General features: G+C 40.5%; 1 protein-coding gene and 2 pseudogenes across 7 annotated transcripts; 1 reads left to right on the forward strand and 2 right to left on the reverse strand.

Annotated features, from left to right (window-relative positions):
* Positions 1-63,888: 63,888 nt before the first annotated feature.
* On the reverse strand, positions 63,889-151,422 carry Rbpj (recombination signal binding protein for immunoglobulin kappa J region). 7 transcript variants are annotated; one of them, XM_074042508.1, is made up of 14 exons: positions 151,122-151,220; positions 142,367-142,609; positions 117,589-117,768; positions 104,355-104,464; positions 101,178-101,216; positions 90,185-90,280; positions 83,066-83,231; positions 78,294-78,468; positions 74,810-74,947; positions 74,544-74,656; positions 70,068-70,208; positions 68,802-68,957; positions 68,317-68,420; positions 63,889-68,154 (listed from the first exon to the last, which is right to left on the reverse strand). In XM_074042508.1, exons 4-14 carry the CDS (start codon positions 104,426-104,428, stop codon positions 67,839-67,841), a joined length of 1,518 nt encoding a protein of 505 aa, XP_073898609.1. In that variant the 5' UTR covers positions 104,429-104,464; positions 117,589-117,768; positions 142,367-142,609; positions 151,122-151,220; the 3' UTR covers positions 63,889-67,838. The 7 variants fall into 7 exon arrangements, with proteins under 7 accessions (XP_073898609.1, XP_020044079.1, XP_073898610.1 ...); XM_020188490.2 differs by lacking the exon at positions 104,355-104,464 and adding an exon at positions 116,909-116,950; XM_074042509.1 differs by lacking the exon at positions 142,367-142,609 and having other exon boundaries at positions 151,122-151,258.
* LOC141411270 (small nucleolar RNA SNORA51) lies at positions 111,028-111,151 on the reverse strand (annotated as a pseudogene).
* A 1,341-nt stretch (positions 151,423-152,763) lies between the features above and the next one.
* LOC141410823 (glyceraldehyde-3-phosphate dehydrogenase pseudogene) lies at positions 152,764-173,665 on the forward strand (annotated as a pseudogene).
* The last annotated feature ends 114,693 nt before the right edge of the window (positions 173,666-288,358 follow it).

A 288,358-nucleotide genomic window follows, 5' to 3' on the forward strand; every position in this document is an offset into this window, starting at 1 on the left:
TTTCTAGTGTCTTCTGGTAGCTTTCCTTCATCACCAAAGAGCTGTGATACAGCATCGGAATGAAGGACTGTGTCTTTGCTCTTCAGTTAAATTGTGTGTTGCCGTGGTTTCTTGTGCCCCAGTCACTGTGGTAAAGTCTCCTAACATGCTTCTGGTGTGAACAAGCACTGTCTATATACCTAGGATTTGGTTACACGTGTAACCCTCTGTGTCCCCTCTGTTCAAATAAAATTTCATCTTCAGGAGATGCTGATGGTAGTTGTTAAACCTCCATTGTATTTCCTTCCCATGTTTGCCCAGTGAACTGCACACCATGAGTGTTCCATAAATGTTGTGACTGACTTCTGTCCTGCCTTCTATGCTTTTGGTGGTCTCTCATTCTGTCCAATGCTGTGATTCTCAGCAAAGGCAGACTCACTCTTTAAGGAGGGGGCAGAATTTCTACCAGACTTTGTTCTACTCTGTGTATTCCCACCCAAGGTTCTAATGTGTCCTCTCCTTGCTCTGCTCATTGTACGTGTGGTCGGGGTAGGGTGGGGGATGAATGTACTCAAAGATCTTAGTAACAGGCAGGGTTAGGTCTGGGAACACTGTTGAGACACAGGTAAGGAAGGACTGGGGACCCTTGGTCTATATTGTCCCTTGGCTTATTCTTCCCCACCCCCACTTCCTTTGAGGAGATAAGTAAAAATCTATCCCACTGAAGAAGCCAGCTCACTTCTTAGGGTTGAGAAGTATTATCAAAAGCCATGTGGCTCCTTTGGTTGTTCCTCCCACCCATTTTCTCCCCTACAGGGCCCCTTTGTAAATCTTGCTGGGCCACCCCGAACTCACACACACCTGTCAACTCCCTGGCTCTTGGCTGTAAACATAGAACCTCCCTCCTTCTTGGGTTGAGTGTCTCTGACCTCTCTGGTCTTTCCCTGGTCTCCTCAAGGAAACATAGCTTCCTAGTTTTTTACAGCTCAGAGCCAGCCCCATAACTGTACACCCCACCCACCCCAGTTCTTGAAAGCCCAGCCTGTGTGGATCTGCTTGAACAAGAAGAGGTCAGACGAGGACAAATTATCCAGCATCTGGCATTGTTCACAGCATATTATGGGGACCCAATAACTGTTTCAGGTGAAGAATGGATGAATCCGAAGGGAGTTGTTCCTCAGTACCAGTCCTCTCCTGACCACTTTGGGGGGCACACCTTCCCAACCAGGGCCTCCGCACAGAGTATGCGGCAGTGCTTTCAAGTTCACTGAGCATAAAAGCCACTTCTGGGGCTGGCTATAGGTATAGTTCAGTGATAGAGTGCTTGCCTACCATGTATGAGGGCCTGGGTTCAATGCCCAGTACCAACAAAATAAATAAATAGATGGATAGATGGATGGATGGATAGATAGATAGATGATAGATAGATATAGATATAGACAGATAGATAGTTAGATAGATGATAGATAGATATAGATAGATAGATAGTTTTTAAAAAGCTACTTCTGTGGGTAAAAGAAAGATAAAGTACAGAGATCTGTCCTAATCTCAGTGGCTGTCATTAACTTCCTGTGTGGCTTCAGGCAAGTGACATCCTTTCTCTAGGGGCTCAGATTCCTCTTGTGCATAATGAGGGGTTGGCCCTCTATGTGGTATCATGTCACTTGCAGGTCAGAATTCGCTGTTTTTAATATTCCACAGCCTCTCTCAATTTCATTGGCTCTGCCATCAGGAAAGTTCCTTGGTCCCTAAGCTCACAACCATTTAGGACAAAAGCTGTCAAGGCAAGGAAAAAAGGGGCCCAGAGTCTCTATGTCCCCTTCCCATTCTAGGACACTGCTCCCCACAGCACCTTGTGGGAGGCTCATCCCTCGAACCCCAGCCTCATTCCAACAGAAATATAGGCATAAAATCGCCTAATTTTCCTAATTTAAAATGGCCTAGGATGGAGAAGCCTGTTCTAGATAGGCACTTTGTAAGTCACTGTTGACCATGGTGACAACAAACACTGGCAGAGAGATGAGTCAATGCCTGTTATATGTGGTTTCTTATTTAATTCTCCAAACAACAGTGTGTGAAGTATCATTTTTCCACCTTTCACAGGTGAAGAAATATAGGACTCAGAGGGGATGGCGACATGTCCAAGGACAGATGGCTAATAAATGGCAAGTACAGGATCAAGCCCCCTTTTAAGTCCATCAGGCTGCTGTTCGGATTGTGTCACCTTCTTGGCTCTAAGTGATCAGTAGCTGCTATTTTGTCATAGGACACTTCCCAGTTCCTGGTCCTTGTAAACCTAAGGAAGAGAAATCCTTTCTTTACCCCCTTGCTCTGCCTCCCCCTCAGGACTTTGGCCCTCACTCTGAGTTCCCTACACATGGAGAATTTGAAAGCTGGGTTTTTGCACTTGTTTCCTGGATGCATCTATCCCTGTGTTTATTTTTGGGAGGAAGATAATTATACTTTGCCACCTCATAGGAAACCAAGAGATAATATCAGTAAACAAGCTTTCACCTCTTTGGCATATTACCAACATTATTTATGGCAGATCTGTTTTCTCAGAATCATCAGAAAGGAAACACAGGCCAACTTTTCCATCAGCCTGCAGGGCAAAGCTTCCTGGTTTTCCCCTTCGCCTGTAACCTTTTTATCAAGTTCCTCTTCCCCAGTAAAATGTGAAGATTATTTCACAGGGCATTCCTAGGATGCCCAAATGTTCTGGATTTGCAATGAGATTCATTATTGCAAAGTGGTCACAGACCACGTCACTTCTTATAGTGAAACAGAATATCATGGTGGCGGGAGCGTGTGGAGGAAAGGGCTGTTCACTCATGGCTGATTCTGCTGCCTCCTCCGGCCACCCCACCCACCCCCAACTACCCAGAGTCTCAGGCTAAAACTCTGGTTTGGTTTTGAAAGACAGTATCAGGAAGGGTATTGAATTCCAGGAAGGCTAGAATTCATATCTCAGACTGCTATGGGACAGCAGGCCAGTTACTCAGATTCCTTATTCATATACTTACTTCATGGGTTATTTCATGAAAATTACATCATATTAATAAAGGATATTGATATTAATTTTAGAATGACATTATAAAGGAACTTAAAGGGGACTTTTCCAGACTCTGGTTGTAGCTATGAACAATGAGTGACAAGTTGTCCAATATTCCAAAGAGAAGGATAAAATCCAGTCCCATGATTTGCTAAGAGTGGTGGGTTGTGGTGGTGGGGGGAATAAGAGGGTGAATATGTAACATTGGAATTGAAGACAGAGGTAAGAGCAAAAACAAAGCTATTTCCTGATTGTTCCACACCTTTCAATATACTAGTTACATGTGAAGGGTGTCTTACAAACAGTAGGTGTTCAATGAGTGATAGGCATCATAAGTGATGTCTAAGACTCCTATTTCAGTTTTTAGCCTTATCTATTTTGTCTTTTTTATTTTTATTGAGAATACCCTAAGTGAGAATAACCTTTGTTACTTAGATGGCAGAAACTCACAGTAGGGATTGATTGGTCTCCCAACTGTACTTCTCTCTCCCCTCCATTTTCCCTACTGTGATACCAGATTTGTCTGACCAAGAGAAGGCTCGAGTAGCCTCCCTCCCTGCCTAGAGGCTAAAGGGAGGCTGTCCTTGACCTGCAGGCCCATTTTCCTTAGCCTGGCACCAAGTTCTCCCACAACTGGGGGTCAGCCTTCCTTTCAAACCCTCCTTCTGTATCAGTCAGTTTCCTCTTCCTTTCAGAACAGAATGATTTACTGTTGCCTAAGTCCTTTTTGTACCCATGTCTTCCTCAATTTGGAATAATCTCCCTTTCTGTTAGTCCTTCCTAATAAAACCCTGTGCCAGAAAGTTTTATAGTGACCAAAATGCCTGACAAAACAACTTTTAAAAAAAGGACTTATTTCAGCTTACTGTTTCAAAGATTTCAGTCCAAAGTTCTCGTTTCAGTTGATTTTTGGCCTGTAGTGAGGCAGAACATCATGGCAGCAGGAGCTGGTGGAGGAAGAGGCTCACAGCAGACATGAAGCAGAGAGCCAGGAAGGGATAGGGACCAGGTATGACCTTCAAAGGTACACCCCCAATGGCCTACGTCCTCCAACTAGGCTCTACCTCCCAAAGACTCTATCACCTCCCAAAACAGTACCACCAGCTGGGGACCAAACCCTTAACACATGAGCCTGAGGTAACATTTCATATTCAAACCATAACAAGCCCATTATTCTTCATTATTAGAGCACCTGTCATCTTCCCCAGAAAGTCCCCCAAGCTCCTCAATCAGAAAGAATGTCTCCCTCCATTAAGTTCTCAGAGCACATCTGTGTAGACTCTGATTGTTCAAACAATGGCTTACCTCCCTCCCTCTACCCAATGCCTCACGGCTTGCTAATGAGACCTATTACAAATGGACATTGATGGTGTTGTGTTCAAGGGAAGAAAAGCCCTGTTCCACGGAATGAATCACGGTATATCTGTTTTGGACATGATAAGTTCATTTCCTTTCATTAGCATTGGTTTAGGGGTTAGTTTGTGATCCCATGATGTTTAACGACATGCTCTCTGGTTTACAAAAAAAAAAAAAAAAAAAAAAGCCCTAATTTATTTCAAGTTTTCTGATTTCTGAGGCATACATATTCCCACCATGACCAGTGGGCCATTTTGAGTTACCAGTGTGACATCACTCAAAGGGGCTGTGAAGGGATGCCCTTAGCACCCCATTTTACACTATTTCCACCATGCAGATATAAGGAACATAGCTGTGGATCAAGCTGTACAGTGCCTGCCTAGAAAGCGCAAAGCCCTGTGTTCAAATCATAGTACTGAAAAAAAAAAGAAAAGAAATTGAGTAGATGTAAGAAACATAAATCACTAAGAACCTAGCTAAGGAGAAAAATGTAGCAAAATTAGGAAGTGATGCATTTTGAGTATTTATCACCAAGTTTCCTGAAAATTAAACCACCACAGGCACAGCCCTGGTTCTTGCCTATGAAGTGAAGGAGCAGGATGCTGGGGGCTTCTGAGCTTATTGATCAGTGCTGCATTTGACTCAGTATTGATTGCTCTCCAAATCCAGCACAGAGTCATAAATGTGTCCAAAACATGTTTAGGGAATAAATCCTTCACGTAAAAAGTATTTGGACTACATTAATAATTTTCACATTTTTTTTAACACAGGAAAGCCAACCCCCCCAACACACACACACGAAGTTCTGGAAATCCAAAATTGGAAAAGGTTGTAATACAGTGCTGTAGTGAAAGGAACAGGACTTTGAGACCCTTCCTTGAAATCCTAGAGGGATCCCTTGGGTTTGAAAACCACTAATTCAGATCTGCTTCAGGACCAATAATCTGTGATCCTAGGATCTGAAACAGCAGCCTTTGTCAGGACTCGCCAGTGACTTCAGTTCATTGTGGCTTCCTAAGTTCAAGACATTAACTCGCAGGATTTCTGTGCCCTCAGCTGTACAGTGAGAAGACACCCGCATTAGATTCTTTATTGTTATTATTATTCATTTATTCAAATGTGCATACATTGTCTGTGCCATTTCTCCCCCCTGCCCCTGTCCCCACCCTCTCCCCCCTTCCCTACCCCTTCCAGGCAGAACCTGTTCTGCGCTTTTCTCCAGTTCCATTGAAGAGTAGAAATAAGCAATAATAAGAAAGACAAAGCATTTTTGCTAGTTGAGATAAAGGACAGCTATACAGAGAGATTCCTAGCATTGCTTCCATGTATAAATGTGTTACAACCCAGGTTGATTCTTCTCTAACTGATCTTTATACTGGTTACTGATCCCCTTGTCATGTTGACCTCTGTCACTTTAAGGTTTCTGTATTAATTGCTCTGGAGTGGGGACTGAAATGCTTTCATGTTTTGGGTTTTCTGTCTAACCCCGTACCTCCCGTACATGTTCTCCCCTTGTCGTGTGACCCAAGTCCTACAACACTGCTGTATTTGCCCTTGATCTAAAGATTGCATATGAGGGAGAACATACAATTTTTGGTCTTCTAACCCTGGTTAACTGTTCTCCAGTTCCATCCGTTTACTTGCAAATGATAAGATTTCATTTTTCTTAATGGCTGAGTAAAATTCCATTGTGTAAAAGTACCACATTTTCTTGATCCATTCGTCAGTAGTGGAGCATCTTGGTTGTTTCCATAACTTGGCTATTGTGAATAGCTCTGCAATAAACATGGGTGTGCAGGTGCCTCTGGAGTAACCTGTGTCAAATTCCTTTGGGTATATTCCCAAGAGTGGTATTGCTGGATCATATGGCAGATCTATGGTTAGATTTTTAAGAAGTCTCCAAATTTTTTTCCAGAGTGGTTGCACTAGCTTGCATTCCCACCAGCAGGGTACGAGGGTTCCTTTTTCCCCACATAAAAGCCAACACCTGTTGGTGGTGGTGTTTTTGACGATGGCTATTCTAACAGGGGTGAGGTGGAATCTTAGTGTGGTTTTGATTTGCATTTTCTTTATGGCCAGAGATGGTGAGCATTTTTTCATATTTTTTTCTTCATTTGAATTTCTTCTTTTGAGAAATCTCTGTTTAGTTCAGTTGCCCATTTTTTAAGTGGTTCATTGATTGTAGGAGAGTTTAGTTTCTTAAGTTCCCTGTATATTCTAGTTATCAGTCCTTTGTCTGATGTGTAGCTGGCAAATATTTTTTCCCACTCTGTGGGTGGTCTCTTCAGTTTAGAGACCATTTCTTTTGTTGTGCAGATGCTGTTTAGTTTCATGTAGTCCATTTGTCTGTCCTTTCCCCAGCTGGGCTGCTGGGGTTCTTTTGAGGAAGTCCTTGCCTATACCTAGTAGTTCCAGAGTGTTTCTTGCTCCTTCCTGTACTAACTTCAGAGTTTCAGATCTGATATTTAGGTCCTTGACCCATTTTGAGTTGATACAGTACAGGGTGATAGACATGGATCTAGTTTCAGTTTCTTGCAGACAGGTAGCCACCTTTCCCAGCAGCATTTGTTGAAGAGGCTGTCTTTTCTCCATAGTATATTTTTGGCCCCTTTGTCAAAAATGAGGTGAGTATAGTTGTGTGGATTCAAATCTGGGTCCTCTATTCTATTCCACTGGTCTTCATGTCTGCTTTTGTGCCAGTACCATGCTGTTTTTATTGCTATTGCTTTGTAATATAGTTTGAAGTCAGGTATTGTGACACCTCCAGCAGTGCTCTTTTTGCTGAGTACTGCCTTGGCTATTCACGGTCTCTTGTGTTTTCAAATGAACTTTAGGGCAGATTTTTCAATCTCTGTGATGAATGTCATTGGGATTTTGATGGGAATTGCATTAAACATGTAGATTGCTTTTGGTAGTACAGCCATTTTTACTATGTTGATTCTACCAATCCATGAGCATGGGAGATCTTTCCATCTTCTGTAGTCTTCCTCGATCTTTTTCTTCAGGGGTTTGTAATTCTCCTTGCAGAGCTCATTCACATCCTTTGTTAAGTTTACTCCTAGGTATTTGATTTTTTTTTTGAGGCTATGGTGAATGGAATTGTTTCCATATATTCCTTCTCAGTTTGTTTGTTGTTGGTATATAGAAGAGCTAATGATTTTTGTAAGTTGATTTTTTTATTCTGCCACCTTACTGTTTATATAGCTGTTTATGGTGTCTAGGAGTTTTTGGGTAGAGTTTTTTGAGTCTTTAAGGTATAGAATCATATCATCTGCAAATAAGGATATTTTGACAGTTTCTTTGCCTATCTGTATTTCTTTTATTTCTTCTTCTTGCCTAATTGCTCTGGCTAGAAATTCCAGGACTATGTTGAATAGGAGTGGAGATAGTGGGCATCCTTGTCTGGTTCCTGATTTTAGAGGGAATGGTTTCAGTTTTTCACCATTAAGTATGATTTTGGCTGTAAGTTTGTCATATATAGCCTTTACAATGTTGAGGTGCATTCCTTCTATTCCTAGTTTTCTTAGAGCTTTTATCATGAAGTGGTGTTGGATTTGTCGAAGGCTTTTTTCTGCATCTATTGAGATGATCAAGTGGTTTTTGTCTTTGCTTCTGTTAATGTGGTTTATTACGTTTATAGGTTTGCATATGTTGATTTGCATCCCTGGAATGAAACCGACTTGGTTATGGTGAATGAGCTTTCTGATGTATTGTTGGATTCAGTTTGCCATTATTTTATTGAGGATTTTTGCATCGATGTTCATTAAGGAAATTGGTCTATAGTTCTCCTTTTTGGAGGTGTCTTTGTCTGGTTTGGGGATGAGAGTAGTGTTGGCTTCATAAAATGAGTTAGGCAGTTTTCCTTCCCTTTCTATTTCATGGAACAGTTTAAGGAGAGTTGGTATTAGTTCTTTAAATGTCTGATAGAATTCAGCAGTGAATCCATCAGGTCCTGGATTTTTCTTTTTTGGGAGACTCTTGATTGCTGCTTCAATTTTGTTTTGTGTTATAGATCTATTCAGGTGATTAATGTTCTTTTGGTTCAGTTTTGGATGATCATATGTATCTAGAAATCTGTCCATTTCTTTTAGATTTTCAAATTTATTTGAATATAGGTTCTCAAAGTAGTCTCTGATGATTTCCTTGACTTCCATGGTGTTTGTTGTTATCTCGTCTTTTGCAATTCTGATTTTACTGATTTTTTTCTTTCCTCATTTTAGTTAGGTTTGTCAATCTTATTTATTTTTTCAAAGAACCAGCTTTTTGTTTCATTAATTCTTTGTATGGTTTTTTTTTTGTTTGTTTCTATTTCGTTGATTTCATCTCTTGTTTTAATTATTTCTCTCCTGCTTGTTTTGGGGTTTGTTTGTTCTTGTTTTTCTAGGAGTTTGAGCTGTAGTATTAGATCATTGATTTGAGATCTTTCTGTCCTTTTAATATATGCACTCATGGCTATAAACTTTCCCATTAGGACTGCCTTTGCTGTGTCCCATAGGTTCTGGTAGGTTGAGTTTTCATTTTCATTACCTCCCAGGAACCTCTTAATTTCCTCTTTTATTTCATCAATGACCCATTGATTATTGAGCAATGTGTTGTTCAGCTTCCAATTGTTTACATGTTTTTTACTGCTGTTTTTGTTGTTGATTTCTAGTTTTAATGCATTGTGATCAGATAGAATGCACAGGATTATTTCTGTATTCTTAAATTTGCTGAAGGCTCCATGAGCTGCTGAGAAGAATGTATATTGTGCAGCAGTTGGGTGAAATATTCTGTAGACATCAACTAAGTCCATTTGGTCTATGGTATGATTTAGTTCTAGAATTTCTTTATTGATTTTTTGTTTGGATGACCTATCTATTGGTGATAGGGGGGTATTAATTTCTCCCACTACCACTGTTTTGGAGTCTATCTATGTTTTTAGGTCCTTCAGAGTATGTTTGATGAAACTGAGTGCATTGATGTTGGGTGCATGTAGGTTGATATGCATTAGATTCTTGATCACACACTCCTTCACGCATCCTTCTGGCCCCTCCTGGCATTGCTGCAAGACTCACCCTGCATGGCCAGTGCTTGCTGGGTGGGGGCCTGGACATTGTTCGGTCCAGAGCCAGAACCCCTGAGATGTGAGGCTAAGGACATTTCCTAGTCCTTGTCTACCTCCATGGCTTCTGTTCTTCCTGCCTGCTCTCTTAGTTCTGAAACACCTTGGGGACAGATGCAAGCAGTGAAACAAGATAGGCAAGTGAGGGCACAGTGGCTCAGGGGCCTCAGCACAGCTGAAGACTTCTGCACTGGGGGCCAACAGATCCCGCACCTAAAGCAGCAGGTGTTTCTCTGGGAGCCTTCCAAGTGTAGGGATGCCAGAGAAAACACAAAATGCCACTTCAGTTAGAGTTCCAGATATGCAGTGAGTAATTTCTTAGTATGAGCATGTCTTGTGCAAAGCATTTTTCTTTGATAAATCTGGCAACCCTGTCTAGGATATGTGCAGGGGCATTGGGGGAGGGAAGACTGAGAGACGAGAAGTCAGATGTGACCCAGCGCTGCACTGTGGGCTGCCTGCATGGAGAACATGACTGGGACTATCACATAACAGATGCTGAGCCAACTGGGAAAGAAGCAAAGGAATCTCCCCTGAAATTCTTAGGGAGAATCCACTCTCTTTTTCCAGTTCCTTGAGGCCACCAGCATTCCTTGGCACCTTCCAGGTGAACAGTATAGCATTTTCAAATCTCCTCATCCTCCTTCTTCCTTCTTTTTCATTTTCCTCCTTCTCCTCTCCTCTCTTAGTCTCTGTCTCTTCTTCCATCAGCTCATGAAACCCATCATCTGTTCTGTTTCTCCTGCCTCACTTTCATTTTTTTTGGCAGTACTGGGATTTGAACTCATGGCACTACCACTTCAGCCATGCCCCCCACCCCTTCCTGCTTCCTTTTATAATGAACCTTGTGATTATCAGCTGGATAATGGTACCGTATTCACAGGTTCTGGGAATTTGTATGGGGAAATCTTTGGGCAGACACTAACCTATCTTCACAGTGTTTTTCCCCTGTGACATATGCCACCTTGTCAAGGCTGTTGTTAGGAAAAATGATTAGATCAGGGTCCCTGGTTCCTGGATATGTTATTCAGGGGTAGTGTAGGCAAATTGAGGTTCTGAGTTTGAGGGGTTGAGACTTAGGTAGAAATGTGGCAGGACGAAGGGAAGGAGATATAGATTTGCAATTAAAATACATAGACACACTCAGATGACACACAGGCTTTGACGGGCCTGTGAGTTCTGAGGGGGCCCCTAGTCTTCCTGGAAGGACAATTCTGGCACTCTAAGACTGCCTTAAATGTTGGTTGTATCCAGGTTTCCCTTGGTTTGGGAAGAGAGCACAATACTTTCTCTCTCACAACTGCAACCCCAGGGTGGCCTTGAGCCCTGGACCCTTTCATCTACAGTCTGCCTCGAGATACCCAGGGAGGGAGACACTGATCCTATAGAAACTTCATGACTGTTCCAGATCGCCTAGGCTGCTGTAAATAAAGACCACAGACTGGGTGGTTTAACAAGCAGAAATGTACTATACTGGAGGTTGGAAGTCCAGGATGAAGGGGCCAGCTGGGTTGCTGAGGCTGGGGGAGAAAATCTATTACAGGCCTCCTCCTACCTCTGGTGTCCATCTTTGGTATCCATTGGCTTGTGAAAGCATCACCCCACTGTTGCTTCTGGGTTCACATGGCATTCTTCCACATACAAGTCTCTGCATCCACTTCCTCTTTTTATAAAGGACGCCTGCCACCTTAGAGTAGGACCAACTCCAGTGAGCTCATTTTAACTAATCACCTCTCATTTCCAACAAGGGCATATTCTGCATATGAATTTGGAGAGACAATTCAACCCATGATCTTCCCCCACCCCCAGTACTAAGGTTTGAACTCTGGACCTTCAGCTTACTGGGCAGATGCTCTGTCACTTGAGCTATGCCACCACCCCTTTTTGCTTTAGTCATTTTTTGAATAAGGCCTTGCTTTTATGCCCAGGCCAGTGTGGACTGTGACCCTACATTAGCTGAGATGACATGTGCTTGACACTGAGCCCTGCTTTTCATTGTTTGAGATGGGGCCTTACTAACTTTTTGCCTGACCTGGCCCCAACACTCAGTCCTCCTGATCTGTACATCCTGTGAGTAACTAGGATTACAGATGTAAGTCACTGTATCCAGTCCCATAACCACTTCTTAGTGACTTCCAGTCTAAATTGTTCAGCTTTCTATGAGCTAGGCACAAGTCACGGTAACTATGGAGCATCCATTGTCTCTTCAGTGTGTGAATAGCATCAATTTCATCAAATGCAAGCAGCCCTGGTTACTCAGCTAAGTTCAAAAAGAAGCATCAGTTGTGCCCAGCTCCTGGTGTCCTCAAAGTCCTGGATGTGGGTACAACCTTGTTGTATGCCTGAAACTAAGAACTGGAACTCCCTGACGAGAGCCACTTCACCAATGAGGGCAGAGCAGGAAGTGGTGACAGCATAAGCACACACACATCCACTGCTCCCCCCATAAGAAAGACAAGGCTCAATAATACCAACTTTCCTTAAACTGTTCCATGAAATAGAAAAGGACGGAACACTGCCTAACCCATTTTATGAAGCCAAGATTACTCTCATCCCAAAAACAGACAAAGACATTTCCAAAAAGAACTACAGGCCAACTTCCTTAATGAATATCAATGCAAATATCCTTTTTTTAAATTTTATTTTAATTTTTTTTTCTTATGTGCATACAATGATTGGGTCATTTCTCCCCCCCTCCCCCCATCCCTTCTCTTACCCTTCCTGCCCTCTCCCTCTCCCCCCAACCTTCTGGATACAGGGCAGAAACCATTTTGCACTTATCTCTAATTTTGTTGAAGAGAGAGTATAAGCCATAAAAGGAAGGAACAAGGGTTTTTGCTAGTTGAAATAAGGATAGCTATACAGGGAGTTGACTCACATTGATTTCCTGTACATGTGTGTTAACTTCTAGGTTAATTTTTCTTGATCTAACCTTTTCTCTACTTCCTGGTCTCCTTCTATTGGCCTCAGTTGCTTTAAACTATCTGCTCTAGTTTCTCTGCATTGAGGGCAACAAATGCTAGCTAGTTTTTTAGGTGTCTTACCTATCCTCACTCCTCCCTTGTGTGCTCTCGATTTTATCATGTGATCAAAGTCCAATCCCCTTATTGTGTTTGCCCTTGATCTAATGTCCACATATGAGGGAGAACATACGATTTTTGGTCTTTTGGGCCAGGCTAACCTCACTCAGAATGATGTTCTCCAGTTCCATCCATTTACCAGCAAATGATAACATTTCGTTCTTCTTCATGGCTGCATAAAATTCCATTGTGTATAGATACCACATTTTCTTAATCCATTTGTCAGTAGTGGGGCATCTTGGCTGTTTCCATAACTTGGCTATTGTGAATAGTGCCGCAGTAAACATGGTTGTGCAGGTGCCTCTGGAGTAACCTGTGTCACAGTCTTTTGGGTATATCCCCAAGAGTGGTATTGCTGGATCATATGGTAGATCAATGTTTAGCTTTTTAAGTAGCCTCCAAATTTTTTTCCAGAGTGGTTGCACTAGTTTACATTCCCACCAACAGTGTAAGAGGGTTCCTTTTTCCCTGCATCCTCGCCAACACCTGTGGTTAGTGGTGTTCCTAATCATGGCTATTCTAACAGGGGTGAGGTGGAATCTTAGTGTGGTTTTAATTTGCATTTCCTTTATTGCTAGAGATGGTGAGCATTTTTTCATGTGTTTTTTGGCCATTTGAATTTCTTCTTTTGAGAAATTTCTGTTTAGTTCACTTGCCCATTTCTTTATTGGTTCATTAATTTTGGGAGAGTTTAGTTTTTTAAGTTCCCTATATATTCTGGTTATCAGTCCTTTGTCTGATGTGTAGCTGGCAAATATTTTCTCCCACTCTGTGGGTGTTCTCTTCAGTTTAGAGACCATTTCTTTTGTTGAGCAGAAGCATTTTAGTTTTATGAAGTCCCATTTATCTATGCTATCTCTTAGTTGCTGAGCTGCTGGGGTTCCGTTGAGAAGTCCTTGCCTATACCTAACTAATTCCAGAGTATTTCCTACTCTTTCCTGTATCACCTTTAGAGTTTGGGGACTGATATTAAGATCCTTGATCCATTTTGAGTTAAGCTTGGTATAGGGTGATATACATGGATCTAGTTTCAGTTTTTTGCAGACTGCTAACCAGTTTTCCCAGCAGTTTTTGTTGAAGAGGCTGCTTTTTCTCCATCATATATTTTTAGCTCCTTTGTCAAAGACAAGTTGGTTATAGTTGTGTGGCTTCGTATCTGGGTCCTCTATTCTGTTCCACTGGTCTTCATGTCTGTTTTTGTGCCAGTACCATGCTGTTTTTATTGTTATTGCTTTGTAATATAGTTTGAAGTCGGGTATTGTGATACCTCCAGCATTGTTCTTTTGATTGAGTATTGGCTTGGCTATTCATGGCCTCTTGTGTTTCCATATAAATTTAACAGTAGATTTTTCAATCTCTTTAATGAATGTCATTGGAATTTTGATGGGAATTGCATTAAACATGTAGATTACTTTGGGGAGTATAGACATTTTTACTATGTTGTTTCTACCAATCCATGAGCATAGGAGATCTCTCCACTTTCTATAGTCTTCCTCAATCTCTTTCTTTAGAAGTTTATAGTTTTCCTTGTAGAGGTCTTTCACATCTTTTGTTAGGTTTACACCTAGGTATTTGATTTTTTTTTTTGAGGCTATTGTAAATGGAATTGTTTTCATACATTCTTTCTCATTTTGTTCATTATTGGTGAATAGGAATGCTAATGATTTTTCTATGTTGATTTTATATCCTGCTACCTTGCTATAGCTATTGATGGTATCTAGGAGCTTCTGAGTAGAGTTTTTTGTGTCTTTAAGGTATAGGATCATATCATCTGCAAATAGGGATATTTTGACAGTTTCTTTACCTATTTGTATTCCTTTTATTCCTTCTTCTTGCCTAATTGCTCTGGCTAGGAATTCCAGTACTATGTTGAATAGGAGTGGAGATAGTGGGCATCCTTGTCTGGTTCCTGATTTTAGAGGGAATGGTTTCAGTTTTTCTCCGTTAAGTATAATGCTGGCTGTAGGTTTGTCATATATAGCTTTTATAATGTTGAGGTACTTTCCTTCTATTCCTAGTTTTCTTAGAACTTTTATCATGAAATGGTGTTGGATCTTATCAAAGGCTTTTTCTGCATCTATTGAGATGATCATGTAGTTTTTGTCTTTGCTTCTGTTAATGTGGTTTATTACATTTATTGATTTTCATATGTTGAACCACCCCTGCATCCCTGGGATGAAGCCTACTTGGTCGTGGTGAATAATCTTTTTGATGTGTTGTTGAATTTGGTTTGCCATTATTTTATTGAGGATTTTTGCATCAATGTTCATTAAGGAGATTGGCCTATAGTTCTCCTTTTTGGAGGTGTCTTTGCCTAGTTTTGGGATAAGTGTAATACAGGTTTCATAAAAGGTGTTTTGCAGTTTTCCTTCCCTTTCTTTCATGGAACAGTTTAAGGAGGGTTGGTATCAGTTCTTCTTTAAAGGTCTGATAGAATTCAGCAGAGAATCCATCAGGTCCTGGACTTTTCTTTTTGGAGAGACTCTTATTTATTTATTTATTTATTTATTTATTTTTCCATTATTCATATGTGCATACAAGGCTCAGTTCACCTCTCCCCCCCTGCCCCCACCCCCTCCCCCACCACCCACTCCGCCCCCTCCCTCTCCCCCCCAATACCCAGCAGAAACCATTCCGCCCCCATTTCTAATCTTGTTGTAGAGAGAATACAAGCAACAACAGGAAGGAACAAGGGTTTTTGCTGGTTGAGACAAGGATAGCCATACAGGGCACCGACTCACACTGATTTCCTGTGCGTGGGTGCTACCCTCTGGGTTAATTCCCTTGATTCAACCTCTTCTCTAGTACCTGCTCCCCCTTTCCTATTGGCCTCAGCCGCTTCAAGGTATCTGCCCTAGTCTCTCTGCGTCAAGGGCAACAAATGCCAGCTAGCTTCCTAGGTGTCCCACCTATCCTCACCCCTCCCTTGTGTGCTCTCACATTTATCATGTGCTCATAGTCCAATCCCCTTGTTGTGTTTGCCCTTGATCTAATGTCCACATATGAGGGAGAACATACGATTTTTGGTCTTTTGGGCCAGGCTAACCTCACTCAGAATGATGTTCTCCAATTCCATCCATTTACCAGTGAATGATAACATTTCGTTCTTCTTCATGGCTGCATAAAATTCCATTGTGTATAGATACCACATTTTCTTAATCCATTCGTCAGTGGTGGGGCATCTTGGCTGTTTCCATAACTTGGCTATTGTGAATAGTGCCGCAATAAACATGGATGTGCAGGTGCCTCTGGAGTAACAGTCTTTTGGGTATATCCCCAAGAGTGGTATTGCTGGATCAAATGGTAGATCGATGTCCAGCTTTTTAAGTAGCCTCCAAATTTTTTTCCAGAGTGGTTGTACTAGTCTACATTCCCACCAACAGTGTAAGAGGGTTCCTTTTTCCCCCGCATCCTCACAAACACCTGTTGTTGGTGGTGTTGCTGATGATGGCTATTCTAACAGGGGTGAGGTGGAATCTTAGTGTGGTTTTAATTTGCATTTCCTTTATTGCTAGAGATGGTGAGCATTTTTTCATGTGTTTTCTGGCCATTTGAATTTCTTCTTTTGAGAAAGTTCTGTTTAGTTCACTGCCCATTTCTTTATTGGTTCATTAGTTTTGGGAGAATTTAGTTTTTTAAGTTCCCTGTATATTCTGGTTATCAGTCCTTTGTCTGATGTATAGTTGGCAAATATTTTCTCCCACTCTGTGGGTGTTCTCTTCAGTTTAGAGACCATTTCTTTTGATGAACAGAAGCTTTTTAGCTTTATGAGGTCCCATTTATCTATGCTATCTCTTACTTGCTGTGCTGCTGGGGTTTCGTTGAGAAAGTTCTTACCTATACCTACTAACTCCAGAGTATTTCCTACTCTTTCTTGTATCAACTTAAGAGTTTGGGGTCTGATATTAAGATCCTTGATCCATTTTGAGTTAATCTTGGTATAGGGTGATATACATGGATCTAGTTTCAGTTTTTTGCAGACTGCTAACCAGTTTTCCCAGCAGTTTTTGTTGAAGAGGCTGCTATTTCTCCATCGTATATTTTTAGCTCCTTTGTCAAAGATAAGTTGCTTATAGTTGTGTGGCTTCATATCTGGATCCTCTATTCTGTTCCACTTGTCTTCATGTCTGTTTTTGTGCCAGTACCATGCTGTTTTTATTGTTATTGCTTTGTAATATAGTTTGAAGTCAGGTATTGTGATACCTCCTGCATTGTTCTTTTGACTGAGTATTGCCTTGGCTATTTGTGGCCTCTTGTGTTTCCATATAAATTTCACAGTAGATTTTTCAATCTCTTTAATGAATGTCATTGGAATTTTGATGGGAATTGCATTAAACATGTAGATTACTTTTGGGAGTATTGACATTTTTACTATGTTGATTCTACCAATCCATGAGCATGGGAGGTCTCTCCACTTTCTATAGTCTTCTTCAATCTCTTTCTTCAGAAGTGTATAGTTTTCCTTGTAGAGGTCTTTCACATCTTTTGTTAGGTTTACACCTAGGTATTTGATTTTGTTTGAGGCTATTGTAAATGGAATTGTTTTCATACATTCTTTTTCCGTTTGCTCATTGTTAGTGTATAGAAATGCTAATGATTTTTCTATGTTGATTTTATATCCTGCTACCTTGCTATAGCTATTGATGATATCTAGAAGCTTCTGAGTAGAGTTTTTTTGGTCTTTAAGGTATAGGATCATGTCATCTGCAAGTAGGGATATTTTGACAGTTTCTTTACGTATTTGTATTCCTTTTATTCCTTCTTCTTGCCTAATTGCTCTGGCTAGGAATTCCAGTACTATGTTGAATAGGAGTGGAGATAGTGGGCATCCTTGTCTGGTTCCTGATTTTAGAGGGAATGGTTTCAGTTTTTCTCCGTTAAGTATAATGCTGGCTGTAGGTTTGTCATATATAGCTTTTATAATGTTGAGGTACTTTCCTTCTATTCCTAGTTTTCTTAGAACTTTTATCATGAAATGGTGTTGGATCTTATCAAAGGCTTTTTCTGCATCTATTGAGATGATCATGTAGTTTTTGTCTTTGCTTCTGTTAATGTGGTTTATTACATTTATTGATTTTCATATGTTGAACCACCCCTGCATCCCTGGGATGAAGCCTACTTGGTCGTGGTGAATAATCTTTTTGATGTGTTGCTGAATTCGGTTTGCCATTATTTTGTTGAGGATTTTTGCATCAATGTTCACTAAAGAGATTGGCCTGTAGTTCTCCTTCTTGGAGGTGTCTTTGCCTGGTTTTGGGATAAGTGTAATACTGGCTTCCTAAAATGTGTTTGGCAGTTTTCCTTCCCTTTCTATTTCATGGAACAATCTAAGGAGGGTTGGTATCAGTTCTTCTTTAAAGGTCTGATAGAATTCAGCAGAGAATCCATCAGGTCCTGGACTTTTCTTTTTGGGGAGAGTCTTGATTGCTGCTTCATTTTCATTTTGTGTTATAGGTCTATTCAGGTGATTAATTTCCTCTTGGTTCAGTTTTGGATGATCATATGTATCTAGAAATCTGTCCATTTCTTTTAGATTTTCAAATTTATTTGAATATAGGTTCTCAAAGTAGTCTCTGATGATTTCCTGGGCTTCCATGGTGTTTGTTGTTATCTCCCCTTTTGCATTCCTAATTCTACTAATTTGGGTTTTTTCTCTCCTCATTTTAGTCAGGTTTGCCAGGGGTCTATCGATCTTGTTTATTTTTTCAAAGAACCAACTTTTTGTTTCATTAATTCTTTGTATGGTTTTTTTTGGTTTCTATTTCATTGATTTCAGCTCTTATTTTTATTATTTCTCTCCTATTTGTTTTGGGATTTGCTTGTTCTTGTTTTTCTAGTAGTTTGAGATGTATCACTAGGTCATTGAATTGGGATCTTTCAGTCTTTTTAATATATGCACTCATGGCTATAAACTTTCCTCTCAGGACTGCCTTTGCTGTGTCCCATAGGTTCCGGTAGGTTGTGTTTTCATTTTCATTGACTTCCAGGAACTTTTTAATTTCCTCTTTTATTTCATCAATGACCCATTGTTCATTAAGTAATGAGTTATTCATTTCCAGCTGTTTGCATGTTTTTTGTCTTTATTTTTGTTGTTGATTTCTAGTTTTATTGCATTGTGATCAGATAGTATGCACGGTATAATTTCTATTTTCTTATATTTGCTGAGACTTGCTTTGTGCCCTAGGATATGATCTATTTTGGAGAAGGTTCCATGAGCTGCTAAGAAGAATGTATATTGCGTAGAAGTTGGATGAATTGTTCTGTAGACATCAAGTAGGTCCATTTGATCTATGGTATATTTTAGATCATGGATTTCTTTATTGATTTTTTGTTTGGATGACCTGTCTATTGATGATAATGGGGTTTTAAAGTCTCCCACAACCACTGTGTTGGAGTTAATATATGCTTTTAGGTCTTTCAGGGTTGTTTGATGAAATTGGGTACATTGACATTGGGTGCATATAGTTTGATAATTGTTATTTCCTTTTGGTCTATTTCCCCTTTTATTAGTATGGAATGTCCTTCTTTATCTCGTTTGATCAATGTAGGTTTGAAGTCTACTTTGTCAGAGATAAGTATTGCTACTCCTGCCTGTTTTCGGGGGCCATTGGCTTGGTAAATCTTCTACCAACCTTTCATCCTAAGCCTATGCTTATTTCTGTTGGTGAGATGGGTCTCCTGTAAGCAACAAATTGTTGGATCTTCCTTTTTTATCCATTTTGTCAAACGGTGCCTTTTGATGGGGGAATTAAGTCCGTTAACATTAAGCGTTAGTACTGATAGGTATGTGGTGATTCCTGTCATTTAGTTGTCTTAGTTGTTTGAAGGTTTGATTGTGTGTACCTAAATGAGGTTACTCTCTACTTTCTTCCTCTTTCTTTTCCTGTAGTTTGGTGCTGCCTGTCTTTTCATGGTTAAGTTGGGTTTCACTTTCTGTGTGCAGAATCCCTTGCAGAATCTTTTGCAGTGATGGCTTTGTGGTCACATATTGTTTTAGTTTCTGCTTATCATGGAAGACTTTTATTGCTCCATCTATTTTGAATGATAGTTTTGCTGGGTAGAGTATCCTGGGGTTGAAGTTATTTTCATTCAGTGCCCAGAAGACCTCACCCCAAGCTGCTCTTGCTTTTAATGTTTCTGTTGAGAAGTCTGCTGTGATTTTTATGGGTTTACCTTTGTATGTTATTTGTTTTTTCTCTCTTACAGCCTTCAATATTCTTTCCTTAGTTTCTGTACTTGTTGTTTTAATGATGATATGCTGTGGGATAGTTCTATTTTGATCTGGTCTGTTTGGTCAATGAAAGTATCCTTAATAAAATAATGGCAAACTGAATCTAACAACACATCAGAAAGATCTTGCACCATGATCAAGTCAGCTTCATCCCAGGGATGCAGGGGTGGTTCAACATACAAAAATCAATAAATGTAATAAACCACATTAACAGAAGCAAAGACAAAAACTACTTGATCATCTCAATAGATGCAGAAAAAGCCTTTGACAAGATCCAACACCATTTCATAATAAAAGCTCTAAGAAAACTAGGAATAGAAGGAATGCACCTCAACATTATAAAGGTTATATATGACAAACCTACAGCCTATATCATACTTAATGGTGAAAAACTGAAACAATTTCCCCTAAAATCAGGAATGAGACAAGGGAGCCCACTATACTATTCAACATAGTACTGGAATTCCTATCCAGAGCAATTAGACAACAAGAAGAAATAAAAGGAATACAGATAGGTAAAGAAACTGTCAAAATATCCTTTTTTGCAGATGATATGATCCTATATCTTAAATACTCAAAAAACTCCTAGACACCATAAACAAGTATAGCAAGGTGACAGAATACAAAATCAACTTTCAAAAATCACTAGCTCTTCTATACACCAACAACAAACAAACTGAGAAGGAATATATGGAAACAATTCCATTCAAATAGCCTCAAAAAAAATCAAATACTTAGGAGTAAATTTAACAAAGGATGTGAATGACCTCTACAAGGAGAATTACAAACCCCTGAAGAAAAAGATCGAGGAAGACTACAGAAGATGGAAAGATCTCCCATGCTCATGGATCAGTAGAATCAACATAGTAAAAATGGCTGTACTACCAAAAGCAATCTACATGTTTAATGCAATTCCCATCAAAATCCCAATGACATTAATCACAGAGATTGAAAAATCTACCCTAAAGTTCATTTGGAAACACAAGAGACTGCAAATAGCCAAGGCAATACTCAGCAAAAAGAGCAATGCTAGAGGTATCACAATACCTGACTTCAAACTATATTACAAAGTAATAGCAATAAAAACAGCATGGTACTGGCACAAAAGCAGACATGAAGACCAGTGGAATAGAATAGAGGACCCAGATCTGAATCCACACAACTATACTCACCTCATTTTTGACAAAGGGGCCAAAAATATACTATGGAGAAAAGACAGCCTCTTCAATAAATGCTGCTGGGAAAAGTGGTCCATGTTTGTCACCCTGTACTGTATCAAGTCAAAATGGATCAAGGACCTAAATATCAGACCTGAAACTCTAAAGTTAGTACAGGAAAGAGCAGGAAACACTCTGGAACTACTAGGTATAGGCAAGAACTTCCTCAATAGAACCCCAGCAGCCCAGCAACTAAGAGAAAGGATGGACAAATGGGACTTCATAAAACTAAACAGCTTCTGCACAACAAAAGAAATGGTCTCTAAACTGAAGAGACCACCCACAGAGTGGGAAAAAGTATTTGCCAGCTACACATCAGACAAAGGAGTGATAACCAGAATATACAGGGAACTTAAGAAACTAAACTCTCCTAAAATCAATGAACCAATTAAAAAATGGGCAACTGAACTAAACAGAGATTTCTCAAAAGAAGAAATTCAAATGACTAAAGAAAACACATGAAAAAATGCTCACCATCTCTGGCCATAAAGGAAATGCAAATCAAAACCACACTAAGATTCCACCTCACCCCTGTTAGAACAGCTATCATCAAAAACACCACCAACAACATGTGTTGGTGAGGATGTGGGGAAAAAGGAACCCTCGTACACTGCTGGTGGGAATGCAAGCTGGTGCAACCACTCTGGAAAAAAAATTTGGAAGCTTTTTAAAAATCTAACCGAAGATCTGCCATATGATCCAGCAATCCCACTCTTGGGGATATACCCAAAGGAATTTGACACAGGTTACTCCAGAGGCACCTGCACACCCATGTTTATTGCAGCACTATTCACAATAGCCAAGTTATGGAAACAGCCAAGATGCCCCACTACTGACAAATGGATCAAGAAAATGTGGTACTTGTACACAATGGAATTTTACTCAGCCATGAAAAAGAATTTAATCTTTTCATTTGCAGGTAAATGGATGGAACTGGAGAACATCATTCTGAGTGAGGTCAGCCAGCCTCAGAAGACCAAAAATCGTATGTTCTCCCTCACATGTGGACTTTGGATCAAGGGCAAATACAGCAGTGTTGTTGAACTTGGATCACATGACAAGGGGAGAGCACATATGGGAGATATGGGAATAGATAGAAAACCCAAAACATGAAAGAGTTTGGTGTCCCCACTCCAGAGGAACTAATACAGAAACCTTAAAGTGACAGAGGTTAAAATGAGAAGGGGACCAGGAACCAGTGTAAAGATCAGTTAGAGATGAATCAACATGGGTCATAACACATGTGTATACGAAAGCAATGCTAGGAATATTTCTGTGTAGCTATCCTCAACTCAACTAGCAAAACACTTTGTCTTCCTTATTATGCTTGTGTCTTTTCTTCAACAAAATTAGTGATAAAGGCAGAACGTGACTTGCCTGGAACTGAGGGGAGGAAGAGGGGAGAGGGGAGGGGAGAGGGCCATGGGAGAGAAATGACCCAAACAATGTATGCACATGTGAATAAAAGAATAAAAAAAAAAAAAGAAAGTCAAGACAAGTCAGGTCTAGCATTCAGTAAGGATGTCCACCTGGTAGGGAACCGAGTCCCCGGTGGAGTAGGTACTGAGCAGGTGTCTGTGTTTAGACTTTTCTGTGAAAGCCTTCAGGTGTGAGAAGTGCTGCCCACCAGGGAGTGACTGACTGGGGCATGGGGACATGGGACTCCTGCTTCTGGGATAGGGGTGGGGAGCCCCCAGGGACAGATGCAGCCCACCACTGTGCCTAGAGGAGGAAGGTAGTTTCTCAGATCACACATGGACATATGGCTCGGCATTTGCCACTCTAAGATCCCAGATGGCATGCCAACCTGTTCTTTGGAAGTTGAGGTCTTTCTAACTGTATAAATAGCACTGCTTCCCCAGACCAAAGCAAGATTGCAGGGATTCCCTGGGAAAGGTGGGGGAAGAAAAATGGCGTTCCCATGGAGCTTGCAGGAGTCCTGTGAGGACTTAAATAAAAATTCAGATTCCAGGGCTTTGTCCCTAGCCTGGGTGTGGTGTGAGGCTCAGGAATGCACAGAGTTCAACAAACTCCCAGGGGATATTTATGCAGTGGACCATGGGGTGCGCTTTCAGAATCTCGGTTTTTGGGGCTTTCTGTCCTTTAGCTTGTTTGACTCCTTCTTTCACAAGACCACAGGCATCGCCCCCTGCCTTTGCGCCTCTGGAGGGGTGATTGAGTCACAAGCTGGGACTGACCCAAGGCCTAAAGGGGTCAAGAGCAGCCAAGCACAGTGGTGCATGCCTGAAGTCCCAACACTTGGGAGGCCGAGGCAGGAGAACTGGAAGTTCAAAGCCAGCCTGGCTACAAAGCGGGACTCTGTCTCCAAAAAACAAAACCAAGGGCATCAGCCTTCCTCCTCTGCAGACATTACGGAACAGATTATGAGGAACCATAGCACTGCCGGGAGGGAGGTGACCTAAATTTGGGGGCCATGGTGTCCAATGTCACCTCACCCTCCCAGTGCCAGCCTAAGACTCTGTGAGGCTGGACTCCAGAGGCCAGATCACCAAGAAGTGCCCCATAGTGGCAGGAGTGGTTGGTGGGACCTCAGTACACTCTGTGACCCCATCCTAGCTAATCTGGGGAGTAGTTCTGTAGGAATAGGAGAAAGACTGCAAGCTATAACACTTGAAGCAAGATGCCAGAGCCAGCAGGCGGGGGTTGCTCTCGGCAACTTCCCCTTGCTAGCTATGACCCTGGGACAAATTAACAACCTCTCTGTGCCTCAGGGTGTGTGTGTATGTCACTGGGAATGGAACACAGGCCCTCAAACATGTTAAACACACTCTACCCCAAGATATGTCCTCAGCCCCTGAGCCTCCACGAAATGGGGAAAGAATAGCAGTGTCCATCTTAAAGGGAATTTCAGAGAACAAATTAGGTCACCTTTTTAAAAGTACTTATCAGCCAGGTGCAGTGGCTCATGCCTGTAATCCCAGCTACTCCATAAGAAGAATCAAGTTTCAAGGTCAGCCCTGGCAAAATGTTAGCAAAACCCCTATCTCAACAAATAAGCAGGATGTGGTAGTACATGGATATAATCCAAGCCATGCAAGAGTCATAGATAGGAGGATCACAGCCTGAGGCTGTCCCAGGCAAAAACACAAGACTCTATCTGAAAAATAGCTAAAGCAAAAAGGGCTGGGGATATGGCTTAGGTGGTAGAGAGCCTGCATTGCAAGCACGAGGCCCTGAGTTCAAACCCCAATACCACCCCCCACCAAAAAAAATTACTTACATCAATGGTGCTCAAAGTGCCAGCTAAAGTTATTAACCCATGAGACATAGTGGGAGTTGCTACTTTTCCTTTTCCAGAAAAAGAAATCAGAGCCAGTACCTACTCTTTCCCTGAGTGAGTGCACACGAACCACACGAGCCCAGCTGGCAAAATGCACCACCAAAACCCAAACTGTGAGGCTCTGCACATGTGCACAGCAGGGCAGCAGCGAAGTGTGTTTTGGAGCGTTATCCATTTTGGTTTGCCAGACTCTGATTTTTTAGCTTGGTAATAACAAAATACACTTATTATCTATGAAATAACTATTATTACTGAATTCCTCTGAGAAATATAATCTTATTAAGGTGATTCTGAAACTCTTGGCCCCTGACCCCTTGTCTGTGCAAGTGGATCTTTAGATGTGGGTGTACTGGGAAATGGGTGGGATTTTTATGGAGTGAGGTGTTAGTCCCCTGTATCCAAACCTAGAATATGAAGAAGAAACAATGGGACCTGATCAGTTTTAGACCAAGGACTAGACTGAGTGAGGCTGGTGTCCTGAGTTTGGGTTGGTAACAGTGGAGGAGCACTTGAGAGGGAGAGCAGGTTGAAGAACAGAATTATGACACAGGGGAAGGGGCGGGAAATGGGAGTGTAACATGATCTAAAGACCCTGAATCCTACTCCAATTCATTGTCCTAACTCCATGAGGTCCCAAGGAAGTGGAAAGGGACCAGCACAGTCCAGGAAGGTTGTGAAGTTGGGAAAGGGGCCTCTGGTCCCTGGCTGCCTATGGACGGCCATCATTGTTCAGCAGATATGCATTCTTTTGACAGGACCACCACCACCTTCCCGTGGGAGGCCTACCTTCCCCTGCTCCATAAGTAGCAAAAGAATTGGGCTTTGACCAAAAGAATAGGGGCGGAAGTGTCACCAGCAAGATTTGAGCCTATGACTGAGAGGCTTTGAGGGTTTCCACTCACTCCTCAGTTTGCAGATGGTCCAAGAAGAACGAGAAACACATGGAGCATACCTGGGCCTCACCTGCAGCTTGGATCCAAGCCCAGAAGAACATTGCACAGACCAGCCAAGCTCAAGCTGATCAGTAGACATGTGAAGAAACAACTCTTGCCTAGTATGTCACTGAGTTTTGGATGTTTTGTTTTGCAGCATTGCTGTAGCAGCAGCTGACTGATACGGCTACTCCCTTTCCTTGTTTCCTGTTATCTCTCTTTGTTTCTCCCATGCTTTCTCCTCTGCCTTCTTCCTATCAAAACTTTTTGACTTCAAAGTCTTGGGTCAAACCCTTACCTCTTAGACGGAATTTCATTGCAGACTCTTCTCTCCTGAATATGTGTGCTTTTCAAGTCCCTTGTCTCTTTCAGAAAGACTTTGCTATTAGGATCTCAAGAGTCAGCAAGCAGACGAAAATGGCATTTATGGATTGTGGACATCTTTCTTGAGTCTCTTGATTTGAATTGCTAGCAGCCTGGGGTGAAACTGACCTGAACATACAGCTGACTTCTCAGGAAGGCTCAAACTCCTGCAAGGACTCAGTGAATGCTATGCATTGCTCCACCCTCTCGTTACTTGCAGAAGGCATGAGTGAGTTGGCAGCTCGAGCTGGTGCAGGAGAACTCCCTCCCCCCATCACCAGCCTTGGCCAGATCCCCAGTGCAAATGGCAGAATGTGTTCAGGAAAATGAGTAATGTGAGTTGAAGTTTCCAGAAAATCTCCCAGGGCCTTTTTGTTTATTAAATAAAAAAAGACCCATGTTTAAATATAATGTCAAAGGTGTGATACAGACCGAAGGATCCCAGGCAGACTGTCAGCTTTAACTTTGAGTGACCAGATGCTCTTCACGTTTTGACTTCCGGCCTGAAAGCCTCTAAAGGTTTTCCAGGAGGGCCTGATCTACTCAAGGAAGAGGTCAGCATAGGCCAGCAGAGCCCGTCCATTTCTTTCCATCAGCCATTCCTACTGGCAGAGGCCATGGCTTTCATGTTGGGGTCAACACTGTGCACTGCAGAGATGTCTGCTGCCATTGCTGCCCTGGCTGGAGACCCTCGCCATGCTCTCCCATGATCGCTCAGTCCTGGGCATGCATTCATTCACCTTCGTTAATAGTGACAAGCCACCACATCTGGGCTCAGCTCTTGGAACTGAGACACAGTAGTGACTGGAGGTGCAGAGAAAGACAACACACAGCTACACACAAGGGCGGTCTGAGCTCAGAGTCCGGGAAGAAAATACCACAGAGTGAGGTGGACCATTTGGATAAAAGGATACCACCCAAGTAGGCAAGGCAGCTAGGGAGTACCAGGCAGAAGGTTCTATGTAGCTCATGATCTGACAGGCCCTGTTCTAGGGATCGCAGAGACTCTTGGCTCCCCTTCCACAGATGAGGAAACTGGTACCCAGAGAAGTTAGGTAACTTGCCCTACATCCCACAGCTAATAGTGAGGAGCTGGAAGGTTCGTCCCTTTGTTGCTGCCACTTTCCACACTCCTGTCCCCGGGTCCACTTCCATCTCACAGAGCAAGGGAGGTTGGAGCTGAAGCCTGAGCAAGAGGAATGGGCAGGCCTTGTAAAGGTCTGGGAAAGAATGCTCTGGACATGGACAGGAAGATCATCAAAGTTATACAGGTGAGAGGTGAGTACAGAGCTTCCTTCATAATTTTTTTAAATTCTCTTTCAATTAATTAATTAAATAATGAGTGGACATTGGACTGGTCTGGCATTGGCTTTAATCTCAAATCCTTCACCTGTTATCTGTTCACACTTGGGGAAATGACTTAACCTCTCTGAGTCGCTCTTTGACTTTGTGTACAACAGAATAATAAAGCAATCATAAGGTTGGCTATTGAGAGGATTAAATGAGATGACTTTTGTAAAGAGTCAGGATTAAGGCCACCACAACACAGGTCTGACAGAAATCTTGACACCTAAATTTACTACATGCAAACCCAGAGACATTCCAGTGACACAATACCACTGTGGAATCTAAAGTTGAGAAAGACCCTAAGTTCTTGTCACTTGAAGTGTGGTCCCAGGACCAGCTCCATCAGTAGCCTGGCTCCATCACAGGCCCACTGAGGCACTGGTTCTGGGTGAGACACCTGGTGATCTGTATTTGTGATCAGCATCTCTTCATCAACAGGTGTTTCTTACCACCGAAAAGAAAGTTGCCATAGGTTAAGTCTGCTCTAGGACAGGGCTCCATGTCCTCATTCTGTCCCAGACACTTGAACACCAGCCTCCTCCCCTGGTGTTTGGGCTCGGAGCCTTTGCTCACTGCTGCCAACCTGCCATGCCCAGTGGGCTTCCAATGAGTTGGGGGCCATCCATAAGACACCCACCCTAGACCAACACTCTGGGCCTGGGAGGGTTTAGTAACATCTTCTACAAGGAGAGCCTGGGCCTGCTGGCCTGCTGACCACTGTCCCTGCTCTCTGGGAGAGGTGACTTCTCCCCTTTGTGACTCTCTCATCCACCTGCTGTGCTGGAAAAACATGGCAGAGCAGGATCCTGATTTGGAAGGTGGGCTCCTTTTTTAATCACCTACCCCACAAACAGCCCCAGAAGGGAAAGGTGTAAGTAAGGACAAATTCTCACAAGCCTACCAACATTTTCCAGGCCTGTCTGCACCTGCTAGTCTACTCTGAGCTTAAGATGTCATAATATTTGTTTCTTCATCTCTATGAAGCCATCTTCCAGAAATTTTCCTGTCTTGGTGCAAATGTCACTGTTGTGATGCATGGAGCCAGCTTTTTAATCTTGGTGAGTGTTCCCATTTGGGGTGGTCAGGAGAGCTGAACTCAGAACATCTCACGTTCCTCTCTGAACACCTTTGCTTTGCAACTCAATTTAGAAACATCATTTACACACCAGTTGTACTGGATGGACAACTGATTGTGCAAAATGTAACTTTCACAATGGCACCAAGCTGTCTGCCATGACTGCCTGCCTGGCATAGAGTGTGTGTGTTACTCAGCATTCCGTCACTGTGACAAAAAACCTGAGATAACTTGGTTGGCCTTTGGGGAAACACTTTTTCTAAAAAACAAACAAAAACCACATGACAGAGGCATTCAATACGTTGTTTATGGGCCAGACATGGTGGTTCACGCCTGTAGTCCTAGCTACATGGGAGCCAGAGATCCAGAGGATTCAAGGTCAAGGCCAGCCCAGCAAGACCCCATCTCAACCCGGAAGCCTGGCATGGTGGCACACGCCTGCCCTCCCCGTGACATGGAGGCATAGATAGAAGGATCACAGTCAGCATCCTGTCCCAAAAAATGCAAGATCTTACCTGAAAAATAATTAAAATCGAAAAGGACTGAGTGCATGGCTCAAGAGGTAGAGTGCCTGCCTGGCAAGTGTGAGAGCCTGAGTTCAAACCCCAGTACGGCCCAAAAAAAAAAAAAGTATTTCTCACTAAATGCCATAAAGCATAGACTCTGAATGGACCTCACACAGATAGGGATTATGATGAGATTGGAAGCCGCACTTCTCTTCACGTTTTCATCCGGTTATTTGCCTTTGCTATGCTTGGGCTCACTGACTGCTGTGGCACTTCCCAGGCCAAGTTTAGACTTGCTGCCATCTAGTGGCTACCACTTCACATTACCTTTACCTGTGCACATTCAAATGTTCACTAAACCTGTACAAAACATAAAAACATTTGCCAAAATTTGTGAGAACACAATCTACACCAAAGACTTGACAACAGTAGTATTATATTTTCAAATGAATCAACAAAACTACTGCTTTGGATTAAGAGTGTTTTTAAAGCTTAGATTATAAATGAGAGCTCAAAGAATTAATTTCCACCCAATAAATGATGCTATGCCCTCATTGTCAGACCTCAGTCCTGCTGGGTCTTCTGGAAACTTCTCTGTGGTCTGTGAGTCTAGGAAGAAGCAAGTTCAAAGACAGCAAGTCTCCTGAGGATGCTCAAACCCAGAAGGTAAGGACTCAGAGAGGCCTGGCAGCTGTGTCTGCCAGCTCAGTGGGGTTTGCCAAGAGATCCATCTTCCCCACTCCCCATCGAAGTGTGTGGTGTGTGTGCATGTGTGCACTATGGTTTATGTGTGTGTATGTGTGTAATGGTTCATCTACATATCTAAGTATGTGCGATGGTGTGTGTGATGGTTTATATATAATATATATGTATGTGTGTCTGTGTGTATGTGTGTGATTCTGTGTGTGTGTGTGTGTGTGTATCTGCAGCTGTCATGAGTGGGAGCGGCAGAGGAGAGTACCAGCTCCTTCTCACTACTCCCCTCCACATGTCAGAACAAGGTCTTCTCCAGTAAGTTCAGCTGCCCCAGAAAAAAAAACATGTGCTCCCACACAGTTTTAATTTCAATGATGTTCCTGAGACTCAGTGTGGCTCAGAAGTAGCCATGTGAAAATTGATGGCCCTGAAATGGCCCCTAATTTTCACACACAAATGAACCCAGACTGGTGGCTGGTGACTTCTGAGCCCTCTCTGGCCAGGGGCGGGCAGGCTGTGCTACACTGCAGTCTATGCATTGCTCCCCTCCCCAAAACTAGACGGAGAGTCTCTGAGAATAAACACCTGTCCTGGGGAGCAGGTGTGTGTGTGTGTGTGTGTGTGTGTGTGTGTGTGTGTGTGTTAGTAGTCCCTCTTGAACAATCTCTCAGGACAAGGATCAAGAAATTCCTCTCCCACCTACCATCCTCCCCACATGCACTGTTGGATGTCTCCATGAAGTCATCCATTCTGCAGGCTCATCCAGTCACTGTGTGGAGCTGTGACAAACACTGAATACTGTGGGAAGATGACAGTGCCATTTCCCATCTGTCTCAGTGACCCAGTCTATGCGGCATGCTGAGCCCTGGGCAGGGGCTGTCAGATCTTGTGTGCTGTAGGTTCATAGGTCTGTTGTGGGCCGGTGTCAAGGGTTCTTGCCTTCACGGGCCAAAGAACTGGCTCATGAGGCAGCTGATGGACTCATGAGATAACAAGGTCAGCACACAAAGTAGGATTTGTTAGAGAGAAAGGAAAGGCTACAGCAAGAGCAGTGTAGCAGAGCCTGGAAACTGGTAGCTCCCTGCTCAGGTGAAGGCTGGGATTTTTTATGGACTTTTTAACTCTGGGTTAGGGTAAGGGTCAGGTGGATTCTTTCCATTGGCCATGGATTCATGCACGCAGGCTCTTTTTGATGAGCTGGTCTGTTTGCCCCTTGTGGGGGAAAACAACCTTGAGAGCATCCTATCTATCAGCCCCATGGCAGATTTATGAGACCCTGTTTCTCCTTCTCAGGGTTCAGGGCTCACAGTGCTCTCCATGGGGGATGGGATACTGACTCACTCATCTGCCCTTTAGTTCCCCAGACCCAACAGGTCCCCTCTCTGAGACAAGTACCCAGCTGCTGTTGGGGAGAGTGACGATGACTTGTCTATCTGCTTCCTGGTGGCAATGGGGCTATGGGGGTAGTTGTGGTGATTCTTGTCTTGGGTTGACCTGTGTAGTCTCCAGAGTCCCCCAAAAAAACTGGATGGAGGGCTCATGCTTAGGCAGAGATGAGTGTTCCTTACTAAGAGCTGGAATTTGTTTCTTTGGACCTTTTGAAATATGACTCTGGAGACAGCATTTATTATACAAGGCCCAAATAGGAATATTAGAAGGAGCATAAAAAGGGGGCCAGCAGAGGTAGTGCCCATGGAGTCCAGCTCCATATGTTGTTCCAGAAGTACCTCAAATTGGCTAGCTCACTGCTGTGAGGGGTTAGTGGGGTCTTTAAAGGCAAACAGAGGCTGACTGTCAGGATGCAGAGGAATGTGAAAAAAAGTGTCCTTTGAATCTAGTACAGAGTAATATTGGGCTTTTGAGGGTATTTGGACCAATAGAGTATAGGGATTGGGAACAATTGGGGAATGACTGTTTCATTAATGAGCCAGAGATCTTGAACAAGTCTCTATTTATCTGGTCCTTTTTAGACAGCAAGAATAGGAGAATTGTAGGGGCTGGAACAACTGATTAGTAGCCCTGGTCTTTTAAGGAATTTATGATAGGTAAGAGGCCTTGTCATCCCTCAGGCTTGAGGGGATACTGTTTTTGATGTGGAAACTGTGAGGGATCTTTAAGTCTTATTTGAATTGGGAGGGCCATTTTTGTTCACCCTACAGTCATTTTATCAGTCCACACTGTGGGATCTGTTTGTTTCTGAGGAAGGGGGCAACAGAGAGAGTCCCCTGCGGGGGAGTAGAATTTGAGCCTTTAGCCAAGATAATAAATCCTGTCCCAGCAGGGGCACTGGAGTCTCAGGGACTATGAGAAAAGAGTGAAAGAAGTGGAGTCTCCTCAAGAGCAGGCCAGAGATTCCAAGATGGCGGCTAGAGGGAGGAAGCAGAAAGCGAGCCTCCTGTAGTGAAATCTTGGAGAGACGCTGGAGACACACTTTGCAGGCATAATCACTGAGAAGAGGCATAACTTTGACCCCTCCACACCTCCAGCTAGTGCAGAGAATCTCCACTTCACATTAAATGGAGAAACCAGGAGGGCCCCCCGGCCGCCAGTCACCCGTGCCCAGACGGCTTGGGAAGACGCGGACCAGGTGAGCTTCGCGGTACCATGGTACTCCCACAGACAAGCCTGGACCAGAGCAGCATAGCCCCCTGGACAGACTGACCTCCACCTGGGGAAAAAAGAGAAACTGACTAATAAGCAATAAGAACAATAAAGACATGCAGGAAAGAGGGTGGGGCACCCTGAGCGCCAAAGATTGGGGGAAGGGAATCCTTCCCAGAACTGTAAATAAACAAGCCAGGTGGGCCGGAGAGGCTCCGGAGGGAGCAGGGGCACACGCTCAGCAACCAGGAGCGGGAAAGCTGGTGAGAGTGGTGGAGGGAGGAAAACTCCACAGGAGAGGAGGGAAGACCCACTTCTCACGTGAACTGTAAAAAAACATGGCGGCCGGCAGGAGCAGCAGCACCGCCCAGTAATCAGGAGCAGGAAAGCTTGTGAAAGTGGCGGTGGGAGGAAAACTCCACAGGAGAGGGGGGAAGACCCACCTCCCACATGAACTGTAAATAAACATGCAGGCCTGAGAACACGGGTGCAGTGTCACCTTTCCCAGTGTGCTTGGAAAGGGGAAAGCTTGTAGCAGAGGCTCCTGAACAGGAGAACTCTGAGTAAACAAAGCCTGTGGGGCCAGGTGAGTGCTAAGCTCACTCCAGAGATCTGCATAAACAATGCCGCCAGCAACAGCAGGCTGACAGCAGCAGGCAGGCAAGCCACAGCCACAGATACCATTCTCAGAACTGTCTCCAGACTCTTTTTTTTTCTTCTTCTCTCTACCTTTGATGAGAGAACAACTGAATTACACCTGCATGCTGAAAAACTTACTGAAACTGTATTGCATTTGAACGTGGGACACTTGGTGGGGTTTGTGTGTGTGTGTGTGTGTGTGTGTGTGTGTGTGTGTAGTTTTGTTCTACTTTATGCGTCCCCTTTGATGAGACAACTACAGAATAACATCTGAGGCACCATCTCCAGGATTGGAGACTGAGACGGACACCCAAATTATTAAGACTGAAATTTCATTGCATTTGAACTTGGAGGTTTTTTGGTTTTTTGGTTTTTGGTTTTTTTTTTTTTAATTTTCCATTTTTCATTTTATTTTAATTCATTTATATATATAGATATTTCTTCCATTTACTTATTTTTTATTTCTATTCTTATCTTTTTTTTTATTTTTTTATTTTCAATCCTCTCTCTGTCTCTCTAATACCTGTTCAGCTTACTGTCAATTAGTACACTAATGCTCCCTGTTTATACCTTTGAAACTTTCTTGTCTGATACCCAGTTCTGTTTTCTCCTTCTTCTCTGTGTATTTGTTTTTCCCCTTTTCTTTAACTTCTTGCTTTCCATCTCAGCTCACCCTTCCATTCTAAATATTACCATTGTTATTATTACAAGCTAGAAAATACTTACTTGCACACAGTACAGGGACAGGAACAACACCAAAGACAATGATGGGAAGACAGAAAAAACAGGGAAACCAGTTTCCCCACAGCAAAAAATTAGTACAGGAACCAGGGGAATGAAGAAAACAGATACTCAGATCTAGACTCCAACAAAATGAAGATAAACTATGCCAAAGGACCCAATGAAGCCCACAAGAATAATTTAAAAGAAGACATACTACAGGTACTCAATGAGAATTTTATAGAGATGATACTGGATAGGGTCAACCAAAATGTACAGGAGACACTCAAGAAATTCCAAGACAACAAAAATAGAGAATTTGAAAAAGCAAAAGAAGAAATAAAGGAAACCATAGAAGCACTGTATAAACACCAAAGTGAAACAGAGAACACGATGAATAAACAGATAAATGAACTCAGGACAAAAATAGACAATATTAAAGAGGAAAACAGCCAGGATATGGAAAATCTCAGAAAAAAGAATGAAACAGAACTGCAAAACAAAATGGAAGGCCAATCCAGCAGAACAGAACAGACAGAAGACAGAATCTCAGAACTTGAAGATGAAATGGTAATTAAAGGAAAAACTGAAGAACTGTTAATTAAACAACTCAAGACCTGTGAAAAGAAAATGCAAGAACTCACCAACTCCATCAAAAGACCAAACTTGAGAATCACGGGCATCGAAGAAGAAGAAGAGGTGCAAGCGAAGGGAATGCGTAATCTATTCAACAAAATAATAATGGAAAATTTCCCAAAACTAGAGAAAGGTATTCCCATACAGATGCAAGAGGCCTCCAGAACACCAAAAAGACCAGATCAAAATAGAACTACCCCACGACATATCATCATTAAAACAACAAGTTCAGAAACTAAGGAAAGAATACTGAAGGCTGTAAGAGAGAAAAAACAAGTAACATAAAAAGGTAAACCCATCAAAATCACAGCAAACTTCTTAACAGAAACATTAAAAGCAAGAAGACCGTGGGGTGAGATCTTCTGGGCACTGAATGAAAATAACTTCAACCCCAGGATACTCTACCCAGCAAAACTATCATTCAAAATAGATGGAGCAATAAAAGTCTTCCATGATAAGCAGAAACTAAAACAATATGTGACCACAAAGCCACCACTACAAAGGATTCTTCAAGGGATTTTGCCCACAGAAAGTGAAACCCAACTTAACCATGAAAAGACAGGCAGCACCAAACCACAGGAAAAGAAAAAGCAAGACAGTAGAGAGTAACCTCACTTAGGTACACACAATCAAACCTTCAAACAACTAAGACAACTAAATGACAGGAATCACCACATACCTATCAGTACTATCGCTTAATGTTAACGGACTTAATTCACCCATCAAAAGGCACCGCTTGATGAAATGCATTAAAAAGGAAGATCCAACAATTTGTTGCTTACAGGAGACCCATCTCACCAACAGAAATAAGCATAGGCTTAGGATGAAAGGTTGGAAGAAGATTTACCAAGCCAATGGCCCCCGAAAACAGGCAGGAGTAGCAATACTTATCTCTGACAAAGTAGACTTCAAACCTACATTGATCAAACGAGATAAAGAAGGACATTCCATACTAATAAAAGGGGAAATAGACCAAAAGGAAATAATAATTATCAACCTGTATGCACCCAATGTCAATGCACCCAATTTCATCAAACAACCCTGAAAGACCTAAAAGCAAAATAAACGCCAACACAGTGGTTGTGGGAGACTTTAACACCCCATTATCATCAATAGATAGGTCATCCAAACAAAAAATCAATAGAGAAATCCAGATCTAAAATATACCATAGATCAAATGGACCTAGTTGATGTCTACAGAACATTTCATCCAACTCCTACACAATATACATTCTTCTCAGCAGCCCATGGAACCTTCTCCAAAATAGATCATATCCTAGGGCACAAAGCAAGCCTCAGCAAATATAAGAAAATAGAAATTATACCGTGCATACTATCTGATCACAATGCAGTAAAAGTAGAACTCAACAACAAAAATAAAGACAAAAAACATGCAAACAGCTGGAAACTAAATAACTCATTGCTTAATGAAGAATGGATCATTGATGAAATAAAAGAGGAAATTAAAAAGTTCCTGGAAGTCAATGAAAATGAAAACACAACCTACCAGAACCTATGGGACACAGCAAAGGCAGTCCTGAAAGTTTATAGCCATGAGTGCATATATTAAAAAGACTGAAAGATCCCAAATCAATGACCTAATGACATCTCAAACTCCTAGAAAAACAAGAACAAGCAAATCCCAAAATAAATAGGAGAGAAATAATAAAAACAAGAGCCGAAATCAACGAAATAGAGACCAAAAAAAAAACCATACAAAGAATTAATGAAACAAAAAGTTGGTTCTTTGAAAAAATAAACAAGATCGATAGACCCCTGGCAAACCTGACTAAAATGAGGAGAGAAAATATCCAAATTAGTAGAATCAGGAATGCAAAAGGGGAGATAACAACAAAACACCATGGAAGTCCAGGAAATCTTCAGAGACTACTTTGAGAACTTATATTCAAATAAATTTGAAAATCTTAAAGAAATGGAAGATTTCTAGATACATATGATCATCCAAAACTGAACCAAGAGGATATTAATCACCTGAATAGATCTATAACACAAAATGAAAATGAAGCAGCAATCAAGACTCTCCCCAAAAAGAAAAGTCCAGGACCTGATGGATTCTCTGCTGAATTCTATCAGACCTTTAAAGAAGAACTGATACCAACCCTCCTTAGACTGTTCCATGAAATAGAAAGGGAAGGAAAACTGCCAAACACATTTTATGAAGCCAGTATTACACTTATCCCAAAACCAGGCAAAGACACCTCCAAAAAGGAGAACTATAGGCCAATCTCTTTAGTGAACATTGATGCAAAAATCCTCAATAAAATAATGGCAAACCAAATTCAACAACACATCAAAAAGATTATTCACCACGACCAAGTAGGCTTCATCCCAGGGATGCAGGGGTGGTTCAACATATGAAAATCAATAAATGTAATAAACCACATTAACAGAAGCAAAGACAAAAACCACTTGATCATCTCAATAGATGCAGAAAAAGCCTTTGATAAGATCCAACACCATTTCATGATAAAAGTTCTAAGAAAACTAGGAATAGAAGGAAAGTACCTCAACATTATAAAAGCTGTATATGACAAACCTACAGCCAGCATTATACTTAACGGAGAAAAACTGAAACCATTCCCTCTAAAATCAGGAACCAGACAAGGATGCCCACTATCTCCACTCCTATTCAACATAGTACTGGAATTCCTAGCCAGAGCAATTAGGCAAGAAGAAGGAATAAAAGGAATACAAATAGGTAAAGAAACTGTCAAAATATCCCTATTTGCAGATGACATGATCCTATACCTTAAAGACCCAAAAAACTCTACTCAGAAGCTTCTAGACATCATCAATAGCTACAGCAAGGTAGCAGGATATAAAATCAACATAGAAAAATCATTAGCATTTCTATACACTAACAATGAGCAAACGGAAAAAGAATGTATGAAAACAATTCCATTTACAATAGCCTCAAACAAAATCAAATACCTAGGTGTAAACCTAACAAAAGATGTGAAAGACCTCTACAAGGAAAACTATACACTTCTGAAGAAAGAGATTGAGGAAGACTATAGAAAGTGGAGAGATCTCCCATGCTCATGGATTGGTAGAATCAACATAGTAAAAATGTCGATATTCCCAAAAGTGATCTACATGTTAAATGCAATTCCCATCAAATTTCCAATGACATTCATTAAAGAGATTGAAAAATCTACCGTTAAATTTATATGGAAACACAAGAGGCCACGAATAGCCAAGGCAATACTCAGTCAAAAGAACAATGCAGGAGGTATCACAATACCTGACTTTAAACTATATTACAAAGCAATAACAATAAAAACAGCATGGTACTGGCACAAAAACAGAAATGAAGATCAGTGGAACAGAATAGAGGACCCAGATATGAAGCCAAACAACTATAACTAACTTGTCTTTGACAAAGGAGCTAAACATATACAATGGAGAAATAGCAGCCTCTTCAACAAAAACTGCTGGGAAAACTGGTTAGCAGTCTGCAAAAAAACTGAAACTAGATCCATGTATATCACCCTATACCAAGATTAACTCAAAATGGATCAAGGATCTTAATATCAGTCCCCAAACTCTAAAGCTGATACAGGAAAGAGTAGGAAATACTCTGGAGTTAGTAGGTATAGGTAAGAACTTTCTCAACGAAACCCCAGCAGCACAGCAACTAAGAGATAGCATAGATAAATGGGACCTCATAAAGCTAAAAAGCTTCTGTTCATCAAAAGAAATGTTCTCTAAGCTGAAGAGAACACCCACAGAGTGGGAGAAAATATTTGCCAGCTGCACATCAGACAAAGGACTGATAACCAGAATATATAGAGAACTTAAAAAACTAAATTCTCCCAAAACTAATGAACCAATAAAGAAATGGGCATGTGAACTAAAGAGAACTTTCTCAAAAGAAGAAATTCAAATGGCCAAAAAACACATGAAGAAATGCTCACCATCTCTAGCAATAAAGGAAATACAAATTAAAACCACACTAAGATTCCACCTCACCCCTGTTAGAATAGCCATCATCAGCAACACCACCAACAACAGGTGTTTTTGAGGATGCAGGGAAAAAGGAACCCTCTTACACTGCTGGTGGGAATGTAAACTAGTACAACCACTCTGGAAAAAAATTTGGAGGCTACTTAAAAAGCTAGACATTGATCTACCATTTGATCCAGCAATACCACTCTTGGGGATATACCCAAAAGACTGTTAACTCCAGAGGCACCTGCACATCCATGTTTATTGAAGCGCTATTCACAATAGCCAAGTTATGGAAACAGCCAAGATGCCCCACCACTGACGAATGAATTAAGAAAATGTGGTATCTGTACACAATGGAATTTTATGCAGCCATGAAGAAGAACGAAATGTTATCATTTGCTGGTAAATGGATGGAATTGGAGAACATCATTCTGAGTGAGGTTAGCCTGGCCCAAAAGACCAAAAATCATGCTCTCCCTCATATGTGGACATTAGATCAAGGGCAAACACAACAATGGGATTGGACTTTGAGCACATGATAAAAGTGAGAGCACACAAGGGAGGGGTGAGGATAGGTAAGACACCTAAAAAATTAGCTAGCATTTGTTGCTCTTAACGCAGAGAAACTAAAGCAGATACCTTAAAAGCAACTGAGGCCAATAGGAAAAGGGGAACAGGAACTAGCGAAAAGGTGAGATCAAAAAGAATTAACCTAGAAGGTAACACACACACACAGGAAATTAATGTGAGTCAATGCCCTGTATAGCTATCCTTATCTCAACCAGCAAAAACCCTTGTTCCTTCCTATTATTGCTTATACTCTCTCTACAACAAAATTAGAAATAAGGGCAAAATAGTTTCTGCTGGGTATTGAGGGGGTAGGGGGGAGAGGGAGGGGGCGGAGTGGGTGGTAAGGGAGGGGGTGGGGGCAGGGGGGAGAAATGACCCAAGCCTTGTATGCACATATGAATAATAAAATTAAAAAAAAAAAAGAGCAGACCAGAGGCTGAGTAAAATAGTGCTCTAGGAGCTGGTCAGATATGCCCTGAATGATCACCTTGTTTTTGGACCAGGGACCAGGAGAGAAAGGTAAGACAGAGAAACGGGCTCCACTGTCTAGGAGGAAGATGGCCTTCACTTCTCTACTATTATGGATCCCCAAGGCTCCCCAACATTGATATTAAGAAGTGGAGCCTGGACAGGAAGCCCCAGGACCCATTAGTCCACAGGAGGTGGCACCCCACCTGAAGATGGGGGCACTTAGACCTCCAGTGGTTACCTTTGCAGAGAGGTCAGGATCCTGGTGGAGGCTGGGGCTGTCTCCTGGGCCGTCCCTCTTTTGGGCATTCCCTGTGGAAGTGCCGCTCCTGTCCACAATGGTAGCAAGTTCAGGATGTAGGCCTCCATCAGGTGGGGCACTGCCTGAGAGCTGCAATTAGGTCATGATGTTTTTTATCCTTTTCTCCCTTTTTAGTGACGTCCTAGTTACAGTATACAGACGTGGCTAGTTGCGTTAGTTGTTCCAATGACTTTCCCCTTCAGCCACAGACTTTTGGAGTTTTCTACGAATATCCGAGGCTGACTGAGTTAGAAATTTGTCTTTGAGGAGAACCTCTCCCACCTGTGATTCTGGGTCCCCTGTGGTATGCTTTCTTATAGAGTCCTTAAGACACTGTAGAAAGGTAAGGGGGTTTTCTTCAGAGCTTTGTTGTACTACAATTACCTGAGAATAGTTTAGAGGTTTAACTTTGGCCCTTTTAAGCCCTTCCACTATAAGATGGATGAAATGGCATCGATGTCATTCATCCCCCTAATCATTTTGATCCCAATGTGGATCTGCCAAGGGGACTGCCTGTGCCCCTGTGGGCATAGGCATATTTATTTCCTCATTTCCAGGTACCATAGGTATTGGGCTCATTGTAGATGGAAATCATCTCCAACTTGAGTGGCCTGGGCTAGGATCCATTCCTTTTCTAATGAGGAAAGAGTCTGATCCAGGAGAAGCATGATATCCTTCCATGCCAATTCAAAGGTTTGGATCACAGAAATAAAGGCCTGAATATATTGGCCTGGGGCATCAGTATAGCAACCCAGATTCTTCTTAATCTCCCTTAGATCTGATAACTGGAAGGAGACGTAGACTTGCCCTCTTCCTACCACTGCCTGTTGAAGGAGGAAACATCCATTAGGAGGTCCCAAATATTGGGGTGGCTCAGAAGGCAGGGCAGAGGGTGAAGTCATAGAGGGAGCAGTAGGGACAGGGGCCTTGTCACTGGTGAGGGGCGTTTGTTGGTCCTCCTTTCCCATGTCTATCTTGTGGCTTACAAAAAACAGCCAGTATTTGAGTATCTAGTTAGCAATTATGGAGCCATTTTGGGTGGTCCTGGAGATAAAAGAAAAGCTGAATACAGGCAACCTCAGTCCACTTTTCCTCCCTTTTACAGAAAAGGTCTAATTGGAGTATGGTTTCATAATTTAAGGAAGGCCACTTCTGTTGGTCACCCAAGGAATATTGGGACGAGGCCTCAGTACGAAGAAAGATGAGAGGGTTTTTTGAGATTATGAGGGCTAAGGTCCTTCCTTTCAATAGACAGGCCAGTGGAGACCACTTGGATACTGAAGCTGGAAGATAGAGGGGGCAGGTCCCATCTAGAAAAATTTGTCAGACTTCCCTTTCATTGGCATCCCAACTGGGGATTGACCTGACAAGAGCCAGCATCCCTGTCTCATGATTTCCTTCTGCCGTCCATGGCCAGAACTAAAGGAAATGTAGTGATTGGTCTGACTGGGTCACCCTACCAATGCAGTGATCCTGCCTTTTAGCCTTATATCACTGAAAGCAGGCAGCCAAATGGAAGGCTACCTCTTTAACAAAGGGATGAATCACCTGAAGAAGTACCTGTGGAGTTAGAGAGAACTCAGAGGGAGTCCCAGGGAAATCATAGTGCCACAAAGGGATGGCTAGTGTCGACATTTGGAGGAAACTTTTTATACTGAGGCTGAAAGTGTAGGAAGTTTTCAATGAGAGGCCCTGAGACCACGGCAATGCCCATTTTTTTTTTGCTATTCTCAGAAGATTACATTAGCGCTTCTTGGGGACTATAACTTTGGGATAAGGATTGGCTCTAAGGGATGTCATCAGGCTTGGGTGTGAAGTGGGGCTGGGTGCTGCAGCTGGGCGAGGCACCACTGCCCTCCCCCACACCCGAGATGAGCTACCCCTACGCCTAGGTCTGCCTCTGCATCCCGCTGATCCTCCTCCCATACATGTGCACATTTGTTTGTTTTCTCCCTATTCCTTTTTGGGGGAGTGGCAATGGGTGGCAGTCACCACAGTACATAGTTGGCAGCAGCGGTTCTTGATGCGCACCAGGCCCTTCTCATGGACTGCCTTAGCTGTGGCGTGCATCACCACTGCACCCAGGGAATCCAGTGGGATGGCCTGGTGTCCCCGTGCATACACTTTTCCTTCCTCCTTTGTTGGGGTGGGGTAGGGCACATGTGTGGTATGGCAGGAGGTTCGTGTCAGTCCTCAACCCCACTGGGTCTGCCCCTGTAGCCTGCCACTCCTCCTCCTCCTGCACACACATGTGTGTGCATTCATTTCCCTTTTCATCTCTTTTTAGGGGAGTGGCAGTGGGTTGTGGTCACCACTGTGCAGCTGGTGGTGGCAGCAGCAGCTCTGGATGCCAGCTGGGATCTTCCCATGGATTGCCTTAGCTGTGGCAGGGGCTGCACCTAGGAGGGTGGGGTTTGGGCCCATCTATGGCATGGGGGCCTGTGTTAGTCCTCACCCCTGCCAGGTCTGCTCCTCTGGGCCACTGTTCCATGTGGTGTCATGCTGCAGCTGACTCAGAACTGATGTGGACCAATGACCATGAAAAATTAGGTGTGGTAGCCAAGGCAATACTCAGTCAAAAGAACAATGCAGGAGGTATCACAATACCTGACTTCAAACTATATTACAAAGCAATAACAATAAAAACAGCATGGTACTGGCACAAAAACAGACATGAAGACCAGTGGAACAGAATAGAGGATCCAGATATGAAGCCACACAACTATGAGCAACTTATCTTTGACAAAGGAGCTAAAAATATACGATGGAGAAATAGCAGCCTCTTCAACAAAAACTGCTGGGAAAACTGGTTAGCAGTCTGCAAAAAACTGAAACTAGATCCATGTATATCACCCTATACCAAGATTAACTCAAAATGGATCAAGGATCTTAATATCAGACCCCAAACTCTTAAGTTGATACAAGAAAGAGTAGGAAATACTCTGGAGTTAGTAGGTATAGGTAAAAACTTTCTCAATGAAACCCCAGCAGCACAGCAACTAAGAGATAGCATAGATAAATGGGACCTCATAAAACTAAAAAGCTTCTGTTCATCAAAAGAAATGGTCTCTAAACTGAAGAGAACACCCACAGAGTGGGAGAAAATATTTGCCAATTATACATCAGACAAAGGACTGATAACCAGAATATACAGGGAACTTAAAAAACTAAATTCTCCCAAAACTAATGAACCAATAAAGAAATGGGCACGTGAACTAAACAGAACTTTCTCAAAAGAAGAAATTCAAATGGCCAGAAAACACATGAAAAAATGCTCACCATCTCTAGCAATAAAGGAAATGCAAATTAAAACCACACTAAGATTCCACCTCACCCCTGTTAGAATAGCCATCATCAGCAACACCACCAACAACAGGTGTTGGCGAGGATGTGGGGAAAAAGGAACCCTCTTACACTGTTGGTGGGAATGTAGACTAGTACAACCACTCTGGAAAAAAATTTGGAGGCTACTTAAAAAGCTGGACATCGATCTACCATTTGATCCAGCAATACCACTCTTGGGGATATACCCAAAAGACTGTTACTCCAGAGGCACCTGCACATCCATGTTTATTGCGGCACTATTCACAATAGCCAAGTTATGGAAACAGCCAAGATGTCCCAGCACTGACGAATGGATTAAGAAAATGTGGTATCTATACACAATGGAATTTTATGCAGCCATGAAGAAGAACGAAATGTTATCATTCGCTGGTAAATGGATGGAATTGGAGAACATCATTCTGAGTGAGGTTAGCCTAGCTCAAAAGACCAAAAATCGTATGTTCTCCCTCATATGTGGACATTAGATCAAGGGCAAACACAACAAGGGGATTGGACTATGAGCACATGATAAAAGCGAGAGCACACAAGGGAGGGGTGAGGATAGGTAAGACACCTAAAAAACTAGCTAGCATTTGTTGCCCTTAACGCAGAGAAACTAAAGCAGATACCTTAAAGCAACTGAGGCCAATAGGAAAAGGGGACCAGGAACTAGAGAAAAGGTGAGATCAAAAAGAATTAACCTAGAAGGTAACACCCACGCACAGGAAATCAATGTGAGTCAACTCCCTGTATAGCTATCCTTATCTCAACCAGCAAAACCCTTGTTCCTTCCTATTATTGCTTATACTCTCTCTACAACAAAATTAGAGATAAGGGCAAAATAGTTTCTGCTGGGTATTGAGGGGGGGAGCGGGAGGGGGTGGAGTGGGTGGTAAGGGAGGGGGTGGGGGCAGGGGGGAGAAATGAACCAAGCCTTGTATGCACATATGAATAATAAAAGAAAAATGAAAAAAAAAATAAAAAAGATAATTCAAAATTTAAAAAAAATAAAATAAAAATAAAAAACAAAAGTAAAAAAAAAAAAAACAAAAAAAATTAGGTGTGGGAGTAATTGAAGAAAGTCATAACAAACTATGGTATGAGTTTCCCGTGGGAGGCCAGGGTCCTGGTAAACATAGGGAGGGAGTGGAGGACAGAGATGACTTAGGAAGTTGTGAGATGACTGAGGGAGCATCTGTTCCTGAAGGGCTGAGAAGAATGTTCGCTAGAAGTGGTGAGGGAAGAAGGGGCAACCTGACATTCTAGGTGAGTGAGGGGGAACAGAGCCTAGAGACATGACACATACTCGAGGGATTAAAGATTAGGTGTGCTTTCATGTCGTTCCCACTAGGTGGTAGTGGAACACCGTCAGCCACACAAAATCTCCACTCTCAGGTAGCTGCTTCCCGCAGAAGGGGGTAATAACAGGTAGGGGAAGAAGAAGAATGCCAGGTGCTGAAACCAAACAGACCTCCTCCAATGTAGCATAAGGCATACCTGAGTCAACCATGGGCTTGGTCTCAATTCACAGGGAGGGAGCAGAGAGCATCTCCAGAGTTGGAATTGCCATGAGGCCAAAGTTGGCTAGGAGCTGCTAGTCTGATACCATGATGGGAAAGTCCCTCAGGAAGACAGAAACAGAGAGAGAGAGACAAGGGGAGCAGCACAGGGAAGTCTGCTTTTCCTAGTCCTCAACAGGAGGTTTCCCCCAGTAGGAGTATCCAGCAGGGCACAGGAGGTTCACTGTTGCACCTTAGGCAAACTCCTGCTGGTTTGGTATTCAGTCATATTGGCCTTTGTCCAGGAGAGGTGTCCCTTCATGGTTGCCACTTATGTTGCAGGCTGGTGTCAAGGATTCTTGCCTTCATGGGCCAAAGAATTGGCTCATGAGGCAGCTGATTGACTCATGGGACAACAAGGTTGGCATACAAAGTAGGGTTTATTAGAGAAAGGAAAGGCTACAGCTAGAGCAGTTCAGCAGAGCCTGGAAACCAGTGGCTGTCTGCTCAGGTGAAGGCTGGGGCTTTTATGGATGCTTTAACTCTGGGTTATTGTAAGGGGTAGATGGGTTCTTTCCATTGGCTGTGGATTCACATGCGTGGGCTCTATTTGATGAGTGGTCTGTTTTCCCCTTACTGGGGAGAAACAACCTTGAGAGCATCATATCTATCAGCCCTGTGGCAGATTTATGAGGCCAGGTAACTCCTTCTCAGGGTGCAGGACTCACAGTGCTCTCCATGGGGGATGGGATACTCACTCATCTGTCCTTTAGGTCCCCCAACCCAACAGGTCTATGCAGGCACCTGCCCATCAGAGGGAGTCAAGGGCCTTGGCTCCCGAGGGCTTCAGAGACAAGGAAAACTCTGTAGCTTCCTGGAGCTGGTCATCCCCTGGCCAGGGTGGCTGCCAGGCACCAGATGGGCATTGCCTTGCTGCTTGGTGATTTTCCATTTAACAAGACTGCTTGATTCTGAGCCTCCCTGCCATGCATGAGTGAAATCCACTCATTTGTTCATTCACTCATTCCCTTATTCATCACTTCACCCATGCTCATTTGAGCACTTGTAGCACTTTTTCAGGTGACTGGGATTTGAAAGGAGAAGAACCAAGATTCTCTCTGCCCCACCCTTTCCCCCCATTAAGCTGAGACTTTCAGACATTAATTAGATAATCACATGGAGCTAGCTTTCTCTCTCTCCCTTGTTCTCCTGATCTAATGGGCCTAACTGGGGGCGATGGGAGATGCAGACAGGACAAATGATAGAAGACAGACATGCATAAAGTTGGGGCCAGGTATACTGGTTGCTTGGATGGAGATGAACAACAGCCTCATTGCTTTTTTTCTCTATTATTGTCTTTTACTTTGCTTCTTTTCTCTTATTCTTTAAAGCCTTGCTTCTAAAGACTTTCTTTAAAACCTTGCTTCACTGTTCTTTAAAACCTTGCTTCTTTCCTATTATTTAGTCTCTTTCCTTAGACTCACATTGTCCCATGTTCTCTCTTAGCTTTTCTTTAGCCTAATCTCTCTTAAAGTCTCAATGCTTGGACTTGCATTGTCCCATGTTCTCTCTCTTTAGCTTTCTGAAAGTCTCGGTGCTCAGACTTGCACTGTCCCATGTTTCTTCTAATCTCTGGCAAACTCAGCCCCAGCACTGGCAGTCTGCAGCAGTCCCCTGGCAAGCCACCAACCAATCAATCCATTCCCCACCAGAAAAACCTTCCATCGAAAAACCTCTCCATCCAAAAAACCTTACGTCCTCCTTCAGCAAGTCTTTTATAGCCAGTGGTAAACAAGGAGGTGGAGCAACAGTTTTCAGGGAGGGGCGTGACATTGTAACAACAGAAACCTGAGTTCCTACTTCTCTGAATGTAAACAACTTAGAAAAAGCAGCCATGCTGCATCTTGCCTCTTGCTCTCTTCTGCAGCTAGGGCCGTGCCAAACTCAGTCAGTAGATCATTGAGCACAACTATGCTTATGTCAAGTTCTCATAGGCTTTTCATAATTCACTCCCCACAATCACACACATAACTGAGCAGACAGGGAGCTAAGAGAGTGTTTAGGGAAGGGGCAGGTGGAGTTAGGACAGCAGAAGGAGTGAGAGAGGCAGCCAATGGCTTTCATGGGAAGTGACCTTTGGGCCAAGTTCCTGGAGTTCAAGGGGATGAGGTTGGAGAGATGGGGGTGAAGGATCTGAGGCTGGGAGGAAGCATAGACAGCAGAGAAGAAGGGACAAAGAGAAGGAGAAGGAGGAAGAGGAGAGGTGGGAGAGGCAAGCAGGGGTGGTTTCTGCAGGACTTTAGGACTTCTTGGGAATATTTGTCTTTTACACTAGAACACTGACAATGCAGTAATGGGTAGTGAGTTGGAGAGAAAGAAATGCAATGCCATTTTTATTCTAGAACATCCTGTTGGCTTGTGTAGGACATTAGTGGATGATGGGAGAGGGTTAGTAAGCAACTGGATAGGCAGTGGAAGCTTAGATGATGATGGCCTGAGAAAAGGATGGCCACAAACAGAGGCAAGAAATGCTCAGGACACAAGTCAGCAAGATAGCTGTGGTCACAAATGTATTGTTCACTCCGTCCCTCCCACCCAGGACAATCCTAAGCCTTTCCTGGACCTTGTACCAGCCACTGCCCATGTTCATGTAAAATACCTACATCCTACATTAAATACAGTTTTGTATGGGAGGATTTTTTTTTATAGTTTTGCCTTTCACATATTCAGCTGCAGATCTATTGAATACATTTAATTTATAAATGGTCACAGTTTCTTGGCCAGTCCCCAAGAATCCTAGTCCAGTCAATCCCCAAATCTTAGTCCAGTGAGAAAATCTAACCTGCAAATCATATTGATATACAAGGAAATGATTTGGTTGTTATGCTGCACTGTTAGTAAGGCTGATGGTGTAATATTTGCAAACCATTCTGCATTGGGCTCCTCTGTGTGAAGGGCACCTGGTCTCCACCCACCTCTTTCCTGCAGCCATTGTTGTCAGCCCAGTCCGTGAGGGCAAACCAGACAGCTGCACTGTTCAGGCCTCCCTTTCTGCCTCTAAGATCTAGAAGCCTGAAGGGACCTGCTCAGCCACTTGACATTGTTTGCAAAACTGGAAATGTGTGTGTGTGGGGGGGGGTGGTTAAGGGGAACCCCTCATCCACTTGGGGAGGGATCCCCAGATAAATGCTGCTCTCTCCTGTCCCTCCAGGGGTTAAGTCCAGTTGTGTTCTGCCTGACTCCACAGTTCCCAGGGGAGCACAGGGGACTCCTTGTCCCACAGCAGCGATCACGAAATGCACTTTCACATGGTCTTTCTCCTTCCTTTATGATGCTACCCCCAGGCTCCCGCTATTGTTTCTTGGGATGACTTCTCCATATAAGCCAGCTACCTGCAAGCCATTGTCTCAGGCTATGAGGACTGAGGCACAACTAGGCTGAGACCCTGGTACCAGGAAAGGTTCTAAACAGCAGGTGCCATGGATAAGCACAGGGAGCCCTGGTGACAGGCTGGCTTCCCCCCAGCCCTGCAGTGGGATGAATCCTTTGTGGAGCTGAGCCCACAAAGTATCAGTTACTTTCCAGGGCCACAGCCCCAATGCCAGCTCCACCATCCAGGACTTGAGATCCTGTCCATCATTGCTTCACATTAAGGGATGGATTCAGGGCAAAGAGGGATGGCAATGGGTGCCCAACCATGGTCAGGATCCATCAGTCCTACCATCACCCTGTGTGACTTGGAAGCAGTCTGGTAGAACGACGGGGTGGGACATTAGTGTGGTTCAGCGGTGGTGGCAGCAGAAGAATCACCTCGCAGTCTGGGCACTGTCCCTCAGCCTGTGGCGTGTGCACTGGATGGAGAGACACAATAGGGCTCTATATTCCCAAGAGCTGCAGTACTCATCCTAGGAACCAAAGGATGGAAGTAGGGCTCTCCCCTCTCCTGTCACTCCCCAGGACCAAGTTTCTGAACTTCAGTTCCCATTCCTCAATCTAAAGCTTCATTCCAATGCCTGAGAGGCTCAGTGAGCCAAGAGAACAAGAAAGCCCATCAGGTTATCTTTCGGGAAAGACGGGGGATCTAGGACCAGGGGAGAAAGAAAGGGGAAGGAGACTGAGCTTCTGGAGGCATCTGTGAAAGTCATGGGCACCAGCAACAGTGGGAGTTTACCATGAGATTCCCAGAAGGAGAAGTGGACAAAGGTAAATGTAAAGGCCGTGCACACTAACCAAGGGCAGAGTCAAGGGCAAAACCAGGAAACAAGGGAACCTCTTGAGTAGAGACTCTGACCATGCTGGTCTAAGACAGAGCAGTAGGAATCCACAGAACCAGGAGGGGAAGAATAACCAAGTCAAAGTCCTTCTGCCTCCCACCCTAACTTTGATGTAGTTTTCTACGTGCAGGTATTAGGGTTGGTCTTAAAGCAGGCATCTCCAAGGAAGCAAACCTCCAACAAATGTCCATGGCCCTGACTGTCAGCCAGGGCCTGTGACAGGGCAGGGTTGACAAGGACTGGTCACTTGGCCTGACCTTCACACATGGCCACAATTTAAATCTTTGACATTATCTCCAAATAAAGTTATACGCTTCTATTCTGAATGTTACAGATGTTGCCTTGTTAAATACCAGCATTTAAAATACACTACAGTTTTGAAAACTTTATTTTGGCATTCCTTCACTTTAAAAAATCAGGCTTATTGGATGTACCATTTGCAACCAATAAAATGAAATCCTTGTAGGTGCAGAATTTGATGTGTAACTATGATTCCATCAAATTATAGAATATTTTCCTCTCCCCTAAAAGTTCCCTGGAGCCCCTTTGTTCTCCATCTTCTCCCTTCCCCCGTCCCTGGCAACTACGGCTCTAAACCATGGAGTCCTGAAGTTTTCTTTGTCTAAGTTACATGATAGGCTCGCAAGCCTGCAGTCTTGTGTGTGGTTTCTGTCACTTAGAATTGCGTGTCTGAGGTCAATCAATTGTGCACGTTTTAGTAGCTTGTTCCTTTATTACTTAGGATTACATGGTATGATATATTACCATAGATTTGTTGGCTTCAAACAAGGGAAATTAATTCCTTCAGTGTGGAGGCCATAATTCAAAACCAAAGTCTCATGGTGCCATGCCGTGCTCCATCTGAGGCTGGCCTTCCTCTTCCAGCTCCAGGATCGAATGCTTTGCTACCTCACTGCAAACCTGCTTCCATCTTCACATGGCCTTTTTCCTCTTCTTCCTCTGTGTCTCTCAAGGACATTTGCCATTGTATTTAAGATTTGCCCAGATAATCGAGGATGATGTCATCTCAAGAGCCTTAATTCCATCTGAAAACACCCTTTTGCCACAAAAGGTCACATTCACAGGATCCACAGATTAGCACCGGGATATAACTTTTGGGGAGGGGTCCCATTCAGCCCACCACACATGAATAGACCACAGTTTGTTTATTCTTTTATCATTCCATAGCTATATGGCTTGTTTCCATTTGGGACATTATAAATACTGTTATGAATAACCACCAGCCCTTGCAAGGGCCTATGTTTTCATTTCTCTTGGGAGTGGGATTAGGATGTCACTTTTCACATATAAGAGAGACACTTCACAAAACAGAGTGGCCCTGCCCTGGGACCTCTGACCCCTGGTCCTCCCATGCCTCTCCTCTGCCCTGGCTTCAGGCAAGTTCAAGTCCAGTCATCCTGCACCACTGACCTTGCTCCTCACTCTGGGTCCCTGAGTTGAGCATGTTTAAATAAATGGGCTTCCAGAAGGAAGGGCCTGGGCAGGAAGGGACAGCATCTGGTTCTTGGGGCCTGCTTTCTTGAGTGCCAGACTCCGTCTACAGATGTGGTAGTCTCTTTCTGTCACAGGCCCTGACTTGTGAGTCCTCAGTGGCCGTAGAAAGCACAGACAGATGGATGTCATGGACCATGCCTGCCTCTGAAAGCCCACACTGTGACCACTGCCAGGCTGGCCCAGACAGACTATAGATAAATAATAAATAAAATAAAATAAAATGCCTACTTGCTGAGATGCAATTTATTTTTGATTATCTAAAAATAAATGAACAATCAATACTGCCAATCTCTGTGATCTCCCCTGCTGAAACAAGGAACTTGAGCTGAGCCTGACTTGTATTTGGCCATACACAGCTTCCTGTGGGTTCAAAGGAATCTTCTGGCTAACGTCAACATTTGCTTTTGAACCTTTCTAAAATTTATTTATTTTTTTTCATTGTTTGCTTCTGCTTGTCCTTGCCCTGTGTGAGAACAGCCGGATGCAGGAGTTCTTATACTCTAATCTGTTCTGCATTGGTGAGATCTTGCACACCTGTGTGACCCTCAAGTGCTGCTTATCTTATGCTGACTGGGACACCTTGTAAACTCCAGGAGATGAAGGAGCCAATGATATTGTGCAGAAAAATGGCTTCTGATGACTTCATCTGTTTCCCAGGCAAATTGGCCTCTACTCCTGCAGGTGAGAAGGCTCCCGCTGGGGGCTGTGAGGCTGATACCTCCATTTCTTGCTTCTTGTTATTTACATTCTACGCCCTTGACCTTCTGGCTATACACCTGCAGGAACTCAGCCTGTCATTGTGCTGTGTGTGGTTGGAAGTTTCACTGCACATCATTTCCCTCTTCAGGATTCAATCCCTGCTCTGAAGATCCCCTGCTTCTAGCCATCTGCGGGTAATATGCCTGGTTGTTTTGCACAACTTCCCCAGAGAAGAATATTTTTCTATGGCACAGGTGGAGTTATCTGCCCTGACTTCCTCTGAGCATATCTTTTATTCTCTTTGCTACCCATGGGGTCCCTTGAATTCTGGGCAGCTTAATTCAAGGTGACAAGCTTTGGTTTTAGGCGACTAAGAGTGGGGCCGGGGGCATTTCTTTGCCCTTCTTAGTAGAGAATTTGGCTGGTTGTTGAGATGAAGATGGATCCCTTGTCCCCTCCCCGAAGCCTTAGTGGGTGAAAGTTCAGTTCCAAGCATAGCGTTGGGCTTCTTTTCCCCCAAAGGCAGAGCTGAGATCCCCCTGGCCAGATGAACCTGGCAGAGTGCTGGCAGTAGGTGACGAATTTTGCACATTCCATTTCATTTTATCAACTGAGGGAAGTATCACTGCCCTCACTTTACCAGTTGAGAGAGGTTTAGAGAAACCAAAAGAGGGTGCAAGACCCAGAGCTAGTGGCTGAGGACGAACCCTGAATTTGAGCCCATGCTTTTGTGCTCTGAAGGTTCATAGTCTTTTCCTGACCCACACTCCAGCTGTTCCTGCAGCTCCCCACTCTGACATAGTTTACACCGTGCCCTTAGACAAGTCGTTGAGCCTCCTTTCCTCATTTACGAAATGGGAGTAAGTCCTGTTCCTCAGAGTTTCTGAGTTTTAACGTGAGATCAGGCAGGGAAAGCACGTAACAGAGAAGTATTCAGCAAATGGTACCAACTGTTATTTTCTAGTCGAGCATTAAGATTTGATGGCAGTCATAGATCCTACACTCTTCCAGCTAGAATTTACCTTTGAGAATAACACAATCTACCATTTTACAGACAAGGAGACAGAGGCTGAAATGCAGCCTGTTCATGCTTGTTCAACTACAGATTCAAGGTCCTTGATTTTGGAACAAAGGATTGTATGATTTGCCCTCTGAGCTTCCTAGATGTAGTCTAGGTAGCTTTGTCTTTTTCTTGGAGGGAAAGGGGATACATGAAGATGTACCAAATCACGATGGAGGAAAAGTTCAGAAGGGAAGGTAGATATGGACAATACCTGGTGACCTATGGTCCTTGAAGTGGGGTCCTTGGATTAGCATTGGTATCACCTGAAAACTTCTCAAAAATACAATTTCTTGGGCTCCAGCTCAGACCTCCTGAATCAAAAACTCTGGGTCTATTCAGGGAACCTGTTTCCTGTCCTTTGGTGCCAAGAGTCCTTTCCTAACTCTGAGCAAAACTACAACATGAAACAATCCCAGCAGAGCTGGGTTAGATCAGCAACAAGACTGAGAACCACTTAGAGGCCTTTGGCGATCTTCTGACCTCATCAGGCTGTAACTGCCTTCACGAAAAGCGAAAAGCTAGTAGGTATAAGGAAATCTCACAAATGTAGGTTTACATCCCAATCCTCCTGCTTCTGAGCTGTGAGTTACTTTGGGCATTGTGTTCTCATGCACAAAATGGAAAAGAGAGCCCCTCCTCACAGGGCTCTGCTCAGGACACGGGTGACATATTATCACTCCAGGAGGCACCCTGTGCTTTTTGTCACCTAAAACTCAATCAGCATCTAAGCTCAGTGAATGAAAAAAATAATAATTCAGTTAAATTGGAGTCATCACAAAAATGGGACAGATTAAAGGTTTGACTTTAACTTAAACATACACATTACGTTAATTGTTTGGTCTTTTGATATAGGGCCAAAGCCTTTTCTTTGAAACTGTGTCTACTAATTAAAGTTCTTCATCACCTTCTGAGTTTTGCTCTTGTTGGCAGTACTGGAGTACAAAGCCAGGACCTTGTGCTTGCTAAGCAGGTGCTCTGCCACTTGAGCCCCAGCCCCAGCCCTTTTTTGCCTAGTTGTTTTTTGGATAGAGTCTTACGCATTTTGCCCAAGTTGGCCTCAAACCACGATCCTCCTCCCACAGAGCTGGGATCACAGGTTTGAACTACTACTCTTAGCTTGTTTGTTGAAATGGGGCCTTGAACCATTGTCCTAATCTCCACCATCCAAGTGGCTGGGATTACAGACATGTAACATCATGCCCAGGTACTCTATCACTTTCCTTGCAGAATTGTCACCCCAAATCTGACTTCTGGTTTGGTTTTATTTAAAATAGACTTCCTCAGTCATTTGTGATGTCAAGAAGTTCAGAGAAGGGTGGGGAAAAGAGGGCATGAGGCACAGACTGCCAACAAGGATTAGGTGAGGGCGACAAAGCTAACCAAACTCCTGTGAGCTCTCTTGTCCACTGTGCCTCACCTTTGGCCTACACAGAGCTGAACAAACACTAACACAGTTTCTTAACTGTTCAAGCTAGGATGAGCTAGTCTCCCTTAAAGCACCTGCCTGAGAAAACTCAGAGCTGCCAAAAGAATTTACTCTGGCCCAGCTGACACCTAAAAATTGGGCCCCTGTCTTCCAGCCATGGTTGGGTACTAGTTAGCAAACCCAGGTGGGTTTCACATGGAGAAACTCTCCTTCAACTCCTCCATAGTTTTGAAGCAAATAGGAGAGCCAACATGAAAAGTGGGGGGGCACTGAAAAAAGAAAAACTCTTGAACATAGAATGAAAAGACAAAGGGATGGAAAACAGACAATTAAATATAAAAAAATTAAAGAATTAATTCAGGGTGGTAGGAGTAAGATGGTCATCTGAGTGGCAGGGATTCCAGAAAGACAGAGACAATGAGGGGAAGAAGCTTTCAAAGAAATAATACAAGGAGTACCACTAAAATTCCCAAGTATCTTTGAAAAATCTCAGTGAGTATCCAACACTCACTGAAAAAAAAAAAAAACCAAAAAAAGTGCACAGAAACACGTCTATATTAGCATGAAATTTTAGAAATGAGATATTTTTTTAAAAATCCTAAAATCTCCCAAAGAAAAATACAAATACAACCAAACAAGTAAACTGTGAGAGAACACATACAACAAACAAACAGCAGTAAAACAGAGATTTCTGCAAGGAAGATAATTTTAAGGGTTAAAAACAAAGGATGTGATGATTATCTGTCATATGTCTGTTTTGGGTATCTAGCCAAATATAAGCTCTGCAAGGGTAGGGGTTTTGTATAATTTCTTCACTGCTGATCTCCAGTGCCAAAAATAATAGCAGGCACATGGTAGAAACTTAGAATTAATGGGGCTGGTGGTATGGTTCAAGTGGTAGAGCACCTACCTATCAAGCCCAAGGCCCTGAGTTCAAACTCCAGTACTGCCTCTGCCCCAAGAAACTTAGAATTAATGAATCTGATGGACCATTTGGAAATAAAGGATGCAATACATAGAAAACTAAGTAGGGGGAAATGATGTTCTTATTAACTCTAGAGATAACAAAACATTGAAAACGATAGGAAACTAATTACAGCATACCATACATGTTATTCTATACTCTCCACAGTGAACAATAAAACAGTCAAATTAATGTAGGCACTGATCAGTAATTGAAATGAAATTACCTTATAACCATATTTGGGGTAAAGAAAGAAAAAGGAACGGGAACAAAGTCATAGGTGAGTAAAATACTCATCTATAGTAGTAAGGTGACAGATAAAAAGTAGTATTATGCATATTGTCTAGAGATATCTTGGTAAATGCCAAAAGAGATAACTGAGTTGAAATTGTTAGAACTGGAGAAGAAGGAAAGCCTATGGCTTCCCAGTAACACTTGAATTTGACTGTATGGTTGCATTAAAAGAATATTTTTTTAAAGTGGAGAAGGACCTTGATTTAATTGAGTGAGAAATACTGAATTAAACCAAAGGAAAAGTTCTTAACCGCATGCAATAGTATGTAAGAGGCTAGTGTAGACGTCTCACACTTCCTTGATACACTGCCTCTTTGGTGTCTTCTTGGCAATTTTTCATAACCTTGTTAGGCCAAAGACATTACCCAGTGGTTCCAGAGATAGGACACAGCAGGTGCAGGAGCTCTGAGCTCACATTGTTCAGTGAGTTCCAGAGAGGACAAAGGAATCAGTGCATCTGGGGCCCAGTAAACCTGGGGGACAGGGTGGGAAGGGAAAACTGAGAAGTTAAGACAGAGGGTAAGGGGCCTGTGGAGGAACTTGGTGAACAAGTTGGAGAGTAAGTGGAGGGCGTCAAGCAGCAGCAGGACACATTTTCAAAGATCTGTTGGCTGCTGTGGACAAGAGGCTCCAGTCTCATTTCTCTGCTTCCCTGCTGTCATGTGGCAGGCAGCCTTGCTCCATTATGCCGTCCCACCACGATGTGCTGCCTTACCACAGGCCCAAAGCAATGAGCCTATTGATCAAGGACTGGAACCGCCACAACTGTGAGCAAAAATAAACCTTTTCTAAGTTTTCTCAGGTAGTTTTTTATAGAAAACAAATCCAAGGGCATCTCCCTGACCCTGAAAAACAGGAAAAATGGAGGTACCATTTCCCCAGTTGGCTGAGTAGGTTGGAGAGAGAGGAAGGGAATTGGGCATTAGCAGAAGTAAAGCTTGGGGTGCCTGTTACCCTTGAGGTATTGGGTCAGCAGTTACAAATCTGAAGTTTGGACCAGAAGTCTGGGCAGGACATGTGAATTTGGGAGTCACCCCCATATATCTGGTGTTGCAATAGGAGACAGGTAGAGACCATCATAGTTGGAGAGGAGGAGGTGATGAGCCTTTTTGGGACTGCCCAAGTTGAAAGGTTGGGGAAGTGAGAAGGAACCAGCAAACCACACTGAGAAAGAGCAGTCATCAAGCATGGTGTCCCAGAAGTCAAGGGAAAAGTGTCCCCAAGGGAGTAGTTTGTTGTGTTGGGGGAGGGAGTGAGAGCACCAGGCCACACTATGATAAGCTGCTCTGCACTGAGCTAACAAAACATGGGTTAGCAAATTTCTAGCCACTTCTAAAACAAAGTACTTCATACGTCTTAACATGCTTTTTTTTTTTTTTTTTTTTTTGGCAGTAACTCAGGGCCTTGCACTTGCTAGGTAGGCGCTCTACCACTTGACATACTGCTTTCAGTCTTTTAAAATAATCTTTATTGCAAACATTAAAAAGAAAAAAAATACAAAAGCAAAGTTTCAGGTTGCCCTGGACTCCAGCCCCTACTGAGTCAAGACTTTCTCTGTTGTCCACAGTGTGAATCAAATGTGCCCAAAGCTTTGTTCTTGGCACTCTTGTAGCCACTGTTAAAATCATGTGACAGACCATGTCAAGCGTAACACTGCAAGAGAGACTTGTTGGTTCTGTTGAAATACTTACACAGCAGGTTTCCGACACATGGCAGTGGTATTACGAGTGCATGTGCCCATGGTTCTCCAGCTCTCGTTAGTGAAAGGGGATCATCTCAGTTGTCCGTCAGTACCTCTTTGGGCCTTATCATTTCTGGAGTTTTGCTTCTGTCCATTCACCTGGGACCTACAGCCCTACTCTGCAGATGACAAGTCTGCCTTTGAGATCTCAGCACAGACTCCACCCAGATTTTTCTCGTAAGTTACTTTATGAATTTGCAGAATTGCTCTTTGAGTAAGGAAACTCAATTAAAACTGAGTGGTCCTCCTGATAAAATGACAAGAGCAAAAAATTATGGTTAGTATGTATGCATGGGGGTAAATTGTAACATTTTCTGTTTTTATCTTCAGTAGGATTAAACATTATAATTTCTTAAAAAAAAAAAAAACAACAAAAAACTTGAGTGGTGTCTGGGAGAGGTGGCTTACGTCTGTAATCCTGGCTACTCAGGAGGTGGCGTTCTGGAGGATTAAGGTTCAAGGCTAGCCTGGGCAAACTCAAGAGTAAATCTCAAGACTGAGCTTGGCAGTCAGCACATGCCTGTCATCCCAGCTAGCTGCAAAGCATAAATAGGATCAAAGTCCAGGCTGCCTGGGGCATAAATGAGACCCTGTTTAGAAAATAAGTAAAGCAGAAAGGGGTGAAAGTGTGGCTCAAGCCATAGAGCATCTGCCTAGCAAGCACAAGGTCCTGAGTTCGAACCCCAGATCTGCCAAAAAAAAAGAAAAAAAAAACCAAACCAAAACAAACACCAACCCAACTAACTTTTGGGGGTGTGAGGAACCTGCTAGAAAATGCAGTCACAAGCAGCCTGCTCAGACTGCAGAGACTGAACTCCCTGGGGGTTCCTCCACAGCAGTTTGAGAACTGCTGCTCTTAACAGCTACTGCAGGGCTCCCCACTCCTCGCTGCATCTCACAAGGATTACAGTGATAGACCCTCAAGAGTCTTTGCGCAGCTCTGGGTCTGGGGCTCAGAGTGAACTCCAACTGCTTGTTTTATCTTGCAGTCTAAGGGTCCCCTCAACATTAACACACCTAGAACAAACTTTTGGATTCCTGCCCAAGCCCCAGACTTCTTTCTTCAGTGCTCCCCATCTCATTCTTCTCAGGCAGAAATGACTCCTGAACCAAACCCACAGGTGACAGTGAAACCGCTGTCCAGTTTCCACAGCCCTTCAGAGAGCTCTATTCCCGTCAGCTTGTCTCTTGAGGAGGACTTCTCCGTCAGGAGGGCACAAGAACCATTTTTGGTAGGCTTTCCCTGACAGGACCCATCTCTCTCTCCATCCCGTGTAGTTAACAGAGCTCACTCTGTCCTGGAAGAAGGTACTAGTTTCCTCAAGGTGGCTGAAGCAGATCCCAAGACAACTGGGAGGAGTATTAACTACTCCACCAGCTTCAGCTCACTGTGATGTGTGTGCAGCACAACCCATTGCAACAGACAGAAGTGTGCTCATCCATCACAGCATGTTTTTACAAACTTTATATCCTCAGCACTGCTAGGGCACAGAAACTCTCAACCACACAGCTACCAGCCAGGAGGTGTCTGATAGTTGGACCTCAGCTCTGAGCCTTGAGAGTGACTGTGCTTAAGTCTTTGGCTGTCTTGCTCCACGAGGACAGCTCCCTGTAAGCGGGGGTTTGCTGGGTTGATGCTGTACCCACAGTGCCTGGCTGAGATGGCAATAAATGAACAAATTCAGCCAATAGTTATTAACACTGTGTAGAAGGCAGAGGTCAGGAATCTGAGTGAATACTAGCAGCAGGACGGCAGATGACAGCTGAGCCCTGGAAAGGGTTGCCAACGGGATGTTCCCAGTTCTGTTAGCTTCATGTTTCTTCATGCAAGCAAGTTGTCATCTTTGGTTCACATATCAAAAGCAAGTCAATTAGATTTTCCAGGCTTGTTCCCTGCCCAGTCACCAGCAGGGCCTGACTGGAGGTCACTCGGTGATCAGTAACAGTGGGGGGAATATGCAGGCTGGAGCTCCCACCCTGGGAAAGGCTGACGGCTGGAAGGGAGGGGCAGGGTTTCAAGCAGGTGCCTCAGCACCAAGTGCCTCCTTTCCCCAACGTGCCCAGTATTTTGGCTCATGGGAACTTGACTAAAGATAGTTCATGTGGAGCCTTTAGCACAGAGAAGATATGATTTATTATAGGCTCTGCTGCTCATGGCTGTCACATGGGCTGCCTGACATCTGTCTTCCGCAATGCCCCGCAACTTCAGCCTCCTTTTTGAGTAATTATCTCTTCCATCGATTGAACGTCCAAGCCTCTGAACACAGAGCCCCTGGAGGTTTCTTTTAACTTATCTAAATGTCCAACAGGGGCGGGCAGGTGACCTCCACACGACCAGTTGCTCTCATTGCAATACTGAATCTTGAGAGGACAGAACAGAAGCAATGTCTCCTGGCTCCAGGAATAGGCCACTCCCCAAATACACTATTCCTGACCCTCAGAAGGACTTAAAACTACTCACTGCTCCAGTAATGACCACATCGACGACGTGTATCTTTAAATCTTTGGAGTATTATGTGCAAAACCCTATCAGGTTTCTTGAAAACACAAGCAAAAATTCAGGCCTAAGACCTAGACTGATGCTGACCCAGAACCCAAGGACAGTCAGAATGGCTAAGCTACAATGGAGGGGCAGGCCAGGAACACAGCTGAGGGCTTTCTGTTTGCATCACTCCCACTTACCAGAGACAAACTGGTGGAGAACTTACGTGATAAATCAATGGCAGAAAAATAGCTTACATTTATTTTAGTGTGCAAAGCTCCTGAGCTCTGGTCTTCCTAAAGCACCATGAGTCCAGAATTCTGAGAGGCCTAACTTGGAGTGGAGCTGCGCTGTGTGTTCTTACTGATGAGGACAGGGATGTGTCTATTATCATCGTCCTTAGTGTGCATGGGGCAGCACACATTTGTGTGTAAAGCTTGACTGGGAACTAAGAACACTAGCAGAGGTCAGGACATTAAAATACACAGTGACAGGACAGAACTTTCCAGTTGACAGTTTTCAATCCATAACCACAGTGGGGTCAATCGGTGTCCCTAGGCCCATTTTACTCAATCTGTGAAGCACAAAGGCTGAAGCAGAATAGCTGGTCTCTAGACTTTCCTAGCTCTTTTGACAGCTGTGACAGGAGAAATCTGGTGTGTCACTTAGGAGGGTGACTCTGGACCATCTGGATACAAATCTGAAATCACAGCTCTAAATTTAGTGTGACTGAGCCAGTCCCCTAAATGTCCTCAGCCTAAATAAGTCTAAGTTTGGCATATTCACACATAGGGTTGTAATGGCCATGAAACAGGTCATCAATGTGACCTCTTATTCAATTTTTTTCTTTTTTGCCATGTTGGGATTGAACCTAGAGCACTGAGCATGCCAGCCAAGAGCTCGGCCACTGAGCTGCATCCCCAGCCTTTCTCCTTCATCTCTTAGTCAAAGTTCACGTTCTGTTTGTACCCTTCCTACTGAGAAACCCCAACAAGGATTTAAAACACAGGAAACCAAACACCATCAAACAGGTTTCTAAGTCATCAGAGTGTATTCAGAAGATTTTCAGTAACAGCTCAGTGTATATGCAGAAAGGGTCTCTAGGAAGTAAATACGGTTAAATGAAGTCTTATGGGTGAGTCCTAAGATTATGGCCTTATAAAAAAACCGTATGCTCTGGTACTGGCATAAAAACAGATATGAAGACCAGTGGAACAGAATGGAGGACCTGGATATGAATCCACACAGCTATGCCCACTTAATTTTTGACAAAGTTGCAAAAAAACATGGAGAAAAGACAGCCTCTTCAAATGTTGCTAAGAAAACTGGGTATCTGCCTGCAGAAAACGGAAACTAGATCCATGTTTGTCACCCTGTACAAGTATCAACTCAAAGTGGATTAAGGACCTTAATATCAGACCTGAAACCTTGAAGCTAGTACAGGAAAAAGCAGGGAATACACTGGAAGCAATAGGCACCGGCAAGGACTTCCTCAGAACAACACAAGCAGCTCAGCAAGTAGGAGAAAGGATTGACAAATGGGACTACATGAAATTAAAAAGCGTCTGCACAACAAAAGAAATGGTTTCTAAACTGAAGAGACCACCCACTATATATTAGCTATACACCCAGCTATACATCAGACAAAGGACTGATAACCAGAGTACACAGAGAGCTCAAAAAATTAAACTCCCCCAAAGGCAATGACCCAATAAAGAAATGGGCAACTGAACTTTTCAAAAGAAATCCAAATGGCTAAAAAACACATGAAAAAATGCTCACCATCCCTCCCCATAAAGGAAATGCAAATCAAAACCACACTAAGGTTCCACCTTAGTTAGAATAGCAAGACCACCACCACCACCAAATGTTGGTGAGGATGCACGGAAAAAGGAACTCACACACTGCTGGTGGGAATGTGAGCTAGTACAACCACTCTAGAAAGCAGTATGGAGGCTTCTTATAAAACTAGAAATAGATTTGCCATATGATCCAGCAATCCCACTCCTTGGGAGATACCCGAAGGAATGCGAGTCAGGTTACAACAAAGGCACCTGCAAGCCTATGTTCATTGCAGCACTATTCACAATAGCTAAGATATGGAAACAGCCAAGATGCCCCACTACTGAGGAATGGATTAAGAAAATGTGTTTATACACAATGGAATTTTATTCAGCCACAAAGAATGAAATTTTGTCACTCGCAGGTAAATGGACGGAACTGGAGAACATCATCTAAGTGAAGTTAGCCAGGTTCAGAAGGCCAAAAGCCACATGTTCTCTCATATGTGGATTATAGACCTAAAACAAATGCAATGATATTATGGAACACGGGTCATACTAAGAGGAGGCTGTGCAAGGGAGGGATAGGGCAAGAGAAGGAAACCAAAAAACTTGAATGAGGTTGATGTGCTCACTGTACAGGAATGAATATAGAAATTTTAAACTGGCTGGGGCCACCATGGGAAGCAGACTAGGGAGGAGCAAAGAGGATGGAAGAGGCAATCAACTGGAGCTGTACTACACATATGCATGGTGACAAGGTAAGGACATTCCCTGTGCAGCTGTCTTTATCTCAAAGTAGCAAAACGCCATGTTTCTCATTTTATCTTCTATGTTTTTTCTTCTACAAAATTGTAGAACAGGAGGGTGGAACAGGTGTTTTCCTTCTGGGGGGGGGGTGTTGGCACCATTGGTGGGGGAGGTGGCAGGGAAAGGAGTAGGAAGGTGAATATGGTGCAAATGATGTATACACATGTATGTAAATGCACAAATGATACCTGTTGAATGAGTCCTGTTCCAGGAATCAGGGTGGTGGTGGGGGGGGGGGATTTAAGTATGATATAGTTGATACATTGTAAGAACCCCTGTAAATGTTACAATGTACCCACACCCAGCACAATAATAAAAAAAATTCTATGTTCTTTCTGGCATGTGAAGGCACAGTGAGAAGGCCGCTATCTATAATCCAGGAAGAGCCCTCACCAGAACTCAACTGTGCTGACATCCAGAACTTGGATTTCAACTTCCAAAACTGAGAAATACATTTTCTGTGGTTTTTGCTACTCAGACTATGGCATTTTGTTATCGCAACCAAACTAAGATAACCCTTAACAGAAATTTTCAGGAAATAGCTATGCCCTAATTGAGTTCAGATCCTGGAATGTAATTGAGCATTTAAAAATTCCTAGTTGTAGGCCAATTGTGGTAGGGCATGCTGTAATCCCAGGTGACTCAAGAGGTGGCAACAGGATTGCAGTTGCCAGCTCAGGCAAAAGATGGTGCGACCCTATCTCAAAAACAAGCCGGGTGTAGTGGTGCATGCCTGACATCGCCAGTTCCATAATCCTAAGTACTCAAGAGATGGAGGTGGGAGGATTTGAGGCTAGCCCAGGCAAAAGCTCAAGACCTTATCTGAAAAATAAACTTAAAAGCAAAAAGACTGAGGGAGTGGCTCAAGTGGTGTAGCACCTGCTTAGCAAGAGTGATGCCAAGTTCAAACCCCAGTACCAGAAAAATGAAACAAAATTCCTATTTGTGTCATAAGCAACTCTAACCTCCAGCACCAGAGGATTAATGTCAGGAATGGCTGTTCTTTTTGTGTGTATACATATATAGTACTGGGGCTTGAACTCAAGGCCTTCACCTTGAGCCACCCCACCAGCCCTTTTTTGTAATGGCTTTTTCGGGATAGGGTCTCATGAACTATTTCCCCAGGCTGACTTTGAACTGCAATCCTCCTGATCTCTGCCTCCTGAGTAGCTAGGATTACAGGCTTGGAGCCACCGGTGCCTGGCAGGAATGGCTAATTCTTGCTTCCAGGCTGATAGGTGTACATTCCGCTACCTATTAGCTGAAGGTTTTCTGAAAGACAAGACTGTACCATTCACACCTCTGGAATCTTATGAGCCTAGAGCACATTCCCAGCTTGTGAGCCAGCACTGTTCTTTTATGAAATGCCAGGAGTTGAATGTCAGTGATTATATTGATTACTCGACTGTCTTCAAGGTCACAATCATTTTTTTCTCCAAAGCTTTTCATTGTGTCATCTAAATAACAAACACCACATTAAGAACTTAGTTGTAACAGTTTGAGTAGAAGACAACCAGAATCATGGACTTTGAATTACACTTTCAGGAGTAACACGACAGCAGCTTTGCAGAGAGAAGTTCTAGGAAAAAAAGAAAAGCTGTCAAAGTTGAGGTGACTGTTGGAACAACCTAGCCACATCCTTACTCTTTCATCTCATGAAAGTGGGGTGTTTCTGAACTGACAACTTGGGAACTTACGGTAAACAATGACCAACCAGCTTGCTCTTCTGTGCTGATTAGCAGGGCAGTAAAGGAGGTGGGAAGCAGGCACCACACTCGTTATGAAGAACAAATAGATGCTATACCCACACCTCCTCTGCACCTTCACAACAATGCTCACAGAGCAGCACTCTTTAAGTGTCCCCTCCCCAAAGCAAAAGACTGCAAATTTCGACAATATTTTTCTGTATCATAGAATATTTACCCACATTTTCTATAAATCAAGATTAGTCATGATTGTTACACATGTGAACACAGCAGTTTCAAACTCTTGACTATCTATGCACAGTCACACAGTCTTCCCCTTAACCCACTGTCTACAGTTCTACAGAAGCTGACAGGGCCTATGTCTCACTGCTCTTTTAGCCTCATGCTTTAGGTTCTAACCCTAGGTCAAGGCGAGTCAGAATCACCTCACTTGTACTGCATATACACAAAAGCTTCATCTGTCTCCCTCAGCTGCTTTCTACTACTAAACTTTTTGGCTTTTGTAGATTATTTTTGAGGGAGATGTCTTCCTTCTCTTATCATGCACTTTAGTAGTTTTGGAAACTAATCGAGCTTGCTTTCTGTGCTGCTGTAATCAGTGACCATTTAGGGATCAGTAACAACAAAAGAAGGTAACACATTTGATGTATTTTTGGTAAGACTGTTTAGAAAGAGATCACATATCATTTTATAGCAAGGAGAAAACCTTATTATTCTAAGAAATCAAATGAACCACTGTCAATCTTAACCTTTAGAGGCCTCACCATTCAGTTATTTCTTACTTTATTTAACAATGAATACTTTTTATAGCAAGATGCTTTCTCATAACTTTAGATTCTTTCTTTGCAAGGGCAGGTAAGAACTAAAACTTGCACAGCTTTTTCCTTTAAATTTCTGTCTCAATACCACATAAAGTGTATTCTGTCCCTGCTTCTGGGGATCCCTCCCCACAAAGGCATAAGCCATCATGTGTTCCTTGATAAACCAGACCAATTGACCACCTTGTACTGGAAAAGAAAGTGTGCTGAACAGCATGCTCCAATTTTGTTGAGATCAGTTTTAAACGGTCCTGGATTGGGAGATACGCCCTTGGAGTAACAAAGCCCAATTCTCTGTCAATATTGGGGGGGGGGGGGAGGACATTAAAAACATCAAAACAGAAATTAATTTAGCACAATTATCACTCTGATGTGATGCAGAAGATTGTAAATACACAGAATGAAATACAGGATTTAATTTTGTCTTTATGAAGTATTATGAAATCAGACGATATACATGCATCAGGCACATCCAACAGAAGACTTTACAATGGTTTACATTTCCTTTTTTATTTATTCCTTGAAACTGCCCATATTGCAGGTTTTCATGGATGAAATATGGAACTGAGCAGATTCTTTTTTTCTACAAAATTATGATATAAACTTGCTCAATTTTCTATTTTATTGCTAATAAACCTTACAGGCGCACAGTTGGTAAAATAAACCCCTTAAGGACTGAATGTGTATTGCATGCTGCAGGGTACGAGAAACAAGCTAAAAATGAGCATATAAACCTACCTCTCAATCAACACAGTACTGAATGCTGGCAAACATTTATCACGACACAGGGGAAAATTAATCAAAGGAGATACAGTTCAGTCCTGAAAGGGTTAAATGGAAACCCTAATATATTATTGTTTCTAACCATCCATACCAAATTACAGTGCTTGAAAACAAAGCCAAAAGTCTGGCACAGAAAATTACACACATTTGTTCAGTACTCATAGAAACACAGCTGCTTTTGAAAATAAGGTAAGTTAACTTGGTTAATAACTGAATAGCATTTGTTTTAAAAAGAAACCCCCACCCACACGGTTTTTCTGATTAACATGACTAGTAAAGGTTAGTTCTTAAAAATGACTTTGGAAATTCTCTGCAAGTGCACAGATGTTACTAATTTCATTAAAAACCAAAGCTGTGCTGGGAATGGTGGCACAGGCCTGTAACACCAGCACTTGGGAGGCTGAGGCAGGAAGATTTTGAGTTGAAGGCCAGCCTGGGCTGCATAGGAAGACCCTATCTCAAAAAAATAAGTGACAAATATTTCACTAATTATTTCTATATGAGGATGCCTTTCATTGCCACAGTAAAAGTTAAATATTACATAGTGTTCAACTCTGAAATCAATCAAATATAAAGGCATTCATGTTTGAAGTCTTAGCTTCTAATCTCTGTGACAAATTCAATGAAATTAATAAAAAGCATGGGGCATAGGCTCAGTACCTGCAGCTATTTTGAGAAACTGCATAGAATGACAACACCAGAAATTTAAAAAATCAAACATACTATATTTTAACTGAAAAGCTCATCATTCTCAGAGCATTTATAAGGGTATTGATCAGCACCTCCAATGCCACCACTGGGAGAGACGTATCTTCTACTATGACGAGGTCAAGGCGCCCATCAATCAGACACTGAAAATGATTCAGAAATCCACAAAAAAAGACTTTTTAAAAGCAGGTGACAAAAAAAAACCCCTATGATTAACAATAAGCTAGAACAGATATATCATTTTACTCTTTTAGTCTGCAGTATGAGAATAGCATAAAACAGGTGGGAAAATGCCTATGTGGCTTACATTCTTAGACTTGGAAAAAAAAAACAAACCACAGGAAACTGTCTTATTAAAAGAAACAAAAGAACAGAGATAAGATATAAACATTACAAAAAAGAAGAAGTTCATTTTAATAAACCCATGAAACTGAAAAATTATTTACCTGGGTAAGGAATAGTTTGTTCTTCAAAAGCATTTCATTTGTTACTGGTTAATTTCATAGATTTCTTAACTAAATTCCAAATCTTGGAAGTGGAGGAAACTTGTGGCCCACTAAAATTAAAGCAGCACTGGAACCATTTTCACTCTCTGAACAAAAAGTACTGTGTAATGACTACTTCCATGACTCAAGAGAGAGAATACATGCTACTGAGAAACAGGCAAGTCTGCGAGTCAAAGCCAGTGAACAGTTAACGAAGGAAGATAAGGCCACAACGAGTTCTGCCTTTGATCACTGAATCAGACTTAAGGGATGAGGCAGATTTGCTTATAGGAAAGAAGGGAGTGACTATAGATCTGAAGAGAAAAGAAAAGGCTACATCTCATATAATGTGCCTGGGAGGTGATTAAAAATAGGCTTGCAGTGAGAGAAAACCACAGTAACTTTGATTTACCACCTCACGTGTTTTACAAATGAATTTCCCCTTGAAAACTGGGGAAAAGGCAATTTAAAGATATGAGAATTTACAGTGGCACAGTCTACGTAGACGAATGAATGATGAACACAGCAAAACTGGAAAAAATTCTCTAACAGGTGATTTTTGAGAAGTCTATTAATGGAAACAGTCTTAGACACCAGAAAGATACTGGAAACACTGCAAGAAGTTACAGTTTTGCATTCATAAGGTACTTGTGGTTCTTGTTTTATGGGACAGTAAAAGCTTACCACAACCTAGAGGTAGTTTTTACTCTAAGGATGATTGTTACTAGACAGTATCCTATAACACTACATATGTGATTCCTGTACTAAATGTAGCCTAATGACTTTGCTGCATTTCTTAAGAAACTGAACAAAGGCATAACCAAAGTGCAGGAATGGAAGCAATATGAAATTGGTGAGATTAGCATGCAAGGCTGACACACAACCCTGAATGTATCCAGATCGTCAGTGAAAGGAAAAGAAATAAGACGTTTGTGGAGACCCTCAGTACTGAGAAAGAGAAAAATTTAAAAGGCAGAGAAAACAATGGAAACATAAGTTACATTTGCATTTTTAAAAACTTACAACTACCTGTTTCTAATGTACTGTCTTCCAGCTATTTTAGTTGATCATCTAATAAAAGCTTATGTTTTAAGATTACAATGCTGTTCTGGCCTAGGCTATTAAAAAAAATACAATAATAAAACATATTTTGCTGAGATTTTCCTCATTCCAACATAAGGGCATCATCTACCACTTGGTAGCAAATACTTTTCATGATATTTTTTGTCATTTGCCAACAAGGCAGAAAACACCTGCTGAATGAAATCACTGGGAACATTCCAAGTTCAAAATAAAATGTTTAACTTACACATAATACAAGTTATGTACAAGATTGGGGAGGGGGGACCTGAACAAACCCTGGAACACACTGATGTACTAATGCACAGAAAAAGAAAGAACACTTCAAATACTAACATGTTCCATGCCATTAACTCATTAATGACTAAACGGCCACACTGAATTTCATGTAAATGTTAGAACTTCTCTGATTACCACTATAAATACATTTCTTTTTTAAAAAAGGAAAACACAGAAATAGCTACCAACAGTGTCTGAGAAGAGACTAAGTTAACATTGCATGTATTGCAGGCAAGGCAGAGGCATTTTCTTTAAAGCTTTTGCACAGACTTCATATAATCTTAAAAAAAATATGGAGGCCTTTACAAGGTTTGACTTGCTGAAATAAAAATATTTCAACTCATGGAAAAGTCATAAGACTTCAGCTTAAAAAAAAAAAAAAAAAAGTTCCAGCCTTAGACCAAAAGAACCTGGAAGTGTATGGTAATTAGATTACACAAGCATGGCCAGGCTTGGAACCTGAATGTACTTTAGAGCAAAAGCTCAAAGGCGTGGGGAGAACAACCTATTTGGTAACAAGGTGTACTAGATACCGTGATATAAAAAAAAGGTATGGTGAAAATGTACCTTTTACTAAAGCTTATACAAGTTCCTTGGTCCATAAAAACTATGTTAGATTTGTATTTTCTAGTTTGCTTAACTTTTATTCCAGCCACATATTTATTTCTTGCCTAAACAAAAGCAAACAAAAACCAACCAAACAACATGGAAAAAAAAAAAAAAGTTGAAAAACTTGATTTCCAATAGTTGTACATTTTGATGTTTTTTTGTTTGTTTGTTTTACTGTGGCTTCTGCATTTCAAATCAGCACTTGCAGGCAAACAGGGTTTTTGAATAACATCACCTTGTATGAAAAGTTTTCCCAAGAAACCACAAAAGATTGTTCATTTTTTTTCTTCCTTTTTGTTTTTTGTCAATTTTCTGCCACACTCAAGTCAGTTTAAGTCCCAACAGAAGACGGTAGTTAGGACACCACTGTTGCTGTAGATGTTGTGACACTGGTTGAATTTGTGCTGGCATTTGTGTAACTTCCCTCGCTGTTTGTGTTTGACTCATTAGGGGGCACTTGGCTTGAGTTGGCTCGAAGGATTGCCCCTGCTGCACTGCAGTGTGGCCGTGGACCTGGTTCTGGTGTGTAGGTAAAGGTAAGGCTGGTGGAATAAATGATTCCGTCATTTCGGACCAAAGTTACTGGAACCTGGACTGGCTGCCGGACCCATCTCCAACCTTCTCGGAATGCAGAAATGTCTGGGACAACACAGAGCATACTCTCTCCACATCTGAGGAAGAAAAATAAATCACTTAAACATACTTTATAAAGGAAAACACATTTCTGAATTGAGACTTAAAACACAGTTGTTTAACACATCACAGTGGATATCAGGAAACAATCTTGTGTCCCCACAAACCCCAGATGATGAAAAAGGTTTTACCCCCAGTACCTGTACATGGTTTCAGCTTCCACATCCCCAAACCACACTCGTAAATTTGGAGTGAAATTCTGTCCTGTAAGTTCAAGCATTGCTACATCCCCGCCGCCATTCAACTGCAATTCAAAGAAAATCACAATATTAAAACATCCTTTTTCATTAAAGTATACAAATTAGATTCTCATTCAACTTTCATTTATGAAAGTCTATAAAAGTTTAGATTTGTAAAATGTTTCTTCTAAATGGCATGACCACAGATTTAGATAAAAACATTTCAAGGTAACATACCAGTTGATTTAGATATAAATTTAAAATTTCTTCCACATAAGTATGTTGCTCCTATTTTCATTTTTTAATTAAAAAAAATAATGTGATAAAAATCCCCAGGTCACATGATTTGAAGAAAAATCCAAATTACTGTGAAACAGATCTGTGGCAGTCAAAGCTAAGAGGAGCTGTAAAAAGCTAAAAGCCCTCTTGTGAGTAAGCAGTCTCACCTGCAGACTTTCTACAACAGGCACAGGGGTGACTGGGGCAAGGACCGGGCCCATCCCCTCGTAAAACGTGTACTCTGCCTTATCCGTGCTAATGATTGTCCAGGAGGCTCCATCATTTATCATCTCCTTATTTGGTTCTTTTGGACATGGAGTGGCCTGATGAAGTTCAGAAACTGAGGTTTAGACACATTGCAATATAGAGAATTTACCAAATAACGTTCAGACTCGCATTAACAAGAATTTAGTAAAAAAACAAAACCTATAAGCTTCCTAAAGCATGCTGCTTTGCCAATCTCTAAAGAAACATAAACAGAATATTAATAAAGCAGTTGACAGACACTATAAGTTTTTGTGACAATACACTGTTTCAGGGCTATGTTAAATAATTAGTAATACCCTTCAGAATGATAATTAACCATGCCTATCTTTAACAGAAGATGAGTACCTGTGATGTAAACACATGAGGCCCCCTAAGAAAGAGACCCTTCTGTTTAGAGAACAGCTTGGGGCTCATGCACTTGCACCAGGAGGAAAGCAACTCTGAATTGGCAATGCCCTGCCCCTGCCTCTGCCCCTGGCATAACAAACCTAAACTGGGACCCAGCATTCCCTTCCCATTAGTGTGGTGTGTGGTCATCTCTCTGGAATGGGAGTTTGGCATAAAACTAACTACCCTATTAAATCATCTATCCATGTCATTAATGTCCTTCTGAGTAAATGAAGTTGAAAATTAGCTTTTGAATCATGACATCATTACTATCTTGGGATAGTACCAATATTAAGCTGATGAGAATTTGAACCCCCTTCCAGAATTGCTTTGTCTACACAGTGTACGCACATAATAATTTCAGAGGACTCCCTGAACACCAGAGATCTATTGTTAGATATTCTCAGGAGCTCTCTGTCTCCCAGATGAAGAACCCTGGAACTGGACATAAACTCTTTCTCTAAGAACATTTTCATAGTTTTGAATTCTTCCCTGAAAGGACCATCGGCACTATGTGTGCTAAGGGCTACTGGACTTAAGATAAACACATGAATACAGTTTCATGTGTTTGGATTCAATTAGCAGCAAATGATTAGCTGGATTAGTAAACTGCTAATCTAACAGTTTGCAGTACATTTCATTTATTTATTGCTTTTTTGGCAGTGCTGGGGTTTGAACCCAGGACCTTGTACATGCTAGTAAGAAAATGTTCTACCACTGAGCAGCAACTCCACCTCTGGTTTACGTGTTAAGAGTTCAACAATAATTTTAACACATACCTGAAATTGGATTATCCTTTCTTGAGAAAGGCACAAGTACATTCTTTCTGTATCCTTAAGGTAAAACGCACATTTATGCAGCTGTGAGACAGGATCATCCGCATCCAGCAATGCCGTCTGCTTGTCAACTTTCCTAATTATCTAGATTTCAGCAATTAAAAATAAAAGGTCATCCACAAATGGACAAGAGTTTTTATTTTCTGCACTATCAAGAGTACAGTATGACCTGGGCACTGGTAGCTCATGTCTGTAATCCCAACTACTTGAGATTGGGAGGATTGAGGTTCAAAGGCAACTTAGGCAAATAGTTTGCAAGACTCCCCTATCTCAACCAACGTTGGGTGTGGTGTGCACACGTGTCATCCCAGTGACAGTGGGAAGTATAAAACAGGAGGAGCCACGTCTAGGCTGGCTGCTTGAAAAAGCAAGATTCTATTGTTGGGTCTGGGAACCTAAAGGGCAAATGAGTGAGTATCCCATGCCCCATGGAGAGCACTGTAAGCCCTGCACCCTGAGGAGGAGTTATAAATCTGCATTCCTGCATCCTGAGGAAGAGAAACAGGGTCTCATAAATCTGCCATAGGGCTGATAAACAGAATGCTCTCAAGGTATTCCCTGCCCCCACAATAAGGGACAAACAGACCAGCTCATCTAAGAGAGCCCATGAACACAAATCCAGGCCAACAGAAAAAACCCACTTAACTGATACCCTAACTCAGAGTTAAAGTGTCCATAAAAAGCCCCAGCCTTCATCCTAGCAGGGAGCCACTGGTTTCCAGGCTCCACTGCACTGCTCTGGCTGTAGCCTTTCCTTTCTCTCTAATAAATCCTACTTTGTGTACTGGCCTTGGCTCACAAGTTAATCAGCTGCCTCACAGCCAGTTCTCTGGCCTTCAAAATCAAGAACCCCTTGACACCAGCCTACAACATTTCACACTGGCACGTAACACTATCTCCAAATAACCAGACCAAAAAGGGTCGGAGGTGTGGCTCAAGCAACAGGGAACCTGCCTTGCAAGCTCGAAGCCCTGAGTTCAAACTCTAGAACCACAAAAAAAAGTTACATTATGTACTATGTGTTACATAACATATTGGTTACTCATCCTATACCTGCATATGAAAAAACATTTGCAAACAGTAAGGCTAGAAATGGAAAATTCCTTTAACTTTGTACAAAGCATATACATTAGAATGTAGAAATTACTACCCTTTTCTAAGAACATATGAAAAAAAATAAGGCCAGCAGGCACTTGTTTTCTGGACCAGTGCCTCTCAAACATTCATGTACATATAAATAATTGTCTGAAGTTCTTGTTAAAAATACAGGTTCTGTCTGTTCTACCACAGCTCATTTGGAGCCTGATATTCTGAATTTCTAACAAATTTGCATGGGACTACATTTTGACTAGCAAGTTCTCTTGCTCTCAGTAACACATAAATATCCCAAAATCAAAGGGGAAAATCCCTAGAAGACTACTGTGGCATGCCAGTCATAGCAGACATTTTATATCCACTATCTAATTATACACTTCAAAGCCAAACTGAAGTAAAATAATTTTGGAAATGGGCTTGGACAGGTTAAGTAAATCGCTTAAAGTCCCAAGGTTAGTAAGCTTAAGGGCCAGAATAGGACCCCAGGGCTGGGCTGCCTGCCTAGCCTGACTTCTTTCCATCACTCTATAATCATATAATCAATCCAACAAGTCCACAAAACACAGGTGGATATCTCAAAGACAGCACCAGCAACTTTAAATAACAACACATAAGGTAATCACTAAGGTCATGATGACGAAGAGCAAGGTTTCATACAGCCAAAACCACCTTTGCTCTCATTTTCCCTTTTTTCTGATCACTTCCAATAGCATACAAGTATGTTATCACTACTTCTCAGATTAAAAAAGGAAAAAGCCTTTCCTGATTACTTCTCTACCCTTCCCTCCCACCAACCAACCCTGTTTCTCTGCTCCCCTCTTCCCCACTGTTCCATCTCGCTCAGCCTCTCTAGCCTTTTGTCTCAAAGACTCAATTACAGCTGCTTTCCAAGGCCACCAAGGACTTTCAGACAATGCATCTCATGCCATTTCTGTGCTCATCTTACTTCACATTCTTGGAAGCACCTTACACACACATTCTGCTTTTGAGGTCACAGGTGCTCTAAGGAGCCCAAAGTGAGTCCACAGACCTCTTTTCCTCAATTCATAATCTATACTAACTGCACTGTTTACAGGTTGGCGCCTCCCAAATTTTTTATCTCAGGCCCTATTCGCTCTTCTGCACTTAACTTACTTATTTAACTACCTGGTTAACATTTCCATTTTTGATGTCCAATAGGCATCTCAAGCTTAACATTATCAAAAGTGAATTTTGGATTTCAACCTGATCCACCTCAATTCACAGTTTAATAATTGTCCTCCACTACCACATCCCTATGTGGTCTTTCTCCATATAGCAGCCAGAACTATCCTTCTAAGTGGGACATCATTCCCTGTTTAAATACCTCCAGTGACTTTCTAGCATACAGAGGAAAAGATAAAGTCCTTATCCTAAATATAGGAACCCTACAAGCTCCTTGCCATGGCTAACCTTGAGGCTTCATTTCTGCCACTCACCACCCTCCTCTCTCCTCTAGACACACTGGTCTCCTTACCATTGCCCATTCATTCCCACCTTAATTTCTGTTGTACTTGTTCTCTCAAATGCTCTGCTCACCAATTCCTTGACTTCATTCTGGTCCTTGATCACACATTTTCACTTCAAAAAGACTTCCCTGACCTCTCCATACACTCCCCAATTCTCTATTCCTTTACCCTGTTTTAGTTGGTCTTCTCATCACTACATAATCTTTACATATGTGGTATGTTTTTAAGCTGTTACTATCTCCTACCAAAATGTAAGCTGCTTCATAGGAAAGGCTTACATTCTATCTCAGGCATCTGGACAATCTGAGAAGGTGCTCAGGACTATGTGAAGAATGCACACAAGTCCATGCACTGACATAAAGTGCTGTTCCACAATCCATAACAGTAACTACTCTACTCACAGAGTTTTGTGATGACTGAATGAAACAATGTATGCAGAAGTGCTTACAATATTGCTATTAATATTATATAACATTATTGGCTTTTACTACTTGATTCACCCCTCCTTTACACTCAAAGATTATTTTGCTTAGCTAAACCACAACTGTATAAAGCCTCAATCTTCAGTTACTATTCTTTATGATTACACTATTTTAGCTCTAGTTTAATCAGAATTTTTGCCATCTTACCAATACTAATCTTTAAAGGGGAATATTGTACTTCACGTGAAAATACTTTTAAGATTTGGGTCTGTCTTCCACGTCGTTCACATGTAAGCTGTGAGACCAGAGGCGTAACAAGCCTGTGGCTTTGTGCTTCTGTAGTGCAAGCAAAGTGAATGAATACCATCCTTTCAATAGTGACTCGTTCACAGTGAGAACTACTACTTAGGTTCTACTACTGCTGATGTGCTTGCTTCTTTCTTTCCATTTTAACTCCCACTCGTCTACTTTTTATTGTAATAGATTAATACTATACCTCACATATTTTAGCTTATTGAAATGGGAACTAAATCACCTTGTACAAGTATGACGGGGGGAAGGGGAAGAAAACAGAAAAACAATGCAGTGATGCATTTATTTGGACAACTATAGATCAACCCAGTCTCTGCTGAAATATGTCAATGAAATATTTCACCAAAGAGGTAAATATGTAAACATAGTAAGGAACAGTATTAGTAAATATTCTTCTACTTGCCCAACATCCTCAACCTGACCTTGAAACAAACTTATTCACATATCCCTGTCATCTTTAGTATTACTAAACTGTACTCTTTGAGAAAGAGAAAGGAAAAATGGGAAGGGGATAGAGCTGTTAAGTGACTTTTGATGTCATTTCCTGAGAAACATCAATTTTTAGTTTCAAGATCTCCCAGTGGACAAAAAGTCCAAAATCCTAAGCCTCTCTTCTGAGATAAGAAATAGCAACTTCACTTAACTTTTAATAAAGTTGTGCTTTACAGTAGTCTAATAAAAATTACGTTCATATGTAAAAGGAATAGGATTTTCTATGCTTTTGTAAACCTGGTCATTCGGATATAGCAGGTAGTACAAAAAATGAATATGGTGGGTTTACATTAGTAAAGAAAAAACACTCATACTGCCATTTACAGTGCCCTCTATCGCATGTGCTCAGATATACAACCAAACAAGCAGCAGTCTATCAAGTTTGTTAGAAATAGTGTAATAGGAAGTTATTAACAATGTACGTTGTAAAAATAAGCCAGTTCCATTAAAAGACTTCGGGAAAAAGGTAGAATACAATTATTCGTTTGCTTAAGAATTACTGATTACCTTTCTAAATTAAAAAGTGCAAAATTGAGGTGTAGTTTCCCCATGTTTCCTATTTTAGGAATTATTGTTGTTTCTCATTCACTAAACCAAAAGTAGAGCCTTACCAATCTTGGGAGTGCCATGCCAGTAACGGAGCACACAAGCTTGACTGTTTGCCCATAGTGGATGTAACCATCTCGGACTGTGAATTCTTCTCCTTCCGATTCGTCATCATCCACTGCAGTGGTGGAAAAATAGATCAAATTATCATCTTTTAGAATTTATTATCTGCTTAGGAAAATGAGAAAACTTAATACATATATTTATCTTACAGGGAAAAAAATGAGCGATTTCATACTAGAAGTATCAGGTGCACATTTTTTATACTCACAGAGGTGAATGTAAAACGCTCCCCATTGCTGTGAGCTGGCATGGAAATTGCCTCCTTCTACATGCAAGTATCTGGTACTAACTGTCTGGGATCGAAGTCGATTAAACAAAGCCACCTTAGTTCCTGAGGCAATGCACACTGCAAAGGAAAAACAGCCCTTATTTATGTGACTGGGACAGAAGCCCACAAGAAGGGCCTTCTGCCTGACAAGCTATGATTAGGCTTTAATGCAACAATAATATTCTGATGACAAATATTTCAACCTTCTAAGAAAGCACAGACGTGATAGCAAAAAAGGCGGCTGAGATAATTGTCAGGCTGATGATAAATTTTAAAAGTCACCTGAAAAGAGAGCTACACAGACTAATGTGCTGATCAGTAGAGGAAAAATCATTTTTAAAATAATAATGTCCAGTAGTAGACATTTGATTAAATAATTACAATACCATTCACCCATTTAAATATGGTATACCTAATTAAATATGGTATACTGATAAGGAACTATTTCCCTGGAATATCACTGAATGGAAAAGCAGACTAAAAAACACTCTGTTCTGATAAGGGCAAAATAGTTTCTGCCGGGTATTGAGGGGGTGGGGGGGAGAGGGAGGGGGCGGAGTGGGTGGTAAGGGAGAAGGTGGGGGCAGGGGGGAGAAATGACCCAAGCATTGTATGTACATATGAATAATAAAAAAAAAACACTGTGTTCTGATTAGGCATGTATATACATATGTATTTGTGGGATTGTATGTGTGCCTCCCCATGCTTGCATCCAGTCCCACGAATATATGCAAATAAAAGGGTCTAGAAGGATGTTTCCCAAAGCTGATAACCACTGCCTCTGCATATTATAATTTTAGAAAATTCTGTTCTCTTCTAAATACCTTACAGTATTATGCTATATGAAAAACAATACTTATTTGCACTATAATTTATAATATAGAACTTACTTTAGATGTGAAAATACATCTATAAGCAGGAAAATATTCTGAAAGTGAAATATGTTCTGTGACATCAAAAAACTCCCAATATAAACACAAAGTTAAAGAAGTTTTTATTTTTCAAAACCTCTGTAAAATCAGAGATAGCCTGAATACAACACATTATATCCCTCCTGGTGCACTATGAAGCCTTGCCCATTAGCATTAAGAAAAGAAGAAGCTTAAGTCTGGCCAAGAGTCTGGATTAATCACTGACTAACTGTAAGAATGTCCCCTCTGAGCATTATCCTAGTGGTAGTGAATCCTAAGTTAGCCCTCTCCCCTGGTACATAATATCTTGGTCTATCTTTCCCAGAGGCCTTGTTGAGTAGCCTTCACAAAAATTCTCCTAGCCTTGTTTCCTCTTAATAAATCCCCCCACCCTACTTAATTTCCTCCCTGGCTAAAAATTCCCATTTGTCGTTGTTGTATTTTGAAATTGAACTTGGTTCTATACTTCAGTCTCTTTAACTAGTGTCTGGCTATGTTTTTTTTTCTGGTACTACCAACTTAACAGAAAATATATGAAACTACACCAAAGGAATGAACTTAAAAAATCCAGAATGTGGAAATTCTAATGGCTAAAGTCTCTCAAATCAATTGGGGGTGTTGGGGGTGCATGATACAGATTAAAAACTCCTGAAGGACACGTCGACACAATATATATTGTAATATCTGGTGAATTTCAGGTTTGACTCAAACTGATTAAAATCTTACATTTTAAAATTTAAAAAGTCAAATTTAAAATTGAATATTAACTTGATATTTGATGGTACTAAGAGTATTTCTTCTTGTTTTGTATGTTATTTTCTTGTAATTATGATGATTACATTAAAAGCAAACACCATCTTTTAGAGTCACAAAGAAATATTTACAGATCATATGATGCCTGGGATTTACAAACTAACATGAAGGCAGGGTCACGGGAGCTGGGGCTGGAGAACAGACAAAGACAAAACACGATCAGCCTCATGTTTAGATTACTGCTGAGGTTTGGGGGTTTTATGTTACTGTGGAATCTGTCTGCTTCAATGTGTTTGGGATTTTCCATATTAAATAAATGACATGAATAAGAACTGACTGGAATAAAAAACATTCATCAAAAAAACCATGGGAAACAAAGCAAAACACAAACCACAAAATAAAATCCCTAAAACCTCACTTGTCACTATTAAATACTATTACTGATATTCAACAAATTAGTAAACAATCAAACATGTATCCTACCTTTTCTCTACTAACTACATTTGAAGCAAAAGGCTAATATGGCAATGTTCTTTGAGGGGGAAAAAAACCAGCTAACAAATGCATATGTTATGAAGAAAAGAACTAGAAAATTACTGTTTTGCAGCCCATAATGAAACAACAGTCACTAAACCATTAGGTTACAGGTTGCACAGGAATTTTATGAATGGATTACATAAACAGCTGAACTTCTACAATCAATCTTAATGACCCAGTTTGTTCAACAAATAAATGACATGGAAGGAAAACTGGACAGGAGAGAGAAAAGGTGAAAAGACTGAAATTTGTGGACCTTCATCTGGATCTAGGTTTAAACAAACTGACTTGTAAAATGGGGGGGGGGGAAGACCAACAAAACACACTATGAAAGGACAATGCTGAGACATGATGAAGAATCTACAGAGTGGGTATTAAACAGCATTAGAGAACTGCCAACTTTGTCATGCATGATATTTAAAAAAAAGAAAAAAGTCATGCTAACACAACAGTCACTATTATAGAAATTTTGGTTGAAAGAACAGGTGTTTGAGCTTTATATTAAAATATTCCAGTAGCCAGGACAGGAAGAGGTATTGGTGGTGATGGAGACAATGAAATAGTATAGGTTTGTAAGATTGTCAAAGCCAGGAGGATTGTTATATTAAACTACTTTCTTCTTTCTGCATAAATTTCAAAGTTAAATGAAAATAGTTAATAAAAAAAAAAGAAAGAAAAAGCAGCATGTGAATGTTGAAATATGTAATTCAAGCAAACTGTTCATCTTTGGTGGTCTAAAAATTTGCTGATGAGAGCACAGTCTCTGCTGGAGCAGTTATGCTAAAAACTTTGGTTTCACACGCTAGCCTTCCAAACCCACTTGTTTTTCAAAGGGGTATTTCTGACATTCTAGGTGGATCAAACCTTTCTGGAGTGGGACACTGCAGGACATTTAGCATCATTGGCCTAAGACATCAAATGTTACCTCCCCAACCAGTCATTTTCCAAAGAAGGAAAAACCCCTATATTTTCCCAAATGCCCCTGTGAGCAGTAAAAAAGCAGTAAGAAGTGATTCAGAATCTCAGGAAAAGTTGCAATCATTTTACAAGACCAGTAAATTTAAAAAATTTTTTTCAATTAAAAAAAAAAGGACAATAAGGGCCAAAAAATACTAATAAGGAATGAACTGCCTATTAAAAAGCAACATTTTAACTTTAAAATGTTTGTGGTATTAATTCCTGGTAGGAGTTGTGGACAAATAAGAAAACTCAAGTATACATACAGTCAGCATTTTTCAATGACTGCTTCTTTTTGGAAGGTTTGGAGATGACTTTTATTCTCTTGCTGAGGAACACGCCAATGTCATCACTGTTGCCATAGAACATCTTTACAGATAACATGAAGTGTTTTCTTTTGTCTGAATCAGATATGTACAATGTTTTGGCTGTGCAATAGTTCTGTGAAAGAAAAAGGAAGTTTAATAGCACCAAAACCTTGCTTGCTATGTACCTACAACCCCGAATGGCCATGGCTAGGTTTGATTAGGTTTAAATGAAATAATTCCATGGGATCAACCAATAAATTACTGAAATTGGTCTCTGAAAGAAAGTACAAAATCTTCTTTATCAAGTCTATAAAACACAAATACTGGGGCCTGTTCCTAAGCTGGAGCTTAGCAAGGACAAGGTTGCACTCAGTTTGAGTACCAAAAATCATGAAACCTAATTCAGAATTGTCACATGAGTCCCGCATCTCCTATGCACTTCTGGAGCTGGAGATGAACTTGTACATCAAGGTCCAGGTCTGGGAACCGAACATCATAGCAGCCAACAAAACTGAAGGTGGTGGTGCTCAGAGAGCTATCACAATCTTTGTTCTATAGTTCTTCAACTGAATTTTTTTTGCTCCCAGAAAATCCAAGCCTGGCTAATACATGAAATGGAGAAAAGGTTGTGGGTAGTATGTGCTCCATATATCTTTATTCCTAAGCCAACTCAAAAAAGCTGCATGAAAAACAAGCAAAATGCCTTGGGAGCCATTTGAGGACGTGGTCTTCCCCAAAGAAATGTGGGCAAGAAGAGAATCTGCGTGCCAGGTGGCTCACAGAGGTTCATTCGGACAAAGCACAGCAAAATAATGTGGAATCCAAGGCTGAAATTTTTCTTGGAGTTAATAAGAAACTCCTAAGAATGTTAATTTTGAATTCCCAGAGTTGCAGTGATGAAAATAACTAAAGGAAAATTCACAGTCTAAAAACCAAAAACAACTTGTGATTCATTTTACCTTCTTAAAAAGTTCACTTTCCAAAAAGTCTTTTGTTTTTACACAGCGCTACATCTTTTTCACAATGTTTCAGGAGTAATTTTAAAAAGAAACTTCATAGTTAAAAATAATCTATGACTATCTTTCTACAAAGAAAACATATAAATAAGGTTATCATAATCCAGGATTATAAAAATATATTAGCTATGGTCCTTTTCAAAATAGCACATATTCTGTTTCTTTACATGGCTTAATGCTAGAGTAATCACTCAAAAGAACTAAGGAAAACAGTGCTAGACCAAGTGCGTGAGTATAAAATATCTTAAATCAGACAGAGACTCTAAGACTATACTTTAAAGACCTATTTAAAAAATGGCTAATCTTGTTGAAAGATCATTCAGACTGTATCACCAAAAGATCTGAATTTAAAGGTACAAGAGAAAATGTTCCAAGGCATCATACGAGTTTACCAGAATATAAATTCCAATAGCTAAAAATCTAGTATTCCAGAGTCATAAAACTCACCAACTGGCAAGGATATTGTGAGATGCTACTGTTTCAATTATGTATAATAGTTCTAAAATCTTCCCTCTTCTCCCGATTTAACCACAAGTCCTACACATAAAGGACTTTATTTAGATACAGCACACACATCATGTATTTCCTTAGAAAGAAAGAAAATACATTCCAAATTATGATTAGTGTGAATCTATAAAAAGCATACCTGAAATAACTTTACTGAAATATCGTTTAAAAAAACTGTAAGGTCACTGACCAGAAACTACTCAAGTTCCATAAAGAAAGACTCAGAAAATATTGATGCTTTAAGAAAACTAGCAACACCACAATTTAAAAAAAAACAAAAACAAAACAGAACAAGAAACCGTGTGGCATGAGAAGGTGTTGGAGGAGTTGCTCAAATGGCAGAGTACTTACCTGGCAAGTGCCAGGCCCCTAGTTCAAACTCTAGCACCACCAAAGGAAAAAAACCTGTCCTTTAGAAAATAGCAAAAATGGTCTAAAATTACAACTGCTTTGCAATTCTAAAAAGTTGGACTGGCAAATGGAAACTGTAGACAAAAAATGGCGTATAATAATCTCTCTAGAGTAGGAGGTACAGCAGCTGCCTAGCAAACCTGAAGTCCTGAGTTCAAACCCCAGTACCACCAAAAAATAGTAATAATCTCCCTAAAAATAATGAACACAGTCTAACTTAAAAATAACTCTTTAAAGGTAAGATCTTTAGGCAATACAAAGCCATGAAATGAATAATACTAGATAGGGTACAAAAATATTGAAGAAATACTTGAACTTTAGAAATAAAATAGTGCTAATAAGACTAATTTTTAGAAATAAAAACAGAAGTGTGCTAATCAGAGCAGTGATCCTTTTTTTCATAGCTTAACTTGCTGCAACTACATAAAATGTAAAATTGAAGAAAAAGAGTATTTAGCAAACAATGAGCTATTAAATAAAATTTCAGATCCAACATACTAATATTATGAACACAAATTTAAAGGCCTGAGTGTGCAAAAATTCTGCTGTTGAAATTAGTACGAACACCGAACAATACAAAATATCCTTTTTTTGATACCAGGTCTTGCTATGTAGTCCAGGGTGGCCTTCAACAGTGATTCTCCTGAGTCAGCCTCCCAAATGCTGGGATTACAAGTGTGATCCACTATTCAGAGTTCCCTTATCTTTTGATGATAATTGTGCCATACAACAAACAGACTATAGAAAGAAAACACAATTTCCTTACGCGAACAAACGTTGAGAGAGGCAGACAGGAGGCAAAGTGTGCCTTTGTGAAGCTTGGCATCCCTGCCTACCTCAGACAGATCATGCTCTTACAGCTTTATGCTCTCCAAACCTGCTTATGCTGTTCTGTCTGCCTGCAATGCTCTCTACTGACTCTCAGCCATATACAGACCTCTCCAAAAGCATTTTTCATTAAAATTAAACATTAATATGCAAGTTTGGCTTATAGACATTGTATTACCCTATTAGTAGGTATTTCAAATACTAGTTAAATACTCAATCTTGCAGGTATTGTGCTTCTACCAATTTCTAGGCTTTGGGGAAAATATGTAATGATATAAGATAGAGAAAAATATAATGCAGAACAGAAGGAAGATGTTCATGCTGAGGGAGCTCCTGAGGACACAGAATCTGAACACAGTATTACTAAGCCAAGACAGTAGGAAAGATAAACGGAGATGCTATTGGTTGGTTGGTTTGGTATTACCTCACTGGAAGGCTTACCGTGAGCAATGAAGTTTGATTCAACAGTGCATACATTGGTAGCTCAAACCCCTAGCCTCTCACTCCCAATCTGATCTGTACATTCACACACTGTGTGCCACTTGCATCATGCAACTCTGAGACTTTCTACATAACAAGAAACAGATGAGACATGACTAAGATCTGCTTGATCAATCTATCACTTAAATACATTCTTTACTTTAGCTCAAGTCGTAATTTAGATATGGTTTTACTGCTCTATTTCCTTTCTTCCCTTTTTGGGGGAAGGAGGGAGGCAGAGGAAGTACTGAGGTTTGAACTCAGGACTTATCACTTGAGTCGCACCCTCAGTCCTTTTTACTTTAGTTATTTTTTCAGATAGTGTCTCATGTTTTTGCCCAAGCCAGCCTTAGAATGTGATCCTCCTACTTATGCCTTTCACATAGCTGGGATTACGGATGTGTACTACCACATCTGGCTTATTTTTTTAAGATAGGGTCTTGCCAACTTTTTTGTCAGGTTGGTTCAAGAACCACAATCCTCCTATCTCCATCTCCCAAGTATCTGGGATTACAGGGGTGAGCCACCATACCTGGTCTCTATTTTCTTTTAAGATGAACAATCATTAATTGTATTAAGTATTATCCCAAACCAAATTTAAAATACATAGTTAACATGCCAGATTTGAAGACGATTGATATTAAGGCTTAGTACTTACTCTTTGGAAAATAACTAAAACTTGACTTTGAGTCAGTTTCCTGGTTCACCACCCTTAGCACTACTCTCCAACTCCCATCCTACTGCCAAATACAAAGCAGCAACCACTAAGATATGGAACCATGGTTTGCTGACTAAGGAGATAGCCCTTCTGTGCCATTTTAAAAAGTACTCGTGTAGTTCTTGAGATCAGAGCTACTTTCAAATTTTAATATTAAGGAGAAAAGTAGTTAAATTTGAAATGAATAATTACTTTTCAGGACTAAAGGTTCAGACTGACAGGTGCTGCTTTCTAAATTCAAAATAGTTAGTAAAAACCGCTTGATAAATTTCTTTCCCCAGCCAATTAGTCAAAGAAAATCCCCTTTAAAAATCTGAGTAAAGCTAATTGTGGCTGTTTTTGTTTATAGCACAGCTCTGTACTGATGTAAAACAAAGAATGATCTTTTTCACCCAGACAAATGCTTGTAAGAATTTGTCTCTTCTCACTGCTTCCAATATAATACATAGGTTAAGGTGGTAGAGTAAAACATCATTGGATAATGTATCTTCGTTGACACATTCCTGTTGGACAGATGAGTGATCAGTCACCTACACTTATCATTGGCCTCTAAAAGAAACCTGCCAGCAAGCTGCACGCCACCTTTAGATGCTAACTGCATGGGCTCTCTGAATCACGACTAGATCACAGCTATTTGAGAAGTGTAGATCTGATTCTAGTATATACATTCAAGAAATTATTACTAACAGCCATTTAAAAAAAAAAAATCAACCACCACAAAAATAAGAAAGCTACATTCTGGTATCATGGAACTAATAGTCTTGCTGTACCTTTCCTTCCAAGTTCAGCTGCTGCATTTCTTGGTCACTATTTCCTATTCCAATAAATGCACATGGTTGAGACTCTTGTTCAGAACAACCATCACGTTCCATTTGTTCTTTTTTTTTCTTCCATCCATTGCCCATAAGATACACACATGGAGGCGGGCAAAAGAACCTAAGAATAATGATGTAAGAAAAAAACACAAAACAATTACATTTAAGACATTTAATTTTCTTGAACATATGAATACAAAACTATACTGGAAAAATGCACTTAGCTAGCACCTATGAAAAGTTTTATAATGCCAACAATCACATCCACAGTATAGACTTTCACAGCTGTTCTGGTAAAATCTTGGAGTTATGCATTCAGTTACACTAGATACTTCTCACAGCAGAGAACTTTTCTTTAATTTTCCATATAGCTCAAAGTTCTGAACTGTGGGATTTCAACAAATCCAATGTCTAAAATATGATATATCATCACATAATTTGTGATTACTTTTTAAGGTCTACTCAAAAAATATAATTATTAATTAATGCTATTTTTGTTATGGATGTTATACATAACCTATTTGGCAGTTAAACTGGAAAACTGCATTAGAGCAATGCCTTCAGAAGGAATTTAAAAACTATTAATAAAACTAAGTAAACTAAGGAATAAATAAAAATGGATTACTGGAGTATAAATCATGCGAGAGTAGTGTTTTGTGGATCCCATCCCCTGAACACTGATATACTGTAAAGGACCAAGAAATGTTTTTTGCTAAGAGAACAATATTCTGTATGTTTTGAACTCATAAACTACTCATAGGTTTGTTTTCCTAGTTACTAAACAACTACCCTCACAAACTCTCCCCATCTAGAATGACTTCCTTATAATCTTCTATGTAACAATCTTAAAAAAAAAAAAATTCAAAGCCTAGCTCAAACCTATTTTGTATAGTTCATACTAAATCTAGTCATTACATAGGGTACAATTCCCTTTTGCTCAATTATACCTGCTGGTATGTACATACATTAAAATGTTTCTGATATGTCTCCCCAAATAGTGTGAAAACCTAAATTAAGGGTCCTGAAAATCCAAAATCCTATGGTAGCCAGGTCAGAATATAAATGAATGAACCAGGTATACAATAAATGAATAGGAATATTCTTTAATCACCCATAGAAACAGGTCCCTTCCTCTCTTTCCTGAAACAAAAGACCTCGTGGTAATCCAACATTCTTATAGTTATGAGTATGAAAAAACGCTACTTAATTCTGTTAATCCTACCAAAAGAAAAACATGAACTTAAATGCAATGATAATCAGCTACTGAGAAAATAGGGCATGTCTGAAAATGTGAATATATACCTACTCACAATCACACTACTGAATTATGGAGTCTAACAGATACCCAGAATCAAATTTTACACAAAATTCCAGACAAAAAGAAAAAAAGGGGGGAGGGGAGGGGGTAATGGGTGGGATTTAAAAAGTGTGTGTGCATGCACAAGTACCTATGGCACACCAGGAGGACAGATGTGGCTCTCTGGCCTTTCTGAAGGTAAGTAGCATCGACTTCCTGTTTGCTTTCCCTCCAGCATGTACTACAGCACTTAGCAAACTGAATCATCTTTACCTCACAATCCAAACCACACTACTTTACAAGTACTTTACATATAAGTTACAAGAATGATTTGGGCTTATTTATTATTTATTAGTTCTCCAAACTATTTTATCTCTAAATACTGGAAATACAATAATAAAAACAAACAAAAATCACACACAAAATTCTTGTTCTAGTGAAACAAGGACTCTAATAGAAAAGGCACAATTAAAAAATGAGTAAAATAACATATATACCCTGTTAGCTAGCAATTAGTACTGAGGGAAAGAAATAAAAAGGGATGGGGTACTTAAATGTGAACCTGAAAGACGGAACTTTAAAAGTTATCATTTAAACCCATGTGAGGATGTGGAGATAAGAGCATTTCAGTACAAGGGTGAGCAAACGCAAAGACTCTGAGATAGGAACTATGACCAACAGTGGGGGAAAAAAAAGAGAAGGAGGGGGATCAACAGATGAAGCTGGAGGGAATGGGTAAGTAGACCAAGTGGGCCCTAGAGACGAAACTGAAGACCAAGAGGGAAACCTCTGTAATCTTGTACTTATCTAAACCAGAAGAAAAGAGCAGCTTTCATGCCTGCTTACTCACACCAGGAGGCTATGGATATAAAGGTCACAGCCAAGGTAGTGGGCCCTGCTCCAGGTCACTACAAGTTTGGAAGGATGCCTGGATTAGCTGGGCTAATTTTGGAATTAGCTCAATTTAAGTCTGCACCCGGGATCTTTCTGGCTTTTAATGCTGGGAGCCACCCAATGCTTACCATGGCACAGACTCAAGTACCTAGACTGGCACACTCAGGAGGCTGAAAAACTTTTGGAAACTTGTCTCCTGTTAGTATTTTATTGCACTGGTATTAAGACTCCTTAGTAAATAAATTGGCGTGTCAGCTATAAAATTCAAAAAGCTATGCTTTAGCATATCACACCAAATGTAGTAGTCAAATCTCAAGAAATTATCTCAAAATATACTTTTATTTCAATCTGAAAAATATAAAGCAGGCTGAAATGATAAAAGAATAGTGATGGAATGTTGGTTAATGGGATAACATCAGGCAAGCAGATAAAGACATCTTTACTTAAAATAGTCATCAAAGTTGTATCTTGAAAGGGCTTGCCAAGTATGTAACAAATGTAAGAAAAATGAAGACTCAATAGTCTATGAGCTAGCCTTTTAAAAATATCAATTCTGTAACTATTCAAAAAAGCTGTGATATAAGAAACAGCAAACCCAACAGACTCTAAACATTGTAGATTATTTCTGTAAGGTGCAGATGAAATCACATCTTAAATAGTATATTACTGGCACCCCTAAGAAAGCAACAGAAGGATCAAATGTTCATTTCCATAGAATTCAGTAGTGATACAGCAATCAAATAAAAGATAAGCATATCTACCAAAAAAAGGCAATACAAATAAAGAAAATTTAAGGGACAGGAGATAAGAATAAAAGGTCATATAATTAACCAAACAAAAACCAAAATACACCTGTAGATGGGTGTATGAAACTGCTGATTTTTAAAACTTGGTCAATATGTCTTAATCACTCAGTAGAACTTAACAGACCATAATAGCTGCTCTACAGAATCCTATGAAACAATGTTGCCTTTATTTTCTCCTATTTCCCAGTAGCTTCAAGCAATCATGACAATGCTCTCCTCTACCACTTGGTGGCAATATATGCACATTTAAGATTTTATTGATCTTATAGTACAGTCTTATTTTCAAAGATTCAAGAACATTTTCTTCAAATTCTGAGAACCGATTAGCATCTTAAGAAACTTCACAGACTTAAAGAAGATTTCTTATTTAGCCCAATAAATACAAGAAGTTTGGTTAGACAAAATCTATTTACATGACGTGACTACCTGTGCAGAATCATTTTGATGCTCAGTTCAAACAGACTATATTCAGTTCAAAATGACTGAGTATGTAGGGATTTTTGCACACCAGTTGCCCAATTAAAACAATTCTAGTATGACTTCAAAACTATAGTATCTAAATAGCTTCACTGCTGTCTCACCAGCATTGCTACTACTACTGCTCAGCTTACCAGAAGACAGTGAATGTTACTGTCAGGTGGAATATTAATATTTCCTTATGAGGACACAATAGTTTAGTAAGTTTAGTTTTTTAAACTGGGCAGAACGTCCTTAAAGAAAAATTAAAACTAACCAAAAGAATGGGACAATGGATGTGCTATGCAAGTAGTTGCTATTAGACACAAAAGTTAATATCAAGAATACTTTAAAATTTTGAATGAAATTTCCTGACCAAGTATTTTTTGCATACTGGGGTTATTTTTTTTTTTGCCAAAGAGGCAAGCCAAAAGAAATGGAGCCATGTCCCCAGGTCACCTCATGCTTTATGTTTTAGTAGTCCAAGAGAGCAGGGAGTTCTTTCTCTTTCCACTGGGAACTCCACAGGACTAAAGGCCACTGGCCTGTTAATCCTCAAAAGAGCTTCAGCAGAGCTTGTAGGTCAAGCAAGAGGCCTGGCATCAGTCCTTTACTACTAACACTTCTCTTTTTTTCCCCCCAGTACTGGGGTTTGAACTCAGGGCCTTAAGCTTACCGGGCAGGCACTCTACCACTTGAGCCAGCCTTTTTTTGTGTTTAGTATTGTTGAGATAAGATCTCACAAACTATTTGCCCTGCTGGCTTTAAACCTTACTAGTCCTGATCTCTGCTTCCTGATTAGCTAGGATTACAGGCATGAGCCACTGGCACCCGTAATACTTTTTTAAAATCAAGTAAATTCAGTGGGTTTCCCCCTTTATCACAAAGTAATACATGTTTAATACACCCTCTTTTTTTATGGAGGTGTGCTGGGGTTTGAACTCAGGGCCATATGCTTGCTAGGCAGACAGTCTATGGCTACTTTGGAAATTCTAACAAGTAAAAATATAGGAAAGTAGTTTACTCTAGCATTTTCATCATTACTTTTTCATAGTTTCTTGACTCTAAGTTTTTAAATGGAATTATAGACTGGCTAGACATACCGGAAGGAAACTGAAAAATAAAGGCTACTTCAATGAAAGATAATCATTAAATCTTTTAACTTAAGACACTACATCTTTGTATTTTTAATGGTGACTATCAAACAGGAACCTTATCTGAACTTTAACATTTTTCCAATAGGTCTTCTTCTTTCATTACTGCACCGAGCCTCAGTTATACACCATAATACTACATGGCAGTAACTTTGTAAAGGTTCTTTTATATAGCACCTGGCACCTAACAGGTGATCAGAGATAAGAAATAAATTAATAAATACATTCAATTGTAATAAAATGCACTTTCAAAAATCCACAGAGTGAAAAGCAGTATGAGCACTGCTCAAATTTGGAGCCATATGGTAAACATTATGTCTTAATAATTTAATTACATCCAGTACACAGTCTCGCCCAGCTACTGGTAAGGGATGGTTCTAGGTGAAACTCAAGTTAACGAAGTTTATGTTTTTTACGTATCTTTATTTCCTCCATTTTCAATCCCTGCTATAGCTAACCAACGAAGGCTATGAAATTTAGGGTACTATCAACATAGACTCCATGTGACAGTGTACTCTTGAGAATTTAAATTAATATAAAGTAAATAAATGAATGTGGATTTGCAATTTTAGTCTCAAGAATTCTGATCCTGGCTCTGAGGATTCCTAACTAACATGAACCTGAGCACATTATTCTCCTTTCAAAATGGGGATTATAACATATTGCTCTGAGGATTAAAATCAAGTATTGGGGAAGCACTCCTCCTCATGAGGAGACCATATGGAAACTGTCTACTTCAGAATCACTGTGAGCAGCACAGCTGATCTTTTAGACCTTATTAGTGACGAGGGTGCTGGTTTCTGTTTTGCTTAGGAAAAAAAATGACTCGCTGTGTACACACACTAAATTTCATTATTTAAAAAATAACAAAACAGAAACACCCAAATTTCCAGTGTTAAATTCATGAAAAAGAGCAGTTACTTCAATTTGATTTTCTATGTCCCAAACTATACACACCAACTTCTTCTTATATGTAATTCTAAACCAGTGATTAAGTTTATTAGTAAGGTAAAATAATACAAAATTTAGTAAACCTAAATAAAACAGAGGAAAATTATAACTAAACAGCTTCACTTTCTTCTCAGCTCAGATTTAGATGACTTCAGGAAAAGTGCTTTCTAATTTCCTTCTAGCATGCAAATCAATTTAATTATAAACTTCTACTTTTCCTACTCTTGTGCATATGCTAAAAATTTCCTTTTTGTTACAACTTCTAAGATTCCACTCATTCCTTTTAACCCAACCACTGAAATTTGCATTTTTTTTCCCTCCCAGTTTAGTTAGGTGCTTTCCTGGCCAATCCAAAAAGCCTTTGATCTTTCTCCACAAGCAGGTAACTTTACCCATGAAGGTTTAACAACAACAACAAAAAAAAGCTGTTTGAAAAAAACAATGACTTAAGAAACTAGTAACAAGAAAATTTCAGGAAACAAGAGAAGAAAACTAACAGGGGATGTCTATCAAGAAGCGCACTTGATTAGCAAGTCTCCAAGGCTCTGGGTTCACCCCCAGAAAGGATTGGGCCATAAATGATTATTTGGGAGCTGGAGATATACCCCAGTGGTACACTACTTCCTTAGCACGCTTGAAGCCCTGGATTTGATCTGTAGCATCATCTGAAAAAAAACAACAACAACAAAAACCCTAGAAATCTACAATTACACAAAAAAACGCTGAAATTTGTAAGATACTGTGAGAAATAATAAATGTAACGATTACTTTGCTAAATTCAACTTTGATTTCTGTAAAGTCAGGTAAGGTTGGCCAGGAACTGCTGGGCTCAAGCAATCCTCCTGTGTCGGCCTCCTGAATAGTAGGGATTGCCGCCACCATGCACTGCTGCAACCCAATGTATGCAGGTTTTAACAACAAGAACAGGCACAGGGTCTAGAGAGGGGGGCTGGGAACATTTTCTTAGCAATGACTCCAAAGCTAACTTAAACTTAAGACAGTTTTAGCTCAAGGGATTGTTTACCTTTTCCTTTAAAAATGGGGACATGCATTTGTTTCTACAAGTACATTTGCCACCAAAAGAAAACCATCTTTGTGAATGTTAGTGCTTTACTAAAATACTCAGGAAATGCCACCAGAAGAAAAAGTGGGTTTAATTTTGAAAAATCAGAGATTTTGCCAGATAATCTTCACTAAATTTTCCTTCTAGCTTGAGTATGTCTCAAGTCAATTTGTTTCTTTCCTTCAAAAGACAAATCCCACCAGGCATAATGAATGGTACATGCCTATAATCCCAGCACTCAAATCTCCAGTTCTGAGGCCAGCCCGAGCTACCCTGGAGAGATCCAGTCTCAAAAATTACAAAAACACCAAACCAACCAACCAACCAAAAAAAATTCCCTTTCCCCTCATTAATCCAGTAATAGAAACCAACCTCAGACATTAATTTAAATACACACCTTGCAGATTTGTGATAACTAAAATTAACTATCCACCAGAAAAAATGTAATCTTACCTTTTTTCATTTCCATATGACTTCTGTGCAACTTTTGCATGAAGAATGAGCACTGTTTGATCCCCTCGCTCTTTTAAATAATTTCGCATAGCTTCCCTATAATGAAATATAAAAATTACCATTGTAGGGGTGAAATTTTTTTTAAGTTTATTAGCATAAATTGTACAAAGATTTCATTCTGATATTCACATACATGCATATAATATACTTTGATCAAACTCAGGGATATACTTTCTAATGAAATTTTTCTCTTACTATGCTCAGTAATGACAGATAATGCTTATGAATACTTTTTAAACAAGCAAACCTAAAGACAAAAACAGTAAAACAGAACAAAGCCATGATTAAATTTAAAGAACACTATATAATGGGGCCATAAATACTGCTTCTCTTCAACTGTACTCTTTCTCCCCTGCCCCCTGTGGAACTAGCTTTTGAACCCATGATGCACACTTGTGAGGCAGGTACTCTACCACTTGAGCCATGCCTGCAGTCCTTTCTGTTCTTATTATTTTTGAGACAGGGTCTTGCTTTTTGCCCAGACCAGCCTGGACTGCCAAACTCCTGTTTTATGCTTCTTACCCTCCCTGGGGTGATAGGCACGTGCCACCATACCCAGTCTTTTTCTGTTGAGATGCGGGCTCACGAAATTTTTGCATGGATTGGCCTCAAACTTCTATCTTCCCAATCTCCCTCCCAAGTAGTTAGAATTACAGGCACAAACTACTGGAGCCCAGCTTATACTTTGTTCTTTCAAAGAAGAAATGTGCTCATTCTTTGGAATCAAAACACTGCCAATGTTGCTTTAAATTATTGATAATCTTATTCCTAACCCCCCCTTTTGCTATCACAGCTATTTGAATCAGTGTATTTCACTGAATACAAAAGCTGTAAATCATCTTAACTTGTTAATTACATGATAAAGCAACAGTCCTACATTAGGATTAAAAAAGGGCTATCAATTATATAAAAACATGATTTTCTGAAGGATGTTGTTAAATGTATAACATCTAATAAAGCCTAATTGAAATTAGTGAAAAACTGGAATAAATCTTGAAAAAAATATAAACTACTTTACATGTTTATTAAGCAAATGTTCTATAAAATGTAATGCATATTTATTTGCCCAATTATCTTGCCAAGTAATATTACAAAGAAAGTAAGGTCTACACAGATGAAACTATACCAATTCTGAATCAGCAGAATTCCAATTCTTGAGCAGTTTTACACATCACAAAGTTAGCACCAAGATGCATCTAAGATAATCATCAAGAAATATTTTACTAAACTTAAATGCTATTCTATTTATATAATAAGTAAAGACAAAGGTAAAATTTAAGAGGACATCTATATGATAGCAGTAAGTTGTTAAATGTGGGTAATTCTAGATTTATAGCACACACACACACACACAAAGAAAGTAGCCTGGAGCAAATAGTTTAACCTCATGCAGCCTGTTTCCCACCTATCTGGAAACTGGAGGCAACACCACCTACTTAACACAGGGTGTCTGAAGGGATTAAATGAGATAACCTGGATGACAGCATTAAATTTACTGACTGAAAAAAACCTACTAGCTGCAAGGCATGGCAAGTAATACCAGGACAGAGATAGACTGAGAGCTAATCTCTATCACTAAAAAGGAACTCAAGGTACAAACAGTAATGAAGTACAGTGATCCAAATGGAAGTATGTACAAAAACACCAAAACAAGGGAATGCTAATGTAAAAGAGGGAGTGGGTGATAAGGGCCTGCATGCTGAAGAAAGAGCTGGAATCTGATGGAAAAGGAGTAGACACAGTGAGAAGAGGAGAGAAAAAGGCATTCCAGGGCTCGAGAGTAGTGTGGTCAAACACAAATGATCTTCCACACTGGGTGCAGTGATACTCCAGCTGAGGAGTAAGACAGTCACAACAAAACCAGTGTTTACTGTGTGCCAGGCCCTGAACTAATGCATTTAAACACAGTATTTCATTTCATCCTCATAATCCATGAAAATACTACTAACACCATTTTGACTGTGCTGCCCAAGGTCTTACAGCGAGTAGAAGTGGCAGTCAGAAATTGAAATAAACTTCACAAGATTGTAACAGAAATGAATAAGGCTGGCAAAAAGGGTGGAGTCAATTGTGAAAGGGCTCCAAAATTGGACATTTGTAAACTTAAATACTAAGTATAAAAGTTTATGATAATTCAAGGATTACTCTACATCAATAATGATAAAAGTGTGCAGGCAAAAAATATTAAGCAATCTGAAAAAAACTTAAAATATTAATTTAAAAAAAAAAAAGGAAGCAGGGTCAGCGGCATGGCTCAAGTGGCAGAGTGTTTACCAAGCAAGCGTGAAGCAATGACAGATCTTGGGAGTTTTTTAAGCTACATAATTAATTTTTTTTTTTTTAGTTAGTTCATCTCACAGAAAAGACTGGAAGACATAGATGAAGGAAGTAAAAGAAGAAGAATGTAGGGGAGAAGACAGGAAAAAATCTTAACTCCTTACATCTTTTATTTGGGGAGAAGTGGGCATGTATTAATGGGCTCTGTTGCTAAAACTCAACCCCTGGCACCTGTGAGTTGGAAGTGTTCAACAGGTCACTGGAAACACCCCATCTGCAGTTTGAGAGAGGGACCTGGGCTACAAACAGGTGCTTCACTGGTGTATAACTAGCACATGAGGCCAGGGAAGTTAATGAAATTTCCCAAAAGGAATATGCAATGACAGGACTGTCAAGAAGAAAATGTATAAATTCAAACTGAGGAGGACTGGTAATGAGGTAGAGATGCAGCTCAGCTATACGGCCCTTGCCTGGCATGCACAAGAACCTAGGTTCAACCTCTGATACTGCAGAGAGAAGAGAGGTGGGGAGATGGAGAGGGCTAGAGAGAGAGGGAGAGACAGACAGAAACACGGAGTGAAGAACCAGTAAGAGGTAGAACTGAGACTGGAGTCAGACTGGAAGGACACAGCCTCAATGATAAAATGAAAGCTATTGGGGATATGTCTGGAGTGGCACAGCACTAGTCTACAAGAAAGGACGGGAGGGAGGGAGGAAAGTTGGTAATTTTCTTTCTGCATCTTCAGAAGGCATTCAAAAAAGATACTCTAAAGAAACACAAATAGTAAAGCCCATGGAATGACAGCCCATACAGTTTTCTTCCAAATAGATTAAGTTTTCTCTCAGAACTATCACTATGTTGGGCAAAATAATTCTTTGTTTTGGGGACTATCAAGGCACTGTAGGATATTTAGCTTCTATCCAGCAGGTGCCAAGAGTACCCTTTCTTGAATTGTGACAACCAAAAATGTCTCCAGATATTGCCAAATATTGAGACAGAGGGTAGAGTGGGGTGGTATCACCTGAGTTGAAAACCACTGGAACAAACCAAAAATAACCCAACAGTAAGATGCCACAGTCATCAAATGTCTTTTTAAGAAAGAACAGAACTTTTATTATTGGAAAAACGTAATGCAGGTGCTGAAAAATCCTCACTAATAGAATTACTGTAGCCCTTTGTATCTAGTTTTGGTTCCTGTGGTTTCACCTACTCACCATCAACTGAGGCCTGAAAATATACTACTACTAGTTTTGAATACATAACTTTTATTACAAAACATTGTTGCAACTGTTCTCATTTATTATTAAGCTGTTTATAAATTAAATTTTATCCTGGATATGTATATACAGGAAAAAACAGCCTATGCACTACATAGGGAGCAGTACTATCCTTGGTTTCAGGCATCTACTGGAGGGCTTTGAACTTATCCCTGACAGGTAAGAGGGAACTACTGTATTTGTGGGTTGTTTTTTTTTTCTTTTAAATAAAAAATGTTTGCTGATCACTTCAGAGAGTTTAAAAAAAAAAAAAGGAAACAATTTTAAAAGGGTAGTCTCAAAACAATGAATGGCATGTTACATTTTAAAATCAACTAAGTATATCACATGGTTGACATTTAATAGTTTGTTGTTGTTGTTTTATAAAACTCTTCTTCAAAATTAGACTGGCAGAAAGCTGAGATTTCAGAATCTCTACCAGACTCTTCAAACTTCTGCATCTAGATTTATATATACACTCCCCAGCCACTTCCAATACCCTCAAGGACTGCAGTATTTTTATCAGTTTCATCTTTTACTGCCCCAGACAACACTTTTCAGACTTAGCTTCACTCAGCTGGTTTACTACAGTGAATGCCCAAAATCTTACCAAAACTAGATGAAATAGGTAAAACCATGCTTCCAATGCAGGACCACTTAGTCTTAGATATATTTTTAAGGGGATATTTCATATGCTGCATTTTCCAACTATTAAGACCAAACAAAAATCTTGTTTTTCTCAAAACTACTGTTTCCCCAAGGGCTAGTTTTGAAATTGACAATCTAGGGACAGCATCAACAGTAAACAAAGTCCTGTAGCCTCCTAATACTTAGTGACCAAAGTCAAACAAACGCAGGAGTTTTGCTCCTAGTGAGATATCTGCAAATTTCTTCATTCCCTCTCTAGGATAAAAGTAAAAATGTTCCTTCATTACACACAGACTTTTAGTGGATATACAGGTAAACTGCTTCAAATCCTACCACACAGCTATGAAACAAACTTTTCCCCCTCTTCTTCCAAACAGCCATTGGCTATTACATCATGAGCAACAGGTCATGAAAACTTTAGTGTTTTATTGTTTTCAAAGTTTATTTTGGAAATATACCATTTTGCTACTTACATCATGAGCAACAGGTCATGAAAACTTTAGTGTTTTATTGTTTTCAAAGTTTATTTTGGAAATATACCATTTTGCTACTTATTTAAGACTATATTTTGCATGCAGAGAAAAACTGAGGACTGGGGGAATCAGAACATTTAACAGTAAGGGGTACTGATATTCAAAGGCAAGGTCATAATCTTGGCTCTTATATTTCCAGCCCTAGTTGATATGAACTTAGCTCCAGGAATTCCAGGGCTGGCACAGTCCCTTCCTACTCTACCCCATTCTCTCCGCCAACCAACAAGATATCTTACAAACGTGATTGGTTTAAACTGAATTTTAGTTGCAACCATTTTATATGGATTGTTTATCATTTATGAACTAATTATGTGACTAGTAACTATGCAGAGCAAAAGTTGTGTATTACTATTAATGTTGCAGTTCAGCTTTATGGTTTTGACTATAAATCTAAATTTATTTCACATTTACCTAGCTTATATGACACTTGTATTCAGGGATGTCCTAAGTAAAGAAAGAATGAGTGACTAGGTTAAGACATGTAATGCTGAGACGTAAAATACAAAGTACTCTCTGGTTATTAGGAGAGGCTGAAAACAGACCACAAGAATAGAAGGTTCTTTGTCTCAAAGCAAGAGGATGAATCTCAAAGAGCAAAGGCACATAAACAAGCACCTATGGTCATAATCAAGGACAGACAAAGAAAACGCATTGTTTGTTTTCTTTGGTAAAATACTACTCCGAAGTGCTTTCAGCTACTTTGGAAGTGTAGATCAGGAAGACAGCAGTTAAAGGCCTGCCCAAGCATAAAGCGAGACCCTACCTCAAAAATAACCAACATTAAAAAAAAAAAGCTGGCAGAGTGGTTCAAGTGGCAGAGGACCTGCCTAGCAGGCATGAATCCCTGAATTCAACCCCTAGTACTGCCCCCACTCCCTCAAAAGTGCATGCAGGTTCATGCATGTCTGTGATGCGGTGTCTCACGCTTGTAATCCCAAATACTCAGGAGACCGAGATCAGGAAGATCATGGTTTGAGGACAGCCCTGGCAAAAAAGTTTACAAGACCCCATGTCAACCAATAAGCTCGGTGTTGGTGGTGCACCCCTGTCATCCCAGCTATTGCAAAGGCATAAAAAGGAAGACTGAGGTCCAGGACAGTTCAAGCAAACCCACAAAACACTATTCTTAAAATAACTAAAGCAAAGAAGGCTGAGGGTATGGCTCACATGGTAGAGCACCTGCCTAGCAAGTACAAGGTTCTGAGTTTGAAAGCAGTATTGCCAAAAGAAGTGCATATATGGATAAGATTCAAAAACAAAAAGTCAGGACTTACTGAAAGACAATGGAATCCCCAAATTAATAATAAATATGAACATATAACCTATGTTAAGGTGGACAACAGATATGGAGGCTGTTTCTTAAGCTTCGTCTTAAGAGTGTGTAGGGAGGGACCCAGCTTGACTCAACTGCAGCCATATCAAGTCATAAGTGCCATGACTATCCCCCAGTGACACTGGCTGGTTTTTCCTGCAGGGTTTCCCAGCATACAATAAATAGACAAAGCCATTAAAATGGTATGTAGAGCTTTATAACCTGAACTTGGTACCAGGAATGTGCCCAACTCTGATGCTATTAGCTTAAGATAAATCAGGTATATTCCAGCTTTAATGAAGTCACCTATGTCTTGACCACTTTATACACACCTGTTTCCTGACCCAAACTGTAGATATTTACTTGGTGTTACTGCCACCCATAACCACATTTCTGCCAGTCCCTAACAAATTGTACTTTGTAAACCTGAATCTGCGTCCCTCTTCAATTTCACAGCACCCCAAGGTCAGTTCTCATACATAGGGACTGGATTATTCCATAACAGGGTATTATTACTCATTTTAGGGCAACCTCCAAAACAAAACAAGAAGAGTGTTTCAGAAACTGATTATTTCCATAAAGTCTGACCAGAGCATTAAAGACACACATAGAGATATTATAAGAACAGAGATATGGCAGTGAGACCAACAGAAGGTGGGCTTTGTAACAAGGGTTAGTTCAAGTGATAGACAAATGGTTTTCTGAGCAAGAGAACATAAAATAGTTCCAGCAATTTAGCTAAAGAAATTGTAAACCTTATGAAGGAAATTCCTTGCTACTAAACAACTGCAACGCAAACATGAGTTAGTAGCTACCAGGCTGTAGTGTTATAGAGAGAAGGTTAGTAAGATTACATGCCTTCGCAGGTTTCTTGCAATGTAAGAACCTTCAAGATTCCAGTAAAACTCTTTCGTTATTACAACAGGACCAAGTCACTTGGTACACCAGGATTATTTCTCTGTTTTGAATGTATGTGTTACACTCCTGTTGTAGTTGTAACTTCAGACCCCAGACCTCCTACCCAAGAGATGCGCACCTCAAAGCAATGCACTCAGCATTCCTGAAGTCTGATTCCTAACTGCACTGTAACTAAGGTCTTCATTGATGACACCAGGCTATAAATGATAAAATGAGAAGCCTGAATGGTAAAAAGAACAACTGTTTCTCTACCTTAGTTAAGATCTGGTAGCCAAGTATGTTTTTGTGAACTGTCAGTTATACCTGTGTGCCACATTAAGGTATTTCAACAGAGTGAGATGCTCTTTATGGTTAAAACTCAATTCCTATCATACTTATCTCTGCTATAAACTCTAAAAGAAACTCTGCAGACAGAAATTGTTTTTTCTAAACAACAAGATATTTTCCAGTATTTTTTAATTTGGAAAATGGGAATAATGATAGAGAAGTATAGGTTTTAAAAAATGTTTAAAAAGAGGACTAGGGTTGTGGCTCAAGTGGTAGAGCAGAGGCCCTGAATTGGATCACCAATACCTCCAAAAGAAAGAAAAGAAACCCTCCCTGAATTAAACCTTCCATACCCCAGTGAACTCTTTTATTGGATCAAATAAAAAATATCATATTAACATTTTCCTCAAAGGGAAATCTCTTTAAAAGAGATGTATATGTTAGGTGGGGCCTCAATTTGCTATACTATTAAAAGGGAGTGTGTCCTAATTTTCAAATTTGTGCTTAATAAAACAAATTTTTATTAGAGTTGGTAAGTGGTTTTCCATTTGCTGTTATTGCTAAATTTGCTTTATACTAGCTGTGGTAACAAAGAATATAAATCTGTACTTTGTCCATTTTTAAAGAAACAAAGACCAACTGAATTCTCTCCTACCAGATACGCCAATATACATTTTTAAAGTATAAAAGCTAGCTACCAAAGTTTTATTGTGATTTAATTGAAATACAATAAAATGAACTTAAGGTATACAACATGGCAAGTTTTGGCGTGTAATATGTGTGTGTGTGTTTAAGTAAATATATATATATATATATATATATATATATATATATATATATATATATATATATATATATATATATATACACACCATCACCAGAATCAAAATAAAAATATTCATAATCCCTAAAAGTTTTTCTGCATCTCTGAAACCCCTTCTGCCTCACAGCTACAAGTGGGTTTCAGGAACTATTTCCTCTAATTCTTCTAGATAGGTTTGTCTCCAACCATGGTCCTTACATACTTGATCATCAAGACCACAAGAGACCCTCTGCAGATCTGGAACTCTTTGTACCATTCATTCTGTACCTTGCTCTGTGGATCTGCCCTGCAAACAATAGTGTCTTAGCCTCTGCATTCCCAGATAAATGTGAATTCTCCTACTGACCCTGAAACTCTAGGCAAGAAGTTGGGACAATTGTAGAGCTGCCTCATTTGTCTCCTGTTTGTTGGGAATCACTGTTCTTCCTTGCCTGACATTCAAAATCTTAAAAGCTACTGTTTCATACTTTTTGTCAGTGTTTTTAGTTGTTTCAGGCCAGAGAGGACTTCCAGTTCCTGTCCATCTTGGCCAGAAGTGGTAGTCCTTAAAGCTACTAAGATTTTCCAAACAGGTAAAAATCACTTAAAGGGCACATGAAGAAAAATCATGACAAAGTAGATGGGACCTAACTATATTATTGGATGTATTTAGGTAAAGGAAAATTTCCTTATGAAGTTGACTAACATATTATTTTTACAAACTTATCCATTAACTAACTTAGTCATCAAAACATATTAGTCTTAGAAGTCAATCCAAGGAACTGTTGGTTGCTTAGAACACAAAAATATTTATTAAATTTTAAATTACCTATATATGTAAATAGAGCAATTCTACTTTTCAGATTTTATTCAAATTCTGTCTATTGTTTGACTACTACTGGGATGACTACTATCCTTTACTGGGCAAGAAGTAAGTATCTGGAGAACTACTGCCCTTGTGTCAAATTAGGACAACCATTGGTTTTTGTTCTTTAAAAGAAAAAAAAGATGTGCTGGAAGACAGATATGCCATTAATTTACATATTACCTATGGGTAATTTGAGGATACAAAAGCAGAGTTGACAATCCACAAAACACTCAGTCTTGCTGACAAAGCCTAACATTTTTTATTTGACCCACCACTGCAAAACACATTTGCCAACTCTAGTTTACAGAAAAGGAAAAAATTTCCCTGGTTCAGGATTTACTTAAATATACTTACTATGTCTCTTGGCCTCCTTTTATCTGGAGCAGTTCCTTACTCTTTGTTTTTCATGATCTTGAGATTTTTAAAGAATAAATACCATTTATTTTATAGACTGTTCCTTAATTTGCATCTGTCTGATATTTCCTTAAACTGAAGGTGATTCTGTGTCACTCTTGGCATACACACAATATCTACTTATTCATTACTGGTGATGTCAATTTAGATTACTTAACTAAGGTGGTATCTGTTAGGTTTCTGAACTATCATCATCCTACAGTCTTTCCTCTTATACTTTGTAAGGATTTGTTGAGATTACATAAGTATTTTGTTTTCCTCACACTTCATTTAATCTGGTAGTTTAAGCATGCACTGATTTTTGCCTGAAATAATTACCACTATGGTGACTGTCAAATGGGGGTTTCCTCAATTCCACAATCCTTTTGCAAGTCATTATTAGGTGGCATTCTTCTCTTAAGAAAAGCTATCTCCTTTCCCCTATTTACTGATTCATTTATATAAATAATTCTACAATATTTTATATAAATAATATGCACAATGAGATATGTAATTATTTGTATATTGAGATAAGTAATGCAGTATGAAGGTAAGTAATTATCAGTAAAGGTTGAAATATCCCTTTTCTGAAATGCTTGGGACCAAAAGCATTTCAGATTTTGGAATTTTTTGGAGTTTGTAGTATTTGCATAGACTTTAAGAGCTAAAACACTCCATAATCCCAAGCTTTTTGAGCATGATGTCAACAATTAAAAAATTTAGGGTCCTGGAGCATTTCAGATTCTCAGATAAGGGATGCTCAACCTATACAGACTTCATCTATAGGTTTTAATCTATTACATCATTATTTATTTGATGAAGATTTGCCTAGCAGAAAATGCTTCAAACTGCCTCCTGTGTTCTTCTGACAGGTTCCCATCATTCTTTAAGTGCAACAGCTCTTTTAATAGTAGCACTAATTTGGAACTATCGTAAATAGCCATCAATGTAAAACATTAAGTCAAGAATGGTGTGAAGAAAATGGAAAATGCAAAGCCATCAAAGCAGACTGTCAATGTAGATGATGTAATACACTGTCGAGTTAAGGGTGCAAAACAATGGTAGAGTATGCTCCTAGTCTCATTGCGAAAGAAAAAGAAAAAACACACATATACATCTTTATGCAAGCAATTTTCTTGAAAGAGAAAGAAGACTGGAAATGGCTTCTTTATTTTATATCTGACTTAGAAACCTTTTTAAATCGTTTTTATGAAATTTAACATCTGTAATTAAAATGTGAATTGTAAATTAATTTTATAATGAGAACAGTGTATATGTATGTGCATATATTACATATACTCTCATTAAAAAGAAAACCAGCCAATCTTATGTTTTCTTTAAAATAGGTAAAAATATTGTTTTCTTTTCAAAAAAAAAGCATTTATTAAAACTTTCCAGTCTTACCCATAATCATTAGGTTCAGGAAACTTTCTTTATGTGCCACCGTTGGTAACTTCACTACATGATACTTTAGTTTAATTTTCAAAAAGGCTTCATTCTTCCCTTTTGAGTATACCCTCTTATTCCTATTTTGTTTTGGGGGGAAGAGGGGAAGGGATAAGCTTATGATCTGGAGAAGACCTCCTAACATAGTTTCTAAAATGACAGGAGCTACACATATATGAAATGTTTGAGTGAAAGACTAATAGAATGCTTACCTAGTGAGTCGTTTGGGTGGAGGCCGCTCACCAAATTTCCTAGAAAAAAATTAAAGAAAAAAGTAAATAAGCTGTATAATATACTCCACAGGAAGCTTTTATGCACTAAAAAATTTCTCAGGACTGGGCTTCAACCTTAAGGAAGAACATTGAAAAGAGAAATCCTCTAGCAATTATCTGTACTCCAAAACAACAAAATACAGTTTAAAACACACATACCACTTTGATCAATACTGCACTGATCCAATGAGGATGACAGGATAGACACGTCACAGAGAACACCTTGTTAAAGACCTCCCCAGTCTCTCACAATTGGCAGCACTAAGAAAAACTGCTCTCTCTCAGGCCAAGGGTGGTGTTGACCATGTGTCAAGCACTACATGCTCATTTTATACATAGCCCTACTTAATTATAAGATATTCTGTAAGATAGGATACATTATTCTATAAGATACATATCATCTCAAAGATGTAAAAGGCAATTTGTCTAATATCACAAAGCAAATGAAATGGCAGGCCAAGTGAAACCCAGATTTGGACAACTAGCCTACAGTGTACATGCTTTTCCCCAGCTGGATGTAGGCAAGGAGAAAAGCATAAACAACAGTGCAATGCAATATTCAGGCTTGCGTTATAAAAACATGGATGGTGGGGAAAGGTCTAGAGTAAGACTAGCTGAGTTCAAATCCATGAGTCTGCATTTACTTGTGCTCTGAAGTTACCTTGCTCTCTAGACCTCAGTTTCCTAATCTGTAAAAAGGACACAGTGCTTATCAAGAGAATTAAATGTTATAATTAATGTTTTAATTAATATACAGAAAATACATAGACTAGAGTCTGAAACATAGTATGTGCTCAATAAGTATTAGTAATTACCATTTTTAGTTATTAAGGATTAAGCCAAAAGAATTAAATGAAGGACTCTGTTGTTAATAAAGACAGTGTCATTAACAGGAAAGTGTGGTCTCTTCTGAAACATAGTGAAGGAATAGAGCATTTGAAGAAAAAAAAACAACAGAGGTTGTATTTTTAAAAACAAACTAGCAGTTAAAAACAGGTCCGGGATTTATTCATAAGCAGTTATAGGCTTTGAATGCTTATTTGACTTCTATACTGTATTTGTAGTGTTCCACAAGATAATAAAATGTCTTGGATCCCACTTAGCTCATTTTGTTGAGTTAATTAAATGCCACTTGATGGCCCTGTATGAATTCATAATTTATAAGCAATCAATATCTGTAACTATTTTAATATTTTCATTAGCCCTGAAACATGCAAATGTGGCTTTAATTGAAATAGTATAAGAATGAGCAAATAAATCTATGTTTTTGTAAGCCACATTACTTCTGATTAGTTTTCTAATAAAAAAGTAGCTTTCTGATTAGATACTCAATGTTAGTGGTAATCCCAGAAAGGAGGTCAAAGATCAAAAGTTTCCAAACAATTATTGGCTGATCTATCAATTATAGCTAAAAGTAAAAATCTACTCCTGAATTTTTCCACAGGAAAGACTTATAGCTAAAAGTAAAAATCTACTCCTGAATTTTTCCACAGGAAAGACTTAAAAAAAAAATCTTTAAAATTATTTAAATGTACCACTATAATACATAACTACAATTAAGCTGCTTACAAAAGACAAGTTTATAATGCAGAGTTATACTTTATAGAGAAAAATAAAGCGAGGTATGGCTGGAATCTACCTAAAGGTTAAGATGGTAAACATTTTGTACATAGATCTCTTTTTGACAGTACTAGGGTTTGAACTTCAGGCTTCACACTTGAATGGCTGATGCTGTACCACTCGACTCACACCCACAGCCCAAAATTGTATATGTAGAGAAAAAGTTAACAAATGAAATAAAACATTTTAATAAATACCATGTACTAGCTCTAACAAGCAGGCACCCTTTGGAATCTAACACAGGATCCAACACAGGATAATTACATGACTCAAAATGCTAATGTCAACCTTATTCCTAGGCACTCTGAAAGTCTGCCAAAATTAAGATTCAAAAGTCAATGCTGAATAAAATAAATAAGTGTGTCGTGTCCTTCCCCCCCCAATTTTAAAAGTACTCATTAGATAAAGTCAACAATTACACAGCCTGCTTAGGCAGTCACTCGTGCTCCCAGAGAAAACATGAACAAAAGAACAAATACAATTGGCTATTGAGTCTAGACGGCATTTTACAAAGAACCATGCATCGTTCTACCTAGGTACAATCCCAAGGCCAGGAAATCATATAAATAAAGCTCAAACTGCTACTTAGGCACATAATAAAAGCATCTCTGATAACTGCTGTGCATAGTCCCGTCACTCTCTTTAATGGATGTGCTAGCATATTTCTCTCATTTAACTAGTGGTTACTATATTTACTGGAATGGGTAAATAATTAGAGAATGAGTTTTCTGAGAAAGTTCAAGAAAGCATGCAGTAATTATGTTGTTTAATTCTGTAGGTCACAATCCTACTAAATTCTAATCATTTAATAAATCTTCATAGGTCCACATATGGAAATTTGTCATTACACCAAGATGCTGTACGTATCTTATCAAGATATACCTCCACTGCCAATCTGATATAACAGCGTAACACTTCAAGAATTACTTGCTGCAAAAAGCAAGCCCATTTTAAATCCTGGGTGACTCAATAAAATTCATGTGTAAAATATACATAATGAAATCAAGACAATCACTAATCAGCAGAATGACAGCAGTCAGTTACCAGTTCCTCAGAGACTGATTATAAGTTAAAGAGCAGGAACTGAGAAGGTACACATTTTTATCTTAATTATAATCTATTAAATAAGATGACATGACCTGAATGGACAAATGAACCAGAAATAAGTCAGACCAAACAAGTTTAGACCACTGTTACATACAGTTATGTTTCACAATACCAAAACAGGAAAAAAATGCCAGAGGGGCCACTTTTAGTTTCATGAAATGAGTTTATCCTTTACTGTAACAAAGAATCACTGGTATTCAATTTCTCTTTTGATAATTATATATTGCCAACATCTCATTTGCATTAGCAGGTTTTCCAAATTTTCTGCATACTATAGAAATGTACCTTTAATTAAATGTAATAATCTTGACAAGCATTTAAAGGAAAAAGTAATTATTCTGGGCTTTTGTTTTAAAGTACTAAACAAGAATTAGCTAGTGTACTACTGACCTGTTCATCCTCTTTCTCCCTTGCTCTGTGCTGCAGACATCTCTCCTGACTGGGGATGGAGACCAATGCAACATCTGCTTGCCATCATCACCTAGTGTGCTCACGTAATACTATGGCACACAAAAATTTACATTCTTCAGTATGTATATATATATCTATATATATATCTCACAAATATGATTTTAGACTAGAAAACTCATTTTACTCACTTCATTAGCTTTTCCCTTCTCAGGTAACAATGATCTTATATTTGAAATAACAGCTAGGGAAAATGTTAATTACTATAGCTAAATCAGATTTTATACACCTGGAGATGTGAGAATATTTTAAAGTTGCAATCATTACACAGAGCACTTCCTACCTGTAAACAGTACTGAGGTTCCTGCATATCCTCCAACCCATGGGAGTTTTCAAAACAGTAAAAAACTTGCAAACCCGTAGTATTTATATACAAATACTTCCTTTCTGCTCAGGGAGGAGGTCAGAGTGTTTCCTCTACACCAGTTATGCTTCTTCCTTTGATGCTCACCAATATGTTAAGGAAGTATATGACTGACCACAAATGTCCTGAAGACAAATAGGACAAAGCTTACCAACCTTCACCATCTGAATACCTTTTCTGGCTAAAAGACACTTCCTAATTCAAAAATCAAAAAGAGAAAAGAAACACAAGGAAAAACTTGAATATAGAACAATTTAGTAACCACACCACTATAAGACAAAGTAAAATCCTCAGCTATCTAGAATATTGTATACTAACAGTACAAAACTTTGATCTTGAAAACATACAGATGGCTTGAAAAGCAACCTCAAATCGTGTGGGAAACTTCTGCCACTGGATTGTAGAACTTAAAAGTAATTCCCTCTATTTTTCTGTATTTCACACATTTTCAGGTTAACACAGAAGTGAAATTAAAATAATTTAAGGCAAGGAACACCGGTGAGCTATATGCAAGAGGGAAATAGAAAAGAAAGCATTAACAACGCAAACTCATAATTAAGCCAAACTTAACATCAAATCTGCTATTAACAGTATTTAAATTTCATAGAGTTCAAAAGTACTGGGATTTCCGAACCATAACTTAAGACAGGGTGATATAGCAGCATTAGATTAGAAAAATCAAGGAACCTAATTCATACCCTCAAGGCACATACCACCAATAAGAGGAATCATTACTATACTCTGTGAGAACAAATAGTATAAAAAGCAAAACAAATAGTTTTAGGAAACTTCTTAGTACCTGTCCACAAAAACCATAACAGATTCATTAGAAATGCTACCTATGATGCTCTCTCTTTACCAATTATTTATTAAGCACCCAGTAGGAGCCAAGTATAGGACTTGTTTGGTGAACAAGACATACAAATCCATGCCCTTACAGAACTTTTCTGCAATTAGGACAAATGTATTTGCTAACATGTTCATCTAGTAATTCATTAAAGCAAAAATGTTAAAAACTTAAATATACCTACAGATTATTAAGATTAATCTTTGACTATTTGAAAGCACAGTTTTTAAGGCTGGTGGAGTGGCTCAAGTGGTACAGTGCCTGCCTAACAAGTATGAGGCCCTGAGTTGAAACCTTAGTACCGCAAAAAAAAAAAAAAAGTTATGTAACTTACCTTTCATCTGCACCTACCCACCTATGGGTGCTGAAATTAGCCTGTTAAGTCAGGTTACTTTTGAACAAGATACTGTAACACTATGGTCAGTCTGGGAAGGTAGCTCAGTGGTAACAGTGCATGACTAGCATGCAAGACCCTGAATTTGAGCCCCAGAACCATTAAAAAAAGAAGACAGTATGTCATTCTTTCTCATACTTCAACTTCTAGTTCTGAGCCGGCACTTAACTAAGAACCACATTTTAACAGCAAGGCTGCTCAAATTCGACTAGGTACAAGCAATGGTCCTGGTAACGCCAACAAAGACAACGAGACACAATGCTGTGTTTTCCAGGATCATCACATTTAGTAAGCATAGTCCTGTTAGAACAAACATCTCATGGGCAGATATTAAATGTGTGTGTCTCTGCAGTAGGCCCTTCTCTTGTCATTATGTACTCCGTACAGAAGCAGTTGAAAAAACACTAGTTTCTTAATTTTTAAAGTCCCCTTTTTTGCCTTTCAATTTCAATTAAAAAAAAGTATTCGTAATGGTTTGCCAGCAATTTATATAAAGAAGTATGATGAGTAGAAATCTATAAATGAGGGCACCAAGAACACCATCCCCAACTATGCTGGGCATCTGGACTTTTAGGTATCTCTAATACTAGTAAGAGGTCTGGTTAAAGGAATTCTTCTGGCAAAATCTACAACAGCAAGAAACTCACACCTGCAATCCCAGCTACTCAGGAGACAGAGTTTGGAGATCAGGAGGATCAGGGTTTTAGGCTAGATTGGGCAAAAAGTTAGCAAGATCCCATCTCAACACACAAGCAGTGTTGTGGTTTACAACTGTAATCCCAGCTACAAGGGGGTGGGGGGGTGTAGATAGGAGGCTCACAAGTACAAGGTCATCCTAGGCAAAAAATCTGAGATCCTATAATAATCTAAAGCAATAAGAACTGGAGGTGTGGCTTAAGTGCTTAACAAGTGCAAGGCCTTAGCTCGCAAAGCAGGCAAGGTACACCAATTTCATGTATCACTGAGAATGGGCTCAGTAGTAGAGCCCTGGGTTTGATCCACAGAACCCCTACTCCCAAAACAATTAAGCAAGAGAAACTGAATAAATATGAGATAAACCACACCAAATGCCCCTAAATATGATGCATTAAGAACACAGTTATTAGCCAGGCACCAGTAGTTCATGCCTATAATCCTAGCTACTCATGAGAATCGCAATTCAAAGCCAGCCCCAGCAAGTAGTTTTTAAGACTATCTTGAAAACAAACCATCATAAAAAAGGGCTGGTGGAGTGGGCCAAGGTGTAGGCCCTGAGTTCAAACCCCAGTACTACAAAGAAAGAAAAAAAAAGCTTCATAATACCCAGGGTTGGAATATGTGTGGACAAAAAGGAATTGTCATATACTGCTTTAAATTTAAATTTGATCTACCTTTTTGGAAGACATTTTGCCAATGTTATTGTAATTTAAGATGTGCATTCCTTTACCTAGCCATTTCAATTCTGGAATCTTACATACAGGTAATTTGTTTCTATGGAAAAAAAATACACATAAAGATATTCAATGGAGCATCATTTGTATCAGCAAGAGAATTTTTAAATCCACGTGTAAAATGAGTAATAGACTAATGGTTGCACAGCATCTCCCATTTATGCCCACTTAGACACATAAAAAGCTATTCAGATAGATTAATCCTGAATGAGGTGCACGTTTTTATCCCCCTCCAAGTAAATACGTAACACACATATGCACACATTGCCTACACACAATTAGCAGTCATGATGGTCAGCAACAAAAATTATATTTTGCTCTAGAATGCAGTATATAATTTCAGATTTTTTTCTTTTATTACTTTTTAACCAAGCTTACTTAAAACCATACTATAAATTCACAAATAAGGTAAGCTTACCAACCAAACCTCCTTCAATTATGATTGGTCAAGTTTGTAAGCAGCTAAACTCTTGACAAACCATATGGTACACAGAGGGCTCCCAAATTATGATGGTCCAATTTAGGATTTTTTAACTTTATGATGGTGCAAAGTGATATGAATTCAGTAGAAACCATATTTCAAAAAAACTTTTTTTCTTTTTGTGGTGGTGCTGGGGTTGAATTCAGAGCCTCATGCTTGCTATGAAGGCACTCTTACCAGCTGAGCCATTCCTCAAACCCATACTTCATATTTTTATCCATTGTCTGTATATCAATATTCTCCAGATGCCGGGCAAGCCAGCTATGAGATCATGAAGCTAAACAACCAGTACTGTACAATTTACTGCTTTGCTAAGTTATGATGTTAGGTTAGATGTATAAAATACACTTTTGACTTATGATATTTTCCACTTATCGGGAAAATATGATGCTTTCTGAGTATCAGGTTTAGAGCATTTGTATTTGAATGCAGCAGTGGATTGTCTTTATCTTCCTTTCAAATAACTAATGTTTGACCAGAGCATTTACGAAAGGGATAGCTAACATAAGGCTTAATGTACAAAGGAAAGATTATAATTCAAGTTTATAAGGAGTTATTTCAAAGAAGCCTGGTCCTATGTGGGAAAGAAACTGGCAATTCCCATTTTTAAAAACATGTGAAGAGGATACTATGAATATCTTACATGAGTTAAAAGAGAAAATACTTGATAAAACAAAATAGTAAGAATCAAAATTCTTACATTCAGAACAGGAAAGAGATTTCCAAAACACTTCCCATAGCATCTTTGCATGAGTAAGGACAAAACTTTTTGTTTGAGCATTAAGACCCAATGTATTTCTTTTGAACTGTAACTTTTCCTTCTGTTATCACGTCATGTCACTAATAACTAATCTACATTTGCGGTAAAGCAAAAAAACCACTCTGATGAAGTGGTCTTAACCACAATTCAAAGCTTAAAGGAATGGCTTTCTGCCAAAGTGCAGCTGAGCTATTAACCTGTAAGTTTGCCTTCATGGACTACATGGACCGAAACAGCAGGCTCAGGAGTTAGTAACTGCTTACTCAAGCCTCGAAGGAGGGATAGGACTCTGGAAAGGAGCAAGCCACAAAGGGGCACAGGAGTTGATGGTGCAAGATCTCTCTACAAGCTGCTTTACCTTGGGTGGTAACATGCAACCTAAGTCTTCTGCAACCATCAGAGGAGTCCCTGCTCAGCATATGCAAAGGAGAGGTTTGGAACTGTGGTCAGCCAGATCACCAGCTAGTGATTAAAAGCATACATTTTCCCCTAATACTCATGTACTTTTCTCACTAAACAAACCATCTATCACATGAAATTATATTTCAGAAAAAAATCACTTCTTAACCTGTTAACTATTTCTCAGCAATCCAAACCTGTTGAATCCTGAGGATCAAACACTACAGAAATCCAACCAGAAGATATGAAGAATGCTGTAGGCTAAATAAACCAGGAAAAGCTGACTGCGTTACCAGCTCTAGGGATTAGTCAAATCCAGACTCTTTAAAGAATTACAAGTGTGCTGGGCATGGTGGTACACGTCTGCAATCCCAGCTACTCAGGAGGCATAGGTAGGAGGATTGAAGTCTGAGGCCAACCACAGACAAAAAGTGCAAGACTCCATTTGAAAAACAACTAAAGCAAAAAATGCCTGCTGGCATGGCTCAAATGTTAGCAAGCATGGGATTCCGAGTTAAAACTCCAGTAGCCTACCCCCAAATAAGTAGTAACCTAGCAATGAAGAAAATACCTGTTTCTACAATAAACTGGATAGGCACAATGCATATTTTAGCCTATGCCTTTTATGCTGGTCAATTTTTTTTAAATGGCAGACATGGTTGACTCAAGTACATGCAATACAGTATTAAAGTATCAATTCTTAGACACAAGCCTGTACATACTAGGTGCTCACTAGATAAACCATAATGTTAAAAGAAAAAAAAAGAACAAAACCAAAAAATTATTATGGATTTGTAGCTCTTAAACTATATCATTTAGATCAACTACTTTTAATTAAGCAGTGATTATATACAAATGGATCTGAAATGCCTAAAAAGCTCATTTCTACTATACAATGGAGGAAAAATAACTTCATTAACTTTATAATTGTACAAGGAAAAGGGAGCTATTCACTAAGCCCAAATAGCTAAAATGATGGTTAATAACTTCACCTTAATAAAGCTATTTATTTTTCCCATGAGAATGTCCCACAAAGATACAATACTATATGTTACTGTTACTTGCTCAACAACGCAGGGATGTTCTTTATAAAGCATGTTGACACTTTGAAAAAAGGAAAATTCACATTTTTGACAGATTCTGTGAAAAAGTGGTATCAATATCTAAAGAGGGCTCTCAATATACCTTACAAGTTCCTTCATGCAGTTTTATTGTTTGAAACTTGTGTGTAACATGTGCTGGTCTCCAGCAACTTCACTCTGGCAAGTCTTTATTGTAATAATAATCTAGTATGTTCTTATGTTTAAACCAATAAAAATGTAGTTAACAAATCTGCTACCTGGGCTTTTAAAATGTTAGCAGTTCCGAGTATGAAGAAAAAAGTAAAGATTGAAAAAATATCTTTAATTCTAATAATAAATTTGAATGTTGAAATAAAAATCCAAGTTGAAGGGGATCATTCTTAATTTTTTCCTCTTATCCACTGCTTTGGTTTGAATATGTCCTGCAAAGTTCACGTCACTGGAAATGTAATCCCTAATGAAACACTGTTGGGATATGCACAGATCACAAGGGCTCCATCCTCAGAAATGGACTGTTAACACAGTTTGTTATAAAATTGCATTTGGCACCCTCATGCCCTTGCATGCGTGCAACTTCTTGCCCGTGTGATGCCATCTACCATGTTATAATACAGAAAAACTTCATCAGATGTGGTCCCTCCATCTTGAAGTTTTCAGCCTACTGAACTATAAGAAATTATCCTTTTTTAAATACAAATTACTTAGTCTGTCATATTCTGTTATAGCAGTACAAAAGGCCTAAGACATTCACCAATGGCTTGGTTTGGTTCTGCTAGCCCTCAGGAATTAATCCTCCTGATCTGGTCACTATACTCAAAACACTTCCCCAGTGCCAACTCCACACCCTTCCATTCACATTGCAGACCAGACACTGGATCGGTAGTGATAGGGTAGGTCTACTCCCCTTCCTCTTTTTATACAATCAGTGTAAGAACGCAGCCTGTAGTATGTACCAGGCCAAAAGCTCTTTTTCTCAAAGAGAAATATTACTTGACCTGGGTCAGCTCTTTTAAATTGGACAACCTCCAAGGAGCCAAGATTTATACTATTTTCACATCATCCTCCTGATTGGCCTTGGTCTCTCTCTTTTCACTTGACCTGCCTGGTTCTGTGACTCAAAAGTTAACCTTATTCAATGTTCTCATTATTCTTCTTTTACAGGCAGAATGCAGAGCAAATTCTTTTGTTTGTTCAAGTTGCAAGTAATAAGGGGGCGGGGGGATGGGGGAGGGAGGAAAAGGGAAAGTAAAGGGAGCTGACAAAGAGGGAATAGGGAGCAAAGGAGAGAGACAACACTGGAGCCAAGAGAACAGTAACAAAAGACAGAGGAGAAGCCTACTTCAGGGAATGTCATCGAAACAAAAGAGCAATGGAGGATCCAGTGGCCATAAAAGGGCAATTGTCTACCTCCTAACAAACCAAATCTCATCAATCCCAAACAAAGAAATGCTTCCACTGGAATACAGTTTTTCTTCTGCAGAATATGAGCACAGATAACAATCAGTCTTTCCCTATAAATAATCTCACACTTGGTAATCTATACACTATGAGAAAAATCTTTTGAATTATGTAAACTATCTCCAAGTTGTGCTCCCCCAAAATCCAGATCTTCTTAATTCAAAAGCAAAAAACACTTCAGCATTTTCAGTTATTCCAGAGCCTCATTCTCCACAACTGTGACGTAGGAATGTCAGAGTGCTGTTGTGAACACGTGGGGAGAGCACCATTCCCACTGAGCGTCAGTGTTACAACACAGACTTTTCAGCCTTCAGACCTACCAATCTCCGACTCAGAAGACTTCAGTGACAACAAATTTGTAGAAACAGATCTTTTCAAAATTAAGTTGTATGTGTGGTCATTCTTCCTCTTTGCAAATTAAGAGATTGGTAAATAAGAATATGGCCTAGTATTCCATGTCAGGATAGACATGTGTCTTCAAAACCTAGAGTTTATCAAAAGTGCATTCATTTGATAAATAGTTACTGAGTACCTGTTATGACTATTCACTGTCCCAGGAGCCAGGAATACATCAATCAAGAAAAAAAAAAAATCTTTTAATGGAAGGAAGGAGAAGGCATGGGAGCCAGAGAAAGGACTGAAAATTGGCTTCTTGCAAGAAGGAACTACAAGCGTGTATTTCAAATGTGAATGTTTTCAGTGAATCCTAACTGCTCCAACTGACCCCTCCCTCCCTCTCATCTATTCATCCATCAATATATACACACATATTACCTATCTCTGTCCCTTTTCTGACCCAGGTTGGAATTTCTCACTCACAGTTTTAGTTTTCCCACAGGAAGTTGAACAATAAAGGAGTCTTAATAAAGCTAAATTTAATGCACATGTGATTAGTTATTTAGCTGCTACCACCAATACTTTAGCATATGTTTAATCACCTTCTTCACCACTATTGTGACAGACAAAACACAAAAGACTTCGATCAAAAATAATGCTTTTCGAAAGCACTCTATGCTACTTCTCCACCTCCAGTTCTGCCCTGGGAGTCTTTATAAGTTAGAGGCAGGAGGAAAGAGGAGCAGTTATCCTCCCTACCACTATTTTCTAATATAGCACAATTATAGTCACTAGTTCTAAAGACTACATGCTGCCATGATACTTGTTAAAGTCAGATCCAAAGACTTGTAGAGAAGGTCGCTTAAGGTCACAGAGTTTTTCTTTGCAGATTCACGAGAACCTGACTATATCACTACATCATTCCTCACCTGAACACCTAGTGTGGTGCTGTGAAGAGCCAAAACTCACACCTTCCTGTTTACCTGAAGCCTTTCTTCAGTGCAAGAAAAAGTGGCTTCATTTCACCTTTCAAACTGCTAAGTTTTTCTGATTCCTTGATAGGTACCCACACAGCATATTCCATTTTTCCAATTAGGTTCATACTTCAGATGAGTTATGAAGTACTCTCTTAAGAGCCATCCCAGATCCTACAGACATCCAAAGTAGCAATATTTTTCAAAGTAATAAAATATAACATAAATTAATGAGAACATGCTTAATGTCAGCACTACTGTGATTTGCTCAATACATAAATAAGTATTGGTATCTTTGAAATCTAAAACACGTTTTTTAAAAAAGTCATCTCACAGCTAATTGTCATTCTTGGAGGGTGATTCTTACTGGTAAATAAGTGCATTGACTTACAATATGCTTTCTTCTGATCCTGGAGGTGGAGCTGGGGTGCCACCTCTAACCACTGATATCAGTTTGGTGCCCACTAAATTAGAATGTAATTTAGTTTCTTCTTCTAAACTACATGGTAGGAGGGAAAACTTACCCAAACAATAGTTACTATCATGCATTTATGATAACCAAAGGAACACAGCTCTGAAGAAACAAATGTCAGAAAATGGCGACATGAAAGCCTCAGCTCACAACAGGAAAACCAGCAAAAGGTGGAAAATGGTGAAGTTGGAAGTGGGTAAACATGGTAGAAGGGAAAAAACTATCAATCCTCTTAATGGTGAAAAGCCAAGCAATAGTCCTGGAGAGAGTAGGAAGAATTGGATAATCTGGGAGAAAATTGGGGCAATTGGGATATAAGGGGAATTTGGTGAAGCAAAGTAATAGAATAAAGGAATTCAATTCTTTCAAAACACAAATCCATATGCTTTCACTGACTACCTCATGGACAACAATGTCTACCTGCATACATCTGTGCAAAGACAACCAACCATCATCAGGCAGTTAACCCACTGACTGAAAGGTTATTACTTTATCTTCTCAATTTCAAACATAACTGCTAAGGAACATATCAGAAGACTGTGTCCTTACACTCGATTTCCAAAAACTTGCAGAGAAAGGTTAATTATGCATTTGCCCTCCTCTTTTGGCAAGGAATTCCTCCATTTTGTTCAATTCTCAAGTATAGAAAACCAATGTACAAATTTCATTCCTATGAAACAACCTACCATAAATCTTACTGTTTTCTAGGAAAGAAGAAACTGTATTATAGACACAATCTTAAAACTGATGTAACTGTTTCTTAACTTTTAATAAACTTTTTTCATCACCCTCACTACTTCTACATGTCCTGTCTGGATGCATCCACATGGCACATAAGAATGTAGATTTTCTATTTATCAGGAACTACAACGATACTGCCTTACCTTGAAGCTTATTCATTTAAAAATATCCTCAAGCAACTCTGTGATCATCCTTACTAGATCTGAAGTAAATATGTGCTGCTATGAAAACATCTGATAAGCACAGGCACTAATCCAAGAAAAAAATAAAAGTTTAAGTATCACTGGTATCATCACAGAAACAGAAACTAACATTTAAACATCTGACTACCTTAAATGTTTCTAAGAAATCTGATTTATGCTTAATTTTTACCCTCTGAATTAAAAGCATCTATTAAATGAGCAAGTCCCAACATATTGTATCAAAAAAATAAATCCAGTGAGTTTTAATATATACAATCAGGGATTTTTGGTGGTAGGTTTTTTTTTTTCTTCTTCTTCTTTAAACTACATAGGTCATTTGTCATTAATGCAAGAGTAAACTACTCTACAAGCAGGAAATGTAAATTTCTTAATGATGAGCCTTTAAATATTTACCTGGGCAAGCAAACAAAATACACACACACACAACCACAACAAAAAATGTTTCATAGATAATTAACTGTTCCCTACAATCAAAGAGAAGACCATGGATTTGATAATACCTCTCTGAGATACCTGAAGGCTTTTGTGGCTGTCATTGATTTGGCAATATGGCTTTAAAAGACTGACTTTCACATAGCCTCTCAGATGGTCATTACTAAAACTTAGATCTCTACAATCCAGTACATATGCATATCCTTGAAGCAAAAGTTTTACAAAACTATATTGGATGATACATTCATGACATTTTCCATTCTGTTCTGTTTCATATAATTAGAAGGGGCAAAAGGCAGTAACTTACTAATTACAGAATGTGCTATCAAAGCAGTTTGAAAATCACTGATAAACACAAGATGCATGCTGAAGGGCAGGGTAAGAGATCATCTTACCTGATGAATAGCTTTGGTTAATGCTACTCAGAAGCTACTACTGCAGTGTTTTCCTATTCCCTTCTACTCCCTAGATACTACCCTGTGATAACCTTTCCTTCAAACAAAAAAGGATGGAGGGAGGACCCCTGAAGTAATTAGAAGACGCCAACTGACAGGCAGGCTGTGGTGGTGCAAGCCTGTAATCCCAGCTAGGCGGGATGGGGAGGTAAAAGGATGAGTGGAAGGGGAGATCCCCCTACAAAAGCTCTAGACTCTCTCTGGAAAATAAACTAAAACAAAAAAGGGCTGGGAGGCATGGCTTAAGTGGGAGAGCACCTGTCTGCCTAGCAAGTTCAAGGCTCTAAGTTCAAACCCCAGGAAAAAAAAGAAGCCACAGACTATAACTTATCATCAAGGCAAAAACTATCTAAAACTAACTTCTCAAGAACTCTGTGAGGAATTACTATGTACAAGGAATAAATTTAGTAGAACTAAAAAGTAACCCAATCAACATCTACATAAATGTGTATAAATTTTGTCTATTTTAACTTTTTAAAAAAGCAACACTGAAGTCTTAAAAAAAAGAATAATACATTCTTTTCTACATTCCAGTGCACTTGTATTTTCTATCCTAAGGTAAGTTTTAATCCTGGCTATAACCCACCAAACTGATTTCTTGACCCACTTATAAGTGGGCTGAAACCTGCAACTCGAAAAACACAACTCTAGAGAACACAAAAATCACCCTAGTAAAATAGAACACCATAGCTAAATTACCACTCTTTAGTGGCCACCTTCTTTCACTGATGAAAAAAAGCTCAAAGAGTAAAAAATATCAATTAATGATGCTTTATTTTACTCTAGGAAGAACACAGGAGGAAATGCAAGACTTTATGACAGGAAAATATAAAACAGCATCTGAAAGTCATGATTTGACATTTAATAGTCATCATTAACACTTGTCATCTACCTCTGCTTCCTACATGTCCATGCTCCTGCATAAATACGTGTACAGTTATCTAGATATACCATATATGTAAATTACATAATATAATTATACAATACTATGCGTGTGTTTATATATATATACATATATATATATGTATATATATATAAATTTGTATTTTTTCCAGATCATTCTCAAAATGTCAAGATAAGTAAACATCAGATATGAAACAGGTTAACTAATCCCTAAGTACTTAGGCACAAAGCTGTAACTCTTCCAACAGAACAGTTTTGGCTATGCATCAAAATGTAATACAGAGTTCAAACAAAACAAATGGAAACTCAAGTGCTATCCCAGAAAGAAAATTTAAACTTGAAGTAGTAAATGTTATAGAATATATTTTGCAAACAATACATTCAACACCGTCTGGAAACTATTACATGCTTGAGATTATTATTTTTGGAAGACTACTGTGTGCCGTAAGACATGAGATTCTGGGATGAAATGAATGACTGCGGCCAATAAGTAGATGACCCTACCTTGGAACGTAATTAGAACACTCTCATTACGGACTACACGTTACAGTTTTGTCCTAACTTTAATGACTAAATTGTACAAAGAATTTAACTGCAGACATGCTGAAAAGGATCCTAGAGTAAGGTAGTCTGATTAAAACCATGGACCACACCAGTGTATTTCTATTCAATTTTTCTATTCATGACTTAAGTCTCTCTCTTCCCAATATACTCTCCTTCATCTCCAAAAAGATAAAGAACTGACCTGAATTCAGCACTCTCTCTGGGTTGATTCACTTCTACCACACTTAAAAAAAAAAAAAAAACCATTTAGTAGCAACCACATAGTACAAAAATTAGGTTTCCAAGACTTCTAGTAACTGAAATAGTTTTGAATACATCACTCAAGTAAAATTTTAGGAACATTAAAACCTTAAAGATTTTTGGTGGCTGAATGGGTATTACCAAGCTTAGAATTACTACTACCAGTGAGACTACATGCCACAAACACATGAATGAGTGACTACACAGTACCTTGATGAATAGACCAGTTACAATATTAATTTAGAAAAAAAAAATCAGCCATTTTCCTCTCGGTGAAATTCTTTATAAAGGACAAAACTGTACTATAAATGGCCCAAATAAGAATTATTTTGTTTGGTCAAATTAATACCTTAATTGAGGCATTTATCCAACTACTGGTTGGTCTATGATATAAACCAGAAATATAATTACAGACTAACACATGAATAATCCCTAAGCTATTTGAAAAAAGAAAAAAATTCAATCATAGAGATTGTGATTTTTTTAACCCACCATAAATCCATAACCACATCTGTAATCTAAATATTAATATATCTTAAAATATGCAATAATTACATATGGAATTATGAGCATTGATTCTATCCATGATCTTGGAGTCACTGTGAGATTTCTAAAGCATACCTTTTAATCCACGCCATGGTACTTCAAGAACATGTTAAGGTAAGTCACAGCTTGGAACACTTCGATGCACCTCAAAACACCTCAGCCAGTGTATCTGTATCATTCTTTCCTTTTGAGATCATAATGGTTCCGAAGAACTATAATGCTTCCATTTGAATGATAGTCTCATAATTTCAATGACTTAAAAACAAAAACAAAAAAATAAGGACTTAAGTATTGGTATGTGAAGTCACTAGTGCACTGTGCTAACTGCTGCCATGACTAAGAAAACACAAAGAAGCTGTTGCTGCTACTACACAACACTGTCATTTTTAATGTGAATCTTCCTATGAATTTCGAGAAGTCCAAGTGTCAGCCCTTGCTAGATCTTTCTAGGAAAGTCCCACAAATCCCTTTGTCCCAATTATTTCTTCATTTTCCTCCTCAAAAAATGATTAATAAACTGACAGGTATGAAGACTCACTAGGCACAGGTTCACTTCTGGATGATGACTATTCTGGGCCGAATGAGAGCTGGCCATCTCCCAGAGACTGGTCAGGAGTTCCTTCAAGCAATGCTCCTTAGGGTGTTAGTACTACTGAATCATTTAATTGCATGAAAATCATTAAGTTGAAAAGAGCTCCAGTTGCTAAAGCTTATTTCTATTAACAGAATGTGTATAAATGATAGTTGGCTATGATGTTGTTAAATAAATCTTGGTCTACAATCCTGTTACTTGGCATACAACTTCTAAAATCTTTACAATCTTCAAAGTGTTAAGTGCCTTTTTGTAATTGATCAGCTGACTGATCTGGCCATCTAGGTAGCTAACTTTTGGGTGAGGCTGGTAACCAGAAAGACCAAGGCAGGATAAGAGGTTTGGACTTTCTGCCCATCCCACAACCTCTGGGAAGGGGAGAAGGGCTGAGGTTAAGTTGATTATAAATGGTCGATTTAATCCATCAAGTCTATATAAGGAAAACTTCCACAAAAATACAAAAGGACAGGGTTCAGGGAGTTTCCAGACAGCCCAACAGGTAGAGAGGTTCCTAGTGGGTATAATATGCCCTGAGAGAGTATGGAAGCCCAGGCCCCTTCTCCCAAACCTTGCTCTACTCATCTCTTCATCTGGTACTCACCAGTCCCCTTTATAATAAACCAGTAAACACAAATGTTTCTCACAGTTCTATGAGCAATTTAACGAACTCGTGGATGAGGTTGTGGGAACTCTGGATTCTGTCCATCAGAATCACAGGTAAAACAACCTGGAGCTTGTGACTGGCATCTGAAGGGGAGGGGGCGGTATTGGGGACTGAGCCCTTAACCTGTGGGGTATGATGCTATCTTCAGGACAGCCAAATGGATGGCAAATTGCTTGTTTGCTTTTATGTAGGAAAAAGTTTCTGTGTTAAATGCTGTAATATGAGAACAGAGAAAAAACTGCTTTATTCAGAATGGCTAGCCATCAGGTTTTACTGCCACTCTGTGATCGCCTGATTGACTCGACAGGCACTGTCCCTCTTTCTTCACCACGTCCCATCTTTCTTATATAAAACATTAAATGGTCCATAATTAAGATATAGCAAGAAGTACAGTACATTTCCACATCTACTGGGAATTCAATTGCCTTTCCTGTAAGTTTAATTTATGCAGCTACCAGAAATAATACTTGAATTACACAAATAAAGTAAAACCAACCAAATAACTTATCAATAAATACATACATTTACTGTCGTAAAGCAATTAGAATTACTTTAGGATGACAAAGCAGGAACCTTTTAATAAGGTTAAGCCATTAAAAAGGGTTCAAAGAAGGAAAGTAGATAAGGAAGACTTTGTCATACATACTCCAGGCATAGGAACAGCTGGTGAAAAGGTGAATACACCAAGAATAGAAGATGACAAAGTTTTCCCACTGGAGCTAGAGCATGTGCAAAGGAGAAAGTGAATCTACTTCCTGTTTGAAAGGGTAGTCAACTGATGAAAATCTTTCAAGTCCAGTGTCAGCAAAATGATTTATTTCTAAGGTTTAGATACACTGCATTTTGTGGATAATGCAGATTACAAACAAAGTTTTCCCACTGGAGCTAGAGCATGTGCAAAGGAGAAAGTGAATCTACTTCCTGTTTGAAAGGGTAGTCAACTGATGAAAATCTTTCAAGTCCAGTGTCAGCAAAATGATTTATTTCTAAGGTTTAGATACACTGCATTTTGTGGATAATGCAGATTACAAACCAGGGCCACTCTTCAGAAACTTGACAGTGGTGGTGAACTTGACTGGAATAGGAAGAAAAAAATCAATGAGGAACAGAAGCAAAGGACTTGGTGAAATGAAATCCCCTGCCCATAGTCAGAGCCATCTTTTCAAACTAATGATTTTACCACTTTAGCGTTCCCTTTCCCTCCACTCCTGCTTAAAACTAGTGTGTGTGTGTGTGTGTGTGTGTGTGTGTGTGTGTGTGTGTGTGTGTGTGTGTGTGTGTGTGTGTGTGTGTCTGTCTGACTGTCTCCTGGGAAAACATCACATTGTTTCCTATATTCTGCTCCTCCAAATAAATGTATCCTATACAGGATGACCAGGTTAAGGTTCTTGAAACACAGCTCCTCCCTGCAGAGAAAATTTATCCACTGCAAAGTAAGTCAAGATATAAATATATTAGATAATAAAGAATGAAAATCTAAGTCTGAAGGACTTACTTCTTCACTCAATTTTCAGAATCCTATTTTACAGAGAATATACACCTGTCTTAAGTGACTGACTCAAAGAATACATATGTAAAAATAAGACTTAAATCTGGGTCTTACGGCTGAGATTTCAGCAAATTTCCTACAACAGTATTGTTGGGAAAAGAGAGTAGTATTAGTGCCAATATTTGTTAATAATATAACAAGTACATGATAAGCACTTGATGGTACTTTATTTTATCCAGATCTACCTTCTTTGACAGGCAAAGAGACCGAGTCAAGTCAACGTCACATGTAAGAAACTAAGGTGGCAGAACATACATTTAATTTCAAATATGAAGTCCACACTGATATTGTTAAACCAATCTTTCTTCCAGAAGCAATCAAGTCAAACACATAAGTTTATTTCTCACTGATTCATATGGCAATAATCTAATTATATAAATACTTCTCACACAAAACCTGGTCAGTTTCATTGCTCAAAACAATATATAAACAGTTATGCCCTAGCAAGGGACCATATGCACATTTACTAAAGTTGTTAAGAAAAATCATAATCATATTTAATCACTCAAATTAGAAATATCATTTGAAATGAAATCTAATTATGCCCTTGACAATCTTTTATGGCTAACTTAACTACAGAAGTTATCAATATAAATTTAAGTTGACAAAACAAAGATGACCGTGAAAGATATTTTCCTTAAAAGAGTGCACTGCCAAATTTGTTTAACTTTGTCTTGTTTCTTAACTTGTAGTGTTTCGAATTTTATCCTCCTGGAGAAAGAAATTATTAGCTGGGGAAAATAAAACCAGGCAGTAAGATTACCTAGCATAATCTTACTTCTGGGAAATACCCAACTGGGGACATCCTAATTTTCAGGAACATTAAAAAAATTTCTATCAAGCTGCCATGTGATTACTCTGCTCTTAAAGTAGCAAGCGCCCCTGCCTCCGTCAGGATAAAGAGGCATGGGTTAGTGTTTATCACATGTCACCTGTCTCGGAGCCCAAACCTGGGAGGATAGGAAAAAAGGAAAGAGATGGAAAAACAGTGGTTCAAAGGAGCCAGTACAGGGTGTTGGGAAACATAGTAGTATAGCAAATAAACTGTAAACACTACTACACAATTTATTCAAAATGAGCAAATCATAAAAAGCTTTTCTTTCTAGGACTTGAGAGGGAATTAAGTAAGAGGTGGTAAATAGCCTGAATCAAACTTACCTCTAAGTTATTCATACTTTTTATGTATGTATTTATTTAAAATAGTTTACTGGCGAATAAAGTAAGAGGTGGTAAATAGCCTGAATCAAACTTACCTCTAAGTTCTTCATACTTTTTATGTATGTATTTATTTAAAATAGTTTACTGGCGAACCAAGTTTTTATTCTTTTTCCTCTCCTTTAGCTTCGCTACATGGGTCTCTTTTTGCATAGAAAAATTGCAAATTTTGGTGGCCTAAGTTTATGTGGTCTTAAGTGGTAAAGAATGTGAACAAATTCTAGACTGAGGAATCAGGACTCACAGGTTAAAAACAAATTGGATATATGACTTCTGATGAGATGCTACTTCTCAGTAGCTAATACCAGCAAAACACTGTATTAATAATTCATGAGAAAGTGTATGTGAAAGCACCTAAATACTGCCTAACAGTAACTATAAAAGTTTATTGGCTCCGAAGACATAATTTGGATTCTAACTTCTACTGATATCACAATTCTAAAATCAAAATATTTACCTAGTACTTTTTGAACTTAATGTTTGAGAAATACTTATGCCTGAGTTTAAAATTTTTCACACTCATGCAATACAATCTCTGCCTCTAATTTATGCTTCCAAACATTCTCTCCTTTGTCTTGACAAATTCATTAGCCCAAGAGATCTACCTGTCAGCCTTTTTCAAGCATCAAGGATACCTAAGTATACAAATCAGACCTGAATCCTTGGCAGTTTATACTTTACAGTATAATCAGCATGTCAGATGGTGATAAACTCTATGGCAAAAAAGAGAAGGAAAAGAAGGTGATGGGGTGCAACTATAAGTAAGCCCTCAATGAGATGGTATTTTTGAGTAAAGATCTAAAGAAGGTGGCAAAAAGGGATAAACAGCAGGCCCAAGGGCAACCAGTGTGGCTACAACTCAGTGACTGCAGGACAGGGTAGTAGTGTGTCTTGGATGAGAGGCTGTGGAAACATGCACAGGCATGTGAATGTTCTTAGGGGAATGTAGGTCTTGGGCTTTTTGCTGCAAATTTTGAGCAGAGGAAAGAAGATCAAGATCTAAAGAGTAAGATCAGGATGACTCTGACTGATGAGGGGCAAGGGAAGAAACAGGAAAGACCAGTTAGGAGTCTGTTGTGACAATGTAGGTTAAAGATGCAGATTTAGATCCCAGTGGAAGTGAGGAAGTGTCAGAAGTGGCAAAAGTTTAGGTATGTTTTCAAGACAAAAGAAGATTGCTGTCAGGTGCCAATGGCTCCTGCCTGTAATCTACCTACTCAGGAGGCAAAGATCTGGTTAGAAACCAGCCGTAGGCAAATAGTTCTCCAGACCCTATCTCAAAAAAACCCATCACAAAAAGGGCTGACAGAATGGCTCAAACAGTTAGAACAGTTAGAACACAAGCGTGTCCTACAAACCCCAGTGTAGCCAAAAAAAAAAAAAAAAACCCAAGAAGACTGCTGATGTACCTGTGCAAAGTTGAGGGGAATATAAAGGAAGAGAGCAATGGTGACTCAAGGTATCTAGCTAAGCAACCCAAAGCAGAGTTAACACTATTTGAAATAGAGAAGACTTTGGAAAATTGTAGGAGGGGAACAGGAGTAGGAGTTTGGTTTGGACATAATATATTATGCTCAGGCATTGTGATAGCTTATCACAACTTTCTGCAAAGGGTAGGAAGATGTAACAAATAAAACTGGTCTACTTCTTGCTTGCAGTTAAGAGTTTTATAAAACTAATGAGGTAAGTATATTTATTATTTATTAAGTGTTCTAATAATCTTAACATTTTAATTATGTATCCTCTATTATCTATGTTAAGTAAAACATGGTTTATTAAGAATACTCAGGAAAATTCTTAATTACAGAGACTAATTGTGATATTATGGTAATGTAATTTTTGGTTTTCATCCATGGTTCCCAGGTCGTAACTTTCATAGCTCTAGTTATTTAAGTCACTAGAGCAGTAGGTTAAAGTAGGTGGCCTTAGTTCCTGAAGCAGCTTCAGTGCAATAAAAGTGAAAAGACAGTCTTTTATTATAGTGTTGGGTGCTACAGACCTCAGAGAGCAAAATGTCTCTCTGCTCTCTTATCCTCCTTCCATCTGCTCCTTCTCTCCAAGACAGGCCACAGAAACCAGATTTTGCTTCTCCAAGATGGATCATAAACTAATCTTCCCCCAATTTTTCAGTTTCAGAGCTGGCTATAAAGAAATCCCCTGACCTACCTTGTCTGATAGTACATCATAAGACCTCCATGTCAGAAGGGGTGCTAACCCATACCCAGGAGAAAGAAATGCCGCATAGAGGGGCCAAGAATCTGATCAGACAAGACTTGCTGGGTTTCCAGACGCAAACTATTAGCATTAGATCATACTTTTTGCCCAATCACATTCTGACACAGTTGTCTATGCTTCAATAATGCCCATGCAATGAAGTCTCTACCAAAAAAAAGGGGGGGGGGGGCAGGGCTTGGAGAGCTTCCAGAAAGCTGAGGCTTACAAGAAGGTGAACAAGAATTTATTCACATGCTGGGATAGTAGTATATTCCAACTCCACAGGGACCCTTCTGGACACTGCTCTTTACCCTGTGCATTTCTTCAACAGGTTGTTACCAGATCAGAAGGACTGAGATTCAAAGTCAGCCTCCTATATATAATTTCTCACATTACTCATTTTAACTTAATGCGTTCTCATTTTATCTTAAATTAGAGATGTTCTGCCTCAAAGTTATCAGGATTCAATATGGCTTCACAATAGATAGGTGAATACTAGTTCTGACAAATTCAGTCATCCCTACTTGATGATACCCACATAAGTTTTTTCAACAGAAGCAGAGCTGTTTAATTTCATTCACTCAATAACTCACCTTCTTTCAAAAAGGTTCATAAGTCAACCAGTTTAAGATATAGATTAAGCTTTCTGATTTGGGCACTTCAAAGTATACAGAATTTTATACCTATTACTTAATTCTCATAGTGAGTATGTATTAAAAACCCCAGGTCTTCTAAATCTAGTCAACTTTATACTACATGTTTGATCATTATGGTGTCCACCACTAAGTAGTAGTGGCTTTTTTTTTTTTTAAATTGACAAGATGTAGCTGAGTTATACAAAGTAAGATCTTCCATAATCATCCCAGCAACAACAAATACTACTTTCTGGCAATGAGTTTATACAAAAGTGCAGTGGTTTACATGTCTATCAAAATCAATTTTATCTATTCACACTTCAATATGGGCAATTCACTCTACAATCACTAAAAATACCAACACTCCACACACACACACAAACAAATGACTAGGCATAAGCAATCAACACCTCCACAATGAATGACTGGATTAAAAAACGTGAATGGAACACAATCTGCTTTTAAAAGGAATGAAATTGTGGCACAGACTAGAAACGTGGATGAACTTTGAAGATGTCATGGGAGTGAAATAAGCTGGTCACGAAAAAGGATAAATACTGTGTGGTCCCATTTATACAAGGGATCTAGAGTAGCTGTATTCATAAAGAAAGAAAGGTTACCAAGGACTCACAGGAGGAGGGTACAGAGAATTATTATTTGATGGGTTTAGAGCTTGGGTTTGAGAAAATAAAAAAGTTCTGGAAATGGATCATGGTTACAGTTGCACAGCAATATAAATTAACTTATGCCACTAAATGGTTTAGTTAAAAATGAGTACAATGGTTAAAGTTTATATATCACAATAAAAAAGAAACACCACATCTTAAGGAAATACACAGTGGATAATAACTTACTTTCCTCCTTAATATCGGTAAATTTTCTAAATTTTTCCTTTATTTTACTCCAAGCCTACTTCTCCCATTTTTACCCTTGTAAATGGTACCTTCCTAGATGGCTGAAGCATTCAATCTTATCCTTCCCATTTTAAGCCACTAGGACTTACAAACTGATTTAACTCTGCGACACTACTTGAGTCAAATGCCTTTCTTTCATTGCTAATGTCCCTGCCCTCAGTTAAGTTCTTCCTTGTGGCATACGATATCATAACAACCACATGACCAATTTCCTATTCACAAAAGCCTAGTCTTCACAATTAGTACCAGCTCTTCTCTTGAAACAAAGCTCAGGTATAAAACCTTAGAAAGGCCCTCATGTTCAATTCAATTTTACATTTCTAAATGTAACATACCATTAAAACAAAAAGGTTGTAGGTGTGATGGCTCATGCCTATAATCTTAGCAGGAAGGAAGATCACAAGATCAAAGCCAGCCTGGTCTACACAGTAAGACCGTGTCTCAAAAAAAAAATAAATAAAACCAGAAAAGCCAGAAAGCTCATATAAAAAGATATACATAGCTTCCAGGGGATATGGGCCATTTAAAGCAGAGATTTTGAAAGCACAGATATTGATGCCCAGGATCAACTGTGTAACAAAGCATTCTCAAGAATATTCACTCAGACAATGCCTGAAGATTTAAGTATGGTCAGACAAGTGTCTTATTATTATTAGCCTTAATATTCTCCCTAGCTCCTTTTTCCTATCTAAATATTCTAGGTACTTACACACCTTGTGTGTTAGGGATTGTATACTGATACACACAACGCCACGACGTTTATTATTTAAAAACAAGAAGGTGGGGTGTGTTGTGCACAGTAACAGAATGAGTCAAATACTTAAGTAATTCATGTCAGTAATTCAAAATTAATGTATAAAACACTTCACTTAGGAAAACTCTCTTCCTTTATAATTTGTTTGGCTATGGGAAATAAACTAGTTTATCTTCTCAAAATACCATCAACTCAGTGAAATAGTTGTTCAATTATTTCTTACATAGCTGATTAGTCTGAAATTTCTAAATCTGTCACCATGTAAAACCCAGAAGTCATAAAAGCAAACTGTTCATTTGCATGCATGCTCATATCAAGATCTCATACCAAAACTTGTTTCCCTTATCGAATGATATCAACCCTGTAATTACCATTGTTCAGGGCAAAAACCATGAAGTCATCTTTGATTCCTGTCTTTAGTTGACATTCCATCTAATCCAGGAACTCATTGCCTCAGGGTCTTTATATCTGCAGCTGCTTCTTGCTGGAATGTTCTTTTCAGAGGTATATACTTGCCTCCCAAACTCACTTCCTTAAGATCCCTCCCTTCCTCAACTGTTACAGTAAGACCTTCCATATGTATGCCATCAAAAGGTGTAAACCTTACTGGCACTTCCTATCTTATTCCAAACTTTCCTTCTAAAACCCTTATCTATTACTATTTTACTTATTTAGGGGTTGTCTGACTTGTCCACTAAAATGTAAAGCCCACATTACTTTGTTTTAAGTAGTGGTTGATTCAAGGCTTCAGAGATTACAATATGTTCCCCTGGTTTAGAGTGGAAAATAATTTTAACTAGAAAAATCCTTAGAGATATTTGGGGTTATGAGCTGCTTTTGTTCACAGTTGTATGCTAGAACAGAGCTGGTGCTCAAAATCCAGGCACTAGTAGCTCATGCCTGTAATCTTAGCTATTTGGGAGGATCTTGGTTCAAGGCCAGCCGGCAGAAATCCCCAACATAACCAGAGCAAAATGGACTGGAGGTGTTGTTCAAGTGGTAGAGCGTCTGCTTTGCAAGCATGAAGCCCTAAATTCAAACACCGATCTCACAAAATAAGAAAAAAAAAGAAAGAAAACACCTGAATCCATCACTAGGGGCTCCATTACCCCATCAGTCTGTCACAACCTGAGGGAAGAAGAGGTGTTTCGCAATGTAAAGGTAATAACTGTAATCTCCCAGATTTGTTTCAGCATGTCACACAGTATGTGTGACTGGTTAATAGTTTTATAGGAATAACCGAGTTTAATGTGCTAAGCCCTCAGAAAGCAAGTGAGAGCCTTAATGTAATTTCTGAAAAACAGATTGAGATACTATTAATAATTCAGGCACACTAAATAAAAATGAATAGACTCAAGTATGTCTCCTCTTCCTTCTAATAATTCCCTCTTTACCAAACAAAAGCAGTATTTGGTCAGATATAACAGATAATCAAGACAGAAATAACCAAGATGATAATTTAAAAACATAGATTTTTCTAACAATAACTACCTCACTCCACATATAAGTTATGCCCAAAAAATTAGCATATAACAGAATAAAGTTAGAACTATTATGTTTCTGAAATATGTATCATTATCTCCAGAGGTTGTGGATTTTTCTCATCAGCACAGTTTAAGAGTTGTGATTTTTAGCCAGGTGCTAGTGGCTCATGCCTGTGATCCTAGCTACCGGGGAGGCTGAGATTAGGAGGATCATGGTTCCAGGTCAGCTAGGGCAAGTAGTTTTCAAGACACCCATTTCCAAAATAACCAGAGCAAAAGTGGACTGGAAGCATGGCTCAAGTGGTAGAGCACCTGTTTTGTAAGCACAAAGCCCTGAGTCTAAATCTCAGTCCCACCAAAAAACCTGAAAATTGCAATTTCAATTTGGTACACTTTGGAAATTTTTACCGAACCATGTGTCTAGATGCCTCTTTTGAGGTTTCTTACATATAGTGTTAAGATACGAAGTATCATATATTGTGAGGAAAGACTTGTTCTTCACATCATGGTAGAAAAAACTAAAGTACAACTTGGGAAACAATACGAGCATAAACCAAAATGTACTTCTCTGTCAGCAAGTTACTGTACAAATGCAGAGAAAAAACTGTTGAAGATCACTGGAGTAGGAGGGTTAGCATTAGAAGAATTTCCTAGTGTGGGAAATTTGCCATAAAGTGGGTAATAAAGATGGTTTTTCTAATTTACTGTACCTTTGTTGGCTTCTTAGTGAAATACAAACATTTCTAAGAGGGTATCTACAGGAAAACATTCTCAACCATAAATTCATTCCAAAGTTAAATACTGGTTATCAAAATGATCAAATATTGATTGACAAACGCTTTTCTAGGTGAAAGGGGATGGCCACTAATAAAAAGACAGCATCTGGACTAGAAATGTAGCTCAGTGGTAGAGTACTGCCTATCATGGTTAAGGCCCTGGTTTTAAGCCCTGGCACCACTTAAAAAAAAAAAGAAAAAAGACAAGATCTCTGCCTTCATGAAGGAAGTATCTTTGACTTCTTTAGTAAAAGCATTGTATGGGAAAACAGTAAAGCATTGTGGCTGCTTTAACTGAAATAAAATAAGATTTGTGAAGTTAGTGAATTCTATCACACAAGACTCATTCATCTCATCTTTCATTAGCAACTTAAGAATGTGAAGACAGAATGGCACTATGTACTACCAGGTATCAGAGATATGGTTAGTAGTATGAAACAGAACATCTTTAGGAGACAGGAAGAAACCATGAAAATCTCTTATAACACACAAAGGTGTCTGGAAAAATACTTTAAAAGGGTGCAAAACTTACAAATTACTTGTTTTTCTCTATGTAAAAAGTCACCTCCTCCCCCCCCCTCCAGGAGGCGCCCACATCAACCGCCCTTCCCATGAAAGGAATCTGATTTCTATACTATGTGGATTTTGGGAGGTTTTTTGGTAGTGCCTCAGACAGCTAAACTACTACTATACTACTACTGAATGAACTACATGCCCACCCACCCCTATTTTTGCAATTTAAAAATACTTAAGGTAAAGGTGACATTTAAACAATGGGTTTTCAGCTATGAAAATCACTTAGTTTATATATGTATTTTTAAATGAGCATGGAACCAGTCCTTTGAATGACTACCACAAAGTATTAACCAAGATTTTTTAAATGTACTAGTACACTGTATATATGTTACCTCAATTTTTTTTTTTTTTAAATGAAGAACCAGAATGTAACTCAGTGGTGAGAATGCATGTGTGAGGCCTTGGGGCCTAACCTCAGCACCACCAAAAAAAATGAGCAGTAGGGATATTCAAACACATTGTTCTCTCTCAAAACTACTTGTGAACATAAAATGTGTTCCTACCATTAGCTATTAAAAGTATCTTTAAAACTTTGCTTCATCTTTAAGACAATACCTTTTAACATTTCACATTTATGTAAATATTTCAATATATTAGTGCAGCACAATACGTAACTAAAATTACATACATTAGAGTACTTGTTAATGTTCTGGTGATAGTGTGAAATGAGAGGGAGGGTGGGAACTGCTGCATGTATCAAATAGCTCTTGCAGTGTGTGAATAAAGAACAGAAAGTCAGGCTTCTTTGGCTTCACAGGAATGAACTAAATCTATCACCTTAGTTAATCACTACAGGAACTGAGTAAGACTTTTAAAGAATCAAAAGCCTAAATACCATCCACCCAGGAGAAAAAAAACAACACGTTATTTTTCCTGACTGAAATGAGATAATACAAGTGCAAACTCTGAAAAGAGTTAGATTCATGAATGCTCTCATTGTCACAGGATTACTGAATGTGTGCTCATTTTAATAAGTCTCCCTCCCCAGTACTGGGGTTTGAACTCAGGGCCTCATGCTTGTTAGGCAGGCGCTCTACCACTTGAGCCTCTCCTTTTTTGTGCTGAGTATGTTTGAGATAGGATCTCTGGAACTATTTGTCTGGGCCCAGCTTTGAACTGTGACCCTCCTGATCTCTGCCTCCAGAGTACCTAGGATTACAGGTGTGAACCACTGGTGCCTGGCTAATAAACCCCTTTTGATGCAGGCTTTCTATTAAAACATAAGAAGCAGCACAAGGTATCAGAGAAAGCATCACTAAGAGTTTCAGTCTAGGGGCAGGAGTATGGCTCAGTGGTAGATTACTTGCTTTTTTAGCATAGCATGTAGGAGCCCCTGAGTTCTCCCCAATATAGGGGGAAAAAGAAATTTCAATCAACCTTCCATCTTGACTCAATCCTTCCAATAAGCATCTAAACAAGTCAAACCCATTCTGCCTTAAAAAAAGCTCCATTGCAACATCCAAGGCTTCCACACCCAAGGTGAGGGCCACTGCTCTTGAAAGAGTTGCTCTATGTTCTCATCTCCAACTCCTCAACACATGACAAATGATGTTATAGCTCCCACCAGTTCACAAAACTGTTGTGGCAAGGTCTTCGAAATCTTAAATCTAACAAACATTTGAACTTATCTCACCTGGTCTCTTTTTTTTTTTTTTTTTGTAGTACTGGGGTTGAACTCAGGGCCTACACCTTGAGCCACTCAACCAGCCCTTTTTTGTGAAGGGTTTTTTCGAGATAGGGTCTCGAAAACTATTTGCCCAGGCTGACTTCGAACTGTGATCCTTCTGATCTCCACCTCCTGAGTAACTAGGATTACTTGCAGCATCTAACACAACTGACCAGTTTCCTCCCACCAGGAAGTACTCTCTATTTTTGTGACACTATACTGTTGAAATTTTTGTACTACCTCCTTTATTACCGGTTCTCTTCTACCAGCTTCTACCCATCCCTTAAATGTTGACTCTACCCTCTTTGGAAGATGTCACCCACAGTCAAGATTCTTATTACCATGTATAACAGGCTTCAAAGTATGTCTTTCCAACCTTGACCTCTCTCTTGAGATGCAGGAATCTCAGATATAGCTCTCTTGGATAGTTTTACCTACCTCTCTCACAAGCCTCAGATTCAGCTTTTTGGTTGAGTTAATCCAAAACTTCTAACATTAACCTAACTCCTCTCTTGTTCATTTATCTCAGTGCCATATCATGTCAATAAGTGATCACTATCACCTCTGCAAAATGTGTAAAGAGCCATAATTTCTTCCTTCTTGATAAATTTTTAAGAGCTCTATGACTATTCACTTTGGATTTGCCCAACTAGTTATATTAGAGAAATAAAGCCCTACCCTCTCTTCCCAAAATGCAACCTGTCTTCACATTACCTGAAAATGTCATTGGATTGTGAGTAGGTGTCAAGAAATTACTTCAAATAACAGACTGAACATTTCTTGCTACTTAAACTATACTGTAAATATAGCTTAGAAGTTTTTAAAAGCTTAATAGTTGACTATTTTTTAAATTTTAGGAAAGTACATATAAATTCCGGATTTCTGTGTTTTTAAAATTTCCAAAAGAAGGAAAACAGATATTAAAAAGGGGAAAGTAACCGTAGTAATGAGTAAAATCTCCACCAAAGCTTCACTACAGAACTTTAAAAGGTATGATTTTGAAATTTTAAGCCCTAGCATCACTATATTCTATCAAAGTCTTCCCCTTAACATGATGGAAATCTATCCCAGTTCCACCAAAAACTTTCTAATGCTGCAAAGTACTGAACAGAGGCAATCATCTGATTCAGCAGAACTCAAAACAGCAATGGCAGTTAATGAGCTAGGCGTGGTAGCTCAGGCAGTAATCCCAGAGTTTGGGAGGCTGGGGCAGGAGGATCCTAAATTCAAGGCCAGCCTGAGCTACACAGCAAGACTCTATTTCAAAATACTGAAATAGCTAAGGAATTCCTGAGAGGGCAGCTAAGAAGAAAATATTCTGGAACCAGTGATAAAAATATCTATCTCTGGGCACCAGTGGTTCACACCTGTAATCCTAGTTACTCAGAAGGATCACTATTTGAGCCAGCTAGGAAAAACAGTTTGCGAGACTCTATCCAAAAAAAAGAAAAAAAAGTCACAAAAATAGGGCTGGTGGAATGGCTCAATGTGAAAGCCCTGAGTTCAAACTCCAGTACCACCAAAAAAAAAGAAGAAAAGAATCCAATAATAGGTGATTTCTCTCTCACTGGTGCAGCTCCACTGGAGTTGGAGCATGCCAGTTTTGAGAAACACTTAAGTTCACTGTCACTTTAGTGTCCACATGATATTCTATTACCAGGTGTGTCTTTCATTGGAGTAACTGTGATTGGGAACTCAACCATCATGAACATGAACCACAGTAGACACTAGCAGGGGCAAGTTCTAAGAAAGCCATCTGTTTGATGCAATGATATTTCTAGTTCTCTAGTGATTACAGCTATCAATGGCAACTGTAAAGTCTCAAGAGAATAACAGTAATTGTAACTGCTTCAAAACTTTAATTATTCATATAAACTGGCCAAGAAATTAATGTTACACAAAGGGATCTCTAGCCCCCTAATATTTTTTGGCTAATTATTCCATTGGTAGTCTACATCTGCTGTGATAAAATTTGGTTATGAATCAGAAATAACTCACTGGGAAAGCTTTTATATCTAAGTGACTGTGCTTTAATAACTACAATTCACAAAAACTGTTATCTTTAATATGCATGAAAATTCCCTGAAAGCATGTCCCACATAATAAAAGAACAGATGTAAGTCAGAATTTAAATTTTTTTAAATAGTAGGAAGAATGAGATTGAATTTAACAGATTTTTTTAATGGAAAAAATGGGCTGGGGGTATAACTCAGTGGTACAGTGCTCGCCTAGTATGTGCAAGACCCTGGGTCTGATCCCTAGTACTGCAAATAATAACAACAATTAAAAATTAACAGCTAACTTTAGTCTGTGCATTCAATTTATATTCTTCAAACTTATTTTATACTAAACAGTTTATAGTCTGCAAGCATGTTAAGTGCTGACTTTATAAAGAAACTAAATTTACTATACAGAGAGTCATAATATGTAAATATATGGTGTAACACTTTCACAAATAGTGGACAAAATACCAAATGTTCAGTGGGGTTTTTTTTTCCCAGTACTCATTTCTTTCAATTATTGCTATTCTACCCTTTATTTTTTTAGTGTTACAGGGGTTTGAACTCAGGGCTTCACGCTTACTATAGGCTCTACCACTTGAGCCACACTTCCAGTCCCCCACCCTGTTTTTAAAATAAATATTTTCTAGGATTCTTTTAATTTAGGAAATTTTTCTTCTCAATATTTTGATTCAACAATATAAAATATGAAGTTTACATTATAAATTAAAATAGCCATGTAAAATGTAAAAATGTCAAAAACATTCTGATAGTATCACAGCTTAACTTCAGGTAACACTTTTAATAACTGAGCGTAAAATACCTTTAATTATAGTAATTATTTCATACATTAAAACAAATAAAAGTAGGTATAGCCACTGTGCCTGGAACTATTCATGCCTATGATCTAAATATATCAAATGGGAAATATTAAGTTCCAAATATTGCAACATTTATAGCTTTAGGCAGTATGCAAAGGTGTCATCCACACTATTACACATAGTTGAGCAAAAAACATTTGATGACAGAAGCTATGTTCAGAAAAAACATCTTAAACTTATAAGTTACCTTCACACATATCACATATCAGAATGACTGCACAAAAAAACATTAAAATAGTCAAGCAAAAATATTCCAAATTCCTTCAAAGTCAAAAGGAGACAGCAGCAGCAAAGATTACCAGAATAGAAACGCTCTCACATTGTATCATTCTAACTCATCCCCCTTAAAAAAAATTCACCCTTGGGGGATTCAGAAATAACAGAGAATTCATTGCAACTGTGGCTGCAATTTGTAAGCAGCCTTTCATTGCTCTATAAAGACTCATCATTGTAGATACTCATCAGTTTTTAAGCCACATCCACAACTGGTCTTAGAAAAACAAAACCTGAAAGCAAACACTTTTCAGATGACATTATAAAACAATCTTAAATAAAACAAAATTGAAAGTATTAAAACTAAAAATAAAAGAGAAAAACAGGTATGGTGGTACATGCCTATAATTCCAGCACTTGGGAGGCTGAGGTGGGAGCACTGTGACTCTGAAACCAGCCTATGCTACATAGGGAGACCCTGACTAAAAAAAAAAATTATGGTACCTAAGAGTTCCAAGGGCTGGCAGAGTAGCTCAAGCAGTAAGAGTACCTGCCTAGCAAGCATGAGGGTCTAAATTCAAACTCCAGTGCTGCCCCCAACCCCCACCAAAAAGACTAAAAGTTCTAAACCATGAGAATATGCAGTCATTCTTCATAGTAATATCTTTCATTTACATGATACTAAAATCAGTTTCTAAGCTCCCTGACATATCTGAGATATAATCATAGTAAATTTACTCTTTGTAAAGTCAGCACTTAACATGCTTCCAGATTATAAAATGTTGAGTATAGAAGATATTCAAAAGATATCTGTGATGTTATCTATCAAAATATTTTTGATAAACATTTTTAGAAAAAAAAAAAGCAAAGGAGAGATAATCATCAAATTAATTAGTGGTAAACAGATGTTTTTTTCATGACTGCCAACCTGTGTTCTTCCCATGACACAGGCTTCCAAAATCATACCGAAATGCAGAGACAAAAAAACCCACATAAAGCAATTCCCTGTTAAATACCCTCATGCCTCAGATCTATACTCTATGGATTAAGTAAGAAGTCCCTCTGCGTAGTGAGCACAGCCAGTCATGTGCTGTCAGGTGACTAAGAGCTAACTGTGCATGGTGGGGGAGAGACAGAGGGGAACTGAAGCTATAGCAGCATCATGACTTAATTATACTATCACCACAAGATATTCACACCACAAAATGGCAATGAAACTGAAATCCATAGACACGTTTGATTACTCCATCAACTAGGAGGTGAATTTCCTTAAGTTTCTGTAAAGCAGGGCAATACTACCTTTCTCACCAGACTTTGGCAAAGATCTAAATACAACAAAAGATCTCTGAGCTACTGGATACCACATTCAGGTAAGAAATTATTTAAAACACTCTAGATGAATGTGAATCATACAAGGGATCCATTAAAACTTTATAACATCCTGGCAAAAGTTATCATTCTAATGTTAAAATACTCTATGCATTCATTCATTCATCAAATACTCATTACAGGATCCACCATGTACCAACACATTATATTCTAGTAGAAGAAAGACAAAATTTAAAAAGGAAATAAGGGCCAGAAGTGTAACACAAGGCCCTAAGTTTGAACCCCAGTACCACCAAAAATATATATATAATAAAAAATAAAAAGCAATTAAAACATTATGTTGGAAGCTGACACATGCAACAAGGAAAGTAAATAACAAGGAGGGAGCAGAGCATGTGGGATAAAAAGCACACCATGTGGCCAGGAAAGCCTCACAGAGGCAGTATCTGAACAATCTGAAGGAGGAAGAATGATTCCAGTGGATAGATAGGAGAACAGCATTCTAAAGCAAAAGGGATAATACATGCTTCCATGAAGCAGAATAGTAGGAGGAAGATGAGATCTGTGTTGGTGAAAAAGTAATGTTAAAATTTAAGAGCTAAACTCTGGAATGCTCCAAAGTTTAAATGTGGTGACATGAGAAAGCACCTGAACGGAAACAAGAGAATGAGGTGTCAATGAGTTTAAGAGGAAAACCAGGAGTGTGGTATCCTGTAAGTCAAGGAAGAAAATGTCTGAACAAGATGATCTAAGATGACAAGTGGTGATCAAGTAAGTCAAATCAGGTAACATCTGAAAATGAGTGACCATTGCACAAATTTAGGTGAGTAGAGGGAACTAGTAACCTTGTTTGTTGGAGTGAAAACAAAAGCCTGGGTGGTGTAGTTTAGGGGAGGAATGGCATGGGAGTAACTAGAGATAAAAAGAGCTCTTCAGAGGTTTATTGTAAAGGGAATCAAAGAAAACAGAAACCTAGAGGAGGTTGTGAGATCCAAAGGAGAAATAACAGTATGTCAAGAATGCTGCAGTAGAAAGGTAAAAATCAAGAAATGAAAAGGAAGGGAGCTGGCTAGCCCAATCTCTTAGCATAGACAAGAACCAGGATACAGCGCACAAGCAAGCTTGCCCCAAGAGGTCTCATAATGGTTTGCAAATTTCAGTAGGCAAAGGCTCTTTCATGGGCTTGCTGAAGCACAGATTTTGGACCCCCAATCTATGGAATTTCCTATACAGAAGGTCTGGGGTAGAGCCAAAAAATTTGCATTTCTAGGGGCTGCAGGCATTACTCAAGATAGAGTGCCTGCCTACCAAGCACAAAGCCCTGAGCTCAAACCCCAGTACCACCATATATATATATATATACATATATAATAAATATATATGTATGTATATATATTTTTTTATATATTGCATTTCTAACAAGTTCCCAAATGATCTTGATCCAATAATGCTGTATACTTAGTTATATATTCAGAAAAATAAGGACAGAGCCTACATCATGTAATACCCATCAAAACAAATCAAAAAACCCCAAATTCCCAGAAAGGTTAAAGAGATAAATGTCTTCAAATTTAAAAAGACCACATTAAAAAAACAGAAGATAAAATACAAAGCCAAAGGAAGAACTACAAATTTGACTGTACACGTTTCAAATTCCTGTATGACAAAACAAATAAAATAAGTGAAAACAGAAAATACTTAATATAGAAAGCTGGCAAAGAAAAAATATTTGGAAAATAAGTTCTTACACAAAATGAGAAGTTTTTTTTTCAATAGAAAGTTATTTAAAAGAAAAATGCAAATGGCAATAAATACATGTGAAAACAGAAATTCCACTTAAAAGTACTCAGGTATTTCATATTTTCACACATGCACAGATGTATTTGTGACAGTGATGTAAAAAACAACAAAAAAAATACTTAGAGATAACCTCAAAGTAGCCGTTAAGTATAATGGGGAGTGCCTGGCACCAGTGGCTCACACCTATAATCCTAGCTTCTTGGGAGACAGATCAGGAAAACCATGGTTCGAAGCCAGCCCAGGGGAATAGTTCATGAGACCCCCCCTCCCCCCCAAATAACCAGAGCAAAAGTGGACTGGAGGTGTGGCTCATGTGGTAGAATGTCTGCTTTACAAGTGTGAAGCCCTGAGTTCAAACCCCAGTCCCATCAAAAAAAAAAAAAAAAAATGGGAGAAACACATGAAACAGTGTGAAACATCTAAGCAAAGGAAGGTAGGACCTATTTGAGGAAGCATTGACAAGAGATTAACAAGAACGAAAAAGATTACAAATACACATAAAATTCATTCTATATTAGTTTGGAAGAATGCTTCAAACTATAAACCAGAACCATCTGTTGGGCAGAACCAGGAGACATCGCTCCTTAAGTAATGTATTTGCTGTTCACTTTTTACTACCAATTTACATTACTACTTTGGGGGTGGGTTTGTTAATGGCGCTGGTGCAGTCTGTGATCAGAAGACTTCTAAATTTTTTTTTAATTTTATTATTCATATGTGCATACAAGGCTTGGGTCATTTCTCCCCCGACTTCTAAATTCTTTGTATCCCACCAGAAAGAATCCATGGCAGGACACGTGGGTGTAAAGGGAGTTTATTAAACATTAGGGAAGAGAAATACAAAGGGAAGCATGGTGAGGCTCAGATGGAAGCCAGAAGAGAGAGCGTGTCTTGGCTCTTCAGGAGCTTTTAAAACCTACAGGAAGGGGAGAACAACGAGATTCCCACCCAATGATTAATGACTCAGGAGGAACATGGGTGGTTCCCAGCCAAGTGAGGGTGGTTCCTGAGCCAAAGCATGGTTAATCTAAAATGCAATGTTTCATTTTTTTCTATGAGTCCCTAATTTAGCCTGCCTCAGGGTGATAAAATACTTTTTAAAGTCTGAAAGGATAAATATACATTAAAATGTTACTGAGAGGCTGAGGAATGTAGCTCAGTGGTAGGCGCAAGGCCCTGGATTTGATCCCTAGCACTACTGGGGGGAAAAAATTACTTGTGTTTAATTTAGTAGGATTATGATTTTTATATTTTGTCACTTTTATTATCAGAAGAAAAAAAATTTGTAGCTAATGCTGCAAATAACAAAAATATCAAAAATAATACAAATAAGAACAAAAACTACCCATAGTCAATACTAAATGTGTTGATTCTATTCTTTAATATAAGCAAAAAAAAAATAATTAGAAGTCAACTCCCTGTATAGCTATCCTTATCTCAACTAGCAAAAACCCTTGGTCCTTCCTATTATTGCTTATACTCTCTCTTCAACAAAATTAGAGATAAGGGCAAAATAGTTTCTGCCGGGTGTTGAGGGAGTTGGGGGGAGAGGGAGGGGGCAGGGTGGGTGTTAAGGGAGGGGGTGGGGGAAGCAGGGAGAAATGACCCAAACATTGTATGCACATATGAATAAAATAAAAATTTTTAAAAAGAAAAAAAAAGAACTTTACTCAGATCGCCAAAGAATCGTAACAACAGAAACCATGATTTCCTGGGTATGTCAAGAAAATAATTTCAATTGGAAGGAAACTCCCCATATAAAAAGAATTTATCTCTGAGGGTTGGAATTTAGGAATGTAGAGGAACTATCACTTTATATTATTTAGTTTACAATTAATATGTATTTGTCTGATGATACTTTTTTAAAAACTCAAACAAGATTTTAGGATGGAAGTGGCAGCAGTACAGCTTTCAATCTCTTGCAAGAGGGCACAGGAACTAACCAGCAAAATCAAAATCAATGGACACTGTTTACAACAAAATTAGGTTGCCAGGAAACTCCACAAATCCCAAAATACTAGCAAGTGGGACAAACCACCAAAAGCTGCAGACTAAAAGAAGGAAGCTTGTAGGGAGAGATAAAGCAGGCCTGAAGAATAAATCAGAAGGAGAGAAAAGCCCAGAACATGTGATAAGAGATATGTGGAAGGAGAAAGGAAAGAGTTGGTCCTTAAAAAGGAAAAAAAAAAAAAAAAAAAGACAAAAGAAAAAAAAATAAGACTAGGAAGAAATAAGGGAGGTACCAAAGTTAATGTTTACCCATGACAGCTACACAGACAATGGCACTGTTAACAGATTTCAAGCCTTTTATAGGATGGGAGCTACAATGTATAGGTAATAAAAAGGATACATTGTTTTGGAAAAAAATGCAAGCCACAATATTTAACAATGGGGAAAGGGCAAGTAGCAAAGAACAGATGCAATGTACCAGAGGTAGGGATGGTGTCTTGCTTGTCAATAAAGGCATTTTGGTCAATAAAAACAAAGTACAGTAAGCCTGCCTTATTCAATAATTTAGTACACACAGGTTTGACCAGGTACAGTCAAAAAGTAAATTTTAAAAAAGACTTCAAAAAAAATCTTGAATTCCCACATGTATTATGCAGCTCAGGTGATGCAGAGCAGTTCTCAGCCCTGCATTATTGCTAGCTATGTTGAAGTCACTGTGATCTGATACTTCCCTGCCCTTGATTTTAGAAAATATGCCTCCCAAAAAGCAAGGTAAAAGTGAATGTGTGTAATTTAAGTGATAGAGAGATCATCTGAAATTTGTTGAAAGATGGCATGTCTTTAGAGCATTACTGGTTTTTCCTCAATGGGGGGGGGGGGGGGCTCCTTGAAACAGTAGACCAAGGGACACCAACAGTCTACTATATATAGAAAAATGAAATAGGCTGTTGGATGAAATAGGACTTTAGGATCTGGTGAAAGGAAGCTACTTATTGACGGCAAGGGGCGAGAAACAGATTTTTAGTGTGAGACCAAGTCAAGTTGTGAAGAAAGGACAGAGCAGTCATTTCAGTAGCTTGAACTAGAGATGAGATAAGAAAGGAAATGGATGTTAAACATTCTCAGAGATGAGGCCTAGTTTTGCAGCCCCTTTGCACAAGGTATATTTGATCTTCAGAAGAACTCTATTTTACAAATGGGGAAATTTAAGTTACAATACAATTAAGTACTTTTTGTTCAAAACCATACAGTGTTTATAGAGAATAGTTAAAAGACTTGAAAAGTTGTCTCATAGGCAGAAAAGGAACAGTTTTAGGAAAAGAAACTGAAAACATGAATCAGAAAAGGAGAATTAACCAATGAACCATGCCAAGGGTACCTGACAGTATTACTTTAAAGACTGAATAGAAATTTTTACTTAGCAATAAATTATGTACTTGGAAGAACTTTTTTGAGATCAAAGACTAGTCTACTCAAATGTAACCTTGTATGTCTAGAAAACAGATTTACTTTTAAATTAATTTAGTAGAAAGAATATAATCTCCCCTTCTTAAAAACATTACATCACACTCATTATACTTAAGACTATCTTGTGCCCTGGTAGTGAAATGTTCAAGTAAGAAGACAAAAACAAAGGCAGGAACAAAGCTATGAGGACCTGAGTTAAGTTACTAAAGCTCTGATAGTCAGACTTCACATCTATGAACTAGAGACATCACCCTCTCTCTATGTACATGAAGACTCAGTAGTCAACGAAATGTCATTTCCTTGATCTTTTAAAAACGGTTTGCTAATTTGCTGACATTTTTAATATAAAATGTAATGTTAGCATTTCCCTTAAAAATTGAGGAATATACTCTCAAATGTAAATGGTAGTTATTTCTTCCTGTAAGACTATAGTAGGGGGCTCAGGGCATGGCTCAAGTATCTGAGCACCTGCCTAGCAAGCACAGGGCCCATGAGTTCAAACCTAGAACCGCCAAAAAGACTATAGTGACTTACTTAATATATGTTTAAATAAAATTTTAATTTCCTGTAACAAACATTTTCCCACTCAGAAAAAACCATCAGCACCTGTATATACTGATGTGAAATTAATTGGCCCTTAACCAAAATTTTCAGGGCAGGGGAGGTAGTTCAATGTAGAGTAATTGCTAGCATGTGCAAGGCCCTAGGTTTAAAGGAAAGGAAAGGGGAAAAGAAAAATTTCCACATTAAGATAGTTACATCCCTGAAATAACTATTAAAAAAAAAAAAAACTAACTGCACATCTACCATGTAAGTCTAAGTTTAGAATCCAGAAAACATTCTTAATATACCAACTAAAAATTTCCACCAGTTATAGCTAAGAAACCATAAGTTTCTTACTAACATGTTACTAAATCCTGTGTACAAAATGTACATAAATACTGTAGAGTAAGGCCAGGCCAAAGAATGACTTACTTACCAATAATCTTGAAATAACCTTTGAAAGCTACAACTATCCAGGTTTTTATTTTTAAACATTACAATAGTGGACCAGCAACTCCCCCCAATTTACTACTATCCATTTATTCAAATATTGGTACTTGGAATAAGCTGTAAGTGAATTACCAAATACTGCCACATACTATCTTTGGAATGGGGAACCAGATTTAACTCACTTCCTTGACATACATAAAAGCACAGATGACAGATACAATAGATTTAATGAACTCCACAATCAAGACAGTTAATACTGTCATGGCATATATACTAGAGAAACCTCTGCATGTTTACCAAGTTCATAAGCCAGCCAATTTTTAGCATAAAATTCCAAGATGCCTTTCTTCCCTGTGCAAAAGTCTTTCTTCTCACTCTCTTTCCATCTTCTCCCAAGGCTCTGCAAACAGCCAGCTACAATTACTTGAACCCTTCAATACTTCACTATTAATGCACAAGACAGTTCCGGGTATTAAGTAGGCGTGGTGGCAGAACGAAGGAGAGAGAGAAATAAGAAGCAGAGACTAGAGTAAGCCATAAGTAACCGTGCCTTAGCCAGAGTGGGTGAAGTGTGCAGTTGAGGACATCTATGCTCCTGAACAGGACACCTTGGTCAGTTAGAAACAGAAGATAAAGATCATAAGCAACAAGAATGGGAAGACAGCAAAGGAGGGAAGAATGGATAGCCTCAGAGCTGCACATTTATGAAGCAACACGGACAGTAACACACATACAGGAAAAGGGAGGAAGTTTGCATATAAGATTAAAAGGAGCCAAATGTCAAATGGAAAAGAGTAAAAAGACCAGCATATGCCATCCCGCATCCTAAACCAAAGCAAGAACAAGATGTAAATTATTCAAGCTGCCCGTGTCTGTTTATGAGTGGCACTTTAGAAACACGATTAGTAAAGTCTTCAGTTCTGACGTTTCCTGAATCCAGTGAACTTAACAATATATACAACACAGGGACCACACAGACAGGTGTCATAGTATCCTATGGTAAGCTATTCCACAACAGAGAGCACAATATAAATAAGAGAACATACGGGACTAGGGGGAAGAGGAAAGAACGACATAGCAGCCTACCCCAGTATTACTACAGACCGTACTTCATCATCTTTCATCAAATCCTTTAAGAAACAAATTCCCACTCCCCTCCTTTAAAGAATCCACAGTCTTACCATCAAACACTGTCAAAAATGAGACCACTTCACTTTAGTCACAATCAGAGATGGAGAATTTGGTCACTTGTAAATTTCATTGAGCTTCCCTTCAGCTTTCTACAGGATATTCCAATGCTGTTATATTTTCTTTTTTTCAACAGTCCAAGTGAGTTTTCTATTGGATATATGCTTCATATTTCGCTTCAAAAAGAGTAGTCTGGAAATGGCAAAATGGTGAATATAATCCAGGGTTGTCAGATTCTGTGTGGGTAACAGGCAGAAAAAAAAAAAAATCTATTGCGTGTCAGCATTATCATTTTGACTAAGTGCCACCTAGTGGCAAGAGTTATATATTATAAAATTCTTTCCAATCATATTCATTCATCCAGCAAGTAGCATTCTGGCAGATGGTAGTACTCCAGAATTATGCAAGTTAAGCAGAGGTATACAAAATAAGTATTTGACATTTATTAAAGACCTAAAATAAGGTGGACGCCAGTGGCTCATGCCTGTAATCCTAGCTTCTTGCAATCCGGAGGACTGAAGTTCAAAGACAGCCCAGGCCTGTTCTGGAGACCCCCATCTCAAAAACACCCAACACAAAACAGGGCTGGTAGAGTGGCTCAAGTAGTAGAGTGCCTACCTAGCAAGCATGAAACCCAGAGTTCAAACCCCAGTAATGCCAAAAAGAAAAACTGTAACAAAACACTTTGATAAATAGGTTTTCTTAAACCTGTTGCCTCACTAAGACCCTTCATTTTTTAGTTATCTCCTCAGCCAGATTATAATCATTCAGGGTTTTTCCTGCCTTTCCTTCTCATTCCCCTCCCACTTTACCCTTTCAAGATTCAGAAAAGAGGGAAGGAGCTCAGGTGGTAACAACACCTGCCTAGCAAGCATGAGGCCCTGAGTTCAAACCCCAGTGCCTCCAGAAAAGAGAGGAGAACCTGCTTACTGAGCACCAACTACTTCCAAAACTGCATCTATTTAATCCTCACATCAATACCATGAAGTATCATCTTGTTACTTACTTTAGATAAAGGGGAAAGACTTAAGATTAAGTGACATGCTCATAGTCACAGATGTATTTTAGTGACAAGCAATATACTAATTACAAAGTTCCCTACACCAACCACACTACCTCAAAAAGAGCTGTTTTGCTTTTGAATTCCTAGGCCCACCACGAATACCAACCTCGATTATGTTTCTCTTTTGGTCTCCACCAATTCCACAACCTATTTTACACAGTTTATATCCAGCCTCATTTCAACTAAAACCTTCAACGCACTACACCCCTATCCTCTGCCTCGTGACTGATACTCAAATACTCAGCACTCAAGGCCCTCCAAGAGGCAGGCCTCCAACCACTTTTCCGATTTAATCAAAACTTCCTATCAACTCCCCTCCAATTAAAGATAATCATTCATACCTGTGTTCCCACCAACATTATACATGTTAGCGCATTTACCATAATTTCCCTTAGACTATAATTATCTATGTACTTCCCACTAAATTGTGGCTTTACCAAAGCATTTTTAGCTATCTTTATAGGACCAGCTTATAAGTGCCTAACAACTGTTTCTTTAATAAATGTATTGTTATTGAAACAATACTAAAAGGAGAGCCACTAAAGCATGCTCATACTCATTTCCCTGAGCCTTTCCTCCTCCCTTTGGAGCCTTAATGTTTCTGCTTACTCCAGTTGGTATAAGATTAGGATCTTTGTACAGAATTATGTAATGTTTTGCATGAAATTTTTCTCATACTTCAAACCAAAAATATGACCTGAAAAAAAAAATTCTTAACAAAATAAGAAAAGACCTTAGTGGGTTTGCAGTTTTCCAAAAAAGGAACAGCTTTATCTAAATGCAGCAAACCAGCCTAAAACTAATATATTCTGGAGTAAATTAGGCACTGTCCAAAATAAAGTTGCTTGTAATTAAAAAAAAAAAAACAACTGCAATATTGGTTCTATCTTTCACAAAGCAATATTGCACTTCTATTACAAAATCTTTATCACACATATAAAAAGTAACAGTTTTGCAGAATGATAAACACTACTCCTGGTTATATAAACTTTTTATGAGAAACTATTCTTACAATTCTAATTATCATCTAATTAACAATGCACATTAGCTCGAAGGCCAAGTTAAGATTACTGAATATATAAAAGGAATCTTGGGAGAGGAACTTTTTAAAAAGCAAGGGTGAACTTGATTGTCTAGTGTATTCCACCTCACATCCATCAGGTGCAGCATTTTCACTGCACAGCTTTTGCTACTTAAAATGCCTAAGAAGCACTGCTTCCTATTTCTTCTTTTTTGTAAATTTAGTGTACATATTATCAAGATTGTCATGAGCCTCACCAATCACACTGAAAAGCTTATCTCTATGCATTGTCTCAACACAACAAACTTATACAAATATTTATACAGACAGGTAATTACTACCACTTACACTGACTTTGATGTTTGCCCCTCTTCCATCCCCAAGGTAAGTTTGTTATGTTGGTAGAATACATTACCCTTTTCAAACCATAATGATATCATTTCATTCCCCCCAAGCAGAAGCAAGCCTAATGAGGCATAAGCAACACCATGATTTTGTGCCAGGCCTATAAGGGATCCAGAATTGTGGGCAGGATAAGTGTCTGAACGATGTTAGCAGCTGGGCGTTCAACATTCCTACATTGTTATGGCTGTCCAAGCAGAGAACAGAGCAGAAAGAAATAGACCCCAAAGAGTTGGGGGTGAGTCAATGACAACATCTGTGGAGAAATAGTGATTTCCCAAATATGTCTGCTTAAAATGCCAAAGCACGAATTTCAAGGGTTGTGGTTCTCTGTACTAAATACACTGCTGCCTTCCTAAAACATGACCCACAAACCACAGGTTGCAGTATAAAAAGTCCATCTGAACCCTCCCCATGAAAGGCTACTGGAAGAAACTGTTAAAATAATTAAAGTATTTGTACAGAGTGCTTCACGATTTACAAATTACAAATACATTGTTTTATTTGACCTTTACGTAACATATTTTATCTTACTTGATACTCACAATGTGCCTGGCAAATAAATATAAGGAAATTGTTATTCCCTATTTTGTAGAGGTAGAAACTGAAGCTTGGAGAAATTATCTGTAAATAATCTGTCACAAGACTTGAGTCTCCCTGCAAATCATAAACTTATTTGATTCCATGGCACAGGTCCCAAAGAAAACAATTAATAGTGTCCTAAGCTTTAATGTCCACCTTTACACATCTAAGAAGTACTTAAAACACTTAAGAAATACTTATAGACAACCACATTTTTAAAAATGTGAAATTTACACTTGCCAGTTTTGTGCAAACAATACCATGCAGTATTTTCTAATTATCCAAAAAGAACACTAAGAGTCCTACTACAGCATTCCCAGGTGCTAAGACTGCATGTGGCTGAAAATACCAATTCCTCTGGGAGTTTCAGCATTGTTTCCTTTCCTTCAAAGTCAAATACAAATACACATACACACACACATGTCTATTATGTACATTAAGTATATAATACATAGATACATAACTACCAAATTCTTCCTACAGTATCCTGTTGCATCACGGTTTCAAAGTCCTTTGTTCAAAAAAAATCTTTTTGTGCTGGGGTACAGGTGGTTCACACCTATAATCCTAATTACTTGAGGCTGAGATACAGAGGATCAGGGTTGGAGGTCAGAGCGGATAAATAGTTCGTGAGACCCCATCTCCAAAAATAACTAGAGAGCAAAATGGACTAGAGGTGTGGTTCAAGTGGAGGAGCAACTGCTATGCAAGTGTGAAGCCCTAAGTTCAAACTTGTGTCCCATACACCAAAAAAATATTTTTGCTGCATCCCTATCATGTGGTAGGCACTCATGGGCACAAGAATATATAAATAATTAAGAAGAAAATGACAGGGCTGAAGGCGTGGCTCAAGACCACATGCCTACCAAACACCAAGCCCTGAGTTCAAATCCCAGTACCACTGGGGAAAAAAAAGAACAGGAGAATGACAACTATCACCCAAGTAACTAACAGCATTTGAGTGTGATCGTTACAACTTAGTAACATTCTTCAAAAAGAATTATACCAATCCTTTAATAACACACATCAGGGGCATGGAATCTAGCTGGTGTATCTGCTTAGAATAACCCTGACCACACACTGAATAACTCGCTAAGGATCAGTTCTTGTCAAACACAGGGAGGCATTAAACTGCCAGGTCTATGCAGAAAATTCAAATTCTTGAATATGAACAGAGGGAAAAAGGAAAACAACTCAGCTAGGAAGATGTTAATAACATTGCTTGGCAGCCCCTACATGAAATGTTAGCAGACGTTTATTTGGCCGTACTGGGACTTGACTTCACAATCTGGAAGTTCTCTACCACTTGAGCAGAGCCCCCAGGTCATGGACTTTTTTAAGCACTTAACTATGTGCCTGGAACTCTTCTCGATGTTTTCATGCATTATCTCATCTAACCCTCACAACCCTTTGAATTAAGAATAATTATCATGCAATTGATGGAAGAGACAAGGATAGGTCAACTTGATGTTACAGGTTTCATCGGCAGGGACAGAATCAGAACCCAGTGCAGAATCCTAAACGTGAACTCATAGCCCTCTACTCTGCTGCCTCATAAAGGCTGCTAGGGGGAGCCATAGGAAGGCTTTTAAACTAGAGTGGCATGCTCAGATTTGCTCTTCAGAAACCCTGCTCCTTAGCCACGCATGCTGGAGAGCAGTGTAGGAGATCTAGAGGCAGAAAACAGTCAGAAGTAATCCAGGTGAGAAATGAACTGTGGCAGTAAGAATAAAGAAGGCAGATTCAAGAGATTTTTTTAGGAAGGAAAACTATTAGTTCTTAGTGTTCATAAATAAAAGATACTTGGACAAGGAAGCCAAAATCCTGGCTTAGGAACAAGATGACAAGAGACAGCACCTATCAGGAAAAGAGAAACAATATGTTTCATTTGTCTCTCAAGTGCAAAACACTTTCTGAAGACTGAGTCAAGTCTGAAATGACAGTCCTGGTGATTAAAAAATATTCTTGAGAACAAATGACAAAACATTAAAAAATGTAAGGTGTATGTAAAATGTCAGTATTAAGAGACATGACCAAGAATCCATTAAAAACATTTTGTGCTATCATTTCTTTTAAGTTACTACAAGCAGAAAACAAATCAATAAAGAAAAGGCATCCCATAATTTTACAATGTGTTATTACATTTGAGTTTGACAGATTTTCAATCTCTTACACAACACATACAAATACTACCCCGTAATTTGTTTTGCTTGTCCCTCTCCCTCCAAGTTTATGGGGGAAAAATGTATCTGTTTTATTACCCAACATATTTGGGGTTTTTTCATCCCACTATCACTACTATAACTTGCCAAGAACTTAGTTCATAACCTCTTACTTGACTTTCTATAAAATATGACCGACTTCACACTAGCTTTCTTAACAATTCCTAAACCTTACCCACACCTTTCATCCAAGGATACTCTCTGCAAATTCTAAGGCACAAGGATCTTGTGCGGATGGGCCAAGTTATTACAATTCCCATTTTACTACAGTTAGGAAACTAGCCCAGGGAAGTAAAATAACTTGGAAATAATCACAAAACCAGATGCCAAAAATAACAACTTTTAGTCAATCCATGAGAAAATACTCCCCCTGGTTGAAATAACACGAAATGTAGTATAAAGAGGAAGCAAAATGCATCATAATGCTTTAAAGCTAAGTCTTAAATCTTTTTTTCTAAAAATGACTGAACCTCAGAATTAAGATTTGTAAGAACTTTCAAACAAAACTTTTTCCTAATGCCTTACTTATCCACAGGTGCCAAAATTATCTAATGAATTACATGTGGCAAAAGTGGTTTTTTCCCTTAAAATGATGTTTTATCTTACCCATTTAAGAGATATTGGCAGAAGGCCAGGCAAGGTGTTTCACACCTGTAATCCCAGCTACCTGGGCAGCAGAGATCAAAGATAGGGAGAATGGGGGGATGGGAGGGAGATGATAAACAAGGAAGCCTAACATGGTGGTGCACACCTGTAACCCTAGCTATGCAGGAGGCATAGATAGGAAGAACTGAGGTCCAAGGCCAGCCCAAGCAAAAAAGCATGAGACCCTATTTGAAAAAACAACTAAAGCAAAAGAGCTAGGAGCATGGCTCAAGTGGTAGAACACTTGCCTAGCAAAATTGAGGCCTTGAGTTCAAACCCCAAAAGCACCAAAAATAAATTACAGTGGTAGAAATCTTTTGGTATAGAGCAGAGATAACTTTAAAACAAACTTAACTGCTTAAAATCTAGTGCTTAAAATCTAGAACAGAGTCAAAGTAGTGTACATGAACCTCAAATTTTTTTCCTAAAAATATGCAGGTTTAATAAATATAAAACGTTAATAGTCAATATTCAGAATGAAAGTTGTTTCCCAGCTGTGACTCATCCTATATATTTCCAAACATGCTGCTGTAACTTAAAAGCACTGTTTTATTTCATGAAATAAGTCTTACATGATTTAGAAACAACACAAGTCAAACTGTCAAAGTGACTATGATGCCTGCGTGATTACAACTCACATGCACAAGTCAGAGCAAAACACGGTCCACTATTACACAGTATTTACACCACAGACACAATCAGTATGTTCATAGTTTTCTCTTGGGAAAAAAAAAAATGGCTATGTCCCAAAAACAAGTATGGGGAGAAATGATTACTGGTAAAAGCCAATCACAGAACTCAAGCGGCAAAGTTTCACAAAAACCTCGTGTTATCAACTCTGAAAAAACGGTCTTCCATTAATTAAAATTCAATCTGATTCTAATCAACCACCTTAAAAAAAAAAAAAAAGCTTTCCAAAGTACCAACGTCCCTTAGAGCAGATCTTGTATACTCTCTATCATCAGTAGCACATTACGTCATAAATGAAAGGACACTGCAAAAGATTTCATGAATACATCTTCTAAAAGTAGTGATATCTCACGGAGGGGGAAAAAAGCTCCAGGAAAATATCTTCAGTATCATAATCCCGGTAAACCTAAAACTTCTAATACCTAGTATAATAATTCCTGCTATTAGTATAAAATACACCACACCACACCCCTGGAGGAATAACTCCAAGCTTTTAACATTAGCGAACAATGCGAGCTGAGAACAATTTAATACTCCTTTAACATAAGCAAGTGCCTTTAAGATAGCCTCACTAAAGGCTATTACTTCTAAGTCTACTGACTGCATAGGATTAATACATTACACAAAGATCCTAAAAGCAGAATTCATCAACCAAAACTGCACTCTTTAGCGCTTACTTCCAATGATGGGACAAACGTGTTGCCATACATTTACAGAAGCAAAAAGCACAAGACGCAAACTCTAACGACTGTAAATTGTAAACTGTAATGATTAAGAAAACGGAATCATTTATACCAAATTCCAAAGCGGGATGTCTCCCCTCCTCAAAAAGCAGGAGTTACTCGCAAAACAACTAAACATCTAGATTCTAGAAAATACTGAATTCTCCACCCCAACATCCACAAGTTTTTAACATAAAAATTCACTAAATTCCTACCTACACTCTACAAGAATATCCAATGTGAATATATGAAACTATTTTCAACATCCCAATAGGAGAGGAAAAAAAAAAAAAAAAAAGCTTGCGCTTACTTCTAACCGTCCCAGAATACCGCCCACCCATCCCCAGGTAACTCAAATGCACAGCTACGACAGCTGCCCTTGGCCTAGGCAATCAGAAACTATTGGGGGGAGGCGGTAGTAATCATCAAGAGACTAGATCTTCTACCAGGGCTACTGTTTCCAAGCAAAACAACCACCGGCCCAAAGAGACTGCAATGAAATCCCGAGGGAAGAGGGCACTGGGGAGGGAGGGAAGGAGGGGTGCATGCAGTCCCGCAACGGGTGCAGAGAAGGAAAGCAAGTCCTCCCAGGCATCTTTAGGACTCATCAACCCCACACCGTGGAACCCATCTACACTGAGAAGAGCCAGATGGAGTCCCCGGGACTGGGCCAGTTCAGTGGACAGTCAGACCGACACCGTAGGTAAATCAAGCGACACTGGGAGAGAAAGGGGGTACTAAGAGAATTAAGCCACTAGATGGGGAAGACAAAGCCAAACAGAAAGGTGAGAGTGGAGACACACGAGAAAAACAATGGAAGAGAAATAAAGACGGATCTGGCGCCTGGGTTGGGGCAGGTCACCGGGCCACCGAGAAGAGCGACACAACAAAGGGGCGCGGGAAGGAAGGAGATGAAGAAGGGACGCGGGGCGCAGCGGAGCGGACAAAGCGCCCAAGGCGGCGAAACAAAGGGCCGGGGGTTGAGAGTCGCGGGGGGCAGCGCGGAGAGACAAAGCGCCCGGGGCCGGGGGGCACCGGCTGGGCGAGGAGGCAGCGACGGCCGCTAGGAACAAAGCTGCGTGGGGCCCCGGGGCAGGGCCGGCGAGAGGCGCGCGGCGGGCACGGCGTCCATGGGCCCCGCGCTGGCCGGCCGCACTCACACCGCACCCTCCGGCCTCGCCGCCGCCTTCGCCCGCGCCGCCCTCACGCGCCGGAGCCCGAGCCACCGCGGCGCGGAGCGAGCAGCGCCCCGCCACACGCCGCCGCTCCCGGCGCACGCGACACCGCCCCCGCAACCTGCGCAATCCCAGCGTGCCGCGGCCCCCGAACCCGCCGCCCGTCGCGGGCTGGCAGGCGCCCGCAACTTTCCCGGTTCCCAGCGCTCGGTTCCCCCAGACTTACCCTGTCACAACAGGCGCCATCTTCCACAAACTCTCGCCAAAACTCCAACCCTCGCGAGATTCCCCCCGATGCTGTCCCTGGTCCCTCTCCCCCGCCCCTTCTCTTTTTCCTCGCTCCTCGATTCCACCCAGCCCCCGCGCTCCTTCTCCCCTCGCAGCCGCCACGGAGAGCGAGACGCCTCGCGCCGCCTGCGGAGTAGGGGATCCTGCTCGCAGCCTTCTCTGGAAACCTACCCGAGCGATGGAGCATGCGCAGGCGGCTCCTCCGCTGGCAAGCCCTCCGTGTGGTCCATGGGGAGCGCTCCGGTTATCCGGGTTTTGGGACGCGCCCTCAGGGACCTACGTGGAGACTGAGGAAAACCGGAGGGGATTACTACGGGGACAGGGAATGGAGGGGTCAGTGGGCGGGGCCGGGAGGAGGGGTCCTGGGAAAATGGGCCGCGTTTCACAGGCCTGGATGACACACCGCCTCGAGTGGGTGTTTTCCAAGTGGCTTCCCGCTCACTCTGAGTTCCCAGCCTTTTCATTCATTCAAACGTTCACTGGACGCCTCCTTTATGCTAATCTCAATGTTAGGTGGTGGAGCTACAGAATATGACTGGGGTTTGGACGAGCAACCTGCCAGGAACTGTCTTCATTCATTTGCCCCCTATGCAAATGGCAAGACAGACGTGATTGCAACGTGGCCCGACCCTTCCAGAGCCCCTCAGGAGGAGTAACTTCTGCAATTGGGCTCTGTATCGTTAGCTGCTGCTTTTTGGGTGCGAAATGAGGTCAGCCAAGGCCTGTGCTCATGATATCCACTTCGTATGCACGCGCCCGCGCGCGGAATAGTTTTCGCTCCAGAAGTGAAATGAAAATTGCGAGCCATCCTTGATTCAAGCCATAGCTCATAGCTTCTGGTCTGCTGCGCGAGCCTCCCGGGAACTCTTTGCAGCCTCCAGCGTGCGTGAGCACAGAAAACCGGTCCTCCCGTGGGCCTGGCTCCGCCGAGGGTGCTGCTCGCTGCCCAAAAGGCGGCCTAGGTCCCCTAGCAAACGTGGCCCCGCAGGGCATTTAATAACCAGGTGCGGGGCCTACCCCGCTCCCTCCCTCCTTCCTTGCAGCTCCCCTCTGTGTCCCCCCTCCCTGGCCCTTTCCTTTCCTGGAGATTCCCAGATCCTATACGGCCTCGGCAGTGAGCCGCAAAACCCGGAGAACTGGATTCCTTGGCCCGAAACCTGCTGCTGAAGGCTTGCAGGATTGGCGCGGCACGCGCGGGCGGCACTGCGCATGTGCACAATGCGGGCAGCCCAGTCTCACGCTACACCTCTTTCCTACCGCCTTCCACTACTCCGCTCAGACACAACACGAGCCGTGGGAAATTTCCTAAGCCTCGCGAGAACGCGCCCCCCTGGTGCCTATGCGTTCGCCCCAAGTCTCGCGGAGCCCAGGCTGGACAGGTGTTTGTCTGGGGCAGCTCCAGGCACTGTTCGTGCCGCGCGTGCCCGGACGGCGGGCGCGGGCGCTGGCAGGGTGGGGAGAGAGGCTCGCCTCGGAGGCGGGGCGGGTGGGCGCGTGGCGGGGAGCGAGGGGCGGAGGGCGGCGGGGGAGGAGACCTGACGTCGCGCGCGCGCACAAGCCCCGGGAGGCTGCTGGAAGAGATGGGGTGGGGGAGCCAGGACAGGGGAACTTCCCCTGGTGCTGTGGGTAGGAGGTCAGGTTCACGGGCTGGAGGAGCCCTAGGCCATGTCCCCGGGAGGTTTCCTGTCGCCCCGCACAAGCCTGGTACTTTCCTGAAATGTGTTAGACGCGGCGCCCCTCGTCTCCGAGAGCTGACAGCCCCCAGTGTCGGGTTTGAGTCATGCCTCTGAGTCACCTAGTCTGGCCACCTCTTCACTGGCTTTAATACAAGTTCAGATACCCTTAGCTACTTTCATCTAGCAATGGGTGGTTTTCTTAATGTATTCGCTGACCTCGTGAGCTGGAAAAGGGCGGAAAAAACAGCTACATTTGGCGTTCTTGCATTGTAGCATTGTATAAAAAGAACACAATGTTTTTATTTCTTTCCCTCAGTCTCTTCCTAGCCTTTTAAAGTAATCCCTACGTATCAGTTTCTGTTCTTTTTTCCCCCTCCCACTTATATGACAAAATATTGGGTTTGCTTTCCTTTCCCTTTCTAGGCTTTCGTTGTAATAATCATTCCATTTTAGGTACTGTTTTATCAGGTGCTTTAGTGACTAGTGTTTTAAGTGCATCCCTTCTTTCTGGATGCTGTATTTGTACAGTGAGTTCCTGACTACGTTTTTCAATCAGCCACGTTTCAGATTGACCGTAATGAGTTTCTTACCAGCCTAGCCTGGCATTGTGTAGAAATTGCCTGTAGCTGACATCATAAACCCACAATTGTAGAATTCCTTTTTTTTTTTTTTTTGTTCTTTTTTGGTCAGGTGGAAAATGAATCCAGGGCATACTTGCCTTGTGCATGCTAGGCAAGTGCTCTACCACTTGAGTTATACCCCCAGCCCTTTTGTCTTTGTATTTTGTTTTTATGATAGGGTCTCCCTAATTTCACCTAGGTGGGCATGAACTTGCAATCCTCCTGCCTCTGCCTTTTGAGTAACTGGGATTGTAGTCGTGTTCCACCATGCCTTACTGAATTTTGATATTTAAAGTGAGGTAGGCTAGAATTAGGGAAAGTTCGGGACTCTTAGAAAACCTATGACTTAATACTGTATTTCAGGTTGAATATTCCTCTCTTTCGCTGAGCCTTCTTTTCAATTACAAATGTGTGTAGGTTATTCACACCATACCTCAGGGACAACTCAATCAACCCCAGCCCGGCCCAGAGACCGCCCGTGCCCCTCCCCCACTTACCAGGGGGAGAGAAAGCCTCTCTGCTTGCAGCTTCCACCTGGGCCCGCCACGCCCCTTTTGTAATTCCCCTCCCTAACTTTTAATAAACCCCATTACACCCACGTGTCCTGCCATGGATTCGTCTATGTGGGACACAAAGAATTTGGAAATCTGATCACAGACTACACCATTACCATTAACAAATGTACAGTGAATTCTGTAATAAACTATTTTTGTGCTGATTATGTCGTACACAGGAAATGAAGTTTCTCAGTTTTCAGGTGCATGTGTTTGCCTATTCCTTTGATTATATACTTCACACCGGAAAGAAAAAAATGTGAAAGCATTTAACACAACAGATTAGTGCAAGTCTCACGTGGCACAGGAGAGCTCAGAAGGACAATGCCTTTAGACAGGTATTCTTTGGAGCCTTCAACCCAAGAAAGGTTTTCAGCCAAGTTCTAGTCCAGGCCACTGATCTATTTTGGAACAATGGCCATGCGAGATCCCCAGTGGCCTTGGAAAGCCATGGTAATCACAATCAACTCCTCATCCTTACTCTAAAACAGCTCCACCTGCACCCTTCACCATCTCAACAAATGACAACTCCATCCTTTCACTTAAGCCAAGAACTTGGGGTCATGCTTGCCTGTTTTTTCTCTCATACCCAATACGATCAGGCAGAAAATCATGCTGGTTCCAAGTATTAGTCCATTTTCTGATTCTATATCAAAATACCTGAGGCTGGGTAATATATGAGAGGAGGTTTAAGCTCGCCATAGTAATTTAGGTCTGTAATCCCAGCACTTGGTAAGCTGAGGTAGGAGGGTTGTGAGTTCAAAATCAGCCTGGGCTACATAGCAAGTTGGAGATGAGCCTGAACTACAAAGTGAGACCCTGTCTCAAAAAAGAAGGACAAAAGAAAGGTCTGTTTAGCACACAGTTCTGGAGGTACAAGAAGAACACGATGCTGAGGCCTCGAAGCAGATGGCATCACAGGTACGGAAGTGTGGGCATGTATAAGAGCTGTGGTGAGACAGGAAGCCAGAGACCGAGACCAAAAGAAGTCATTCTTGATCTTTTACAATAACTCATTCCTGCAAGGTGTAATTTGCTCCATGAGACTGGCATTAATTCCCTCTGAGGGCAAGGCCTCCATCGATCAAACTGTTCCCCCGCACTAGGCCCCACTTCTTAAAGGTTCTGCCACCTCTCATATCAGCACACCTCACATCTGGTTACATCTTTACTTCTGGGTTAAAGCAGCAAATGAGGCCATACTTAATTCAATAGTGTGCCTTACTGTTTGAGAGCCTCAGGAAAGAAGACATCAGGAGGTAAGTATTTCATGGGCTGCTAGCAAGAGTTTAAAAAAAATGGATATTATCTTTGTGGAAATCATTCTGGAACCCTTAATCCCACCATTCCATCTTGAAATTTATCCTACAAATATACTCAAACATATAAAATTACCTATAGACTGCAGCATCATTGATGGTAAAATAAATAACAGTAATTGTTATCAACACCTGATTGTTGATAAGAGATTTTTTTAAAATCAAGATAAATTAATAGAATGGAATAAGATACGTCTGAAATAAGCAAAAGCTGTGTTTTTATGTACTCATCTGGAAGAATCACAGTTTAAAAATCAAGGACAGTGCAAACAGTGATAGATAAGTATATATATATATATATCTGCCCATTTGTGGCTAGCCAGTCTCTGGAAGGATGCATGAAAGACTTCAGCAGTGGCTCCCTCCCTCCCCGTAAGGCTGTAACTGTGTGGGGCGGGTGGCTTCTGTCACAGTCCACTGTCTTGGGTCCTTTGAATTTTGTGCCATGTGCATGTAGTGCCTACTTAATTGTGCCTACAAAACATTAAAAAAGAGAAAAAAAAGACGCAGTAAAGGTGTAATGAGCAAAATATTTTGATCAGATTTAATTTTTCTTCTGCTTTAATGGAAGTAACTAATAGGAGTTCTAATCCGAGTTATGTACAGTAGAATTAACATGGCAGAACTGACTCATGGTCATACGTACCGCTACACTCAAGCATCATCCTTGGTGTTTTACAAAGATGGGTAATGCAATGACCCTGATCCCAGGGGAGTCCTGGCTAATACTACACAGAGCAACTGCAGTGTCCTCTGTGCTAGATGAAGGTCTGAGTTCACAACATTGCAGCACAATGGAAGATGCACCAGCTCCTGCCCCATGGGTGCAGGAAAGCCTTTACAGACACAGCTTTTGAGCTCTCACTGGAGTGGGAGTTCAGAAGGCAGTAAGAGGAGGCGGAAGTGTGACAAGCACAGGAAGCAGCAAATTCAGGCTCTGAGGTGTGAAAAAGACTCTTACATGCAGGGGATCTCCAGTTGGGGGACTGGTACATCCAAACTGGCATAAGAAGGACCCAGTAGCTCTGTAGTTCTCTAAACTTAGTGGCCTTCATTGGGACTAAATGAGTAAGTCTGGGCTGAAGCCATGGACCAGCCATTTGTAGCAGACCAGTGGTCAGAGATTCTGATGCAAACTGTCCATCAACCAATGTGAGAATCTTTGTTATAACACTTGGGCAGAACCTTCCTCCAGGAGATTTTCATTCCAGGGAGTAATGGCATATTGTTTCTTCTCCTCTTCCTCCTCCTCCTCTTTTTTGTACTGGGGTTTGAACTCAGGGTCTCATATTTTGGCTAGGCAGGTGCTCTACCTCTTGATTCATACCTCCAGCCCATCTTTTTAAAAATTCAGTAAAAGAAATATTTAAATAGTCAAAGGGATGAGTTTGGGTGTCCCTGGATGTGTATCTGGTGGGCAAGTGATGTAGTTAGTAGCTCATTAGGGAATCGTTAAAATTGCTGTGGTTGTTTAAAGACAGTGACACATTTCAACAAGATTCCATATTAAGGAGACATGCTAAAACTTTCAGGATTTTACTAGGCAGATTTATAATGGAAAACATAGGCTCTAGCACCACATTGCCTGGGTTCCATATGTACAATATTAAGTGATTTAGCTTGTCAGGGCCTCAGTTTTCTTACCTATAAAATGGGCATCACAGTGCCCAATTCATAGGGTTGTGGGGGATTCAAAGTGGTATTACACTCAGAGCACACAGAACAATGCTATAACACATTGCAATAATAGTGTTAATTTTTTTCATTATTACTCACCAAGTTAGTAACTTGCATTCATTTCATCAGAATATTTGCAAGGCATGTAAAAATGTACTTAGCAGTCCAAAAATCTTTTTTTTCAGTGATACAGGGGGTTTGAACTCAGGGCCTTGTGCTTATTAGATAGGCCTTCTACCACTTGAGCCATGCCCCCAGCGCAAGTCAATGTTAAAATAGCCAAATACAGTGATGATTTTATCCAGATCAGTGTTAAGTCACTTCTTCATAATATCCCACTAAGAAATGACAATGTCATTATTATTGTTTAGTAATTTCCAAGAAACTCACATGTTCAAAAAGTTTGGGAACTCTGCTGTAGATGGCCAATGGATGCCTCTGAGAATATAAAGCAGGGTGTTATAGGGACAGATAAAACAGGGACCAGGGACCTAAGAAAGTCTTTCTGATGACTCACTTTTGAAATAAGGAGCCTGTATGCCACAGGCATTTCTTTGCCTCCTGGTTTCCATTCATCTTTATACCTCTCTTGTGTTCAAAACATTATCTCTATGGTTTCCTACTGTGTGTTAATCAAGGTTAATCAAATGTGCGGGAAGTTGAAAGAGTGCCAAAAAGGATCCCTTCAGACCATGCAATTCTATAAGGAAAATGAGCTCTAACTCCAAGTTTAAAAGAAATAAGGAGAACACTGAAAATGAGTCTCAGAGTGGATTTCAGATGAGCTTGAGAAACAAAAATAAATATCCACCCTTTCTTTCCAATTGTGTTTGAGTTGCCACAGGAGACTTTGACCCTGGAAATGTGACTTTTTTGCAGGCCTGGGATAAGCTTTGCTTAGCTTGTTAACATGGGAGGCAATTCAAAAAGGCTAGAAATGAACAGGCCATTTACTCTAGCGATGTGGAACGTGAATGGAATCAAATGCACATTTGGTGGGAAGAATGTGTACAAATTTAATGATTTGTCAGAAGTTTTCAGAGTGAATGTAATTGGAAGAAAATATTTCCATGTGTGATTGGTATATTTCACTCTTCTTATAACATGAAAAAATTAAGGCAGTTAATACTGTCTAAACAAAAAATGATACCACGGGGATCTTAAATTCCAGCTATCTGTTTATAAAGGAATGTTATTAAATTTTAACTTCCAAATTTTTCCTTCTTTGTCATGTATCATATATTACAGTGATTTGGAGTTCTATGTTAAGCCAATGTTAAATACCCATAGCTTAAAAACCAGTTGGAATATGAATGAAAAACCACTGGACTCTCTCCCACCCCTCCCGCCACCACCACCATCACCGCCATTGAGTCCTAAGGCCTTCACCACTAACTAGCTGGCCAACTTTGGACAAGTTCATTTTCTTGACCTTCAAATGGGGAATATGAAACTTATTGCATAGGGTCATTTTGAGAGCTCATTGAAATAATATGTGAAATAACTAGGTAGACAGTAGGCACTCAGTAAATGTTACTTTCCTCAGGAAATTCTCCTACCCATACCCAAGTTCAGTTTTCTTATCTATTAGATGGACTAATACCACCTGCCTTAGAGCTTTGTTGCATGGATGAAATTATATAATTATCTGGATTATTAAAGGGAAAGAATTGTCTTTAAGTAAAATGATGATATTTAATTCTTGGATGGCACATTTACTTTTAAAAAATTGACTCTGGTGATACAGCAAATCATTAGAACAGATACCAATCCCTACATTTTCTTCTCCAGACTATGTTACTGTTACCCTTGTACTTTTAAAATGATGGTTTTTAATCACTGTTTCAAAGATAGCTTTCCAGAAAGGTCTTACTATTTCATCCGAATTGCTTGTAACAGATGGTGCAATGATAAGCATCAACTTGAAGATACAACCTTTGTGGTTAGCACCCTTGTCCCAAACTGACTAAGGACTAAGATTAACCTTGGAACCTGTCTCACAAACAGTGAGATACCAAACAATTCCTGAAAAATATCTAACTGTCAAAGACAATTCACTAACCCATAATCCCCTTGAACATAATAATCAGAATTATACACTGTCTCTTTGGAATAATTACTATTGTCAAGTCAATTTTTAAATTTTAATTCATTTGCAATTTTTAATCTGCCTAATAGTGATATATTTCATCTGAAAAATACATTGGAGAAACTGTTTAAAGGAATGCTTAAAGACTCTGTGTTACGTGTTATAACTGGTATTATCCTATATGTAGTTTTGCTATTTAAATGAATTCATTAACTAAATTCTATCACAGTTAGCATTCTATGGAAGGTAAAATAAATTATATTAAGGTGTTATGAATATTCCACCAGTGGAAAACATTTCTCAAGATCATAACTATAAATTGCCTCCCATCTAAGTACTTTGGGAAGATTTGGAAATTTATGCATGCTGCTGCTTTTTGTTGTTGTTGTTGTTGTTCCAGCTTTCCAAATACATGGCCTCAATGCTACCCTCAAAATTACTTTTTACTTCAGTGAGAGTTGTAAAGTATCATCTGGGAGAAGCATTTGGCCTCTACTTTTCAATTCAAGTCTAAATTTCTCCAGAAATGTTCTTATTAAATGCAAATCTGACTTTCATCAAGCACTTATACCTACATAGCATCATATTTTCCTTCACCAGCAAACACTAAGAATTTTATTTTTAACCAACACAGCTATATCTGTATTTGTATGGTACTTTCCAAGTTTCCAAAATAAGCAACAAATCACAGAATGTAGGCCAAAAAGGGACATAAGAACCACAAGATAACTTCTGAAAGACAGAATATACACAGAAGTATTTCATTTTATGGAATAGAAGGTTCTAAAAAGGTCGTAGGTCAATCTAACATGTAACAGCTTTTTGTTCAAAAAAGATGCCGTGGGCTGGGGATGTGACTCAATGGCAGAGGGCTTGCCTAGCAAATACGAGGCCCTGGGTTTGATCCCCGGCACTGCAAAAAATAAATAAGCAAATATATAAATGTTTCCTGTGATATATAATATGTGAAGTGACAATAAATATAACTGAGTCTACATCGTCCCAGTCTCTATGGAAGATGTCAATCACCTCAGTCATCATCAGGACAATGCTCTGGGTAGCTAATTTTCTCCATTTCTACAGATTACCTCAAAGAATATGACTGGAACGGTTATACTCTTAGAAGTGGTATTTTTGATTGACAGTGAGTTCTTCATTATTTGGTTGTAGAAATTTAAATAATTTTGTTTGTGCAGTATAGGGCCTTGTATTTCCTAGGCAACCCCTCTGCCACTTGAGGCATACCCTGCCAGCTCAAAATTTTAATTGCTTTTTATTACTGTAAACTGCTTGAGAGTATTTTGTGTCAAGCATTCAGTATCAGATTATAATTTTAACAAATTATGTATGAAAGTATACATGATAAGGGATTAGGAAAGAATTATCTTTAAGTAGCTATTTCATTTAATTATAAAATGTATGAACTAGTTTGTTCTCAACCTCCCTTTCAGAGATGATCCATTTTCAGTCTATTGAAAGTATATTCCTTTCCTAAGGGGAAGACCTAACACCCATTTGGACTTTTTATTATGTCTATTTTTTTTAATTCCTCAAAGACATTGTGAGAAAACTATAGATCAATACCTCCTATAAATACAGATGCAAAAATCCTCAACAAAATACTAGCAAACATCCAAGAATCTAGATATAGAATTGTTCTTCCTCAAACCAATAAAGGGCATGGATGAAAAACCTATAGCCAACATCATATTTAAAGGGCTTTCCCTTTAACCTGGGGATGAAGGACTTCTATTCTCACTGCATCTATTCAGTATTCCAAACGTTCTAACCAGAGCAATTAGGCAAGAAAATGAAATAAAAGACATCAGATTGAAAAAAGATACCAGATTGAAAAAGAACTATCTCTATCTGCAGATAATATATCCTGTCCATAGAAAATTCTAAGGACTCCACTAAAAAATCTATTACAACTAATACGCAAATTCAGCAAAGCTGCCAGAAGCAAGACCAATATACAAAAGTCAATTGTATTCTTTTTAATTTTTGGTGGTACTGGGGGGGGGGGGGTGTGGAACCAGCCCCAGATGTACTCTATATATTTGAAATAAATAACCTGAAAATGAAAAGAAAATAATCCCATTTATAATAGCTTAAAAAATACTTTGGAATGAATTTTTTTAAACAAGTGCAAGGCTCATTCTCTTGAATGCTACAAAACCCATTGTTGAAAGAAATTTCAAAAGATCTAAATAAATGGAAAGACATCCTATGTTCATGGATCAAAAAGTATAATTATCAAGATGGCAATATTCCCCAGATTGATCCACAGATTCTGCAATCCTTCTCAAAATCCCAACTGGCCACTTTGCAGAAATTGGCAAGGTGATCCAAAAATTCATATGGAAATTCAGGAACCCAGAATAGCCAAATGATTTTGAAAAAGAACAAGTTGGAGTACTGATATGTCCTAATTTCGAATTTACTATCAAGCTACAGTAATCAATATTATAGTACTGGCATAAAAGTAGACATGTAAATCAGGGGAATTGACAGTCCAGACAAACTAGCACATTTATGGCCATTTGATTTTGACAAGGATACCAACAGAATGAATAGGGAAAGAATAGTCACTCAACAAATGGTCGTGGGACCACTGGCATCCATACGCAAAAGAATGAAATTGGGTCCATATGTCACTCGTGCACAAATTACCCTAAAATGGGCTGGGGGTGTGGCTCGAGTATTATAACAGTGTGCCTAGCAAACACAAAGCCAGTACCACAAAACAAAAACAAATTACTTTAAAATGAATCATGCTTAAATGTAAAAACCAAAACTAGCACTCATGGAAGAAACAGGGGTAAATCTTTATGAACTCTATTAGCAATGGTTTCTTAGCTATGAGATGAAAAAACATGACAAGCAACAACAAAAATAAATAAATTGGACTTCATCCACCCTTTGGACTTTGGGTGTAGCTCAAATACCTAGCAAGCTTGAGGCCCTGAGTTCAACTCCCAAGACTGCCCCCAAAATATAAATAAATAAAAATAAAACCTTTGTGCCTCAAAAGACGCTACCAAGACAGTTAAAAAGACAATCCACAGAATGAAGAAAATATTTATAATCCATATATTTGATAAGGGTCTAGTATATAGAATATATAAAGAATTCTCAAAACTGAATGATATAAAAGACAAATAGCACAATTTAAAAATGGGCAAAGAGGCCAGGTGTGGTTGTTCATGGCTGTAATCTCAGCACTGGGGTAGCTGAGGCAGGAGGATCATGAGTTCAAGGTCAGTCTGAGCTACATAGGGAGACCTTTGTCATAAATAGATAAATAATTTTTTTAAAAAGGGAGAAGAGAGCTGAAGGTAGAATTCAGTTGTGGAGTGCTTGCCTAACATTCACAAGACCCTGAATTGAATCTCCAGCACCACAGAAGAAAAAAAAAAAAATGGTGGGCTGGGGATGTAGCTCATGGTAGAATAACATCTTGGGTTCAGTCCCCAGCATAGGGAGGTTAAAAAAAAAAAAAAACACAAAGGATCTGACTAGACATTTCTCCAAAAGAATATGTCTTGCCTAGCAAGCAGGAAGCCCTGTGTTCAAATCCTAATACTACCAACACCAACCCCACCAAGCAAAAACAAAAGAAAATGTGTACAGATAACCACTAATCACATGAAAAAGTGTTCAATATCATTAGCACTATCCTTACGGAGTTGCAAATTAAAACCACGCCTGTTTCACACCCACTAGGAAGACAATATTCAAAAAGGCAGACAATGGCAAGATGGCAAGGCTTATAGCCTCCTACATAGCTAATGAGAATGGAAAATGATGCCACCATTTTGAAAAGTACTCTGCCAGCTCCTAAAAAGTCTGAGATATTCTTACTCTATAACTCACTGATTTCACTCTTCTGTGTATAATCAAGGAGAACTGAAAGTATGTGGTACATGTCCATACAATAATAGCCAAAAAGAAGAAACCACCTTAATGCCTATCCATTGATGAATGGATACCACATTTTAGTGGTATATCTATAAAATAGAATAGTATTAGGCAATAAATAGAAATGAATTACCGATAGACATTACCAAATCTTGAAAATAAAAGAAGTGAATCACAGACTATATTGTATGATTCTATTTATATAATCTGTCCAGAAAGGCACATCTATAGAGACAAAAGATGACTGGTTGTCTGGCATCCCCAGTCTGAAGGCTATGTATGTAACCATACTACACAGGAATGTATACAGGGCTTCAGTGGGGTAATGTGATATGTTTTACAACTGATTGTGGTGATGGTTGCAAAACTGTAAACATACCACAAACCATTAAATGTGCATGATGGCCTGAATTCAAAGCCCAGTCCCCTACACACAAAAAATCAAATCAAATCAAATCAATGTGACCCTGAACTTTAACTCAGTAAGTCATATGCTAATATAAATGTCCAAGTAGGGACAACTAAATAAGTGAACACCATAGAAAATTAGAGACTAGTCATAACTTTGTTAGTTGACTTACTCTCTAGCGTCATACTAAATTTGAGATTGTATTTCTGACAAGGATATGATTCCTTAACATTTCAGAAGTGGAATGATCTTATTTGAAGGCTGGGGGAATGGCTCAAGTGGTAGAGTGCCCGCCTAGCAAGCGCAAGGCCCTGAGTTCAAATCCCAGTACCACAGACAGACAGAGAGAATCAACAGATGGAATTATTGAGCACCAACTTAATCCAAGTAATTCAAGGGACATGATCTCTGGATCTTTCTTTGCCCCTACTTCTACTCCCCCTTTTAAGGAAGTTATGACCTAAATAAATTAAGGAAGGTAGCTATGAGCCAGAGAAATTAAGCAACTTTCCTAAACTCACCCTCATAGTTACTGCTGTAGCTCAAATGTGAATGCTGTAAACTTCACTAGCTTTTCTCTATACCCTGGGGATGGTCAGATGGTCAATGGTCCCCTAATGGGTTACTTTCTCCCTGTTTACCTTAGTGACTTACAACCCAAAAGCCTGGAGGGTACTTGAAGCTCAGTTACACCATAAGTGTGCTAAGGTTGTCTTGTAGACCTTAGAACTGGGACATCACTTCTAGGCCACTCCAGAGGGTTGACGATGCTGGGAGTTGGGGTGCAGAGAAGGAATGGAGTTGGATATGGAGCACTTTTATTTTCAAATGTGAAAGGAAAGACTAGGAAATCGAAAGAACACCTCAAATGTTCCTACCTGGAGCTGAAGATGTTCTGGAATTCAGAGAATCATTTCTTCCTCTCCTGATTTAGCCTGGTCTCAGAATCAAGGAGAAACTTGTGGTATCTCCATGGTGGATCCAATGACTATAGTTACCCCAGGAAGACTGTTTTCAGAATTTCCTCCCTTTAGCTGTACCCTTCCATCCATATGTGTGCCTTCAAAGTCATCTTTACAAATTTAGTCCTTTTATAATTATTTTTAAAAATTATCCTTAGGTCATATTTAACTTCAATCTCTACCATGTTGAATTGCTAACCTTAGCCCAAACTACCTCTAAAAACATGACAAATTACAGAAACAACTTCATTTTTAAATTTTCTATTGTTTTTTAAAGGGGTAATATATATGCACATGAGACAAAATTTTAAATTTATGGAAGAGAATGCTCATAGTGTTATCAGATTTAGCAAATAAAAGTATACATAAACAACAATGCACTTTTAGTATTGTAGACCTTGAAAAAAATCTGCCTAGTTGAGAACAAAGTATTTTTATCCAGGATTAATTCGGATAGAAATTCAGGAACAGATTTCAATATGTGTTCTGAGGGTTTTAAAAAAATGGCGGCTGTGTTTATAGCTGTAAATCAGAAGGGGGAGGGGATGGGCGATGTTGTTAGGAATGATGATTGGTGGTAGCAGAAGTTAAGCCGCCTGGCAAGAAAGAGATTGGGTGTGGTCTCAGCCTCTGAGTAGTTTGGAGGAAGGGGTCTATTGTATGGCAGGTCAGCAGAAGTTAACAATGGTTCAAAGGTCAGCTGGCACCCTGGGTGGACGTGTGTGCAGCTCAGTTCAAAGGTTGATCTGCAGATAAATCTGAGATCTGCTTAACAATGGCCTCCTGACTCCAGTTCTAGTGGCCATTTTGTGTGTGTGTGATGCATTTTTTCAAGATAAGGCCTCGAAAACTATTTGTCCAGGGCTGGCTTCAAACTGTGATCCTCCTGATCCTACAGATGAGAGCCACCAGCAACTGCTTAAAACGTCATCTTATCTTTTGTCTGGCAACTCTACAGGCACAGTCGAGTAACTCTCTCTGGCCATGTTTTACCCCAAGGACCCCATTTTCGCTCTCAAAAGAAAAATCCTATTACCAGTTTCGTGAGAACTCTTCAGGGAATATTTTATAAATGACTTTTATTTTTAATATACCAATCAAAGTTATCAGCCCCAGCACAAAATAGAATCTGAAAAAAAGAAAAAGGCATCTGAAAAATATAACAATGTCATGTTTAGTCTTAATAAGATTTAACCCAGCTGGAAGCCACATGACACACAGGAAAGGGTCAGATCTTAGTTCATACCAACCGGGAATCCTTGCCTATGTTTCTTAATTTTGAGACCACTTGCAAAAGGAGAATAATAATATTAATATTCACACCTCATATGTTAGCAGTGAATAATAAATAACACATGCTACAACCATTATAAAATGACTGGTACCAGGTAGTTACTGGATCAGTAACCCCTTCCTATTTGAATGCTTTGTTAAGAAGTGAATTGTGAAGACCTCTGCCTACAATCACAGGCCAGAAACACTGAATCTGTCTCTGTGTAACTTCTAAATTGCCCTCAGGCAATTTTAGTTGTAGGGCCTTCACCTTGAGCCACCCCACCAGCCCTATTTTTGTGAAGGTTTTTTCGAGATAGGGTCTCATGAACTATTTGCAAGGGGTGGCTTTGAACCTTGATCCTCCTGATCTCTGCCTCCTGAGTAGCTAGGATTACAGGCTTGAGCCATAGGTACCTGGCAAAGCAAGACATTTTAAATAACGATACACAAGAAATTAAACAGGAGTGGGCTGGGAGTGGGGAATTAAACAGGAGTGATAAATGCTAGGAGAGAAAGAAGGAAGCTGACTTTGTGCAGGTCAACTGCCCTTTTAATAGTAAATTCACTTTACTTTATAATAAATTCCAGGGCTGGCAGAATGGCTCAAATGGTAGAGCCCCTGCCTAGCAAGCACGAGGCCCTGAGTTCAAACCCTAGTACCACCAAAAAAAGTAAATTCCACTTACTTAAGCTGCCCAAGTTACATTAAGTCTGCTTTTTTTTTTGAGGCAGGGTCTCACTTTGTGTCCCAGGATGGCCAGGAACTCTGGAACTCTATGTAGCTCAAGCTGGGCTCGAACTCACAATCCTCTTCCTCTGCCTCCTGAGTGCTGGGATTACAGAAGTACATTATCCTGCCTGACTGTAAATCTGTATTTGTTAAAGGAAAATTTTCAAACATATACACAGAGAAAACAAGCTTTGCATTTTGAGTTTTCTCTTTAGAGTCTGTCACATTGTAGAAGAAGTATGGAGTTGGATATTTCTTTGGCTAAAACTATTGGAAAAGGAAAGTAAAGAAACTTGAAATGATGAGTGCCAATTATAAAAGGACAAGGCCTCATTTATACCCCACCCTCACCCCAAACACACACACGCACGCACACACGCACGCGCACACACACATACTACTCTACAAATTGGAGGTTTTTAATCCTTATTTTAAAGGTAAAAGTCATGAGGGTCCCAAACTTCAAATGATTTGCTGGAGGAGGATACCCAGGATAAAAGCAGACAAAAGAAGGTACAGGATGAAGCTCAGTGTACAGCACTCATTCACTGTGTACGAAGCTCTAGGTTAGTAATGACACCTACCCCCAAATAAGAAGTGGATGCCTGACTTGAAACCATTTCTGTACTGAGTCAAGAACCTTTTTACTTCCATAAGTTAACCTGCCATTTTCTGCAAACTTGCTTCCTCATTAAAAGGTTTACATAAAAAAAGAAAAAAATACTGTGCAGGGAGTTGAGTATTTATTAAAAAAAGATTGCCATAAAAGTTTCAGCATACTTAAGAAATGCAGTGACTGACTTCCCACTTCATTTTGCCTGTTAGGTCCCATATTATCAGTGCTAATATCCAGAGACAATGATGGCTCTGTAATGACAGTGATAACTAAATTGGTTATCACAATCTTTTCTGAGAAACTGCCTGTCCTTTGCCAGGATATTACAATTCCTGCTCATGAATTACAAACGTAGTGCAATTCATATGCAGAACATCTTTTTCCTTTGTTCCTCCCAGTGATATGATGCATTTTCACAATGATTAAAAGCCAAACAACCTAAAATGCTAGATTAGCTCACACATTTTTCTCGGAAGAGTATGTTAAAACTGAAACGGAGACGTTACAGAGGTGGTGGAATCTATTCATTCAATTGTTGATAGGCAGCAAAGTAGTAATGGGCCAGTGTCTGCTGATCCTCACTGTGTGCTAACAGTGAAATGGACATGAACTCCGGCTGAGTCTACACAGGTTTAGAAGAACTGAGGAACCAGTAGACCATTAAAATTAACTGAAGTGGTAGAACACCTGTCGCTAGTCCAAGGCTCTGAGTTCAAACCCCAGAACTGCCAAAAATAAAATTAACTGAAGAATAAAATGAGAAACACAAAAAAGGTGAGATGAGAAGATAAGAATCATTTTGAAATGATTCATTTCTTAGTCGTCTCTCTCCCCTGTGCTAACACTAAACGTTTTTATTTTTTGAGGTAGAAAGTATTTCAGTGCCACTTTTCTTTTGAGTTCTTCTTTTCTTTCACTTTTTGAAATGGAAGAAAAACAGGTTTTCATAGGACAGCTTGCATATTTTGAGGTACTCTAACAGCTTGCTCTGACCTACCTTTTCTCTTTGAAGCCTAGATTTTAAATGCTTGTAATATGGCTAGTCTTAATTCTACTTAAATTAATTTTCAGTGCATTTTCAGAATGTTACTTGGTATCTCAATAACTCCACTGGGGTCTTCTTGCCTCTAAAATTTGGATTTTGTAGCCTTGATGATATGATTTTTGGTGTTGCTAGTTGTCCTTTCTCCACTATCTTCCCATCCTAAATTAGTCTCACTGTTAATAATACCAAACTAATGTGCTAGAGAACAGGCTTGTCAACTGTATGCTTTGAACTTGAGTTTATGGACTTTGTAAGCCAGAAAGTTTCCTCAAATAGTGGTTGTAATGTACAAATATTAGTTATTAAGAAGATCCTTTTAATACCTCTACTTCTTCATTCATGTCAAGCGTTTGGTTTCTTCTGGAGAAACCAAACTAATGTGGAATTTAGCTTTGCCCATCTCCTCCAAATCCCCTGTAGAGTTTGTAAAACTGCAGCCCTAATCCCCTCTTGAAAACACACACTGATTATTTGTACTCATGCTAGCTCCAAATATTATAATCGTGTCTGGATTCTTGCCATGTTCTTCTTCAGATGGTCATTTATTTGGGAGACTTTTGTTTATAATCTGTGTTTTGAATGAAATTTTAAAATTCTAACACTACAGAATGTAAGACTCAGTTGTGGGTTACTTAATTTTGCATTTTTTTTTCAAAGAGGCCCTATGTAGATTACAATAGCAAATAGTGACTAGAAAACAGAAAAGGTGTACTTTTTCCAAGGATCCATGTTTGAGGGAATATGTGAGGAATAGGTAATTTTCAAGGATTAAGGAATGTTTTCAAAATGGCTGTTAGCATTCATTTGGTGGTTCAGGTGAATTTAAGCATTAAGCTGTTTAATGGAAATCAAAACAAACATTTTCTTTAGTGATTGTGCTAATTGTGATTTTAACAACACAGACAAAATCATGAATTTTTAAAGTAGCATCTCCCTCCACCCAAAAGTACGGTTCATGGAAGAGGTATAAACAGCTTTTTTTTTTTTTTTCTCATTTAAGGCAACATTTAAAAAATAAAAGTTCCCATGGGAGTTTTTCCTTCTAGTAAATGCTGGCCTTCCCCTCATGCTCTTTGTTTAGTTTAGAAGCTGGTGCTGATTAAGGAACCCCCGCTCCTCCACCCCCCGGGATTGTAGGAAAAAACACATTTTTAAATATCAATTAAGATTTCTTGCATCTGATTGCAACTTCAAGAAGGTTTTGTTTTTTTTTAACTTTACAAATGGTACACAATAAACTGGTGTGTCTGGCGTTAGTGGTTTTATGCTCCGGCTCCTTTTGCCACTTGGATGTATGCAATTAGTTTCCACTACTTATAAAAGAGATAGCAAACAGTGAACACAGTAACACAGGCCAGCATTGTGGATGGATGTTCTCAGTCACCAGAAACTGGTGGATTTCTCCTCAAGCTGTTTCAGTTTACATTCGCTCTATAAATTGTCCACACGCGTGAGCACACGCACGCACACCAGTGATTTCTATGACATAGCCTTTCTGGAATTCTATAAACACAGGATATCCAACGTGGGTTAGCCACTTGTCTAGGAAAGAAAATAAGCAGACAGTTGCCCACAGAACACATCTTACATTTGGGCTGCGATGTCTGCCAAGAAAGTGATCGCTTTGAGTCTCTGCCTGAATAATAACAGGACCTTGAAAGGCGGACTGCTATTTTAAATGGATGTTTCTTGTTAGCAGAATGCAAAATGAATTGTGGTCTCTGAATTAAGTTCTTTTATTGTTGATCTTGATCTTCCAGGAGGGTGTGGTAGGTAGCCAGCTGCAAATGTGAAGTTTATATTAGGTATAAAGGAAAATATTCTACTTAGGAAAAAAAACAGGATATAAATATTAATGAAATTGGTTAAAACCATTTGTTATTTATTAAGGTGAAGCATAAGGTATTTGATTGTTTATTTATGGCAGCCTCCTTAAATCTTTTAGGAAATAGAGTAGAAAATAAACGAGTAAAGAAATGCCCTAAGTATTGCCTTTTTTTGCTAAACTATGTTTTTAGTTCAAACTTGAACTTAGGGCTTCGTGTTTACAAAGCAGGTGCTCTACCACTGGAGCCACACTCCCAGTCTTTTGCTAAACCATTGACTGACACTGAACTTGACTAATATGTCCCTACCACAAAGATGCTTTCCACAGCTCTACGCTCCCAGCTACATTCAACATGGAATTTTCAGCTCAGGTCTCTTCCCAGCTACCTAATGCTAAAAAAAAGGGAAAGGGTATTGCTGGAGGTGGGGATGTGACCAACAGCACTGGACTGAGAGACTGCTTGGCTAAAGAGTTAGTGACTTTTCTGCTCTACAGAAGAAGTGGCATCAGTAGCTCTGCCACTACCAGTGATTGCAGAAGTTAACATTTTATTCAAGGGTCAAAACTCTGCTTTCGACAAGACCTTCCGAGGAGGGGAAGGAGGAGGGCTCCTCTCCGTCCAGCCTTCTGGACTCCCTGGCCTCATTCCTGCAGGTGCAGTTCCAGATGGGAAGAACCTGTTTTCTCCATTACTGATTTCAAAGGACCATTGCAGAAGTGAAGTGAGTTACTGTGGTTACCTTTCGCCATTCTCTAGTTTCACCCCAGGGGTGGCTTGACAGTGCCACATCCCAGTGGAGACCTAGCAGAGGGGCTCAGACTGGGGGGTGGGAGCTGGGGGCTCCTTCTTTCTTTTCAAATACTCTTGATCTTTAGCACCAAGCTGCTGAAGATCCACAGCGACCCACCCTCCCTCTTCCAAGCCTCCAATCAGTCTAGAGCTGGACTCATTGGTGCAACAAGGCCCAAGGGGCCTCCAGCAAATTTGCTTTTATCACAATTCTGAAAACTGGGTGCTGTCAGGAAAATAGCACCTTTGGAACCACTGTATGTATTTTTCCTTGCACTACTGCCAGTGTTGCCCTCCCAATCCTATCTCATCGGTGCTCTGGTCCTACACACCAACACATCAGTATTCAATTCTGCATCCTAAAAAAACAATCACTAGCCAGAAAGCAGCCTGCTGTGAATGAGGCAGAAGCAGTACCTCCTTTCCCACACATGTGCCTGTGCACTCATACAGGCGCACATACACACACTTTCTTCCTGGAGAGCAGCATGCTTGTCATCTCTTCCAATGAAATCATGATCAGGAAGTATTGTAAACCTGATGCAAGAAAAGGAAAATAACCTTGCCATTTCCCTGCTTAGATATTTTCAATTATTTTACAGTTCTTCATTCCAAAGGCCAAAGCTAAGTTGTCCAGTGGGAATGTCTAGAAGGGCTCATTCTTGGGAAGGGCAAAGCCTAGGGCTATGGTTTGGTGTGCTGTGTCACCCAAGGGTTCATGTGTTGGAAGCTTGATCCCCAAGGTGGTGATGTTAAGAGGAAACTTTTAAGAGGCCTAGTGGAGGTAGTTAGGTGCTCATTGGGGATGCTGCTCTCTGAGTGGATTAAAATGGTTCTCATGGGAATCCCATTATAACAGCTCACAAGAGTGAGCTGTTATAAAAAGAGCAAAAACAGGACTGAGCCAGGCATCTGTGGCTCATGCCAGTAATCCTAGCTTCTTAGGAGGAAGAGATCAGAAGGATCTTGGTTCAAAGTCAGCCTCAGGCAAATAGTTCCTGAAACCGTATCTCAAAAAAACCTGTTACAAAAAAAGGGCTGGTGGGCTGGCTCAAGTGGTAGAGAACCTGCCTAGCAAGTATGAGGATTTGAATTCAAACCCCAGTGTTGACAAAAAAACAAACATAAAAGGGCTGGAGATATAGGGATGTAGCTCAGTGGTTAAGTGTTTGTCTAGCATGCACAAGGCCCTGGGTTCAATCTACAGTACTGGGGAAAAAAAAAAGAGCAAAAATGGAGCCTGGACATGGGGGTAATGCCTGTAATCCCAGCACTCCTAGTTGAGGCAGGATGGTGGCATTTTCAAGGCCAGCCTGGACTCAAAAGACCCTGTTTGGATCTATTCTTCTTGCACGCACCTATGCCATGATGCCATCTGCCATAGGCCAAAATGATGGAGCTGCCCATCTTTGGACTATCATTCTTTAAAACTGTGAGCTAAATAAACTTCTTCTTTATATACTACCCAACTTCAGGTATTTTATTATAGCAAGAGAAAACAGACAGATATACATGGCAATCTGAGCAGTGCTCTTTCAGGAGCTTAATAGTTCATCTTTGATTCTTCTTTTTTTATAATCACCCTATCCAAAATCAGTGGCAAATTCTTTTGGTTCTATCCTCAAACCATGCCTCACATCTAATAATTTTATCATCACTCATTATGTCCTAGTCTTGGGTACCATTACCTATCTCTAAGGTGCCTGTGTTATTATCTTCCCACTTTCTCCCAACTTCTACTCTATTCCCATCCCCTACAGTCGTTTTTTTGTTTTTTGGAGATAAGTTCTCATTATGTAGCTCAGGGTGACCTTGAACTTGCAATCCTCCTGCCTCAGCCTCCTGAGTGCTAGGGTCACAGGCTGGTTCCACTGCACCTAGCTCTACGTGACATTGTGATCTTTCATGAATGTAAATCAGGGCTCACTGATTCTCTCTGTTCTACACAGAGCCATATCTTTTGCACTTCCAACCATGTCTCTGGGACACAGTAGTGAAGGTCTGAGTAAACAGATTTAGTCTGTATTAAACACTTGGTTACCAGGGCTGCTTTTAACATCAGCAAAGTGGATATTGTTGTCATGAGTGATTCCTTCATTGATCTCAACCAACTGGGCTGCATGTTGTAGTGTAATTCTATTTATGTCAAGTTCAATGGCACAGTCAGCCAAGAAGGAAGCCAGTCATCAATGGAAAGTCCATCTCCATCTTCAAGGAAAGTCCTGTCCACTGCTAATGGATGGTGCTGGCGTTGAGTGTGTTGGACCATCCATTGGGGTGCATGAAGGGTGGAGTCAAAAAGCTCATCACCTCTGCCTCTCCACTCATGCCCAGTGCTTCTGATGAGCATGGACCAGGAAAAATACAACTCATTTTTGCACCACTAACTGCTTAGCCCTCCTGGACAAAGTTATCCAGGACAACTATGGCATCATGGAGGGACTTGTGACCAGAGTCCATGCTGTCTCTGTCACTCAGAAGACTATGGATGCCCCTTTGGGAAACTGGTGTGACAGGCACTGGTACTGCCAAGGCTGTGGGCAAGTCATCCCTGAGCTGCAGGGTAAGCTCATTGGCATGACCAGGTGTGTGCCCACTCGCAATGTGTTACTCGTGGATCTGACTGCTGGAGAAAGCTGCCGAACGTGATGACATTGAAAAGGTGGTGAAGTCAACATCTGAGGGTCCCCTAAAGAGCATTCTTGGCTGTCTCCTGTGACCTTAACAGTGACACCTACACACTCACCTTTGATGTGGGGGCTGGCATTGCCCTCAACAACCACTTGTCAAGCACATTTCCTGGTATGAAAATGAGTTTGGCTACAGCAACAAGGTGGCAGACTATATGGTTGACATGACCTTCAAGGAGTCAGACCACCCTGGACCACCAGTCTCCAAAGGAGCATGTGTGAGAGAGAGAAAGAGAGAGAGAGAGAGACTCTCAGCTGTGAGGAGTCACTGCCCCATCTGAGTACCCTGACTCACTGAGACTCTTCCTGCCTCAGTTTCCACTCCAAGCTCCCTGAAGAATGGAGGGGCTTAGAGCTGCCTACTTTGTCAATAAAAAAGAAAAGAAAAAAGTCAATCAGATCATGTTACTCTTAGATTGAAAATGTCCCATACGCATGTCTGATATTCTTTGCTGTTCCTCAAGCATTGTGGCATTATAATTTGCATCAAAAATCTTTTAACAAAAAGACTATGTTTGGTCTTACAGAAAATAAATGGGCTGGAAGCTGAGCCCTCACTTTCAAATGCAAGTGATAGGGTGGGGTAGGTGGTGACAGCTGGCAAAGGGAGAAAAATCTAGCAGTCCCGGGGGTCTGAGGAGAGGCCAGGGTGGAGCAGTAGAAGGAGCCCTAACTGACCTATGAGGCCCTACAAAAGTGTAGTTTCTGCCCACCTCGTAGCCACTCTTTCCTCCCTGCATTTGGTGCTCTTATCACACCCAAATATCTGTGTATATTCCACATGACCCTGCAATCCCATTCTGCATATATAATCTGTAACTTACAAACTCAGTATCGCAAAGACAGCTGATTCATAATACCCAAGACATGGAAACACCTATGTTGCTGATGGATGAGGGGAGAAATTGTGTTAGGGGCTGGGATGTAGCTCAGTGGCAGAGCGCTTGGTATCATGTGTGGGGCCCTGGCTCTAGGTTCTATCCCCAGCACAGCAAAAATATCTTTCTCTTTCTCTCAATCTCTCTCTCTCACTCTCTCTCACCACCCCTCCACATACCCACATGAATATTATTTGGCCATGAAAATCAGGAAATCCTGCATTTGCAACAACATGAATGAACCTTGAGTGCATACACTAAGTGAAATAAATCAGACAAAGACAAATACTGTATGATTTCATTTACACAAGAATCCTGAAAGGTTGAACTAATAAAACTCTTGGTGGTTATCAAGGGATGGGGAGCAGAGAGGGGTGGGGATTGAAATGAGGAGCTGTAATAAAGGAAATGCAAATTAAAACCATGCTAAGATTCCACCTCACCCCTGTTAGAATAGCCATCATCAGCAACACCACCAACAACAGGTGTTGGCGAGGATGCGGGGAAAAAGGAACCTTCTTACACTGTTGGTGGGAATGTAGACTAGTACAACCACTCTGGAAAAAAATTTGGAGGCTACTTAAAAAGCTGGACATCGATCTACCATTTGATCCAGCAATACCACTCTTGGGGATATGCCCAAAAGACTGTTACTCCAGAGGCACCTGCACATCCATGTTTATTGCGGCACTATTCACAATAGCCAAGTTATGGAAACAGCCAAGATGCCCCACTACTGACAAATGGATCAAGAAAATGTGGTATCTATACACAATGGAATTTTATGCAGCCATGAAGAAGAACGAAATGTTATCATTCGCTGGTAAATGGATGGAATTGGAGAACATCATTCTGAGTGAGGTTAGCCTGGCTCAAAAAACCAAAAATTGTATGTTCTCCCTCATATGTGGACATTAGATCAAGGGCAAACACAACAAGGGGATTGGACTTTGAGCACATTATAAAAGCGAGAGCACACAAGGGAGGGGTGAGGATAGGTAAGACACCTAAAAAACTAGCTAGCATTTGTTGCCCTTAATGCAGAGAAACTAAAGCAGATACCTTAAAGCAACTGAGGCCAATAGGAAAAGGGGAACAGGTACTAGAGAAAAGGTGAGATCAAAAAGAATTGACCTAGAAGGTAACACCCACGCACAGGAAATCAATGTGAGTCAATGCCCTGTATAGCTATCCTTATCTCAACCAGCAAAAACCCTTGTTCTTTCCTATTATTGCTTATACTCTCTCTACAACAAAATTAGAAATAAGGGCAAAATAGTTTCTGCTGGGTATTGAGCGGGTGGAGAGGGTGGGGGTGGAGTGGGTGGTAAGGGAGGGGGTGGGGGCAGGGGGGAGAAATGAACCAAGTCTTGTATGCACATATGAATAATAAAAGAAAAATGAAAAAAAAAATGAGGAGCTGTTGCTCAAAGCATACAAATTTTCAGTTAAAACATGAATAAGTTCTGGAGGCTGAATGTGTAGTGTGGTGGCTGCAGTTAAAAATATTGTATTGTATACTTCAATTTGCAAACAAAGGAGGTCTAAAATATTCTCACTACCACTGACAAAAACCAAAAACAACCATGTGAGGTGAGATGATAGAGGTTACTAACTTGATTGTGGTAATCATCTCACAATATCTATGTACCTGAAATTATCTCACTATATATGCTAAATTTATACAGTTTTATTTGTCAATTACCCCTCAATAAGGCTAGAGGAAAATAAAAGTTTAAAAAAGTGTAAAATCTTAAAAAAATGAAATGGAGCACATATTTTTCTTTCCTGAATGTAGGAAGAACTACAGATTCCTATTTTCCCTGCTTAGAAGGACCTTAGTGTTTCTTAAAGTTTGTTCGATTCATACATTTCCCCAGAATAATACAATTCCTCACCACAGTTTCCTAATTATCTCCCTTTGCACTGAAGTGCGTACAATTGTTTTTGCTGTTGATTATCTTCTGGCTAGAACTCAGGGGTCTCACACCTGCTGGACAAGTGCTCTACCACTGAGCTACACCCCCTGCTCTGAAGTCTGTACAATTGTGAAGACTCTTCTCAGACTCTAAATGACGACTTTCCAATAACATCCTTCAGCAGTTTCCTAACTTTTGAAGTTTTTTACTGCCATGAAAATTAATGTTTGTAATTCCATTTATCATAAAAAAGATTACAGGAACAATGTGATGTCGAATAGGGAAGGCAGATAGATATACCTGAACCGGTGCAGACATTCACCCACAGCCCAAGAGAATCTGTTGCCTTTTCAACAAGCAGCTTTCCAGTCCTGATTGCTTCCTTTTCTGGGCTCTGGATTATTCCATAAAGACTGTATTCATTTTCTCCACCTTTTCTATGCAATACTTCATTTCTCTACAATACTTTCCATGTACTCGAAGAATGTAAATCATAAGTAAGAAGCAAGGCTTTATAAGTGAACACCCATTTGCTCAGGGCAAATAAACACCAGTGTTCAAGGGGAATGCTGTCTATTTTTTAAATGAAGGATTATTTTCTTTATTATCTGTGTACTTCCTTGGAGGAAGACCAGCTGAATTTAGCCAGAAATAAGGGCTATCAATTTTTATATATTTCATTTACAGTTCTATTCTGGATAAAGGAAATCCATTAATAAACATGAGCATTTTTTTTATACCTACCATAATATCTAAATAAAAGTATACTAAGACATCTACTTTGGGGGAGGGATATTTAGGGTGCATTTTTCAGCTAGCTGGAACAACTCCAGTGCTTGAAAAAAGGCACATTATTACTAGAGCTAAATTTGAGTTTTTTAATGGCAGAATTGGACAGCTGCTTGCACCTGCCTTTACTTTTTTTTCAGACTAAAGTTATCTATTCCAGGATCCTATGTCATGTGGCATAAAGCTTTGGTTTCAATTAGTCACTAACACAGAAGCTTGGATATATTTGAAATTCCTTTCGGGGGGAAAAAATGGCCAAGGCTTTTGATAGTATTGCTTCTCATACCAGGCCAAAGTGGGCTGGCCCTCTTCTGAGACAGGAATGCATACTGGCATCTTGTTCTTAAAGTCACAGAAATCATAGCATCTTGCCTTAGGAATGGACTATTTGTCTAGAATTCTTGTGATCTAACTAATTATTTTATATTTTTCTATAACTTATTTTTTAGCCACCCTTGCTTCATTATAGCAGATAGCCAAAGGTCCTAATTTAACTGACAATATGGAACATTTTCATTAGTGGTACCAAATAAAGAATGTCAAGACAAATAAATAAGATTTAGCAGTTCATTCAAGACTCTCACTGTGTTAATTGAGATGGTCCCAGGCAGATAAGTCATTCATTTTGTCTGTATTTTTCAAGAACTATCCCTTAATTTGGAAAGCAATTAGAGAAGAAAGTGCCTGGGTCACATTTCCTCAGTTTCTTACTCAAATGTTTCGTAGAATTGTGGTGAAGTACATGCTCTGTGTTTATACGCAGGGTTGGCACAAGGATATCTGTCATACAAATATGATTGAAGATACTGGCCACAATGTCCACTGGAATTATTTCTACCCAGATTCATGCAATGAAGTTCTTCTTGACTTTAGTTTCAGGCAAGGATAACATGCATGCTCGCTTTGTCAAAAAGTGAAACTTCTGTCGTCTGTCTATCATATTTTTCTTTTCACCTCTGCCAGAAAAATATGAGCTGACTTTATGACCAAGTGTTGTAATCTGATCAACACTAGTTCATAGAAGTATTTCTTCTTCCTGCTTTCTTCTTAAATGTTGGTAAACTGCCTCAAGTACTTTTAGAAGGACATTGAAAACAAAAACTCAGTGAAATGGGTAAAAAGACTTGGTGGGAAGTGAGGAATAGTGAAACTTGGCAATGAAATTTTGTCTGCGTGCAAAAGTCTTTGTGCCCATTTTCTCACTTGAAGGCTAGCAAAGAGACCTTGTGCTTTGAATTGGTATGCCTCGGCTTAATTCCCAGCTCTATGAAATTTGCTGAATCCTCTCACCAAAGTCATCTGCTCTCATTTCCTCATTCTAAATGAGGATGTCAGTGCTGTTGGTCCCCAGTGGTTGTGACAACCAGATGAGAAAACACAGGGAAGTGCTTTCTGGTGTTGACTTTTTCTGGGTAGTACTGGGGTTTGAATTCAGTGCCTCCTGCTTGGTGGGCAGGTGTTCTAGCACTTGAGCCATATCTCCAGCTAGAGAAAATGCTTTCTGAATAATGTCATTCCAGAATTGTTGTTTGTTATAACTTCCATACTCTGTGCTGTAGTGTTGATCCATTCTAGTTTAACCAGTATGTGGAGGGGGGATTTTTAGTGAAGTTCACAAACTTACAAATAAATTTGCCAGTTCTCTCATACTCTTTCTTTTGAGAGGTGGAGTCCAGTTCTTTTCTCCTAGAGTGTGTGTGGTGATTAGTAACTTGTTTCTAGCAAATAGAGTGTGGCAGAAGTGACAATGTGTAACCCATGAAAGCAGTCATTAAATATACCGTGACTTTTTTCTCCCCCTTGCCTGAGGATCACTCACAGCAGGTTAATCAACTGCCATGTCTTGAGGACAGCCAAGGAACTTTACAGGGAAGTCCAGCTGATGAGCTGAAGCTTCTTGCCATGTGAGGGCGCCATTTTGGAAGTGGATCCTTGCAATCAGTTTTCAGAAGACTACACCGCAGTCAACTTCCCAAGAACAAGCTTCTGAGAGAAACCAAGTCAGAACCATCTAGCTAAAGCCACTCCTGGGTTTATTACCCTCAGAAACTCTGTGAGAGAATGAATTTTTACTCCTGTTTTAAGCCCCTAAATTTTGGGGAAATTTATTACATTGCTATATTAATCAATAAAATCCCACAGTTAGCATCAATTTGCCCCTGGAGAGGACACTACTGAGCACAAATAGCAGACTTTCCTCTTCCCAGATATTATTAGAATCATTAAGGAAAAAAATCACCTAAGAGTCAAGTGCAGTTTTCTCATTTTTTTGCAGATGGGAAAACCATGAAAAACAGAGATTGAATGAAATCCTCAAAGACATTTAAACAGTGGAAAAATTAGGGTAAGTTTATCCCCTGATCTTTTTCCATTTGATGTCTTCTTTCTCTTCTTTTCTTTTATTGAAATTGATCTAAAATGCTTCTTTATTTTTGGGTGCAGATCTCAGAACAACGGAACAATTCAAAATCACAATATGCTACTCTCCATCATACCATATCCTTTGCTTTTTCCCTCCTGCTAATGTGCCAACCAAATAGTTTGTAGTGACAGCATCATTTCACAAAAGAAAGTAAGTTCCCGAGATAAGGAAATTGAACAAAACGAATACCTGCAGATGTGAACACCTGTTGTTTATAAGACGCTGTATGTAATCCAAGATTAAACCCTGATTCCAGTCTTTAAGGTTCTCCACCTGGTAGTGATGTGATGTTCTAAGTTCAGTCAGAACAATGACTTAACAGAGAAGTCATGTGAGACAGAAAAAGGTATTTGGCCAAGAGCTTGTGACATACAGTCTAGAACCGCTCTCCAGAGTAATGTTGAAAACAGGCTCAAACTAAACTCTTAACTGCACTGCTAGTGGGTAATTCACCCACACAGCCTACAGACTGCTATTAGGTGCTGGGTAAGTGCATAATAGTCTGTGTTCAGATTGGGTTGGCTCAAGAATGTCTTTGAAAAATAGGATTAAGGGGCAGCAATCTGGTTGGAGGACGGTGCTGGGGACTTCTCTGGAATCAGCATTTGGTAAGGTGCCCTTTTTACCTAGGGTCTTCAGCATGGGGTGCAGAATTGATGGCAGTCATGCCTCTCTGAGTCACCACTATATAAAGATACGACTGACATTGATGACTGTCTTTGGCACCGGATACCCTTTCCCTCACATTCTTTGTTTTCAAGTGGTGGAAACAATCAGGCTGCAATATGAATGTGTTAAAATGTCAAGGCAGAATGATGTTGAGGCAGACTTTTTGAGGTGACAGTGTAGGTTCTACCCGCACAGGACATGGATGTTGAGGTTCCCATGCTATGGGTGGGTGGAATGGAGATAAGAAGGAATAACACATGTTTATTGTTGTTTTAAGCTGCTGAATTTGGGTTGATTTGCTATGTAGCAATAAACAACCAAAAGAAGGTGGCAGATGCTAGAAGTTTCTGATCACCAGGCCCTGGGTGCCATCATGGTAGTTGGGGGTGGGGGCGGTAAGAGTTAAGAGTATTTGTCTGAGACTGGGACTGTTTTGAAAATTGCCTTTCTAGAGTCCATACACTAAGACACATGTTTGAAGGAGATTTTTAACTTCCTTTGTTGTAGGGATGGAGGCGCACAGGAGGCTTTTCCATCCCAAAGAAAAGATAAAAAATGGTTTAGATGAACCAGAAAAGATGCTTTGAGGTGGGACACTCTCACTTGGTAATATAAGTTTTTAACCAAGCAACTATTAGTCAGCTACAAAACCAAAATTTATTGCACTACGTATGAAGTTGGGGGCTGAAGAATTATAAGTCCAGCAAGGTAAAGAAATACATTATCGTTTGTTCATATGAATTAGAGTGTGATGTTGATAGCCTGATTCTTTTCATCCCCTTTTCTCACACATAACAATAAAATAAGTTCAGTTAAAAACTTTCCAACTTGAGAATTGCTTTCAGGAATCATTACTATACTCAATCCCATAGATTGGATATTATGAAAAAAATGGAGACTTGTGGGTTAGAAGACCTGCCCAATATCATTCGCTCAATATCATAACTTAAATCTAAACCACGAGAATCACTGTATTAAAACACATATTCAATGCATTCATTAGGAAAGAAGAGAAAATGAGTAGCTTCTGACCCTTTTTTGCTTTAGAAAATCCAGTGAGAAACCTGGCACTGGTGGTTCACGCCTGTAATCCTAGCTATTTGGGATGATGAGATAGGGAGGATCCCAATTTCAGGCCAGCCCAGGTAACTTTTTTAAGTTTGCAAGACCCCATCTCAGTGGAACAAAGCAGGGTATGGGGGCATCCTCGTCATTCCAGTGACCTCAGGAAGCGTGGAATAAGAGGATCATGGATCAGGCTGGCCTGGACACAAAGCGAGACCCTATCTCCAAAATAAGCAAAACAAAAAGGGCTATAGGTGTAGCTCAAGAGGTAGAGTCTGGCAAGTGTGAAGCCCTGAGTTCAAACCACATACACAAAATAAACTCCTTTAAGATATCCTTAATTTTAAAAAGTAAGAGCTGGGTGTGGCATGCATGCCTGTAAACCCAGCTACTTGGGAAATCGGGGAGGAGGGAGGACTGCAAGTTTGAGGTCTGCTTGGACTATATAGTGAGATATTTTAAGTAAGAATTTATATTTAAAAAACAAAGTGACAATATTTTCCTGGTCTCGACTTTTATCCTAACACAAAACTATCATGAATTACGAATTTCACTTGACATGTCATAATTTAAATTTCTTAAAAATGCTTATTAGACTATGATTATATCACTCATCTCTCTCATTCATTTTATTAGATGACTTTTTATTCAATTTTCATGTTCTCATATTTAATTCTAAGGTGGAAGTTCAAATTCCCCTGGTTTAGGGAATTTGCAAAGAATGAGACACCGTATTTGAGAGAGCTCCATATCTCGATCAGAAAAGAAGGGTTAAATTAGAACAAAAGAGTGCTATTTACATGTGTGTGTGATTTTTTTTTTTTGTTGAGTTGAGGTCATCCTATGTGGCCCAGGCTTCTCTTGAACTCTGATCTTTATGTTTGCTTCTGCCTCTTGAGTAGTAGCTACCATGTCCAGCTAGAACAGAAGTGTTTTAAGAAATAACTTTGTAAGACTAAGAACTGTTAAATCAGCGTAACTCTTCTACCCAGACACCTGTGATTATCTACATGTGGCCACTTGAAAATGGAGTGTAGACTTATGGGATAATTTCATCTTTCTGACTTGCTTACTCTGAAGATGAGTACACATCTTACATTGGCTGCTAAAAGTGACCCTATAGAATACAAATCTTTTTCCAACACTAAATATTTCGTAATTATAATAATACAAAAGTCAGAGAATTTTAGAGATCATGTATTAGAATGTTTTTAAACCTTACAAAAACTGTAGGACTCTCCAGCAATATCTTAAAATACAACAAATTGGAAGAGATTTTAGTATAAATTATTTTTTGTTTGTTAAAATTTAAACAATGCCTTATAGTGTCATTGCAAGAGGCTGTTTCTGTTTAATACAAATATTTACAAATAGGACCTCAGAGAAAGAAGATATTTGCAGGCTCATCATTGAATTTGCTTCTGTGTCTAGTTTTGGTTACTAAATACATATCAAGAAAATGATGCTCACGCCTGTAATCCTAGCTATCAGGAGGCTAGGATCAGGTTTGAAGCCAGCCCAGGCAAAATAGTTTATGAGACTCTATCTCAAAAATACCCTTCACAAAAATAAGGCTGGTGGAGTGGCTCAAGGTGAAGGCCCTGAGTTCAAACCCTAGTACCACAAAAAAAGTTATGCTTTTCTTTTCTTCTCTTTTTCTGTTTTCAGTGTTGGGGATCTAATTCAGGGATTTGCACATCCTAGGCAAATGCTCTACCCCTACCATGAGCTACATTCCCAGCCCCAAGAAAATTCTTTGAACCCTGGGCCCCCTTGCTGCTAGGCAAGCACTATACGACTGAGCTGCACCCCCAGCCCAAGAAGATTCTTATTTGGAGAAAAACGTAGTTGCAAATGGTAACCATTTTAAACAGTCACCTTTCAGTATCAGAATATTCTTCCAGTAAACAAAAATGGAGCTGGGCACTGGTGGCTCACGCCTGTAATCCTAGCTACTCAGGAGGCAAAGATCAGGAGGATCATGGTTCGAAGCCAACCAAATAGTTTGTGAGACCCTATTGTGACAAACTCATCATAAAAAAAGGTTTGGTGGAGTGGCTCAAGGTGTAGGCCCTGAGTTCAAGCCCCAGTACTGCAAACAAACAAACAAATAAACAAAAAACAAAAACAAAGATGGAAGTAGATACTGTATTCAGAAGTCTGTATAAAAACTGCACAGAACATGGGAAACCTTTAGCTCATTGAAATTTATCATATAATACATCCATGTATACATTTGCTTTAATTTTTTATTACAATGAAATATTCATAGCATAAAATTTGCCACTTTAGCTTTTTTTTTGCTTTTATTTTTTGGTGCAAGGGATCAAACCCAGGGCCTTTGTATGCTCTATGACTGAGCTCTTTTAACTTTTTAAAGTGTGTGATTCAGGGGAATTAAGTACACTCACAATGTTGGATAACCACTACTATTATCTATTTCCAAGACTTCATTATCCCAAATCATTTGCCTTTCTTTTTGGTGGTGGTACTGGGGTTTGAACTAAAGGCCTTAGTCTTGGTAGGCAGGCTCTCTACCACTTGAGCCACTCTGCCAACCATTTTTTTGTGTTGAGTGTTTTTGAAATAGGGTCTTCAAAACTATTTGCTCAGGCTTGTATTGAACCTTGATTCTCCTGATCTCTGCCTCCCAAGTAGCTGGGATTACAGGTGTGAGCCACCAGCACTGGCGTAAAACATTTGTTTTTAAGAACCAATTTTTAAACAGTTAAAAATTAATTTTTTTTTTTGGCAGTACTGGGGTTTGAACTCAGGGCCTCTCACTTGCAAGGCAAGCATTCTACCACTTGAGCCACGGACCTCAGCCAAAAGCTAAATTTGAATCAAATGTTTGAGAAGTTCTGAAAGCTCCTTCACAGAACAGTTTAATATGGTCTCAGACCAGTGTGGTGGCACATGTCTGTCATTCCAGGACTTGGGAGGCAGAGTCAGGAAGATGTAGAGTTCAAGGCCAGGCTGGGGTACATAGTGAGACCCTGTCTCAAAAATCCAAAAATAAAGAAGTAAAAGAAATAGAAAGTATGGTTCCTTAGCTGTCTGGGCAAAGAGTATGAACTGGCTGGGATGAATGCCACTGGTGGTTAGGCCAGGGTAGGCCTGGGGCGCTCTTGGTACTGAACAGGACTTATTTTCCTACTCCGTCTAGCCATCTCCAATAGCAAAACCTTTTTTTATGATTTTAGTCTCTCTCTTTTCTCCTTTTTTGTAGTGCTGGAGTTGGATGCCAGGGACTGTGCATGCTGGGAGAAAGAAAACTCTCCCATTTGAACTATATCCCCACCTGCCCACCCCTGATTTTTAGTCTCTTAAAAGACAATTTCAACTCACTTAGAGAAGCTCTTTCACTTCTTGTCACCTGAAACAAGAAGTCCAAATGTGGCATATAAAACCCAGTCACTACCTTGGGAGCCTTTGCTTAAATTCATCCTAATCTTAGAATCCTTCTATATTAAAAGCAGCTGGGTGCTGGTGGCTCACTCCTGTAAAGCTAGCTGCTTGGGAGGCTGAGACAGTGAGGATCAAGGTTCGAGAACAGCCTGGGCAAATAGTTTGTGAGACTCCATGTCCAAAATAAACAAAGTAAAATGAACTGAAAGTGTGGCTCAAGTGGTAGAGCGCCTGCTTTGCAAGTGCAAAGCCCTGAGTTCAAGCACCTCCATCCTCTCCCCCCAAAAAAACAAACCAAATCCAGGGGACTACAGGAATTGGTATAAACATTTCAAATATTCAACAGTTATCTGTTCAGTAAGTTTTGCCCTCTTCTCCCAATGTCACTCCTAGATGTTTCTAGCTAGGCACTGGTGACCATCCCTCCTCTGTCCACCTCACCCACTCTTCTGCTTAATGAGGCTTTATTTAGCAACCTCCAGGTGTGACAGACATTTTCTCCACACAGCTAACAATTATTGAGAACCTATTATGTGTCTGTAACTGTGCTGAGTACTTTGCATATGCTATCTCATTTAATTTCCAACACAATCCTACAACATACAAGCTTGCTCTAATCTTCACTTAGAAAGGAAGAAATTGTGGCAAAGAGAACTAAGTTCACTCAGGTGCACAGCTAACCTCCTTCCAAGGCAGCCTCCTCAGCCACCTGCCATGGCTTCCCTAGAGCCTGAGTTCTGTGGAGGAACTTCCACATCAGTCACAGAGTATAAATCTCTTGGTGTCTACCTGATATCATGTAAGTGGAGCTCTCAAAAAAGACCCTTTAAAAAATGCATCAGTCATGTTACTTCAAACTGAGTAGAAACCGACAAGAGTTGAGTTGACTTTTTTCTTAAAGTGTCTGTCAGGAAAATTACCCATAACTTGGAAAGGGACCACAGAACACTCTGTAGGGGAATGTGCCTTTGATTCTCTTGGATTGATTACTGCTATTTAGTAATTTTGCAGGGATAAAAGTTAAATTGTAGAAAACTGATGACAACGCAGATGTGCCCTGTCCACAGTAGTCCAAATCATTCTTGTTTTGGAAATGAACATAAATTTTATCTAGTGGAGATACAATTGTTTGGGGTCGACAATCTAAAACACTGCATATTTTGCTCTACAGGCTATTAACCGACTTTCCACTTACCAGGAAACACACTTCAGCATTCCAGATTGCCTACATATATTTAAATTGTCCTTTGAATTGGTTTTAACATCTTCCTGGTCCCTCACGGATGACTAAGTTAAATAAAATCTGTAGCACAAGTTCATGTTATATTTGTATGCCATAGTTTTGCTTTTTAAAGATTATATTTAATACCGTATCACTAGATGAGACATTAAAGATGAAAAATATGAAGAATATGTAATAAAATAACAAGAAAGTCTCTCACAAGTAAGAGTTGCTAAATAAACATGCAGCAAATGAGCTAGCTTGGAAAATAAGACATACACATGCATACATACACACACACATATACACACACACATACATACACTCACATATATACATACACACATACACATGCACACATACATACGCATGTACACGTACACACATACACACACTTTAGAAATAAGCAACAACTAGGGAAAAACACGAAGACATCATGTGAAAGCAACTTGTAAAGATGACATGAATGTCAACTCGAATTTTTAGAAGCACAGTGGAAATCTCTGAGGGAAAGAAATACATTTAAAAAGACTAATCATGCCTGTGAAACCCTTCCTCCTGGCTTTTGGAACTGGCAAGGAGCTGGAGGGCAGTTCTCTCAGGACAACCTGTGAGCCTCCCTTCCACCAATGTTCTCCATTCCTGTTTCTTACTCTATTACTGCCATCAGGATGGTGAAATCCTGTAAGGCACAGGCCCTGCACCTCTGCAAGGCTGTGTGTGCTCACAGGTCAGAGTTTCTGTGGCTCTGCCCTAGCTTTCTTGAGAACCCAAGGTTTGGCCAAGCTGCCACTTGACCTTCACAAGTCTAGGAGTAACCAGCAAAGGCCAGGAATTGAATGGCTCAGGCCTCCCGGCCCTTAGGCCTCAGCCTAGGCCTGGTCCCAAGAGAGGAGAGAGGCTCCTGTCTGGTGGTGGTGGCTGGGCGGGGCAGCCAGGCAGATTCCTAAATTGTAAACTAAGGAAGTCTGTAAATGTTGAATTTTTCATGAGTGCTAGTATTACAGAGAGGGAGCAAAGCCAAATTTTCCCAAGTTTGACTTTTTTACTTGTAGAAAATGATGTGGCTAGACAGCTCTGTGCCAGCAAAGATAGAATACCATCTAGGAAAAAAAAATCCTAGCCAATTTCATAGGTTGAAGAAAGGAGTTATTCGACTCCCTTCTGCAAAGGAAACAAGGATTTCTGGAGAGGTGCCAAAGGAATCCAAACCTAACACTGGAAGTTCTTCTCATAAGGTTTTTTCCGTAACATAGTCTGCTCGAGTAAACAAAACAATCAAGTCACCACCGTGCCAGTGAAGTCACGGTGAAGCACAGACAAGGATTTTTTTTCCTTCTCATTTAGATCGTATTATCAGCAAGCCCATGAACACAGAAAAATAATCAACAAAGTCCCAGTATGCTAACCGCAAAGCAAGTACAAATCTGCAACCCAAGATAACAGTAGGTTTCCCATAGATTGCCCATTAATACATTTCGGCGGCTTGTGTTGTTTGGGGGGGTAGGGGAGGGGGACAATTACACCAAAAGATGTAGCATCCATCTTTACATCTATTCAGCCTGGTCTGAGCAAGAATCCTGACATCCTCAGACCTCGTGTAACATCCCATGACTTCTAAAACTTTGTTTTAGGAAAGGGTTTCATAAGCCCCAAACTTTAAAAGCAGACTTTTTATTATTTTTGTTGGTCCTGGGGATTGAACCCAGTGTTTCATGCATGTTAAGCATACACCCACCTCTGAGCTGTACTATCAGTCCCCAAAGCAGACACTTCACATTGACAATAGCGTTACAGTTAGTATGTCACTCTTAATATGCTTTTTGACTCATAAAACCTGTATGGTTGGGAGAAGAGGTGATGACTGTGATCTGTGGAGGCACCTCCTGTCTGGGTGGTTTTCCTCTGGATCACTGACTTGCCATGCTGCTTTAACCACACTATGAGTCACATGACCTTTCTGGATGTCAACCTCTTCTTCAGGAGTTACTAATACGTGTTCTCTTCCTACTCCACTGGGCTGATGGGAGGAATAAACAGAGTTCTAGAATGCTGGGTCTCACCTTTGTGTCTTCTTGACAGGGAAAACAGATCCAGAGCCCTGCTTTCAGTCATCCTGTCAACAAGTGGCAGAGTTGGGATTTGAATCCAGGTTTTGAGTATTTCAACTAATCTGCTTAGGATGCCCAAGTACCAGCCTTTCTTCCAAACAAGTCAGGACAGGGCTTTGAGTGGAAAGAACGTGGCTATTGTTGGTGTGCCTGAGGTTGTCTGCCACTTTCTCTCTGTGCAACCTTGAGTAAGTTGTGTGAATGTTCTTCATTTATGAAATATCAACATAACATCTAACTCACTCTTTTGCTGTACATATTAAGTGAAAAATTGGCCATTCTGTCACCTAAGTGCTATCTCCTAGTCCTGTTATGTTAGATGTGTCCTCTTTGATTGAAAACTATGTCTTCCCATATCTTCCTTCTGGTTTCCAAAAATTCACAAATCCTTTTATTAGTCAATAAATATTTATTGAATGCGTACTATGCACCAGATGCTACTTTAGGTGCCAGGGATGTAGCAGTAACCAAAGCAGCTCAAATTACTGCTCCCTGGGGTGTCTGTTCTGGAAGCTTAGATTGTGCATGGGGTGGGGCAGGTGGCAGAAGATAGGAAGAACCTATGTAACACGTGTAGACAAAATGGCAGGAGGCGGTGAGAATTAGAGGAAAATAAAACAGACATGTGGGATGGAATACATTCCCATACATGGGTGGGGCTACGCCTGTGGCCAGGAAAGGCCTCTCTGAGAAGGTAACATCTGAGCAAGAACCATGGGTGGCAGAGGGGTGGATCAAGAACAAAGTCCCCCACACCAGAGGTGACGCACACAGCTTCAGGAGAAGCAAACGTGGATCAGAGCCGATCACCAGGAAGGTGGAAACGAAGACGCTGTGTCTCAGCTCTGTTTGGCTTAGAGGAAAGGGAACTGCTGGCCTACCAAACTCTGGGAGGCATGGTTACAACCCATGGAAACAAGCTGCCTGCTTCCCCAGTCTCTGAGGAAGGAAGGGGAAGGAAGAAGTCTTGGCCCCGCTCCTCTAGGTTTTTCTGGAAGAGGGTGTGCATCACTGGGCATAGTGCTTCTTCCTTGGACCAGGGTACCTTATACCCTTTTTTTTAGGGTATAAGAATGGCCTTGGAAATCTGTACCCCTCCCTGCTATCAGCTTCCTTTCAGCCAGGCAGGGCTGGACAGACTCACTCCTGCTGCCTGCCAAGGCCAGGAGGCTGCTCCATCTGGAGGCATGTCGTCCTCCCAGAGGTCACCAGCCAGCCTTGGAAAACAGGGAGCTTGGAAAATAGAATCAGTTGACTTTTATAAAGTGGTAACTACTGTGTGGCTTTATGTGATTAAACCTAAATACCGTTTTCCTACTAATGCCCTGGTGAGGTAACAGTTCTCTTGAAAGTCAACTCAGGAAGTTTTTTACCCAAGGAAAAGGAGGTGGGGAGTGGTGTTTGCCAAATCAGGAAATGTGAATTAACTGACCAGGAACATCAAGAAAGAGAAATTGAGGAAAGGAGACGAAGGGAAGTGGGAGAGAACAAAAGGTAGTCTCATCCATGTGTGAACTTGGGAAATACAGGCCAGTTTTCATTTCATGAAAATTCTGTTGGTCGAAGCTTCCTTTTTGTGGTGGGCTGCTTTGAAAAACTTGGAGGAAAAGAAAAATCCCAAACTTAATGCTGTTTTCGTGAAAAGAAACCCTGCGGTATTAACGGGGATTCCAGCCTACAATGTAAACATTCACCTTGGGCATGGAAAGTCTTGCTCTCAGAGTTGCATGAGCTGCCTGTTTCACATCGCAAATCTAACCACAGCTTTCTGCGCAATGGATGGTTTTAAACAATGAATACTTTATGTGTGCGTCTAATGGAGTCTCCTCTACCCCATCGCCCTGCCCCTGGTGCTAGACCTATACCTCATGATTGCAAACATGACTGCCATGCCCTAAGGGCAGACAAAAGAAAGCCCTATTTTTAAGCAGGTGTTCAGCAACCAGGAAGAATGAGTTGCCTTGGAAAAAATGCAGGGAAAATGCAAGTTTGACTGTCATCAAATCTGTAGTGAGTTTTAGAAAATAAAATTAACCCTTTTCACTTTGTGTATCTTACACACATCTGTTGGTTTTATCTAGAAATATGTAAGCAATTTTGTCCAAAGAGTATTGAAGCTTTCTTCCCCAGCCCCTCTCAGCCCTGGGGGTTCTTCTATTTTATTTTCAGACCCAGGCTTGGTCAGGCATTTTAAGGGACAGAGCAAGTGACCCAGCTGCTGGCAGGGATCTGGAAGCTAGTACAGACACATGTGCACAAACATGGGCTCACTGCACCTGAGTTCATGTGTGTGCATGTGTGTGGGTGTGCACTGTTCAGAACAAACAGAAGAATATCATTGCTACCATGTTGAAGGCTCCTGAGTCTTTCCAAATTAAAAAAGCTGGCTTTCACCAAGAAGGCCATATCTAGCCAGGCGCAGTGGCTCACACCTATAATCCTAGCTACTAAGGAGGATTGTGGTTCGAAGCCAGTCCTGGGCAAATAATTAGTGAGATCCTACCTGGAAAAAACCCATCCTCCCCCCAAAAAAAGGCCAGCAAAGTGGCTGAAGAGGTAAGAGTGCTCTGGCTAGCAAGTGTGAGGACCTGAGTTCGAACCCCGGTGCTGCCACAAAAAAAAAAAGTCGATGTCTTAGATAAAACACACTTTGCACTAATGGCACCTGACTGTGACACAGTGGGTGAAGTACGCTCAGGAAGATCAGGGTCAATGATTTGCAAACCTCAGTGTCTGAAATACTTGTTAAGGTATCTCGGAGGTCTTATCCCTAAAAAGTCTGAGTCAGTTATCAAAGGTGGAGCCTCAAAGAGGTATTTTAACAAACACCCCAGCTACTTCCCACGCTGAGGGACACCTTGATCTCTGAGCCAGATTCTTCCTGTTTTCACACGTTCAGTCACTTCTTTGGTAAGTGTGTTGCTTCCTACTGAGGGCCTGAGTCCTTTCTAAAAGTAAATGCTAGCTTTGCCTCTAAGCAATTTAAGGCTCCAGCTTTAACTCTCTCTTCTCTTCCCTAGTTATTCTACCCTCTTTCTCCCCTTTTCTTTCCTTCCCTCCAACTCACCTTCTTCTACCCCCCCACCATTTCTTCCTCCTTTTCCTTAGTTTCATTCCAGAAGCCATTTAATGAACTTCTGCTAAAGTTTAAGACCCTATCTGGAAAAAACCCATCACAAAATTAAGACGAAGCCCCTTTCCTTGAGAGGTTGTCCTGAAGTGCGGTCCTTGGCAGTGCTGTCTGGGTAGGTGGCTCATAGGGAGGGTCCTCTGAAAGGGAATTGAACGGCACTGTGGCTTTCCAGATAACTGAAGCCTTTGGTTCAGGCATCTTACTTCCACTTTCCATTGAACTAAAGCACATGTAATTTTCCAATTGTCAATTTACTAGAATAGCCTGAGAAACTGAGCACCACAGAAAAAGAACAAAATTGATTCAAAGCTATAACTATGAAATGATATGGTGTCCACAATGTCTCAGGATTGAATACACATTTATCAAGTTATTGTATAAAATCTGTTCTAAATAGATTTTCTAAATATGGTTCGTGCCTGTAATCTCAGCTATCTGGGTAGCTGAGATCTGGAGAATCACTGATTGAGGGCAACCCCTGCAAAAAGTTAGTAAGGCCCCATTTCAACCAATAAAAAGCTGGGTGTGGTGGAATGGGTCTGTCATCTCAGCTGTTTGGGAGGTGTAAATGTAAGGGCTAGGCCACCCCCAGGCAAAAGTGTGAGACTCTATCCCAAAAATGATTAAAGCAAAAAGGGCTGGGCATATGGCTCAAGTGGTAGAGAACTTGCCCAGCAAGTGCAAATTCCTGAGTTCAAACCCAGAACTACTCCTTCTCCCCACAAAAATGCCAATTTTTGGTTGACCCAAACAAAATTTTGCAAATAAAGAGCATTACTTGATAGGTGAAGAAGAGGATGTGGGAGACATTTATCTCTCCCCCCCCCCACACACCCCCAGGCTGCTGTCCCTTCTCCTTTCAGCCCTGCTTGACCTTGGACAAGACACTTTCTGTTTTTTTGGTTTCCAACTCACAAGGAAGAAATAAAAAAGACCTCTCTTCCAGCTCCTTGACAAGGCACTGAGATTTACACACGAATTCTGGCAAAATCACCTGTGCTTGCTGAATATGCAAATAATCTGTAAACAACATGCATGCTGTTATTGAGGAAAAAGGAGAAGGAGAGTGCATTTGACTTCCCTGTCCTCCTTGCTGGCTAATTAGAAAACATTCATTAAGGCTCTAGCCCAAAGAAAAAGTCCAAAGCATGAAAAGAAACCAAAGAAGATGACATAATTTCCTCTGACTCTTCCCTAAGGGCATCCTGGTATGAGAGAATGACTCAGGCCATAGAAATGAAGCAAAACAGACTAATTTTCAATACTGAGTATTTTGGACCACAACCTTACACAGAAGAGGAGGATATTTGGGGGCCGGGGCGGGGGGGAGATAAAGGAGCAAGGAAAACAAAGAGCATGGTTTTCTGACTGGGCTGAAAATAAAACAGAGAAGGAAGCTTCAGCTAAACCATAACATGTGCTGTTCCTTTTCTTCTTCCCTCTATAAAAATCAAAAGAACTTACAGATTTTATCCGACCAAGTGTTAGGATGTTAAGTTTCTGTAAAATTCTTGGCATATTAGTAAAGGTTTAAAAGTTTACCTTTTTTTAAAAGCTCGTTTATTTTTATTGTTATAGGACTATCAGATGGAAGTTGTTTTTATTATGACTTCTGCAAGTAGCTGTTACTCTCCACATTGGAACTGTAAAGGTTCCCGCCATGTGAATGTCTCATTAAGTTCATCCTTTTGCTTCCAGCAATAGAATGTGCTAAGAAGTCATTTGTTCTTGTTCAGGTGATGATAGGATGCTGACACATGAATACAAGTTGCTTCATTTCAGTCAAAGCCACTCAGAGGAGCCCAGGAATGAGCCTTGGGTAGTGTCCATCCACATCCTAAATTGGGAGTCTGTTATTTTGGCTGCTGGGTTGCATTTACCCCGGGAGGCTGGACTCTGGACAAGCCTGTCTGGCCTCCAAGCCCCATACTCTCCAGGCTCCAAGACACACACACAAGCCAATATGACTTAGAGAAAATAAAGTTCACTTGCATTTTATGATTTGGATTTGGGAGTCCATCAAAGCCCACCGAGCCCTAGGAAGAAGAATGATGTTCATCTTCTGTTCTACCTTGAGCTTAAGAGACAATGGATCGCTATTTGCACCATCAGAAAGCACCGTTTTTAAGGCTATTTGGGTTTTTAGAATTAATGTTTTGGAACAGAAGAAAAGAACTTCCATGGAACTTCTGCAGTAAGATGATGATTAGAAGATTCAGACTGTGGAAAGAAATTTGGAAGACATTTTTTTTTTTTTTTTCGCTGTACTGGGGTTTTAACTCAGGGCCTACACCTTGAGCCACTCCACCAGCCCTTTTTTGTGAAGAGTTTTTTGGGATAGTCTTGTGGAACTATTTGTCTGAGTGGGCTTCGAACTGTTATCCTCCTGATCTCTGCCTCCTGAGTAGCTAGGATTACAGCAGGCATGAGCTACTGGTGCCTGACTCTGGAAGACTTTTTTTTGATAATGAGGATTGCCACCTTTAGTGGAATCTTACTTGGGAATTAATTGTGTTTCCACCAGTGTTTTCATAGCAGATACCACTGGTGATACTTGATCTTGAACTCAGTGGTTCAACAACACTCCCACTCCTAAATGTCATGTGTCTCTTCACCCACTCACTTGATAGGGTTCAGAACAAGCTTCCCCAAGGTATGCAGCACCTTGGTATCTGACAAAATAGTGGAAGCAAGAAGGGCCCTCTCACCTTTCCTCCCTCTCCCCTAAAGAAGGCCATAAAAACCTCATTCATGAATTCAACTGAGATAGCTAAAAAGTTTATTGAGACCAGATTGTGAACAGAAATCCATCTGTACTCACAGAGCTTAAAATCTGGTGGGGGAACAGACATTAATAATTGTGCAAATAAGTGGAAAATGACAGCAGTGAAAGGTGCTGTTGTGGTGGAGACAGCTTCCCTTAAACTCTGTTTGCTTTCTTGCTCAGGTAGACAGCTGAACTACATTTCCCAGCCTCCCTTGCAGTGGGGGATGGTCATATGACTGAAGTCTAGCCAATAATATCTAAGTAGAAGTGGTGGGGATGAGGGTAATAAACTGGGAAGAGCCTAGTCCCTGGATGTGGGGAGGAAAGTTGCAGTGATAATCTGAGGACTAGCCCAAAGTGTTAGGTGAACGGCCCATAGTGGAGTGGCTAATAGATGAGCAATTATATACTGTATTTAGTTATATTTGTTACATCAGCTTAACTTGCTGTGAATACACACACACACACACACACACACACACACACAAACACTTATGTAATACAAAAAAGGCATATGCAAGCAAAGACACTAATTTGGGGGACCTGACATAATCTCAGGAAAGAATGTCTGAAAGGTTCATTGTGGAATTCCGAAGATGAGTATTTAGCTGGTATCAAGAGAAGTGGTAGTTTTTTAAATCAACAGGTAGCCGACTATGGGGCCAGAGAACTGGTTGTGTGAAGGAGAAATTAAAGATGCCATCCAGGATTCTGCTTTGGGAAACCTGATGGATATGGTGCTGGCATACATTGTGCAAGAAGAGCAAGTTTTGCGGGGAGGATGACAGGATCATCTTTGGACAGGTGAAGCTTACGGTGCCTAAGAACCACACAGAGATGCCCAGACTGTGAGGACTGTGATTCTGAAGCTCAGCAGAGAGAGGTTAGGTGGCAGATGGAGCCTGGGGACCCAGCTGCCTCTGAATACTAGAACAAGGAAAGAGCAGATGATTAAGGATATAGTGTAATATCAAGAAGCAGTCAAGCATGGATTTCCCCTAAAGGCCAACACTTAGAAAGAGGGGTGTTCAAAGAAGGCAGAGAAGGAGCAGCCTGAGAGGCAAGAAGAAAACTGGATGAGAAAAGTACCGCAAAAGCCAAGGGAGAGATGTTACGCCTCTATTTTTATTTAGATAAAAGAAGAATTAATTTTCTCTGACAATTTTGCCTAAGAGTCCTGGAGTGAAGAAAAAGTTAATATGGCCATAAGACATTGCTAAATTAGATATTTAGAAATTCTGGTTGAAAATGGTTGAAAAGTGATAGCAGAGAATTTAAACACATTCTTTACAGATTTTGGTTAACACTATGCAAACTGTGTACTTAAAAAAAAAAAAAAAGAAAAACAGCACTGGGGATCAAACCTTAGGATGCCATGGATGCGGGGCAGGTACTTGGCCACGAAGTTGCTTCCCCAGCTCTGTACATTTTCTTTTTTTTTACTCAAAGCATTGGTATATCACCATACCTGGTCATCACAGAATATTGGGTATCATTGGGTGCTATTTGGGTCTATATTATCATTGGAATACAGCAGAAGGTGGAAGTAACTGTAAAAGTATAGTAAAATGTTCCATTATACCAAGAAAAATATAATTTGCACTCTGAGTTCCTTTTATTGTGGTTTTCTTTTTTTCTCTTTGATTTTGCAAAGTTGTTGAAAACTGGTTGCACTTGGAATAATTTTAATAACCAGAAAAGGATTTGACCACTTCCCTCTCTTCTTCCTCTTTATCATCCATATACTTTTCAGTTCTCTTACCTTTGGCCAAGGGATAGAGCTTCCTCATTTCTTCTCTACTTCCCAAAGCCCAAATTAGCTCTTCTGGTTGGCATAACACGTTTTCTTAAGAAGATTATAGAAGTGCTTTTCTGTTCTTTTTTTTCTGCCTTTATCTCCCCACCTCTCCCTAAGAAAAAAGAACTTCCATTCTGTTTTTCCATTCATCTCAGTCCATTTCCTGTTGATGGGTCTTTATTTCCCTTCCCATCCCTTTTCATTCTTTCTTTTCCTGCTCATTTTCTCATTGGTAATTTCTTCTTTCTAACCAATTCTGCTTTTAAATAGCTTCTGTCTTTGCTTTTGTAGATTGTTCTTTTTTTTTGTTTGTTTATTCATATGTGCATATAATGTTTGGGTCATTTTCCCCCTTATAGCTTGCTCTGTTTCCTCCAGTGTAAGGCAATATTACCCTGGCTTCCCCAGGGATGTAGTTTAACTTCCCATCTAGAAGGTGATGGTGCCTCTTCCTGTGCATTCCCTCCCTTATGTTTTCATACTTTTTATATGCAGTATACTCTTCTATATGATTTAAGGAAGAAGAGATTGATCATTTTCTCTGCCCTCAAGTTGTTTATCCTAAGTAAGAACTTAAGGTTTCCTAAAAGTAATCATAGCAAGAGGTGTCATGTAGGAATAGCATAGGCAATGAGTGGTGGTTGGTGACTTCAGAGAAAGGAAGGATGGGGTAGATTCAGGAAACCAGGGAAAGCTTTGTGGAAAAAAAGAGACTTGAGTGGGGCTTTAGAAAATGCTTAGCATTCTGGGAGTCCCTGGGAAGCACAAAAGAGCATGAGAGTGGCAACACAAGAAGGAGCACTTCAAAAACACAAAGTAGTCTGCGATGGCAAGGTGTTACATTTGTAAGTCATCACCGTTAGCAAAGCAACTTTGCAAACCTCCATTTTTTGGCCACTGAAACATCAGATTTATCAGAACTTTTGGGTACAATAAAATAGACAGGTATATAAGTGTCTTTTTATATCCTGAGTTAACTAAAGAGTTTGACCATAGAGTCAACAAGTAAGGGAATGGAGAAACAAGACCATAAAAGTTGATGAGGTCCAATTTAGAGTATACTATAGCTAAAAATGGAATTCTAGCCCAATCTATATAGGTGGCAGTGGCCCTTCACTTTTCCCTTTTCTCCTTAAGATTATTATTCTTTTTTTCCTCAGCAAGATTTATGTCATCAGAACGTGAAAGAATATTGGTTAGATAAGCCACAAAAAGTACCAGCCTTGCTCATGGTCCCCTCTCCCCTCACCTTTCGTTTTGTGATGGTATAGATGGAACCCAGGGCCTTGTACATGTTAGGCAAGGGCTCTATCACTGAGCTATATCTCCAGCTCCACATGGATCCTTTTTAAACAAAAAGATTCAAGCTTTGTTCTTTTGATCCCACCACCTGGGCCACTGCTAAAGCACCCCGAGGTGTGTTCTCTTCCCCAAGGGGTGGAGAGAAAGGCATCCATTTATGAATTTTGAGATGGTCTGATGTGAGAGTCCTGTTAAATAGAAGCACAATCTACCAGTTGATCTATTCATGTGCCCAAACATATTTTGTCTTCCTAATGAAATTTGACTATGTGCCCAACAGAAAAGAACATAGATGGAAAACTGAGACAGGCAGAAGAGAGACCCAGGATTAAGACAGGAGAGAAGTAGGAAAGAACAGGAAGAAGTCAATTGGTGATGAGCAAATGGAAAGACAGAAGACAAGCAGAGAGATCAAGTCCTAATCAAGTGGACTAGTAGATCTGCTGTTGAGTGACTAGAGCTACTGTTGCAACCTGAAGAAAAATAAATGATGCTCTTTAAGGACTGGCTATGCAGCCAATAAGACCACTTCCTGTGCTTCCTGATGCCCCCACTAAAGAAATTTATAGATTATGTTTTTATACCAAGAAACAATATGGAAAAAATATACTTTCATGGGTCATCACCATAACTTGGTGGGTCCACTCTTCTCTTCTCTTTGGTTTCTCTAACTTTATTTTTTTTACTTTCAGTACTGGGGTTTGAACTCAGGGCCTCAATGCTTGGAAGGCAGATGCTCTTGGTTTCTCTATCTTTAAATGTCCTTCCACCAGCAGATACTGAGAAGTCAGGGGATGCAGGAGAAGGTAATTCAAGGTATGCATGTTATTTCTTCTCACAGTTTGGTAGTGGGGAAACAGAAACTAATGAGCAGGTGATATATAGCAAAGATATCACAAAGAGAGGGCGCTAAGAGTCTTTGAACCTGAGTTTAAACCTCTCAGGTTTCCTTGAACTTGAGCATGACTCAATGTTTTCATGACTCGGTTTCTTCACCTGCAAAATAGGAATAATAATATTACTTCACAGGATAGTGTTGGCGATTAAATAAGTTACTAGAAACGATAAGCTTAGAAAGGTGCCTGGCATGAAATATGTGCTAAGAAAGACGATCACTATTATCACCTACCCCTTAAACTCCTGTGGGTATTAAGTGGAACAATGGAATTAATACACGCATATAGTACCTTACACACAGACTTATCAACAGTCAGCAGGTGCAGGGCTGGGGATGAAGTTCAGGGGTAGAGTGTATGCTGAGTGTGAATGAGGCCCTAGGTTCAATCGCTAGCACCACAGATGCCTATATCCCCATAGCTGTACCTATCTACACCTCGCTCTAATCAATTACTCTAACAGCAGCGTAACAACTAACACTGTATTTCCTCGAGTGCTTTCTTGGTGAATGGATGGGTTACTTCCTGGTCCAGCGTGTCACGTTCTGTGACTGGGTTGGTGTGCATGATGGAAGCTGTTGGTGGCCTCAGGGTCTCATAGGTACATCATGTTGTGACGAGGCCACAATCAGGAGGGTAGAGGTTTAGTCCAAGCTCCAGCGCCAGGGAGCTATGTGACCTTGGCCTGATCGTTTTCTCCTTCTGAGCTTCAATTTCCTCATTGTTAAATGAAGGCCTTGATGTTCTTTCAGCTCACAATTGTTGCCGTTATTAAGTCTTCAAGTGGTTAAAATCTTGATTCTAATATGCATTTAAAAGCAAATTAAGGTCTGTTCTTGAAACTAATATTGACTTCAGTTCTTCTAGCCATGAAAGAGATTTCCTTTTTTATTTCCTGAGACCATCTGTCACAGGATCTGACATGAAGGTTGATGTAGCTTTAAGTGTGTAATATTGCTATCTAATCATCCTTGTGTTATTTTTTAATGTATATTTCTGGCATATTAAAAACTAAATGGCTAAAAGTTAAGCAAGTACAGGGCGAGTCATTTTAATTATCTATGGGCTGGATATAGTGAAAATTGTCTCTGGCAGAATAATAGCCCCCCCTTTTCTGCAGAAGATGGTGTTTCAAGACCCCTGATGGATGCTTGAAATCCCAGATAGTGCTGAATTCTATACATAACTTCTGTGTTTTTTTGTATATGCCCTGCAGTATTGCCACCCAACAGCAGTTAATTTATCTTTCCACGTTGTGTGCTCTGGGGCCCTCCTTGCACTGTTACCTTTGCCCTTTGGGGTAATTATTAAGTAAAATAAGGTTTCTTGAATATAAGGTAAGCACTGTGATAACACAAAAATCCATCTGAGAACAGAGATGGCTACTAAGGGGTGGGTAACATATACAATGTGGGTACACTGTCACATCCTAGGCAAGCTGAAATGGTACAGTACAGGATTTCTTCATGCTACTCAGAATGGCTTAGAATTTAAAACTTGTGAATTGTTTATTTCTGGAATTTTCCATTTCATATTTCAAACTGTGGTTGACTAAGAGTAACCAAAACCCTGGAAATCAATACCCCAGATAAGCAGGGAGCTACTGTATCTTAAACTTCATATTACTTTTTCCTGTTTTCTTTAGGGACTTTATCATATGAAGAAATTTTCATAAAATTCTTATCAATCCCATCAGTTGCACCCTGACTTCTCCAAAAGCGTGGTGCTAGCTAAGGGTCTGTGCAGTCTTTTTTTTTTTTTTTTTTTTTTCCAGCAGCCAGAAATCCTTCTATTCCATTTTTATTTCCAAAAGCAGGGTTGGGCTGTGGCTTGGCAGTGGAGGGTGTGGTTTTGATGGGGTTGGCCAGGCAAGGGGAAATAAACACTACAACATGTGGTTGCGATGACAATTTAGTGTCTAGAGACTATCATACATCCTCAGGAGTTCCATGTTTATGTATAAAATATCTCCAACTGAATGAGAGGGAGAGAAAGAGGGAGAGAGAGAATATTTAAGTGGGAACCATACAAATAGAAAACAGGAAGGGCCTTTGAAGATCATTTAGTCCAGCTTACTTAGTTAATTATTCATAAAGGAAATGGGGGCCAAAGAGGTTCTTGGGCCAGAGGTTGCTGTGTTCCTTGATATTCAAACTTAACCAAGACACAGGTGGTTTACAAAACTGGGTACCATTGGTTCATTCATTCATAGAAGTAACATTTTAGAAAGGCTTCTATATACAGGTGTCACACAGGCATGCAGTGACAAGACACTTCTGTAGCTTACATTCCAGGGGGAGAATGCCATGGCATAAACTAGTTACCAAAAACATGGCAAAGATGAAATAAGAGCACTGAATGATTTAAAGAAAAGAAAGCAGTGCTAAACACAGGGAGATGGTGTGTGCAGGGAAGGAAGGCTTCTCTGAGGAGTTGGCTGGGGGCCATGAGAAAAAGAAACCACACAGAGATGGTGGAACAGAGCCTTTGAGGCAGAGGACATGGCAAACACTGAGACCCTAACGTGGGAATGTATTTGGAGTCTTTGAAGAAAGCCTGCGACACTGCAGCACAGTGAGTGAGTGGCACGGTGGTGTGTAGGAGGCAGGAAAGGGAGGTGAGGCCCACGTTGGGTCAGGCCACTTGGGCTGCAGTCGAGGGGGGATTTTATTCTATATGTAAAGGAAGCCATCGACAGTTGTTGTTTGTTTTGGCAGTACTGGGATTTAAACTTAGGGCCTTGGGCTAACTAGAAGGCGCTCTACCACTTGAATCATATCTCCGTCTTTTTTTTGCTTTAATTATTTTTTAGGTAGTCTCTCAAGCTTTTGCCTTGGGCTGGCCTTAGACCTCACCCTCCTATCTATGCCTCCCTCATAGCTAAGATGGTGGGTGCATACTGCCACTTCTGGCTCATTGATTTGTGTGGAGTCTTGCTAACTTTCTGCCCTAGTTGGTCTCAAACTGCGATCTTCTCAATTTCTCTTCCTGAGTAGCTGGGATTACAAGTGTGAGCTATCACACTCAGCCACCATTGCAGAGTTTTAAACAGGCAGTGACCTGATTTGATTTACAGTTATGAAAGTTCAATCTGACCTATTTGGTGGAGAATGGATTAGAAAATGCTAGACTGGAAGCAGAGGGACTGGCTAGGTTCTACCATACCAGCTAGGTATAAATAATGTTGACCAGGCTCCTGGCAGGTAGGGGAAGAAATGAACAGAGTCTCATACTCAGAGAAGACACAACTAGCATGTTCCAGCCTTGTGGCTCAATGTTCTTCTTATCAACAGGAGGAAAGATGGAACTTAACAGTAAAACAGAATTCCAAGGCATTTAAATGTTATTATCATTATTTTGCATCAGTACTGTTTTAGGCCATTAAACTGCTTCAAAAATGGCTTATTTGTAAACTTTGGGGAACCAGAGTCTCCACCCCATTACACTCCAACTTGAGTAAAAGTCAATCACAAGAAGACAAGCAGATTTCAGGGTTTTCATAAAACACAAAGATAAGCTTTCAGTTTATGATCTGAAGTCAATGCAGATTTAGCTCAATTTTGTATATAGTTAACGTATTTACATCTGCATGGATATTCTCGTCTCAATGATTTTTTATCATAACCAGGGGAGTGGAGGCAAATCAATGAAATATACTCTGTAAGAGTACAGCTGGGCTCTGCTGGCTCACGCCTGTAATTCTAGCTACTTGGGAGGCTGAGATTGGGAGGACTGAGGTTTGAAGCCAGCCTGGACAAATAGTTCTCGAGACCCCCGTCTCCAAAATAACCAGAGCAAAATGGACTGGAAGTGTGGCTCAAGTGATAGAGTACCTGCTTTGCAAGTGCAAAGTCCTGAGTTCAAACCCCAGTCGTACCAAAACAAACAAAAACATGAACTGGAAGGTCGAAATAGCTGCTTTAAAATGTTCACTAAGTAGAAAAATTTGATAAAAACTCAATTAGTGAGATCCTAATCTGATAATTTTAATTTTTCTTTGTTTGTATTTCTGTACCCTATAATAATAGCCTTAGCAAAGACTACTGATTATTTGTGCAATACTGGTTACTCAGTTTAGAATATTTTCCCAAATGTGGAGAAGGATTAAGCGTGACATAAAACTCATGGAACATGCCAAGAACCTCCTGTTCAAATGTCCCCATAACATCAGCGGCTGTCACTGAATACCCCTCAGATGTCCCATATGCTTTAAATATGTCAAATGGAATCCTTATAGCAAACATATGGGTTTGGTAATATTAACAATCTCTAGAGAAAATGCAACTGAGGATTCATATGTAGCAGAGCCACATCAGGAAGCAAATTCAGTCCATAGGCCCAGTCCTTTTAGGATGTGCCCATTTTTAGGAATCATTCGTTCTCTGACTTTGGATGGAGAAAAACTCAAATATAAGTTCACATTAGAGTCCAAACCCTGATGTTGTCAGTAAAAGACTTTTTTGGCTGTTTGTGCTGACATTTTCCTACCATGATGACCCTGATTTGACAATTCTGCAGTGACCTGGTTTTTCTCAGACTTGACCAATGTATGGAACTCTTTAATAAGGAATAAAGGATTTTTAAAATTGATTTAAATCGATTTTCAAAGAATGTGACTTAAAAAATGTCTTAACACAATAAAAAGAGTTATAAACTCCTTATAGTTATTGTTTTAAAATATGCAATGATATGGCCCAAAGCATATTTTAAAATTATGTTCAAATAGAACTGTTAAAACCTACGGAAATTCTGTCACTGTCTTTATGAAAGTCAGTCGATGGTCTTGCTGTGAGGCTATCACTTACTTTTCCACTGCAGTTTTTCCATTTGGATTTTCTGATCCAGTTTGGCTACCACTTTTCTCAATTCCATCTACTTACAGACCTTCATTGCTAAGGTGAGTATGATGTTATTTGCTGAAGTTGGAGCAGATTTACCAGGTTTGCCACCATTCTTCTGTGTTGCCCCTTGATTCGCCACTGCTGCAATTGTAAGGGTACCAACACCAGTTGGTAATGCTTAGATAAAAGCTGGTGATTCAGCTAATCTAGGCAATGCTTATGACTACATTTTAGATGTCTCAAAAATGAAAACAAAAAATTTCATTCTATGAATAAAATGTATTGATCTACAAATGTATGTGGCCCTATGTTTCTACAAATTCCACTGTAAGAAAAATGGCATTGCATTCTGCAGTCTCACGTTAAGGGAAGATAAGGTTTCCTTATATAGAATATCATCCCCACATCATACCATGGAATACAAAGCCATCAGCTAAAAAGTAACTCTATCTATACTGACTTGAAAAGATGAGAAGATGACCACAATTTATGAAGTGACAAGAGCAGCATGTCGGGATTGAAAGCAAGGACTCAAATAGATCCGTACACACAATTGGTCAGGCAGCATTATCTGCAATAGTCGAAAAATAGCAACACCCACGTGGCTGTCACCAGTTGAACGGATAAACAAAATACATGTATGCACACAATGGGTTCCATAGTCAGCCATGGGAAGGAGTGATGTTCTGATACATGCTACGACATGGATGAACCTTGAAAATACTAGGCTAAGTGAAATAGATTGGTATGATCCCACTTATATGAGGTATCTAAAATTGTCAGGTTTATAGAGAGACATGTAGAATGGCAATTACCAAGAGCTGGGGGTTGGGAGAATAAGTTATAATGGTTATAGAGCTTCTGCCTGCAACGATGAAACTGTTCTAAAATGAGTGCTGATAGCTGCAGACTATGAATTAATTAATGACACTGAATTGTACTTGTTAAAGTGCAAAATTGATACTAGATATATTTTACTGCAATGAAACATTTTAAGGATAAAAAACAAGATATGTGTACGTATATACATCTATACGTGTGTGCATATATGTTGTACGTATACATTTACAACTGCATAGGAAGTTTTCTGTAGGATACATACTAACTAAATTGTGAAGAGTGAAGGGGGTGCTGTGGCTTGAGTTGTGCCCCCTAAAAAACAGTTGTCTTGAAGGTTTAACCCCCAGAACCTCAAAAATGTGATTGTATTTGGAAGTATGTGGAGGTGTAGTTAGTTAAGATGAGCTCGTGCTGGAATGGGGTGGGCTCCTAATCCACCACGACTTGTGGATTTTATGTAGATAAAAAGATGGCCAAATGAAGACAGAAACACAGGGAGAGTGCCATGTGAAGACAGGGGAATAGAGTGATTCATACACACACCAATGAATGACCAAGGTTTCCAACAAAGCACCAAAAGCCAGGCCAAAGCGAGGAAGGATTCCCTTCAAGGGTTTAGGAGAAGTGCGGCCCATCTAGCAACTTGGTTTCAGACTTCCAGCCTCCAGAACTGTGAGGGAAAAAATTCCTGTTTTTACAAGCTCTTCTAATTTGAGGGACACCACACTGTGGCAGTCCTAGCACGCCCATATCAGGGTCTTATGTTTGGTACATTTGTGTTGGTAGACACTTTCAAGTGGGTGTGATTTAAATTTTCAATCTTTCCAAAATTCACTTAACCTCATCAGTTGTCAGGGGAATGAAACTTAAGGGTTCAACGTGATACCATCTCGTACCCATCAGAATGGATAACGTGTAAAAGAATACTGAGGGTTGGCGAAAATGCAAGACAATTGAATCCCTGTGTTGAAAATAGGAACACAAGTTGGTATAACTGCTTGAGAAACCAACCATAACTATTACAGATGAACACAAAAACTCTGGGACCTACCAATTTCATTGCTTTATGTAAATCCTACAGAAATATCTATGCCTGTATTCCTCCAAAGATCTGTATTGAAATGTTCAGAGCAGCACCGTTGATAATAGTTCTAACCTGGGAACGTGCTAAATGCCCACCAACAGAATGGATAAGTAAATAGTGGCAAATTCATACAATGAAAATACCATACAGTAGTGAGGGAAACAAGCCGTCGCTGTATGAAACAACATGGAAGAATTCCTCAAATTTGTTTATGTTGAGCAAAAGAATCTAGATACCAAGAAGCATATACTGTATTATTTCACTATGCAAAGTTTTGAAGTAGGTAATATTGATCTGCATTGTTTTGGGGACTACCCTTTTGAGGAAGGGTGGTGGCATACAGGGTAATAATTTATTGAATCATATGGCTTGTATACTTTTATGCATGCACATTAGAGTTCAATAAAATAACATATTTTAACAAGTAGCCTATTTCAATACTAGACTTTGTCCCTTTTTCTTTGGTGACTGAGATGGTGTTGCTCTGATTTCTTCTAGTCTATTGCTTAAAAAAACATTTATAGAACACCCACTGTATGCAAGGCATGGTGGAAGGTAACTACTGGGAAGACACCTGCTCACATTTTGAAAGCTTGGAAAACTGTCTAGAAGCTGGTTGTCAAGACTTTCTCTTAATTCTCAGGATTCTTTCCTATCAGAGCTTCCTACTCCCTCTTTGGCTTCTGTGTGAAACTGTTTTGATGTAGTGGTTACCTCCCAGCTGGTACTTTTGGCTTTTGACCGAGAAACGTCTGTTTGCTGATCTCTGGTCTCTTGTATTCTCCATCTATTCCTAATCTTTGAACTCTTGGAGTCATAGAGTTTGGGATTTCTGATTCCCTACCTAGTTGCAATCTTGGATCTCTCCCTAATCTTTGAACTCTTAATTTGCCATCTTGGATACACCAGATTCTTCCTGGCTCCCCTCTCTTATCTCTTCCTTTAAGAATTCAAGGAGGAAAACTTTCTACCCCATGAGGACTCAGATTTATTCTGCTCTCGGGCATTATTCACTATTATATACCCTAAATATAATTAGTGTTAAATCTTGAAGGCATATAGTTTACTTTCCTGTTTTGTCTCAAAATTTGCATTGGATACAAAAGTTTTAAGAGCAAATACTCCTGACTATAATAATAGACAAACAAATATCACCATGCATCAAGTTTTGGGAGATTCTAACTATGTAACAAGACAAGAAAAGTAAACAAGAATTTCACATATGGAGGGCTGGTGGAGTGGATCGAGCAGTAGAGCACCACTTAGCAAGCATGAGGCCCTGAGCTCACACCGCAGCACCCACAAACAACAACAAAAAGAATTTTAAATATTGAAAAAGAAAAGGCAAAGTGTTATTATTATCTGAGTATAATTGTATGTCTAAAACTCCCAAATGACTCAGTTAAACATATTAAAACCAATGAGAGAAATAGCCGAGTGATTAGGTATAAGGTAAATATTTTTAAAAATTAATAAATTCTCTTTATATTAGGAATAGTTACACATAGAAATTATAAACCCAAAGCTTTCAAATAGTATTATGAACAAATTTAATGAGAAAAGTTTAGAATCTATCTGAAGAAACACTAAAATTTTATTATAGGAAATAAAGCATGTCCTGAATAAATGGTAAAACATACCAGACCTCTGGATTGGAAAAAATGCTATGAAAATAAAATCCTTCCCAAGTTAATATAAAAATATTATTGAATCAAGTAAAAAATCCCACTAAGGATCTAATAATGAAAAGGATATGAAAAATAAAAATTCAAAAGTTGTCATGAGATTGTTGAACGAGAACTTGCTATTCTACTCATTTTTAAAAAGTAATATAAAATGACTTCAATGAGAACAGCATAGGAACCAGGTGTGGTGGCACATACCTGTAATTCCAGCACTCAGGTGCATGAAGCAGGAGGATCAAGTGTTAGAAGCCAGCCTGGGATACCTGTGATGCCTTGTCTCAATCACACAATCAATCAATAGTGTAATGTTCCATAGAAAATAGATAACACTTTTACAGCCCTAGAGAATAGGGCACTTATAAATGAGTCATATCTGGACTGAAAGGCCACTAATCAAGAGAGGATCCCATTAATCTCTACTTCCCTGAGCTGTCCCATTCTTTTTCCTCCATATGGTCAGAGTCAAGAGACACATTTAATGCAGCCACTGCACTGGATGTAGAGAGAGAACAGTGACAAGACTGTTCTCAGAGTCTGAAGTCTAGTGGGCAGCCCAACTGTAACAACAGTGTTTGCCTGTGGGGGTCCCGCTTTCCATGGGTGGGAAGCCCACAGTCTGACAAGTTTTGTAGTTATAGTATCTTAGTCAATACCAGTTGCATTTTTCTGAATAATCAAGCCAATAAAATTCCCTGGAAAGTAAAGTTAGTATCGTTACTGTACCAGGCAATTAGAGTGTGAATTATACCTCACTAGAACCCTGGTTGTCAACCTTTTTGGTCTGAAGACCCTATTCCCTTAAATACTATAGCCATTAATGTACCCAAACCAAATTTCTTTCTGTACCCTGAAAGTGAAATTAAGCAAATAATTTTATTTACTACAGTGTCAAAAAAATAAAATACTTGGGAATAGATTTAACAAAGGAAGTACTAGACTTCTCACTGAAAATTGCAAACTACCATTGAGATAAATCAAAGGAGACCTAAAGACATGTAAGGGCATCTCAGCTTCATGGACTGGAAGTTAATAAAATTAATACACTACTCCTCAAATTGAATCACAGAGTTAATTGCACTGGTTTCTTTGGGAAAATTTGACAAGCCTATCATAAAAATCCTGAGGCAAGGGAAAGGCCTTAGAATAGTCTCAGGAATTTTTAAAAAGAAGAACAAGGTTGGGGACTCACACTTCCTCATGTTAAAACTTCCAAAGCTGCAGTAATCAGGACCAAGGTAGACACACAAACCAAGAGACTATAATTAAACTGACACATCGATGGTCAGTTGATTGTTGATGAGGGCCCAACACAATTCAGCGGGGGACAGAAGAGTCTTTCCAACAACTCAGACTGAGATGACTAGCTAGCCACATGTACAAAGATGAAGTCCAACCATTATCTCACACAAGACTTAATTGAAAAATGGGTCACAGGCATAGCTGTATGTTAAACCATAAAGCTCATAGAAGAAAATTTAGGAATAACTTTTCATGACTATGGATTAAGATTAAGTTTTTTTAGATCTGACACTAAAATCAGTGGTGACAACAGAAAAAAACCAAACAGATAAACTGGGCTTCATCATAATTAAACTTTTGGACTTTGAAGTTTTTTTGGTGGTACTGGAGTTTGAACTCAGGACCTCACACTTGCTGGGCAGTTGACCCACTCTACCAGCTTAAACTTTTGTACTTTGAAAAAAAAAAAAAAACTATTACAAAAGTGAATAGACTACCCTGCCACAAAAAAGGGAAAAAGAATAAAAGAAAGTAGTGCTGTTGCCACAAGTTCAAGGTTAAGGAACCAACAATAATATTAAACAAGATATCTAAATAGAAACACATGAAACAAGGTTACGTGTTGACTGGCTGATGAAAATGTGACTGGAGACTTCCAAAGACCTAACCTTGTATTTCTCCAGGAGCAATGGTTCATATTTGCTAATCAGTGCTGGCCGAGACTGTAGAACACAAACACTGCCAAGGAGAATCAGCTGCTTACCATACAATGGAATATTATTTGGCCATAAAAAGGCGTTTTGAAATACTGACATATATTATAATGTGGATTGACCCTTGGAAATACTATGATGAAAGAAAGAAGCCACGCACAAAAAACCCAGATATTATGCGCTTGCATGATATATTCAAAATAGTCAAATTCTTAGAGACAGAAAGTCTATTAATGAGTGCCAGGAACTGGAGAGAAGAGAAAGTTAATAATGACTGCTGATGGATATAGAGTTTCTTTTTTAGTAAGAGAAAGAAAAAGAGTCTCTTTTTTAAGACTGTTCTGGAATTAGCGAGAGGTGATTGCTAAAAACCACCGAATTTGAGCTTCTTGCATTGCTAGCTCTTGGCATTTAGTAACTATGGCTCTCCAGTACCATTTGATTGTTTGTCTCAGAAATAATTGTGCTTCAAAAATGCACAAAGCAAAGGGAAGAATATGTAATCACTCGGCAGAAGTAACAGTGTTTATATTTTGGTATATAACATTCCACGGTTTTGTATGCATGTGTATACTTTTATTTATTTATTTATTTATTTATATCAAAAGTGAAGTCATTCTGTACCTGCTACCTATAACCAGCTTGTTTCATAGCATGCTTTTTCTTCTGTGACATTAAGTAATGACTCTATAATTTTGTATTAAAACAATATTAAATTTGTATACTTTAAGAGGGTGGCTTTTACGGTATTTAAATTTAAATATTGTTTAATGTTAATAAAATTGATTATTAAATATTGATCATATTTGGTAGTACTTAAAATATTTATTTAATTAAATATTGTTAGAAATTAAAATTGTATTTTAAGACAATGATTAGAAAATAATTATAATTTACTTATCCAGTCATTTAAAATAACAAAAAACTGATTTCTTTTAACATCATATGTTTTAATAAATAATAACTATTTTAAAAATAAAACTGTTTAGTAAGATAATTGGCATCGCTTGATATTTGGGAATTTCTTTACTGTTGGATTTGATCAAACACATCTGCTTCTGTACTCGATCTGCTGTTACCTGTTGAGTCTGGCCTTGCACAGACAGATTACTTGAAAGGGAGGAGGATTTTAATAGCTTTTAAGATATGTGACTATTCTTCTATGGCACTGAACCAAAGTTTGACAGGTTAAAGTTTCTCTTTCTTTCTCCCTTTCTCTCTTTCTTTCTTTCTCTCCCTTCCTTTCTCCCTCCCTCTCTCCTTTCTTTCCTTCCTTCACTTCTTTTTCTTTCTTTTTTCTTTTTCTCTTTTCCTTCTCTCTCTCCCTCCCTCCTGCCTTCCCTTCCTTCCTTCCTTCCTTCCTTTCTTCCTCTCTTCCTCTCTCTTTCTCTGTCTCTACCTATTTCTCCCTCTTTCCTTCTTTCTTTTGCTTCCTTTTTTCTTTGAGATAGGGTCTCATTGTGTAGCCCATGCTGAAATACAATTTACAACCCCCTGAGTGCTGGGATTACAGCTGTGTACCATCATGCCAGCATTCCTAAATATTTTTAAGCTACAGTTGGTTGAATCCACAGATCCAGAACCCAAAGATATGGAAGGCTGACTATAAATACGTGATATATTTTTTACCAGTTATATAATAAGATATAGATTAATAAAGCTTAATTATATTCTAATTATTAGAATAAAAGTCAATATAGATTGAAAAAGTGAGTTTTCTTCCTGTGCCTTACTTTGTCTTGAAGGTGAGGGCCTCAAAAAAGAACAATCCCTGGAATCTTTGTCCCTCTTCCTCATCAATTGGGGTTTCTATTATGAGTCACAAGATACCTGTGCTAGTTGGTTTCCTATCACTATAACAAAATATTTGACATAATTAGCTTATGAAGAGAAAAAGTTTATTTTGGTTCACAGTTTTAGAGGTTACAGCCCAGGATTGGTTGGCCTCATTGCTTTGGGCCAGGAGGCAGAACATCATGGTGAGGCAAAACTGCTCCCCTGTGGCCAGGAAGTAAAAAAGAGAGGAGGGGGAAGGGCTGGGATTCCTGGGATTCCCCAATCCCCTACAAAGGGCCACCCCCAATGACCTCCCATCAGGCCCCGCCTCCTAAAGGTTGCATCACCTCCCAATATTGTTACCTTGAGCCTTTAACACGTGGGTCTTTGGGGAATCATTCAAGATCCAAACTGTGGCAAAAGAAAGGTAGCCTGAGAGTCCCAAACCTATTCATACCTTCCATGAGAAAAGTTCAAAGAAACTCGTAAGGTAACATGAATGTGGAATGTAGTATGGGTTCAATAGATGTTTGGGGAATAAATGATCATTTTGCTTTTCACCTCTGGAGACATCCAGGAGCTCTCCATTACAGCATGCTTCTCCCCACCTACTTTTAAATGTGACCTTCCTTTGTGACCAGACCTATAGCTGGGCTCTTTTCCCCTCACTCTCTCAAGTGCACCTGGCAGTCCAGATGAATCCTCCTAATATCTGCCTCAGATTCACCCAGGGGGGAGAAAGACTTTGGTGCATGAAGTATTTGAAAGGAGAGGTGACCCAGTTGGTGTGGCAAAAGTAAAATACAAGGTAAAAAGGAAGAGTTAATAGGAAGAGTGTTCTCACTTGAAAAATACGAAAGCTATTTAAATTTGCATTTTAGATAAATAACAAATAATTTTGTTTAGTAGGTCCCATGCAACCTTTGGAGCATAACTATACTAAAAATCTTTTTTTGGTAATTCATCTGAAATTCAAATTTAAATGAGCATCTTGTTTTTTTTTTTGTCCTATATTTTTTTTTTATTTGCTAAATCTAGTAACCCTAAAGAGGGAAGGACAGACACAGTGTGCCCACAGTGTTTTCAGCCAAGTCTCAAAGGAAGGGATGGTGGGAGTCTAAGTGTTCAGTCACTTGTTTCTAATGAAAGGATTTTTATTTTCTTTACAATAACATCCTTCACAAGAAAAATATTGCACAGTGATAAACTATATTTTACATCTTTAAAAAAATTCTTTTGGCTTGGAGTGGAACCACTATGGAAATAGAGAATGAAACAGAGTAACATGATCACAGAAACAATGAAGGAAACTTTTTCCAGGTCCCATAAACAAAATTCCACTCTGTCCAGGTCTCCTCCTCCCAATCCCTCTGTCCCTGTCTCCTCTCTGTCTGTCTGTCTCTCTTATGGAAATGTATCCCAGGATCCTTGGTTGGCCTTTGCTTTTAGTGCAAATGGAGGTCACTGTGGGCAAAGTTTTTAAGTCTTTCCTTGATCACTCTGCGACTGAAGTGTTAACCTGCCGGAAGTCATTTCTCAATGAGACGCTTGTGTGCCTGACAATGAAACTATTTATTTACAAAGTCCCTGTCATTGACATTTGTGCTGCCCATCAGCAAACTGTTACCAACACTTTCTTTATGTCACTGTTTCTCTTCAGTAACCAAGAAAAGCAAAACAAAGTACAAATAACTGCTTATTCAGAAAGAGATCTCAGATTGTTCCTTAAACCTGCTCCAGGCGGCGGATACAGACTTTTGAGTGATGTGGAAAATATGAAAAGCCCTTGGCGGGGAGACAAGATCTGAGCTGATCTGCAGTGATGGCAAAAGCAGAAACAGATCAGCAGTAAATGTAAATTTCAGTGTGACTGATCAGGGCTCTGCTGGCTTCAGGAGGGTGGAGGAGGTCTCAGACGTGAGACTATTATCTGTGTGGTCATTGCTATGGTAGTGGGGGTAGTTAGAGGGGCGATGACACAGCTTTGCTTCAAGGGCTGTCCCTCAATTGTTGGCTGATTGATTGAAAAAGGCAAATGGGGCCACCGCATCCCTGCCAAGTGTTCTCTTCTGTCGCTCTCTCCCTGGGTGCCTGGAGTGTTGATGCTCTGTATTTTCACCTGCTGCTTTGTTCCCACAAGGCTGGCGTCTTGCAGCCGCCGCCACTGGGTCCTGCAAGCCGTTGTCCCGGCTGTCCCAAGTGTGTAAACCCTGCCAACCCCATCTGCCCAGCCACCTGCCTCCTTGTCTTTAAATATCTTCCTGTGACCCTATCAATTCTGGGAAGCTCTCGGGCATTGTCGCCACACACTGGCCTCCAAATGGTGGCATGATGGTGTCTCCCAAGCTGCTCAAATGACTGTAGCTCATTTCTCTTGATTGTTTCTGGGTCATGACAGAGGGGAGAGCACATGTGTCCTGAGTCAGGCTGGGGATCATTATTGATTTTGTCACTTCCTAGCTGTGTCACCTTTGGCTTCAGCAGTCATGGCAATACCCTAGCCTGCAGAGTTCTTTCAGTGTGCGAAGCATGCGCTCAACACCTGGCAGTGCTTCATTTTATTTTGTCCCCATGTCAAAACTGTGAGGTATACAGTTATTCTTGTTTTACAGATGTGAAAACTGAGTCTCTGAGGTTAAGGAACTTGGTCAAGGTCCTTAGTAATGGAGCTAAGATTGGAACTCAATGGGCCAAACTGCAAGTCCAAGCTCTTACTGTGACCCAAGCAGCAGACCAGACTTTATTATTTGGTGCTTTCAAAGGCTCAATGTGTTGTGTACTTGGTACTAATAGGAGATGGAGGGCCAAAAAGTGAGTGGTTTACCCGTGATCATTCTCTGGGAAGTAAGCAGTGTTGGGTTTAGCCCCCAGAGCCCTAGTTCCTTGCCTGTCACCCACCAGCTTCCAGGTAGAAGGTTGACACCTGTGGTGGGGGAGGGGAAAGAGTCTGTTGTGCTCTAAGAATCTGCAAAACCCTGGCCATGCTAGGTCCAATCCAACTAAAAATCTATTTCCTCCCAATTTTATTATAATGTGTACTGAGAGTCTTCAAAAAAGTAACTTACTAGGCAGCCTTTTAAAATTTGTTTGATCACAAAGGATTTTTTTGTTTTTGAGATTTACCTATTAACACTTTTGTATCTCAGGATACAAATTTGGACAACATTGGACTATACCATTTAACATGTGCAAGTGAGGATATAGGCAAAGTGACATTTGTTGTTGCTGTTGCTGTTTTGCAGTCTCGAGGCAATGGCCAGCTTCTCTAGGAGCTTCCAGGCTGGAGAGCTATGGAGTCTGCCAGGGCCAACCAACTGGACGGTGTCCAGGAGCCTGGCAAGCAGATGTCATTTGCTCCATCCCTTAATTGACTTGGTGTTGTCATTTTTGTCCTGCCTTGAGCTTTTTGGCATTCTGGCTTCTTCCCACTGGGTTCTAATGTGAGACCCAGCATTTGACATGGTAGCCTCTTGTTAAAAACCCAATAAAACCAAACTCAGGGCAAGAGCTTACAATTAGCATGGTCCTTAGTATGAGTAGGCATTTAGTATTTTAGGACCTTGTGTTAATAACCACCATTTAATCAATATTTCTTGTGTTTAATATGAGTTGTTCATTTATTCTTCCTCACAATGGTAGATACCACTGTAGAAGTCTCTCAGAGGGCCCTTGTGTGGTCCCTCTAACACTGAATTCCTGGTTTTCCTGTGTGACCAATGGAACGTTTCAGAGGTGATGGTGTGTGACTTCCAAGGGCAGGCGTAAAGTCACTACAGCTTCTGTCGTGGTCTCTGTCCTGGGGATTGAACTCCAGGCCTTTCGCATGCTAGTCAGTGCTCTACCACTTGAGTCAAGCCCTCAGCCTCTATGTTGGTCTCTTGAATTGCTTGTTCTGCATGAAGCCAGCTATTATTTAGTGAAATAACTCAACAGCATGGTGGAGAGGCCCATATGGAGAGAAAACAATGTGCCAGCCGTCTGAGTGAGCCACCTTGGAAGGGATCCTCTAGCACCACTCAGATGAGAACAGACCCCAGCTGATGTCTGATTACAACCACATCAGAACTCCTTGACCTAAACCACTCCCAAATTCCTGACCCATAAGGGTGACTATTGTTCTGTGCCACTAAGTTTCAAAGTGATTTGCTACAAGTGGAAATAATTAATAAAAACATTGTTACTATCACCCACTTTTCAGAGAGGAAATGGAAACTGTAAAAGGAGTTGACTTATTCAAGGTCATAGAGCTTATTCACCCAAGGTCACAGCCAGAGTTTATGTGGCTAAGGATGCCACAAAGGACTTCTCTACTCATGCTCCAAAATATTGCCCCCAAATTCTATTTCCGAGCTTATTTATTTGGTGTGGTGATGTGACGATATAGAAATATTTGGAGCCTGTCCGTACTTTACCTTTCATGAACTTCAAGCTCCTTAGAGAGTAATGTCATTTACTTGGTTGTGGATGAAATGTGTTAATATATTAAAAGTTCAGGCAGATTCTGGGCCCTGGGTATTTGGAAGTTCACTTCCCTTCCAAGTCCTCCTTTTACTTGGGCCTCACTTTGGTGGTGAGGAAAACAGAAGGCTAGCCCAGCCAACAATCTGTCATTCCCACCCTGAAGTGAATTAGCTCATAAGGATCCAGTCCTTGCTGGCAGAAGTCTGAGGAGACAGACTTTTTACTTGAAGAGCAAAGGACAGGAAGATATAATTTTTGAGTATGGGTTACTTCAGGAGCAGGCAGGCCTGGCTGCGTGCCCCACAGTGCTTTTGGAATAGCTCAAGGGCATCCTGAGAGCCAGGAGAAGGCAGGAGTGGGCCCAGCAATGAGCAAGTGGGAGAGACCTTTCTTGCACGAATTTACCTAAGGCTAGCTATGCCATATCCCATCAACCAAGATCACCATTGTGCAAAGCCCTGTCAAGATATCTGCTACTTTGGGTTTGTTCAAGTGCAGAACAAGAAAGGAATTTAATGTCTTTTGGAAGGTTTTTTTTTTTTAATTGCTGTTGTTGAAATTATTAAAACTCATCTAGAGACAAGTCTTTGAAGCCAGGTATCAATACCTTCAGAGACCCATAAAAACCAAAGTTAAGTGTCTTGCTCTAGTCACATAGCTAAATAGAGATAGAGTTTGGTCTAGGACCCAAAACCTATGATGTAATCACTATGTTTTATCAAACCAATTTGCTTTGGCTCAAAAACCACATACTTCACTTCCCCCAGAAGCTTTTCCTCATTAGCATTGCCAGATCTACCTATTTTGAATTTTTGCCACTAATATGTAGTCTGATATACACAATTCAACATTTCATTAAGCAATTTTTCTTGAACACCTATTATATACCAAGTACTCTTCTACCTGCTAGGAATTTGGCAGTGACCAAAATGCAAAACTCCCCTGCTTTTAGGGAAGGCTTCATTCAGAGATGGAGGGAGGGTGGCACTGTAAGATAGATGAAAAATCAAATTCTATAATAAGCTGAAAGGCAACGAGGAGAAGCAAAAAGAGAGTCAAGACAGGCTTGTGGGATGAAGCGTGCAATTTCTCTAGAGAGTGGTCAAGGAAGTTCTCACTTAAAAGATCCCACAAAGACCTAAAGGATGTGAAGGAGTAAGCCTCAGAGGTGTCTGGAGAAAGAGAGCACCACTAATTCATATATTACTGCAGAATTAGTCTTTGGTTCTGTCATGCCTGCAATTTTATTATTCTTTGGTCCTGTACTAAATTGTCAAGAGTGTGTATTTCATCGTCTGCTTCCTCTGGGTATAATATAAATACCTTCTGCAGAATGTTATTTGTACCACAGGCTTTTAATAAATGCTTGTTGAATATTCTGGTTAAAGTCATTTTCTCACTATTGCCCTTTTTAGGCAAGAAATGAAGGGAAAACTGCAGTAGTTCAGTACCCTGTCCAATAGTCTAAGTAACTTAGAATGTATAAACCAACATTTAGCTGTGCTATCCAGCATTCTGGGTTAATATGCTTTGCCTTCCATAAATGTTACATGTAAAAATATTTGCATTTCTCTGAAATGCAAAACAGGAAGCCCCTATAGTGTCTAAGCTATGTTTACCCACCTCCAAACCCCAGACTGGAATCCACCATCATGATCGTTTTCTACAATGAGCTCTGATATCTTTTGAAAATGATTTCCTGCCTATGCTAGAAATATCCTGTTAATAATATTCTCTGCCACCTAAATGTTACGGTGTCTTGAATTCACAGGCACAGAACTGGTGATGGCCCATAACTTGTTTTCTTTGATTTTTGCAAAGAGGGATGCTTCGCAGATGAGCTTTCCAATTTCCTTTACAGCAGCTGCTCAGTTTTTTATCAGTGAGACATTGACCTTGTTTAACTTCAGTGCTTTTCACAAGGGTATGTAACTTGCACTTATTTTATTTGCTCTGATTTTTGTTTTGAAGAGACAGATTTAAAATGAAAAAGGTTATAACAATGCTGAGGATCCTAAGGGTCACAGTGAAAATGACATTGAGGAAAACGGGACAGAAGATCAAGGTCAAAAGCTGAATAATGAGTTAACATGACTCATTCAAAATAGAGACAAGGCAATGTCTTGATGATCCTGAAGGACTGGGGAGTCAGCAAGTAGAATTCTCTAAAGGATAAGCAGATCAGCCCGAAAGGGGGGAAAAAAATCTAAGTGACAGATCAGATGAGGGGATAGTGTGAAGCAGAAGGGCTCACTACTTTGACATATGTGGGTTGCACAATGCCTCTAAGGGCGAGTATTTTAATAACATGGATATAATCACGCATAGTTTTTTTTTTCCAGTATGTTCTCTCATCAATGGTTCTCAAAGGCTTTATTCCCCATTTTGGGAAATGAGAGTCCAGTCAAGTAATCAGTAGCCCCAATTGTCATCATTTCGGGTTGTCAGCTAGAGTAAAAGAGACTAGCCTTGTTCTTTCCCAGTGTGTTTGACACATTTTGAACATCTGGAGAAGGAAAGGCAGCTGTTCTCTCTGTGTGTGAGAACTCGGTTAAATTATTCACCTCTCTGAGCTTCACTTCCTTTAATGCAGGGATGACAACTAGATGATGTTTAGGAACACAATAAAATAACCACGTGACACCCGATCCCTGATCCTCTTTTTAACCTCTTGTATGTGTAAGTTTAACTAATCCTAACAGCTGTCCTAAGCTATAGGTATCATGATTTACAAATGAGACAAAAAGCATGAAAAGAGCCAGTCCACTTGCTCATAGTCACACAGAGGTAGAACTAACATCAGCGGCCACAGACTCACCTGTCACCCTAAACTATTTTTCAAAGGATGGATGTAAGGCACATAGTAAGTGCTCAATAAGGTTCTTACCATTGGTTTTGCTATAGGCTAGAGGTCATATTATTCCTCACACTTAACAGATTCTGTTACAGTTGCTCCCCTGAAATTCCCAAGCCCATTCAGATGGGAAGGAAATCAGAACAACTTGAAAAATAGTTGACTCAAGTACATCTTTTATATGACATACCCAAGATTTACAATTGGGCTGAACTGACTGCCCATTCCAGTTTAAAAAAAAACAACTAGTCTGTTAAATGAGAATAGCAGTTTAAGCTAATTTGCTTGGCTAAATCAATTGTTTAGCTCCTTGTAAAATCATCAACTCCATGAGCTCTGGCCTTTCTCCTGTGGTTTTGTGACACTTCTGGGCATAAGACAGTAAAAATGTGGAACATGTTCCTGCAGTCAATAAATGGACTTTGACAATAAGTCACATCCTAGAAATGACGGCTTCTTCTACCTACGCGTTTTTTATGTGCAGAATCTGACACTTCTGCAGATGTTAATAGAGCCTGCTGGGGTGTTTCCTGGGTGGATGTTGTCAGAGGGCCTGGGGGAGGGGCTAGATCCTGCCACTGGCTCTGGGCATGGTGATAAAAACGACAGGTCGCACTTTACTCAAGGTGTCTCATCATAGTTCATTCCCAGGTGCCAGAATCCCAAAGCCATGCTTTTCATTTGTTAAAATCGGGAATATGTCTTCATGGACCACTTTGATGCCCAGAGAAAAGTATAGAAAGCTAATGATCATTTGAAGAAAAAAAAGAAAAGGAGGAATTAACTAGACTTGTTTATAAGGAAATAAAAATGTTACTGCTGCATCCAAAGACAAAAGTATTTAATGAAACAAAGGACTCATCATAAAGGATCAATTTTGTGTGGGCAGGTGAGGCTTGTGGCTAGAACAGGACTCTTGTGAATGAGGCTTTTGTCACTGACGCACTGTGTGTTCACAAACATGTTCTAAATTCCCCATGCCTATTTGCTCATCTATAAAATGGGATAGAAATGGTGTCTGACTCACTGGGATTTATGAGAATTCGAGCAATCTGTTATTATTACCGGTTCGTTTTGGTGCTTGTACATAAAAAACACAAGTTTGCCTGAATTATGTAGTTGCAATGGAGGAAGGGCTGTGTCTAAGCTTTGACTAGAGTGAACAGGGCTGCACGAGCACGTGTATGGTGAACTTCTTATCCACTTGATAGGAGGGGGCCTAGCACACTGCCCCAAAAAATGTGGTACCTACACTTAGGTTATCCACGTTCTAAAGCTGACTCCATGCTTCCCGTGTATTATCTCACTTTATCTTATTGTTCTTTTTTGCTCTCTTGTTATTATCAAAACACCCACATTGTGCTTGCACTGTTATGAATCCATTTTCTACCCAGGAAGGAAACCGAAGCTCAGAGAACACACAGCTACTAAGTGGCAGAGGCAGGATTTGAACTGAGGTCCAGTCACACATAAGTCCATGACTTTCCTTACAACTTTATTCTGCCTCCCAGTAAATGGAATAAGAATGGAAGAGGAAAGGGAGTACACACTTTGGATGGGAGGACTCCCTGGGAATGAGATATAGTTTCCCCAAACAGTGAAGTTACAAGCCACATTGGCCAAGGGTGTGTCAAGTCCCCAGCAGAAGGAAAAAAGACACTCAACCAGAGAGACCAGCTATGAAAATTTCACCCATTTCTGAACCATGTCAGGTGGAAGTGCACTGACCTAGTCAACACACATCCTTCTCATTCCCCCTAGCTCCCCAACTCAACTAAGGAGGTGATTGGTCGACCATGGACACTTATAGAGCTTTCCACCACATTTTGGAAAATCTACCCTCCCCAAAAGGAAAGAGAAGAGAGGCACTGGGTTTGTTACATTTCTTTTAGGCTCCCTGTCTGTTCTTTGGCCTGCTGCCTAACTTGTTTTAATTTCTCCTGAGGGAGCCCATGGGTATATGCTGATTTGCTTGACCACAGTCATGGGTACTTTTCAGAAAAACAAAGTCAAGAAGAGCTCTAAGATTCACTTGACTTGCACCATCAGCCAGTAGTTATTTTATTAAGTACTGATTCCCCCTGTGGAGCTGAGTTAGTGGAGATGAGGAGAAAAAGTCAGGCCCAAACAAGGAGCCATTCAGATATGGTATTCAAAATAGCAAGGTAGCAGAGAGTTTCTGCAGAAAATTCTGGGTCATGTTCTATGTGCATGAAAGGAGAGAGGTTGTTCTACATCAATGCAGTCAAACTACTCAGAGACCCAGCAAGAGGGAAGAGACCCAGCGTTTGTGGTTTCCACGCCTAGATGGTTCCATATGGTTCCCAGTGGGACAGACTGTTCTCTGCGTTCTGCCAAGTTCATTTTAAAATTTGAGTTTTACCTAGAATTTTATTGATTAGTAACATGTTGCCTTTTTGGGTGTTGTTTTTTTCTTCTCTTGCTTTCTCAAAAAAAGAAGTATAGAGACTTGAAAACAAGATGCAAATCAGAAAATACAGGCTCGAAATGAGAGCCTTGTGAGATGTGAAACAAAACACAGATTGGAAGGGGAACCGGGAGGGGGAGAAACCATGGGTATGGGAACAAACAACACTGAAATGACTTGTGGTAATAAGACCTAGAAAGGCAACTCGTGAAAATTCCTACGCAGGGTAGATGGCTTGAGTATCTGTGGTGTGACTGTGTGTATGTGTGCAACTGTGTTTTGGGGTATATACCTTCAAAGAAATCACCTAAACAGAAAGAGACAGTCTGAAAAGCAGCAGCTGGGGAAAATGGCAAAACGAAGAGCAACAGAGAAAGTAGCTAAGCCAAGGTCTGCTGCTGAAATTGCAACAAGATTGCTTTGGAAAAGTACATAAATTCCAGCAGATTAAACCCTGTGGCAGACTGGCTTCCGTGAGTATACCTGTGTGACAATGGGCAGACACTCTTCCAGATGAAAAATGAAGTAGCTAAGGAGAATGGTGGCTGCATGCTAGGGAATGTGCTCCCCCATAACTTACAGGGACAGGGAAACCCTGATCTGTCCCCGAGGAGCCCTGGCCCAGTGGCCTGCTTGTCCTCCTGGTAGTGACTCAGGGGCAAGACCTTCCCTCAAGGTCTGGCACACTAGCAGGCAGGAGGCACAGGAACAGGGACACCTGGTGACTAGAAAAATAAATCCACCAGAAAAAGACGAGGCCGGCAGGGAGACGAGAGCACTGCGACTGCAGCTCACTGTGGATGCTTTTCTACATCACAAGCTGTGAGACGGGGAGGGAGCTCTCTGAGTGACACGGTCTGTGCTCATACACTTTAGACCTGAGTTCAGGAGTTGGGAGGCAGCTGCAACCCCAAATGAAAAGAAAGAAATGCCTATGTTCAGATTGCACAAATCTCAACTCCACCCAGGGCAGAGATGGCACCACTCAGCCTCACGTAGATTCTAGTGGAGTCTCAGGCCCTTTCCATGGACAGAGGAACGCTAATAAAGAACAACATGAAGCTAATATTTACTCTCCGTTGCTGTACCATGCTCATTTTTGTGTTTCTCTTGTTGATGCCTCTCAACTCTCCTAGGAAGTAGCTGTTATTATGACCCATTTATTAAACATAGACACTGGGCAGCTAGCCAAGTTGCCATAGCTAAGGCCAGGCAGAGCTGGGCATATACAGCAGGCCCTGCTCCCTGCAGGGTGCATGTACCCATCCTGCCCAAAGGCCTGGGGTCCCAAACTCTCCATCAGTTAGCAAATAAACCCAGTTTTTGCAGTGACAAAGGACACAGGAAAGGATCCAAATCAAATTACATGGTTGCCGGTCACACTGGCTCTAACCACGAGATGACCACTGTGAAAGGGTTTTTATTCCTCTAAGTTGCCAGCACACTTCTCTCCTCTGCCTTAATAATCAGCACAGGTGACTATCTGGGAGTCAGGCAAAGAGCTACTTCCAGGGCTTTCTTTACTCTGTGCTCAGTGAGGATATGTGGATCTTCTGCCCCTGTGACTGCAGTTCTGAACAAGAAGTGCGACATTTGGAATGACACACTAGGGCTCTGCTGGATCCTGGAGTGCTTTCTCCATCACCAGAACTCATCATCAAATAAAATTTAAATTAGGTTTGGCCTAGTTTTCTCATTAAGCCACTCTACTGCATGTATCCTAGTTCTGAGAAAACTGGATGGCTATGCATGGTATCCATGGCAACCCTCACTTAAACAGAATATAAAATTAACCAGACCACTCTGTGCCTGACGTTCTAGATAAGTGAGTTAACCACAGGCAGAAGCAGGGGAGTGCTTTTTTTCTCATGGCAGTTATGGGAGTTATATGCCTGTGGGGTCCTAGAAAGCAGCTGGTTAGTGGGTGTGAAACCCCACTCAGGTAGACGACCACCCCAGAGTCACTTGGAATCTGTTTCCCCATTTTCAGAACTATACAAGTTCGGTGGTTAGTTCCTACCTTCCCACCCTCAATTTTCAGTGGATTGTTCTAAATGTGTTTTGGGTTTTTTTGGTCTGAATTAGTGGCATGGCCATTGAAAATATCGTACTTCCATTTTGCTGAGTGTTTACCCTGAATTTTTTAAATTAATAGACTTTTTTTCTTTACAGCAGTTTCAGGTTTATAGAAAAATTGAGCAATACTAATTTCTGAAACCCTCCTCCCCCATTTCCCCTACTATTAATACTTTGCATTGAAGTGTATTTGTTACTACTGATGAATGAATACTGATGCAGTGTCACGAACACAATCCATAACTTACGTTAAGGTTCACTCTGTGTTACACGTTCTATGGGTTTTTACAAATGTAGAATGTCATCCACCATTACAATATCATAAAGGATAGGTTCACTGCCCTAAAAGTCCTCTGTGCTCCACCTATTTGGCTTTTTCCCTGCCCTGGCAAACACTGGTTGTCTGTTCTTTCTCCATAGTTTTGCATGTCATCTTTTCAGATTTGCTTCTTCACTTAGTTATATGCAATTAAGTTTTCCCTGTGTCTCATCATTGTCCTTGATTTGTAAAGAATCATGTTAACATATATGTGTATATATATATATATATATATATACACATATATATATATATATACTTTTTTTTTTTAATACAGACAGAAGTATTTATAGCTGGGAATGTACTTCAGTGATAGGGTGCTTGCCTAGCTTGCCAGGTTTTGACCTCCAGCACCACAAACAAAGCAAAAAATAAGGACTTCATCAGTATCCTTAAACTCCACGAAGCAGTGCACTCTCTTGAATTTTGTTTTCCTTTACCACAGCTGCCTCCAGCTTATGTTTTGTTACAATTTTACTTCCAGATGGGTATTAAAAAGTTGTCCTTTATATTATACCTCTTATGTATCACCCACCTCATTTTTCAAATCTCAAAATTCTCTGCAGGCAGCTAGCCCAAGGGTCTCGCTGCCCCTCTCCTCCTAGACCCATCCGCGTCTTTGTCCTAAAGAAAGCTTAGATTCTTAGTTTCTTTAATTTTCTCTGCTGGTCCATTAACAGGACTCCCTTTGATCAACCATGCTCTGTAAACTGACCCAGCAAACTAGAATCCTTTCCCTTTAGAATCTAAGAGGGAGGAGAAGAATACAAATATAAACACATTAGTAATGTTTGTCCTAGTTACATATTAATGAGTATATATACAAACAAAAATGTAAGAATCAGGGCAAACATATTCTGTGTTCCAAATGAATGATGCAATTGGTAGCTCTATAGGATTAAGGGCCAAAATATGTGTTTGGGCCCCTGGTGAATTTCCTCACAGTGATGTAACCACTGTGCTGTAATGAAATAAACACTGGACTTCGGGCCAGGGATGCTCAGCTCCTGGCTCTGCCCCTAAGCTCTGGGTGGGTCATCTGGAACAAGCACCTTAACCCTCAGGCCTCTGGTTCCTCTCTTCTAAAGATGGAGGTGACCATCCTAGTGATGCCCTAATGTGGAGGCAGTAAGGACATAATGGAGGACTGAGCCTGAGGAACTCAGGGAAGAGTAGTTCAATTTGAATCCTTCTGTTGTCAGTTCTTTATGTGTGGGACCCAGAGAGAGGCAGGAGGCATTGTGACCATGTCTAAGACCTGTCTTCCTACTAAGTCCCCTAAACCCACCAGCCGATAAGTTCTGTTAGGGCTGGGATTTTTGTCTCTTTTTTTCACTAATACATCCCACATGCCTACAATGTCTGGCCCACTGGAAGAGCTCAGTCAATATTCCTGACATCTCTGCAGGTGAAATATAGACATCTACCCTCCAGATAGTCAATTAAGGATAATTACAAATCATAGGCATCTACTGTAGGTCTGCATATTAGAGTAGAAGCTGACATTTATTGAGAGCATACACAGTGTACACAGAGCACAAACTGCCTGGATTTAAACCCTGGCTCTGCCGAGTGACAGCAAATGACTAAGTGACTTAACCATTCTGTTTCCCTGTCTGCAGACTGGATGACACCTCTCACATCTCTGTCAACAGTATTAAAGGAGTTCATATACATGAATGCTCAGGTTACTGACTGCTCTTCAAAGACTTTGTGCACATGGGGATTTCACATGCTTACCACAGCCTCCTACGTTATAGCTGAAGCTTAAAAACAGAAGAAAATACTCAATTGCAGAACCAGGATTTGAACTGGCTGCCCCAGTGCCAGGAGGCATTACCATCTCTCTCTCTAGAGACAATAGGCAGTACCAAGATATTTTTTACTTACAAAGTGTTTTTGTGTGATCTGTGTTTTCCAAGTGCTCTGAAGCTAAGAAAATACAAGTCTTATCCTCCTCAAATAATCTTGTGCCATAGTTGAGATATGGAATGTCCCCAAAGACCTATGTGCTAAAGGCTTAGTTGCCAGCCTGTGGCACTGTTGGGAGGTGGTAGAACCTTTGGGCAGTGGTACCTAGTGGAAGGAATTTGAAAGGGATATTGGCCCCTAGCCCCTTCCTCCCTCTCTTTTGCTTCCTGGCCATGATGAAGTAGGCAGCTTTCCTGGCCACATATTCCTGCCATGATGTACTGTGACAGGACCAAGGGACTGAACTTCTGAAACTGTGAGACAAAAAAATATATATAAATATATATATATTTATATATTTTTTCCTCCTTTTGTCATAGTGATGGAAAGCTAACTAACACAGTTTTGCTGCTCACTGCTGACCGACTGAATGGTGACCCCAATCCTGAATTTCCACCATGATGTAATCCCACCCTTATTTTGCTGTTTTTCCCCCTAAATTTATTTCATCAATCACTATCACTTTCATCTCTGAAAAAAAGCCTGAAGTCCTCCTTGGGTGCAGGTGGGCTATCAGAGCATCCTTACCTTTCAGGCTGGAGGTAGAGAGATGGAGAGCCCCGAGGAGGCTTAGTCTGGGACCTCCACCCTCTGTCTGCATCTGAGTGGTCTGGCCGCTCTGGGGAGCCAGACTGCTGAGCAGAGGCAAGGCAATCAATTCTTGTCAGTGCTGAGGCCTGTTTCTTGTTAGGGCTCCGGCTCCAGGAGGCTCTATGCTCCCTCTTCTACTCCCCCAATCCGGGCTTGGAGCACCCAGCCTGGCCACAGCTTATTTTCCCGCCACCATGAGTATGGATCAACAGCCAGTTATTTCATGCTTGCTGTGTACAGAGATCAGGCTGAGGGCCACAGAGGGGAAGGCCACAAGGATACAAAAGGAAAGACTTAGCCCTTAGGGATTTGCACTCCTGGCACAGCCACCAATAGTGACCAGTGATAGGAACGGTGTGGCCATGGGGACCCAGCAGGTCCCAGAGTTGTGGCCTTGTTTGAACCCAAGAGTATGTCCTGGTGGGAGACTTATCCCTTGGTGTTTTCAGGACGAAGTGCCTTTGTGGGGGTAGCCAGAGGGATGTGAGCAGGACGATGCATTTTGGTCCTCAGTGTTCATCAGGGGCTTTACAGGGAGTTTCCTCAGCTGGCTGCGGGTCTGGGATGAACTTTCACTTCTGTCGCTAGAGTCATCTGCTTGGTTCTCTCTTGGTTACATCATCTAGAATCTGTCTGTGGTTATTTCCCCACCACCAACAGAGAGCTGTGTCTGCTCTGCACGTAGCCACAGATGACAGCTGGCTGGGGACTGGTGCCCTAATTGCTGTTGCACGGAGTCTCCTACCCAAGTCCTCACTTGCACAAAGACAGAGTTGAGCCCCAGACAGGGCCAGGGGCTGCACAGGGTCACACAACCAAAAAGAACCTGAAGTGAGACTCGAGGGTCTTCCCTTTTCCAGTACTGGGCTCATGGTGAACAAACACTGCTTCATCAACATGAGCCTGCATTTCAATAAGGCAGAAATGCCCTGTCCTGGTTTCTTCTATGCTTCTCCTTTTCCAGTGCATTTGAGCACAGACCTACTGGGGAGAATTTACTGAACACATCTATATGGCCAGTACTTCTGAGACTCTGCAGGAGTTACAAAGATCTAAAGACCTGGGCATTGTTCCCATGGAGAACCCTGGGGACAGATAGAATCAACCCATGACACCAAAGTCACAGTCCAAACTCAGGTCTAACCCGGAGACAGCCACAAGCCACAGAGCAAGCTGGTTCTTGGGGTGGGGGCGTGGAAGTAAGAAGTTTTGTGTTGGAGTGGAAGGAATTGGGTGAAAATAACAAATACTTGGTCTGCATTTTTGTTGGTTTTTTTTCCAACCGGGAAAAATTTCCACCCACTTCAAGTTTTACATTGAATGCGAATGGCATTGCCAAGAGAGGAAGGGTGTTCTACCTTGAAATGAGGAAGTCACTCCAAGGTTCTGAGTGGAGTGAAGGTGCTCAACCTTGGCCCCTGGGGACAGCTGCTTCCCACAACCTTCCAAATAGCTGGGCATTCAGATTCGTAGAGACGATAATTGGGGTCTGATCATATCCTCCTAGCACTGGGGTGCTGGCTAAAATAGCCCAGGCCATAAAAATACCAGAATGAAAATACTTGAACCAACCGCACGGCCACATATTCCATGCAAAAGCTATTAAAACTTCCAAATTACACCAGCGTGGCTCTTCAAGGCCACAAGAGCGCACAGCTGAATGGAAAAGGAAGGGATATTTTCAGGATGAGTTCAGTGGCAGTCAGTATAAGCTTTCATTTAGCCTCCTAAAAAAGTCTTCTTTGAGCCTTGCAGAATAATTTATAAAGGTCGACTCCCTTTTTCAATGGTTTTAGCAGGCCCCAATGAAGTATGCTCTTTATGTATTGCCTTTCTCTGTGTGACTAATCAAATTGTAGCTGGGAGAGACAAGGTCCAGTAAAGCCTGATGGTTCTGATCCACCCATTGTACTCCAAAACACCCCTCTGTTCATCTAGTCCAAACCACCACCATGTTTTGCCTGGACTCCCAACCAGCATCCGACCTGGCCTGTGCTCTCACATCTGTTTTCTACAAAGCATACATTTTATTTTTCTCAAGTGCATACTTGCTCAAAACCTTTCCCTGCTTGATATCCTCCAGTAGCTCTCCACGGCTCCAAGTCTAAACATCTTCACTGAACTTGGGGGCACTTGGTGGTCTGGCTCAGTACCAACACTCTGGCTTCAACCTGTACCATGTCTAACTGGGTACAAGTTCTATCCTAGGATGCTCTGTGCTCTCTGCAAGATCTTCCAACCTGCCAGCACTCTGCTGGGATGCTGTGCCCCTGTCCTTGTTCACTCTGCTCTTTCACGTTCCCCTTCAGATCTTAGTTGCTATTCCATAAGGAGAGGGAGCATGTCTCTCCTTCATTACTTAGAGTGGATTGAATAGTGACTCCCAAATGATATGTCCAGCCAGTATCTGTGAATGTGACTGGGTTCAGGAAAAAGGGTCTTTGCAGATGCAATTAACTTAAACATCTCCAGATGAGATCACCTTAGATTATGAAGGGGGCCTTAAATCCAATGACAAATATCCCCCCCACATTTTTTTGAGCTGGGGGTCTCATTATGTATCACAGCCTGGCTGAGAACTCTTGATCCTCCTGACTCAGTCTCCCAAGTAGCTAGTGTTATGGCCATGTGCCATCATGAGTGGCTTTTGTATCCTTTGATGAGAAAGGCAGAAGGAAATTTGAGATATTCAGAGGAGAAGGCCATATGTGGATGGCAACTGAGATTGACACAGCCAGTAGCGAAGAGCTCTAGAAGTCAGAAGAGGCAAGGAGTCAAATATCCCATGGAGCCTTGGGAGAGAAGCACCGGTGGTCCTGATTTCAGACCTCTGGCCTCCAGAACTCTGAGAGAATAAATTTCTGTTGTTTTAAGCCACTCGGTTTGTTGCCCAGCACTGAAGAAGGGGCCCAAAACAATTTCCTGAAGGAATTAAGTCAAAGACACTAGCAAGGGGGTCAGAGGGACTGGGGAGATGAGTTAGGAGGTGCTTAAGGTTAACAATTTTCAGAGGTACTTCCAATTTATGGGGATCACACTCCTCTTAGATGAGGGAGCCCTGGAATATAGGATTCACAACTTAGTCAATTTCATGTTGCTATAACAAAATACCTGAGCCAGGTAATTTATACAGAATAGAAGTTAATTTTGATTATGGTCCTGGGGGCTGTGATATTGAAGAGCATGGCTCTGACATCTACTCTGCATCTGGTGAGGGTCTTCTTCAGGGTCTTCTTACATGGAGGGCATCACATGGTGAGACAGTGCAAGCTACTAGTTCAGATCTCTTTTCCTCTTCTTATAAAGCTGCTAATGCCATCAAAGGAGCCCCACTCTCATGACCTCATCTAATCATAATGACCTTTCCAAAACTTCGCCACCAAATACTACTAAGAGAGGAATTTGGGGATTGAGTCTTCAACACATGAGCTAGTTTCACAGTACTCCAGTGGGCCTCCCATTACCTCAAGAGGTGTTGCAAAATCTCTGAAATGTTCTCACAGCAAAATTAACTTTCATTCACTTCTAAATACCTGCGTGGATATTTGAAAGCAGATTTTGATCAATTAGCAAATATATTCCAATATTGATAAGAGTCCCAAGAAACTTTACATGAGTTGAACTGACTTGGTTTCCTCCACGAAATCTGTGCTGTTTCAGTCTTTGCATCTTAGAAAATGATAATACCTTCCTCACAGTTGTGCAGGTCTAAGTGTTGTGTAATGTCCTTATTTTCTTTTTTTGCTACCACCCTGACCAGCAAATCCTGTTGATTCTATTTTCACTGCATATTTCCAGGTGGTTCACCTCACTCCATCTCCAAGCCTTCACCCAAGTTCAAGCCCCTGTCATCCCATTCCTGGACTTCTACAGTTGGTCTCGCCACTGGATTTGCAGCTGAATCTCTTACAATCTAGTTCTGCTCAACAGCCATATCACCTTTCTAGAAATAAACTTGATCTGAACCATTCCTTATTGAAATCCTTCAACTGATTTTCATTGCACTTGAGCTCATTAATGGGCCTGGGGACGCAGCTCAAAGTTGTAGTGAGCTTACTTAGCCTGCTTAAAGCTAGGCAATCCCAGTAGCCCCCTGCCCACAAAAGTAGTGGGTCATACCTATAATCCCAGCACTCAGGAGGCTGAGGTGGAGGCAGGAAATCAAAAGTTCTAGGACAGTCTGAGCTACATAGTGATACCCTGTCACAGAAAGCCAAAACCAAAACCAAACCAAACCAAACCAACCACAAAAACAAAAATAAAACAACACTCCCCGGCCAAAAACAAAACAAAACCAAAACCCAAATTAAAAAAACATTCCTCATTACTGTGGGGTCTAGCCCCTGCCTATACCTTTCCATTCCTCTCTGGAACACTCTTCTATGGCCATTGTGCCACAGCCTCACTTATCCTACTCTTTTTCTAATATTCTGATCTCATTCCTACCTCAGGGCAATTGAACATGTTGTATCCTTACTCAGAAATGTTCTTTTATGACCTTCATATGACAGGCTCCTTCTTATTGTCCCAAGCTGGGCTTCTTCTCAGAGGGGTCTTCCTTGACCACCCTATGCAGAAAACAAAAGTAGTCTCCTTTGCCATCAACCACATGGTCCCTTTATCTTTTGCATTGTGGGGAGATGACATGAGGTTGTGTATTTGCTTGGTAGGGCTGCTGTAACAAGTACTACAAGCTCGGTCACTAGATATCCAAGATCAAGGTATCAGCAGAGATGTTTCCATCTGAGGACTGTGGGAAAGGATCTTTCTCCTAGCTTTCTGGTTTTTTTTTTTTTTTTTTTTTGGTGGTACTGGGGTTTGAACTCAGGGCCTCACACTTGATAGGCAGGCAGGTGCTCTACCACATGAACCACTTTACCAAAACATAACATACAAGACAAAAAACAAAGGGAAAAGTCTCAATAGTCCAGAGAAAGCTCTCATGCAGGCTCCTGGGTGCAGAGTACCCATAGCTAGGCTGTCCACTGGCTCACTGATAGAAGCTCTTGGAATACATGGAAGAAAGGAAAGAAAAAGCAAGTGAACTTACTTAAGGGATTGAAAATATAATCAATAGCGTGTTAGCTTTGCCATAATAAATTTAATAAAAGTCTCACTGATATTTGAAATAAAATTTTTTTATTACTTTCTTTGGAAAATTTTTAATGTAGCTGGGTATGGTAATATATACATGTAATCCCAGCTACTCAGGGGAAGGGATGGAGGAAGGGAGGGGAGGAAAGAGGAGAGAAGAAGAAAGGAAGGAGACAGAATGTCACCTGCTTGTTTGGTTGGTTTAACATTGTATTTTTAGCTTTATTAATTTTTTAGTTTTATCAATTTAAATGTGAGACCTTTCCACAACTCGACCTTGGAATAACTGGGTGAATGAGGATGACATTGCGTAAGTTTGTATGTCAAATTATAGCACAAACCTGGGTATAATCTCTCACTAAGAAAGCTTTTGTTGAGATAGAAAGCCAAAAGTCACCGCATCAAGCAAAGATCATAGTTTAGGGGAAGAAACCAGTGTATTGGAGTCACTTGCATCATTTAAAATAGGATCAACTGTCAAACTTTTGAGAATTTTGCAAGTCAGTGGACATCACACTGATAGCTTGAAATAGGTCATAGTGAGAGTATTTATATTACAGGGAAAGCCACAAATCAAGGAAGCTATAGCCCCTCTCCCCCACCCCAAGCTGGCTGTTAAACAGTTACTTATATAGCCTTATATGTGAACATTTACAGTGCTAATTGCAACAAAACAAAGAAAAAATAAATATCTTCACCAATTAATATGGAATACACACAAAAACTTCTGAACTTATCTTAAAGATTGTCATTTAAATAGTCAACAAATTTTGAATGCCTACTGTCTTGTCCCTGCCACCCTCGGTTGGTGCTGAAGAGCCAATGGAGATGAATGATGTAGATTTCAGTCACCAAGTATTTTACAGTTTGGGGAGACAGGATGGGCACACATGGAATAATTATGAAAGAGCACATAGATGAGTATAATTCCATGTAATATTGCCTTATGAACACTGAATATGGCAAGATTTCGGAAAGGAGACAGAATATGGGGGTGCCTAAAATTAAGGAGGAAAATTGTGGAAATCATGGTCTCCTGTTAATTCAAAGCAGTGACAGATAAACTGGCTTCACATGTTTTGCTTGAAGCAGACAATAAAAAAATAAAAACCCTGGGTGGTAAGGGAGGGGGTGGGGGCAGGGGGGAGAAATGACCCAAGCCTTGTATGCACATATGAATAATAAAATAAAATAAGTAAATAAATAAATAAAAACCCTTTGAGTTCGTCTCCCTCTTACTCAATATCACTATCACTCTCCATCAAGTTATTAGCACAGAGAGCTCATTGTCCTTTGTGATAAATGGTGACATCTCTGGCAGTGTGGCTGCTCATGTGTTCCTGCCAGTCGCTGAATGGATCAGTTTTTCTGAACTTAGGAGAGAGCTGCCCTTGGATCCAGCACTGTAGCTATCACTGAATGAGGTCACTTAGGTCTGAATGACCTGAGTGTGAATCTGAGCTGTGCCACCTTTATAGCAGTGTGACTTTCAGCAAATGGTTCAAGTCGCTGTGCCTCAGTTTCCTCCTGTGTAAAGTAGGGAACGAGTCTCCCTCTCATAGTGATGCTTTGAGAATTGAAATGGGTTCCTTCATACAAGGTCCTTAGAAGAGTGCTGGGCACATGGCAAACATGACTGACATTTACTACTGTTGCTATTCTTCTGCTGAACGTGGAGCCCAGCCTTGCCATGGCATGGGGCAGGAGCTGAACCCACATTTGTAGCAGGGTGGATGCTTGTCTTCATCCTTAGTATATATTGCCTCCAAGCTGGAAGAGCAAGCATTCGTTCTCCATGGGAACCAATCAGTACACTGCAGGCATCCAAAACAAACCTATCAATCCATCCATCAGCCAGCACTGAGGACCACATGTGTACACGTGACTCAGCCAGGTCCTCTGGGGGGAGGCAAGCCTGGAGAAGGGACTACCTCTGTTCACACTAGTTTTGTTTTGGAAAAAACAAGGACTGGTCCAAGTTGAGATCACATAAATTTCATTATTAGGATCTTAGTCCCACATGTGAACGCTGACCACTCATTGCTGACACCAGCTCCCAGAAGCTGATGCTTATCTGGAGCTGGAAGAACCATGAGGACCTGGTTTATGGAGCCCAGTCTGCTCACCATTTATTTGCTAAGGTTTTTCCATTTTAGAATCAGACATGAACCACAAAACCCTTTGCCTTCCTCCAAGGGGCTTAGCAAAGACTGTCGCTTCCTCAGTGTAAAGAGGAGTGGGAGGAGAGGGGGTTCCTTGCGCCTAAACCTGGAAGAAACTAGTGATGGATGGAATTGTGCTTGTGGGTGGCCCTGGAGCAGAAAAGCAAACCTGTACCATTGATATTCACGATTTTCAGGAGAGATATAAAGATTGCAGGAGTTTTGCATAGATACTTGGTATAATCCTCCTTAAAAAACTACCACAAGTCAGAAAAAAGCCCCAAAAATGTTATCTTGGCTATGTTCCTCATAGTGACTATGAAAACCCACGAAGGAGGAAAACTGGCCAGGAATTTTTTCTTTTTCTTTCTTTTTTTTTTTTGAGGGTATGAAAGCCTCTTATTTTTATAGTTTTGAAAATCCTTGGAGTTTAACTTTGAACATTAACCAAGAAAAATTCTATGTTATAAACAATGGCATTTGTTGATTGGCTGAAGGACTAGATCAATATTGGTCTTGGCACTCCCTCCTTGGCTGCTGTTGCAGAAATATGCTGGTTGTGGTGTTAAAAAATTATGTCAGTTCCTCGCCATGCGTCTCTTTTTCTTGGAGTTTTGCCCAGGGAATTAGTTTCCAAAGATACTTCCAGAAGTTAACCTAGAGCTTGGCCTCCCAAGCCAAGGAAGTTACACATAAGATCTCGGAAAGCAGCCCGCCACGGTGAGCTTCTGGAAGGCAGGGAGGAAGAAGCCCCAACCTGCGTGGGAAGGATATGGCCTGGGGACCTCCTGCTTCCTTGGCTGCTCTTTGTCCCTCTCACTGCTCAACTTTCCACTGCCACCAGTCACACTGAGGGTGAAAAACACCAAATGAAACCCAAATCAATCCATCTCAGTAAATGAAAATCATTGCTTTGAAAGAAAATAATCACAGTGCAAGCCACGATGGGGCTTTGCCCTTAATCTTTTCTTTTGAGTGGTGGGTGGAGATTGGAACGTTTAAGTAGTAAAGTTTTAATGGTTTATTTTAGACGACCATGGTATGCATGAGTTTTGGGTATAAGACTCTTTGTCACGTTTATCTACATGTGTATTTAAAGAAACTGTGTGTGTATCATAGCTACCCAACTCCATAGATTGAGTCGGTCATCTTTATAAACTTGGTCTCTTTGTTTATAATTTTAATAACTGGAGCAATTCAGACAGAGAAGTCTGAAAGTAAGAAAAGTTCAGAAGGAATCCATCATGGTCATCCTAGGTCTGACCCTAAGTTTGTCACTGCTAATTCTGCCTCCTTTGCACCACATGGTCTGCACTGTGGCACCCACACTGTGAAGAGAGTCAGCTGATGTCCTATACTTTTTTGTATTAGCAGCTGGCAGGGCCTGTGTGGCCACCACATCACACTCCTTGCCACAGATCAGCACACTCCTGCTACTGCTTGGGAAAGACTCAGCCAAGAGCTGTCCCTGCACCCACCTTCCGAAGGCCCACTGGCTGACCCTCCCTGTGCTCCTGATGGCCAGCGGGAGCCCTTGGCCCTTCCCTCAGTCTAGCATTGCCATCAGAGACAACTTCTTCCGGCTCTGTGGCCTCTGGTGCCAAGGCCAGGACCTTGGCATGTCCCCTTGGAAAGGTGGCCAACTCTGCACTTGCCAGACTCTCACAGTTTTCTAACCTGTGTCTCAATGAAATGAGTGCAGGGACCGGGACTAGTTTTTAGCTCAACTCAAGAAGGATGCGCACATACTAATAGTAATGAGACAAAGCTACTGCTGACATTTATTGAGCAATTATTGTCTACCATGCTTTGTGCTGGACCCTCACAACCACTTTACAGAAGTATGATGTTCACACTGAGGGAATTGAAGTTGGGTGCCTCACAGCTGGTAGTAGTGCTGGGATTCCCTGGACACAACAGCGAGTCTCTCCCAGGTCATCTCATGCCACTGGAGCTACCTCTTTTCAAGGCCACATCCTCAGTGGACAATTGGAAGAGCCACCCATGCCCATAACCGTATCAGCTAACAAGCACTTGTTGTGTCCCTTGTTCCCAGGACAGCAGAACTTGTCTCCTCTGTCCTTCATTCCCCAACTCTACAGCCATTACTGAGCAGATTGCTCAGGCCCCCCACCCCCATGTCCTGTCTTCAAAGCTTTCATCTTTTTTCTATGTACAAAGACAGTTTCTCCTGCTAGAGTCAGTATTACAAGAATGGTGTCTTTGATTTCTTCCACATTAAAATAATTGATAAATCACCAGTTCTTAAGGTTGGGATTACAGGCATTCACCACCACATTGTGCCCTTATCCTCTTTTCTTTCCTCCTTCCTTCCCTCTTTTCTTTTTTCTTCTTCCCTTCCTTTTTTTTCTTTCTTTCCTCCCTCCCTCTCTCCATTCCTCCCTTCCTTCTCCTCCTTCCTTACCTCCCCTCCTTCTTTCCTTCCTTCTTCCCACACTCCCCTCCTTCTTTCCTTCCTTCCTCTCTCCCTCCCCTCTTTCTTTCCTTCCTTCCTTTCTTCCTTCCAGTGTAGAATCCCTAAGGAAGAAAAAAAAAATCTCTTTCTCCATAGCTCACCTCCAATATGGAAGAAAGTAATATTTTACAAAGCCAGTAGCAAACAGGGCTGGGCATGGTAGTACTTGCTTATAATCCCAGCTACTTGGGAGGCAGAGAACAGGAGGATCATGGTTTAAGCTTAAGTGGTAGAACACCTGCCTGGCAAGCTTGAGGCCCTGATTCAAATCCCAGTAGCATTAAAAAAAAATAAAAAATTGTACTAAGCAAGATTTTAAGTGCTTAGCATAGATTAACTAATGCTCCCAACAGACCTGCAAGGTACAGGCTCATATTTCAGATGAGAAAACTAAGACACAAAGAGACAAGAAACTTGCCCCAAGCCACACAACTGACCGACCTGGGTTTGGACCCCAGCAATTGGCCTTCAAAGCCTACTAACATGTGCTGTCCACCCTCTCAGGGTTCTAGTTCCCTCCAGGGCAAAAGGCAGTCGCTTGTGTGTGTGTTTGAAAGGTGGTGGTGAAATTATAGTTGGCAGGACAGGGAGGAGGTCTGGATGACAGATTCTGTAAGTGACAATGGCCCATGTCTTGTACCAGTGCTGTTTCCCAAGGGACACAGTATTTCATGAGGGTGGTTGCATGGGGAACTGTAAAGCTGAGGACTGGGAAGCAGAGTTTAGGGACCTTGGACAAGGTCAGGAACAGGGGCTGCTGGCGGCTCCCTCCTTTCCTCTGCTTCCCCAGACCAAAGCAACAGATAACCAGTCACTCAGCCCACCAAGCCTCTAACCAGAGCCGGGTCCTGAGAGTCATGGAGGATAAAGCAGTAAACAGACAGAAGTCTCCCTTCTCACCAAACTTGCCTTTTGGAGGAGAGATAGACAAGACAGAGATAAATTTAAACCCGATCATGCTAAGAGCCACAAAGAAGCACAAAGCTAGCGAGGGAACAGAGAGAGGCAGGAGTGTGGAGGCCCCCAGTGCTATGCAGGTCAGGGAAGCCCCACCCCAGGCTGCATTTGGATAAAGACATAAAGAGGGTGAGGAGAGGAGCCCTGTGGAGTCTGGAAAAGGGCAGTCCAGCCCTAGAGGGCCACTGCATCTTAAATACTTGTCGCTCAGTGTAAAGTCTTTACATTTTACACTGTGACAAGAAACTACAGGAAAATCTTGAAGACAAACGTGATATAACCTGACTCTTTCTTTAAAAGCATTACTTGGCTTTCTGCGATGTCTGGGTTTAGGGGATAAGGATGGAACTAAATCAGTTAGGCCTTTATGACAAAAATATGCTGGTGAGTTCGGTTAGGGTGTTAACAGTGGAGAAAGTGAGAAACTATACAGTATTTCTTGGCAAGAAACAGATGATACTTGTTGGGAATTGAAGGTGAGATTTGAAGTGGGGTAGGGAAAAAGTTGGGATGCAGCTCAGAGATGGAATGGGTGCTTTGTATGAGCAAGACTTTGGGTTCAATTGCTATTACCACACACACAAAATAAAGAATAAATTAAAATTCATTCATTACTAAATTAAAAAGGGGAGATAGGAAGATTGAATCCAAGGTTTTTAGCCTGAGCAAACAATGCAATGGAATTGTCATTTACTAAGATAGGAAAGAATGAGGATGGAGCAGGACTGAGGGGAAAGGGGCAGATCAGGTTTTTGAATGTTAAATTTGAGACGTCTGTGTTAGTAAAATTTCCATTACTGTAATGGAAATACCTGAGGTTGGGTAATTTGTAAAGGACAGCAAATCATTTAGCTCACAGTTCTGGAGGTTCAGAGCATGCATGGCACCAGCCTCAGCTCAGCTCTGGTGAGGACCTCATGGTGGTTGGTATCACAATGGTGGGAGAGTGTGTAAGAGGGAGCGATCCCATGGAAAGACAGGGAGCCAGAGAAGCTGGGATCCCATGAGAATTGCCTTAAGCCCTCTAAGGGAACAACCCCATGACCTAAGGATCTCCCATTACACCCTACCTCTTAGAGGTCTCACAACTTCTCAATACTGCCATACTGGAGGTCAAGCTTCTAACACATAAACCCTTGGAGGACAAACCACGTCTAAGTCATAGCAATATCTGTTGGACACCTATATGAACATATTAAATAGGCAGATAGCCATAGTGATCTAGAGTTGAAGGGAGAAAGAGGTTGGAATTGGAGATTAGTTTGGAAATTATCGATGTAGATGGATGTTTATTAGAACTGTGAACCAGGGGGGCTTATCTAGACAATGAGTGAAGACAGAGAAGAGGCCTATAGATGGAGGCCTGGCTGTGCCCAACTTTGAAGTTAGAGATGAGGGGAACTAGAAGTCACTGAAAAGGAGTGACCAAAGATGGGGAAGGATGAGCTAGAGAAAGGGGAAGAAAGAAAGTACTTGGTGATGGGGCGGGGAGAAGGATGAAATCAACAATATCCAATGGTGCATTTCCAAATTAGCATTGGATTCTGCAGCTGGCAGCTCCCAGGTATCCTTGAAATGATGGATGGAGGACCGTCATTGAGGGATGGCCAACCCTCCAAATTTCTGATCTATGTAAGCCCTCAGTTTCTGTGTCACTCAGGGGATAAGAATATACCAGTGAACATTTAGGACATTTGGCAACTCTTGACCTGTTTGAGTGTAGGACATGAAGTAGATTTAATCTGGCTTAGAACTTTAAAAAACATAGCATATATATTCCAGGGTAGCACAGAACAGTCTACCTATTGCACTGATATTTATCTCAGAGCACCTTTTGTCTCCTGGGATTGTAAATTTTGAGTTGTGTGTGTTGGGCATGAAAATGGAAAGGCAGGGTAAAAGCAGAGGAAAGATGAGGTTGTGCAATGAAACTGTGGGAATAAAAGTAGAAAATGAGGGTAAAGCCTACCTGGTCCTTGGAGTCACATAGATGCCATCTGGAGAGGGAGATTGTAATACCCTTAAATAGAAGTCCATGACATGTTTTTGGCAAAGAGTTTTCATAAAAGAGCTAACACTCTTTAACCTTGAGTACCAGAGAAGGGATTAGGAAATACCTACTCAGTTGTGTCACCCCGTTAAGTAAAAGTTACAACATCCTTCTTCCATCTCCAACATTCTAATTACGCCACAAGTTTGGGACCACAATTAAAACCAGGAGGGCAGATCCTGCAGGCAAAACCAGTCAACAAGTCTGAGTCACAGAATTAGCAATGGATCAAATATTTGAAAAGAGAATTCATCGGGTGAGGGGGACCTTTGCATTCTGGGCATTATTGGTAACAAAGCAAAATAAATTTCCATTATAGAAGATGAAAAAGGTTGACGATTCTAGAAAGGCTTGTGAGAGTGAAATGGTAAATTATATTCATTCGTTCATTCAGTTTGGTTTGGAACACCTTGCACATACCAGGTGTGGAATACACGAGAAATCAAGGTAGATGTGTTCCCTGCCCTCACACCACTTATACTCTAGACAGATGAGTAAATAGAAGATTACTGCCAAAGTGATGAGTAACAAGAGGAGGAATACAGGCACTAGAAAACAGAGAGGAGGGGTACCTAATCAAATTTAGGGAGGCAAGGAGCTTCCGAGATGAAACGATGTTTAAGCTGGGACCTGAAGATGAGGACAACAAAGTGATTTGTGGGACCTTTTATGTGGGCATTTGGGTCCAATTGCTCGGGTTTAGATCGGATCTGCTACGAGCTGTGGACCATGGTGAAGTGAATCTTTCTATCCCTCGATATCTTCATGAAGTAGGTAGTGTTCTACCTGCTTCAATAAGTTATGAGGATTAAGTAGTCCGGAAAGCATTGAGCACTGCATGTAACCATAGTTACGAAGTTGAGTAAAGTGTCAGTGATATCTTCTTAATTGAAAGTTCTGTTTCACAACTGTGATTGGAAAACAGTATATTTTCAATGACTTTACGAGCTCCACCCAAAACTCTGCTTTCCCTCCAATGTTTGAAGCCCCTCAATGGCAAATGCACCTCCTACCAGGTCTAGAAGCTGTGCCCTTGAGGTGGAGACAAAATGCCAGTAGTTAAAATGAGAACCACCAGGATTCCATGTGAAAAGATTGCTGGAGGGTGGGTGGCGCCATCCTGTCAGTGGCAGCAGAATCAAATCCCAGGACACATCCAGCCAAAGACAATCACAAAAGAGAAAAGCAAGCAAGGGCAACATGACCTAATGGTACTGACCAGGGTTTGTATTTTTTAAAAATAATCTTTTAAAAAAAATTGAGATACAATTCACATACCAAAAAATTCACCCTTTAAAAGTGTACAATTCTGTGGTTTTAGTGCAGTCCCAGGGTTGTGCAACCATTATTATTATCTGATTCCAGAACATTTCCATCACCTAAAAAAGAAACACTTGCCAGGTTTTTGAAAGGTGCAAGTCTGTGCCAGAGTTGCTGATGTAGAAATAAAGATCTGTGATCATGAAATTTATAAACAGCACAGATCTGACCTGGAAAGTTCATTTCCAGGGAACTTCTGCCTCTTTCCTCCCCGGCCCCTGCAGGTTCATTTGAGACTTTTAATCTTTTTTTTTTTAATTCTTTTATTCACATGTGCATACATTGTTTGGGCCTTTTCTCCCTCCTGCCCCCTCCCTCTCCACCTGAGACTTTTAATCTTTACTGACAGAGAGTTGTCCCCCAGTGACACTGTCCTGTATATATTTCATCACTGTCCTGTAGTGGATTCTTGTCATCCAGCGGTTAGCTTATCCTCTCATGAACCTCCCTTTCCTTACCCTCTCTAACCCCGACAAAAAGGACAGGAAGGGACCACACCAACAGAACCTTTTGCTTCCTTTCCCCAAACTCCAGACATTTTCTCTCACTGGTTCTCCTGAACTTGACCAAATAGAACTGATGGATCTCCCACCTCAAACAGCTACTCTTCTCCAGGGTCCTTTGTCTCAGTGAATGGGTAAAGGAATCACCACCCATTCTGTTATCTGATCAGAAAACCAGGGGTCTTTGCGACTCTGTCTCTGCCATCTAGAATGCTGCACCCTAGAATGCTTTCTCACCCTCTCCTTCCTGTCCCCCCAGGCTCTTTCTTCTAGCTAACCACTACTCAAACTTGAGATCTTGGCAGAGGTGTCTCCTCTCCTGGGATGCTTTCTGGAAGCCCTTTAATGTGTTTCCAGACCATGGAGGGTCACACTCTCCTCCATCCCGCATGTGACGTTGCTGGCTGGCATGTCCCCAGGGCTTCAGGAGCGCCTGGAAAGTAGTGGATGAGTGAAAGGAATGAAGGAAGCTCCAAGTTGTGGGCAATCCACCAGGGAGGGGACTTTGCTGGGATCAGCCTTCCAGTCTCCCTTTGAGCATGCACTTCTATTGCCACCAGTTAGGTGTCTTCTGGTTCTCATTGACCTTCCTGGGTTCTTAATGGTCTTTGACCTATAAGAATTTCTGCTTTGAGAGAGGCAAGAGGGGAGCAGATTTCAAGGGAAGGAATTCTTAATTGCCCCTCTCAAATTATTCCATGCTTCTGACTTCTTAATCCTATTCCTTGGCCATATTTCTTCTTGTTAAAAGAATTTTATAGAAGTGGGGAGTTTAATGGGTGCAGAGTTTCTGTTTGGGAAGATGAAAAGTCTGGAGAGGGTGGTGATTGTTATACAACAATGCAAATGGACTTAATGACACAAAACTACATACCTGAAAGTGGCTAGCTTGGTAAATTGTATGTTATAAGTGTTTTATTACAATAAAAACTTACAAACTATGAGTATGGTCATTTATTTATTTATTTTTGTTGGAACTAGGGTTAGAATTCAGGGGCTTTGCACTTGCAAAGCAGGCCCTTTACTGCTTGAGCCACACCTCCAGTACATTTTGTTCTGGTTATTTTGGAGTTGGGGGCTCCTGAACTATTTGTCCAGGCTGGCTTTGAACCATAATCTTCCTGATCTCAGCATCCTAAGTAGCTAGGATTGGTCATGAGCCACTGGCGCCCAGATGGTATGGTAGTTTTTGTGAGGCAGATCTTAGATTGAAACTTAGCTGCTCCTACAAGCTGGGGTACCTTGGTAAGAAGTCGAATTTCCTCTTCTATGACATAGGCACGATGACTCATTCAATAAATATTTATTGAGCATCTGATATAAGAGAGACAGAATGGCATTTTGGTTAGAAACTCAGATTTACAGGTTGGCAGTCTGGGTTTTAATCCTGACTCTGTATCTCTCCAACTGTAGGGTCACAGGGAAGCCAAATTCTTCTCTACGACTCAGTGTCATCATCTGGAAAATGAAGATGACGTGCTTTTATCATTGGGTTATTGTGAGTTCATGTGTGAAAATAGGACTGTGTCTGGTACAAGAGATAAGTGATGCCTATTATTATTTGGTATTTGCTTCAGTTAATGTATGAAAATATTTAGAATTTGGCATAAGCAGCAGTTATAATTTTGTCTGTTATTATGCTCCAAGTATTGTTCTAGAAAGTGGAGACACAGTAATGAACCAAAGTCCTGTCCTTCTGGAGCTGAGACTAATTTAGGGAAACTGACAGTAAATGAGCAAATGTAGGGGCTGTGGATGTAGCTGGCAGGGGAAGAGTATGCTCTTGGCACGTGTGATGCCCTGAGTTTGATCTCAGCACAACAAAGTAAAAATAAAAAAAGACTAATAATTCAATACATAGTATGGTAGAGTAGCTAATACTTGCCTCACAGTGTTCTAGAAAAATGAGATAAGATAATAACATGCAAAGTGGCTGCTACAGTCAGAGCTCAGCTGAAGATGGGCATTTACCAAACATTAATCCCCCTGCCCTGTCCTGACCTCCTCTGCTCTTTCTGAAAGTTAAAGGACCAGCGCGGTCTGGGTGCTCCTGCCCATCAGCAGAGGAGGTGGGAGGAGTCGTGAGCTAGGGCCTTCACAGGCTGGCTGCTATGTCTGCAGCAGGTAGTTTCTTTCTTGCCATTGAGAGGAAATGTGAATCAGCTGCTGTTTGGCTTCCATTTCCTAGGAGGCTGCAGGCCCAGGAAATCTGTGGTTTGAGCATCAGTTTGGAGATCAAACGAAAAGGCTATTGGCGGTAGAGTGTGTTGCTAGGACCACTGACAATGTTCTCTTGAGCCAAGTGACTCACGCTGAGCTGGTTTCCCAGCCCTTTCTCTGTTGATTACATTCACCTCATGAAATGAGCAGAATTTCCTGGCTAGGGTGACTCTTCCTTAGCTGTGTTGGACCAGTCTGGGGCAAGGGAAAAGGGTCCAACTTGGGTGGTTAAGTGCGCTGTACAGATGCTGGAGCAGAGGCTTGGGCATGTGGACCCCTTGTGTGCACTATGGCCTGTGAAGCTGGAACGCTGCTCTGACTCTTCCACCCCATACCGTGCTCTTTCCCCAGTTGCTGAACAGATCCTGCTTAACAGTCCCATGACAACCAATGGCTATTGGTAAGCATCCCTTTGCCAATGGCTACCTTGGTTAAAGTCTGTTTATTTGATATCATCCAGTGTAATGAAACAATCAGGACATCTCCTGGAGTTTTTGCTAGGACAGTTAACCAGTTTTTAGAAAAGCAAGAGACAATGAGAGAGAGAGAGAGAGAGAGAGAGAGATGGCAGATGTTGAAATAAGAACATTCAAGTGTTTCTGCATTTGGGTTATGATTTTCTTTCATATAGTTCCTGTGTACCAAGGAATTTTCATGCACATTAAACATGAAGGAAGAAGAGTCCTCCTGACAGAAGAATAATCTGGTTCTCTCCAGGACAGCAGATTGAGGCACAAGATAAAGAATGCTGCAATGATGAGGCTACTATGGAGGAACAAACACAGCAAAGTGCTGACATCTGTTGCATCTCAGTGGTGGGTTCATGAATGTCTACCTTGTGATTTTGAACCTATATGTATTTTTTGTAATATTTCATACAGAAAAAGTATAGGATTTGAAGTTAGAAAAACCTGAGCTCCAATTCTACCTCCTTGGACAGGCCACCAAATTTCTGAAAGTGATTATTTATAAAATGCAGGTAACCATAAGTAATTCAGAGGTTTCTGATGCCCAAGATAAAGCACTTGAAGCATCTTATAAACTGGGAATCACACAAATGCCTTTCATAGTTACGATAACAGCAGCAATCATGTGCTGGCCCCTAACTGAGAACTCAAATGGAGATCCCCTCAAATAGAATGAGGATTCCCGCTGCACGCACAGTTTTGTAGGGAGGCTGGACTTGTGGTCTATTGACATCTTTTCAAACTTTGAGATTCTGTGGTGGTCTAGACCAAAAGCTGAAAAGCCAAAGACCTGGACCAGGCAGAAAACATAGTTGAGCAAGTGGATGAAGTTTGAGAGTTGTGGTGTAGATCAATGGAGACAAGAGAGCTGCAGGATGCATGCCTCACCTCAGGTTTGCCGGCCCACTGTGGATACGGACATATTTATGTCTGTTCATCCACCTCTATCTATCGTTTGCCTATCTATCTATTCAATAATTTAGTGTTTTAAAATATATTCACAGAGTTATACAATTGTCCTGATAAATTTAAGAATGCGTCCATTCCCCCCCCACAAAAAAACACCACACCCATTAGCAGTCACTTATTCTCCTATCCCGCTACCTCTCCAGCCCCAGGCAACACAAATCTACTTTCTGTGTCTGGAGATTAGAGATTAGTTTATTCTGGATGATTTCTTATGAACGGCACCACTCACTTTGGGCCTTCTGCCACTTGCTTCTTTCACTTAGCACAATGTTTTCAGGGTCCTCACGTTGGCAGGATGTACCGTAGTTCTTTTTTTTTTTTTTTTGCTCAGTAATATTCATTGTATTGTTACAGCATATGTACACCTGTTCATCCGTTGATGGACATTTCCCCTCTCTCTTCTTTCTCTCTCCTCTCCTCTCTCTCTCTGTGTTTAGGCATTCAACTTTGATATACTGACTCACAAAAAAAGATCATTTGGGCCAAACACAAAATATTTAAAGACCAGTTTTCAGAGTCTGGTGTAGAACTTAGTTCTTTGTTGCAGAAAGGGAGTACACATTCATTCTTTTCTCTTAAAAAACCCACTTTTATTTCCCAAGAGGTTTAGAGATGACTTTATTCCTATGTATTAATTTTTCTGATGAACGTGGACCTCGTTAGCCACACTGAATTTTATTTTACTTTACTTGGTTGTTAATGTCACTGGGGATGAGCCAGGACCTGTGCGTGCCAGGCAAGTGTTCCACCATGGAGCCCTACCCCAAGCCCCTGGAGGTGACTTTATAAACCTCATGAGAGAGTTCAGATCAGTTCAGAGAGAACTCCTAACTGGACCAGGAGCTGAGAGGGTCCATTGGAGACCTACATTTCATACCTAGCTCCACATGGTAAGAACACGCACACACACACATGCATGCATGCACAAATGTGGGTTAAAGGGTATGGAAAGCCAGGGCAACAGCCATGTTTTGGGACCACAAGAACAGTCTCTCATTCAGGGAGCCGTCTTCTGTCTTCTATGAGTGCTCAGACACTAGACAGGTTCCTTCCTGTGACAGGCTCATAGTTTCTGTGGGACACACAGGTTTCCACAAGTAAGCCCAGTGTACTCAATGCAAAGAAACTTCAATAGATCAGAGGAGAGGACTTTCAAGTGCAGATAGGGGTCTATGAGGACCAGGTTGATTGCTGGGCCCAGCTCTCAGAAGTCATGTGACCTAGTTGCTATATCACTAACAGCCTGTGGGGTGTTGGGCAAGTTATTTCATCTTTTTCTTTCTTTGTGGAACTGGGGCTTGAACTCAGGGTCTACACCTTGATCCACTCTACCAGCCCTTTTTTTTGTGATGGACTTTTTTTTTAAGATAGGGTCTCAAACTATTTCCCTGGGCTGACTTTGAACTGTGATCCTCCTAATCTCTGCCTTCTATGTAGCTAGGATTACAGGTGTGAGCCACTGGCACCTGGCAAGTTATTTCATCTTAGTAAAACTAGTTTATTCATCTGTCAAGGGACAAAGTAGTACCTGCTTTACAGACAATTATTTTAAATTAAAGAAAAACTTTATGCACTTACTAAAATGTTTGTCATACTCCAAGCACTCAATAGGTATTATTTACATAATTATACTGTGCCAGTGTTTTCTTATCTGGGTCGTGTGTGTGTGTGTGTGTGTGTGTGTGTGTGTGTGTGTGTGTGTGTGTGTGTAGGCCATGTGTCTGTTGAGAAGGAGTTATGGACTGAGGCTTGAACCTCTGGGAGGGCCTTTGATCTGAGTCTGTAAATAGTACTGGCTTCATGAAAGTATCATGGTGTCAGCTATTCAGCAGGAAAGCCAAGCTCAAAGAACCAGAGAACAGAGATTGGTAGGTGAGTGTCCAGTCAAGAAGGTAGAGATTGGTGACATGGGACGGTGAGGTTGTGAGATAAGCAGGATGAGAAGGCTCTGGACAAACACCTGCGTGGCTGCAGGTGCTTAACAGGTAGCACTGGTTCAGCGAGATGTATGAATGAGGCAAGGAAGGAGGGGACAGACCTGGCCTGATGGAAAAAGGAACAAGTGTTGCTCTACGTAAAGAAGGCAGAATGTGCAGGGGACAGAGGCTTGAGGGACCCTGCCAGGCTTTGGAGCAATGAGCAGCTTGGAGAGACCTGTGAGTGGAAGAGAGTGAGGTGAAGAGATACAGGTAAGGCTGGGAGTGCAACAAAGGACGCTGGCTGCCAGGTTGAGCAACCTGCTCTTCATTCTGAGAGTAACAGAAGTCAGGGAAGGAATGAGGACGGGAGGACACTGTCAGATTTCTGGATCAAAAAGCTCCCTCTGGTTGCTGTGTGGAGTTGAGAGGCACAGGTGCGACAGGAGGACAAGGTGACGGCAGCAAATGTGGTTACGTACAGCAGAGGAGGTGCTGCTGCTGGACCAGAGGCGACAGTTCCACGATTTACTGGATTAGCAATTAGAATGGCGCCAAAGTTCTGGAACAAGTTAAATGGCCGAGTCAGGCTCAAACCCAGTGGAAAAAGTTCAGGAAGGGAAAGTTTTAAAGTATTTAAGTAAAAATTTGACACTGAAACAAAGAAGGAACGATCATAAAAATAATCACCAAAGTCAACTTTGTAAAAGTAAAAATGAGAAAGAGTCTCTGTGGATGGTCTTTGCTTATTCCAAATCTGAGACCAGTGGTGCCATCATTTCCAATCTGGAGCCAAGGACTGATCTGCTTCTTTTCAGTCCCTCAACAGTATCTCCTGTTGCTGTGACCAGTTTGTATGAGATGGTTTGTGATGTTCACATTTCTCTAGTCAGTGCATTTTATTAGCCCTTTGAAGATTATATTCATTTCCTATTGCTACTGGAATAACTTATCATAAACTTAGTGGCTGAAAACAAATTAATTATTTTACAGTTTGGGAGGTCAGAAGTCCAGCAGGAGTCTTATGTAGTTAAAATTCATATATTAGCAGGGCTCCATCTCTGAAAGCTCTAGAGAAAATTCTTTACCTCGCCTTTTTCAGTTTCTAGGGGCTGCCTGCATTCCTTGGCTCCTGGCCCCTTCCTCCATTATCAAAGCCAGAAATTGCCTCACTCTGAGGCCTGCTTCTGTCATCATATCCTTTAACTTTGGCTCTCCTGCCTCCCCTTTTCACTTGTAAGGACACTGGTGATTACATGTGTAGTACTTAATAAATCAATAATATGTCATCTTGATATATCCTGACCTGGATAATATGGAATATTTGCCCTACCTCAAGATCCTGAATCAATCTGCCACTTCCTTTTTGTCATATGTTCACAGGTCTAGAGATGAGGATGTGGACATCTGGGGTGGGGGAGCCATTTTTCTGCCTACCAAGTGCCTGTGCTTATTATGGGATAGAAGTAATAAGAAGTGGACTTCTGTTCCAGTGAGGCAATGTGTGTGTGGTGGTTAAATCCAAGCTCTGGGGCCAGGCGTTCTGGATTTGCATGCAGCTTCCTGCCAGTGACCTCTGAGTGTCTGTTTCCTCATTGCCAATGGCGCATTTATCAGACACACCTTGTAAAGTTGCTGGGAGGACCAATTAAATGCTACTCTGTGTGTGTGTGTGTGTGTGTGTGTGTGTGTGTGTCTAGTGAATTTGTGTGTTTAGAAGTCTGATTCCTTATTTCTAGAACTTATCATTCACTGCAAATGAAAGCACCTGTCAACAGGTGAGCCGTACAGGTTAGTGAGTGATGCTGACTTTTTTGTGTGTGTATGGAGATCAAACACAGAGCCTCGTACATGCTGGGCAAGCACTTTATCACTGAGCTACATCCTAGACTCTTGATAAACATAACTGGTCTATTCTTCTGGGACTCTTTGTCTACCTTGAACAAAGCCTGCAGAGAGAAATTTTACCTTCTATCTTTCAGACTTTATATGTGCTATTTCATGAGATGGTTAAAACTGATTTTAACAAATCACATATTTTCTACTTCTTCTTAATAAATTCATTAGTATTTGTTAATGTTGTTCCAACTGGTTTTAGAAGGATACAGCTATACTTTCTTTTCCTATTAACTAATGTCATTAAACATAAAAGTTTGAGCATGAGGGCTGATGAAATTATTTCTGATTTTTAAGCAAATCCTCATTTATTTGCAAAGTTAGACATTGGGTGTATGCACGCATTTACACAGTTCAGGAAAAGAGTATCATATCCTCTATTACATTTCTGGCTTCATAAATAACAATTTTAGCAACATAGTTGTTTGCATGGTTTTATTGTAGATCAAATAATAAGAAACAATGTTATCTTGTTTTATATTTATAAAATTAATTACATTAGGTCACCATCAATGTAAACTTGACTGCTTTTTAGTATCTATTTTATGTGATGCATTCTAGAATTTCTTCCTCAGTGATTTTTGTAATAGTCTCCAAAATGAAAATTAAGAAACTTAAGTTGACAAAGTTATACTTTTAATGATAAGAAATCTATGTAATTTGGCTGATTGGCTTGAAAACTAGAGTACATGATGGAACAGATTCCATTGGTTGAATGAGCCAATGCTACAGCCCGAAGACCAGTGAGAAAAGGCATCAATGTAGTTTGCTATAAAAGAGGTTTGGAAATAAAAATTTTACTTTTCTCAATTGATTCTGAACCAGAATTAACAAGTTATCTCTACATGAAAGGATAACAGTTTAATATTATAAGAGTTATTTAGGTCTTGGTGTTTTTCATATATTTCACAGAACAAGTCATTCATGACAGAACAGTAAATCCTTTCTCAAGTTGGATTGTTTCCAAATATTTTCTTTCAATAAAATTGAAGAAAGACCTAATCAAAATGATTGATCATGAGTTATTTTGTGTTTGGGCATCAGTTTAGAAGAACTGATTGCCAGTGCTCTAAGATAAGACTTTTTCTTACTTACTTATTCATGTCAGAGTTCTCAGTGTTCACAACTACATCAAACAGAAGAAGTGTTCCTCGACCTTCTTTCTTTCTTTCTTTTTTTTTTTGAGGTACTGGGGCTTGAACTCAGGACCTTCACCTTGAGCCATTCCACCAGCCCTATTTTTGTGAAGGGTTTTTCAAGATAGAGTCCTGTGAACTATTTGCCTGGGCTGGCTTCGAACCATGATCCTACTGATCTCCGCCTCCTGAGTAGCTAGAATTACACTATGTGTGAGCCATTGGCACCCAGCAAATATCATTTCTTTCTGATAATAAGTAATAATATTCACTTGTGAATATATGAATTTGGAAGAAAGAATGCTCATATGTCTCATTGAGATGCATTAAAAATAACTTTTAATATGCCACATAACAGTGTTTTGGTCAGTGATGGAGTACACATACGACCGGGGTCTTCTAAGCTTTTAATAGATCTGCTACATCCCTCTCACTTAATATCTTACTAGAACTTTCCTATGCTTAGATGTGTTTGGATACACAAATACTTTCCATTGTGTGACAGTTGCATGTATTATTCAGTAACTCTGTGTAGAGGTTTGCAGCCTTGGCACCAGAGGGATACAATATTGCCCAGGTGTGCAGTAGGCTCTACCCTTGTGGGTGGTGTAAGAATACCTAATGATGCTTGTACAACGAGATCCAAAATGCATTTCTCAGAATGTATCTCATGTTTAAGTGATGCATGACCGTGCATCAGAAGTTCAAATATATTCATGTTTTTTTCTAATTGTGTACTGCTAATAATTTTGTTAAAAAACTCAAAAGAATTTTTATTTTGTGATTGGAGTCTAATGGTTAGAGGAAAATGTTTTAGACTCCATATGTGTGGCAAAGCACAGAAGGACAATCGAAAAGACTTCACACAAAATAAGTTAGGATAAAATTCTGAGGGGGATGAAAAACAGAAAAACAAAGAGATATGACAACAACGTAGAATTTCTGACTGTTGGAAGCAATGCTTGTTTGTGTCTTTTTTCAATGGGTGATGGTGGGTAGAAGATTGTTAGGCTATTTCAGGGTAATAAATCCATGGGATTCATTTAAAATAGCCACACAACTGTATTATTTTCAAGTATCAAATTTAACATATATTCTGATCGTTTATAGTCACTTAATCATAAATAGAAATGGTAAGTTAAAGATCAGGAAAATTAAGAAGGTGTGAGGAAGTATAGTTTTTCAAAACTTTTTATAAGGGAGTATTAGAGCAAAATTTTTTGAAATTTGCTCACTAGGTTTCGGGGAACGGACATTAGCGGTTCTGTGAAAGTAAATGGTCTTCGCCCAGGCACCTGACTCAGTGTCCCCCTCAGGCTCCCTCTGTGGGAAAGAGAGTCCTCAGATCTGCAGGATGTGGTCAGCCAGCAATGCCCTCCTGACTACTTTGCTTGACTCTGTTAAACACGACTCTTTTCTCTAGGTGTATTCATCAAGCACACAGATAGCCTTCACTGTGTGCCAGGCACATTTTGTTTTACAAATATTAACTTCTTTGAGCCTCACAAAAGCCGTGAGGTAGGTACTGCTGTGAGCCCCATCAAACTGATCAGAAACGTAAAATGCAGAGAGATTAGGTAACTTCCTAAAGGTCACACAGTGAATAGATGAGGGGACCAGGATTCCCTATATGCTGAAATCTTTTTTAAAAAGGGAGCAGAAAATGATGTGTTATCTGTTCTGAATGCATGCTCATTGGACTCCTTGTCTCCCAGCATGCCCTTGTACTTCACGCTCCTGCTTCTGTGCCCGTAAGTTTATGGTAGATTGGATTCGCCTGTGGGGATCCTCAGAATACAGAATCGAGGTGCACATGGAATTGAATGTCAGAGACCTGCTTGACCCTGGCTTTCACAGCCTCTGAGTCATCACGTAATGTCTTCTTCAGAAGCCTTGGTGCTGGGGCCTGAGGAAGGCTGCATAATTGGTATTACAGGTCACCAGTAAAAGGTCTCAAACCAGAAAGCATCAAACCATCCCAAGAAATTATTTTTCCTGGCCTCCTCCATGCGGACTCATAATTCCAATTTCAGATGTTTGGACTGGGCAAATGCTGTTACGGTTTCCTGTACAGCAACGAGGAAAACAAATTGGGCTGATGGAGGGACAGTGGAGGAGAGGAACCATTTTCCTGCCATCTTCTGCCACCATCTTCTAAATGACTTCATTGAGCACTGTCATCTGACACAGCAGAGGGTGTTAAAAGAGGAGGCCAGAACTCGGAGGTCAAAACACCTTGAGAAGTTTACCACTTTGCAAAAGGAAAACCACTTAAAAATATAACCCTTCCTGAAAAACCAAAACAGTGTAAGTATCTCAAAACAAGTCCTGCAATTATAGTGAGCTTGGTAACTATTACTGTGCCTTTTGGCAAACTGTAACTGTTGGGTAACTCTAGAAAATTTCAATGACCTTACTGTTATATAGGACACTTCTGCCCCTACACTCTGATCTTGGCCTCCCCATACCAAACTAGTGTGGGACTGACAAAGACTCTTTGCTTTGACCAGTGCTTTACTCTGGCCCTCTTGAGTCCTCTGCTTGTCTAGACCTCACCTTGGTCTTCCCTTCTTGTCCTTGTAGAATCTAGGTTGACAGAAAATCCCTGCCCTTGGTGTCTGACCATGCTCCATAACATATCAGCCAGGCCTACCCTGTGCAGTAGTCTTATCCAGCCAGTTGGAATAGCCTGTACCCCGATGTGTCCTCTTAGTAGTTTTCCATGCATTGACCCCCACCTTGCCCCTTGGTTGTAAGTCCCTACCTTTCTTTGTAGAAGCTGGAATTGGGTCTAATCTCCTTCTCCCACTCCATTGCGGTGGCTCCATTGCCGTGGCTCCTCTTGAACAAAGTCTTCTTTCCCATCTTAAATGTTTGGATACATTTCTTTTTTTCTTTCTCTTCTTTTTATTTTTGGTGGTACTGGAGTTTGAACTTAGGGCTTCAAGCTTGCTAGGCAGGGGCATGTAGCACTTGAGCCACTTTGTCAGTCCTTTATTTTTTCTTTTACAGGATAATTCGTTGTGAACTATGAGTCCTGGTGAGGCAGTCATAGGCATTGGTCAGGACCTATTCCATCACCAATCAGACTTAGATTTCTTAGAAAAATTTCTCTAAACTTCTTTTTCCCACAAAGATTCATTGTCTTCTAGCTAACTCATTCGTTGGGAGCATCAAAAGATAGGACTGGGCCTGGGGATGTAGCTCAGTGGTAGAAGTGCTTGTCTAACGTACACAAGGCTCAGGGTTCAATCCCCAGCACCACAAAATGAAGCAAACAAAAGATAGAACTGGACAGAAGAACTTTGGTTTTTAAGACTTATGCTAAGGTTAGGAACTGGGAAGTGGCAGTGGGGAAGCCAAATCTGCAAGAGATGGGGTAGGTGATTACTACCTGAACTTAAACTTGAGATCTGACTCTTCCCTATTCTCCACTTCGTAATCATAAAAAGCGAGGAGACTGAGGGAAGGGGAAGCAAGGGAGGATACTCTTGGTGGTCTAAGGATATAGAAAGATGGATGTAGGTAGTGATGTTGAATGTGGAGAGTTTAGGAGTTATAAGTGTTACTGGGTGGTTCTGGATTGGGTCCTCTTTACTTTTTCTTTGAAAGATGCGAATCAGAAAGGCTGGGGGTGTAGTTCAGTGGTAGGGTACTTTTCTAGCACGTGTGAGGCCTCAAGTTCAATCCCTGGTTCCAGAAAACAAGATGCAAATCAGAGATTGAATTTTTTAAAAAAAATAATTTCCTTTGGCTATTTAGAGTGTGTTTCTCTGGGATGTGAACTTGTGCTGACACTGGGCCAGCCACACAGCGTTACAATGATAAAGAGCTTCCGGAAAATCAGGAGCAAAACTTTGGCAATCATTAAAAACACATTTTCTATTGATCAGATAAAGTTTTAGGCTTTCAGGACAGAGAAGGCTGCTTAGGTACTGAAGAAAACTGGGGCGGAGGGGGGAATGGAGAGTGGGGAGAGAGGATGTCATGTCAGAATATCTGTGTTCAAATCCCCACCGTGGCTGTGCCAAGAACAGACAACTTACTCGGGCATGCTGCGCCTGTTTTCACATCACACTGGCTTTGAGAATCAAGTGAGACCTGGGAAACTCATCTATTCTAGCACATTCCACATTATAGATACTCAACAAATGCTTATTGAGAATTCTAGATTAAAATTTAAATGTAGGCGCATTTTTGCTTAAGTAAAAGAATCCTAAAGCGTTTTAAAATGATGTACTGTTGTTACAAATGCATGCATTACTTCAAGCCCACTGTACAAGGAATGTTTGATCATTTCTTTTTAAAAATTAGGTTGAACAAATATATTTTTATGAAATGAGTCTGGATTCCAGCAGTGCTAAGCAATCTCTCTCTCCCTTTAGCCTGGAGTGTTGTTTCCATAAAACTTCGCGATTCATTATGTAGGAATCTGAGAACTTACGTCCCCGTTGGCAAAGTGCTCACTTCTGACCATGGGCTAGGCCCTACGGTTTACATAGCACATCCACGTGCATCAGATCACACTGCATCATGCGAGCTGCACACTGAAGGCAAGGTACAGTTTCTGCTTTTCTGTTTTTTAAGGAAGAGGATACAAAGTGCTTAAGTGGATGGTTTAAGGTCTCACGTCTAATCTATCTTGAAGCAGCATTTGAACCTGGGCCTTCTGATTCTTCAGGTTGAATACTCTTTGCATCCTCATGTGTTTTACTCCCACTGTCCGTGCACAGAAGCCTTTTACTCCAGTTCCTCAGAGAGTGACTGTATTTGGACATGAGGCCTTTGAAAAGGAAATTAAGGTAAAATGAAGTCATAACAGCTGGGTCCTAATCCAATGTGATGGGTGTCCTTTTAAGAAGAGGAAGAGGGACCAGAGTGTGCACACAGAGGAAAGACCTTAGGAGGAAATACACACAGAGAAGCAGGCCACTTGCAAGCTGGGGATAGAGGCCTCAGAGGAAACCAAACCTTCCCAGCACCTTGATCTTAGACTTTGCCTCCAGCATTATGAAGAAATAAATTCTACTGTTTAAATCTAGTATTTTGTTAAGGTAGACCAAGTAGACACTACATCATGGTGTTGGAAGCATCAGTGGCTCCCGCTGACCACAGGTCAGGTCTAATTTCTTTCCATGCAATTTAGCTCAGGTTGAGCATCTCTAAGGCGCAAGTTTGAAATCCAAAGGGCTCTAAAATCTGAAACTTTTTGAGTGCTGACGTGAGGTGACAAGTAGAAAGTTCCACTTTTGACCTCATGTGATGGATCATAGTGAGACACAGGTGTACTAAAAGATATTGTATAAGATAATTCTCAGGCTATGTGTATAAAGGTGTATGAAACATAAATTAATTTTGGGTTTAGCGTTGGTGTCATTCTCCAAATCTTTCATTATGTATATGCAAATATTCCAAAATAAAAAGGATCTGAAATCTGAAACACTACTGGTCCAAAGCATTTTGGATGAGTAAGGGATGTTCAACCTGTCCTTAGGACGCTCGTGTGTGTGTGTGTGTGTGTGTGTGTGTGTGTGTGTCACCCTCTTACCTCACTCGGCAGGCAGGATTTCTTTTTTCTTGGCTGGTGTCAGCTCTCCTCCCTTGGTTGCATTTCCTCCCTCTGTCTCGGGTGTGTCAGGGTACCGACACTGGGCTAGCCCTCCCCGCTCACTTTGCCTCTTGAGTGAGCACACAGCCTTGGGAGGCAGACAACCTTGGTTTTCAGTTCTAGCTCTGCTCCTTGTGAGCATATGACCTTGGCAGAGGTCTTCAGCCTCTCTAGCTCTCATCTCCTCCCTGGTGACAGTAATAACAATGGCACCCTGATGCTGAAATTTGGAAGGAAAAATAAGATAACGTCTCTGAAGCCATAGTGAGTACCTATCCTCCTCCAGTACCCATGTCCAATGCACACTATTTATTTTCTAACTATTCCAGTTCTGCTATTCCTATTATTTTTATTTTTCAATAATTATTTCCATTTAATTATTTTTCTTATTAAAATCTTCATAACATTTTATCTGTACCCATCTAAGATCACTGGGTCTTTTTGTTTGGTTGTTTTTTTGAGACAGGGTCTTGCTATGTCACCCAGACTGGCCTTGAACTTAAGATCATCCTGCTCCAGCTTCTCAAACTCTGGGATTATAAATGTGTTCCATCATGAGAAGCATCCAGTTCTTTTTTTTTATAAAAACAACTTATAAAATTCTGATTCTAAGCCAGGCATGGTGGCTCAAGCCTGTAATCCTAGACTCAGGTGGTGGAGAAAAAGAGATTTGAGGCCAGCCTGGGCAAAATCAAAAAGTTCAGGAGACCCCATCTCAAGCAATGGCTGGATGAAGTGGTACGTACCTATCATCTCAGCTACAAGAGGAGCACAAATAGGAGGCTCATGGTCCATGTCCACTTGGGCATAATGTAGGAGCCCATTCTAAAAAACGACCAACACATAAAGGGCTGACAAAATGACTTGAGTGGCAGAGTGCTGCCTACCATGTGTGAGGCCCGGAGTTCAAAACACAGCACCACTACCAAAAAAAAAAAAATTCTGATTTTAGAAGTAATGCCTGCCTATTCATTGCAAAACATTTCCTAAAAACACAAAAAAGCAAGGGGGGAAAATAATTTATAAACCTGCTGTAAGTGATGTCCGCTGTTAACGTCGAGGTGTAGCTCTTTCCACCATTTCTCTGTGTAAACACTATTAGACATACTGCCCGTGTACAGTACTTTCTCACTGGGGAAGACATCTGTCCACACTGACAAATAGACATTGCATAAGAGGTCCACACTGGTGGCTTGCTCTAATCCAGCCTATGTCTGTTTTGTTTAGTTTGCATGGTGTTGAACAAATCCAGCCAGCTTTAAAAAAAAAAAAATCAGGGTTATTTTACAGAAAAATTACATTCTCCTACTTTGGCAAATTCTCCCAGTTCTCTAACCACAACTGGCTTGCATTCCAGGAAGCCAGCTACTGGCTAGAAGTGAATAGTGCTTTTACTTTGGGTTCATGGCCCATGGATCTCCAGTCTACACAACCCCTCATGACAGCTGATGGGCATGGAGCACTTTCTAGTTACTCAGGGTTTTTCTGGGGCTAGGGCTTATTCTGTTTCATCTTTTCACCCTTAGGGCCACGATACTATGGTTTAAATGTTTGTGTCCCTCAAATTCATGCATTGAAATCCTAATCTCTCAGGTATTGGGAGGTGGGGCTTTTGGGAATGGAATTAATGCCTTTATAAAAGGCTTAAGAAAGACCCCACGACCCTTCCACCTTTGAGAATACACCCAGAAGATACCACCTATGAGCCAGGAAATGGATCTTTCCCAGACACTGAGTCTGCTGACATTTTGATCCTGCATCTTCCACCCTTCAGAAGTGAGAAACACATTTCTGGTATTTATAAGCTACCCAGTTATGGTGTGCTGTTACAGCTGCCTGTATTAGTCAGCTTTCTGTGGCTATAACAAAATACTTGCAAATAATCAACTTAAAAGGAGGAAAGGCCTATTTTGGCTCCTGGTTTCAGAGATTTCCGCTCATGGTCAGTGGGCCCCGTTGCTTTGGGCCTGTGGCAGGACATTACATCATGATGAGGAGCATTTGGCAGAACAAAGCTGCTCACCTCATGGCAGCCAGGAAGCAGCAAAAGAGAGGAGGGGTTTGGAGTCCTCCTTCGGGTTATGCCCTAGTGATCTAACTTTCTTTTGCAAGTTCTCAAAGCTCCCCAATTGCACCAGAGGCTGGTGACCAAGACTTTAATATATGAATCTTTGGGGGACACTTCAGATCCAAACTGGAACAGTGCCCAGACTATGACAGGCCCTCAACACCTCCCCCTCTCTAAGATCTCTATGGTGATGTTACATAGTTAGTGAAATGAATGGATGCATGTGGCATTTCACAGAGTCACGTTACTCTAGAGGTATAGGGAGCACTCTCCCTATACCTGAGCACTGGGCAGTGGCCCTGACAGCGGGGCCCACAGTGGGGCACCATCTGTACTGGTGACTGGGGACTCTGACAGCTTTCTTTCCAAAGGGGCCTTCAAAAGGCTATGGCTTCACAGCGGTCACCTCACTTCCCACCCAAGTTCAGCCACCTTTTGAGCAGAAGATGACAGCTGTTGAGTAACAACATGGACCCCTCAGCCATCCAACACTGAAAGCGAGTAAAAGAAAAAGAAAGAAAGCACATTGTTTTCCACTGTCACACTGGCTTTTGCTTTTCTCCACTGTGCTGTCATCTAGGCACACGAATGTCTTGGAGGCACCAAGGACGAGCTCCCACAGGTCCCTGGTGGGTGTTGGTGCTCAAATTAGAAGCTCAATCTCCACACTGCAGGCCGCACATGAGGCATGACCACAAGAGGTGGGGGGGTGTCTCTCTAATCGTGCCCCCAAGCCTCAGCTTCCAAAACCTGAGCCTCCAAAATTTGGGCTTATATAACTTATTTGTTTATTTTTAAGGCAGCCCTGTCCAAGTTGAGAACATTTAAGACTCCTTTTTAGAGGAAATTTGGAACTCAACATTATCATTAACTAAATCAGCAAGCAACGGTCCTGTAAAAATTCCAACGGCACAGTTCTGAGGACTTGTATTGTCTTATTCTTGGGGGGATTTATGCTGCCTGGTGGTTTCTCTGAAAGTTGTTCCTGGGGTTTCATCTCTCTCTGCCTCTCTTTCTCTCTGTGTGTCTCTGTCTCTCTGTCTGTCTGTCTCTTTCTCTCTCAAACCAGAGCCTGAGTTAAATAGCCTGCGCCTGTTGTGTCTGGTCTTTGTGCTGTGTGGGAGCCCCTCCTTTTGACAAGGACCTCGTTCTATAATTGACTGCAAAGGCTCTTTACCTAGTTCAATTTCTGGGTTTCTGGAAGATGCAGTGCTCTTTGTGGAGAGTAGTCAAACAGAAAACATGAACAGACACATATCTTTGGGTCAGCCCAGACACCATTGCCATTTTATGTTAGATTCTAGACATGAGGGAACAGGTGTGAGGGGTCTGATAGAAACATATGTGAGAGAGCTGCTTACTGTGACTTCTATCAGCAAGAATACTGGAAACAACCCAAACGTTCAGCTAGAGGAGAAACGCTCAATAAATTATGGCCAATTTCAATATACCCAATTAAGGACTCATCAAAGTCGTAGTGTTTGAAGAGCTTTTCATGATGTGAAGGAAGTGTTTATGATCTGTTAGGTTAAAAAAAGTGGACCTCAAAGTCTTGTCAGAGAACAATTATTCTTATCACATGTACTTAGGAAAGATATAATTTCAAGAGAAGTTCCATCTCTGTGTGATAGGATTATGGGTAGTTTTTAATTGTTTGCTTTATACTTTTTAGCATTTTCAAACCTTTCTACAATGAGCATTTATTACTCTTGATTGTCAGAAAATGAAATCTACTTTCCTGGTGGGAGCAGATTTGGGTTCACATTTTCCTTAGGTACTGTTTTCCTTGGTCCTCACAACCCACCCTCCACTCTGCTCCTCCAGCGAGGGGCTGGAAGGAAGGGTTGGGCTGTAAGGTGAGGAGGCTAGGCTGCTTCCTGATGCACAGAGCCACAGCTGAGCACCTGCAAGCTGCTTGCACTTGGTCCAACTTCCCGTGCACAAACTCCCAGATGTCCCTGAGACTTTTATGCACAGTTATCCCATCTTCCATCTGGAGAGCTCTGGCAGGACACCCCTTTCCGCCTCCTTTCATTGCAGCCTCTGCTCCCCTAAAACAACGTAGATGGAAGTGCAGAAAGACATCTCCAAGGTCTGGTGAGGCAGTCTGGTTCAAGTGAGGCGATGGGCAGCACACACTAAACTTGGAAGGTTGTCCAGCCAAGAGAGGCCTGGCTTGTTCCTCGGGCCAGCCAACTCCTTCAAACCTTGTGGGTTTCTTCCATGTGTTAGATGAATATAATACGACTCGAAGCTTCTTTCAGAGCTGTGTGCCATGACCTCATCTGCCACTGCCTATCTACATGGGCCAACAGTTCCCTCTGTGTGCTGAAGTGGGTGTGAATGGGGGCTTGAGTGGGGAGTGAGGAACAAGTCTTTTTTTTAAGATGTTTGTACAACTGGAACAGCCTTTTAGCTACAAAGCATGGTGAGAACTCAATTAATTATACCTTCCATTAGTTGAGTGACTATCTACATTATGAGCAAGGTGACTGAGAGCTCCCCAGATTGCCTCAGAGGCTGGGATTCAGGGATTCTCTCTCTCTCTTTCTCTCTCTCTCTCTCTCTCTCTCTTATTTTTGATGGTACTTGGTCCTGAACTTAGGGCTTTGCATTTGTGAGGTAGGTGCTCTATTGCTTGAGCTGTACCTCCAGCACCTTTTGCTCTGGTTCTTTTGGAGATAGGTTCTAGCTTTTTACCTAAGCCTGTCTGGACCTTGATCCTGCTATTTTAAGCTTCCCACCGTAGCTGGGATGACAGGCTTGCACCACCATGCCCAAGGCTAGGATTCTTGTGTGGGGTTTTCAAACCATCATTGGTCTTGAAATCAGTGGAACTGGAGGAAATTATCTTCTCTACTTTGCCACCCAAAACCACTGAAGCTCCTAAGCCCCATCTCCCCAAGAGGGATCACAGTGATAGGGATATAGCTCAGTGGTGGAGCTCTTGCCTAGGATGTGCAAGGTCCTGAGTTCGATTCCCAGCACTACAAACATAAATGGATAGATAAATAATAAAGGAATAAGAAAGCCAGCTTTGTTGGGTTGTTCTTGAGTGTGATTGTTGCGTTTAGAAAATAGAAAGATAGATGCCTAGCTAGATTGGAACGTCCCGGAAACAACACGTTAATTTGTAGCTTAAGTACATCCCATGCAATATTTAGTACAGACTTACATTTTATGTAAGCATATCCCAGGTAATATTTAGGATATTCGTATATCAGAAAATTATTTGTTTTTCTGACATCCAAGTTTAACTGGGGTCCTGCATTTTACCTGACAACCCTATTCTTGAAGTGAAATAAAAGGACTGCCATGGATCAATGACTGTATCTTCTGCTCAGAGTGAGTTCCATGAGGTGATGAATGCCTTTCTCTTCCCTGACAAAAGGAGGAAAGACTCTGACTGGGTTGAGGGGTGTTCCAGATGCTCAACTATTTCCATGTGAGCAGTGAGAGAGTAGGAGATACCTCTGCTTAATGGATATCTCTAGAGAGCACAGTAAATAGTGTCCCTTGGTGCCTCAACACACTGTGATTGCCCCATGCAAGCCTATCAGTGGTGGTGATGTCACAGAGCCAGGAGAGCCCAGATGGGGATGCCGATCCCAGGGAACCCCCATCAAGGCATGACTCTTGGACTGGCCCCAAAATCAACACTTGTGAGCATCAGACACAGGGATTTTCCTAAAGGTGATTTTTTTCAGAAAAGGGGTAAGGGTGCCCCCAGAGACTTTGCTGGAGGTTAGGGTGTGAGCCAGTTCAGATCTGTCTTTCGGCTCCTTGCTTTATTTCTCAGCCCCCTTTTTTGTGTCTCCTCCCTGCTGCCTCCCCAAACTCAAATTGCTTCTCACTTAAACTCTCTCAGCTTGTGGGATAGAGGTGGACAGGTGGCAGGTCCACTGTCTGGCCTCTGTGCATAAAGCTGCTGGTGTGGGCACAGGGCCCTCGGAACCTCGGGGTGTAACTTTCCTCTTCTGAACATGTGAATTCCAGAGGAGGCGCTCAGCTGTCATCGGCTTCAGGGAATTTTTCCACTAGGATTGAAGTCAGGGCCAAGAAAGCGTGCATCTGCAGAAACCATTGTTTGCTGAATTCGGGTGTGCTCTTTCTCTTTAGTTCGGGCCTTCAAAGATGGTGTCTTTACTTAAAATCAGAGTGAAAACTTTGAATTTCATTGCAGCAAGAAAATGCATGAAGAAAGAGCGACATGGCTGCATTTCCTGATCTCTCCCACATTTCCCCACATCCCTTTTCCCTCTGATTAATATTTACTAAATACTGTCTTTCAGTGAATTCACCTTCTAAAATCTTTTATTCATCTTAAGCAATAAAATGTATAAAATCTAATGCTTGATGTGCTCCACTATGTATTTTCCCCTGATCTAATAAGATAGAGAGCTTCAATTCAAATGTTAAAATCCTCATCTGTGTGTCACTGAAAGCTGTCTTTCACAAACATCACTCTGTCACATGAAGTGATCTGAAGCCAAGAGATTCCCACCTTATCATCCAGTTAATAATGGCCAGAGTTGAGTGAAGTTTCCTCTCTGTCAAGCACTAGACTGAGGACAAGGCCGCATGAACTCCTTAGTCCTCCCAGGAGCTCTATAAAGACTATACTTTCAGGCCAAGTGTGGTGGCTCCAGTCTTTAATCCCAGCTACTTGGTTTGTGCTTTGAGGCCAATCCAGGCAAAAAGTTCAAGAGACCCCATCTCAACTAATGTCTGTGTGCAGTGATTAACTCCTATCATCCCCAGCTATTTAGAGAAGCACAAGTAAGAGGAACGCCATCCAGGCTGGCCTGCACATAATTCAAGACCCTATCTCAAAATTAACTAAAGCAAAAAGGACTGAGTTTCTGGCTCAAGTGGTGGAGCCCCTGTCTGTAAGCACAAGGCCCTGAGTTCAAACCCTAGTACTCCCCCCCACCCAAAAGAACGTTATTTCATTTGCCCCATTGTACAAATAAGGAAGCAGATTTAGAGGTCAAGTAAAGGTCATGCCACTAGTAACTGAAAGCCAGCTTCAAATCCCAACAGTAGGAATTCAGAGTTGATCCACAACCACCTCTTGCTAACCTTTTGGAAAAACACAGGTATGGACACATCGCTTGCCAGGAAAAGGCGAGCAACCTTGATGTTGAAAAACGAGTTCATTCAGTAGAAAATGACAAGCCTGTCTTTCTCCAAACATTTAATGTGTTGCCTGTAGTTCTCAATTTGCAAAGCGTTAGATTCTTGGAGTTCATTTAAAAGCAATTTCCCAGCCTCCTTCCCAGCACTTCCGGTGCTACTTTGCTCATACCTATCCTGTTACACTCATCACCCCATCTCTCAGTGACCCACATGCCTCTCTCCTTCACCTGGCTCCACTCAGGGGCAAGGAACTCACCTTATTGCTCAGGAGCCCCCCAGCACCTAACAGTGTCCACCCCAGGGATCCCCAAAGGATACTCACTTTGCATTAAATTACCAGTCACATGTTTAGAACTCATTTTCCCAAAGAAATGTCTTACAATCAGTAGAGAAAACCTTCTATTTCCAATCAACCCACAAACATTTATTTAACCCATCTTGTAGCCTAGAAAGACTAGGAATGAGTCATCTGGAGCTGGGGGTGGGACAAGAGGTAGGTGGGGTGCAGGGTTAATTAGGTGTAGATGAAATCTTACCTCTGTCAGAGTTCCTTTCTGACTCATTGCAAGCTCTCTTTTGTTCCACATCTCCCACTGGGGACTCGGCTGTCTCCAGGTTTCATTCATAAATCCCACCGTGGCCCCTCACCCCAATTCTTTCCCAAATAGCCTACTTGCCCTCTTCACCACACAAAATTCCCATGTCCTGGGTTCAGCTGAGATCAGTTGATCTTCAGAAGGAAAACAACCTGATGCTTGTTGATAATTTGTTAAGGATTACTTCTAACATCCCTCCACCTATCCCCCCACCTCCTCTGCTAGGCAGGGGGCGACTCTACAGAGCAAAGGTTAGGACTGTGACTTAAACACAGACCTGGATTTGATACCTGGTTCTACCTCTAAGTTGTGTGACCTAGGTGAGTGATATGACTTCTCTGAACTTTAGTTCACTGGAAGAGTTGTAGTTATAAAAAGAGATAATACTTTTATAACATTTTTCAGTGTCATGTTTTATATCTTAGTTCTTCATTTATGGATTTACTTTGTAACGATCCTAGGAAGTAGATATTCTCTACTATTCTAAAGGAGGGATAGTTCAAAAACAGATTTCTAGTGATAAGTTGAAATGAATTATTATTTATTTTCTGTCTTCTTTCTTCCAAAAATGCTTTGAGACCAGAACACTACAATGATGAAGTTTCTGGCAGTGTGGAAGGGAGAGGACAGTCATTCCCAGAGATTTTTCAGGTCCAAGAGAGCAGAGATTGTTGCAGGATCACCCATGCCTGAAAATTGATGCTGGGAGTCCATTCCCTCACGTGGCTCCAGTTTCCACAACTTCTTCCTTTCCTCTGCCTCTAAATGTAAGGAATCTGTAAGTGGTCCAAGATTTTTTTTCCTATCCCTTTCTTTTTTTTTTGATTTTTTCACACGGCCCATGGCAGCTGCAGGATGGGTGGGGGCTGGCGGATGGTGGCAGCTGTTTGTATGTATGGGACCACTGTAATTCTTCCTTTGTGAGTCAGGGGCTGTCTGTGTACATCACAAGCTACCACCTGGCAAGATATTTAGTTCCATCTATGTTGTTTAAATATTTTCTGCATGATATCACAAATGCAGAGGGATGGAAGGAACTTCAAATGTTGATTTCCAGCCCCTTTAGTACCCTCCAGTCTTACACTGAATTTGTTTATTCTCCAGCCTAGCACACAGCTTTGGGTTTGCTCTCTGGTCCTGCCTATCACCAGCTGCAGAGATTTCAAAGCTAATAGGGTACACATTGGGACAGCTGTAACTGTAGTCAGAGAAAATGTGGAGTGTGTGGATGGCAGAAGGCAAGTGGCAGGCTCGCCCCTCAGTCCTCTTAAAATAGGTGTTCTTGTGAGTAAAGACCGTCACTTTCCTGGGCTCAGTTTCCTGTTCTGGAAGTTGGGGGCACACACTATCTCTACTCCTGAACTTCAGGACTCTCTGACACATATAGTTGTTCATACTTTCTGAAATGACCTAGTTTTAGGACTAGGCCTAAAACTGTGACTGTGTAGGCCTGTTCAAATATTTCGTTTTCCTTAAAACTGAGAATTTTTCCTTCATGCTTATTATAAATTTATTAGAGTGATTTCAGGTTTTGTGATTGTACTTAGGACTTCTGAGAACATGGGTAGAATTATCATGTAGACTGTTCAGTGACATGTCTATGAGTTAAGCTAGATGGTTAGTTTTCAAAGGCTTAGTAGCAATGATCTTCTACTTTCATATAACATTCATATTTAAAAGACATTTCAGGTGAACATAAATAAAAATAGGAAGGGAAATGATACTCCTTTTTACACGGGGAGATTCAGGATGAATGAGCCTAAATACCTTCAACAATAGCTCACAGTCACTACCAAGTGGGAGTCATGACCCAATCATAAGTGTACTCAAGCCGTGAGGTCACATATTAGTATTAATCACCAGCACTACCACCCCAGACAGCAGCAGCCCCAACTGAGGTTCTGCTGTAGAGTGGGTACCTTGTCAGTTTCTCTGTATACAATATCTCTAATCTTTGAAACAATGGGGCAAGGGAAAGGTCACCCTCAATGTACAGATGGAACAGTTGAGTTTCAGAGAATTAAGCATTAAAGATTTCTCTGATGGCCAATGGTGCTGAAGGCAAAATTCAACCCAAGCCCATTCTTTAGACAGATACCACTTTCTTAAGCAGTTATCACCTAAAACAAGAGCCAACTTGGTTTAATCTTGAGGAGTTTTTAGGGTCTCATGAATTATTGTCTCATGAAAGTATAGTTAACAAAAATTATTGATTGGTTGAATCACACTCAGCTAATTTATACTTCCTTCGACTACTCTTAAAACTTCCCTTCATGTATTATTCTGCCCTAAACTTTATTTTCTAGATTTTATTTTCCATTGTTTCAAAAATATTTATTTATTCATTTTTATGGTATCCTTTAAAATGTCTCCACTTTAGTTTTAAGAGAGAGGCATTTAAAGTGAGAATAGTAACAGGAGGCAATAGTGTACTAGAGACCCCACTATATTCCTGTCTCTCCATGAATCTGAAATGGAATAACAGGTATGTGACTACAAAGAAAGGCAGGTAGTTTAGAAAGAGCAGACAATTAGAGACCATGGGAAATCCAGAAATATCAAACTTTAGATGTATTTTTTTTAAAAAAGGAAAACCCTTACTTGGGTGCAGCCCAGAGTGGCCCCATGCTCTGAACCCCCTGCCCAGTGCTAGCCAGAGAAGTGGGCAAATTTTATGGGGTATTCCCTGACCCACTCCAACCCTTGACCCACCATATCTGGTACTCCTGTGGAGATAGCTAGCTGTGCGTAGAGGCTCTCTCTGACCAACTGTTGCCACATGTGCTTGATGTCACCCCAACCCCAATAGTACCACTGCTATGGGCTAGAGCTGCCAATCCCCAGAACTGCCCTGCTCCCTGGAGTTGCTGCTATGTGTTGGGAGCTTTCTCTCCTGCTGCCACCCTCCCCCATCATTACTGTTGGCCCACAGACTTGGCCAACCAAGTCTGGCTGCACCCAGAAAGAAATCATGGGCAACCCCAGGTCTATAGCGGAACTGGGACCTAACACATTGGCAGAGCAACAGATAGAACTTTGAGGGCCAGAGACTGGGGACACCTGCTAAACTGACAAAGTCCAGTTATTATATACTTTCTTCCTCAGCAAGGAAGAAGTGCTGACTCTTTTTTATTCTCATTTTTTTTACCCTTTTTCATTTCCTGACTATATTATTTTTCTCTGCAATAATTATACCATGTTCTTGCACACTATTATCTCTTATACCATCATCCCATATACTTAATTCCTTCTTATCTTCCTTCTGTTTTTCATTCCATCACCCTTCTTTATTACTTACTTTTAAATACTTATACTTTAATATATTTTAAATGCTCAGAACTTCTAAGTTCTAAGTTCTTAGTTCTGTATAAGAACTCTAGTTCCTTTCTTCCATAACCTCATTAGCTGTGTAAATGATGTTTTCATTTAAATACCTGGTTGAGTTTTGAATTAGTGATTTGTAATTGCTGTATGTTCTCTTTCCTCTAAGTGGTACTATAAGGATCATCCAATCTAACGGTTGTATAAATCACAACATAGAGACACAGGTAATATGAAAAAGCAAGGCAACATGACTCTTCCAAAAGTCTATAATACTTTAGTAACTGAATCCAAAATACTGAAATGGCTGAAATGTTAGACAAAATTTTACTCTTAAAAATGACCAATGTCTTCAAAGAGGATTCAAGTAAACAGATAAATGAGTGAGAAAATAAATTCAAGACCTGGAAAAGAAAGTCATATACATGGAGGAGAAATTCAGCAAAGAAATTGAGTCTAAAAATATGGAAATTTGGAAATGAAAAGTCAATATATATCGAATAAAAAACAGAAACCTTTATTGCAGAAGATACATAAGGGAACACTACACACAGAAGAGGAAGAAAGATAGTCACAAACATGAGAGCCCAGTAAAAATTAAATTTCAAGAGAAAAAAGAGAATTAGGAAAGAATCAAACATGTTCAACTCAGCAAGTCAGCAAAACTCAAAGATGAATAAGGGCAAAATAAATGAACAAACAACATTTGAATCCACCAGGAAAATTATAAGAATCAGCACATTTATCTGAATAATAACTCTACATATAAATGGTTTTAACACTCCAATCAAAAGACATATCTTACGATGAACATAGATGCAAAAATTCTCAGTAAAATGCTTGCAAACAGAATTCAACAGGACTTCAAAAAGATCATACAGCATAATCAAGATGGTTTAACTTTAGGGATGCAAATATAATCCAACATACATGAATCAATAAATGTAATATAGCACATAAACAGAATCAAGGGAAAAAAAATCACATCATCATCTCAATAGATGCAGAAAGAGCCTTTGACAAAATTCGAAATTACTTCATGGGAAAAACCCCAGAAGAAACTAGGACTGGAAGGGGTATACCTCTTCATAATAAATCATATATAACAAACCTATACCAACATCACACCATATGAGAGAAAACTGAAAGCATTTGCAGATAAGGGTAACCACTCTTTCCATTCCCTTTCAATATAGTGTTTGAATTCTTAGCCAGAACAATAAGGCAAGAAAAGTAAATCAAAGGGATACTAATAGGTAAGGAAGAAGTCAAATTATCCTTATTTGCAGATGATATGATCCCATACCTTAAAGACCCTAAAGACTCAGTCAGAAAACTCTTAGATTGGGTAGACACTTTCAGCAAGTTATAAGATATAAAATCAACAAACGAAAAGCAGCAGCTTTTCTATTTACCAGTAATAAACATGCTGAGAAGGAAATCAGGAAAATAATTCTATCCAGAGTAGCTTCAAGAAAAATACCTAAGTATAAAGTTAACTAAGAAGGTGAAAGATTGCTACAATGAAAACTATACAACACTGAAGAATTAACCTGAAGAAGGCATTAGAAGATGAAAATGCATCCCATGTTCATGGATCAGCAGAAATAATATTGTGAAAATGGTAATTTATAGATTCAATGTAATCCTCATCAAAATCCCAATGATGTTCTCCACAGAAAAAAGAATTCTAAAATTCACAAGGAAGCACAAAAGATTCAGAATAGCCAATACTGAACAAAAGTACCCCAGCAATGCTGGAGATACTACAATGCCCTACTTCAAATTGTACTACAGAGCCATGGTAGCACAAATAGCATGGGACTGGCACACAAACAGACATGTAGACCAATGGGCCCAGAAATAAGTCCACAGAGTTAAAGACATCTGATTTTTGACAAAGGTGCCAAAAGCATATGTTGGAGAAAAATATGGCCTCTTCAACAAATGGTGCTGGGAAAACTAGATATCTACATGTAGAAGACTGGAACTAGACTTCTATCTCTCAACCTTTTGAAAAATAAAGTGAAAAATGGATTTTAAAACCCCAGTGTAAGACCTAAAACTACTAGAGGAAAACACTTGAAGACAGAGGCATAGGCAATGACTTTCTTAATAGGATTCCAGTAGTTCAGGAGATGAGAGTGAGAATTGACAAATGGGATTGCATCACATTAAAGAACTGCACATCAAAGAAAACAATTACCAAAATGAAGATACAGCCTCTAGAATGTAAGAAAATCTTTGCCATTACTGATAAGGGATTAATATCCAGACTATATAAAGAGTTCAAAAAATTAAACACCAAAAGAATAAATAATCCATTTAATAAATGTGCAAATGAATTGAACAGTTTTCAGAAGACGAAGTGCAAATAGCCAAAAACACATAAGGAAGAGTTTAGCATCCTTAGTCATAAAGGAAGTACAAATCAAAATAGCACTGCGATCCCATCTCACCCCAATCAGAACGGCAATCAAACGGCAAGAAAACAAACAAATGCTGGGGAGGTGCAGGGGGCAAGGAAGAACCCTTATATACTGTGGGTGGGAACGCAAATTAGTGCGACCACTATGGAAATCAGTGTGGAGTTTCCTCATGAAAAATAGATCTGCCATATGATCTTGCTTTACCACTCTTGGGCATATACCCAAAGGACAGTAAGTCAGCATACAGTAGCGGCACCTGCACACCCACGTTTATTGCAGCACTATTCACAATAGCCAAGTTATGGAATCAGCCCAACTGTCCATCAACAGATGGATCAAGAAGTGTGATTGATTATATATATACACTATGGAGTGTTATTTAGTCATAAAGAAGAATGAAGCCTCAGGCAATGGCTTATACCTGTAATCCTAACTACTCAGAAGACAGAGATCAGGAGGATTGTGGTTCATGGCCAGCCCAGACAAAAAAGTTATTAAGATCCCTTCTCAACAAACAAAATCTAGGTGTGGTGGTATATATCTGCCACCCCAGCTACATGGGAGTGATCATATTATGATAGGAGGATCTTAGTCTAGCCTGGCCTGGGCATAAATGTGAGACCCTATCTCCAAAATACTTAAAGCAAAAGGGCTGGAGGCATAGCTTAAGAGCACCTGCTTAGCAAGCACAAAGATTTTGAGTTCAAACCCCAGTACTGTACCCCTCCCAAAAGAATGAAATCATGTCAGATAAATGGATGGATCTGGAGACATCGTGTTAACCAAAATAAGACAGCTGAGCATGATGGATACTGCTGCTTTCTCTCATATGTGGAATTTAGTTCTAAAAAAGGGGGGTCATACACATAAAGGGGGACTGTTTGAGTAGAGTGGAGGTGGGACGGGGAAAAGAAAGGGAGAGGCAGAGAGAATACGATTGCAGTATATTGTATATATAAAAAGGTAATAATTAAACCCATGCAAAAATTTATAAGAAAGTTAGAAAGGGGAGTTGGAGGATAAGAAAGAGTGATAGATAACAAAGGGATAGGACTTTGATTACATGATAAGGTGAGTGCACACAAGGGAGGTTTGAGGATAGGTAGGTAACCCCCCCACCAAAAAAAAAGATAGCATTTGATGTTTTCAATGCAAAGGAACTAATGCAGAAACTTTAAAGAAACAGAGGCCAATAGGAGAAGGGGACTAGGAACTAGAGAAAAGGTTAGTTTGAGAAGAATCAATTTAGAAAGTAACACATATGTACATGGAAGCAAAACTAGGACTCTCCCTGTATAGCTATCCTTAACTCAACTAGCAAAACCCCTGGTCCTCCCTATTAACGTTTATACTCTCTCTTCAACAAAATTGAGATAAGGGCAAAATAGTTTCTGCTTGGAAGCGAGGGGGTGGGGGCAAGAGGGAGAGGGTGGGGGGGAAGGGAGGAGGTGGGAGGAAGGGGGGAGTAATGACCCAATCATTGTACACACATATGAAGAAAGGAAGTAAAAGAAAAGGGTGATAGAGGGGGCAAACATGATCAAAGTACATTAAGTACATATAGGAAAACATCGCATCGAAATCCCTTTCTTTGTGCAATTAATATACACTAACAACAAAAAGCGGGCACAGTATGCTTAGAATTTGTCCACTAGGACAAGGGGATTGTACCTACTCTCCCCCGTCCCCTATCTAGACCATATGTCCCGGGATCATTTTGCTTGTATTCGTAATACATTTTCCTGATTACTTTACCTAGCTAACCCTTGCTAGGCATTTGTACATCAATAATTCATTTCTCATTCCTAAATGCTCTAACTCCATTTCTAGTCCCTCATCTGGGGACTAGCACTCAGAGCTTGGACACCACTTGTATTGGTCCCTCAATACCCAGTATACAGAAGGTTGTCAATAATTGTATAGTGAATATATGTTTGAATGAGCGAACCAATGAATATTACCAATCTTCCAGTTAACTTCTGATTTTGAGGATATGTGGTGGGCTCTTCTGGGTCCCCACACAGAGCCCAGAGCTGTTCTTTCAGAAAGCCTGAAGCATCCTGCTTTCAACTAAACAGCCAACTCCATCAGTATCACCTACCAACAAATGCACTTCTGGAGGAACTTATTAAAAATGACACATCTAAAGTTTTAAATACCCTCAGCAACCATAGATACATATCTTCAATTCCAAAAAACTCCCATGTTTCTTTGTGAGGCTAAGTAAAAGAAAGTATGGGCTGTTAGAAGAGCATGAGTTGAGGTGAAAGGGCCTATGGACGAAGTACAGCTCCTGGCTTAAGGTGCCCAAAGGAGCATCTTGCCCGTGGAACAGACACCTGTGCCTTGTAGCCTGGGCTGGCCTTCAGCTGTGTCTTGGATGGTCTCATCAGTGAGAAGGCGATGTGACCAGAAGCCTCACTGGGCAGAGTTTTACTCCAGGTATGATGAGTAATGCAATCTACTTATTCGTAAGTCATGAAGAGGAGCTGGGGTGGGAGAGCACTTGCCTAGCATGCGGAAGGCCCTGGGTTCTATCCCCAGTATGGCAAAAAAAAAAGTGTCATGAAAGTTAAATATTTTTATAAGCATCATGATGGATAATTTGTTAGTCACTCACCTCAACAGTGCTGGGTAGAGCAGTCCAATCATCTTGAAAAGAATCTCTCAACCGGGCCTCTCCTGGGAGGCTCAGTCATGAAATGCAAAGGAAAGAGGTGGTCACTTCCACCCATCTGCTGGCAGCAAAGGAAGGGAAAGCGTCAACATGAAAAGGAAAAGCTTCAACATTCTTTCTAAGGGGAAAAATGCAGACAAGAGCCCTTTTTAACCCTGTGGGCTGAAGGACTCAGAAGAGCTTTCATTATAGTGAGTATCTGTTAAGGACAAACAAAAAGAAGCCAGCCTTGCTTCTTGTTTTCCCTCAGCCTACCCTGAAATCCCAGGTCTGATTTTTTTACATAAAAGTATCCCAAAAGGCAAATCGCCCAGGGAAACATGAAGATAAAGATGCTATTAGGTTAATTTGATTTTCTTTCATGTTTAGTGGCTACCTTGGTATTGTTCCTGAGTTCAGCTATTTCTGTTGAATCAAAACCATTGAATGAATATTTGATCCCTCCAATCCTAGATGAATGAATATTTGATCCCCCCAATCCTAGATGAAGGCTTAAACATTATTTGGGCCAGATTTCCAGCCTTGCAATTCTGATAACGTAGGCACAGTGACATTAAGTGCCATATGGCAAGTGTTACTAACTCAGAGCCTCACATTCAATATCGTACCATACCCCTAAACTTGGCCTCATGAACAGGAGTTCAACCCAGGGGCAACAGCTGTGCCTTTCTTAGTCTCTTGTCCCTCCTTTAGACTCTTACTAGCTTGACAGGATACCTCCCCCGGAGGGGCGTCTGGGAGATCTGCTGGCTTTGGCGTTGGGTGAAGGTAGACTGAAGCAATTTCCTTCCATAAGCCATGCATCCAGCTGTGGTCTCTGGACCACACAGTGTTTGACAAAGGCGCCTGCTCAGGACCCTGACTGCCCACAATGGCCTAGACCTGCCACTCAATAGTTGTGGGACTTTAAAGTGGGAAATAACAGTGACACCTCTTTCCTAAAATTGTGGAATACAAATGGAATAAATCAGTATACGTGAAGTGCCTAGAACTGTGTGCATCAGATGATAGAGCCTCAGAAAAGGCCATTTTTATTATTATCGTTAAAGAGTTTGACTATTTTCTCCACCTGGGAAACAATAGCCACGCTTCAGGACTGTAACTATTAAGTAACATTTATCACATGGCCAGTTGGAGAAAAAGGGATGCAAGAATTAGCAGCATGACCTTGGGAAAACCTTTCTGGCTCTTTATAGCTCTTCTTAAGGAACATCCTGAAGACTGTGGGCCCACTGTCATGCTGTAAGTGACCAATGTGTCCTATTTTTCCAAGACTTTACAGGTTTTTGCATGGAAAATCCCATGTTCTGGGAAACCCCTATTATAAGCAAACTGGACAGTTAGTTGTTCCCCTGTGTCTCTGTGACCACGGCTTTTTCCAGGGTACACTAATGATTACCTCCTTGACATTGAGATTCCGTGGTCTCTGTCTCCAAGCCCATGTCACCAGTAGGTAGTGGACTGGAGTATGTGTCACACACAATCATGATTGTTTATGCCAACTCATCTTCCCTCATCACCTCCTTTCCTGCTGGTAGAGTCCTCATTTTATTCTCTTGTTCACTCCCTAAATGACTGTGGACCCAGAAAAGGTGACCCAAGCCTCAGTTTACCAAGCAAGGCTGCATCTTGATTAAACTGAGCATGTAATTCAAGTCTCCTCTCCTAGTCCATTTATAACAGATTACTGAGTAACTCTTAAAGAATATAGGTTTATTTTGTCTCATTGTCCTGAGGCTGGGAAATCCAAGGACATGGTACTTGCATCTTGTAGGCTTCTTGTGAGGGTCTCATGTAGCTTCAAGTCATGGCAGAAGTGGAAGGGTAAGTGAGTGTGTCTAAAGAGGCAAAACTTGAGGGGAGCCTCACTTTATAACAAGTGAGTAATTAGTCACTCGCTCTTGTGGAGACTAATCCAGGCCTGAGAGAAATGCACTCATCCCTCTTAATGGTCTCATCACCTCTCACAGGCCCCAGCTCCCAGCACCACCACTAATGTAGATGGTAATCTACTTTCAGCATGAGTTTCAGAGGGGACAAACCCTAGCACCTCCTTATTGGGACTGAGTCAGCAGGGCAGTGATGTGCCCTGATGTGTTATCATTAGTTGCTCAAGTAATGAAATGCTTCGGTGAGGACTGGTGCCCATGTGTTCCTCTTCCCTGCTTTGAGCTCCTGAGCTGAAGCTCCTCATGGTCCAGTTACTAACAGGTGAATGTCTAGTACCACAGGGAAGTGGGCTGCTAGACCTTGGCTCCAGGCCTCCAGCTTTGTTGGCTCAGTACCCATGCCTTCGTTTACATTCTGTAGAATATTTCACCTGACTGTTACCTACTTCTGGGGATAGGTGGCAGTAGTAACAGCTCCATTTACTTTCTTAGGGACAGTTTAGGGACAGTGGACCCAGTGACAGCAACCTGGGCTTAGGTTAGGATGAAGATGCAGTGCTGGTGTCCAAAATGGTAGACACTGAGGAATCTTTGTCAGGCTAGGTCCCACGGCTTGATTCTGGTAAAACCTCTAAGACTCACAGTGCCCAAGTCTTTCAAGGGATTCAAAAAGCTTTATTCATTCCCTTGTATGCTTACCTCACTATGCTGCTTAGCTTTTGCATGTTATACCATCCCAGACTTGGTGGCACAAGGAAATAACCATTTATCTAGCTGTGATGCATCAGCTTGGGCTTGGCTCACCTGGGCTCATTGTGTACCTGAAGTTGGCTGTGAGGCTGTTAGGAGCTGGCTGGTCTGGGAGGACCTTAGCTATGGGTCATTCTTGCTCCATGTGCCCTGCTGTCTTCCAGAAGATGAACCCGAGTTCAGTCACATGGTGATCATACATGGTGGCAACATTCCCAGGAAAAGAAAGAAGTGGACAGGCCTCTTGAAGCCCAGTTCAGAACTGGCACAGTGTCACTTCTTCCCATTCTAGAAAAGTCACAAACCCAGTCCAGATTCAATGCCCAGAGAAATAGACTCTTGCCTCTTGACAGAATGAGCATGGATACAGAGACAGCAGTAACTGGAAACAGTTTTGCCAGTTACCACAATTACCTAGAGACGGTGGTGGTACCCAGTGGGCATTTTCACCCTGTGAAAGAATCAGGGTGGAGCTGTCTATCAGCGGGTCAATTCTGAGAGCAAAGGCTGCGTGGGGGGATATGGAAAGAAAGGTATGAAATGCCTTCCTTGAAGTTCCAAGTGGTGGTTTGTGATTCTTCTTCACCATCTTTCCTTGTCGTTGATGACAGCCTCTTCATCAGCCTCCTCCACAGAGAGGAGGGTATACCACCTCTCCCGCTGCACCAAGGACACATGTAAGAACTGGGCATATGGTTTTCTAAGACCACGGCATTTGGGGGGCCGTTTGTGACTGTGCTATTAACTATCCTATTCTGACCATACAGTACTCAATGAGACAACTGTCTTTGGATATGTTACAAAAAAAAGAAAAAGCTTCGTGGAGAAATGAACTTGGGACAATGAGAAACTGCTAATTTGCTTTGGGGTTGACCTCCCTTTGTGCGTTTTGGCAATGGAACAGAGTTTAGGCTGGACAATTGGACACTGTGATGTCTATTCTCAGTTGTCAGTTTGATTGGATTAAGAAACACCAAGGAGATTAGTGAAGTACACTCTGGGTGTGTCTGTGAGGATGTTTGCATAGACGATTAGATTGTGTGTCTCTGGCTTAACCAACAGATTAATTCCTTGATGGATTTAAAATAATGGCAACTCAGAGGAGACAGGTAACTGGAGGCATGTCCTGGGGGGCTGTGTCTTGTCCTAGCCACTTCCTGTACCCCCTTTCTCTGCTTCCTGGCTGCCATGACATGAATTTCTTTGCTCTGCTGAGCTATAATAGACTGACATCTCTGAAACTGTGAGCTAAAATGAATAAATCTTTTCTCCCTTACGTTGTTAGTATTTTGGTCATAGCTATGCTTTCCTAGCTTCCCTTGTATCTATTGGTCAGTCAGCTTTCAGTAACCATGACAAATACCTGAGATAATCAACTTATGAAGAGCAAAGGTTTTTTGGCTCACAGTTTTGGGAATTTCAGTGCATGATCGGGCAGAGGCATTGCTTTAGGTGCCAGTGGAGGTCCAGATAGCAATCGCAGGAGCGAGAAGCAGAGTTGAACCTCTCACCTCATGGCTAGGAAATGGTAGATGGTATCACAAAATCCTCCTTGAGGTCACGCCCTCCAGTGACCCAAGACTTCCTTCTAGGTGCCACCTCCTCCAGTTTCCACCACCTTCCAATAGTGCCACTAGCTTTTAACACATGGGCCTTTGGGGGACATTCCAAACTAAAGCAGTCCATATGATTGGGTTCAGGCCAGTGGGATGAGCACAAGGGATATGTGTGGCTTCCATATTCTCTCCTTAAAAAGAAGCTGCTTGTCCCAGTCTCTACTCTAGCTTTCCCTGCCTGAGAAATTGTAACTGCTGGTGCCATGTTGGGAACCACGAGTTGAAGATCACTTGGATCACTCATCTCTGTATGATATATGAAAGAGAAATTAATTTCTATCTTATTTTAGCTCTGTATTTTAGGATATTTTTGTTAGAGCAGCCTAGGGCATACCCTAACTAATATCACACTGTATCTTCCCTCTTGGATTCATGAAATGCTACGAGCTCACTAAAGGTTCTGAGGTGTCCCAGAGTAAAGAAACCAGTTCAAATCTTACTGATTGAGGTAAACTGTCTTTTATTTTATGAAGCATTTATATATGTACACACTTTGTGAAATGTTCCTCATAGCTATGGCCTTAACATGAATTCACTGTTTGGGAATTGCTGGAATAGACATCCTGGTAGCTGGAGAAGGCTGTGGAGTTTTCATTTCTTTTTTTTTTTTTAATTTTTATTTTATTTATATGTGCATACAATGTTTGAGTCATTTCTCCCCCCTTCCCCCACCCCCCACTCCATCCCTTACCCACCCTTACCCCTCACTACCCGGCAGAAACTATTTTGCCCTTATTTCTAATTTTGTTGAAGAGAGAGTATAAGCAATAATAGGAAGGAACAAGGGTTTTTGCTGGTTGAGATAAGGATAGCTATACAGGGATTTGACTCGCATTGATTTTCTGTGCGTGGGTGTTACCTTCTAGGTTAATTCTTCTTGAACTAACCTTTTCTCTAGTTCCTGGTCCCCTTCTCCTATTGGCCTCAGTTGCTTTTAAGGTATCTGCTTTAGTTTCTCTGCGTTGAGGGCAACAAATGCTAGCTAATTTTTTAGGTGTCTTACCTATCCTCACCCCTCCCTTGTGTGCTCTCGCTTTTATCATGTGATCAAAGTCCAATCCCCTTGTTGTGTTTGCCCTTGATCTAATGTCCACATATGAGGGAGAACATACGATTTTTGGTCTTTTGGGCCAGGCTAACCTCACTCAGAATGATGTTCTCCAATTCCATCCATTTACCAGCGAATGATAACATTTGGTTCTTCTTCATGGCTGCATAAAATTCCATTGTGTATAGATACCACATTTTCTTAACCCATTCATCAGTGGTGGGCATGGAGTTTTTATTTCTAATGACTATTACTAAGGGGACTGACATGGCCCACTTTCTACCCCAACTCTGCTTTCACCTTGGAAAAGCAACCAGGTAGTAGGAAAAGCAGGGGCCTAGGCAATAAGAACCTGGACTTGAATCAAGAGTCCTGTGACATCTGACATCGTTCTTCATCTCTCCAGGCCTCTGTTTCTCACTCATAAAATGAGAACACTTTATAGAGCTATTTGGATCTTATACATCAAAATGATTAGCATATGAATATCTCATCTCTCCTTTTCCTTTCTGCCTTCTCCATGCAATTTGTGTCAAGGACTCTTGCTCTTTCTAACTAATCACCTGCTGACCTGCTGAGGTCTCCTCTAAACACACTCCTCCCAAGCAAAAGCAAAGATCAGTTAGACAAATGCTTCCTCTTATGTCACCTGCATTCTGAAAGGGACTAAATTCAAAAAGAGACAGAGAAAGACTAAGTCTTCATAAAAGTCACAAGGAAAATCATTAGATCCCTTTAGGGCTGTGGGATATTCAGGAAGAGTGACTTTTAGGTTCTCATCTTTCAAGGATCTAAATGGCTTTAGGCAAGTAGTGACAAATCAGATATGCTAGTAGATTTTCCTGGCAGACCTCAGAATGACACATAGCTCTAGAACTTAACCTAAGTAGGAATAATTCAAAGTCTACGGTGTTGGCAGAACTCTCTTTAGTTGCCAAGTCTGCAAATCAAGAGGAAAGTAGGCAGAAACTTGAGAACTTGAGCCAGGAGGACTTTTGCATTGGAGCCTCTATGAGGGCAAGGTTGATGCTTTCATTTTACTCTTTCTTCCTCTGCAAAGGACAGCATGGTGCTCTGTGTACAAAGAGTGTTCAGGTATGTTTACTGACTGTTCTGTACTCATCAGGAAGGGAAAGGTCTTCCTGAGGGACTTTTATTCATCAATAATTGGAGGCCGTTCAAGTAACAGAAACTAACTCTCACTAACTAAGGATAAATGGAATTTATCTGACATATACCAGAGAATCTCATAGAATTTGAGGAAACGTAGAATAACCAGGCCTTGAGCAGAGCAGAACCAGAATAACCTTAGAGAGCTTAGCAAATAGCGTCCATGGGCCATTTATTTGGAATACTGCCCCGATGTGAGAGAGAGTAAGATTGGTTCAACCTTAGATCAAGTTCACCTTTGACTGAGCAACTATGGGCAAGACAGAAGAGCCAAGGAAGCCGACACCTGTGACTTACAAGATAGTGCTTAGAGAACAGGGATTTATTGTGAACCTGTTGCGATTTTGTGACTGTGCATAAGTTATCTTTTTGTGTAAACAAACCACTTCAAAACTGGTTTTAAACAACAGCCACGGTACTTGCCTATGATTCTGTGGGTTAGCAATTTGGGCTGCACTCAGCTGAATGGTTCATCTGTTGGTTTTACTTAGGGTCATTATTATGGTTCTAGCCATCTGTCAGCTCAATTGAGACTCATGGTCCAAAATGAGTTCACTCACCTGTCTGGAAGTGTGTGTTTGCTACCAGGAACTCCTACTGTTACTCCACGTGACTTCTCATTTTCAAGTAAGCTTCCTTACACGATGCCTCAAGGACACAGAGAATTCAGGCTTCAACACGTCTCGCTTATATCACATTTGCTATCATCCTATTGAAAGCCTATGATAGGCTACATGACCAAGCCTGTAGTCAAGAGGTTGAGAAATAGATACTTTCTTGGGAGAAAGGACAAAATCACATTACAATGGAGAATGCACACAGAGATTAAGACATTTAGTGCCAGTTTTGGTTTTTTGCAATCTCATTCACCATAGGGTGGATTGGCCTCTAGCTTCACATATTTTGTAAAGCATAATTAAATTTTAAATTCTTTTCATTTTCCCTTGGTAAGTAAATAGGCTACTTAGAGTAATAAAATTCATTTCTGCAAAGATTTAGTTTTAATCAGAAATTCTCTATTTCCTGAGTCAATATAAAGTACAGGACTAACAGAAAAGCTGGATAAATACTTAGTTTGGTGCTTGAGACTCAACCCAACTGATTTTTCAAATGCAGTTCTTGCTCAGCTGATATTCATAGTATCAGATTGCCAACTTGACCTTAGGTTCTGTTTTAGTTAGATTTCCACTACATAATGCACACCTAAGATAATTTTCTTATAAAGAGAAAAGGTTTATTTTGGCTGATGGTTTTTAGAGGTTTCAGTCCATGATTGGTTGGCCCTTTGCTTTTGCTTCTGTGGTGAAGCTGCACATCATGGTAGGAGCCCACGGTATAGCAAAGCTACTCATCTCATGGGAAGTGAAAGAGAGCAGCAGGAAGGACTAAGGGTCCCACAATCTTGGAAGGGCACACTCCAAATGACCAATGACCTAATGACCTCCCTAGTGGGACCAACATAGTAAAAGGTTCCATCACCTCCCAACAGCACCATGCTTGGGACCAAGACTTTATCACATGGACTTTCCGGGTACGTAAGATTCAAACAACAGCTGATTCCATTAACAGCAATAGTAGTCAATTTGTGAGTGTGCAGTAGGTCTTTTAGTACATAGCTCTAGTTCTTGAAACACTCTGTGAAGTAGGAACTATTATTCCCATTTTACAGGTTAAGCTTTTGGCTTCTATTGCTATGATATGGATAAATGTCCCCCAATGTCAATATGTTAGAAGTTTGGTCCTTACGGTGGCACAGTTGGGGGTGTGGAAACTTTAAGAGGTGGGCCCTTATGGAAGGCACTTAGGTTATTAGGGGAATGCCCTTGAAAAGGATGAGGGGACCTTGGACCCTTCCTCTTCCTCTTTTCCTTCCTGGTTATAAGGTAAGCAGTTTTCAGCTCTACAAGCTCCTTGGTTTTACCACTTGACTCCCACTAAAGGCCTAAAGTCAGTGGGCCCACCCACTCGTGAAGTGGAATCTCCAAATCCATCAGTCAAAATAACCCTTTCTCTTTAATTATCTCAGGAATTTAGTTATAGAGGCTGAAAGCTGACTAACACAGAAAATCTGCACTGATATTTTTGGTAGGAGATCTCTAATTCTTGCACTTCTCTGTGAAGCAGGAATCATTTCCATTTTACAGTTGAGGAAGTACAACCCACAGGTGAAGTGTCGTACCTCTATTATGCTAGTTGTTCATGTCTGAAACCAGATTCTGTCTGACTCTTGGGCTCTGTCACTGCCCTCTTGGCCTCTTAGTGACATTTGTTTCTGTTCAAAGGGGACAGATATTACCAGATAAAATGGTGATTGAACCACATCGTGCATAAGCACCATCTGCTAGCCTCACAATGATTAGTAAACTCGTTCTACTCTTTAATTTCTCAAGCTTGAGAAAACGGGCTTGGGTTGAAGTGTTCTTGATACTGTTTGAATGGGCCCTCCGAAAGTTAATCTTCAAACTCATATGCTTGCTGTATTTGGAGGTGGGGTCTATTATGATTTGAATATGAAATGTCCTCCACAGGCTCATGTGTTGGGGGCTTGGTTGGCAGCTGATGTTTTTTTGGGAAGTCATTGGATTCTGAGGGCTCTGATCCAATGAAATGGATTGATCTCTTGATAGACTCATAAAATAATGGCGTTATTGGGAAGTGGTGGAAAGTAGGAAATGGGGCCTACCTGGAGGAAGTAAATCTTTAGCTGTGTATCTTTGGGGCTGTATCCTGCCCTGACCCCTTCTTGTATGCCCTTTTCCCTACTTCCTAGCTCTAATGATGTGAACCGTTCTTTTCTGCCATGTCCTCCCTGCCATGATGGACTGACATTTCTGAAACTCTGAGCCAAAAATTAATCTTTCCTCCTTTAAGTTGCTTTTCTCAGGGATTTGGTCACAGCAATGCAAAAGCTGACTAATTCAGGGGCTTGTGGGAGGTAATTAGGATTTGAATATCATAAGAGTGAGACCCAGTATGACATTAATGGCTTTATTGTTTGCTCTCACTTGCCATGTGATGCTCTCCACTGTGTTATGATAGAGCACAAGGCCCTCACCAGACACCAAACATATGGCAGCACCATGCTCTTGGACTTCCAGTCTCCAGAACCATGAGCCAAATGAGTTTCTGTTCCTCACAATTTACCTGTTTTGGGTACATTGTTAAAGCCACAGAAAATAGGCTAAGATAGTACTGAATTCAAAAATTGGGGTAAGAACTATATATACAAGTTATGGGCTCATGTTGAGACTTAAGATAATATTTGGAAAGCACTTTGCCTAGTTCATGTACTGGTGAAGCACTCGTTAAACGTTAGGGATGAATTATCCTGGCTTTATCATATACTAGCTACAGAATGTCATGCAGGCTTTTTCCAGTCCGGAAAGGCTAGGTCCTGCTGCTATAACAACAATCTGAAAATGTCAGTAGCTCACAAAATAGCAATTTTCTTAAGCTTGGCTTTTCCAACTCCCTCTGGGATCCAGCGCAGCCTCTCTCTGCAACACTGCCAGTCTATGGTGGTAGATGAAAAAGAGATGCCAAACCACAAATTGGAAGATGTGTCAACTGTCTACATTTTACCAGCAAACACAAGTCACATGGCCACTCCTGAGTTCAATAGTGCAGGGCTGGGTAATATTCCTACAGGATGGGGCTTTGAAAGAAGAAATATTTTATCACACAATTTACTAGTTATTTATCTTGAATCCTATTTAACTCTGTGTGAAGTTTCTGGCACTTTTCAGTAAGAATATTACCATTATTCTCTCAAGTGCTCTTGGGGTCCCCTCTGCTCCCAGATTGACTTCAAGAAGTATCAGATTCAGAAAGTTCACTTGTGCCTCATTTAGCACAACATCTGTGGAGACTCACCCATATGACATATTTGTTCCTAACTCACAGAATTGCTCACTGAATTGGCTGCCAAGCCACCTTTTCCAGATAGAAGGAGAGGAAAAACTTATTTGTAAAGAAAAAGGGAAGTTTCCTCTTGACCAGGCCGAGGCTTCCTTTGGAGATGGGCCATGCGAAATGGAGAGCGAAACTGAATTCCAGGACGCCAGTGGGGTGGAGTGGAAGGAGTAGGGGCTCGGGCGTCACTGGTTGGCTGTGGCAGCTCCTTCACCCTCTGTGCCTCAGTTTCTTCATCTGTGAAAGGGGTAGAGGGGAATAGTATGTCCTACAAAGTGGAGATGAGAGTAATTAAGATAACACATACTACCAGTTTTACAAACTATAAAAACCATTCATATGGGTTTAACAGAACAGTTAAATTCCTCAACAGTATGATAATCTATGGGATATATCTGATTGTAACATTGATTTTTTTTTTTGATCTTTTTTTTTTTTAGGAGAAACTCAAGATTTATCAGGACATCATTTAAAAGGAAAGAAAATGGCAGACAACTAGGCAAAGGAACATAGTACTGTAAAATTAATTTGGTAGTAAATGTGGGAGAGATTGTTGAGTCTTAGTCCTTGCAGATCTTCAAAGGGTCTCAAAGAAAAGAAAGTTATGCTATTTATTTCAGTGTTCAATTTGCTAGCAACCATTTTATGCAATAATTTAGCATCAGTCACGGCCATCTAAGTTTTTTCTCTGCAAAATTAGACAGACCATGCACACATAAAAACACAGTGTGGCCTCCTGAATAAAAACCCCAAATGTACTGAGTCTTGAGGCAAGACTAGGAGATCAAAGGTAGGTGGGCTGCTCCCTTTGCAGCGTGCGTGCTACTTAGTATCACTTCTGTATTTTACTCCACATTGCCCAACTTCCACTCTCTCCATCATCAGAAAGTATTTTTAGTCCCTTTCATTACAGGAAATCTTTGGCATTGTTCTCAGGGCTGGTCAGGTGGGGGACCACGAGTTTTCCATTGTCAGTACATCTGTAAATAAGGATTAGCAAATACATCTTTACAGCTTAAGGGCTTGCAGTATTTACTTCCGGCTGACGCTGCATTTCATGTGGGACAATTGGAAGGGACCAGAATAAAGTTGTGACAAGCTCTTTCACTAGCATCAATGTGGCTCAGCTGTTCACTAAGTGAGGGGTTGTTCCCTCAATCCCTAAGATTGGGGTATGGATCCCTCTGTGTGTTCCTATATCCATCATTATCCTTGTCACCATTCATGTAGTGCTCACTCTGTGCAAGGCATTGTTTTAGTGCTTTAAATGTGTTAACTCATGAGGTTATCATAACACTCCTTAGAGGGAGGATTCTGAATCACTTTTGTCAGATTGGGAAACTGAGGCATGGAGAGGTCAAGTAGTTTCCCTAAGGTTTCATAGCCTGGCACAGAGCAAGTGCTAAGTGTTTGCTAAATGAATATGCAGAGGATTAGGACAGTCATAGTGTTAAAGAGTGGGACATGTTGGCATCAGCTGGGGGTGAGAAAGCCTGACTCTCACCTGAGTTGGGCCTTGGCCAGGTTGTTTGGCCCTTTTAGGACCTATGGTCCTCATCTGTAGGATGTAGCTAGTGATGGGGTAGACCTTTCCCGGGTCTGTGTGTTGCTGGTTGGGAAACACGTGGCAGGAAGAGCCGTCATAAGGAATGTAACTAGAAATTCTACCACTGGCATCCAAGTCTAAGGAAGAGCCTCTGCAGTGGAGGTCTGGTTATGTGTGTCCCAGAGGAGGCTTTCCTACTGAATCCAGAAATCCATATGACATGAAGGGACTCATTTCAGAGACGAGAGTTTCCCTAGGACCTCATGAGAGGCAGTGACACATCTAAAGCATAGTTCAAGGGTGCACAGAATAGAGTTAGTGTGGAAGAATTTTTAAATGCTAACCATATTCTCATTTGAGGTCTGGGGATATAAATTCTGCCTCTTGGGATGCTGCGGCAGAGCTGAGGCTGGTGAGGTTGGCAAACCTGGCAGCAAAATGGGGAGGAGTGTCAGTCACTGGAATGGCACAGGCGTGGATTCCCCAGGCACTGGGGGTTTCTATTGTCACAATAACAACAGCACTGCTCCTGTCATCTTAGTTGACTAGAGGCAGGACAAAGATTTGTCCTTCTTTTTCTCCATTTAACAGATGGCAGAAGAGAAGCTGAGATAATTTAAGTGACTTGCTCTCCACCATCTATCTCACCTGCGAAGTTGGGGAGTTATCTGAACTTTGTATTCTGGGTCTTGTTAAGAGACAAAATTCACCCCATCTAATCTAGCAGATCTAACAAGCTTTATTTGTCATTTTAGAATCCGGCAGAAGTTCTAACCAAGATGGTGCAGAATGCCCTGCCTCACCACACAGACAGGTTGTGTTTTTAGCCAGAGGAAAAGAATTGACCTAGGGAAAATGGAAGTGAGGTAGAGGCAGCACGATTGGTTGTTTCCATCTTATCTGAATGGAATTTGAACATTTGGCCACTTGTGATTGGCTGAGACTCAGCTATTTGAGTAGGGTATGGCCTGCGTACAGCTCAAGCTAGGTTGTAGTTCACAATGTGCTACGAAACCTTTAGACCAAGCTTAAAAGACGTATGGAGGCAGCGTCAGGCCCAATTTAGCCCCCTTCTCAGCTCCCCCAGATTCATGTGATGTGACCTTTTCTATTTTTCTTCTGACATCAGAAAAACCACTTTTTATTTCTTAAACTTGATTCCACCAATAGCCCTTCCTGAGGCTCTTCCATGGTAGATGCTAGCAAGGGGCCCTACCCTTCATGTGTCTTTGGGAAATTGGCTTCCACTTTACTCCCAGGACAGAAATGTATGGAAGAGCACTTGTGCCGTATTCTTCTCTTTCCTCATTCATCCTAGAAAGAGAAGTGCCTCATTCTCAGGGGAAGACTCGTCTCATGTGAGCGCAACAGCCTCGCACCACTTTACTTCAGAGCAGCCCATTTTCTGGAAGCAGGCATCCTCACTTCCCTGTAGGATCAGACCTGTGGTATGGGGCTCCAGTTCATCTTCTGGGAAATGGTTTATTGCTAGGCTTTCAACCAGGGGAGGTATTCAGAAGCCAAATGGGTCATAGCCTGACTGCCAGGAACAGCAGCACTTTTTCAGTACTTGTGACCAAGTCCTCTGCCTGTTTCTCATCTGGATCAGAGTAGACCATTCCCTTCTCCTGAAAACACCTTTTTCTTGCTTTTCTGACACTACAGTCTAAAAGAGTTGTCAGCCACACTCAACTGACCACTCCATCTCAGTCTCCTGGGTTATCCTCTACCCTTCCTTGATTGTAAGTTCCATTTTCTTTCCATTTTATACCACCTCCCCTGCTGCCCTCACTAGCCCTCTGCTTTAAGTACTATTTGAATGCTTTCCCTGCCCTTTCCCCAACACTGACCTTTCCTCAAAGGTCAGGCTCACAGCCAGCAGCCTACTTGACCACCCCCCATGCCTAGTGAACTTTGTGTGTCCACAAGAGAGTTCCCGAATTTTCATTGCATCAGTCAGCCCTTCTCACAGTTGCTCCACCTTGGTTAAAGGTTAAAGGTGCTACTATCTAACCTGTTATTCAAGTAAAAATCTAAGTGTTCCTTTTGCCTTCCTTCAATTCCAGGTCAAATCCATCAAGAAGGTGTGTAGGCTTCTTCCACAGAATCCTCTTCTCTCTGTGTCCTATACCAGTGGTTTTCAAGCGTTAGTGTGCACCAGTCATTTGGGTGTCCTGTTAAAAGCCACTTGCTGGGCCTCAGAGAGTTTCACATTCAGGAACTTCAGGATAAGACCTGAGATTTGCTTTTCTGATAAAGTTCCCAGGAGCTGTGGATGCTGCTGGCCATGGTTGCTTTGAGAACCATTCTCTGTAACACATTAAGGCCTGTCTGGTCTCCCATTCTCCCTCACTTGAAATACTGCAGTAGCCTGTGGGATCTGTATTTTTATTCTCACTCCATTTTAGGGATCTTATTGTGCTTTCTGACTTCTCACCTCTTTTAAAAAAAAATCTTCCTTACATTTTGGGGAAATTCCAGGCTTGGTAGCATTCCTTTGTGAAATTAGAACCTAAAAATCTCAAATTCCCAGCTTCCTTTGCAACTAGGAAGTAGACTGGTGATCCAGCTCTGCCATTTGGTGTGCTTGGGACACTTAGATTCAGTGGTGAGCAACCTGAAGAAGGAAGGTCAGTACAAAATCCTTTTCGAGGCAATAGGCTTTGGAAGCAGCCAATGTAGATTCCACACAAAAATCATCATTGGGGTACTATGCTTGGGGGATCTTCCTCCTTGTGGTTTGACCTTGACTTGTATTTTTCAGAACCTCTAAAAAATCTCTGAGCTGTCCAATGTCCTCTTAAGTTTCTTTCTCTTAAACTAGCCAATCAGATTTGTTGTTTACAACCAAAAAGTCTGACTAGTCCACTCTTTGTGACTCTATTCTAGGCATAGTAAAACCCATACACTTATCTGTCTCAATTACACCTGAAGTCAGACTACCTCCTAACAGGTGCCCACAGTGCCCTCCAAGACCAGGCTTCCTCCTGCTCTCACCTCACCTGGTAACTCTCATTCTTGCCCACTTCGACAGAGCCATTGTTAATTTTCTTAAATGTACTAAGCTTCTTCTCACTTCTGAACCTTTGTACCTGCTGTTGCTTCTGTGTGTAGCATGCGCCTTTTGGATTGTCACATGTTGACCCTTTGTCATTAAGGGATCAGGTTGCTTAATTAAAGTGGCACCTCTGCAGGGAACTCGCTCCTGACTACACAGTCAAACAGGGCCACTGAAGTTTAATGTTTCCTGGAGGAGTGATTCAGGTGGCAGAGCGCCTGCCTGACAAACGTGAGGCCCTGAGTTCAAACCCCAGTTACCACCAAAACAACAACAAAAACAAAAACCAAAATCCCTGCCGAATTTTGGTCTTCTGCAGAGCACAAATGACTATTTGATCGTTTTCTTAAGTCTGCATTTGCTTACTGTGTGTCCTTTAAGGAAAATAAACATCATGAAAGCATGAGTGTGTGTTTGTAAGAATTTTCCTCAGTCTCTTGCTTGTCTTTCCACATTCTTAATGGTCTTTTGTGAAACACACAAACTTTGAGTTTGAAGAGGTCCAACTGGTCAATCTTTCTTTTTGTAGATTGACCTTGGAATACCTATGAAATCTTTGCCTAACCCAAGACCTTGAAGATTTTATCGTATGTCATCTGCTAAATGCTTTGTTTTTAGCTCTTACATTTAAGTTTATGATCCAATTTGAGTTAAATTTTGTGCATAGTGTGGGGCAAGAGTGTAAGCCCATCTACTTGCATGTGGATACCCAGCACTATTTGTTAAAAAGGATACTCTTTCACCCACTGAATTCTGTTGACACATTTGTTCAATATCAATTGGACTCTAAGTACAAGAATAAATATAGATTTATTTCTGGACTCTCAATTCTGTTCCATTGGTCTATACCTATTTAATGTTTTGATTTTGTATTACTTGTCTCTGATTTGTTTGGACTTATTTTAATTTACACTATCCGTTTAGGGCCCAAATGGAGTTTCCCCCTGCCTCAAAATGTCTAATGAACATTCTAACACTGTTAAATAAACAGTAATTTTATTACTGTTTAGTGATTTGTAATGTTTATGCATAGTTAAGAAGAATTTTTACAAAAATTTGCTCAGTATTACTCTGACTCATGCCATATGTCCCTACCCAGCATTTGAGGAAGACCCCATACCGTATTTCTTAACCAAATAAGAAAAGTCATCCCTGTCTCAGAAGAGTTTATATTGGCAAATATCAAATGGATGTTGACATGTAGAACAATGAATAGAGAATAGATATTTGCATTGGGCCTCAAGAAGGAGTTAGTACATTTGAGGAACAATAGCTGAAATGAAGGGATCTCTGGGAGTCTCATGTTTGCTTTTGGTGGGGTTGTGTACATTTGATCTTAAAGTCACCCAACCCTTTGCTTATATTTTTCCCACCTGTTTGTCTGATCCTGTCTTAATCTGGTGGTGGTTATGGGGGTTTTCAACACCAAATGACTACAAAATCTACAAGACACTCCACCCACTCCAACAGAGCTTAAAAGTTCAGCATTTTTCTCAATGAAGACATAGCTGTAAAATTTCCAGAAGATCCGGGACTGGAAGAAGCAGCTTTCATGAAAGGTGATCCAGTTAAGGTTCAGCTGGCCTTGACAGGCTGAGAAGCACCATTGAAACCAGGAAGATGAAATGAAACTCAGAAAAATGTAAACTATTATATTCTGTGTCAAAGGGGAAAAAAAAGCCAGGATAAGGAAGGGAGAGAGCATATTATTCCATTTTCTGTTGCTAATGACCAGGTACATTTTAATGAAAAGCAGTTTTTTGGCTCATGCTTCTGGAGGTCCAAGATGAAGGGCTTGCGTTTGGTGGTGGCCTTCTTGCTGGCAGAGTCCCAAGGAATTGCAGGGTATAACATGGCGAGAGACAGGGGACATGTGTGGATGTATGTTTCTTCCTGTCTCTCTTCCTCTTATTTGACCATCAGGATTCAGTCATGAGGGCTCCACATTAAGAATATTATTGGATCCTAATCACTTCCCAAAGATCCAACCTCTAAACACCATAGTTTGATTAAGTTTCCACCTTAATATTTCATAATGGGAATTAAATTTCAAAATGGGGAGCCTTGGGAGGCATATTTACACTATACTAAAACAGTCCCCAAGCCACAGCAGGGGGGCTTAGTAGAAAGAATCTGAATTTTAATTTTTTATAAGTCAATAAAAAATATAATATTTTATTTTTTGTATTTTTATAAATAAATAAAAATATTTTTGATTGAACTCAGGGACTTACACTTGCTAAGTAAACCATGTCCCCAGTCCAAGAATCTGAAATGTTAGTTGTCTGAAAATTCAGTAATATATCGACTTGAACCTGTCTGTGAAGGATGGTGGTGTGCATTAGATCAGGAGAGTAGGAGAGTTCAGAATCCTGGGAAGGAAGGGAACTGGGAACCCTGCTCCATGAAAAGCCTTCCAGGGCTGGTCATAGTAGAACTGCATCTTACTTGGGGCTAGGTCAAAGGCAGCAACAAGAGCAATAGCAAAATAAAACATTTAAAACCTTGAGGTTCCTATTTCCCATGTCATCAGGAACTAGGCTGTTGGTTAGTCTGTCACTACTGTAACAGAATACATGGAGCAGTGCAGCTTATAAAGAAAAGAGGTTTATTTAGCTCACAGTTTTAGAGCCTTTAAGTTCAAGACTGGGTGGCTCCATTGGGTCAGTCTCTGGTAAGGGCCTAACAGCAGATGGCATCATGGTGGGAGCTTATGCAGGAGTGAGAGCTCACATCACAACAGGAAGCCAGACAGTGCTTCATGGATTGGCCTTATTTGTTTTTTTTAAGATGAGACTGGGTTTGAACTCAGGGCTTTGTGCTTACAAGGCAAGTGCTCTACCACTTGAGCCATGCCTCCAGTCCATTTTGCACTGGTTACTTTTGGAGATTAGACCTCTCAAACTATTTGCCTGGGTTGGCCTTGAACCATGATCCTCCAGATCTTAGCCTTCCAAGTAGTTAAGATTACAGGTGTGAGCCATTGCTGGGCCACTGGTTGGGCTCAGTGTTATAACAATTTGCTTTCTTGAAAACTAACTCTGAGTTCCACTAGAATTGCCTCAATCCCTTCTGATGGCAGCACTCCCAGTTATCTACAGACCTTTCATTAGGCCCCACTTCTTAAAGGTCCCACCACCTCTCACACTGCCACACTGCAGACCACGCTTCTAGCACATGGACCGTGAACCCTGGGGGACACGCTTACACCTCATCCAAACCATAGCAGTGGCTCAGCCTAAGAGTTAACGTTCTTCCTCTTCACATTTCAGCTGCAGATACCCTTTACTGGGACTGAGATGGGGTGTACAAATAAATGAAGAATTTCTTTTCTTCCCATCTAGAAAGAAATCAGTGCAAGTCAATCACTGGCAATTTTATTTAGATCCTGAGTTGCATTTTACAACTTGCTTATGCCCATTGTGGAAGTGATTCAATAAACAGTCCGAACACCATGAGGACTTTGTAACTATTTTGCGTGCTAAAAAATGTTTTTTCTCTATATACTGGTTCATAAACATTTGAAGTTGGTTGCATGATATAAAGCTTACCTTTTCATTAAATAATTTTATAATAGTAGCTTCTGAATCTTTTTTAGCAGTGAACTATTTTTAATGAGAAATATTAATGGGTATTCATTAATGCCACCTTAACTTTAGTAGCTTATAATAATAATAATTGCCTAGTCAATCACGATTTTATTATCTCTACAGGCTCAGCAAAG

This window comes from Castor canadensis, chromosome 9, assembly GCF_047511655.1.
Source record: "Castor canadensis chromosome 9, mCasCan1.hap1v2, whole genome shotgun sequence".
Classification (NCBI taxonomy): Eukaryota; Metazoa; Chordata; class Mammalia; order Rodentia; family Castoridae; genus Castor; species Castor canadensis.

Bases quoted from the DNA above. Each gene is read 5' to 3' on its own strand.
- Rbpj (XM_074042509.1), bottom strand. From the start codon at position 104,428: ATGTTGCATTGGTCTCCATCCCCAGTCAGGAGAGATGTCTGCAGCACA. The intron at 101,217-104,354 runs GTCAGTAGTACA...ATTTTTTTCTAG, and splicing joins GGGAGAAAGAGGATGAACAG to GAAATTTGGTGAGCGGCCTC. The intron at 70,209-74,543 runs GTAAGGCTCTAC...GCTGAAATCTAG, and splicing joins GCATGGCACTCCCAAGATTG to ATAATTAGGAAAGTTGACAA.